Source organism: Leptosomus discolor, chromosome Z (assembly GCF_034619465.1).
Source record: "Leptosomus discolor isolate bLepDis1 chromosome Z, bLepDis1.hap2, whole genome shotgun sequence".
NCBI classification, from domain to species: Eukaryota; Metazoa; Chordata; class Aves; order Leptosomiformes; family Leptosomidae; genus Leptosomus; species Leptosomus discolor.
In genome coordinates, this window is record NC_141419.1 from 64,949,289 (window position 1) to 65,237,646 (window position 288,358).

The 288,358-nt window shown below is 40.1% G+C and overlaps 4 protein-coding genes, 1 long non-coding RNA gene and 1 other non-coding gene across 7 annotated transcripts; 4 read left to right on the top strand and 2 right to left on the bottom strand.

The window, feature by feature from the left end:
* The first annotated feature begins 5,812 nt into the window (after positions 1-5,812).
* On the top strand, positions 5,813-64,859 carry TNPO1 (transportin 1). The gene is made up of 24 exons (XM_086479999.1): positions 5,813-5,917; positions 10,257-10,332; positions 25,272-25,421; positions 30,356-30,462; positions 31,585-31,718; positions 34,085-34,166; positions 34,890-35,012; positions 38,314-38,432; positions 40,831-40,891; positions 41,488-41,656; positions 44,715-44,867; positions 45,993-46,218; positions 48,898-49,069; positions 50,543-50,629; positions 51,406-51,513; positions 51,704-51,862; positions 51,955-52,042; positions 53,102-53,200; positions 53,417-53,512; positions 56,399-56,474; positions 57,259-57,358; positions 58,742-58,816; positions 61,498-61,640; positions 63,260-64,859. The coding sequence occupies exons 1-23, from the start codon at positions 5,813-5,815 to the stop codon at positions 61,603-61,605; spliced, it is 2,673 nt and encodes an 890-aa protein (XP_086336125.1). The 3' UTR covers positions 61,606-61,640; positions 63,260-64,859.
* A 13,548-nt stretch (positions 64,860-78,407) lies between these two features.
* On the top strand, positions 78,408-173,670 carry FCHO2 (FCH and mu domain containing endocytic adaptor 2). 2 transcript variants are annotated; one of them, XM_086480038.1, is made up of 27 exons: positions 78,408-78,484; positions 88,640-88,731; positions 91,619-91,693; positions 93,052-93,193; positions 93,284-93,436; positions 97,102-97,206; positions 103,384-103,482; positions 104,574-104,670; positions 125,617-125,661; positions 127,395-127,467; positions 131,658-131,682; positions 139,230-139,284; positions 141,631-141,809; positions 142,383-142,397; positions 142,809-142,833; positions 143,560-143,602; positions 144,290-144,387; positions 147,921-148,430; positions 150,022-150,125; positions 154,342-154,471; positions 159,574-159,685; positions 160,301-160,456; positions 162,544-162,676; positions 165,284-165,483; positions 168,375-168,439; positions 170,970-171,134; positions 171,377-173,670. In XM_086480038.1, the coding sequence occupies exons 1-27, from the start codon at positions 78,416-78,418 to the stop codon at positions 171,397-171,399; spliced, it is 2,988 nt and encodes a 995-aa protein (XP_086336164.1). In that variant the 5' UTR covers positions 78,408-78,415; the 3' UTR covers positions 171,400-173,670. The 2 variants fall into 2 exon arrangements, with proteins under 2 accessions (XP_086336164.1, XP_086336165.1); XM_086480039.1 differs by having other exon boundaries at positions 78,408-78,445.
* LOC147413301 (U6 spliceosomal RNA) lies at positions 128,759-128,865 on the bottom strand. The gene has a single exon (XR_015184088.1). It is a non-coding gene; the product is annotated as a U6 spliceosomal RNA (small nuclear RNA).
* Positions 173,671-187,653: 13,983 nt separating the features above from the next.
* Positions 187,654-190,430, bottom strand: LOC147413302 (uncharacterized). Its single transcript, XR_015184054.1, has 2 exons — positions 190,293-190,430; positions 187,654-189,301 (listed from the first exon to the last, which is right to left on the bottom strand). It is a non-coding gene; the product is annotated as an uncharacterized LOC147413302 (long non-coding RNA).
* A 6,072-nt stretch (positions 190,431-196,502) lies between these two features.
* On the top strand, positions 196,503-204,429 carry TMEM171 (transmembrane protein 171). The gene is made up of 4 exons (XM_009962160.2): positions 196,503-196,542; positions 197,010-197,744; positions 199,513-199,654; positions 204,112-204,429. The coding sequence occupies exons 2-4, from the start codon at positions 197,114-197,116 to the stop codon at positions 204,329-204,331; spliced, it is 993 nt and encodes a 330-aa protein (XP_009960462.1). The 5' UTR covers positions 196,503-196,542; positions 197,010-197,113; the 3' UTR covers positions 204,332-204,429.
* A 6,170-nt stretch (positions 204,430-210,599) lies between these two features.
* Positions 210,600-212,885, top strand: TMEM174 (transmembrane protein 174). The gene is made up of 2 exons (XM_086479913.1): positions 210,600-211,725; positions 212,694-212,885. The coding sequence occupies exons 1-2, from the start codon at positions 211,094-211,096 to the stop codon at positions 212,794-212,796; spliced, it is 735 nt and encodes a 244-aa protein (XP_086336039.1). The 5' UTR covers positions 210,600-211,093; the 3' UTR covers positions 212,797-212,885.
* The last annotated feature ends 75,473 nt before the right edge of the window (positions 212,886-288,358 follow it).

Genomic DNA, 288,358 nt, shown 5'->3' on the forward strand with positions numbered 1-288,358 from the left:
TGCATCAAGTCTTAATTAATTGTTCTACAAAACATCAAATGTTAGTGCATGCTGTGGCCTGTCATCCATTTTATCTGTAATGGTGTGGTGGGTTTGCACCTTTGTGTGTGTGGAAATTATATGGCTGTACTCTTTCCTCTGTGCTTGTTGGATGCACGAGGAGCAGAGGTATGTATTAAATAAAGAAAGAACATACTTCTGTCAGAAGAGTGGAATTACAGGCTGTCAGGTTATTGTGTGTAATATTTCATCTGCTCAATGGAATTCCACAGTTCAGGCTTTTATAGACATTATCTGCGAAAAGAAATACTATTCTTCACCTTTGGGAAAAGAAACCATGAAATTGTGGACAGTGCTGCCACATCAATGATGAGCCAGAACAGCTCTCCCTTTCTCACAGGCAGATTTCTCACAGTGTGGCAGATATCCTGAGCAGGTACTTTATTATAACTGTAGGTTCTCTTGGAAAATGTCCGTCATCAAGCTGATGTTCCATGGAGAGCAAATCACAGATTTATTTGCCTCCAATATTGAAATGTCCATTGTTCCAGGAAATTTAAGTTCAGCTTCATTGCGAGGTATTGTGCTATGGGATCGATTGTACACATACACAATTTCTAGTATGATACCAACATAATTATAGCTAGAATTGTCTCAGGAGGATAGGAAGCTAATATAATTTCTCTTAGTTTCTTTAGCTTCTTATTCTACTCCTAGACCTACCACCCATAGGGAATGAATGACAGTAGGAAATGAAGGTCAATTAACTAGCCAAATCTGGAATTATACATTGTCTGAAAGCCCATACGTTTGCTGCTTGGAATGTGGCTATCAAATTGCTCCTTACAGATAGAAGAAGAAAAGTCCTTTTTAAAAATAATCTTAACCCAACAAATGAAGCAAATTCTTAGTTTGGTACATTCCACAAAAGTTTTAACTTTAGTCTAAAGCTTGTGTTGGATCATGTTGGATATGTCTTACCTTCTGTTAGGTCGATTTCCTGTTGGTACTGTCTTAGTCAGCCTTTTGTCATTCTCTGACATCAAAGAACTCTTTAAAAAATTGGGTTTGTATCCTTAGTTACCAGAAAGAGATTCCACTCCTGCATAGGGTAACTTAATACCATTTGTGCAAATCTTACCGTGAAGTCTGATGTTCAACAGAATTGCACTTGCCACGGTGAAATTCGTTACTGTTGCATTAGCCAGAAAATTGTAAGCTTACAGCCTCTTGTGGCTAATGTTTTTATATGACTCTCCACAGATACAATGTAATAATGAGATCCTGTTTTAAAAATATTTTTCTAAAGTTTCCTCAAACTTCTGTTCAAGACAATCCTTCTATCATAATAACAGCTCTAGAAAAGTAGAAAATTAATTTCTTAGTCATTTCAGTCATGGACAGAAAATCCTTTCAGACTGGCTTTCCATCTGTCTCCTCAGTAACCTTTCTGGTGCTTCACAGGGTCAAACTATCTTCTTCTAAAGACTATACGAATAAATGTTTGTGTAATAAATAATAATCGTGTCATATGGCTGAACTCAGGAAGACTGCACTAAATGTTTTAGAATGGATTCTCCTTTGATACGCTGGATGTAAGAACTACCAGTATTTTTTTAAGTGAAAGCTTAGGGCATTTCTACACGCAGAAGACATTGCAAAATAATATAGCAGTGGCTATTGTGCATGAGCTGCTTCCCATAGACACATTTATTCTGTGTTATGAGAGCTTTTTTTCTGCTTAGCTTAATCCACATCTTAGCCTGAAATAAGAGGGTTTACACAGAAAGCTGTTACGGAATATTGGTTATTTCCTCTGTGTGTACAAACTTTCTATATACAGAGGTATGGAGAGACACTATAAGCAGTCTGCATGGAAGCTTGGAAGCCTGGATTTTAGCAACGGATTTAATGATGGATTCCCATTATTAAATACTGATTCTACAGGCAGCAGTGCCTGAATTTTGTGACAAGGAGGTAGCTCATTAGAATTCTCTCTAAAAGAAAATAAAAATAAAAATCCAATACTACCAATGTAGTAAAACTAAAGATGGAAAAAATTTATGAACAGTAAAGTGGCTGCCACTGTCTAATAATTCTGAAATTAGGACAAATTTGAGAATTAATTTCGATTAGAGCATAATTGTTTGAAACTAGTTTCAAAACTACTAGCAGCAAGTTGTACTTCCCAAAGGTACAGCTTGGAGACAGGGACGGGACATCTTCCTAGTACTGTGCAGATCTCTTTTTCTGTCTGGTTATCGGGAGGGATTTGCACCAGTGTCCTATTTCTCTTTTCAGTGCACTGAACTTTTCAGTACTCTTAAGTATTAACTGTCAGTTATACAGGTTGCTGATCAGACAACGTTTCCTAATCCAAGTTCCTGTTAAAATCTGTTTATAACATAGTGGAAAGCAACAGGAGAGACTGAAAGACCTAGCACCAAGTACACTAATGTGATGGTAAGGACACTTTCCAGAAAAAAGTTTGGGTTCATCCCCTAGGAAGAAGCAAGAATTGAAGCCTGCCTTGTGCGTACTACTCTAGCTACTGCATTTTTGAATGACTTAGTAGTGCTACATATTGTAGCCATTCCTTTTGTTTCCTTGTATGACAAATGCCACATATGTGTCATTTGATATAATGGGTCATTCTGAGAGAGAAAGGGAAGAGAGTATTGGCACCAAAACTGAAGATAAAAAAACTACTTCTGGGCTTTTTGTTGCTTGTGTAAAACATGGCAAGGTTTGCAGAGAGAGAAATGAAGATTTAGATTAGTGTTTTGTGGGGTTTTTTGATTTTTTTTTTTTAATATTGCACATTGTGGTGATACCAGTGGATTCTGGCTAGTGCATGACTTCTGGAGCTTGGATAATAGAGAAATCAAAGATTAGGCTCAGCATTTGTGCAAGACTCTTCAGTGAACATATATAGGTGAAGTGTTTCAAATTTATTTCTGGTGTGTTCCACTGACTGAGTGGGATGAACCAGGCCATCTTACATTTGAATGGTAGCTTTGATGCCTCTGCCTGGTACTTCGTTTAACGTTGATTCTGAATTTCTTTCCACACAAGAAGATTCTTGCTTGAGGGAAGCAGGTGGTAGAAAACAAAGAGGCAAAGGATACAGAAAGAAACTATTTTCTCATTTTTTCTAAAACATTCTTTGCTTGCAATCTGAAGGTTTTTTCCTCGACTCAGTTAAATTATTTTCCCCTCTCCTGCTTCGTTACAGAATTTAAAGTATTAGAAATAGGTAAGAATAATTTAAAGGTAATGATCAAGAAGGGAAGGTATCCAGGAGGGTGAGGTATCTGCTTTGGTTTCTACATATGCTGACTTGTTCCTATATGGAATCTAAGGACGTTCAAGGACCTATCTTGGAAGATGATTGTCCAAAGCATTTGGATGTCCCCACTAACTGGAAAGGCTCCCATTCCCGATTTGTAGACCTTTTTCTCTCCTTTCACTGCGGAAAGATCTTACCAGGATTTAATTCTGGTCACATTCACGGAGAGGAAACCTATATTTTTCTTAGTTCTGGATCCATGGCTTCTCTTCCTGCTTTTTCCTGTTCTGTCTCTCAACCTCCCTTTCTGGTCTATTCCCTTGTTTTCCATATTTAATATTATTTTTGTCTAGTGCACTTGGTTTCCTGATAAAATTAGACAAATGTAGTCCTTGTGTCATAATTCTGAATAGTAACTTCTGAAGCTGTAATCAATTTCAAACAAACTTGACAGTGGGCCAGAAGTCTCAAAGATAATCAAGTTTCTACAGCGTTCCTGGTAAGGCAGCAGCTGGGGCAACGAGGTCCAAGTTAGCTCTTCCTTGATTTGTTGGATCTCAGCTTTTGTCCGCTCCAGCTGTGCAAGCTTCACTATGGAGGGCTCTCCTGCCCACATGGTATGAGCCATGAACATTGGTTTTAATGGCCTGGGTACACATCCTTTGTTTTGACACTTGACCTGTACTGAAGGGAAACCAGTGGAGATTCACTGTGATCACAAAAATCTTGTATAAACCTTGTGCCCATCCTTTCCTAGTATCTGGTGCGTTGCCTTCACACATCTACTTTACTAACTCAGTCTAGTATGTTTCAGTGTGATAAGCTCTCAAGAGGTGCGCTGCTTCAGTAGTCTGTCTCCCAAATAATCCTATGATAACTACGGCAATTGCTTAAATAGAAGTGCTTAAGAAACATGTCCCATTTCTTGCCTTTTTTTTTAAGATGTTTTTGTTCTCTGCATTAGTTTTGTTTTCTTGTGTGCTGTACTGCATACTTCTCTGCTATTTAGCCATTTCCTGCTTCTTCCAGTGTGCATGCTTTCCTGATTCATCAAGTACCCTCTGTCACTGTCCTCATTATCCAGATATGTAGGTATTATATGTACACTGCCTGTCTTTTTGCCTATGATGGTTTCTTCTGCTGTTTTGCTGGAGACTGTGCAGTACTAATTTTGCCTCCTTCAAGAATAGTGGCTCATAGTAATAGAAGGGAAGTTGGCTCAGGGCACTTCTTAGCACCTGAGACTGGACAGCTGACTGTCAGTATTGGGGTGGTGAGACGAAAAGCCACACAGCAAATTACCTGCGACACACCACTGGGAATCACTAATGTTCCCCGTCCTCAATGCCACTGAACAGCTGTTAAGGCTTTGATGTGTGGCAGACTGTCCGAGTTCTGCACTGCAGGAGAAAGTGAAACTAGTTTTCATGTCGCGAAGCAAGGTGCTTAAGAACAGTGACTAAAAGTAGGATTGTAAAAAGCCAAGGAATTACTGTTTTTGATATTTTAGACCAGTTTTCAGCAAAATATGTTCTTATTTTGCCCATTAGCCCATTTAATATGTATAACATTAAAAATAGCTATATATAAAAATATGTCTGTAATGCATGTTTTATATATATACATATGTATCAAAATTGCTAATTTTGACCTGCGATCTCCCCCTGATATATTTTAATGCTAAGGGTAAGATACACTAGGTGTTCGAAGCAGCTTCTTTTGAGTTTCTTCCCCCGGCCCCCTGATTCTTGCGTAGTTGGTCTTATTCTCTCCTCACACGTGGAACTGGGAACCTCTGCTCAGCACTCAACCAAATCACGTAGAAGTACAGCAGACGGCAACGCAGGTTCCACGTTCCTGGCTCCTGGGTCTGCTTTCACAGCCCCGCTTCTCCTTCGTGGGCGGCAGCCTCCCCGCTCGCTGCCAGGCGCTGCGGGTGCGCGGCCGCAGCTGTCCCGGGGGGCCGGGCCGGGGCTGGTGCGCCGCTTCGCCCCTCGCCTGCCGCGGCTACCGGAGGTTTCTCTTTCTTCTCGCGGGGGTGGCTGCGGCGGAGGCGCCCGTTTCCCGCCGGCCGTGACTGAGGGGCACGGGTTTTGTCGCCCCCAGGCTCCCGGCGGTGTGGGACACAGCGGGGGAAGGCTGACGGCGGCGCTGGCGGGCCCGAGGCGGCCCGGGCGGGCGGAGACGTGCCGAGGCGTGCCCGACGCTAGGACCCAAGAGGACGCGAGAGGGGGCTCTTCGGGCCAGATTACGAATCCGCCGTGAGTCAGTCAGCTCGGCGCACAGCACAGCGGGCGGCGGCGGGAGAAGGTTGGTGTTGTCCCTCCGTCCGGCGGGGCCGGGCGGTTGGCGGGGTGCGCGCCGCGGGGGCGAGAGCCAAGCGGGCCGGGCGCCGCGGTGCCCCCTCCCTTCCTCCCTCCGGCTTGCCTGCCTTCCTTTCCGCCCTCCCGCCTCCCCCCGCCTCGGCCCTGCCGCGCCGCTAACCGCGGGCGCCTGTTGTCTGGTGTTTTCCAGCGAGGCAAGATGGAGTATGAGTGGAAGCCCGACGAGCAGGGGCTCCAGCAGATTCTGCAGCTGCTCAAGGAGTCGCAGTCCCCGGATACCACCACACAGAGAGCCGTGCAACAAGTATCCTTGGCCGAGGCCTGCATCGCGCTGGCGGAGCGGGGCCGCGGCGGCCCGGGCGGGCGCTGGGGAGGCCGGGGCGGGCGGGCGGGTGGAGCGCGGCCTGTGCGGCAGCAGGCCGGCGCTGCGGCAGGCGGCGGCGGCGGCTGGGCCTGCCCGGGAAGCCGCCGCAGCGCGGTGGGCCGAGCCTCCGCCCGAGCGGGCGGCCGTGGCGCGGCGTTTGAACCGCCGCGGCGGCCTGCGGGCCGCGGGGCCGCCCTCCCCCGGGGAGTGGGGGGGGCCGGGCACCTGTTGCGAGTCTGGAGCCAAGGGCCGGGTTGGTTTTGGGGTTGGGTTTTTTTTTTTTTTTTTTTCTTTTTAAAGGCCAGGCTCTGGCGCGGCTCCGCCGGTATCTGACGCTTCCCCGGGTTCCCTCACGCTGGGCCAGCGCCCAGCCTCCAGCCGCGGAGGGGGGGGAGCGCGGCCCTCGTCCTGGCGGATCTCCGCTGAGGCGGCCGGGAGTGCCCGCGGGCCGCCGGACCGAGCGGGCGGCGCGGCGCGGAGTGCCCGTCGTCTCTGCGGCAAAGCGGGGGCGAGCAGGGGCCTCCTGAGGTAATCCAGCACTGGGATTCGAGGCGAAAGCCGTAGCTGGCGGGGGGAGTGCCCCTGGCGGAGCCGCTGCCTGCACGCCCTCGTTGGCCCGCTGGCTCTGGCACTGCGCATTTTGCTACGTTGTGAGGATGTTTCTGCTTGCCTAGAAGCCTGAGCCTGAAATACCGCTCGCTACACTCGTTAAAATATGCGTGAAGGGGGAAGTCTACCGTATGTAGCTTTTTGTGCTGCTTTGCAGTGCATTTGGTGTTAGTGTGGTGGATTGTTGGGGTTTTCTACCCCCCTAATTCTTTCTTGATTTTAGAAGTGGTGAAATAGCAAGGGTTTAAGGAACAAAGATTGAGATTAAAATTTTAAATTAAGACTAATAGAAGCATAGGTCTTGAAAAATAAAGTGCTCATCTATTGTCTCCAGGTCTTTGAGCTAGCCTATTAAGTGCTTTAAAAGATCTGGAAGTCCCGAAATCCTGTGAAGGATATGAGTTTATGGTCTTGATCCCTTTTTATTTAAGGCATTTGCTTGAAGGTCTTCATAGAAAGCAGCAGAATTTATTTAAGTAGGTAAGAACATGTATGTATATATATGTTTTTATGTTATTTTAGGAGTTTTTAGCTTGAAGCCAAATTTGCTCCACTTCTAGGCTTTCATAACAGATGCGATCAAGCTTAGGAAGGCTTCTGCTCTTATCTGAAAGATGAAGGTAGTTTTCGTCTTGATCATCTTGTTCTTGCAGCTATGTTTCAGATTTTTAAGATGCTATTGCTTCCTTTGAAAAATCCTAAACAGAAGTGTCTGTGTTTTGATAATGCCCCAAAGTTAAACTGGTGCTCTTTAGTATTTAAAATAGTGTTTATAGTAACAGTGTTTATGGTGTAGCTTTAATGTAAAATTATGTTTTAAAGCTCTGCTTCAAATAACTTAATAGCATTGAATCAGAGAAAACTCAATAACAACTACGTGTTATTAGGCAGATATTCTTTATTGCGGCACCGGGCAGCACAGGGGATAACTTTTTCCATACGTGCGCACGCAAGCGTTGGGATTCTTGGCTTATATTTACAGCTTTTAACGTATTTATAACATTTCTAAGAAAAGGTTGGATTATTCTAATCATTTCCAGGAATTCATGAACATAATTTCCTGCCATAGTCCCGCCTCAGTCTGCCCAAGTTATGCCTCCATTGGTGGTCCTTGGTGGTCGTTGGGGATGAAGATCTGAGTCTTTCTCATGATTAAACTCTTGAACTTGTCCTGTGGCGCATGCCCTGTACCATCCTGGGTCTTTTCCAGTTCACAAAACCAGCTCTTGCTAGCTTCCCTCCTTTTCTGTCCTGCTCAGTCCTTTGTGTTCCTTGAGTCAAGTTGGAGGATTCCATGTGATGTCCTTCATTTGGCTAACTTTGCTTCCTTATTATCTCTAAAGACTACTTAGTTAGTCAGCAATGGATATACACATATGCATACTTCATTACAAATCGGCCTTATTCTTTATTACAGCATCTTGCTTGTTCATTGAAAAATAGCAGCGTATGTGTGGGATGGGCAATATAGGTGATGCTGTCTGTCTTGAAGATGAGTGGAAATTAACTGGACAAAAGTGCTGTTAACTGATGTTTGAAATTCTTTTTAAATGGTGGTGGTAACTCCCTGCTGTGCTGATATACCAGTGCTTTCAAGGATGTCCTCATGTTGGCCTGTAAAAGTTAGAGAAGCAGCATGTTTTTACCATTGTACTATACATCAGTTTGGGAAAATGTTTTAACACAACTTGACAGGTCATGTCCTATAATTTTTAAAAAATAAATTAAAAAAAAAAAAAGTGTGTGTCCTTTGAGACTGTTTCCACAAAAAAAATGTGGTGGCTGTTGTATTGTAGAATGCTACGCAGTAGTATGTCTAAGCAGGGTGGTGATTAATGGTTTCAAATTTAAAGTACTCTCAGTCCAGAATTTTTGTAAGATTATCAGTGTATTGATTCTGTCATACTACTCTTTATGATGCTTTTTTGGCACATTTTGGGTGCTTAGAACTCAAAGCAAAAAAGTAAGGAGTATAGGTTAGCCAAAACCCTGTGTTATGAATTGATGAGGCTTCTGATATTTTTCAGATGAGGTTGAAGTGGATGAAGTAGTTATTAAGAAAATGTGGCCTATAAGCTGTTCTTTGATGCCTATGTGAATTGAGCATTCTGTCATTAAGTTTCTATTAAGTACTGCTCTTTCAGTTCTTTCTCCTCACTTCTGCTGCTACTTCCTACGTGAGCCATTGAAATTCACAGTTGTTAGTAATGTTCAACTGGCTGTTTGGTGATTGTGTTTCTGAAGCTTGGAGAAGGAGAAAAAAATTTACAAAACGTGCTACCCGACTTCTTGGCTGTTTATGAAAGAGCTCTTTAGCTTGCCACCTTTGACAACAGTCTTTGCGTGTGTGTTTTTTCATTTCTAGGGGCCATGTAGGGTGTTCTATATTATTTTCTCTTGCCCTGGCCATCCTCTTGTTTACATTTAATCTCCTGTGTGGTTCACAGCAAAGGAGCTGTGGCTGTGATAAGTGTGCTTTACTCTATTACTAAGTGGAAAGAGGGCAGCCTTCTCTGATAAAGTTATGACTTGATGCAAACAGCCTAAATGTCTAAAAATGAAGCTTCTTAAGCTTGTGATTGAGACACTGTTTGTTGGTTGTTGGAAGGAAATGGATCCTTTAGAACTGGAAGGGATTTACTGGGTCATCAAGTCCTAGCATATATGTATTTGGCTAAGGTTTTAGCTGCTTTAACTGTATAGAGATTTAGCTAAACAGCAAGTAAAGTAAGTGCCTATGGAGCAAATAATCTTACTTCTTCCAAAAATAATTTTTTTTAAATGTCTTGATTGTTTGCTGTACTGATAATATCTAGTAGGTTTAGTAACTTAGGGGTGACACTGCACTGACTTAAAATATTATTGTTGAGCAGAATAACTGTTAGTACCAAGGTGTGAGAACAAGGTAGGAGGAGAATGCCAGATCACTGCTCTAGCCAAGCAGTGACAGAATACTGGGAAATTTGAGGCAGAATTAATGACAAATTCTAGGAAATAACTACATACCTTCACAGCTGTTCAGAAACGTGATCATTCTTCCCGCAGTTAAGGAGCATTTTGTCATTTTGGGTTTTGGTTGGGTTTTGGTTTTTTTTTTTAATGAGACTGTGGATAGACATGAACTTCTTGGTACGACAGTCTGCATTTACAATTAAAAGGCTCTCACTGCTGAAAGCTCAGGCTGTGACTTTAGCATCATAAAGAAGTATATGTCTAATATTAAAATGAGTAGCTTATCAAAATTATAGCTGTTGTGTTTTAATGCTGAAATGCTTTTATTTATTGTGGAGGGAAAAACCCCATGTATTATGGGATTGTGTCTCAGTGGTTTCCTTGGGTTTTGCAGGCTTCTAAGTGTAAATATTGAAATCCAAAACTGTACAGAGGAAGCTTTTTTAGTGTCTTTACAAATATTTTTAAGAATCTATTGAATTCTGTGTCTGTCACTGGATTTTTTTTTTTTTCAGATTTACCCACAACTAAAAGGTATTGCTTCAGTAACAAAATTACAGAAACTGTTTTTAGATTGTTCATACTCTGTATACTGTGAGCTTAGTCACAGCTGGTTGAGGTGATGCAGCAGTACATAACTCATTTAATAATCTTTATATCCAGAAAGCTGTAAATGCTGTATGTGAAGATTTGACTTTCCTTAACAGTTTTTTTTCAGAAACTAGAACAACTCAATCAGTATCCAGATTTCAACAACTACCTGATTTTTGTTCTTACGAAGTTGAAGTCTGAAGGTAAGTTCTTGAGATATTGACTGGTTTATTCTAGCTTGCAAGAAACAGGAAGCTGATGCCTATAGTCGGTTTGCCTGTTGGTTGAGCTCCATAGTCATGTAGAAGTCTCAGGAGTCTTTGTTGGAAAAAAATCTGTTAACTTATTGGAGCTTGTATTTTCAGCCTTGGAATAGATTCCATTCTAAATGTCCTATGAAATCTTCGCAGAAATGTTGGAGCATCATACCTCTATCAGACTGCAGTGAAATTGTGGAATAACTTTGATGAATCATGACTATACACATTATAAAGCATGCTGCTAAATTCAGTTATGAGAATGATGTTCATAGTAGTGAGACTGTTAAGTATTTTGAAGATTATGTACTAAAGTTGTCTGATATCTGTCAGAATCTTCATTGTGATGTCTTAATTCTAGTAAAATGCAGTTAGAGATCAACGGGCTACTTACTACTGTCTTATATGGCATGCTGTGTAGCCTTTACCAGTTGGTAAATTCTGACAATTCCTTAGTAATCATCAGGATGTGTGAAAGATTGTCTTTCCAATGTACTACAGCTAGTGATTTGTGATGTCTTTGACAGTGAAAGAAATTTGTTTCAAGATCTGTTTTAGCACATTTGGCTTCTTTATATTTGTTTGTAAATAATGTGTTAGATTGTTTGGGTTGTTTTCTGGCTTTTTTCCCTTAGTGTCCTGCTACTCGTGCTTTTTCTGCTTTCTCATGTTTCACCTTTGCGTTTCTGGATGTTTGCTTTTTTCCCTCTCAAATAGGTTTTACTTACCTGTGGCCCTGTAACATTCAAAGAATCAGCAAGAACACTATCTTTAAGTTCTAACTCGTGTTTTGGTTGTGTTATCATCTTACTTCAGGAGGAAGGAAACAGAGAGGAGGAAGAAAGTATATTTCTGTATTTGAAGGCTGGAGCGTATCCCAATGTTTTTGTGTGTTCCATGTAGGAAATCTCCTGATCATCTTTCCAACAGATCTCCTTAGGTTATCCAGTAGTCTTGTTTCACGCTTCTAATTGTTTAGACACATCGATCTATTTGGAGTTGGATGAAGAGTAGGAGATGCTAACTATTGCGAAAATATTTTATCTAAGAAAAAAAAAGGATCTGGCAAGTTGAGGGGGGCAAGCAAGTTGTGGAGAAGTAGTGAGCTAACTTCTAAGAAGAGGTGTTTGGGGTCAGGCTGCACTGATACATCTCACGGGTACATCAGGTCTTTTGTGAGACTGCCGAGAAGCAGCTGTTGCTTCAGAGATGCTCTTCTACTGCATCAGTGACGTTTTTAGAGTCATAATGTTTTGTCCACAGCAACTGGTTTTTAGCTTTGTATTTCTAGTTCATGAAACTTGCAGAATATTGAGGGCACCATAACTGAGTCCAGTGTTGGTGCTTTTCATAGTAATTGCCACATTCTACATATCCTGTTACCTTGCTTGGGTAGGACTAACCCAACCAACAGTCCTCTGTCGTCCCTCATTAGTCCCGCCCAAGCAAGGTAAAGAGACCGTCGGAACTGCTGTTTAGTAGCTACAGTACTCTTGCGTTCTCTTTTGGACCAGCAGGGGAAAATGTGATGGACTCATCAGGTGGATAACTGTCTTTCCTTTCCCCTCCTGAAGAGGGTTCTATTGGCAATCTGTCCTACAGCCTTGCCAAGTTTGTTGGCTAGGGGAAAGAACGAGTGTGCTTTACACCACAGATCAAGGCATAGGTATTCATACTGTTGGAAGTTCATGCTTTTGTTATGGCCAGTAGAAGGAGCCATGAAGATAAGCTTCCAACATCACTGACAGCGTATTCAATAAAAATTAAGATGTTTTCATAGTGCATGAGAAAAAGAGCTTGGTTTGATAGCAGATGGGACTAACCTTTGATTAAGTTTTGGCTGCTGTTGAAACCACTGCTGCAAAAACTGTGCTTAAGGATACATTTAGGTGACAGCTCCTGAATGTGGGAATTCTGTAATGGTTGATTGAAATGTGTATTAAATAGCCTGATTTTACTACTGTGAAAGCTGTACCCAATTATCTTAGGCCTGGCTCTTATGCCTCTGCAGGAGAATTAACTTCACAAGCAAAGAACTTTGCTCGCAACGCTGGCTGTTTCACTGAGGCCTGCTTCTAAGATACTTAAGTAAACGTGTAGGGAATTTGCTTTGGTTCCACACCAGAGGTACTAACTTTTCAGTTGCAAAAAGTATAAGTGCTTTTTCCCTCTGGTGTTAGCTTCATCAGGCTTCTGTGCCTGAATGCTTGTGACTCGCTGGTTTTAGGTCTATTGTGGTACTCCTACATGTATGTGGTGGCTTCCTTGTTTTTATTTTTACATTCTGTGGGCCTTGTTAAGCTGTCAAAGCTTGTTAAACTTCAGTCTTCCTGGAAAGAGATGTTGCTCTGCTACTGTTTAATCAGTGAAAATGTATGGCCTGGCTTGCAGCTATGGCATATATATGTCTAGCTTTAAGCACTTCCTTTCTTTTTTTTCTTTTAATTAGTGTGCATTTCTAAAGATAGCGTTGTGAAACTGGACAAACCCCAGTGTTACAAATATCACATAATATAAAAAATGTTGAGGAAACAGCATACAGTCCTGGAAGTCAGACAATAGTCAGGCTGATGAAACAAAATACGATCCAAAGCCATTAAAGATCGAGTTACAGGTGCTTCCCAGGAGGCATGGCCCTTTGAGATCTTCCTCAGTTGGGAGAGATGGAGTCCTGATTAACTGAAAAATATCTGAATGAAAGAAGCTTGGTTTTACTGATTTATCTGAAAGTGAAAATACTACTCAGCTGCTCTGTTAGTGTAGCTGTTTCTTCTTGGTTTAGCACATGTAAAACATTGAAGATAATGTAGTGGCAATGCCCTGCCTTAGTGTTGGGTTTGTGATTTGGCTTTTTTGGGTTTTTTTGGATGGTCTCCCCTGAGCTGAGCTGAGAATCCTGTAGGCTTCTGTATTCTGTTGATGAGTTGTTTTCTGGAATGTGTACGTGTTGCTGCTGCTTCTCAGATCACTTTCTGTATTTTGTGTGTGGTTGATTGAAACAGTCCAGTGCAGCAAAGGAGTATCAGCTTTGCCTCAGTTGTTGCTTTCTTTGCTTACCTGCAGCTTCCCTTCTTTGTTCCAAGTCATGTATATAAATCCTCCATACCTTGTTTGCATTTTTGCATCCATAGTCCTATCTGTTCCCTTGAAGGAAAATATAATATTGTCCTAATTTCAGCCTCCTTGTCTTGCTGAGGCCAGTTTTAGCCTTTGGTTAAGGTACATTGAGGCAGTTGTCCAAGCCATCTGAAGCATGAGGCAGGTCAGAGGAAGGACATCTAGGTGTTGTAATACAGACAATTCATCCTGTAAGTGGAAGTTCTGAGTTTGTTTTGGACCTCGTTGATCATAATGAAGGCATTGCCAAAGCTGTCTGTAGCAAAGCCTTGCTTTGTTTGTACCGTCTGTAGATAAATGCCCATAAAATGCCTGGTTTTCCCCCATCTCAAATAGACTGACAAAAATACCATCCTCCTTAATTCATTTGTCTTGTCCTTTTGTAGGACAACTTTGTCAATTCCCTGGTGTTTTCTTCTTATTATTTTTAACCTGGACTTACACCATGCTTTATCTCACACAGCATCTTGAATTTTGTGAATGAGCTGTGGATCTGGCTCGTGCTGAATTATCGAAAGATTATGTCCATTGTCATTCACCAATAGTATTCTCTAATCTTCATAAATTCAATTTGTCACTTAGAGCATTGGGTGTGATGACTGTCATAATCATGCTGTAATATTTTATTGATGCAAGGTTGTATCAGTATAGTGTGAGATGATGACATGGCCTACTTGCATCAGCAAAGACTACTGTGTGGCCTTCTGGTAAAATTTCTCTGTTCAACTCTAAGAAGAAATTAAATTGAGACTTTGTAATCTCTGCAGACTACTCCTGCTATGTTTCTGCATGTATCCGTTCTGTGATTGTGATCTTTACACCTCTGAGCAAAAAAAAGGGGAAGCTGTCCTTATATGGGGTCAGAATTAATGTGGCATTCTACTTGGCCTAATACGGCCTTCATGATGGTGGATGTTTTATAAAAAATTGCAAGAACAGAAGGAGTGTCGAAGCTTACCACTTCTTAGGTAAGGTTTGACGTAACTAATGCCTCTTTATGTAGTGAAAAAAAGAACAGAACTACTGATATGATATTTATTCTAGTTAAGATTCGGACTGTTCATCCTTGTTCCCAAAATGCATGTATCCTTTCTCAGATGTACCTTTTATTCTTCTTAGACAACAGACAGAGGACATGGTTAGTTTGTGCACAGTTTCTGTAAAGGTTTGCATTTGTCTCCCTCTCCCCTGTCTGTGGGCTCTTGGCAGGACCCAGGCTAATGGGAAAATATTGACACAAATGCATGATCATCCTGGTAGCTTGCTGCTGGCCCACACAGCTGTAGTTATGTATCCTGTTGCACCTATACAAAGCCTTTGTGATTTTGATCTTGGATTTTTAGTGACTGACTCTTCACCCCATCCTAATGTGGGAACTCTACTCTTTGGTCTCAACAGAGTGTTATCTCAGTGGATTGATCATGGCCTGGTGTAAGACTGTTGCAGTCAAGGATCAGAATTCTTGAGAGGAACTTTTCATCTGAAAGTGAATGAGCTGGGATTGAAAATGCTGCTTTAGTGTGTCCTTTGTCATAGGCTTTAAGGATGGTCTTTTAAGCTTATTTCCAAAATGCTTTGGGTTTTTATAAACCAGTTGGAGATAGAGCAGTGTCTTGATCTTGATGAAGCAAGTCTTGATCTTGTTCATGTGAAGACTTAGTCATTCAGAGTACCTTACTTTGACATGGAGCATCACCGTGGAGGAAGGTCCTGTCCCCATCCCCCACCCCAAGTTTTTGTTTCAACAGAAGTCTGCACAGATGGTAATTTATTGATACTAACAATTCATCAAGCTCTACAAGCAGAATTTAAAATTGCTTTTTATAAACTATTACTGGAATCCAAAGTGGGTTTTTTGAGTTTGATGTGAGTGTTTTCTGATGAGTGTTGGAATTTAAACTTGATCTGGACAGCAGTTTTCATAAGTCTGTTCCATTGTTAACTTTCTTGGCTTGTTGGTGTTGAAAGGTCTTTGAAGCTGATCAAGGAAAAGGCCATTGTGTGAGGTCAGGTGCTAATTCAGCAGCTACCAGTTTCAGGAAGGTATCTTTGATGAGCAGAATAAATCCAGAAAAGTGATTCAGCAGCTTTAACTGTTTAATTAAAACAAATGCCCCCTTACTATTCTCCCCCAATACCGTCATCTTGCATGACGTCGTTGTTAAACATATTAAAATAACTGCCAAGGAGTGAATCTGATTGCATTACAATTCAGAAGTCAAGTCAGATTAATGAGACATTCAAAACCCACCTGGACGTGTTCCTGTGTGACCTACTCCAGGTGGTCCTGCTTTGGCTGGGGGCTTGGACTAGATGATCTTTCGAGGTCCTTTCCAGCCCCTGACATTCCATGATTCTGTGATTACAGTTTAAAATACTGCATAACATATGTAGTGTTCTACTTAAACAACAGCAAAACATTTTTCCCTTAAGTTTAGATACATGAAGAATTACAAAAAAGTTAGGGCTGACTGAGTTTTAGTAATCAGTGTATAAAGTAATTGAGGTTCATAAGTATCTTAAGGGAAATCAAGTCATGAGACAATTAATTTTGTCAGATCAGTAAAAATTCTATGTTTTTCCTGTATGCTGGCTGATTCTTCCTTTCCACGCCTTTGTAGGGATATTGTACAGATTTAAGGAAAAGGCTTCTCCTAAGTAGTTGTATGGCGTACATACATACCACATGTGAGAAGTGACAGATTATTTGTTTGTTTGTTTGTTTAAAGTCTTGAAAGAAGCTTTGATGTTATCCAGTGGATTGTGTTATGTGATTCAATGCTTTGGGAATTTCTGGAGCTCCTTATTCTAAGCATCCAGAATCAGAGTGTGGTATCTTCATTATTACCTCTTTCCTATCCCTGAAGCCTGTGTAAGGAAAGCATTGAGAAAGAACAGGTAAAATAATAAGTTTCTTGGTCATAGGGAAAATTCCCAAAGAGCTACCAGGCCTCAATCTTCCCCCAACATACACAACGGCGTTTGAGTACTTACCTTGGAAGAGTCTGGGGCTGCTACCTGGGAATACACTTGTGTCCAGAAGAAACAAAAGCACTCCTGGAGATGCCTGCGAGAGGTCCTGGGAAACTAATGGGAACAGAACTGCCTCTAACTTTGACAGAACTCCTTGGGTAGCTACCTTGGAGAAATCTAGGGCTGCTACCTGGGAATTCACCCATCTCCAGAGGAGGCTAACACACTCTAGAAGATGCCTGTTTCCTGGAAGGAAGCCACCTGAGGAGACTTGTGTATGTTCAAGGCAGGTCCGTGCTCTGAACCTTGTTGGAAGTCCTCCCAAGCAGCTTTGGAGTGTTTTGGCCTGTAGACTGACCTGGTGCCTTCATGTACTTAATTGCATTGGTTTAGGTTCTTCAAAAGTGCTATTCACTGTAAGCATTTTGGAGCTGAGTCTTGGAATATATTTTCTCTCAAGTGGCTTGTGGAGAGAAAAGACAGAAGTTTTCAGGCTTTACCTTGATTCTTAAGGTTACCAAACTTTTGGGTTTGTTTGCTGTGCCTTTTTCTGAAGTTCACGTAGTCTTGGGTAAGGTCTGCTTTGGCTTCACAATGAATATGACTTTTTGTGGGTAAGTTGGAGGTACTTAGCCAGCTATTTGAAGGCTTTCTGTAGTGCGTCTTACAAGCTCAATGTAGTCTGCTGCAAGGGGTATTTCTTAAGTATACTTTTTTCAAGTCAAATTCTCCTACTCAGTAGTGTTTGGTTGTTTCTCCTGTCAAATCTAAGTGTACTTAAAATGCCAGTATCAAGCATCCCTATGTGGTGTTTTCCCACAGAAAGGGAAAGTGTTACTGGTGTGATTTCTAAAGGTACTTCTATCCACCAAGCAGTACTTGATTCAGTGCGGTTCTGAGGTGCCTCCTAGCTGAAAAAATGGTGCCTCCTACTCTTGGGGCTTCATGCTGGTGTCTGATTTAGGCTGTGATGACTCTTAGGAAGCAATATCACCACTGCTTTCTAGATTTTTAGAAAGCAGACTTGCTGTGAGGCGTGAGGATGATACAACAGTTGTAGCATGTTTGTTATCTTGCAGTGCTGGGGCAGGTGCAGTTGGTTAGTTGATCACTTTCATGAAGCCAAATCTAGCCTTATAAAGGAATGCCTGTTACCACTTCTCATGTGCAAATAAAAATGCCTTTCCTTTGATGCCAAAAGGGAATGGAACCCAGGAAAAAACCCAAGTATTTTTCAATACCACCGATAATAGTACTCACAGTATTTTTGGCCAGCTCCAGAATTGAGTCTCTTTACTGGTAGCAATCTAAAAAGCCATATGAAAGCACATCTTGATCCCCCAGTTTGATGCTATATCAATAACTGGCTAAGTGTTACTACTGCTTTTCCAAAACATCTTAAATTCCTTTCTTCTTCTATAATGACATCATTTTCACTCTTCAGAACCACAGAGTCATAAGTACCAGTAATGACTGCAGCCTGCATCCAGCTCAGTACAGGCAGCTTATAACCGCTTAGCCCTGCAGCACTGGGCTGGGCAACACCATTCCTTCTTAATGAGGTGGTCAGCTTCATCTGGAGCAGCACATGCTGGCTGTTGAAGCAAGTAAATCAACCGTACAAATTTTTATTTTGGTATCTCCAAGGAAAAAGCATTTACAGAACTTTAAGTGATGGATGTTCTTCTCTGAATCAGTAGATATACTGCTGATCAGAGGTAATTCTGACTGGCAAGTTTTAAGTCTCAGGAGCTTTATGCATTCTAAAATGGCAAGCACTCAGTTTCCCCTCATTTTCCTCCCTTCTCAAAGAAAGGAGGCTGATGAAGTCATAGGTAGAAACTGAAAACTAAAGAGACTGAAGATGGATTTTAAAGAAATCAAACCTTTGGAAGAGGAGCATGGTCACAAATCAAAGCTTGTTAGATATAGTTTTCACTAGTACTCTTAAGTAGCAGAGGATCACTCACTTTGTTCCTAGTCAGAACTCTTGTGTAGCCAGAAAAAAAAAATTAAGTTTCTAAAATAATAAAAGGTGAAATTGTATGAAGGCATATTGAATTTAAAGCAGGTCCAGGTTCTCTATTTTATTATTGTAGCTAGATGCACAGCTGCTTAGGAAGAACACCTCCACTAGTGCCAAACTATTCTGCCATTTGCCAGAGTGCAACCTAATATTGTTAATTGAAAATCCGATTGTAGTGTCCTGAAAAGTCAAAAAGAACAACAACAAAAAAATACTCTTGAGTACAGGCTTAAGAAATAAAAATGAGAAGGTTTTGTCTTGAATTAATTGGACATTATAGGGGAAGAAGCCTTATGGGCAAGGAAGGGTATCAGTTAGAGAAACAAAGTAGTCCATGTTTAAAACAAGACCTATACATGCATGTCACCATGCAAGTTTCTGTTAAGCTATACCTGTAGGATATAGACAGAAGGAGAAGTAGTCAAAACTTCCAACGCACAGCATCCTGTACAACGCCAGCGTTGGCGAGTGTCCTGTGTTTTGTGCTTACCAGTCATCACTTAGCAGATTTAACAGTACTCTGAATTACTCAATTTGATAGCAAAGCCTCATTTTACTCATCCAATTAATTCTTGTGTTCCAACAGCTGTTGATATGACAGATTGTCACATTTTAATGTATAACATTCACCTTTGATATATTCAGAGAGTGACAGAACTTCTATTCATCTGACCAAGTAATTTCTTCAGATAGATTAATGACTCTAAATCCTAATTCATGTGCTACCAAATGCTGTCTAAGCAACTTCTATTGGGAAGCTCAGTTTCCTTTCCCTATGCACTTGATGTCATCCACCCGCCCTCCCCAAGTAAACAACAAAGAGAGATGAGGTTACCTTTTAGATGTTCTCAAACTGCAACAATAATCTGCATTTGTTACATAGTTTGGGATCTTGTAGCGATTCATACTCTCATCACACTGAATCTCCATTTCTTATTAAGGATCTTCTGCTCTTGATAGAATTCTAACACTGATTTGACTGCAGGATCAGGAGGTGATACATAAAATGGCATTAGAGAGGAAAAAAAGACAACCAGTTTGTGGGGTTATGATCGAGAAGCTAAAAGTAGGAGTGAAACCAGAGGATTAATTCTTTAAACTTTCCATGGATTTGCAAGCCTGTAGAGAAGTAAAAATTTTGGCATTCTGATTGACCTATTGTCATTATTAGTTAGAATGTAGAAACTTCCATAACTAACAAGCTAATTGTTGGCCATCAGTTCAACATCCTTCCCGTATTGTCCACGGTTCAGTTTTATTTACAATGCAGTTTTCAGAAGCATTGCTATTGCTACTTATTATTCAATAAATACACAACACATCATCAGCAGAACATTTCCAGCTTTGTTTTGGTGCCTTACAGAGGTTCCTAAACTTAGGCAGTTGTGTCAAAATATTTTCCACAACTCGCATGAGTCAGTTGAGCACTGATTAATTTCAGAGTAGCCACTACGTTTCAAGGTCATTTATAAATTCACATACACTGAATGTTTTGAAACATTGGCAGTCCTGCTTGTATTCTTATACATAATTATTAATCTTCTGCTTCCCATATGACACTGCTCTGGTGGGATCCTTGGTTTTTTGGTTTATCTGTTTTAAGAGACAGACAATCTCTCATTAATGGATCAGAAATCTTCATGCACAAGTGACACTAGTCATGATTTTTGTCACATTTTGTATCATTATATCACTGTGTCGTGGTTTGAGCCCACCCAGCTGACTCCAAAAGCCCCACGAAGCTGCTCGCTCACACCTACCCCATCCCCTGAGGGATGGGGAGGAGACAAACCAAAAGGGCTTGAGGATTGAGACAAAGGACAGGGAGGGCTCACTCACCAGTTATGGTCACGGGCAAAAGACAGACTCAACTTGGGGATAACAACACACATTTAATACAAACAACCACCACCATCAAGGAGAATGAGAGATACAACCAGGTTCTTAAATACAACGCACCTTCTCCCCCCCTCCACCCCTCCGGTGTTCCCGGGCTCAGCTCTGCTCCCTCTTCCCCCCCAGCAGCGCAGGGGCAGGGAATGGGGGTCACAGCCCGTCAGCACAAGGTGTCTCTGCTGCTCCTTCCCCCTCAGGCAGAGGGGCCCTTGCAGCCCTCCCCAGCCCCACCGCGGGTTGAAACAAATGCTCACTTGGACTTTCGGGGGAGCTAGAAAAACCTCATTGCTTTCACAAACGCACCCTATGTCATATAGACCCTCATTAGAGGAAGTATGGCTGTTTGAGGACACACGCCAGTCCTTGAAAGTACTGCAGTAGCCTTAAAATAGTCAATATCTGTGTAATGTGAGCATGCGTCCGTTTTCTCTGTAAACCATTACAATCTGGAACTAGCGTTAGAGTCTTGCAACAGAATTGAAAATTTACAGAGAACAAAACGATGATTATGTGATACAGTTTTATTATACAATGAGGCAATGTGAGAAGGGAATCACGCTGATGAACAGATTTAGCACCAAAGACGATAGCAAATGGTAGAAGTCTGCTTCACTTTCCTTCTTTTTCTTGTACTGTATGTTCTTGTTGACTCTCTGTACTCCCAGGTTGACTGAGATAGGAGGAGGCAAGACCGTGATCTTTTTTGATAACTGAAGCATATGGCTGGCAGAACTTATCACAGAATCTATGAAGACTAAAGAATGTCTTACTCAGCTCTTAGGCCATCTGCCTGTAATCTTGGTGTTACAGCAAGAACTCTATCCAGACCTATATTACTGTCTTCTGACAGTGTAGCTGTGAAGTTGTTGAACACCCTGGATTCCATAAATATCCTTGTGCAGTCATATCACAAAATTTTTTTCACAAACTGAGATTTTGACTATGGTATGATTTGGGTTTTGTTTTGTTTGTATTTTTTTTAAATGCCTGAGTATCAGATTCTGTGCCGCTTCTTTAGCTCAAGTGGTTGGTGTTTGTTTACCACTAAATCCAGCTTTATGATGTCTGCTTATCACCTCTCAGTACGGTGATAATTGGTTTTCTTTTTTGTTTTTAAACTTTCTTCTTTTTCTCGCTTCATGAATTTTTTCTTTTGTCGGAGATGCAACTGTCACTATGAATCCCATGGAATTTTTGTTGCAGGTCTGTGGGATAAACACTTACTCTGAAGAACAGTCTTTCTGTTATTTTGGCTGAAGGAATGGATTTAAGATGTTTCATTCTGCTGTGTACCATAGAATAGTTCATGGAGGAAAAAATGGTGCTGAAGTTTCACCTTGATTTTCATCTAAACCGGCTGGCTAATCTGTTTATTTCTGCACAAGGAACTTCACAGTATCTGTATCTCTGCTTAGTTAAATTGAAGCTGTGGCCTTGTCCCTTTTGTAATTGTAGCCAGGCATTCTAAAGGATTAATGTTTTTCCTTAATGCACTGTTTAGTATTTTCATGCTGGAGTTTATACTAATAGTGGCTAATCTATCATATTCTAATCAGACTGGTTGGCAGTCTGACTTCATATCATAGAACCACAAAATTGGGCTTGAAGGGACCTGAAAGATCATCGAGTTTCAACCCCCCCTGGCATGGGCAGGGACACCTTCCACCAGACCAGGTTGCTCGAAGCCCCATCCAGCCTGGCCTTGAACACTGCCAGGGAGGGGGCAGCCACAGCTTCTCTGGGCAACCTGTGCCAGTGTCTCACCACTCTCACAGGAAAGAATTGCTTCCTCATATCTAATCTAAATCTTCCCCCTTTCAGTTTGAAACCTTTTGTCCTGTCACTGCACTCCCTGATGAAAAGTCCCTCCCCATCTTTCCTGTAGGCCCCCTTGAAGTACTGGAAGGCCACTATAAGGTCTCCCCGGAGCCTTCTCTTCTCCAGGCTGAACAACCCCAACTCTCCCAGCCTGTCCTCACAGGGGAGGTGCTCCAGCCCCATAATGATCTTTGTGACCCTCCTCTGGACCCACTCGAGCAGGTCCATGTCTTTCTTGTGCTGGGGCCCCCAGAGCTGAACACAGCACTGCAGGTGAGGGCTCACTAGAGCAGAGCAGAGGGGGAAAAATCACATCCCTTGAGCTGCTGGCCACAGTTTTTTTGATGCAGCCCAGGATACAATTGGCTTTCTGGGCTGCAAGCGCACGTTGGTGGCTCATGTTCAGTTTTTCATCCACCAGCATCCCCAAGTCCTTTACTACAGGGCTGCTCTCAATCTCTTCATTCCCCAGCCTGTATCAGTGCTTGGGATTGCCTCAGCCCAGACGCAGGACCTTGCACTTGGCCTTGTTGAACTTCATGAGCTTTGCACGGGCCTAACTCTTTCACCCCGAGAAGATACTGCTGGCTGATACAGAATGAGTAACTGTTGTATACTGTGTCTCACTATGGCTGCTGCTGCTGTTCATTTATTAGGGCATGAAAGGGTTGTAAGTTGTGGAAATTAATGGGAGACTCCTCTGGCTTCCTTCCTCACAAGGCACAACTTTAACTCTTACTAATCATTTATGGAGGACTGGATTTCTTGAAGATGTGTGTACCTATCAAGGGATTATTGTTACATGAAGCAATCAGAGTTTGACACTAATTATATCAGTATAAGAGTTGATGTGGGGATTTTATTTTTAATTCAGAGAGTATTTCAGGCAAACCTGAGACTGTTCAAGAGTTCTAGTGAGAACGTCTCTCTTTAGATCATTCTCCACCTGATCTTTATTAATGATATATTCCAAACTTTAAACAAAATTTCAAAATTACTCAATTTGACTTGCCGAGTAATAATAATAGTAGTAATACTTGTTACATCTCACAGCCAAGTTCTGTGGTTGAGAAAAGTTTGTCTGCTCATCCAGTCTTTAATATTTTTTATTTAAAATAATAAAACCTTTCTTCCCTCCTTTTCTGTTCTCCCAGAAAAGTTGTTTGCCTTGAAATGCAGTGCTGTGCAAGTAAAATGACTTATTTTTGTGATGTTTAGAAATTGGTGGGTATTTAAAACCTACAGCACGGGTAAAGTTTTAGAAGTGTTTCAAATATGTATGCATAGGGTACCTTCCTGGTTTATAAAGTTACTGAATTCTATGTAAAGGATTCGTTTGTTTGTAAATAAATACATTTATAGTTACGAGGCATGAAAAATGGTAATTCTTTAGGAGAACTTAAATATGAACATAAAAAATATTTAAAAGTATATGATGACAGTCTAGTTTTGACACTCAAAATCAGTTGATTAAAATTAATTTTAATTTCTGATCAGCCAAACAAAACCCCTCATCTGAAAAGTGTTCTTTCTGTTCTAATTAGCACAGATTACAATAGAAAGTGTCTTTAATGTCCGTCGGTCAGACATCACAGCTGTACTGAGAATCTTGGTGTTGTGATGCAGTACCTTTAGTTTGAAAATAATTTATATTTGAAAATTGTATCTCTTATTTTGCTTATCCTTATTTCTGTTGGGATGTTAATAGTTTTGAAGGCCTGGAGTAGATCCATGTGTAAACTAATTCTTGGCACAAACTTTGAAAATCCTTATTTCTTGCCCAAATCGGGGCTTCATAAGTTCAAACAAGTGACTAAAATGCTAATTGTAATTAGTTTCCTGTGCTGATTAGGGTTGCTGTAAACTGTAAATTTAAATTTTCTTACACTATAAACTAATCCTTTCTATGTAGAACATCCAGATCTCCCTTTCAGCATATTTCAGAAGTAATACCAAGTTACTTATGCCCTTAGTTGAAGAGCCAAACATGAGTCTGCTCCAACATAAATGAAAAATCTAGGCTGTTCTTTTTCTGTTCCTCCTTTTGTCCCAGTAGTTTAGAGAAATTTGCAGGCAGAAAGAGCTCAGTGAGGAGACTTCAAACTGTTGCCTAAACTTAAATTCTTACTTGGTTCCAGTCAATTCTGGTCACTTTTTTCTTACAGTTCACACTATATAACACTTTTCTGTAACATTGTTTAGACTTTTTTTTTTTCTTCTCCCTCTAATTATTAGTTTAATAGATCAATAGAACAGCTGGTATATGAAGGGATTACAATATTTTATTTTGTAAAAAAAATCAACACTGTCTTTCTGTGGGAGTAGGGGGTGGAGGATTTACTGCATAGTCCCTACATCATTTTTATATCTTAGAATCGTAGAACCATAGAACAGTTTCGGTTGGAAGAGACCTTCAAGATCATCGAGTCCAACCTTTGTCCTAGCTCTACCAACACCACTAAACCATGTCCCTAAGTACAACATCTACCCGTCTCTTAAACACCTCCAGGGATGGTGACTCCACCACGTCCCTGGGCAGGCTGTTCCAATGCCTGACAACCCTGTCAGTAAAGAAACTCTTCCTAATATCCAGCCTGAACCGCCCCTGGTGCAGCTTAAGGCCATTAAAGCCCTTAAAAGGCCATCCTACTATGGTGAAAGCAGGTTTGTCGTCAGTTTTGTACACTATCAGTGTTGCTGCAAGCCTGTCAGTATAATCAGAATGTCTGAATGTCCTTGGCTAACCAATTTCTTTCATGAGTCTCCTGTATCGTGTGACTTCAGGTCTATTCCTTGCCCGTATCTCTACATTAGTAAACTTTCTTTTAAACTGTAGAATTTGTAATACTGATACTCTAATTGTGAGTAAATAGAAATAGTGAATTCTGTATCTGAAAAGCTTTGCTATGTGAATTGATGGGTGTAGTTGGAAGGAGATATAAGGAGATGAAGATTATTATCGCTCTATAAGCTTTGGTCTTGTTGCATTATTCTGGAAATCTGCCGCATTCCTATGAGCTGACTGAAGATTGACTGTAATTATTTTCTGTTGCAGATGAACCGACACGTTCCTTGAGTGGTCTCATCTTGAAGAATAATGTAAAAGCACATTTTCACAATTTTCCCAATGGGGTAACTGACTTCATTAAAAGTGAATGTCTGAACAACATTGGTGATTCCTCCCCCTTAATTAGAGCTACTGTAGGTAAGTTTACTCTTATTGGTGTCTTCTGCATACTGAAACAGTTACTAATATAGGTGAGAGCTGTACTACTGACATAAAATAGTTATTAAACTCCTAAAACTGTTTCATTCTGATAATTGTCACAACTTCACCGTGTTTTAGTGCTGATATTTATCTTCAATGTGAATGTACAAAAGTCACACTTACTTGTGCTCTTAGAACTGATATAGCAATTCACTTCGTATCTTGAAATGTAACTGAACACAAGTGTATGCAAATGTACTAAAATTGAGCTTGCTCTCTATTTCTATACCTAAAAACAGGAACAAGGTAAAATAGACTTAAGAACTATTTCAGTACTCTGCTTGCATCAATGAAACACTTCTGTTAGCTGATTTCCTGCATCCCGCCCCCCCGTAGGCACACACATGCACATCCCTTCAGGGAATCATCATGCCACGTGTAACACATTCACATAATGATTTTCTGTTGTAAATACCTTCTGTCAGAAAACAGTAGATAAGTGGCATACAGAACATCATAGAATGGCTTGGGTTGGAAGGGACTTTAAAGGTCATCTGGTTCCAGTAAGAATTGTTTGTTACATGGATTTCTGATTTCATAGGTACTTTTAGTACACCTCTTCCATAAAATATGTGTATTTGCATTATTTTTACTTATTTCTAGGGAAAGTAGCTTTTCTGTCTGCTCTTTGAGAATACAATTTCCTCCAATTACTACAACCATTGTAGTAATTTTCCTTGTCCACTCAAAAACTAGAAAAAAGTAAAATAAATACATATATGAGTACAGTAGAGAAAATAGGGGTGGGTGTCAGTTCAGAAGGAAATTAAGCTTGTATCAACTGACACCTCTTACAAAATAATCTACTAGTTACTGCTCCTTTAGAATCCTTTGCTTTTTCTATAGGACTGCTTCTCCAGACATCTGAGTTACAGACTATGGACTAGAGAAAAGTGCTCATCTCTAGCTTATTCCTTGTCACTTGTGAAGCTGCTTTACTATGAATTTTATTAATGTTCAGTTTTCTTAATGACATCAGAAACAAGTCTTTGAATGGCAGGTACTTCTGTGATTTCAGGTTGTGGAAGAGTCACACTTGCTTGTTTGTTCTTAGGAGTTGTCAGTAGAGTACAATGGATCTGACTAAAGAATATATTCCAGCTCCATTTGGATTGCTGTCTTAGGGTTGTTTGGTGGTGATGGTTTGTGGGGTGGGGTCTTTGGGGCAGTGGGGAAGTTGTTTGTTTTCAAGCAGTTACTCTTTGATTTCTCCTAGTATGAGATGTTTGTGGATTAGTAGCTCAATTACTGTTCAGCTTTAAGTGATCCTTGCAGGGATTGTCCAAGCATGTATGAACTCTGAAGATGGGTAGCAACTGATGAACTGTATGCTTGCATACTAGCTGCTATTTAGCGCATGCTTTGCACCTTGTTGTTTGAAGTAGTTACATGTGGGATTCTCGTAGCCTTTTGTCATAATAGTGAGGTTGGTCTGGTACCCGCTGGTCTCTTGGTACTAGCTAGGTGTAAATATATTGCTACCTACCTAGACTGCCTTGTTAGCATATGCGTTGGCACATGCTAGTTAGAGCTGCTCTTTGAGATGCATATGGGTTTTTGCAGTTCAAGCACTATCAATTTAAGGAGCCAGTTGCAAATAAGATCTCTGGAATTCCGAGAGGAAGATGAGCAAGTACATCAAAATAGCATCAGAGAAGATTTAATGCAGTATTCACTCTCCTTTGTGGTCTCTGGCATCTAAGGCTAACCAGACAAAAGTTGATTTCTTTTGGCCAAGGCTGGAGACAAGCTGATTAATTCCATCCTCATAAGTCACCTCACTGAGGAGAATGAGCATGGCTATAGAGTTGATTTTAGAACAGTAACTTGAGACCAAATGGTAACTACATGTTGTATTCTTACTTAGCTTTTCCCTATTTTAGTCCCCAAATGAGTAACAACGTGGAACTTCTCTGTGCTGTGTAGTACAGGTTTTAAAACCGCATGTGCTAATGTTGAAATATGGATTCAAGTTCAAAAAAGATGGGTGCATGTATTGAGGACCCAGAAACTTACCAGGAAATAAAGGCATCTATTTAGGAGGTGTCTGTAGCTGTTCTTGAAACTTTCTGGGGATTCTAGTCTGGGCAAGACCTTGGTGTAGCTCTGGCTTAAAAGCAAGCAGGGGAAATAGTTTGGGTGTTAAGAGTAGTGGCAGGACTGGAGCACTTCACTACAGAGGAAAGTGAAAACCAATGATTTCCCTATGAGGGGGTATTTTGTTACGAGTTTCAGCTTTTTGGAATTAATGAGTTCAAAAATCAACTTTAGGAGCTGCAGAGGCAAAACACCACCCCAAAACTCCCAGCCTTTTCGCCGTCCTGTTATTGGCTTGAAAGTACTGAGCATAGCTTTTCTACATATTATTGTAGAACTGATGCTGTAAGCTGGGGTTGTACTTAAATGAAACAGTAACATAAGATGCTGTCATGACAATTATGCTTATGTTCTTAACAATTTCTGACATCCCTCTGGAGTTTGTTCTCTCATATGTTTACTGCTCAATTAGCCCAGTGACTATATTTGTTAGATTTCACATTTGTTAAGTGAAGTATCAACAGATTCTGTAATACTGTTTTGAAGTTCATTACAAATCAAAGACCATCTTCATAAAGACTTTCAGTTTCAGATTTCTAACATTGCAATTTAGTATGTTGGTCAGGAGGAAGGGCCTGTTTTAACTATTAGCTCTAGCTCAAACTTGTCAAAAAGATGCAAGCTATTAAATTGATTATTTCCTTACTTTGATTATTCTTCTGATGTTCATGTTTCTATGTCTGAAGTGTTACAGAGAAAGCCACAAAGGCTAATCTCTGGTGTCTTCTGTTCCCTGCTGGCCAAATAAAGCGGCAGGTGGGTGGGAAAATTTTCACATTTGGAAGAAGTTGAAGCTCATTAGAAGCCCATGAAGATTCCTTTTAACATGTACATAAGTGCCTAAAACTTAATGTTATGTGTCTGTTTCCTCATTGTTCTTAAACCTTTTGCAAAGCTTCAAATGCTGTAGCTGTTACCTCTCTTTAAGTTCCTCATAGTCTGATGTTATTCTTTTTTTTTTTTTTTTTTTGGCCCCACCGAAGTGTGTCTTTATCCTTGCAAAAACGCCAGCACAGTGGTAAATGGCTCTCCGCAGACCTGTAAACAAAGTTCATAGTGACATGTATGGTCTGAACTACATACATCTCTGTTGAAAGAAGCAATGGCCTCAGGGCACTTCTTGCCTATGCATCTGGAAGTGTTTCCTCCTAGGTTATCCTGTTGCTGCCTGGGATAAGCCTTTTGGAAGAACACTTGAAGTAGTTTTCAAAGTCTTTCCTTCAGCTGTGAAAGCTTGAACATATTACAAGTATAGCCAGACCATTCGTCATCTTCTGAAATCACTTCTAGGACCTTGAAAAGATCTTCAACCAACTCTCTTCCAAAATTACGTACCCCTTTGAGACTTATAACTACTGTCACAGTTAGTCCAGAGGAGTTACAGGAATTTCATTATGTTTGTTTCTGAACCTGTGTTAAGTCTACAAACAAACCTGTGCCAAATCTAAGTTAGGGAGACAATTTTGCAGTTTATTTTTGACTAGGAGGCAAGAAAATTAATTTTGTTCTTTTTGTGAAGTTCAGTTTAATTTAAAAAAAAAAAGTGGATCATTAAGATCTAGCAACAGTAAAATAAGTATTTTCTATTAATGCATCTGATATTCTTTGCAGGACCATAATATTCAGGAGAAATGCAGTCTTTAAGACTCCATAGATCTCCGTAGGCTTTTGGGAATCTTTTCTATTCAGTTGCAGTTATGAAGAGAACTGGATACAAACTACATCTGGAGCTGTAAAATTGTTTTACCTCTGTCTTCATTTTTGCCCTTTGTCTTTGTGGGTTCTCCAGACTATTGCATCAAAAGAAACATGATGCAAAATATCTTTTAGTTACTGTGTGTCTTGTCCAGAATGTCCTTTGCTCTGTTAATATTGTCCTGTATTCTTGTGTATTTAACCAGAATTTTAATATTTTGTTCCAAAGAAAAATGCTATACTGCGATTAGCTCAATGAAAAAGCTTAGGAAAGCTTTTTTCATCACTTGGGAGATTAGTAGTTGTAGTAGTATCCGGTTGTTCTGTGTTCATACTCAGTAGAAGTAACTGTCTGTAGCGTAACAGATTATGCTACCTGTTTCATTTTGTCTTGAGGCAAAATGGACTCATACAAAGTCAGTCCTAGTTTATAAGCAGCCTTCTCTGTTCCTGTGACCTAACTAGTTTTTCCTGGGATTTCTGTATGTTCTGGAAAGAGAATTAGTGACTCTTTGGGCTGACCTATCTGTTTGCTGGATCTCAATCAGCCAAACCCTACAGCTGATCACTGGATGACCTGCCATAGTGTGTAAGCTCTTAGTAGGTATCTCAGTCTTAGAATGTGTCCTTGATGTTTTGTGTAAACACAGTAAAATTGTGAACACATCATCTACCACTGGGTTGTAAGTCATTCATACTTCTGTATTAGAATAAGAGGTGACTTGAGGTGGCCACTTTATATTTACTGGAGGTCAAGATTTGTACAGTGTTTAGTAAATTTAGAGCCAAAGCTGCCCTGCAGTGTTTGGGCATGATTATTTCCTTAACTGGAATTACTTTGTGCTTGATTTCTCATGTCTGAGCCCTTCATTGGTAGCAGGAAGGAACAACCCACCTTTGCATTTCAAAGCCCTTCAAATACCATTTGTAATTAAATGTACTTCCTCTTTTTATGCTTTCGAGTTCTTAACAAAACAAGAAATTTCTTAACTCCTTAGATCTTTGAGAGGAGAATAATTGGTATGAAACATGTAAAGGTATGTGAGATCTCATTTCCTTCATCCCTGCAATTCCTTTAGGCATTCTGATAACAACCATTGCCTCAAAAGGGGAATTACAGAATTGGCCAGAACTCTTACCAAAGCTTTGCAGCCTGTTGGATTCTGAAGATTACAATACCTGTGAGGTAAGCAGACTTACAGAAAATAGGACATTAGTGTCTGAATTTGATTAGTTTTATCTGTCTTCATACACACTATGTATATGTATAGTAGCGGGGGGGGGGTGGGGGTGGGGGTGTGTATGCATGCACATATATTCTCGTTGGAGAACAGTGGCTCAAATCTGATACTTTTTCTTCTACCTGCATTCCATGTTCTTACTATTCGTTCAAACAAATTTGTTTTCTTTGCATAAAAGCAGAATAAGACTGCAGTTGGGTAGTCATAGCATCTCAGCTGAGAAGTGTCCTGAAGTTACCGCTTTGTGATGCCTAATCTTCTAGGCATCATCAGCATCATCAAGTTGACCCTGAATTTCTTAAAAGTAGTGTTCGTTCTTCTTGTAACTCAATCTGGAAAAGTATCTGTCATTGCTCTGTTATGGTGAAATTAACTGTTTTGTTCAGTGTGTATGAAGGAAAATAAAGAAATACCAACTTAACTGTTTTAAACTATGATGAGAAAAAAAGCCTTGTCTGATTTAAAAAAATAAAAAACTCTGATCGCACAATCTTACTTACTTTATACAGTCTCCATTAAAGTGTGTGAAGCATTTTGTATAAAATATTTCTCAGAGATAGGATAATGGTCCAGGATGCCATGCTGTTATGTAGTGTTTTAGTTCTGCTTCCTCAAGAAAAAGAAAAATCGCTTGAAAATGAAACTGAAATTGACCATTATATCCAGAGTTCTGTTTTTGTCCCATAACAAACCATGAAAGGAAATGCAATTATATATGTAATTAAATTGGATACTTCTGCACCTGGACATTTATTTCTCAAATAAGTAGCAGCTTTTAAGCATTTTTAAAAATATGAATGAATAGATGAGAATTGAATGCTAAAATTAAAATTACCACTTATCCATTACTGACTCACCCAGCTTGAGAGCTTACAGATGCCGGTATAAAGGGCTTAAATAAAAAGCCTTTAAGGATGTTTCAGTTTACCTCCATATTTAGTTAGCTGCATTTACTGTGCTAACTAGTTACATTTCTGTGTTGTGCTGAAATTACCTGTTTTGTACAAAACCTGAAATTTTGCTCTCTTCAGAATGTGAAAGAAGATATTTTTATTTTCTTTTAACAGGGTGCTTTCGGTGCCCTTCAGAAGATATGTGAAGATTCTGCTGAAATTTTAGATAGTGATGTATTGGACCGACCACTCAATATCATGATACCTAAGTTCTTGCAATTCTTCAAGCACAGCAGTCCAAAAATAAGGTAGGTGTAGCTGTTGTAATGCAATTACCTGTTAAAATTTTATTTACATGAGCAGCAAGGTTGCTATTTTGTAGATCTGTTTAAAACATGCTTAGTTTTTTTTAAGTGATCCTGCAGACATCCACAGAGATTCCATGCATCAGTAATTTCCATGTTTATCTGCTTAGTTAATACAACAATCTCGCCTCTTTATACATCTTCGAAATGTACAATCAGCCTATGTACAATCAAACTTTAAGCTTTTGCGTATTATGATGAAAAATTCAATGCTGTGATTAGAACTTAATATTCTGATTAGAAAAAGCAATTTTGAATTCATTTGTAATGACTTCAGCAGTACAAGAGTCAAAATTCTTTTGCTGGTAATAGTTTCTGGTTTAACTGCACCAAAACTTAGAAAGCTCTTTATTTTTCAGCTGAATCAAATTAAATGGGTTCATCATCTTTTCACTGTAAAACTGTATTAATCTCTCCAAAGTAACAAGTATAGGAGAGAAGAAAAATTCCAGAATTAAGTTGTTATTGCTAATACTCATTATAAAGAACAGTAGCTTTTACTCTGTAATGAGCCAACAGTGTGCCCCTGCCACACAGGTGACTAATGGTGTCCTGGGCTGGAGTATTGCCAGCTGGGTAAGGGAGGTTGTGATCCTTCCCCTCATCTTCCAGATGAGAACACACCTGGAGTACTGTGTCCAGTTCTGGGCTGTCCAGTGCAAGAGAGACGTGGACATAGTGGAGAGAGTCCAGCAAAGGGCCATGAAAATTAGAAGGGACTGGAGCACCTCTCTTATGAGGAAAAGCTGAGAGATCTGGGACTGGGGGAGCTCCTCAATGTATGTAAATACCTGAAGGGAGGAAGCAAAAAAGACGTGGCCAGGCTCTTTCCAGTGGTGCCCAGTGACAGGACCAGAGGCAATGGGCACAAACAGAAACACAGCAGGTTCCTTCTGAACATCAGGAAACACTTCTTTACTGTGAGAGGGGCCAAGCACTGGCACGGGTAACCCACAGGGGTGGTAGAGTCTCTGTCCTTGAAGACACTCGAAAGCCACCTGGACATGATCCTGGACAACTGGCTGTAGGTGACCCTGCTTGAGCAGGGGGGTTGGACCAGATGACCTCCAGAGGTGCCTTTCAACTTCAACCATTCTGTGGTTCTCTGTGATTCCATGAAATTTATTTTTTAACTCCTGTTTGAAAATTATATTGAAAGATTCTCCAACTTGGAGGTGGCAATTCTTTATTGCCAACAGTACTAGATGGTGAAGACTGAAAGGAAGAGTATAACTTGGAATATATCATGATAGGATTCAAATAAAACTTAGAAAATCCTCTAAAAGAAGATGCACACTAAGAAAAATATGTAACAAAGCATGAACTCACTCTTGTGGAAAGATAAACTTAATAATTTTCTAGAGCTGGGAGAGAAGGAGAAAACCATGCTTTTTTCCTTAACACATACATGCAATATTTGTGGCTTTGAGGCTGTTAAACCAGTTTCAAGTTTAAAGCAGGCCACCTGCTGACCTGCAGCCTGGTTTCAGTACATAGTGCTGAAGTGTGAAAACTATTAGTAGTGTCAGTAAAACACTTTATATTTAAATCTGTCAAGAGACAACTTTTGAACAGTGCTTTGCGAGACAGTCTTCCAAGAAATGTCTGAACAGAACAGAAGTTTGAAGTTACATTAATAAAAATACTTTAATAGAACTTCAAAGGCTTTTACAGGTAGTTTTGCCTTGTGCCTTTACTTATGGAATTTGACTTTTGTATCTCTGAGAATGAAAAAGACCTGTAAGGAATGGCTTTGCATGAAATGGAATAGAAGAACCAATGCTTCATTTTTAGTGTGTTTCTGCTACAAGTGTTTTAGTATGTGTCCTGCTACAGGTGTGTGTTTGCTCTGAGCTGCAGCTATGTTGTTGACACATACTGGTCTCACTAAATACTAAAAATATTGCAAAGGTAGTTGGATACTTAGCAATGAAGAAGGGCATGCTAAGATTTCACTATGTTGACTTGTATGGAATTGTTGATATCTCAGAAGATCAGCAATCATAGTCAAAAAGAACATCCTTACATACCATTCAGAACAAATACGGCAGGTCTAGTCATTGTGCTCTGTTTTTTATTTACTGAATACTTTATTTTTAAATAGATATATCTGAGTATAAGGTGGTGCTTAAAATGTCTTTTAGTTATTTTGCTTGGTAATACTATAGATGTACAGATTTGTTCCCTCTTGCCCTCTAGAAGGTATTTGGACAATGTAATTTGCTTCCTAATGTTTTTGGTGCCTGTGTACAGTTTAGAAAATGTTTCTAACTCATGACAAATGAATATTTTAACTGTTTCATTTGTAGGTCTCATGCTGTTGCATGCGTCAATCAGTTTATCATCAGCAGAACACAAGCTCTTATGTTGCACATAGATTCTTTTATTGAGGTGGGTGTGCATTCTTGGTTGGGGGGGTTAAGTCAAATTACATATCTGACTTATCAAGAGTTTTGAATTATGTTTTACGATCACCTCTACCCCCAAACTCACCATTTCTGGCATTCTTTGCTTCAATCCCCATGGATTGAAGTTCATTCTGTATGCTTGTGCTCAGTCTAAGCATTCTCCAAGCCCAAAAAACAGTATTTTGAAAGATGCTTCCTCTTCATAAGTAGAGGAAGCTCTTGTTTCATAAAGGTGTAAAAGTAACAGCAGCAGCCTCTCACTTACCCATGTTGGAAAGTGCAGTATAAGAAGCATCATGTCACTGAGTCAGTCTGGGCCTCTCTGAATACTGCTACTGAACATGGATTAGACGAGTGATATTTAGGGTTATCTAGAGTATTTGATTTGCTGCTGTTACGTACTGTTGGAGTTTTCTGGCTTCAGAACTTCATTTATGTTTAGGGGGGGAAAAATATCCAGGAAATAGTGTTCTTGTGCCAGTGCTACTATTACACAGTTTTGGTTATGTGTATAATACACATTGAGAGTCTGAAGAGTTCATTTGCTAAACCATATGTCTTTAAGAAATAAAATGGTATTCTGAGTTGTGGAGTGGGCGACTACAGAAGGACATACTTGCATATTTTAGTTTGCCAGTAATGTCAATTTAAATACAAGTTGAACTTGATGAGCTGAGGTTTTTCAACTGGTACTACTTTCCAACAGAATCTTTTTGCACTGGCTGGTGATGAGGAGCCTGAAGTACGCAAAAACGTTTGCCGTGCTCTGGTAATGTTGCTGGAAGTTCGAATGGATCGCCTTCTTCCTCATATGATTAGTATAGTTGAGGTGAGTCTGATTTCCCAGATTGCATGCCAAAAATCTTGCTTGGGGTTGCAGAAATAGTAACAAATAAAAAACATTCATCAAAAAAGATATATTACTCTTGCACTTCCTTACTTTTGATTTTCCTTCAAGACCGAGATTGCGAAACTTTCTTCCTAGCTAATTGCCAGCTTAACATTCTGTTTGATAGGCAATGCATATGGCGGTTATTTATTCTTCATTAAATTAATTGATCCTGAAATGGCCAGGATCAGCAATGCTATGGAGCAGCCAGGCATTGCTTGACCCCAAATAAGAAGGTCATGTTAAAAATCTAGTGCTAGTGCTGACACTGCTACAGTTTACACATTGAAGCTGTCACTTTTTTTGGGTGTGTTGACCATAACAAGGATAAGGCCTATTATTTTATATACCTGAGATGGTCTTTGAGCTATTGATGACGTTGCCTTCTGTTGCATTCAGTTGTAGAGGTTAATGTCATTTTGACAGTTCCTCTGCCATTCTAGATTAGTGCAGACATCTTACCAGAGGACAAATCAGCTCTGGTTTTTTGTCTGCTCAACTGTTTGAGCTGTGACTAATTTCCACGTTTCTGGGAAGTACTGGCACTTTCTAGATAGCATTTATATATGCTGCTTGCCAGACTGGAAATACAGCTAAGAGCATAACGATTCCCATGCAGATTTCATGTGGACAAGTAGGTCATAACTTGGTGTCAAATTTCATAAGGACTATGTCCAGACAACACAAAGAAGGTGTTAAGTTTTTTTTGCTCCTGTACAAAGGTTTTAAGAGCTGCATAAAACTGAGGTGACCCTTGACAGCCTTGGCCTGCTGTCTAGTCTTGCTGTATGTTGTCTGGAATTCCATGGCACCAGTCTTGGCAGACACATTCTTATATAACATAGGACAAGCAAGGATTGTTGGTACTTGGTGGTGGGGTTTTTATGTTTGATTGGTTGACAGATACTTTTTTTTTTGAGACAGCATAAAGCTTTGGAGATTATATTATCAAGAAGTGATAACTTCTCTGGCTCTTCACTATCCTGAGATCAGTAAGGAACTTTTGGACTTTGTAGGTAGAAATGATGTCACCAACCAGAAAAAATCCAAGACTTTATTCTCATTGTATCTGATATTTTGCTGTTGGGAAAGTTATTACTAGGCTTCCTCCCTACAAAAGACAGTAGTAGTGACAGAAAGTTCAGAGTTTGTTTTTTTTTTTTTAGTTTGGGACTACTGTATACTGTTACTGATTTCCCCAGTTCTGTATGCATCCTAGTAAGTGCAAATGTAATATCCCAGAACTGACTATTGTTTAGCATTCAAATGAGTTGGGTTTTGCACCTTTGAGGCTTTAATGCCTCCAAGCTGAATGCTGCTGCTGATGCCTGCTCTAACAGAAGAAAGTCTTAAGAGAGAAACTTGTATCTACATGGTGTTCTTTATACTTACGGAGAATCACTTTTAAAGTAGTTAAGAATATTGCTCATCCAGTAGTGATTCTAAGAAGGTCTTGGCAGGCATCGTGCTTTTGAAGCAGACAGGTTTGAACTTTCTTGCCAAATCCCTGGAGCATACAGGAGTGCCTAAGTTTTTAGGTTTCACTGAGTTTTCTGAGTATCCACTTCCAGGTCAGCAGAAGCAGATGTTTGTTTTTTTTTGTCTGAGAACTTGGTAATAGGATATGTCAGGAGTAGACCAACCTAAGATTTGAATTATTAGATTGCACTTGTATGCTTACAGAGCGTATTTATCTGAACACATGGCACCTAAGATCTTGTTCAGGAGAAATCCCAACTTTTGCATCCTGTTGTGTTCTTCAGATGAAGACAAGTCTGTTACTGCTCAAAGGATGTGTTCTTCATAATACTTTGTGTATCCCACTATTCTTTTCTTGATGGTTTGATTTAACAAGACTAATACAACCTCATTTATGTTACGGTGTACAGAAAACTGTACTGAATAATCTTCCTACGCTATTTGGTAATTTATTGTGACAAAGCAACTATTTACATTGCCTAAAATCAGTAGAATTTTATAGCTTATCATTAAAAGTGCGTATTAAAATTTGGCATGATAATATTGAAAAAAAACCAAAGTCTTCAAATATCCTTCCCACATTTTGCTTTGTTACTAGGGTCACTGTTTTTGCTGTGATTTCCAGGCTGTAAATACTTAAAGAGGAAGTGACAGTGTAAAGGGCATCTTCAAAGAGATTACTTTTTGTCTTCCTGACAAGTAACAAATCTACAATAAAGTACTGGATTTTCAAGACTGCTGGGGAAAAGTACGAAATCTCTTAACTTAAGGTGCATTAGGGAAGCCTTGCTTCCAATGAGTAGGACATTTTTCAACTTTGCTGAGCTGCAGTCTGTTGGCAACTCAGAATAGAGCAGTATTTCTGTTATTGTGAGTTCTTAATCGCAGTAGTGAAACTTTAGGAAAAACTTGCAATTTAGTGCAATTCTGTAGAAAGGAGTGCAGTTCATGGCAAGCCTTGCATCCCTGAAATGCAGAAGGATAATAAAGGTCCTACCATTCTACTTAATTTTGAGAATAAAATGGTATTCTGAAGCAACTGAAGAGGGATTTCTTTTGCTCTAAATACATGTGTGAGGAAAGGTAGCTGTGTGGACTTCCATGAGGTTTTCTAAAATGCATGGAAGAACCAACTGTTTCAGAAATAAGGCATGGAAGAATGCTGAAATTACTATCTTGGAAGTTGCAAGAGTCTTCCCTAAATTGTTTTAGCAGTTGTGCATAAGAAACTGATGTAGCAGTAGTCTACTTAGGCTTTTTGTTTATGCGGGTGTTTGAAGGCAGATTAAATTTTAATAGCAAGCTCAAAGATTTGATACTGAATCTCTGCATTGCCATTCAAGATTTGGAAGGGAAGCTTTTTTTTATGGTACTGGAAGTATAAAGTATTCCCATCTTATTAGAGGGTATAATTGTACCTTTTTATTTGAAACTGCAAGAGGGAAGTAAAAAATAATTTTAAAAATCTGGTCACAGGAAACTGCTGTTTATTATCTTGGATCTCTGGAGTTTCTTGGTAATAAAGTTCTCACTTAAGCAATGAAGAAATGTAGAATCTGAATCATCTAGAATTAAGAAAGAAGTCTCTTAGCTTGTTCTTGCAATAGCCCTAAGTAGTCTTTTATGTCTGTTTATTCCCCTTATCCCAAAGAAATTATGGTAGCATAGTCTGGTTTTGTGAACGCACTTTGCAATGTTGGTGGCTTCTTCTAGACACATAAACTTCTATCTTATACAAGTCATTTATTTTTATATTGTGTAGTACATGCTTCAGAGGACCCAAGACCAAGATGAAAATGTGGCTTTGGAGGCTTGTGAGTTTTGGCTAACTTTGGCTGAACAGCCAATTTGTAAAGATGTATTATGTCGGCATCTTACTAAGTAAGTATTAAGAATTACAACTCCTATTTATTTTTAAATACTCATCTTTAAACTTCAGTTGACTTCTTCCTGGTTACTCTTATAGAAACTGTGTCTAGCTTGCAGTATGCTTAGAAGAATTTTTGTGTAGGTAGTTCTTGTGCATAGTAAAAATGGCTGTTCATTGAAAACAATTCTGAGGATTTCAGACCCAGTGACCTCCAGAAGCAGCCTAAACTGTGTCACTGTGGTGTTTTACCTCAAACTTATCAGGCTGTTAAGCTTCACATGGATGCAAAGATGTGCTAATATGCACTTAAGCTCAAACAACCATCTCCACATGACATTACCTGTAATAGCTGGTGTACCATGAGCATGTCTTGACTACTGCTGATGTAGGTATCTCTGTGCAGTGCTTCTATGTGCATAATCGTGCAAAGGGTTCCCTGTTTTATGAAAAACATAGCAAAACAATATGACATCACTTGGATTTAGGAATCAATTTTATATGAATTGCTATTACAATTTAAACTTGAAGAACAGTACAATGTGTTCCTTTGTACTTTTGCAGCCTGATAGTAGTTTAAGTTTCAAAACCTATTTTTTGTAAGTTTAAATAAGTTATCCTGTGACTCAAAATGTAGATTTTTGATTGAACAGGAATGGATATCCATGTTTGAGACATAAACATCTGCATGTCTGAAATAGCACTTGTAGCTTTTTTCCAGACTAATCTGAAGTCGTTTGCAGTAGGAAATGAATTCCTCAGTGTATCCAGTAAAAGGATACTCTTTGTTTTTTATGTATGCAAAATGGAAGGATTATGAAATTACTAGGGCAATTCTCTTAAGATCTGAGTGGAAGAACAAAATTACAGACGGAAGAGGTGTGTTCTTCTCAGCAAAAATAAGCATTATAAATGTGAAGCAGTTAAAAAACAGCAATATTTCAGTTTTCATAAGTGATTCAAAAGTAAAGAATTGAGATTAAAACACCTACTATAGCAGTGAAGGAACAGGAGTTGAAAACAGGACAAGCAATGTTATGAGAAATATTTTTTAAATTTTAAAATGGTTTTACTTAATTCCTACTCTTGTAGCTCGAAAGACAAAAGGATGACAGCACAGTTCTTAAGTCTACCCACCCCCTTCCCAACACACATCATGTTTATACTGAGAATAACAGTAGTTTACTAGTTAATATCTGTTTATACTGAGAATAACAGTCGTTAACTATAGTTAATATCTGTTTATACTGAGAATAACAGTCGTTAACTACTAGTTAATAACAACTAGTATTAGGCCTCTTTTGGCCTACATGAACTGTAGTGTTGATACTGCAACAGTGACATACTCAATTTTTTTATTTTTTAAAAAAAGTTTTTAAATTTCTAGGAAAACAAATAACATTACATTTGTCATGATCTTTCAGTGTCATGTTTGCTGAAAGCAACTTATTTGTTGGCGAGTCCTGTTTGACTAGGGAGCTGTATATGTCTGTCAATACTTGGCGATAATCTTAGAATTTTTTGCCAATGAGTTGGTAATAACGTGCATACTTACTATTCCTTCATTCAAAGTTTAGAAGGTAATGTGCCATTGCCTTGCGTAAATATTATTGCTGGCCTGGTACCTTCAAAAACAATACACCTTGGCTGCAGGATAGAGAGACTGTCAGTAGTACTGAATCAGTCCATGGTCATTATTAGCTTGATTTGTCTTGTAATACATATTTTTATGGATCTTGTGTGTGTGTGTAGAATGTGTTTTTATGTGAAGTATTTTACTTTTTTCCCTTAGTCCTTTTTTTAGCTATATGTCTGTAAAGTGGGAGTCCTGTAGCCGTAATCAGTTCAGTAATGAAGTCAATCCTGACACAGATTAGTCAAGATCTCTGCAATGTTGGGGACTTGTCTTATTGAAGTAATCACAAAAGGATAGGAGGGTTTAATGTAGTTAGGTTTCTATCTTTAAGAGTAGTGAGGTAGAGTCTTCAACTGTAGGTAAATAATGTGACAAGTACTATTGGTGAGAGCCATCTTCTTTATCATACATGTTATGGGACTTTGAATTCTTAACTTGAAAAACTTTAATTTCTAGAAGGTGCTTCAGAATAAATTCGTCCCATGGAAGAATATCTGGTTTTTAAAGTTTAAAACTCAGTTGTGCCAACTGGCTACCACTAGTTAAATGTTTTAATTTCAAATTAACACTTTTTCGGATTACAAAGTATTGATTAACCTTATGACATGGAGCTTGGTTTAGGTACTAGCTTTTGTTATCAGGCTAAGTTGCTCTGTTTTTTTAATTTATTTTGGATTGGGGACGTGAACATTACATAAAAACTATGGCCCAGGTAACTGAAAACTGGCTTGCCTTTTTAATGTGTTAGTTAAACATGTATCAATATTTCTTTGTAGACTGATACCTGTGCTGGTAAATGGTATGAAATATTCAGAGATCGATATTATTCTGTTGAAGGTGAGCATCAACTTCTTTTACTCTGTAAGAATATCTGGTTAGCTTCTGACCTATAAATCAGAATGATTCCAATCAGAATGGGCACATCTGGCCTACCATCTATTCAATGGAGAATTAGCTTTCTGGGGCAAGGTGTGCTGTTCTGAGTACTAAATGTGACTGCTGCCATGTTTGTTGGAAAACAATCTGCAGGCTTTCCTGCTTTGCCCCGTCCCCTCCCACCTAACTTAGGCAGAGCTGGAATGCTATTACCCATGAACTACTGCAACAATGCAGCCTAAAAAAAATGTTCAGTATTAGTTCTAATGCCTTCTAGATAGAATACATGGCTTTTTCCATCACTACATTTTAGAATTCTGTACCAGAATTTCTCTGTCACTACTTCTTTCTATTTCATTCCTATTGAGAGTAATTTCTTAACAAGAAGGATACTTTGTGCGTGAGCTTACCTCTCTTGCTTCTGTCTTCCTGTAATTCACATCCTGTGGGATGTGAATCTTTTATATGCTTATAAAATCTTGAACTAAAACTACATTCCTAACTTCCTTGAGCCATATAGTTGGATTAATTTATCTGATAAAACGTTTTGATGACAGGGGGATGTTGAAGAAGATGAAGCTATTCCAGATAGTGAACAGGACATAAGACCTCGTTTTCATCGTTCACGGACGGTGGCTCAGCAACATGAAGAAGATGGTATTGAAGATGATGACGATGATGACGATGAACTTGATGACGATGATACTATTTCTGACTGGAATTTAAGTATGTCAAAGTAATGTGTAAAATGTTTTAAAATAGAGCTACTTGCATAATACAAGAACCACAGTAAAAAGAGGACTTTGTATAGGAATACTGGGCCTTTGCTTGTGAATATAAAAAGAACTATCTACTGACATTGGTGGATGGGGTGGAGGGGGAGTCTTTCAGATGACACTTTGACTGTGTGACTCAGCATTGGCAAAAGCTAGCCATCTGTAAGCTTATTTTGAATGTGGCAGGTCGAGCTACATTTACTGGATGCAATTCAACAGAACTTTTCGACTTAGAATTTTAATTCTGCAAGTTAGTAAAAATCATGTATCACCTGTTTAACTTCATTTGGAAAAAAAAAAAGCTTTTACACATTGATAGCTGGGGAAGGTTTAATAATGCTTTCTGTTACTTCAGTCTGCCTCTAAAATTGGTGTATGTGTTTCTTTTTGTGTTTTGTTTGTTTGCTTTTTTTTTTCCCATGAGAGCATGCTACTACTGATGTCCGTTAACGGTAGTTCTGGTCTATGTGAGGAATTTGCTTTTGATCAGAATATAATACCTTAGTTATGAAGAGATGAGATAGCTGAGGACACGACAGTTCTGATGGCCCACATATGGGTCATAGGACTTTTAAGGCAATAGGTCATGTACTAAGGAAAGGAAACGTGACAAACTGATTTTTAGCTAGTGAAATTCTGACAAATCTGACTTAAATATACTTTGCAAGCAGCTTTATCGTGGAATAACATTTTGAGATTCAGACACATTCAAGTTAATTTTTTTTTTTTCTTTGAAGGCCCCAGGTTTTCACAACAGGTATATGTACCTTGAAGCCTGTAACTAGTGATGTTCCCCAGGGATCAGTAGTAGGTCCAGTCTTATTCATCATGATCTGGATGAAGGGGCAGCAAGTTTGCTGATGACACAAAAATGGGAGGAGTGGCTGATACACCAGAGGGCTGTGCTGCCATTCAGAGAGACCTGGACAGGCTGGAGAGCTGGGCGGAGATGAACGTAATGAGGTTCAATAAAGGCAAGTGTAGGGTCCTGCGTCTGGGGAGGAATAACCCCATGCACCAGTACAGGCTGGGGGTTGACCTGCTGGAGAGCAGCTCTCTGGAGAAGGATCTGGGAGTCCTGGTAGGCACCAAGTTAGCCATGAGCCAGCCATGTGCCCTTGTGGCCAAGAAGGCCATTGGTCCCCTGGAGTGCACTAAGATGTGGCCAGCAGGTCGAGGGAGGTTACCTCCCCCTCTGCTCTGCCCTGGTGAGGCCACACCTGGAGTGTTGTGTCCATTTCTGGGCTCCCCAGTTCAAGAGAGACAGGGAGCTACTGGGGAGAGTCCAGCAGAGGGCTACTAAGATGATGAGGGGACTGGAGCATCTCTCTTATGAAGAAAGGCTGAGAGACCTGGGTCTGTTTAGCCTGGAGAAGAGAAGACTGAGAAGGGAACCTTTTACAGATATCTAAAGAGTGGGTGTTAAGAGGACGAGGTGAGACTCTTTACAGTGGTTCCCAGTGACACGACAAGAGGCAATGGGCACAAACTGGAGCAGAGGAAGTTCCACCTGAACGTGAGGAAAAACTTCTTTACTCTGAGGGTGGCAGAGCACTGGAACAGGCTGCCCAGGGAGGCTGTGGAGTCTCCTTCCCTGGAGATATTCAAAATCCACCTGGATGCAGTCCTGTGCAACCTGCTGTAGGTGAACCTGCTTTAGCAGGGGGGTTGGACTAGATGATCTCCGGAGGTCCCTTCCAACCCCTACCATTCTGTAATTCTGGTCAAATAATTTTGAGCCGTATCTGAATTATTATTATTATTATTACTATTACTACTACTACTGTTGTTGTTGTTATTATCGCAAATATGCTTGTTTCCATAAAGCCTCTTCTTTAAAAAAAGTATAGTTTTAGACTCATAATGCTGTTCTTGTCGCTGCTGTGCATAGAGATTGCAGAATTAAATACATATTTTCTGAAAAAGATGAAATGACAGAGGGTGCCCTGTGGTCAACAGTTTTGATTAAGATGGTGAGGAAGCTGAAGTTTTCCAAGAAAGATAGCCTGAAAGAGAAAGAGCAGAACAGTTAAGAAATCTATATTGACATACGTTATCTGGATTTGAGAGAATTCGGATTACCTGAAAATCAGAATTTTGTGCCCTGTTTCTTATTCAGTGTTCTATATTTAACTTCCAATTTGAACAGAGATGGAGCATCAGTGCAGCCTGACAATTAGCGGCATTGCTTACTAATGAGATTAGTTGGAATCTTTATGGCAGATTAAGAAGGAACTAAGATCATAAGCAAAAAGTGCAGTATAAATTCTGTAATATGAGCATGCTTTATAAAACTACCTTGGCATTATCTTTTCTAGACATTACAACACTACAGCAGGAAAACAGAGTAAGGATTTCTGAATCATGTTTTGAAGTTGTTCCTGATTTTTCTTTTATGAGCTTTTGTTTGCTACAAACGTGGGATTAAATGTTTCAAAGGAATTTTGGGCTATTCCTCTTCCTGTTGGTGCAACACAGAATAGGAGTGAGGTGTAAAAGCTCAGAGCAGAAGCTAGTAAATTCCTTTCAGTCTCTAGAGTTGGATGATTTTGCCTTTTTTTGCTTTGAGATGTGGATTGTGTTTGAACATTTTCTTTTTGAATCAAACACTAGTATTTTTAGGCCAATTCTCCGTTCTTCTTCGTTTTCCAGTATGTTACATTCTTGTCATAGACTTTCCCTCTTCCTTAGTGTTACGCCGTCCTGAAATCATTTAGTGTGTATAATGTTCAAATATAATGGTGTCATTCCTGTCAGCATGTGTTTTAATATCCCCAGTGTATAAGTCCTTTTAGTGGCTGTTTAAATGCTTCAAAACTGGCTTTCTAAGAGCTGTGGTTTTGCATCAGAGCATCAGTGAATCACCATGTATTGTAATGAAATGGAAGTGTCTTTCCTCCTACTGCCCTGAGACTCCACTGGCAGCTTGAAGTTAAAATGAGGATTATGTTGCCTAACTACAACTACTTGTATAATAAGCGGAGATTAACACTGTTCATTCCTCTCAGGGAAGTGTTCTGCTGCTGCTCTAGATGTCCTAGCCAATGTGTTTCGTGATGAACTTCTGCCACACATCTTGCCCCTTTTGAAGGAGTTGCTCTTCCATCCTGAATGGGTAGTTAAAGAATCTGGTATCCTTGTTCTTGGAGCAATTGCTGAAGGTAAGGCAACAATGCCTATCAGGTTGCTGAATTTTTGATTGTTTCTAAAGCAACTCTGTGATTCCTTCCAGATGAATTTACTTAGGCAAATAAGTGTATGTCCTTAGCTGATTTGGTTTCAGTGAGTAATCTCTACATCTACTAATTGGTGACTGCAGTTATTTCATTTTTCATTTTCAAATCTATGCATGTTTGGGAGGCTATAAATAGCTTAAATAATTTCTTTTATTTCTCCCTTTCTTAACTCTGCAACATATATTTATTTGTCTCTCATGAAATACTACCTTGATTTCGTAGAAGAATATTTAATAAATTTGAGCGTTACATTTCATTCAAGTGTTTTCAGAAATGGAGAAGACCACTGCTGTAACTTCAGTGCCCTGAGTTGCTTTTGTGGATCATTCTCCGATTTAAATATGACATCTTCCATTCCTTTGTACTCACAGTCTTGCTTCAGATTTTGCCTGCATTTCCAGCATCTCTATCCCTTTTGCAAGCTGAAGGAATACATTTGCCTCCGTGGCTGGATTATCTTTCCTTTCCCACAGTGGGAACATACTTTGTTACTAGGAAACTTTTGTTGGTTTTGATTTCAAGTCAAGCAAGGTAAAAGTTAGTACTTCTGCAAATCTCAGTGTATTACTGCCCTTGCTGATTTCAAATATGTAGTTTTTATTGCTGGTCAGTATTTGTATGATATTAGGAGAAAACAAGAGGAAATGTGAACTACTTATGCAATCCTTTTTAATGATGTCATTGTTTGTTGTCAAGCCTGAGTCTTTCTCTGCTTGTCATGATTATTCTGAATAGACTGACATATGACCTCCAAGCTTTGTGAACTCATTTTATTTAGATGTACTTGCCATATTCCAGTTAATAAAGCAGAATTTCTGGAGATTGGGGAAGCACTGAAGTAGGGAAATTAAGTTTTAATTGGGAATTTTAATTATTGTTTATGGAAGGTTTCTTTTTAGGACTTAATATAAATGAGGTAGACTTGCTTTCTGTATTGTTAAAATGTATTCCTATGTCATAGAGAATGAAAATAAGTCCCTTCTAGGAAGCAGAAAACAATAGAACTTTTTGTTAATTCTGGTACTGCAATAGCGATATTTTTCCTTCTAGGCTGCATGCAGGGTATGATTCCATATCTTCCTGAGCTGATCCCTCACCTTATTCAGTGCCTCTCTGACAAAAAGGCTCTTGTGCGCTCCATTACATGCTGGACTCTTAGTCGCTATGCACACTGGGTAGTCAGTCAACCCCCAGACACATACTTGAAGCCATTAATGACTGAGTTGCTAAAGCGTATCCTGGATAGCAACAAGAGAGTACAAGAAGCTGCCTGCAGGTGAGCCAAAGCTTAAGCAAATAGCACCGTTCATGACACTGCTTTTTCATGGGAAACTATTTTAATGCTTTTATCAGTGAATGCATTATTCCGTTTCTAGCTCTTAATGTATTTCTTTCTTCTGGAGTAGTCACAAATTACACCGAGTTGTAATAACATGGAAAATATGAAAAAAGTCTTGTCCAGTTTGTTTTCAGAGTATATGAATCACCAAACTAGGTAATTTATCGTTGTAAAAGAAATTATCTGTTTGTGACACTTGCGTATTTTCAATATATTATGTTTCATTGACCAGAAATCTGGCTTTTTTTAATATGCCTATGAACAAGATCAGTACTGATTGCAATGGAAAACTATCCTATCATTGATTACTGATGTTGTTTATATTTAGCTCAGGACTACCAAAACATTTGGATTATGATTATTTTAAGGGATATTCTCTTCCTCTTGAAGGAAAATCCTGGGAGATAAGATTCTCCTCTACTCCTTGTCTGCTGATAACTTAAAAAAAAATTAATTAATATCTGCATTAATGCACACCCCCTTAGTGGAATGGGAATGGGTGCACCTCTTGTGCAGGAAGGTCATCAAATAAAGCTTTTACATGTCAGTTTGTGTGGGGCAGGAGTGTACACAGCAGACTGCCAAGAAGGTTTCTTCATAAAGCAGTTAGATCTGCATCTGTTTGTATTCTTAACACTTGCAATGTGCAGATTTTTTTAAGTTGTTATGGTTATTACTATTATTATTATAACACCCCACCTGCAAGTACCAGTAGTGCCTAAGGACAAGGCTGAGGTTAAAGTTTTTGTGCTAAACTTTGCCCGAAAAGGGTAGATGTATCCTTGCCTGAGAACAGATACGATGAATTTAATGAAAAGTACTTAGTAAGATTTGAGTATTATTATTTTTTTGTCTCTAAACCTTTTCAAACATTGCGCGAACAGAGTTGTTGGGCTTTAACATCTGCTCCATTCTGTCTTTTCATACTGATATGTCTTCTGTTCCTTCCTGTACGAGCAGGAAAATGGTGATACAAGACTATTTGCTTCACGCATTTTCAAATCCAAGGAATTAGATTATGTACAGATTCTATTAATAGCAGCAGCAAAAACCCAAACCAAAACAAACCACAACAACAACAACAAAAAAGCCAACAACAAACCAACCCGCCACACTTCTGTTCATGCTTTCCTTGTCCAAAACATGGTTGAAGTTGCATGCAGTTGAACACAGATGTGTTGCAGTTGTTAAATAACCTCATGTAGGACTTATGAAGGAAGTGCAGTGGGCCATGGAAACTGCTAAAGTAGCAAGAAAGAGATAAAATGGAAATATTAAAAATACTAATACACCTGATTTTTTTTTTTAAAGTTCAATGCTAGATTTATAGTACGTTTTGAAATGCTTTCTTTAGAGCAGAGATTCATTAAAATTACTGCTGCAGGTAGAACACAAACTGTCCAGGAAGCTCCACTTTAAGGAAAAAGTAGAGCTGTTACAAGTCAAAACATACTTACTAGCTTTCTAAATTGCAAGAAAATACAATGATCCTTGGAGAGGAGCAAAAAGCTGCATCCCTGCAGCGAATAGTTGCACAGATCGTTAATATCTACCAAACTGAAAATCAGTCATAGGATACTGTGTGTTTTCATCACTAACTTCTACATCATAGCAGATATTGTATCGTTCATTTCTGTGCTATTGAGAAACTGCTTGTTCAGTTGGTAACACCCAAAAAGGTGTTTCACTGAAACACATTTTCCTACTCACATCATGTGCCTAATAATATAATAAAATAATAAATAAATAAATGAGAATGCTGGCCATTTAGTGTTCACAGTTGCACTGTGTTAAGAAAAAGGTGTTTCTGTATTTGGTAGCGCACTAGTAGGGGGTTGTTCACCTCATGCAGTGATGCATGCATTTTTAGTATATGGACAGGCTAATAATAATCTTGTTGACACAAGCTAGGCCACTGAATCTTCAGTAGCTTTTTTCCTCAATGTTTCTGTGAAACAGCGTGTCGGGGAGTGGGGGGTTGGGTGTTGTTTGGATTGGTATGGGTTGGGTTTTTTAATACTGTTGTTCAAATGACAAACAACCTGAAAAGTTTCCGTGATGTGTGCTTTGACCAAGGCTGGCTAAAATTGTTTATGCCCCCTCTTTGATTTTAGTTTTCCATGTCTTTCTGTATCTATTCTTCTATGTAGTGAACTGCTGAGAGTACAAGCTGATGTTGGTGGTGTGCTGGCACAACAGCACTAGGGCTTCTAAGTGCAGCTACACCATACATTAAAGATAGTGGGCCATTTTTAACTTAAGTAAACAGCTTTTGTTATGGTTCCTGCTATTTCAGTTAGTATTTTGTAACTTGTATACAGTAATGCTTCTCTCAGTGGGGGCTTCCTGCGCATATGTAGTGGGGTTTACAGCAGTATGTTTAAATTTTGTTCATCACAGTGTAAGAGCTGAATCCTTACATGATTGAAGTAGACCAAAGTTACCTCAGTAATACCATTTTGAAAACATATCTTGGATGAATTTGAGAACTGAATACAGTTCTATGTTTAAACAGAAATCGGTAATGTGGGGCATTTTGGGGTTGTCTTGCGGTTTTGGTTTTTTCTTTCTTTTTTTCCAAGATACCAACTCACCTTTTTTTTTTTTGTCCCTCAGTGCCTTTGCTACTCTAGAAGAGGAGGCTTGTACAGAACTTGTTCCTTATCTTGCATATATACTTGACACTTTGGTCTTCGCATTTAGTAAATACCAGCATAAAAACCTGCTCATTCTTTATGATGCTATAGGAACTTTGGCAGATTCTGTAGGGCATCATCTAAATAAACCAGTAAGTATACCATATCTTCTGTAGAAGCTATCACCATAATTGAAAAACTGGTTCAGCATTTTTATAGTATGCTTTGCATGTTATAAACCAGAAATGCTAGTATTTCTGTGTAGGTTTCAATAATACTAAATATTTACAGGTAAAATACATAGACTACATGTAATTTTCCCACTACACAAATATTCACCATTTTGAATAAGCGACTCTGTGTGTGGTGGCTTGTGAAATGTGCTTCTCATTGTGATTTTTTTTTTTTTCTCTTGCTCACAATTTTTCAGCTCAGAGGAGATGCATATATCAATATAGATATGAAATGGGACTTTAGAGAAATTGGTGGAATGAGTGTTTTAATTTCTAGTGACCATACTTTTTTTTTTTGTAACCACTTCAAGGACAGCTAAGCTGCTCTGTGTGTCTCTTTCCAATGAATTGGAGTACATCATCACTAGAAATTGCTTTATCAGCAAGTGAGACAGGCATTCATTTTATATATAAAAACAGAGAATCCTTTAGACAAAGCACAGATAACACAGGTGAATACAGTGAGGACTTTTTCGGTATACATGTATTAATTAATAGAATATGCATACATGTCACGTGTGCATCTTCTTATGATGGTTATTGAAATCTGTTTTATTTCTCTCTAGTCTTCACATGACACAGATACAGTAGAATGAAACAATTTTAGTTGTTTCCGTGGCATTTTACTGGCCATCCAAGACCCCACACCATCAAAGGACCTCCTTTTCAGTCTCTTTCTGGCCCTGGCCACCTTGACATTTGACAATACCAGGAAGAAGCTAAATGGGAGTTCCTGGTGATGGTGGGACTTTCTTCAGTCACTTAGAATTTTGTATCTCTGGACATAGCATTAGCTGGCAGCATCTTTTGGCTCTTTAGATAACTTCTGGGAGCAACAGCACTGTAGGGATGCATTGCTTGATGTCCTTGTGACTGTGGCTGTGCAGTGGCAGGGCAAATGCAACAGTTTTTACAGAAGGGTTATTAAGTGCGTCATCCTGGAGGGGTAGGAAATAACTTTCTTCATGGATGGTTAGTTGTTTGAGGAAGAAGTTTCAGGAACTTGGGAGGATAGGGTTGTAGCACCAGTGCAGTGGGAAGTGGTTGAGAAAAGCAGGTGGCAGATGCACACCCAGACTGCATTGCTAGTAAAAACATCTTTTGTATGCCCTGAGGCAATCATATAGATTTGTAACAATGCAGGCAGCTAGATTGAAACCAAACCTGGAGGAAAAGATTCACTCTGCAAGGGTGCTTGCGTGCTTCTGTAATCTGTAAATTCTAATATTAATCTACTTCTACGTTTTGCAACAATGATTGAATTACAGTATGTCGGGGGGGTGATAAAAAAGTAGAATATGTGTCGATTCTTAATAGATCGGTTTTATAGCTTTGAAATAAATAGTATGCAGCGAAGTCTTTCAGCAGCTGATACATTTTCATCCTAAACAGGAATATATTCAGATGCTAATGCCACCATTAATCCAGAAGTGGAACATGTTGAAGGATGAAGATAAAGATCTCTTCCCTTTATTAGAGGTAAATGTTAAAATTTGAATATTATTATCAACTCATTTTAGGAATTACACTTTCTACTAAAGATGCTTCTACTAGGAAGTACAACTATAAAAGCTGACGGTGTTATGTGTTTCCCATTGTGGAGAAAATATTCTGACCATAGTAAGAAAATTTTGTGACTGAGGAAATGTTGTTTGGTTTAGCTGAAATCTTCTAGATTTTTTTTTTTTCCTGCTATTCGGGATTTGATGGGATTCTTTTATTTAAAAAAATGTTCCATCTTCCTTTCATTCTTGTCTTCTGTCTCCTTGCTCTCCCTTTACTCCTCCGCTAAAACTATTGTCAGACAAGCTGAAGGTGCGAACCAGACCATGTAGACTATTCTCTGTACTTTCCAAGTATGAAGCACCTCTAGAAAAACTAGTTTCATAATTCTTAGGTGATGTTAGAGTCTCTACATGGTCCAGATACTGAGACTTAGTGTAAGTACTGGCTGGCTGAGTTACTGTAACTGTTTTTCTATGCACTTTCTTGGCTACCTCTAAGATGATGCTGCTGAGAAATTTTCTGAAGTGGCATATGTCGGAGAGAGTAACAACTTGCTGATTATTGCCTTGGCTCAGCTAATCAGTACTGCCTTTCTGGGTTGTGTTTACTTAGTGAGTTACATGTGGATATACTTAAAATGTTAGTGTCTTTTAATTTACCTCTCCCAAGAAAAGGCACTCGAGAGTGATGTGGGGAAAGGTAGTGACTATTTTCTCTTTTTTTTTTTTTTTTTTTTTTTTGAATTCCAGTGCCTGTCGTCAGTTGCTACTGCCTTGCAATCTGGCTTTCTTCCATACTGTGAACCTGTGTACCAGCGTTGTGTAAATCTGGTGCAGAAGACCCTTGCACAAGCCATGGTATTTTTCTATTGTTTTCAGAGTATCTCCTTAAACCTATGTATTAACTATGTAAAGTTGTGGGTTTGCAGGGAGATTTGTAGTATAACCATTGAATATCTAAATGAATCTGCATTCTGAATCAAATTTTCATGCATACCCCTGAGAAAATGTAATACTCATTTTGAAAATGCATATTTATTTTTTGCAGTTGCATAATGCTCAGCCAGACCAATATGAGGCTCCAGATAAAGATTTCATGATTGTGGCTCTTGATTTGCTCAGTGGTTTAGCTGAAGGTCTTGGAGGCAACATTGAACAGCTAGTGGCTCGCAGCAATATCCTGACACTAATGTACCAATGCATGCAGGTGAGATGGGTAACCTGTTTGATCCAGGGATTTTCTTTCTTAAGAGAATCAGAAACAGTCTAGAATTGTCGTTTTTTTCTTCCTCTCTTTAGGATAAAATGCCTGAGGTACGGCAGAGTTCTTTTGCATTGTTAGGTGATCTGACAAAGGCGTGTTTTCAGCATGTTAAGCCTTGCATCGGTATGTTTCTTTTATGTATTAAACAACTGTTTTAAAAACTGATAAGAGGCTTAGCCATTGTTACACTCCCTATTCTGTGGGTTGCCTTTTCATGGTGGTGTAACTTTTCATTTTCCTTTATCAGCAAGGGTCTGTAGTCTTTTCTTCTTCAAATTGTGTGTTTAAAAGACATTTCTTATTTTTGTAGACAGTGCAAATTATCCTTGATTTTTGTAATGTAACAAGCTACCTGTTGTGCTGGTAGCAAAAGATGTACTTCAACTTCAGTTAGAATAGTTGCTTGCTTCTGATAAATTCTTGAATTTATGGCTTTTTTTTTTTGTTCTACTAGAATCTGCTGCTACATAAAATTATATATATATAGTGAAGTTAGAAAACTTGGCTAGAGGGTAGGTTTTGGGTTCGTTTTTTGTTTGTTTTTAATTTCAATAGGGAAGTAGCATCAGTTATACATTTCTGTGATACTCGCTGTCTCTTCCCGCACATACGCTTGAGATACACTTAACTTGCCAAATGAATGGTTGGATAGGCTTGGAATTTAAAATTTATTTGCAGATGTTATAATCTATCTTTGTGACTAATTTTTTCTTTAAAAGTCAATCAAAGATGTGATTGCCTTCTAGGCTTCATTGTTTTTTCAGGCATAGCTGGATACATAGCTAGGTGATCTGAGGGTTGTTCAACTATATTACAAAGCTATGAGTACTTATAGCTGTGGGGGTTTTTTTCTTCTCGCCTATTCCCTTCTCTTGCCTCACTCCTGCAAGGGAAGGTGAGAAAATAAGGTTTCCATAGTTACATTAAGATAAAGCCTATTAGAAACTTTTTGAAATCATAATTTGAAAAGATTTGCATTGATCTGCTTAGGTTCTAAAATCTAGGTTAATCTGATGTATAGCAGACATATAGCTCTTGTTAATTCATGTGTAACACTTTCCAAATGTTTAAATAGGCTTACATGATTTTTTTTTTAAACTTTTTCTTTCCCCCGTGATCTTAGACTAATGGGACAAGATGGTTGTATTGTGTGACGAGATTTTAAAATGTTGTTCTTTCTAGCTGATTTCATGCCAATTTTGGGAACCAACCTAAACCCCGAATTCATTTCTGTGTGTAACAATGCCACCTGGGCAATTGGAGAAATCTCCATCCAGATGGGTAAGATTTATTTTTGTCTTTGAATCCCTGCACATTTAGCATCGTTTGTCTGGGTATTTTGGGTGTATTTATTGTGATACTTTCATCTTAAAATTTTAATTAAATTTGAGATTCTTAACCTTGTTAGTAAGTTCAATGTACCATATCTCTTTAGATTTTGTATATTAATCTTCATTTTCTTCTGAATCTTTTTTTTTTTTTTTTTGGCTGTTTCAGGTATAGAGATGCAGCCTTATATTCCAATGGTGTTGCACCAGCTTGTAGAAATAATTAACAGACCCAACACACCAAAGACGTTGTTAGAGAACACAGGTACCCAAAAACTGAACCATACATGGTGAAGGGAATTAGGGATTTTTTATAACAATTTTTAAAATTGCATAAGGGAACCACACCAGAACTGATTTTATTGCTATGTATTTGGCTTTTATAAGCAAAAGCAACTCTGTTTTGCAGAAGCTTTTACAAGTCTCAGTCTTCCAAACCATCTATCATATATCTAGATTCTTAAAGTTATTGCTTTCTCACTTCTGTAACATTTATTGTATTTATTTATCATCTGTTTAATTAAGTATTCTTTCAGTTTTATTTATGTATTGAATATGACAAATGTATGCAGTAACACTTAAAGACTTAGTTCACCTGATTTTAATATATGCATGTCTTTACATGTGTACTGTATATATATGTCTAGTGTTTGAAACAAATGTAATTGGCATATATAAAACAAATAGTTAATTCTTTGAATTTACAAAAAATGCACTCTTTTTAGATAAACTTGTAACATCATGCACAAAAATCTAGATCTGTGATGGCAGTTTTACCACAGCATAACCGTTGTGTGTAACTTCTATTACTTGGTCACTTAATAACAAATTTCTGAAAAGAATGCTACAATGGCATGCATGTTTTATGTTCTGGCCCACAGCTTTGCCTTCCAAATTGGGATAATCCCCAAATGCCTTACTGAATCAAAATTTCTGAGGCTTGTTTCTTTTGCATTTATAGAGGGCACGTTCTGGTACGAAGAGCACCTTCCATACTTCAGCAAAACTTCATTAATAATTTGACAAGTTTCTGGTTTGCTATTATACTAATTGAGATTATTATTCTTCTTTTTTCTCTTTTGAAAACTGTCCTGTAAGAAAATGACGGTTTAGTCATTATACCTGACATGATTGAAAATGATGCAAATTCAGTGTTACAGTTGTATTTCTTTTGAGCTAAGCAAGAGATAAATTGGAGAGATTTTTCAATGCATATTTTTCCTCCAGTATTCTCTAAACTGAAAAGCTGCACTTTCTCTGCCCCACTCCTTCTCACCCTGTTTAGTATGGAAGGTGAGCTTGAAGGGAAAGTTACCTAGTTGTCTGGCAGATTATAGGTACTATTTTTTTGAAAAGATAATTTTGGAGCAAATACCTACTTGTTGTGAAATACACCATTGAATTGTATAGCAATAAAGATTTTCTTTCACCCCACCCCTGCCCTGACCCATTTCCTCTGCACTGATGGATGTGTAATACCTGTAACTGAGAGGCATCCAGTACTTAAATGTTTGCTTCCATCACACTGTTAGAGAATTTTTGGAAGCATCCAAACACTGACTTCTTTTTTTTTTTTATTCTCTTAATAGTTACTTTAAATGTGGATGCATAACTGCAAATAAATGTTGAGTGTGGTGTACTTATTGTAAGTTTGTTGTGGGATATTGTGCTGCATGCCACTAGTATGTGCAAGAATATTACTGTTTTCTGCTTTAGCTTCCAATGTAATGAGCTATGAAAACGCTTCTATGGAAACATGAGACCACCTTAAATAAAAGTAATTGCATAAAAAATAACCAGTACATGCCAAAAAATTGAGCTTTTGACAGAGATTACTATTCCTGGTAGACTGTAGCTGTGAAAATTTACAAACAAAAATTAAAAGTGTATTTTCATTTGAAAGCAGCACTTCAAATGCAGTTTTGTAAGTTAGATCCACTGAAAATTTTAGTCACTGCATATTGAAATCAGGTAACATTAGGGCAAAAGGGTACATTACCAGTAAGCTGCAGCTTTCATGGAATGAGTATGTTTTAAACTGCTAGTATATCCTACACCAAACTCTTACTGGAGAAAGCATCATCTGCTTTATTGCATGTTTCATGAAACTGTTCACAAATGCCTGTTAATTAGAGTGTTGCATAGTATGTCCCTTGAACATAGGTTTCCTTTCTCTGCTTCATATAAATCTGCTGGATTTTAGTATTATTCATGTATTTTGCTTCAAGTAATCCTGATGCATTATTCCCCACCCTCTCCTTTTTCTAAAGATTAATCTTTCGTGAGTTGAGCAAACACCATTAAAACACATTTGCATGATGATATTTTCTTTAGTCTGTCCCTCGCAACAAAGGACCAAACTACCTAAATATGTGATGAAGTAATTTTGCCTTTCATCTGTCCTTGTGCCTTGGTATCAGCAGTGAGATTCTTATACAGCTTCTATGAGGAAGCGTTTTGTGAACAGGAAAAATATTTGAATTAAAGAATTAATTTTCTGCAGTCAGTTGCTGTGAGTTAGCAACCACTTTAAATTAAATTTTCTATGAAATTATGAAGAAGGCAAATATTTGGTGCTCTTGGAGAAATGTTTAATCTATTTAGTGGTTTTAGATAGACCACGGTATTTTTCCATGTAAAAGTATTTATAAATGTATTGTTATTGATAGAGTAGATCTATTAAAATCTTGAATTCTAAATACTGAAAAAAATAAAATGTTTAGAATACTTGATATTAAAATTGAAAATGGTGAATTCCTTTTTATCAAGAGTATCCATAATAGTACATTTGAATAAAAACTTCAAAATGTATGGTAGGTAAATTTACTGTAAGAAATTACTCTGAAGAGGGCAGAATAACTGCTTGCTTAGAAAGCCTTTGGTTTTTAAATTGTGTTTTTGGTGTTCTCTCATTTACTTCTTTAATTTTTCTTTTACCCTGGAGAGTATACCATATATGTTGCTGCCTCTTATTTAGGGGGTGGTAATAAACAGCACTGGTGAAATCTTATGTTTATTATCATACACAGATTCTGTTGGTTTCTGTTTCTGAGTTATTTGTTGTTTTTTCTTTATTTTTTCTCCTCCCCCCTCATTTGCTCATGTCTTGGTTGGCGTTTGGTGGTGTATAACCGTGATTGCGTTACCTTAGCAATAACAATTGGTCGTCTTGGTTACGTTTGTCCTCAAGAGGTGGCCCCCATGCTACAGCAGTTTATAAGACCCTGGTGTGTATTATTCAATCTTTTTTTTTTAATTCATTTTTCTTCACTCTCTTTCTTTCTTTCTTCTCTCTATCTCACTTTTAGATATATTTTCAGTTGGTTACAAAATCTCAATCCTTAATCATTGCCAACCATGTGACTAATCTTGTCCTATCAGGTTTGTGAGTTTTTAGTAGCGCCGTCATGTATTCTTTATGTTGTGGCTAACGACTAATTTATGCATGGGATAAGATTGTCACATGCTTGCTGTGTTAAAGCTTGACTATGAAAGAGCATTTTAAAATCCACCAGAATGATAATACAATGCATGCAAATACTGTAAAATTTAAACCGTGCATTACTTAAAATTCAGTCTGAGGCTTGAATTGCTGTAAGGAGTATATGTTTATAGATTTGTTACGTATAAAATAGCTTGCTTGCTGCTGTAAAAGTTAAATAATTGTTCTGTAAGTGGTATCTGACATAATTCATACTGTGATAGTATTATATGTTCCGCTTCTAATAATGATAGTTTCTATAAATATATCAGCTACATGTTTCTTTTGTATTTAATGGAATACAGGTCACACTTTCGAACTCTATATAGTACAACAGGAGAACAAGATTCTGGAGATGATGCTTAATGGGGCTATGCTAGTAAACACTGTGCTCAACAAATGTTTTTCTAAAATAGCGTTTCAGATCATCTTATCAGTGTGACTTATTCCATCAAATACTGTCATATAGTTCTGACTTGATTGAAGAAAAAGTAATGGAGTTACCTAAGTTTTGCTTTCCAAATTGCTAGGTGCACCTCTCTGCGAAACATAAGAGACAATGAGGAAAAGGATTCAGCATTTCGTGGGATATGTACCATGATCACGGTCAACCCCAGTGGAGTAGTCCAAGTAAGATACATGAATAGATCTTAACTTCTTTTCTTTACTCGTGTGAAATTTAGTGAAAGCTGTATATGGAGTATGAAAAAGTGTAGCTTGATGTGGTTCCCTGCAATATGTGACATAGCTTTATTTTGAGGTCAAGAAGGACAAAATACTTATATTGTGAATGATACATATCATGATGCTTCAGTAATTATCACCTAGTAAAGGTGAAGAGTATTGTTAAATTTAGGTTTTGTCTTTTACTTACGAAGAACATAACTGTATTTTGATACTTATGTAAGGTTGTGCTCAGGATCTGTATGAAAATATAAGGCAAAAGGTGACATACTTAAACCTATTTTCCAGATGTAACCTAGGCTTTTAAAGCAAGAAATGGAACAAAAATCAGTAACCACCTCTTCATTCTTAAAACTTGGGTAGGGAAGATTCTGTTTCAACTTTGGATATATTGCTTAGTCACTGTGATGAGGAACATGCATCTCTAAAATAAATGGTACATCTGAAGAATAGAATGTGACTTGCTCTTTAGTCTCCACATGTCCCAAGTAAAGCTGTATCACTGTAGTATTTTGTAAGAGGAAAATGAAGGTGATTTTTTCCCATTCCCCTGCCTGGAATTCTTCTTGAAACACAAGAATTGAGCCTCTACCTTGTTTTGAAACTTTCGGTTCATTTCCCTTATGCTTTATGCTGTACTTAGCATTACCGTCCTCTGCTGTGCATTTGTTCTTTCACATAGCTTAAGGAGAGGGGATAATTAAGGACTCTTTTCATTATCCTAGCTCTCTTTCTCTGTAGTTGTTAATGATTAAAGACTGCTGTTTTAATGCTGTAGTAGGAGGTATGCATGACAGCAGATGACCTAAGTGTAGGGATTTTTGGGGTGGCTTTAGTTTTGAACCTGTATGATAAACATTCTGTGCACCTCAGAAAAAAATTCTGGCTGTGCTTAAAGAAATGCAACAGGTTTTTTTCCCCAACTGGAAATGCATGAGAAAGAGATTGTTGTGACTGTGGTCTTGAGTTTGTTGCTTGTTATTAATGTGATTGGTTCTTGAACTTGGTATGTATACTGAAAAAATTAACATTAGGAAAGCGTGCTGTGGGAGGGGAGAGTTGGATTTTTTTTTTTTAACTGTGGTTTTATTTAATAAAAAACCTTATTAAACAAAGCTATTCCTACTCTCAGCTATTTCTATTTCTGAACACCGAAGGGTACAGAAATTTACCATTATTGTCTGAATTAACTGGAAAATAAACTCATTAAAAACAAAAGCAGTTGAGAATTAGGATCGAAGACCCTGCATGGCTCATAGAATAAATGAACATCAAGTGTTTTCAGACCTATAAATTGTTTCTAACCTATGTGATTGTTTAATCTTATAGGACTTTATTTTTTTTTGTGATGCTGTTGCATCGTGGATTAGCCCAAAAGATGATCTCCGAGACATGTTCTGTAAGGTAAGGTTTCTAATATAACAGTATATCATAACAGCAGTTGTTTTGGAACCTCTTGGTTTTTTCTTACTTTCTCTTTCCACTGTTAGCACTTACTGTATTTGTGGTCATGGTAGCTTCTTTGGAAGGACATACATTTTCAGACAAAACAACATAAAATTCCTGATTCTTTTTCTTAACCCATATTTTCTTATGTGCATTTGGGTTATTCCAGACTTTTTTATACAGTATTGAAAAGTTCACTTGAGATCTTATTTGAAGGGATAATCATCCTCAAAGAGCTTTTCATAATGTCCAGCCTACTATGTTTTGCCTGCATTTGGAAGAAAAGGGAGGGTTTACCACATTTAAGACTTTTTTTTTTTTTTCCTAGAAAATCAGATTTGTATCATTCCAGACTTTTTTTGCCACGAAAATGCCTACTTTATTTTGGAGAAATACCTAGAAAATTGCAAATCAAAAATATTCTACTGGTATCCTGATTCTGTTTCTTAATCCTGCTGAAAATAAGTTTTCAGGATTGAGTAAACTTCCTCAGAATCCGTCTTGAATGAACAAGTTTCAAGAAAATTATCTACAGTGATACTCAAGAATACATGCCTAGACAAAGTGTCAATAGAATTTAAGCAGAAGGACTGTTTACCTTGTGTAAAATAAGCAAAAAAAAGCCCACCCAGAATGTGATATATTGTGTTTTGGCACTCCTCGTAAGTTGTAAAGTGAAATCTCTGGTTTTGGGAAGGTTGTATGTCAAAAGTTAATGATACTCCTCTTAAAGCAAAAATGGAGCATATTCCTAACTACTTACTAGGATCATGGTTCAGTATTGGCACTTTTTCTTCACGTAACATCATGTGTGAACGTTGGAACAGACACTGCAACTTTTTTATCCTGTCTTTAAGAGCAAAGACAGAAATCTAACTGTCCTAGTTAGCCTCTCGGATAACTGGTCTTCTTTGAAGGAATATCAGGTCCAGGAAATGCACAGCTGTGAGTATTCTAGCATCGGCAGAAGAAACAGCAAATACTTATATGCCTAGGAGAAAGCCCAGGATGCTGTCTGTGATGATTGCCCAAAGCAGTCTCAGTGCGTGTTTCTACACTGGTCCTTCAGCATTGAATACTTGCTTCAGTAAGTCAGGATCATCTTTTTCAGATTCTTTCCAAGTTATCTGTGCAGGATCTAATGCATTCAAACTAGACACAATAGTTCTTCGTCACTTGGCATAAGGACATCATTGCTTTTTAAAGTGTGTTCTTTTGTGCTTTTTGCCATGCAAGAAAGGAGGAGACAAAGCTTTCTTCAAGTGATGGCATACATGTTTTTTTAGATTACTTCCTCATGAATACATGATTGCTGTAATCCAGTTAGACGTTCTTCCAACAATAATTATGCCTTTCAGGAACAATGGAAAAAAACCTGGATTGTCCAGTGTTTTGGTTTTTAGCACTAGAGGTGAAAGAAGGAAAAAAGCACTACCAAGAGCATGAGTAGATCAACTGCCAGTGTTGAAATCTGACACATACCCTGAGAATTTTATCACTTTTTATAAAAGCAAGGTATCTGAAGACTGTAGCTGAAGCTCACTTGCTAAAACTCAACTGGAAGATGATTTTAAAAGTGTTCCTTTTGTCATACCTGAAGTTTCTTAGATTTTCAGTAGTTTCTTGGCAGCTGGCTAATCTGACTCTTTGGATTAGGAAAGAGAGGTGAGCCTTCTTGTGGAAGATCTCTTTCAGGGAGAAATTAGTTAACTGGTGGCACTAATAGCTTTATCACTACATCCTATTTAAGAAGAGCTCTGCTTAAGAACATTGTGTTGAGGGTGAACTCAATACCATGAGCTTTAATGTTGACGTTGCCTTTTCTGTGAGGATGTGTTCATGACAGACTATTCTGTTTGATTTTAAAAAAGAAATACAAAACTTTAGACTCTCTTAGTGTAATTTTCTATGAGGAGGAGCCATTTCATCTGCTTTTGTTCTTTCTGATGTTTGCCTTTTAACCTGCTGTTTTCAGAGCTGACATACTAAGACCTCTTTGATGATATTATTTATTTTTCATAGTTTTCAACTGATGTATTACGTTGGAAGTACCAGACTGAAATGTGTAGATTTTTTTTTTTCTCTTTAGCTGGCTTTTGACTGACACTGACTGTGGATCCCTATTCTTTCAAAACACACATGGTTTTAACAGCTTCCTTTTTAGTGACGGTTGTCTTACAGGTTCCGTGGAAAAAACAGCTCTCACAGGATGCTTTTGTATTTGTGCTAGAAATTGATAGGTATTGATTCTGTCAAATGCTGGCTACAGTTTTGGCTCAGCTTTCTTCCCACAACATATTACACATTAAAAAAAAAATGTGACTACAGTAATCATAACATATATAAACTGTGTCAATTGGTAAAATGCTTAGCATTCTGAAATGGCCTAATTCTAGGTTGTAAGTCACTAACTTGTTAAAATACATATAGATATGTATATACACACTAATTTGTGTGGGTAGCTATATTCTATATGTGACCCTTAAAAGAAAATTTCTTAGTAGCAGTTCAATATTGAATTGGAGAATTGAAATGGACAGATGTGCCATCCAGCAGTTTGTGTCTTACTGCATTTGTTGCTAGTAAATAATGTATCCTCTGTTTAGTGATTGTCTTGACTTCTCCCCTCTCATTTGTAGATTCTTCATGGATTTAAAAATCAAGTTGGGGATGAGAATTGGAGGCGTTTCTCTGACCAGTTTCCTCTTCCCTTAAAAGAGCGCCTTGCAGCTTACTATGGAGTTTAACCTCATGCACTATAGCTGCAGTCCCATAATTAGAGGTAAATACACAAATTTTCAGTGCTAAACAGAGTTGTATAACAGACTCTCTCCCTGCTTGCATTATATAAAACATAACTAATTTATCAGACTAGAATTTTTGAGATTTCCTATAAGAAGGAAAAAAAAAGGGGATGATAATATACCTAAATGATAGTAGCTGTGGCAAAAGCAGTTGTCTGACTCCGTTATTTTATTTTTACAGAGAGAGAGAAAGAAAGAAAATGTGTGTGTATGATACACATGGTAGTGTATCAAGATAAGGCTGGAAGTGTAGGTATAACAAAGTGCCGGTTCAAGTTTAATAAGCAAAGTGATGAATGTGATGCTCAAGCTATCGTACTAAAGACACAGGCTCCCCTATGAATTAGTCTTATGAATTAGTAGATAGCAGATGTAGTCTAAGCAGGAATATTCCTCTAAGATAGGAAAGCAAGTTTGTTAGTCCACTTTAGCCCTGAGAAGTCCAATATACTTCTAACCACATACTAGATAATCTTTGCACTGAATGAAGGATGTCATGCTAACCTGTAACTCTGCTGTAACTGTAGAGCTTGGGGAGGCTGACATGTTTATTATTGCCATGTTCCATTTTTGTGCACCTATTCAGAATTGTTACAGTTCTGTGCAGAGAATGATTCAGCTTCAGCAAAGAACAGTGATAGCACATGCTATCTATAATAGAATATCTATATAATCTAGAAATAGAATATTAGAGATAGCGCATGCTATCTAGTAACTAGAATAGTTATGGTATTATACCACCTTGCTTTGTATGCTATCTGTGCACACTGTATAGAGCAAATTTCCCGTGTGTGAAATAGTGTGATACTATGAAGAGTTTGTAATACTGCCTAAAAAAGAGGGTGAATTAAGTTTATTCAGTCAGTCTTTATATAAATTTGATACTTGCCATAGAATTTTCATACTGAAATTATGGGAGTGAATGATACAATTCTGTTTTATTGTTGAATGGACAACTATTTAAAAGTCAGCTTGAGATTTTTTTCAGTCATTGACATAAGAAATCCTGGTTGACTTACATGTTTGATCTGAACAATGGATTAAATATAAACTAATTTCAAGCATTTGCATATTTATCAATGAGGGCATTTTAGTTCTGACTTAAGGGGGTTTTCCTCTTCTAATGAAGAGGAATCCAAAGTAATAAAATTCACCGTTATTCTCAGCTTGAACTAAGAAAATGCTATGGCTATCTTGCTTAATCCACCTGAAAGTGAAGTTGTTAGGTCAGTAGCGGATATGTTTCATATTTATTCTCAATGTCATAACTACCTCATAATTTTGTGCTGATAAATGGAAGAGCTTGTTAGATTATATAGGACTGCTTTTATCTTATGTCTTAGCTTAGCTACAATAGCGGAACTGTCAATGTAGCTTTAAAGCATACGTTGTTGTTCCATGAATAATAATTTACATGATATAAATGTGCCATTTACTTAACCGACTTACAAGGGAAAATCTAAATGTAAATACGTTTTTAAGTTAAAGATTGGCACCTACTGCTTAAAAAAGGCAGAAAAGCACTTTGTCTATTACAGATCTGTCAGTTAAGGTTCAAGTTAAAATGTAATTATACCTTTATCTTTCCCTTTTACAGGTCCTTCAGTCTGGGAGACTATGAGGGAGCCTCTGCACCCAGGGAAAATGTTACCCTTTACTGGGGGGAAGGGTAAACCAGTAGGGAATACAGTACAATCCCAACCCTACTGGGAGGGGCGGGAGGGAGGTGTTGCCGTCACTGTATTAAGTCGATGTTGGGAAATGTTTTAACATCTGGAGCCTTTGTGGGTGGAAATCTGTCTTCTATTACAACTCTGCACTGGATGTGAAGAAGAAAAAAAAATAAATTAAAAAAAAATAATCTAGTCATAAAACAGCACATTCTGGAATATTATGGGGAATTGTACCAAAATAAGAACCATATAATTGAACCATAGGGATACGTAAAGAAGAAAACTATTTTGCGCACAATAAAGGAAACCTAAGAATGGGGGTCACAAACAGTAAAAGGCTTTCTTTTTTCTTTCATGTTTTTTTAAGTAAGGGTTTTCTACATTATTTCATCCTGCTTGATGGGAGTCCTAGGTATTTGCATGTTAATGAAAAACTACATAAATTAATTTAGTACAGTTAAAATGCAGCTTGTGTCCGTATTAGGAGCAGGCATTTGCAGTACAGTATAGAAACCCCATCGTAAATTAATAAAGGTTAGCTTGGACAAAATGAAGCAACCTGCAAGCTGCCAAATGAGTCACTCCTTTCATTTTTGGGGTAAGGGGAGGGACACTTCAAAGGAAAGATTGACATCTTAATTTTTACATTAAAAAAAGAATTAAAGTAGTGGACATGATTTGATTATTATACTCATTAGATTTAATTTCTAGAGTAAGGCATTATTCTTAACGTGCAGTTTAAAGTTCAGGCATGCATTCTGGCTCATAGTGATCAGAAATAATTTAAATTAGTGGGAAAGTAGCATGCTTGCATCACATAGAGTGAAATTGGTATACATTTACCTATGTTGCGCCAGTTTTGTGTTGCAGTTTACCAATTCAATATAGCCCTGCATTTAAAATTCCTTTTGAAGATTCTGTGGATTTTCTTTTTGTTAAGAATATAGATATAAAGTACTGTAGTTAACAATTAGGCCTTGAAATACCTTTTTAGGATCTGTTAAGAATAAGATTGATATTGTATTGTGTGTAACCTGCACAATGTGGAAAGCTGATATAGCTGTGCAAAATATTTGCCTCTGTGCTGTCAGTGTGATGTGCTTTCTGCATGGTTATATACTAGTGATTTTATCAGAATCTAAAAATGAGCTACGTGGTAAGACCTGTTAAAGGCTGCATAAATGTTAGTTGGCACGTAAAGACAATTGTAGAAGTTGATGACATGATTGCTATATTTGTGTTTATTCCCACTCAACATATTACCTTCTGCGCATTCTTTTTGTTCAAAGCATGATCTTAAAGAGATGTTTAAGTTAATGGATGTAATGCAGGGTATCTACACTGTATCGGCGCATGTTGGTGGCCCTTTGTGATGTAGTTAAAGGCACAAGGGTGCAAGTTTAAAGCTACAGAGTGAAAGTTGGTTTGGATCCTCTTCATTTCATTTGTTTAGCTTTTCTGTTGTGTTTTTTTTTCTCTACTTACATGTATTCCTGTGAATAAATCCTTGTTAAGTTAACCCTTTACTTTTCCTTCCATGTGTATTTTCTTATGTACTGTGAATGTGAAATCCTAACTGGTACACTTGATCTTGTGTCCATCTGAAAGTGGCAAGTCTTTAATAATTTAGATTGCCTAAAGAGTATCCCATGATGATAAAGGAAAATGGAGAGATTTTTAACTCTGCTGGTCAGAGGTGAAGCCACACCTTTCCATTTTTCAAGTGCTGCATAATTAATCTGCAAAACAAAATTAAGCCATAACAGCCTTTTTGTAGATTTAGCTTCTCACCTTTGCGTTGCAGAATGGATACTGGATAACAGTTTTGGGGTTTATTTGTTTGGTTGGGTTTGTTTTTTTTTTTAAGAACTTGCTCTTCTTTGCATGGTTCTGTTCTTTGACTGTTGAATGATTTAGCCATTGCACTGAAGTTTGAGCTGTGTGAGTGTCGACTTATAAATGCTGTTTAAAGAGTTTTGATTTTTTTTTTTTTTTATGCATGATAGCATGCGTGTTTTACATGCCCCCCACCCCCTTTTTTTTGGCTTTGAAAATTTTAATGGATTATGCCTGAAGAATGGTTTGGACATGTATTGTATGAAGTACATTCAGTAATGCTAGTACATAGTATTTATTCAATTTGGTCAAAATTGCATGTGATAACTTGCTTTCAAATTACATTGCTTTGGTAGCAAATACAAAATTTCTTCTTAACTAATTACTGTGAATTACATTAGTAATAGTCATTACGAACACTTTAAAACCAAATTCTGGAAGGGAAAAACCCCAAACCTTTAAAATTTAGCAAGGTGGGATATTATTTTAGAACCAAACTTGCTTTAATTTTAAGTGTGTTTGAATATTAGAGAAGAGTTTCAGAGAAATAACATTTAAAAATTTGTAGAATAGAAAACCTACCCTAAAAATACTGTAGCATAACAGCTAGAATCAGAGTTTAACTAAACTTAAATTTCAAGGAAGCCCCTTTAACCAAATAAAACCACTCCACCTCACCTCGGATTAGCTTAGGATGCCACTTTTGTACGTACGTGTTTAATAGGTATTTGTACAGATGTGATCTGGTATAACAGCAAGGAAAATAAAATAAGGCAGGAATAAACAGTGCTGATGAAATAGTCTTTTGTATCAGTAAGTTTTCTCATGGTACATTTTAAAGCAAATAAACCATATTCCTAATGCATCATATAGCGCAGAGATTTGCAGAAGCCATGTAGGGTATAATGTGAGGTAAGAAAAGTTCTGAATCAGCATTAACATTTATAACTTAATTATTGCATCATGGGATATATAAAAAGCATCTTAATTCTTGTGGTGTAGTCTTGACAGTTCTTGAATGTTGACTGAATGTTTATATTGGTAGAATTGTTAGTTTGTCTTTGTTACATTCCAGTGTTTCTGCCTCTTGGCATGCTAAAAGCACGGCTTACTTCATTTGCTCCTTACACACTGAATAAAGTGCTGTTAGTGTGCTAAACTACAGAAATAGCCGCTGCTAAGTAATGGTGTAGATTTTCTACTTGAATATTTTTGTTGTAGGAACCTCAGGAGGTCAGTGTTTACTGTTTTTATATATGCCTTTTTCCTGTTTTGAGTTTCCCTTTTTGAAGGATTCTGAGAGTGAACAAAAGCTGCTGATCAACCTAAGTTGGTAACAGAAAGTGTATTTAAAATCCTTATAAATCCATCTTTTTGGCAGTTCTAAATTGCTGTTAAATTAGTCTTAAGTGAAGTTCAATACTAACTTTTTTCTTTACACATTCAGGAAACAGCTCATTTCATTTAGGGGAAAAGATTAGAATAGTTCATTATTTTTAACAAGTGCAAGCGAAAATAATCAATTTTGTAAATTTTTTCCAAAGCTTGATTATTTTCTAAATCAGTGAATATGTATATACTTAAATTTTAATAAGCTAATTCTTATGCTTTAGTTTATTGCTCCTTCAAGCTTGTACTTAAAGTATCACTTTTAGAAGAATGGGTTTAAAATTTATAATCATTATAATTTTTAAAAGTTATGAAGTAGCATAAATTTTGTAACTAACAATATTGATACACACTGTGATTGATTTTTTTTTTTTTTTGTTAGGACTTTTATGTTAGCATCAATCTTAATTACTTAAACTGCATATATTGTATAATAGTAAAATGTATATTTTAAAACTTCAAGTGGCTTTCCTCAAGTGAAACTCATTGCTACTTAAAAATATTCAAATACTAGCTTTATCTCAGGTGAATACTCTTGTACCCTTTTTGTTCAGAACACATGCTAATAAAATGTGTCTTAGTTATATCAGTTTATGTATTTCATTTAGGCAGCTCCTCTGTCTTAAACTTTAAATTAACCTTCTACTGTGGGACAATAATGACTTCTGCTTCACCTGTTTTATTCATATTGAATGTATTAACAGATAAGGTGCAAAAACGTTCTTCCCTTGAGGAGAATGCATCCATATTCAAACAAATATTTCTTGAAAAATGCTTTAAATGCAATATTGTATTAGAAAAAAAAAAATTTCATCTTTTGTCAAGGAAGGAAGTTGCAATTTAACACTAATTGCTTCAATACTATCTCCTTCATGAGGATGATGCACACATAAAGCTTCTATATAGGGTCTAAAGAGTAACTTTTTATCTTAGATAAAGGTTAAGCTCTACAGCGAAATGGCAAAACATCCTGCAGTTATCTCAGATAGACACTGATGTAGTTTGCATACATATTTGTTATATATTACATAAGTATTTCCAGTAATCTCATCTTGAATAAATAAAGCTTGATCAGTAGCTGTGTATTTCACTCACCTATGCATTCTCCAGAATGACTTGCATCTATCAGTCTTCTAGGTGATATTCTCCAGTAGAAAATGTTTTATGTCTGCCACTGACGCTTGCTCTTTGCACTTAATGGTTCGAGCAAGCCAGTTTTAGATTATTATTTTAAATGGGGAAACTGAGGCAAGCACTCTTGTTGCTTGCCTTGTAGAGTATATTCTGTAAAAAGGATACTTACTCACTTGAATGTACTTATATGAGGGAAGTTTAAAATGGCTCTATAAGATGAATCCCTGTGTGGTGTTACAGTATACTTTAAGTAAGCCAAATCCACATCTCGAATTCGGTGCTTACGGTATAGTATCATTTTTCTGTAAGCTGGTTCTATCGTGCTACTTTCGCCTTAGGTATCTATTTCCTTACTTTGGGTGAGCAAGAAAATTGAGAAGGCCTGGGTGTTTTTTGCGAGGACAGCGATTAGAAAAAAAGATGGGTATAAGCAGGTTCATTTGGCTGTTGAAATCTCTAGTGTAATGTTATCTTTTTTTAATGGGAAGAGATATGTAGTTACGTTGTACATTGTCTGAGTTACTAATACTAGACACTTCTAAAATTTTAAATTGGATGCAGTATACAAAATAGTTTAAAATGAAAGATGACTGATCTTTCTGCTGACAACTTAGGTTGTATGAGTTTTGCTTGAAAGCTTTAAATCTGATGTTTCTGTATCTGCCACAATGTTGGAATGTTTCCTTCAAACATATCCTCCTGCAACCTCTCAAACTGTACTAAATTGAGTGATATTTCTTAAAGTCTGCCTATGTGCTAACAGAACTTCATTTTAAATAGAATATGGTTTTAATTTTTGATAAGCTGCTGAATTTTAAAGAGTTTTTGGGGCCACCAAATATTTTGGATCATGCAGAGAATATATATTGTACTGTAGTAATTTTGTATTTACATTTGTATGATGTGACATAATAGATGTGAATGTTAATCACTGCTTGACTATGTTAATAAAGTTGTTTAAATATAGATGTTGCATTTCAATTTTTAATGAAAGATTAAAATTTCATGTTCAAATTATGTTTTGCCTGAGCTAGTAGTGCACTCTTCTGGTTCACACATGTAAGTTCTGGTGTCTCTTTGATAAGGATTTCCGTTTTATCAGAAAGAAAATGATCTTTGAATAAGTTAAGGTCAGTTCAGTTTAGATGTTTCATGCTGCTTGAGGGCAGATCAATGTAGAAATAGGAGGGTTACATGAACTGGAATTAACACCTGTTGGGTGATAACTGGTAACTGCTTTACTAATGAGAAATGGTACATTGACTGTATTTTTGTTTGAAACAGCTAATGCTTGCTAAGTCTGACTAAATCAGGGCGGGGAAATCGTTCTCATTTCTTGTGCTATCAATAACATGAATTTAAAAAAGAAAAAAAAAAAAAGAGTAAACAAGAAATAAATTAAAATTATGCAAGACCTTGAACCAAAACTTGCAGTGGTCTTAGTCTAATTTTATCTAGCTTTTATGGGACCATGATAATACAGGCTATTTAAAGATCTGTCCTTCCATTTATGTAACTTGCTGATACAAGAATCTCTAAAATGAAAGTATGAAACTAACAGTAGTAGCTCTCTGGACAAAATCCACCCATGCTGGTTTGAACATTTTATGTTCGCTTCCAGTATTTATTCATCAGTTATCGATAGCATGTAAACAATTTAGACAATTACATATGTCTATCACAGATAGCATCTATAGTGTAATGGTTAAATTCAATAAAATGCATTGGTATAACTACTTGCTATAATAAAATTTATAGTAGAAATCAATTGCTGTATACTCAGCTGAAAGTCTGCTTAAAGGAAGGACTTTGATTTCTGCCTCCAGAAAGAGGAGAAAGCCATGGAATAGCTGTTAACAGCAGTGAAGGTGTGGAGAGACCAAGTTGATTAGCAGAGAGGTCAAATCCTGTTGGCTGAGCGCACCAGTGGCTGGGTGGGAGGGGATGGGGGTTTTGTTTTCTTTTAAATAGCCCTGCCCACTTCCCTTACGTTGTGGGGTACCTATGACAGAATATCCTGCCATCAGTCAGATGTTTTGTTCAAGTCTCCTACTATCAGCTTAGAGCCTGATCTTAAGCTGTGGCCTCTGATTTTGAGTCTGAGATTAATTACTACCTGTATATACAAACGAAGACGTGTAGAGTAAGTACTAGCATCTTAAATAAGTGAAATGAATGTTATAACTTAGTTTGTGGTCAGACTGCAACAGTGCAAAGCACTGTACTTTCAACATAGGTCATGCTATTTCTTTAAAAAGAAATTACATCTAATTTAAAGATGTACTTGAATGGAAAAGCATTTCAGTAGGAATATTGTGTGTGTAAAATAATTTATGTACGTTAAGTCCTCACAGAGTAAATGTTGGTAGCTCACAATGAAACATACTGCTTATATAAATTATTAATAGATAAAGTGTGTTTCTCTCAGAGGCATTCACCCTTGTTTTGAATACAATGAGCAGTATATACCATTGAAAGCTCTCAAAAGACACACAAATGTTAATCTGAATAATGGCAGGCTTAAAATGGGGTTGTTTCCAATAATCAGTCCTCATTTTAAGGAAAACAGATGCAATTATGCTGCACGTGTATTAATGCATATACGTGTAAGTGATGGGATGTAAGGACTTATTTTTTAATTGTAGTTTTCCAGGAGTTTTTTGTGACACACATTCTTTTTTTGCCAGACCTTCATTTGAACCATAGAAGGGAACAGTGAGATATTTATTTTGTAGCTTGAGGTATAAATAATTTTTGTTGAATCTTAATTTATATTTAAAATATGGAAATAAAACATATTGAACTGTTATGCTGACCGGTTTATCTATTTTTCCTTTTCTTATTGCCCCTTGGCAAAATGGATAGTCATAAACTTCCTCTATTAAATATACAGGGGAACTTAAAGTCTTCCCCCATGTTTACAGCATACAGATTAATTTGGATGCATAATACTGCAGTATTACTATAACTGATCAAAAATATTTATATTTTCCATTATTTTTCTCTGCATCCTCCGTGTTTAATACAAATGCCAAATAAAATTTTGTTTCTCAGATAAAGTACTGTACACAATGAGAAACAATGTTACTTTTCCACTCCTTTTACCTTGAAATGATTGTCAAGGAATGTCCTTACATGTAGGGCGTATTTAATTTGTGGTTTTCTCAAGCTCTCTTTCAGCTTTACATTCATGTTGACTTGAGGGGCTTCTGTGGCTTGCAGGTATAGAAACTGAAGGGTTCTGTAGTTTGAAAACTCACAACATAGTGAATGAGACCATAAAAAAACCCAAAAGGGATTTGCTTTAAAACTAACAAAACACAAAAAAAAAATGCAAACTGTTTTACAACTAAAGTTTGAGGTAGTATTTTTCTTACCAAAACTGCATCTTGACACAAGGCATCTTTCAATGTCTTCCTTTAACTTAGTTGTTATTTCAAAAGAAAATTTTGAGTCATCTCACGTGATGTGGCGCTTTTTTTTTTCTCCTTAACACATTGATGGTCATTGTTTTGCATATATATTTTTTTGTTCTGAAATGTACATGCTCAAACATTTTGGAACCATATCCGAAATAACCCCAGGCATGTAAACATGTGCAGGTTTCCTTCTAGCTTTGGAAATACTTTGGAAGAATAGATCAATCACATGACAAAGAAAGAATTCTAAGTATTCATTTTCTTTAATTCTTTACATACCTTAGCATAAGGAAGTAAGATAATTGTATCACTTTCTCCAGTACTCTGCCATAGGGAAGATATAGCTAAGTTTAGTTTTACTTATTCGCACCCTTCTTTTGAAGGCCTTACACACCAAATCCAGATGGAAGCTAGCTGGAACCTCAGATCACATTCCAATGAAGAGGAAGTCAATCAAAAATGCCAGAAGGCCTGCGTGGATGAGCAAGGAGCTCCTGGACAAACTCAAATGAAAAAAGTAAGCCTACAGAGGGTGGAAGCAAGGACAGGTAACCTGGGAAGAACACAGAGAAATTGCCCAAGCACCCAGGGATCAGGTAAGGAAAACCAAGGCCCTGGTAGAATTAAACCTGGCCATGGACATGAAGGGCAATGAGAAAAGCTTCTATAGGTATGTCAGTGACGAAGACTAGAGAGAATGAGCCCTCTCTGGAAGGAAACTGATGACGTTGGCTACTTGGGATATGGAGAAGCTGAGGTACTCAATGACGGTTTTTCCCGTCAGTTTTCACCAGCAAGTGCTCCAGCCACACTGCCCAAGTCGAAAAGGGCAAAGGCAGGGACCAGCAGAATGAAGAACAGCCCACTGTAAGAGAGGATCAGGTTCAAGACCAGCTAAGGAACCTGAAGGTGCACAAGTCTATGGGACCTAATGAGATGCATCCACTGGTCCTGAGGGAAATGGCAGATGAAATTGCTAAGCCACTATCCATCATATTTGAGAAGCCACAGCAGTCCGGCAAAGTTCCTGCCAACTGGAAAAGAGGAAACATAACCCCCATATGTAAAAAGGGAAAAAGGAAGACACAGGGAATTACAGGCCAGTCAGTCTCACCTCTGTGCCCAGCAAGATCATGGAGCAGATCCTCCTGCAAACTATGCTAGAGCACATGGAAAATACGGAGGTGACTGTTAACAGCCAACATGGTTTCACTAAGGACAAATTGTGCCTGACAAATTTGGTGGCCTTCTACAATGGGGTTATAGAGTAGGTGGATAAAGGAAGAGCAACTGACATCATGTACCTGAGCTTGTGCAAAGCATTCGAGACTGTCCTGCATGACAACCTCGTCTCTAAACTGGAGAGACATGGATTTGATGGGTGGATCACTTGAAGATTTTCTAGAGGCCTTCCAGTATTTCAGGGGAGCCTACAGGAAAGGTGGGGAGGGACTCTTCATCAGGGAGTGTAGTGATCGGATGAGGGGTGATGGTTGCAAACTGAAAGAGGTGATATTCAGATCAGATGTAAAGAAGCAATTCTTTCCTGTGAGGGTGGTGAGACACTGACACAGGTTGCCCAGAGAAGCTGTGGCTGCCCCCTCCCTGGCAGTGTTCAAGGCCAGGCTGGATGGGGCTTTGAGCAACCTGGTGTAGTGGGAGGTGTCCCTGCCCATGGCAGGGGTGGTTGAAACTCGATCTTTAAGGTCCCTTCCAACCCAAACCATTCTATGATCACAGCTCTCATTTGTTGCAGGCATTCACTCACATAGGTAACTCTCAGTCCATAAAATGGCTGTCTTTTAACAGGGGGCTGTTGGGCAAATAGTTGCCCAATGTAACAACTCAGAGTTTAGTTTGTCTAATTAAGAACCATAGGCATCTTGGTTACTTTTATTTAATTTCAAAACTTCAAAACCTCAGTATCTTAATTTCAGATTTCAGTAACAGGATGTTACTTGATGTGTGTGGACACAGGAGGCCCTCTAAATCATTACTAATACAAGTCTGCACATCTTCATAAGCAGAGGCTTCAAGAGTTTTATCAAGGTGATAAGGACACTATGAAGTTCACTTCTTTGTTCCAGCTGCTCAGGCTGGTGGCTGCCATTAGTAAGCACTAGTACTTGTATCTATGGGTGTTACAAAGAATCAAACCTAAGTCATATAGCATGACTTCTTCCCCGATGGAAAACACTCACTGCCCATCCAGTTCATACTGCCATTCTGATTTTTCATATGCCATTCTGATTTTTAACGTGCAATCCTAATTAAGTACCTGTATAACCAAATCATTTTACCTCTTTCACAACATTTCAAATAGCTGCTTCTTACATAGACAGGTAACACATCTGTCCAGATTAATATCTTTCTTTTTCATGATTTAATTTACTATATTTCACAAACTCATTCCAAAGCCTTTGCACTTCCTCTTTGTTAGCATAGTAGTAATTATAAGCTGTATTTGGTTGAATTAAGAATGCAAGTGCCATTTATTCCACTGTGCTGTACTAAGAATACATTCCTGAGATACCATGTAATCTTAACTAGCTTAGCTTCAGACCCTTCTGTCAACAGTTATCTTTTCTGTTTCTGTCGTATATTATCACCAGAGTGGAGGAGATCTTTGTGATCTGGACACCACATCTTGCTTGTGTGGTAGACACTATGAAGCACTTTGGTACTAAGTGAAGTTACACAATCAGAGCTTGCTATTCTAAACACTTCAGGTTGTTTGCTTTTCATTGAATTGAAATGCTTTAAATACTTCAGTCTTTTTTCATTTAGGTCATTTTTACTGCTTGACTGCAAATAAGAAGCTGCTTAAAGTTCATTGATTGACATGTTTGCAGGTGAGTGCCTAAAACATGGATGCAATATCAAATATATTGATAAGCTAACAGTATAAATTCAACTAACCATTGAATGTATTCTTGACAATATTACAGTGTAATAATTTATCATGTTACTTCCCCATCTTACATAGATGAAAAAACCTCAGTATGGTGTTTCAGTAGTAATGCACCTCCTGAATGTATTAGAAATCTCCCAGAATTTTTCATGCCGGGCTGAAGTGTGAATAGAAGTCAAAATTGAATCTACAACCATTAAACCAGTTTGTCGTTACGAATGTTCACTAACACTTCTAATCCTTCTATTTGATTGAAGGTTGATTTGATGAAATAAGTTTTTGGCAGCAACAGAGCAGAAGGGTAATAAAGGTGGAGTATTGGCACCAAGTGACTCGCTGTGAAACAATGCTGTTGGGTTCCTAATTTAAGTAATTGAAGTAATGAATGGGATGTGATCAAGCTTGGTGACTAGATCAATAGAAGTGTGCATTTAAGTATACAGTGAGTCAGATGATGCAGCCTGATGGACTACATCATTCCAAGGACGTTGAAAACAGTGTCATTAAAACTTGCTGTAAATCTTCAACAGAACACAGAAATCATTACTAGCTTTGAAGGAACTTTGATGAGGTATTGCACCAAGTTGAAGAAAATTTAGTTGATCTCTTACTGTAGTAAATGTCGCTATCTGTAACTCCGCACAAGTATTTTTGTTGATCTTGAGCTTAGAGAAGACATCAGATACATCCATCCTACAGGTTATGGCCTGCCTAGCATAGCTGGGCTGTGATTCTGTCCCAGCCAAACCAGGACAACACAAGGTAACCAGTAATCTAGGATCTTCTTATCCGGGCCAGTCTCCAAAGAAGCATGCATAATAGGACTGTCCTTAGTAAGGATTTTTCAGTATGTGCTGTTTTAAAAGATAAATGACAAAATTGGCATGCAGCATGTACGATGATAAAGATTAAGAACAGCCCTTTGCTGCTGGTAGAGCTCATTTTGTGATTTTTGGTTTGAGCCTACCCAGGTGGCTCCAAAAGCACCACGCAGCTGCTTGCTCGTTCCTACCCAATGGGGAGGAGAAAATACAACCAAAAGGGCTTGAGGGTCGAGACACAAGACAGGGAGGGCTCACTCACCAGTCATGGTCATGAGCAAAAGCCAGACTCAACTTGGGGATAACAACACACATTTAATACAAACAACCACCACCATCAAGGAGAATGAGAGACACAACCAGGTTCTTAAATACAACGCCCCTTCCCCCTCACCCCTCCGGTGTTCCCGGGCTCAGCTCTGCTCCCTCTTGCCCCCCAGCAGCGCAGGGGCAGGGAATGGGGGTCACAGCCCGTCAGCACAAGGTGTCCCCGCGGCTCCTTCCCCCTCAGGCAGAGGGGCCCTCGCAGCCCTCCCCGGCCCCACCGCGGGGTCCCTCTCCCGGCAGACAGCCCTCCACCCACCGCCCCAACGGGCGTCCTTCCCGCGGGGCCGCAGCTCCCCAGAACCCCCCGGGGCGGGTCCCTCCCGGGGCTGCCGCCCTCCCACCGACGGGCGGCTCCAGCGCGGGCTGCCTCGGAGCCGCGGCTGCTCCGGGCCCGGGCCCTGCCCCTCCGGCCCGGGGCCCTCCGCGGGCTGCAGGGCGACCTCTGGGCCACCGCGGGGCTCCAGGGGCTGCAGGGGCTCAGCCGCCACCCCCCCGCTATGGGCCGCAGGGGAACCTCTGCTCCGGCACAGCTCCCCCTCTCCTGCCTCGCTGACCCGGGGGTCCGCAGGGCTGGCTCTCTCCCATCCCCCTTCGCTCACCAACACCAACAGAACAAAGAGACACAATCAGCCGCTTCTTTCGCTCTTAAACAGTTATTCGCAGAGGCTCCTTTGGTCTGGCCTTGCCCAGAGGCGGGTCCAAAACTGGAGCCGGGGGAGCTTCTCGAAGCCCCTTACAGGAGCCACCTCTGTAGCCCCCTCCCCCACTGCCAAAACTGGACACCAAACCACCACACTGTATGGAGTTCAAGAGAAAGTTCACCCCTAAGAAATTAATTTTATTGTGGAGAATTTCAGTGTGCCTTAAGGTAACTATCAATCCTCATCATCGTCCTGATCAAAGTGGTTTTCTATATAACTGTACCTATGCTGCAGGATGACTTTAAGTTCAGGTCGGGGATTTTGCATGTGACTCATTTTTGTGGAAAGCTATTGTTGAAAACCTGAGGATGGTCTTGATGATATCTGTGTGATGGTAGATTGCTGCAGCACTCTAGCAGCTGTTTCACATCTAGATGTAGCAGTAGATAAGGGATTACTATATAGCTTTGAAAATGTGGAAGATGGAAACTTTTCTATGACATGTGGAAATTAATCCAAGTCTCTTTCCACCATAGCATAGTATCTGTCCCTGTGAAAGGTGTGTTTCTGTCTTCTATGGAAAAAACCCTTCAGCTCTGATCATGCAGCTTTTATCTCCCTGTTTGCCCTGAAGTACATCCTTACAGATAGCAATGCACACCACAAAAAGCACTATGTTCCTGTCTTTCCCCAGATCATAACAGACTGCTTAATATCAAGTAGACAGTTACATAGTTTTTCTTAAATGAAGCCCTATAGCATGTAGTTACTGTTTAGAATTATGGTACACATGCTTACTGCTATTATCAAAGGAGAGAGATCCAGATCTAACAGTCTTAAGACTTCTAAAAAATTTGAAAGGGGTCCAGAAGTTTTCTCTCTCTTGTCATCAGCAACTTAGCAAGATTTACATACGCTGAAACTTTGGGAGAACACTGCTAAAAAGAAAGTAACTCCTAAATTTACCATGGAGCTACAGGAAGTGATGGACTAAAGCTACAGTCCGTTACCAATGACTGTAATACCAGTTCAGAATTATATTGTTCATTTTCCATGAAAGTATCTTTGGTAAAGGTAGCTGAAATTTTGTTATGCAGAATGAGTCACACTGACTTATATTGATATGAGTAATACAGACTTGGCTGTCTTGTTTGCCCTAACTAGTATTTTTGTGTGTGTGTAATGAGATTCTACAGCTCTGTAAACTTCTGGGCTACCTTTTTCCTAACCATTTGGTTTTCATGGAAGTTTTTAATCAGCATAAATTTGACATAAGTTGGTGAATTCATCAGGTTCTTAGGGATGACTTGAATGTTTTGCTCTATGCCTTACCTAATATCTTACAGAACGAAGGCCAAAGAACATCACTATTAAGATAAGAGGCAGGTAAAATTTTTCAAATCTGAAACACTAGTGTTTCCGTGAGGGGGAAAAGAGGACCTTGAACACCGAGCATAGACTATCAGCTTCTTACTTTTTGCATCTTTGATAAAGCTTTGTGCCGACAAAACCACGGGTAAAAGTTTGGATAAAGTGCTTACCATGCATTTGCACAGGACAATGAGCTGCAGCCCCTCACATCACTGCTTAGACCTGGCCCTCTACTTTTAGTCAGTAATGAAAACCTAACTGCTTTCTTGGGCAACGAATTGCCTCGTTCAGGTGGAACAGGAATTGTTTGGGGTCCCAGAAAGACCCCAGCGGTGCCGACTCTGCCACGAAGAAGAATACGTTAAGATACTCTCACTGACAAGCAGCCTCCCAGGTACAGACTGACCACAGACGGCACTAAAGCGGCTCTGTGCTCTGGTCCAGCAACCAGCATCACCCCACTGGCTAATGATATACGTTAAGCAAATGAAGCGTCTGGAAACCAAAGTGTCATTGAAGAAGATGGAGGTCTGAAGCAGTTTCTCCAGGCTCTTTGGCTTTATATGAGCAGCACCGTTTTTAGGAGCACGCCACTAGAACGGTAAGATCCTGGGAGAGGAGGCAGTTCGGAAGGTATCGCCAAAGTCCCCAGCAGGACCCGTCATCACCTGTTCTGAAGGATCTTAACATCTTGGAACGACGCTCGAGTGCGAAGCCGCCCCAAGCCGCCTGAACCTCCTCTCCTCCGCGCGCCGCCGCCCTCACGGCAGCCATTCCCTAGCGGCTGCTGAACACGCCCGAGGGGGTTTTACTCAAGATTTCTGCCCTCTGCAGCTAGGTTCGTACTTCTACAGATCGGGGTTTCTTCTCTCAGTGGATGGCGCTCCGCGTTCGCCGTGGTTTGGAGTCGCCGGACCTTAGTGGGCAGCAGCCACCGACGGCAGCCGCGCCCCTTCCGCCAGTCCCAAGGCGGCGCCACCGCCTTTCTGCGCATGTCTGGGCGGGAGGAGGAAGGGGGGGGAAATGCACTCTACGCGTCTGCGCAGGAGCCGCGGCGACTGGCGGCGGCCGGGCGCATGCGCGGGGGGCGGGGGCGGTGGAGCTGCGGCGGAGGAGGCGGTTGCACCGTAACGGGAAGGGCGGCGCGCCGCGGCGGCGCCCGTTTCCTCCGTCGCGTCTCGGCGGCCGAGGCGGCCGGGGCCGGGCTCACCGGTGGCCGGACGGCGGGGTGATGATGGCATACTTCGTGGAGAGCTTCTGGGTAGGGAAGCACCGTGGGCCAGTTCCGCCGTGCCGCGGGGTGGACCGGGCAGGGCACGGCACGGTGTGGCGCGGTGCAGCCGGCGTCCGCTCTGCGGGAGCAGCCTCGGCCCTTACGCCACCCCCGGGACTGGGCCGGGGCCTTGCTGCCGGGGGCATGCCGCCGCCCTGCGGCCGCCGCGGCTCGCTTCGGCCGGGCTGGGCCGTGGGGGAAGCGGGGTACCTGCCTGCGCCGCCGCTGCTCTCGCCCGGGCAGCCTGCGGGGGGCCCGCCGCCCCCTTGCCCCTGCCCGTCCCTCCGCCCTGCGCTGTGCTTGGGGGTCTGTTGGGGAGGGACGACGGGGGAGAGACACTGCTGGTCGCCGCGGGGGCGCTGGGCCGAGAGGTACGCGGACACGAGTGGGAGACCCGACGCTCGGGGGTCTCGCTCTCTCAGGCACCGCGGTGCGTGGATGTGGCTTGGGCTGCCGGCCGATCTCTGTTGGTTAAGCCTCCTGAACAATGCAGTTGTTGGGGGGAACGGCACCGGCTGTGACAACTTAACAGTTGTATCACGCAAACGCAGAACTGCGCCTCGGATCTCTGTGCTTTTGTCCCGGTAGCTCGCCTGTCTGCATGTCAGAAGGTACAGCCTGAACAGCAGCCAGGCAGGGAAACAGCAGGCTTCCCAGTCTGTTTTAGGAGCACTATTTATTAGTCATCTCTGCACAGATATATATGTTTTTAAGTGGGTAGATACATGTGGAGAAAAAGTTAAAATACGGGTTTGGGTTATTATTGAGCCTTGCATGAAATGAAGCGTTTTGGCTGTGACTGTAGCTGGTCTGAAGCATTAAAGTAAGCATTCTTGTAATCATCGGGCTGTTTATGATGTTGCTACTTCTTTGCATGTTTAATTTTTGATACGTATCTTACGATTAATAGGGGAAACATAACAATGGTTATTTGTGAAGACTAAAATGGAAAAAAGAGAGAAGATATCTTCTAGATGTCTGCTTTTTCTGTATAAGCGACAGTTATTCGTAACATTCAGGGAAAACTAATTTCACAGATACAGTATACTGTTCTTGAATATAAAGCATAGCTCAAGGCAGGTTTCATGTTTTGAATGCAGGACTGTGTTTAATTTTGACTCTTTAAGTTTTGCTTTCAACAGATTATTAAAATTTGATGAAACAAGATACTAAATTTACTCTCTTAACCAAATCTGCTTAATTTGAAACCTCAGAGATCAGTGGGCTGATCAGTAGGATCAGTATTAAACTAATATGTTGAAAATTCTTATCTTTCACAAAAATAAGATTTAAATTAATATAAGAAGACACATTTTCATAGTAAAAGTTACTATCTTATCCTAAGATCAAAGTAAAATACAAGTTTTTTATTCAGCTGTCTCAACTGAAGTCAAACAGTTTTATATTTAGTGTAACTGTTTGGGTGATCAGCTGTATTTTATTTTGTTAGAAAGTCAATAATTTTGTTAAATCAGTGAAGTCAGTGAGCTATTCCCATACATTCTGTTTCTCTGTCTGTGTCTTCACAAATACTACCAGCAAATATGAGGTAGTAGACATCTACCCAAACTTCCCATTATCTCTTTCTGCTCTCCAAAGTCTCTGCCTTGTAGGTGTGTTGGTAAAACTCCTAGTGTGGGTCAGCAATGAGTGCCAGCAGGAGGAGGCTTTCTTCTGTTAGTGCAGGTTTTTCTCCTACCTCCAAAAATGACGCAGGGTAGGACAAGTGTATTCTTCTTGTTTGTCTTGCCGTGACAACAAAGACAATAGATAGGGTCTTAAACTTGCAAAACTTGACTGAGAAACCTTTGTAATACCATGGACAGGGTTTTATTTTGTCTAGAAGTAAAAAAAAAAAGGAATAGAGACTGATCCTTCTTTGCTGTTGTGGAATATCTCTCCACAAAAATATCTTTCAGGATTAACTGTAGTGTCTAAATGTGATGTATTTTTAAAGTCAGAAAGTATTGAGGTTTTATGTATCCTCAGAACCGAACATAAATTACAGGTTTGTGCATTTTGCATCATCTAGTGATTCAAAATGCACTTCTCCATTTCTACCAACTTTTCAGAATAGGTTGTTGTTCAGCATTGTTACTGCAGTGCTTTGGAAGACTTGGGATACAATCTATATGTGCTTTGAAATGTGGTGAGAAAGTTGAGATGGAAATTAGAAGATTACTGTTAGAATGTACTGAATGCAGAATGACTAAAAATAATTATGAGAAATCCATAAGGAGAAAGAATGGTGATATTCTGTAGAACTTTGAAAGAATTTTCTTCTGTTTCTTGCTTTTGCTCATGTAAAGAAAACAAACCTTAGCTTCTTTATTGTAATAGTCTTGAGGCTTATCACGAGACTTTCATCTTGTACTGCTTTTAAAAGTTTGAGAAGTGGGGGTTTGTTTGGTTGGTTTTTTATTAGAGAATGTAAGAAGATGGGTGTTTTATGGGCCTGCTATCTGTTGACTAAGGTCCTTGAGAGATAAAGAAGACTATTTTCAGGATGTGTAAAATTGAAGTAGAGAGACCTGTGCTGTCACTTGAAAAAATTAACTGTCACTTGAAAAGTGTAGGGGTTTGCTAATAGAGCACAGTGTTCTAGAGCAGCAGTTTTCAAGTCGGTAAGATACAGCTACTTTTTTGTGATATCAAAAATTATGAACTAGTAGTACAGGCTATAAATGGCTTAGATTCTTACGACTGAGTTTTAGGCATTCAAGTCATGTGGCCAAACATTCCCAACTCCTAATTAGGATGTTGTCATAAAAACCTGGGTGCTTGCTGCTATGTATGTGCTACATCAAAGCAGTGATGTAATTTAAAGGGAACGCTTTCATAAGTTATTTCCATTATACATAGCTATGTTTTGCCACTTCAAGAATATTCATACTGGTACAGTAGAATAAAAAGCATTTGTTATCATTGACTTACTGTTTTCTTAATGCTGCTTAGGAAGTGTTGTGTGAGCTTCAACATTGTACTTAAACTGACTGGTGTAGGTGATACTTTTGTTAATTGTAACTCTGTTAAACTATGTGAAGTCAACAAAAATAAGCCGCTTCTAAGCCAATTAGTGTTTATTTATTAGTTGTTTTAAAAGAATTTTGTTAAGCTGTTGGAAGTTCTGTGTATAGCTGAAACTGGTCTCTCTGTAATGCTGTGCTTGGTAACTCTGTAAGTTCTGTGATATAAAAATGTGTGTTTAAATTGACTTTGACGAATTCCTTTTATTTCATCTTTTTAATCTCTGGTGTTACCTGTAGCTTTTGAGAATACCTATGAGGAGGATTCCTTTGTTTTCCAGAGCTTTTGTAGCATGTAAGGGCTGGTGGTTAATCCAGGGTTGGTAATCTTAGCTTTGTGAAGAGGCTTGCTGTAGTAAGTGTAAGACATGTTGTCTTACGCCCTTGTGCATTATGAGTGACACTGAGACTTGTCATGCTTCCATCTGGAGTTCCGTTCATATGTTTACACAGTGCTACTCCTCTGCGTGGCGTACAGTTGGATGCTCAGTTTCAGGAGAGCTGTTGTGCAATACTTGCTTAGTCTCCTCCCTCTATGTGTGTGCATCTAGTATGAGTTGGCAACTTTCCATCTCTTTCTCCAAAAAATATTTTTAATAATCTAGATATAGAGGAAAATATCTGTCCTTCCTCATATGTGTAGAGCTTCTCTGAAGCTGATATTCATTTAATTTATTGAAGCTGGAAGAAGGAAATTGAAATTTTTGGATTGCTTTTGTGTTCAAATTTCTCAAAGCTTTCAGACCTGAAGAAGGTATGTTGCCTGTGTAAACATCAGGTGACTGCTTTTTTCCATGTTTTGATGCTCTCAATTTTCTGTAGCTCTTTCAGACACTCAGAAATTGAAGTTTACTGATAGATAGCTTTCAAAAATGTAACACCAGGAGTATGTTCGTGTATACAGGGCCCATTAAATTAAACAGGTGCCTAGGTGGAAAGGATGAAACACGTGTTACTTGGTTGAAACTTCAGCAAAGAGTAACAACAACCATGTTTTTCAGAGCATCAAAAATAAGTTTACAAATCCTTGGAATTAGGAGAATTTCTCTTGCTTTATTTCTTTAAAGTGTTACTCCTTTATGAGTGAATGAAAAGAAGCCAACAGTACAAATGGACTAACCACAATGAACAGTATATGTCTTTCTAAGTTTGAGGGTAAAGAAAAGATTGATTTTGGTTAATATTTGGAACTTTCATGTTAGAATTACAGGAATGAACAGCCAGTTTCTATTGTTCTGTTGCACTAAAATTTGTACATTAATTGTTAAAATAGGATGTCTTTTAAGCTGCATAAATCAGACCTTGTAGTTGCTGAACAGTTATACCTAGTTTCAGCAAATACTGAATTTCACCTGTATGATGGAGTTGTGTTCCTCCACCCCTCATTAATGGATTGTCTACAGTTACTACTTGGTATATTAATGTAACTCTGGAATTTTCTTGATACAAAATATTTTTACCAAAAAGACTCTGATGCCATTATGATTTATTTGTATTAGAATTCTTGCATGTACAACCTGTTGATCAGGGGTGTACTTGTCTCTGACAGAGGAGCGTGAGCAGTAATTTAAGCATAAAACTAGCTGTAGGACACCTTCTCTGGACCTGACCAAAATAATAAGCAAAGGATACAAATTTTTCTGTTCTTGCTTCCAAAATTGAAGTGATTCTATTTCCCACATTCATTCTTTTCTAACGTTTTCCTATTTAGCATTTATCTAACGAGGTGGGGGAATGTTGGTCATATTTCATTGCTATATCATGTTTGCCAAAGGCGGCTGTAAGGTTTATCTAGAATTTGGAAACTTAATTTGGAGATTATCCAGTTTTCCTTTTATGACAGTTTGAAGTAAATTTGACCTGAACTTTTTTTATGGTTAAAAAGAAAGCCTGTCATTAAGTTGGAGTACCACTTCCAAATATTGCAGTTTGAGTATTTGTCTGCCTGTTTCCTGGAGAATAAGTTGTGGATTTGGTAGGCTATTTTAGAAGGAGGATTAGGCAGGTTATGACTTAAATAATTTATAATCAAAAGTACAGTTTTCTCAGTCTGTTCCGTTTCTTCTTTGTAATGTGGTGATGTGGTCATGTTTAAAGGGTTGAAGAAATGATCGTGCATGCTTGAGCACTGCTAATGCGTGTTCTAAAAGTGTAGTTTGAAATTACAGTGATTCAGTTATTGTCAAATGTTTCTTTACTTGCTGAACTTAGTTAGAAAAAGTCAGACTTTGTCTGAGCTTCTCACATCAAGCTTCTACAGTTTGACCAAAATCAAAATGTGTTTAAGAACAGTGTGTGCCTTTTATAGTCTCATATGCTTAGTTTTGCTGTGAAAATAGTATTTGCAGCTGTCCTTTTCTTGTCTCTTGCATTAGCTAAACAAGTAGTACATATCTGACCAGTTATGGGAACACTTTAGAGTCACTTTAATAATTGAGAAAGAGTTGTTTATACTGAGTATAAATGACAATGCTATAATAGATAGTATTAACTATTTACACTAATAGATGTTGATGTTGAGCAGTTTTAGATCAAAGTAGACAGAGCTTGCACTCGTGCAATTTGATTAAAAATGTAGGAAATAAATACTGCTGCAGATGGCCCAGAAATTTCTGGCTACTTTACCAAATGTAGGTTTTAAATTCAGAATCATCTTTATGTGCAGCAAGCTAACTTATTCTTAAAATTTTTCAAAGTCTGTTAAATAGTTCAGTAAAACAGAGTTCCTCTAATCTGTTTCCTGTTTTGTACAAGTCATGGAAATGCTGAATTCTGAATTTGCAGTTGCTGGCAGGGTTACTTTCATTTCCATGAGAAAATCATTGCAGTTAGTTCTTGATGAAGGGAAATGGAAGGGCTGTCTGCCCTTGCTTGCCGTGACTTACTTTATGTTATATGCAGAGATTGTCAGTGATGCCTTATTGTAGGCTTATTTAAGTGAAGCATTTACTTGGATTTGAAGTCTTGTTTCCTCTTATGGCTTGCTGTCAGGGGACATCTATACTATATACACAAAAGAGCTGCCTTACAGCAGTGTAAAATGGGAAAACTCAATAAGAACACCAGCTTCAGAAGAGAGAGTTTTTTTAGCTCTAGGGAAGAAGGAGAAAACTACTAATGAACTTTAAAGTAATTAAATGGAGCCTATATGGAGAGGGTACCACATACCTTTTGCTTTCTTGTACACAGTCTTACAGTTGTTTTCTCTTGAGTAGTGACTGGATCATCCTCAGCAGGTGGTGTTTTACTTGCAAAATGACATTCAGGATGGTCTTACAAACTGACCTGGAAGTCTGTTGCGTAGAGTCTGATGTTACATGTGACAACAGAAGTTCCTCTTTCTCCAAGATGCAGCTTCTAGAAGAATCTGCATCTGTCTTCGCTGTCTGTCTGTCATAGCGGTAGATGACAATTGCTTCTGAATGGGAGTGGAAGGTCTCATCAGTTCCCTCTGCTATGTGCTGCATTTATTTATTTTTAAGTAGACCGATACTGGGCTTTTAGCAAGCCCAGCTATTACTGTTGCCACCAGGAAGAAGCAGGTGAAAACACTTAATGAAGAAAAATTGGCTAGACACACAATTTCTATGTACAGATTTTTATACAGTGTGTGTAGGGAGGGACAGTGTTGAGGAAAAACGAACGAAACACAAATAAACAGTGTTGATGGCATATGTGTGTGTAAGAGGATAGGTACGTGGTTTTTGTAAATTGAACTGCTTTTCCTCTTAGCTGTAGCGTATATCTCTTTGTCCTAAATTCCAAGCCTTAACTCTGGTGGTTATTGTATGAATTATTTGAGCTACTCTTCCTGAATATAACTACTAAATGAAGGAGTTGCGGATGGGCCGTATAGCTTTTCCTACGCAGAAAAATGTCTGCTGTCTACACTGGGATACCATACTTAATTCACATACGTACGGATATATCTTTGCACACAAGTAGGAGACAATGGAATTTATAGAGTTGTCATCATGTTAATCATGAGAACTCTTGATCATGTAAATTAAAATTATTGAACAGTTTTGAAGTCTAGATATTTGTGTTTATAGGTAGAGTTTGATATTGGTGAGATAGGCTATACTTGGCATTATATTCACAAGTGAAAACATGTCTTCTAGTTGTGCCAAGCTTAAACCACATAGGCCCTCAAATCTGGTAGGCTGCTTTGGATTTCTTTAATATGTTTTTCGCATAGCCTCTTAGCCTCTGATAACAATTGATAATGTATAAAAGATGTGGCTTTCGAGGAACTTTTTTTAATTGAGGAAAGTATCTGTTCTGTTTCTCTGTTGTGCTTTCTGCTATTCCATGTGAAGTCAGGAACAAGAGTAGGACTGATTTGAAAACTTAATTTAAGTGGAAAAATTAGTTCCTTTGCAGTAACCCTCAGTTACAGTCAGGGAACAGGATGATAATGGGAATTGGCTGTTCTGGCTCGTTCTGTTCTCTAGAGGTTTGCAAAGTTATATTTCTGGTAGGTTATCAGCCATCAGGAAGGCTGCAGCCAGAGGCTGGATCATGGCTATGTACCCTTCCTGTATTTCTAAAGTGGCAGGAAATTTGTGGAGCTCTAGTATGGAAAAATCCCCATTAAAGGTCCCATTATGAAAAGTTCGGAAGTAGTCTGTGTCCAGCATATTTTGATCAATGTGTTGGTTTAGCTAGAATAAACACCTTAAGTCAAAGGGAAAGAACATTTCATAAAGGAGAATTCTATTAGTTTTTCTGGAAGAAATGCCTAACACTTATTTGTAAATGGTTGTCTCCAAATTTGGGTACAGTAACAATTTTGGAGTAGTCAAAATTTTATTTTGTATTCTAATTGAAAATATTGGTGAGGTCTTAATTATAGAGTTGTTCTAGTGGTTTTATAATGCAGTGGCATTCAGGGTTTATATTGAGTAAGTACAGGAAGTTAATAAGCTACCTATTAGTGTACTAGTAGTCAAAGTTATTGTGGGCTTCGAACTACAAGGAAATAGGTAGAGGTGGAGTGAAACTGTGTGGAGTGATACTTGAGAGAATAAGACATTTTTTAAAAAATTAATTACAATTCCTACTAATTGGTGTTCTTATCCATCTTTTATTTTTCAAACTTATAAAAGGCTTGCTCTGTAAATAGTCCTTTTAGAGTGTGCTATATTTTCACGTATTCAATTTAGTTCTGCTTGTACTTTTTGCATACCTTTCTGCAATTGCACTTACACTAAACTGATCTACATTTTGATAAACTTTTTCAGGTTACAGTTTACTCCGACCTTAGAAACTGTAATTTTATAGGTATTTTTTCTTTTTGTTTGTTTGGTTTTGTTTCTGCTGATGCTTGGAAGAAGTAAAGCAAATAATCCTGGCTAGTAATCTGAATCAAATTGCCTTCAATTGTATGTTATTTGTAAGTTTTATGTGTCTGTGCATGTGTCCTTTAAGGCAACTTGCTATATTATTGACTGATGTGTTATTTAGTGCAGTTAACACTTCACAGAAGTGGGCCTGCTACCACCATGGCTGCTTCTTCCATCCACCCATGACTGCTTCCACTTACTTGAGCTGGCAGATCCCTGCCTGCCTTCTCCTTGTTACTCCCACCTCTTCTGCTGAGCAATGCAGCTGTTCGTGTCCTCATATTGATCTGGAGAACCAATGTGTTTATTTTTATTTGCCAGCTTTATTTTTCAGCTGTATAATTTCCCTGATCAGGCGCACATTATGGCTGCACAAACATTTCTTTTCCAGAACAGAAAGGAGAAAAATGTTTGGAGGAGTCTATGACCAAATCCTCAGGCTCGTATCACTGGAGTTGTTGAGCTACTGTGTGAAAAGTCGATGATTTTAAGAAGGATGTTAAGGTCCTTGAATGTTTCAGGAGTAGGGCACCAAAGCTGGTGGAAGGGCTGGAAGGCTGCTGTGAGGAGCAGCTGAGGACTCGTGAGTTTGTCTAGTTTGGAGAAACAGAGGCTGAGGAGTGACCTCATTGCTCCTTGCAGCTTCTTGAGGAGGAGATGTGGAGAGGGAGCTGCTGATCGCTTCTCCCTGGGATCCAGTGATGGGACGCGTGCGAATGGTTCAAAGCTGGGCCAGACTGGATGTTAGGAAGCATTTCTTTACTGAGAGGGTAGTCAAACACTGGAACAGGCTTTCTAGAGAGGTGGTCAATGCCCCGAGCCTATCAGTGTTAAGAGGCATTTGGACAATGCTTTTTACAACGTGCTTTAACTTTTGGTCAGCCCAGAAGTGGACAGGCAGTTGGACTAGATGATCGTTGTAGGTCACTTCAGCTGGAACTATTCTGTTCTATTCCATCCTTCTTTCCCTTCCACTCTGAACATGCGTGCAGTTTTCCTGAGGGCATGTTTCTGCGTCTTTTGTAGCAGTAGTGTTATGGATCTGAAGCTTTTGGAATGGAGGAGGGGAACAGATAGTTTGACAGGAAAACTTTATGATAGCCGTGCTATTATGCCAGGCCTTGCCTCGCCTTCCTTTCTTTTCTGTTGCTTTCTCCTGTCATGGAGGAAGCTCGCCACAGTGCCAGAGGTGACAAGCTGGCTGAGTTTATTAATCAGTGTTTAGGCAGTGTCTCAGTTTGAATGGTGAGTATGCCTTATTTTCTAGCAAAGTGTTTTAAGTTTTAAAACTGAACTTAAGAGTAGTGAAAGGGAAGCTACCTGTGAGAAGGAAGACATTAGTGGTATTTTTTTTTTTTACCAATTTCACAAAAAAAGAGGAAGATAAATGAAGTGTGAAAATTGGGGAAGCAGGATATCCAGTGATCCCAAACTGTGAATTTTAGTTCATAGAAAATAATGAAAGATAGAAGAGAATGAAGAGAGAGTACAGTATTAAGTATGTGTTTAATAAGATGCGAAGTGAAGGAGTACAAGACCTGTTGAAGTCTTGAAAAGAAGTGGCTTTGAATAAAGCCTAGAAATATGTGATAGAAGAATTGTCATTAGAAGGGTAGTAGTAGCTGCTGAGGTGATTTTAGTGATTTTTACATATAGAGGATTGAAGCAATTGGTAAAAAACTGAAGCATTTGAAGTCATTCATTTCATGGAACTTGATCACTTATTAAAATGCATAGGTTCTATACTTTGTTCTGTAATTGCTTTAGCATGTTGTGTTTCATAGTTCTACTTTCTTTTTATTAATCTTTAGGGGGAAAGGAACAATGGCTTTGACGTCCTCTATCACAACATGAAACACGGACATTTGTCAACAAAAGACTTAGCAGACTTTATAAGAGAAAGGTAGGTGTTCATCCTTGGTAATCCTGTCACTTTAATATGCTGTTTGTGGTTTTTGTGTAAGTTTATCATTATGTTTAACAGTAACATACAAAATACATAAAAATCAATAAGCATTTAAAAAATATCTCTTATATCCTACAAGAATATCTAGGTTTATTCCATTCACTTAGAACTGAATAGTGACTCTTAAGCATCAATTAATAAGCTTCTAATTTTTCAGGTTTGAATTAAAAAACAAAAGCAAAAAGCTAGAAGTGTCATTTTAGGTGTCCAGCAGTTTATTTAAATTAATCCTGATTTTTTCATCATATGTGGAAGAAAAGCAATAATTTAAAGTAGCAAAAATTAGCAGTCATACAATGTTTTTGACCATAGATGTCCAATTAGTGTATTAGCAACTGCTAGCAATTATCCCCACGTAGTGATATGTAGGGACAAGAAAAAAATGTGCAGAAAATAACAGAGATTCTTCTCTATGGAACAGAAGGGACAGAAGTGAAAACTGCAGATATGACAACTTCCAAAGCAGGTGACCTAGTGCTGTTTTTAGTTCATATTTGTGAAAGAATACTGCTCCTGCTACATTGAACGGAAGAATTTCCATTCTGGACAAAATTAATTGTATGTCTGCTTCAGAATATTGTCTTAATTTAGTTACTGACAGCAGATGATGCATGGAAAAAACTTGCAAGAGACTGATGGAGGACCTGTTTCGCTAAAGGTTTCTTTTGGTAAAAGCTGTCCAAAGAACAAGCTTTTGTTTTCTGGAATTTTTCATGAAAGTTTCGGGTTTGGCTTGAAATAGATCTTAACAAAGAATTTCTTTTAAATTTCCACAAAAGGTAACCACCACAGATCTGTCAGGTACTCGGTTGCACTGGTATTTGCGTAGTTTCAAAGTGAATTGGAGAAAATGACAAAAATCTTTCCACTAGGTAGAAATGGGTGAGTTCCAAAGCCCGTGTGTGATGGGCAGTCTACTGTTGGAAGGACTGCACAGCCCAGGGAACCTGGTGTTTCAAGGATCCCTGATTCCAGAGAACACATTATGAAGCCAGACAGTGTTCCAGTGAAATTGTGCATCAGATTGAGCAGAGGGTTGTCACACTGTTCCTGTTCAGTATGAAATGCTTAAGGCTTCACAGGCTTGCACTTTTAATATTGACTGTTATAAATGTTTGCCTTGCGTTGTCTTTGTGAGTGCCTGGATCTTTGCTTCAAAACTTGCTTTAATTTTTGGAATCATTCCGTTTTTATGGCAGTAAATCATAGACCTAAGCTGTACGTCACCTAGACACATTTAATTTTACTAGTTTTACATCTGTTGCATTTTGATTTACCTCCACATTTAGATCACAAGCTCTTTCACTCACTCTGTTTCTTATCTTCTTTATGTTGTGTTTTTTGGGCGTGCTCCATTTTACTCATACTGGTCCTAAGGTGAAGGGTCTTGTGTAAATAGGTAAAAATAACTTGGTGCTATATCTGGCTTGGATTCTTTGCTTTATTATAGTGACTTAAATAAAACTTGACAGTTCATTCTACACAAAATTCCTAGTAAAAATAATGTGGCGTTCTAGATTTTTTCACTCTATAAGCTCCTCCAAATTAAATTTTAAATGAGATGTGGCTTTGCAATCAATAAATAATGTATTTGGACCTTTCTCCACATGTTAAAAATGTTTCAGATGAAGTTTCTGCTAAGTAATTCTAGTGATTTGTCAAGACATAATTTTTTTTCCCAGTTAAAGAAGTTTAAATAACATTTAAGCCTAAAGATTAATGTCTATGTAGGAATACATGAGGATCCACTTGGGCACTTTATCCTCAATGAGAGCCCAAGAAATGTATTTTCTGCTCTTGTGCATGGATCAAGATGTGCCAAAGAGATATGCAGCCATCTTGCAGCATTTTTGGTAAAATATATATGAAAATTTTCAGTTCTGAGATTCACTGGATTCTTGGTGCTACATTTTAATTTATTTGAAAAGGCTTCAATATAGTTCCTTAAGAACAACTTGCAACTTGGAAAACATCTGTCAGTGATGCAGACCAGAAGCAGTAAGTTTGTGGCACCTCCCATCAGGATATTAAACCTATCTGTTCCATTGTGTTTTCTTCAGCCCTGCTTTACTGATGCATCTCAGTATGCCAGGCTGCCATTGGATTTTGAATCTCCAAAAGACAAGTAAAATTGTGGGTTTCAGTGCAGGAAAATATAATGAAAGTTTATGTAGGGAAGAGGTTTTCCAGAGTGAATCAGAATGTATTGAGGCAGTCTTCTTTAAAAATGAGTGTAAACAGTAGAACATAGTACTCTTCATTGCATGCTTTTAAAATGTTTTCCAAACTCAAATATCACCAAGCAAAGAACTTAAATAACCAAAAAAACCCACCAAAATCCCCTTACAAAAAGACTAGACAAGACCCCATTTTATTTAATGTGATTACTCAGTAAGCATTCAATTTGTTTATTTTAATGTTTTTGTTAGAATTCTATTTGTTTTTGTTGCTCTGTAAATCTCTGGTGTTTAGACAGTGCTAGGCAGGTGATTGTTATGTCATTGTGTCTGAATGTTAAAGAACGCTAAAGGTGGAGTGGAATGGCAGAGAGTATATGAAGGAAGGAATTGTCTTTTTCAATCAAGTCTCGAGTCCCTAGGTTTTACTTGTTTCTGTTCCCTACAACATTCTGTCACAGGGTTCTTACATTATTTTTTTAAAATACAGTTCTATGATTCTGATATAGTTTCTGAGGGGTCATTAAAATGGACTCATTTTCAGCTAAAGTAAAAAGTCTTCTGTTTTGCATCTTTAGCATGCATATTCATCTGTCTTCAAATATCTTCAAAATTTCAGTTATGCTTGTGATGGCTTTTTTTGACAGGGCTACAATAGAGGAGGCATATTCAAGGTCAATGACAAAACTAGCCAAATCAGCAAGCAGTTACACACAACTTGGGTGAGTATGTGTACATAAGAGAGAAATAAATAACTGCATACGTGTTAAGAATCAAGTTTAATTCTGAATATTTTATTGATTGTGTTGAAGGTAGCATAACTTTGACACTTAAAAATTATGGTTAGTTCTACAGTAACCGTGCAAAATATCACCCGGCTGTGAAAAAAATGAAGACAGTACAGCTCTTTATTCACAGTTTAAAAAGAAAAATAAAGCCCAAAGACAGAGGAACTGTCTGTTCCTCTGTGTTTAAGGTTGGGTTCTTTTCAGACATATAAAGAATGTGACTTTCTATTCTGTCCTCCCAAGCCTATGGTAATTATTCTGAAGAGAGAACATATGGTCTGCAAATGTGGCAGTAAATTTATTTATTTCTATTATTTCTGCTTTCTGGAGTGTTATCTCTGTCCTCAGAGATGTTAAGAATGAGATTTTTCAATAGATTTATTCCATAGTTTAATGAAAGTTTTATACAAGGGATATGTTTTTAAAAACTGGAATGATTAATGGATATTTTCTCATTAGAAATGAGAACTCAGCGAGAACTCAGACTTCTTATATGAGGCTAGATTTTTTTTTTTTTAGTTGTACTAATCACAGCTACAAGTGTGGGGAGCTTTTGTCAGGGGATAATTTGATACCAGTTGTTGCTGTTCTTCAAAGGTTCTGTATCTGCATGTTGGTTTGAACATCAGTGCTTTAAAGGCTATGTACAGTATTGATTTTTCAGCAGTGTGCACCAGGAAACTGAGGTAGAGTGTATCTTTAGAATAGCTGGAGAAGTCCGTTCAGTACACAGATCTGAACCTGAGGAATGATCTGTCTCCCACCTTCCTTTGCCATACAGTTAATCTCTGTTAATCAGTAAATCTATTTAATGGCAGACCATCTTTGACAGTATATTTTTCCTGCATCTTGTGGATGTAATGATGTAAGACAACTAGAAACTTAACTTACAGGGTAATTTCTGATTTGTTTGCACTATTCAAGTATACACATAAAAACACACATTAAATTATTTTGAGCTGCTCTCGTGTCATCTTTAGCAGTAGCACTTGACATTATTGTGTGCTGATGATAGAGAAGATTTAAGTAAATTTTGCTGTGTTTTTCTCATCAGAGTCAAGAGAGGTAAAACATAAAGCATGGAAAAATTAGTAGATAGGATTTCAAATACATTTAAAACATTTAATAAGAATTTATAGCAGTTGTTGGATTTTGTTTGTTTAAGTTTTAGGAACAGAAGTGAACTTCTGTAAACTTAACAGTTATACTTTAGCACTATTAAAAAAAAAAATCATAGCCAAATAAAAGGAACAAATCCAGGTGAACATTAAATATTATTTTCCTCAATCTAGGACGTTTGCACCAGTTTGGGATGTTTTCAAGACTTCAACAGAAAAACTAGCAAGCTGTCACTTGGAGCTTGTGCGGAGGTTACAAGAGCTAATAAAAGAAGTTCACAAGTATGGAGATGAACAAATCAAAGCTTATAAAAAGGTTATTAATTTTTTTCTTGTGCATATCCAATGACTTGTTAACATTAACATTAAAATGATTTGGTTTTGACAATCGTGTGATATTTGGCAGACTAAAGAAGATGTTTCAGGAACGTTGGAAGCAGTGCAAAATATTCAAAGTATCACTCAGGCCTTACAGAAATCAAAGGAAAACTACAATGCAAAGTGTGTTGAACAAGAACGTTTGAAAAAGGAAGGAGCAACACAGAGAGAAGTTGATAAGGTAGTTCTGTGACATCTTACTTTAATTCATTGTATTGTCACTTGTATTAGTAAATGAAATGCTCAGAAAGGGCTTAAAGTGGTTAAAAGTAGTAGTTGTGACTATTTCATAGTGGGCATGGTATTTGAATACCTTGTTATGTTTTGTTTACACTTCATTGTCTGCACACATGAGAATGAGTATCTTAATATTGTACTTAGTACTGTCGTTAGATTATGGGGGAGTTTGAGCCATTTACGGAATCACAAAATGGCTGAAGCTGGAAGGGACCTCTGGAGGTCATCCTGTCCAACACTGCTGCTCAAGCAGGGCCACCCAGAGCCAGCTACACAGGACCATGTCCAGACAGCTATTCAATACTTCCATGGATGGAGACTCCACAGCCTCTCTGGGCAAGCTCTTCCACTACTTGGTCACCCTCACCAGAGAAAAGTGTTTCCTCATGTTCAGAGGGAACCTCCTGTGTTTCTGTCGGTGTCCATTGCCTCTGGTCCTGTCACTGGGCACCACTGGGAAGAGCCTGGCTCCATCCTCTTTACACCCTCCCTTCAGGTATTTGTATACATTGGTGAGATCCTCCCTGAGCCTTCTCTTCTCCAGACTGAACAGTTCCAGCTCTCTCAGCCTTTCCTCGTGGGAGATATTCTTCAGACCCTTCATCATCTTTGTGGACATTGTGCTCTCTTGCACTGGGCATCCCAAAACTGGACACAGTACTGCATGTGTAGCCTCACCAGTGCTGAATAGAGGGGAAGGATCATCTCCCTTGACCTGCTGGAGTCACTAACTTTTTCCTGTTTTCAGGAAACTTCAGTAGAGGAAAGAGGTCATGTTTCCCTAACTATGTCTTCTCTTGATACTACTGCTTATTTCAATTTCAGTTACTTGATCTGTGTAGGACTCTGTTCTTGCTAGAATGATCTTAGTGCCTTTTATACTGCTGTCTAAGCAGATAGAATTGGTTATTGTCTTTTCAGTGATGACAAAAGTGATCCTGTTGACTGTGTTCCGATTGTTTTATGTTTGATATAAATCTATCTTTTTTCCCTAGTTTGTGTCTCAAACTACAGTCAATGTTGGATTCTAGACATGAATCAGAAATGTGTGGGTTGGCAGATGTTTTCCTGCCAGTCTGTTCGAAGTGTAATTTTTCTGAATTCTTGTAAATAGAAACTTTTCAGTAGGAAAAGTTTGCTTGGTGGAAGGCTTGTTATTAAGACGCATAACATTATGGTTGTTCAGTTGGAAACAAAAAAATTTTCAGGCTGACTGATGTGTACATCAGAGAAGGGAGAAAGGGGAAGCGCAATAGGATGAAGGCCATTTTTTTTACTGTTTCATGCATCTTCCCTAGATACTTCTGTGTGAGCAATTAGGCTATAGTTGAATGCTCTGCAAGTACTTAAGAAATGTTTCCGGTGGGAGCAGGTAACTGTGACCGTCACATCTCCTCAGTCATGTTGTTATTCATGTTTGCACTTGCAGTTTCAGGAACGTGACAAAAGATGGTATTCATTTTTCCTTTGGCAGATAATGGGTTTATTACTTTTAGCACAACATGAAAAATGTTTTCTATCAAAATCACAGAACTACTACTTTACCAGAAAGCAGGGCATCTGCAGCAATATGCTAAAAGCTTATTCACAGCTGAAAGTTAGTGTTAACTTGTGTAATAGTTTCCTGTTGTTCTCTGACATGTGAACTTCTCTATTTATAGTGACTTGACAAAAAATTCTTGACTGATCCTTGTTCTTTCACTTACTGCAGATCTGATAAATAAGAGTTCTAGCAATTGCTGCACCTGAGAATACACACATCCTGTTTTCAGAAGATATTACTAGTTAATCATACAATGTTCACATGTTTATCATTTTGTCTGTCCTGCTGAGTAGTTGGTTTTTGTAGATGCTCTTCAAGCACATAACAGTCAGATTCTGCTCATCATTAAACATGATTACAAGAGACAGAGGATCTTTTGATTTTTGTCAAAATCTCATGCATATGGGGTTCAATTACATAATGTTTTATGAAAAAACCCTTATTTTTGTTTTTGAAGTCTTTTCACATGGCATTCCCTTCCTTTTCAGTGGTTAAGTTTGGAATCATCTTGTTGCAAAGCAGGTGTTCATAGAGCACCTTGTACTTTCAGCATAGTAAATCTCATTTGAGAAAGGAGATAGGACTGTTCTCTTGGTAGTTCCTCTGTGTGAATGCGCAAGAGAATCATGAAGTAAAATTCAGGACAAATAACTGATGGATTTGATACAATCTGTTGTGCTCTCCTTTTAATGCTTGAAGGATCCATATTCTTTATACAGTGAAGTATTTTCAAGTTTTGTTATGATGGGTTGAGAAGGCTGTGTGTCTAAGATCTGCTTAAGCTGTCTGTGTAATTGGTAAAGTGGAACTGTAGCTTTGGTTCCTCTTTGAAGTCCTGGTTGATGTTTCCCCAGGTGAACAAGTGCTAATGCTATACTGTTACTTATGATTTGCAGTTATTTTTCTCTTGGAAATTGCAGAATAAAACTCTCTTTCCATACAGGATCTTTGTATTAATTCGTTTGAAAGTTATAGATAGTGGTCAGCTTTACAAGTTGTTGCTAGTGAGAAGTACTTTCTGCTTTTACTGTGGGACAGAGGAAATTAATTTGAAAGAGGGGAGGAGAGCTATTGAGAACTGGAAAAAATAGTAAATACACAGCTGTCTTTGCTGATGTCATTAACAATTCAGGAACACTTTTCGGTTACAAGTGATGGGAAAATTTGGTGAGATGAAGTAGGCATGTTGAACAAAGAAGCTAGGAGAAAAAGCTGGTGTTCAAGATGTTTTTTATTTTTGTTGGTTTTTAACTTGGAAATAGCAAGAATATCAAAGGTTTGAAAAACTCCTCATGTGTGTCATGCTGTAAACTTTGAGAATAACTTTTTGTCTACCACAATCACTTCTTTCAGTTCTGTTCTCTGTGTAATACTGGGATTCTCCTGTAGTTTGTTTTGTCTTTTAAGAATACTGAATTCTCAGAAAGATTACTTTGGTTTATTTGTAACAAAAAATAATTTTAAAAAAATCAATAAAGTCAATAAGGACCAATATAAACAGCACCAAGAAGCATAAGTCTGGCCACCTTTAACGTCATGCGTTAACTTCACTTTCAAATATCTTAGTCTTAAAGTTTCCATTAATTTAACGCCTGTATTTTTTTAAATTTCTTCCTTCAGTTCTAACAGACAACTGCACCTTCTTGGTTTTTTTCTGACATTGATTCTCTCAGAATTGTGCAAATAACCATTTGCTCTGTATTGAAACCCTGCTTTTTTCCTGTTTTGCAGATCTAAATATTTGACAAGAGCTAATTAGTTAACTTCAGCAATACAAATTTGATTTCAAAGAAGTATACTATAAATTTGTAATTGCTGATAGGGGGAAGGGATTTAAATAAGGTAATTGCTTTGTTAACTTTTTATCTGGTGTATGTATAACTTTAAGTAGAAATTTCTAATGGCTTGAATCTGTGTTATTTGGTGGTGAAATTTTGTTATGACACTTGACTGTTTTGATACGCCCCTGAATATTTTTTATAGATTATCCTAGGCTTTCTATTAATAGTGTCTTTTAAAACCTTGTATGTGTGACATTTGACACTTTTTTTTGTACTCATCTACAGGCAGCAGTTAAATCAAAAAAAGCTACAGATACCTATAAACTATATGTGGAGAAATACGCTGCATTTAAATCTGATTTTGAACAGAAGATGACAGAAACTGCACAGGTAAGTGTTACATTGAGTGATTTACCTTTGAAATAGATTCATATATGCTGTTTCATCTGAAGACATCTGGAATAAAAGCTTTTGAAAAATTTCTTCAAGATAGAATGGTCTCCTTTGGAAATTGATATGAACAATAATGTCAGAAGTAATATGTTTGACGGGTAAACACTGACCATGAGTGTTGCGATGGCACTGTCCTTGAATGACATAGTTAAGCACTAGCACTCTAGAAATTTTTAGGAAGAAAACAAAATGAACTTCTGGAAGTATTGTAGATGCATTGTGATCATGTGGGAAATCTTGTGAATTGTTGGGCACCCAGAACTCACTCATAGGAGTTTTAATATTGGGATCCATTATGTTTTTTTCGTTATCATTCCAGCAAAGCACTTTAGTTACAGCTTGTTAAAGTGTCTTCCCAGGGTTTACAAGAGGTGGTAAAAAGCCATTACATCTGTTCAAGTTTCTGGGTTTTTTTTGAAGACTTTTAATATGTATTTCAGAGGATTCAAGTTCTCTGTATCATTGCATCTGCTGCTTCTTCTTATGTTTTAAAGTTTTTCTTTTTCAAATCTGTTGATAGCAGAGTTTTTTCCACTGCCCTGGATTTCAAAAAGCAAACTTCGTAATTTCTGCTTTTAATGCTAATAGTTGAGGACTGGTTGGCATATTTATTTGTATATGTTTCTTGATTTTACAAGATAGGAATTTTCTTTTTTGGTTGAAAATTCTTTGCTCTTTTCATTAGTTTCAAAGATTAATTTTTAGGCATAGATGAAATTATTAGAGAGATTCAGATTTTAACATATAAATGGGAAAGTATTAGGTTTTTCCTTAACTCCTTGGAAATTAAGATTTCACAGCACGGGGATTGTGTAGGCTAACGTGTAAAAAGCTGCCTTGTCCTAAACTGTAAACTGCATTCCTATTTTGAAAGGTTCATTAGAATTTGATCTAGTTCATCTCTGAATAAGTACTCAACACAGCTGTTAGAGAATGGGTACCACATATACCACATACCAGAACTCTTCCCTCCCATCCCCCAGTCGAGGCATTTGCAGCAAAGTGCTCAGGCATGCTACTGCAAAACTCTGCTTTTAACATGACTGTTGCATTAGGAGTTTTGACAGACTTTACTTGAAGTATTTGCAGAAGGCATCTTTTTGTGCAGTATCCTGACTCAGTTCTGGTTGAAGGATCTGTTACTCCTTATGCTTTTATTTTGAGTCTTAGTTAAATTTGGTTACCTACATTATTTTTCTCCCCTTTTAAAAAATCTGTGACTTTTAAATGCTTTTTTTTTTTAATTGCAGAGTGTAAAACAGTGATGATTGCAGTTACTCAGTAGTATAAAAAGGCTTTATTAAAATTAAAAATTCAATTATAAAGTTCATGAGTACCATGGTCTAGGCCATAAGGCCTGTTGCACTTCTGTCATCTCTCATGTGTGAAGCTGTGTTTTTAATACATGTTTTAAGTTGGTGTTGCTGTCAAAAGTAGCAATTGTCCTATTTCCGTGCTTCTTCCTTTGTCAAGTATTTGTGCAAAGAACTACCTTGTAAAACTAATCCAGCTAAAACTACTATATGAAGGAAGGTTGGCTTTAACCCGGAAGAGACCTGTGGTCTGGTTTATTAAGAGGTCACACAAGCATTTGTGCTGGCATAAGGGCAGAGGTAATGTCGTACCAAGGGTGGAGAATTGCATCTTTAAGCAGTTTTAATGTGTGACACTGGCCTGGACTCATTTGCATATATGTCCACTGCACACATTTATATATGTTGCCTTAGCATGGTCTGTGTCTCACTGTTACTTACAATATTGGCATATCAGTTATCCCTAGGCAATTTGACTGGGTTTAGGGTTGGTATTGGCATGTGTGATTACAGTTGCTTGAGGATTTTGGGACAAGGCAACCTTTTTAAGGCTAACTAATATGTATGTTAAAACAGTTCTTGGAAACAAGTCTAATATAATAGCAACAAAAGAATCATGAAGTGTAATATTCCTCCTGGAGAGTTCTCAGAAATAAGAGTAGGTGGAATCAAACTGACATGTGAATATATACTGCTGCTACCCAAAATGGTAACTTTTTTGTAGTATTCCTATTAATGTAATTGTTGTATTTGCTCAGAAAGTGTTACGGTAACTTCATCATTGTGTGGTCTGTATAAATGTTTGCGCCACTTCTGCTGCAGACCCTACCTTTTGCTACAAAGAAATCAAGTAATACCAGAAAAAATACTGAACTTTTCCATTTATTTGTCTCAAATCATATACAAGTGTGGCTCTTCTGGATCAAGAAGTTGCTGCCCTGTTTGTTATTTACCTTGCTCTGGAAGTTACTGAACCCCCACTGAATCATTTGTTGAATTATGGGCAAATCTTCCAATTTCTTAAGTGTTCCTGTAGAACAGAAGCTATTTGCTTTAGAAGGGAGGGAAAAGAAGTTCAGTGTTCCACATTTAGACTGAAAACAACTTTTTCCATTAATGCCCAAGGACGATGTGGTTGACTATTTTCAAGAAAGATCCAAGGCTTTGAGTATCTGAAGTTTATCTGATGAAGCCCCGAATCCACTAATGTTTTCCCACAGGATAACAAGTCAACAAATATTGTTGAGAGATCCTGTGAATGCTTCTGATCCACTGCAGAGCAAGTTCAGTCAGATTGCTTTAAATCTTCAGTCTCACAAAGGCTATCTTCTGTCTGTTCCTTACCTTACAAGAAAGTGACTGTGTTTATTGCAGTTGGCTTATTGCTTCTGAAACAATAAGAAAAAAATTTAACAAACATGACTTCAATAAGCTGGCCTGGCTGAATTGCACTGTAAACTTGACCCTGGTGAGCAAGAAAGCTGTAAGTAATGAAAAGGAGTTTTTGTTTAGAACTGTCAGAAGAAAAACATGAAGAGTATTTTAAATGGATTTTCTTGTCAGTGAATTAGGGAAGGAAAGTGTTGGGGCTTTCAGCAAGCAAACTAGCTGGGCTTTTCATTATGTACTAAAAGAAACTACCAAACATTTGAACAATCCACTCTGACAAAAGAATGAGAAAAGTAACAGCTTGTTTTGTATCTAGACACGGAATCAAAGGTACTCTTTGTTCAGCTTTCTTATTTGTGTTATTAGGTAAGTATTATATATCTAAACCAGGCTGAGATGTAGACAAAGGAAAAAATCTTTTTTACTCTATCGGATGGTACAGCTGGAAAACCCTCACCATGCTTTTGGACTGCTTTGGGTTTTGGTGGTTTTGCGGGGGGTGGGAGTGGGGGGACATTTAGGATCTTTTTGGGTTGGGTTTTTCCCCCAATACAAAAATGGTACAAAATTACCTGTCACTACAGACCATGCTAGTCTAAATGTCCTTAGTTCCTTAACTGCAACAACTTTTACTCAAAATTTAAATTTTCACTTAACATGATAATGGACACCTGGAAACTTTCCACACCTGGACATGAAAATTGTCATTCTGCTAGTATAAGTCATATCTATGGAATTTGTTTTAAGTATAATGGTGTAACTGCATCTACAGTTTGGTTTCAGGAGGGTGACTTTAAAGATGATGCGATAGGAAAAATGACAACACCCATGAATATGTGGAAGCCTACGTCTATATGAAGCACACTCTAGATTATCTTAATTTAGAGTACATTTCACTTGAAATATACTAGTTCTGGAAACAAAATCAATGAGGAGTGTGAGCATTCTCAGCTGTTTCAGTGCAAAATCAGTTGGCTTATCTTAAATCTCTTTTACACTGTTCACATACTGTTTTTCTGAGGATGAATATCTTCAATAACATTGTGGCGTTATTCTAGGTAATCATGTAGTAATGTCCTCACTTAGCTGTCCTCTTTTCTTAGTTAAATCCATTGATCTTGTTGCATAAATTTTATAGGTTTTTCCTCTTATGTCATTTGCTATCTTACCTGCAGTTATCAAAGCGAAGTGACTCATAATGTGTAATATTGAGAGGTTGAATTTTGAAACATACTGTCTTCCTAATCTTGAATTGCAAGTTACGGTTTTTGCTGCACTAAACATGGAAAGTTTTATTTTGATTAAAGAAGTAGGACTATATAGTTCACTGTTGTTTAGAAATTGGATTTGACAGAAATTCTTCATGTTGAAGGATTTTTCTGAGGAAAGCTATAGATGTACGATGCAATTACTATGCAGTTTCTAAGAAAACATGGTGTCTTATTTGCTGTATTTTCCACCATGGTAGAAGCTTTTTTTAAAATCATGTAGCACAGTCAGTTCTGGAAAGTATAAAATAGCTGAAAGTGCTAAATTGTCTTTAATTTAGAACTGAGTAGAGTTGAGTTTGGATTATTTTGCTGTTGAGCAGTCTGTATGCAAATGAAGTTCAAGAATGAGCAATAATTTTTAAAAGACATTGTAAAAGTTACAGGAAAACATAGATGTTTATAAAAAGCAGTAATGCTTACTTAAACTGGATATACTGAGTTGGACAGCTGAAGATCCTGTTGATTTTTCATTTGTACTGTAGTTTGAAACACTATGGCTTATATTTGTTGGGTCATTAACATTACAGATTCTTTTTAGTACATCATTTTTAAGTGGACTGATCTTTCAGAAGTAAAAGTAAGCAATTTGGTTAATTGCTATATCTGTGATGTGAATGATGTTGTTGTATTACAGTACCTAGCTATACTTTTTTTTTATAAGAACCTCTTTGTATTATGTACTGTACAAGGCCAAGATGGGCCTATTTCAAAGACTTTACATCTTTAGTATAAAACATTAAACAAGAAATAAGGAAACAGCTGGGGGAGGGGGATGCTTTCCACTGACTTAAGAGATAAGAAAATCTGTAAATGGCCCGTTGTTTTGATAAGCCTTATAGCGAAGAGTTTAAAGGAGACTGGTACTGCTGTTTTGCATGGGGAGCTCAAAACAAATATGAAGGAAGCATCATTAGCATAATCTCCAAAGCTGACTTTGTGTTTAGGTTAGAATTAGCTAGTGGAAACAGCCACTTACTGGAAGGACACTTCGTGTACATGTATTGACACCCTGATAGTGACTGAGAACGAGTATTATAGAGGTAGACCACAGATAGTTTTGAAAGCAAAATAATACAGTTTTCTATAAGACAATCAGTAAAAGAAGTAACATCATAGAGTAGGCTATAGAGGCTGACCATATCCTCTATAATTAAGAGGAAGGCTGTTGGAGTCAAAAAATAATTTTAATCTGCTTGATGGATGACTAGAGAGGTATGTATATATGGCAAAAGAAAGAATGAGAGTTTAGAAGTTAGAGATATTTGACTTGTCTGTGTGGAGTTGTGTTTGTGAATCAGAGTAGCAGGAGGTGTGAAATGTGGAGAGCTGGTCTTCAGAGAACAGTGTACAAATTGGAGGGAGGTTTAAGTGGTGCTCCAAGGTTTAGACGCACTTGAAAGGGGAGTTACAGAAATAGGAAGAGAACTAGGAAAGAGCAGGAGTAAACAAAGACTTCAAGACAATTGTGGTTGACTGTTAGGGAGGATGGGAACATTTCTGGTTCTCATCTTTGGCTAGGAAGGGGTCATTGAAAATGTTGGAAATTATTTTTAAATGACTGTCAGCTGGAAGTCTGGGTCAAATGGAACGAACTGCAAGGACTATATATGGTGAGTTTAAAGATCAAACAGATTAATCCTAGTTAAAGAAGCAAAGAATATAGATTTAACTAGAGAAACAGAATGTGTGTGTATATTGTGAGGGGAAGGAGAGTGTGCAAAGAAGGAATTGCAAAACGGAACCAGAAATCTCATTCCTGGGTTTAGATGAAAAAATGAGTCTCTACAGTAATGGAGAAAAAAAAATTTTTTTTTTTTGTTTGTTTTTAAACACTAACCCTATTTTCTTTCAGTAGAACTAGTCAGGTATTTTTAAAAATCAAGATAGATGAAAGCTTAAAGAGTAAGTTAAAAGATTGGATAATGGTTCTAAAAGGATATGCTGTATTTTAAAGTACTTTATTTCACACCTCTCTGAATTCCACACCTTCCTTTCTTAAACATTGTAATTACCATGATCAAGATCTGAAAAAAATTAAAATTGTGTAGTTTTTTCATTTAGCGTATTTAATTACTAAAATTTAAGGTTTAGTATTTCAAGAAATATTTTCATTATGATTAATTGCTTGTATTGGTTTTCAGAAATTTCAAGACATTGAAGAAACACACCTTCTTCGTATGAAAGAGATTATAGAATCATTGTCAAATACCATAAAAGAAATTCATTTACAAATAGGAGAGGTAATTTTTGTATTATCATTTGTTTGGATTATGCTACGTATATTTCTTAACTATTAAATGGAACATTTCTTACTGTGTTTGTGGCAATCACAAGATCACATCTTTCAAATTATGATAAATTCAACATAAGCTCAAACTTTTATGGCTTCCGGTTGCATTTATAAGTTGAGTGTCACAAAATTTACAGAATAAACATTTGTCTTAACAGAAAACAAAATATTTTGACAATTTGAATAATTTTTAGTGTATTTCAAAGTTTTGATCCCTAAATATTAAATTAGCACTCATTTCACACATGATCGGGATACTTCTGCTTTTCTTTGGCTAAAATTTGAATTTATATCACTCTGAAAAGTTTCCAAATTTTTTAATACACTTTGGGTTTTGTAAGCAACAGATCTTCAGTAACAGAAGCTTTTGTAGTATCTTTTATTTAGATGTAAGTTGGTTTAATTAATAATCCAAATTTTTAGATGTTTTGAAGTGTAGTTTTGTGTGTACCCTTAAAGTCACTATTTTCCTCAGTTTTGAGGTTTTCTGCTAATATTCATTGTAACAATATATGTTATTTATTTCTAAAGCATATACTCACTGTCTGTTGGAAAAACTTCGTATTAACAACATGTGGTTGTTTGTCAGACCAAAAACATTACAACAGTAATGCTTTTACTCGAGCAGGTGGAAGCTGTGATAATAGAGTAGTAACAGTTCACACCCTTAACTGGTGCTGGCTTAAGAGTCTGCTTGTCTTTCTGACACTGTAGTGGGACATGTTGCTGACAAATGCAGAAAATTATATATACACAAATTGTTTAGATGGAACAAATGGAAATAAATCCTAGATCCTGTCATCAAGCTGTATTCTTTCATTCCTAATTTGTATCTGTGTTGTACATACACTTGCTAATACTAAAGCAAAGAAGGGATTTCCTTGATAAAATGCCTGTTGATTTCTGGAAGCCCTGTAATATATTTTTAGGTGGTGTTATTTTGAACTTTAACTCTAGAGAAAACCACTTTTTAAAATTAATTGCATTCTTTCCATTACTGTTTCTTAAATTCCTTTTGTGTGTGGTGTGTTTTTTTTAAAGGTGCATGAAGAGTTTATTAATAACATGACAAATACTACAGTTGAGAGTTTAATACAGAAATTTGCTGAGTCAAAAGGAACAGGCAAGGAGAGACCTGGTAAGAGATTAAAAGTAACAAAGGAAGTGTTAATTTTAAAACTGTAGATTTCCACTCCAAATAAAAGGTCAACCCACTGTTTGTTAATGTGTTCTATTTTTAAGGTACTTATAATTTCAAATTCTCAGAATTCATTAGCTTTGATATTAAATGATTCATAGAAATTGGTAACTCACAATTTATTATGTGTGTGTAGTATTTGTGTTCATAAAGGATGGCAATTTGTAGCTCTGAATCCCTCTATGTAGACTTTCTTAAACCATACTGTTCCTTGGTACATCAGTGAAATATGTCAAGAAACTGAAGTTACTTGCGCAAACTGTGTGTTGTCTGCTGTGTGTTTCTACAGAAATTATATTTCAAAACTTCATTGAATATGAATTTATGGATAAATTAGGAACACATGTCTATAAAGCTGCTCATTGAACTATCGGAACAGTTGCATCAATTTATTTGGTTAACTTACATAATTATCCATTTAAATAGATTGTAGGTCAATTGTTTCTTTATTAAGCAGCAAATTGAGTAGTACTTTCTGAAAGTACTGCTTGTGGGTCCAGTGTATAAGGTTTCCCTGGACTGGCATAAAAAGGCAATCTCACAGGACTATGTGTCTAGCATTTTAGGAAAAATAAAGAGTTCACTTTAAGATCTGGGCATGAATACACAGTCACTAGGTGTGTGAATGCAGGAATTCATTAGTACTGTTTTCTGTTTTCTTCAGCATTGGGAGTCCTGACTAGCATCTCTAGCTTCTAGTATAGAAGCACAAAGGTTTTCTTCAGAGCAAGGACATACATAACAAAGTAGATCTTGAGAATATATATTAAATTGTTAGATATGATTACTAGATGTCTTACAATGCCTCTATGAGATGTCTTTAACATAACAGTGTTTCATATTCTTTCTGTGGTCCACTAATGCCAATATCAGTGTGGGCTGAGGTGAGATTGTGTACAGAACAATTTTTTAATGTTTCCTGTGTATTTTGCAATTTTTCAGTAAAGATGTTTGATTATGCTACGTATATGAGTATGAGCTTCAGTTGTTCTGAAATCAGAACAAAAACACATGAAAATTCAGTGTTCAGACCTCTGATTAGCTATTTCCGAGACGACTTGGCTAGGGATCTGCATCTTGCATTTAGGATTCCTACTCTCTGAATTACAAAGACCTTTGCTAATGTATCCTAGAGCACTGTGCACTTCAAGTCCTCCATGTTGTTAGTGTGGTTTTTTGCTAGACAACGTTGTAATCATAAGAAAAGTAACAATTCGCTATTTAATTTAGTGGGAGAAGTTATATACACTGTATTTATTTGCTGATTTACAGAGTTCTTCAAATCCCTTTTATATTCTCTGGGGCCAAATAAAAGCTTTTGCCATAGCAAATTTCATTTCTTTGACTCCTTTAATAGCAAAGTATTCTAAGGAAAGATAGTGTGTTTAGTATAGAAATGTATGCACCTTGAATATTTTTTTTACACTGTTAAGTTATTGTATTGATATCAACTTTGTAAAACAGTCATGGTGCAGAGGGAAAGCACAGGCAAATTCAATAGTAAAAGAATACATATTCACAAGAAGTTGTGAAGTGTCACAGACTAGAAACACAGTTCACTAGTGATGTTAATTACAGTTACTGCTTCTATTATATTTGATTTATTAACTTAAAATCATACAGATTCGACAATTGCAAAGATTTGGGAGGCAAAGTTGAGGTATCAGCCTTCTAAGAATAAAATGGGATCATCCAGTGTGGCAAGGACTGCGGGTTTTTTTAATTAAAAAAAATACAGTTCTGCATTTGAGGACTGTTCTTAATAGAAGGGTATTTCAAGTCATAGAGTAAATGTTGGAAGTCTTTCTCTGTGTGATGAATTTATTAATAAGGATAAGAATGAATCTGAAATGAAGTACTAAGGAGGGATGGGGGTTTTTGTGTGGACTATAAACAGTTTCTAGATATAGGCAATAATTTTCTTGAACTCTCATCGGCATATCTGAAATTTCTCTTTGAACAGTGATGTCCCTTGTACCAGATTATATGGGCTCCCTCTGGTGGCTAATTTTTGTCACCAAAAGTCATAATGTGCAGGGGCTTCTAGAGTTTAACACTGTTTTTCTAGTACAAATAATGTTTCTTTCAAGCAGTAATGCTTTGTGAGGTTTTTCTAACTTCACTTGTGGACTTTCCTGCAATGGCTCTTTTTTAACTGATACCTAAATAACTTACCTAGTCAGCTTTATCACCTATTTCTTACTGAATTTACTTTAAATATTTGTTCAATTTCAGTTTAGTTTTTAGTTTACAATTTTTAGTAATACAGTGTTTGAAGAAGTTGTGTTTGTTATTTGTTTGCTCACTTCCATTCAGTGTAAAAAAAAAAAAAAAAAAAAAAAAGCCACATACACAGAGATGCAAATCTTTTCATTTTAACTGAAAAAACACGTGGCTTATTGTAAAACATGGAAAAATGGAAAGAGAGCTGGCAGACCTGCAATAACCAGTAAGCCTTCAGGTCAGAATTTAACGTGTTCTGTGAACCCTTTTGAATATTCAGAGGGACCTGGTCAAGCTCAAGAAGTGGGCTCACGTGAACTTCGTGAGGTTTAACACGGCCAAGTGCAAGGTCCTGCACCTGGGTCAGGACAACCCCTAGTACCGATACAGGCTGGGGGTTGAAGGGATTTGGAGCAGCTCTGCAAAGGAGGACTTGGGGGTACTTGTGGATGAAAAGCTGGACATGAGCTGGCAGTGTGCGCTTGCAGGCCAGAAGGCCAACCATATCCTGGGCCGCATCAAAAGAAGCGTGGCCAGCAGGTCGAGGGAGGTGATTCTGCTCTGCTCTAGTGAGAGCCTACCTGGAGTACTGCATCCAGCTCTGGAGTCTTCAGCACAGGAAAGGCATGGACCTGTTGGACCGAGTCCAGAGGAAGGACACAAAAATTATCAGAGATGGAGCACTATGAAGACAGGCTGAGAACTGGAGGAGAGAAGGCTCTGGGAAGACCTTATAGCAGCCTTCCAGTACTTGAAGGGGGCCAATAAGAAAGATGGGGACAAGAAATTAAGGCTTGTAGCAGTAGGACAAAGGGTAATGTTTTTAAACTAAAAGAGGGCAAATTCAGACTAGATATAAGGAAGACATTTTTTTACAATAAGGGTGGCGAAACACTGGAACAAGTTGCCCAGGGAAGTTGTGGATGCCTCATCCCTCAAAACGTTCAAGGTCAGGTTGGATGGAGCTTTGAGCAGCCTGATCTAGTTGAAGGTGTCCCTGCCCATGGCAGGGAGGTTGGACTAGATGACCTTTAAAGGTCCCTTCCAAACCAAACTATTCTATGGTTCTATGATATGTTCCTACTGTTAAGTCTAATAGCAGGTTTGATACCATTCGTTGGAAGATGCCTTTGTCACTCACATGATCCTACAGTGTTCATCAAAACTTGTTGACCACTTTTCATGAATTGGTTTTCTGTTTGTGATAGGCTGTTGCTCCAAGTTCGTTGGAAAGTTCGTTTATTTCACAGCAGAAACTGTCTGCTTTTCTCCCACCCAAAGTATATGTTAAATCAGTAACAGAGATGATGTCTAGTCCAGATTAATGACATATCAATTAGTTCTAGAATTATTTCTTGAAATCTTCTAATAATCTGTTAAAAAATTGGTTTGTTCCAGTATGAAAAGTTGATGCTGCATGAAATAGAAACTACTAGGAGGTAAAAGCTCATATTCTTCCTAGGTCTTAAGTCTGAAATTGGCAGGATAATATCTAATGTGTTTGAAGAGGTTAGTAAATGCCTATATAGCTGTAGTTGGTCATGAATGATTTTTAGTTTTTAGCTACTTGAATTACTGTGCCCTCTTGTCATATGTGGGGAACTAACTGTGTGTGTTTGTCCCTGTGTTGGTTTTTGCCCACTACACAGTTAACCCAGAAGGTATCTTGCAGACCAAATGAGAAGACTTAGTTGTGCTGCATTGCCCAAAAAAATGGGAACAAAAGCCAAATTTAGATGATCCGTTTGCATTAATTTATTCTGGTGTAATTGTTAGTAGCTGCTGGTAATTTATTAAGTTGTTCCTCTTATTTTTGCACTTTTTCTTAAAAACTTAATAAAGAAGAAATAAAAATTTTTGTTGTGATACAGACAAAAATGGAAAACCATAATCTTTGCTGGCTCGTTAGCCCTCCAATAAAACAATGCTCTGCAGATGGCAATTATTACATATGCTGTGCCATTATTCAGTGTGAGAGGGGTGCTGGGTCATCTTTTAACTATAATTAAAAAAAAAAAAATCATTGATTTTATACTAACTTGGTCCATCTTTCACAATCTGAAGAAGCCAGAACATAATTTGTAACTGCAACACACAAGTGGGCAGAGAACACCTGGCAGAGAGGAATAGTCACATGCAAACAGTCTTCTAAGTGTACCAATAAAAGCATCTAGAATTTGGGCTGTGGAAAATACAAGCCCATAAAAATATTTCTTGTCTCCTTTCATTATCTATCCAATAAGCTTGAACTTTATGAAGGGGCTAGAAATAGTTCACATTTTTTAAAACAGAGTAAAATTAGTACCTGCAATCCATTAGCACTTTGGAGTAAATGGTAACAACAGTACTTTACAATGTTTATTATCCATGATTGCTGTTGATCGGCCATCCCTGGCTCTTGCATATTACACAGTAAAGCATCTCATACACACAGCAAAGCATTTGACTTTTGTTCCCCTTGTCCTTTTACATATTAGGAATAATAGTGTAAGTCCTTTTAATCAAATGGTGCTTCCACAGATAACAAGATTTTAAAAAGGACAGCTGTAAAATTCTTGCTCCATTTCCTCTCTCCACCAAATCCAGAAATTGGCAATTTGGTCAGTAATTGATCTGTAATGCTGGTTAAAAAAAAAGTATTTGAGATCTGTTACTTTTTGGAGCTGCTGAAATGTATTTTGCTTTATTTGCCTATGCAGAAAAGAATTGTCTCAAGGTTCCTGGTAAGTCCAGTCACAGGAAAGTTTAAGGTCATGGATGTCAAATGGAGACATTAATTCAGGATTGGGTTTTTTTTTAGTTGTTTTGAAATTCTTTCTGGGGAGGCTATCAAGTAGTCTGGAGTTGAGAAATTTATCGGTGACGCAGGGCAGCTATAATGTCAAGATCTCCACTGCTTCACAAGGTAGCCCATATCAGAAAAAAATATCCTGGCATTCTTGTCAATGTGCTGGTGATTGTTGTCTGTTCTGAGGGAACACATTTGGGACCTCTGTTTCTGGAGAGCTAACACATTTCATTTTTTGAAGTCTTAAAAATAATGGTTTATTTAGGTAATGTATTCCTGCTGAAAGCAATGTCGACTTTTCACAGGCTGCAAAACTATTGATAAAACGTAATTTTATTATTTGGATGGTAAGCAAAGCAGTTTAATTTCCATTCCTTATAAGTTCATTTATGCTGCCAGCATTGCCTGTTAACAGAGTCATAAAGCATTAAAGCTTCAATTTAGTAAATATTTAAAACACAAAATTTGCCTAGGCTTTAATTCAACTGATTTCTGATTCAGTGAACTCTACTGAATTATCAGTTATTTGATTAGAATAGTGTTTTATCTGTCTGTTGGCAGGGGCTGGGGGGGTAGTGCAAAGTTTGGTATGAATTCATAACGTGTTATCAGGTGTTTTCTAATTGCTTATGTGGGCGTTTTAGTCCTAAATGCCTATGGGAGCGTAGCACTTATATGTTTTTTCCAAAATGAATGCAACAATGTCAGTGAGCTGCACCACAGCTGGGAAGCTAGTGCAGATAGCTAGTGCAAATACTATAAATGCACAGTTGTGCTCACTCCATGTTAATATTCCTGTTTAGTTAGTGTGATGTGTTAAACTACATGTTTTCTATCTAATGAAGAAATGTATGAGATGAACAGGACAATGTAGGAAAAAAAGGGTTAACTATTACTCTTAAGGAATTTTGGAAACAAGTTAGTCCCTTCCCAGAGATTGAGAGGCAAAACAAGGGCCATGGAGTAATGAAGCTTCCTTTGATGAAAGCTACTAGCTTTTTATGTGCTTGAATAATGAATTCTGCTTTGAAAGAAAGGCTTGAAATAGTGCTGGGTGTGGCATTTATTTTTTCCTTGGGTTTTGTTTGATAACACAGTAGTTTATAGCATTTATAAAAATGCTTTCCTAGGACACTAAACAGCAACAAAGAAGATAGAAATAAACAATGAAAATCATGAATACTAATTTTTGAACAGCTCTGCATGACATCTTTAAGCTTCTTTTTCACAAGGAAATATAACAAAGCAAGTATTTCTTTTATGTTCTTATAAATTATTTTCTTTTCATTTTCTCAAAATATTGTGAATATTTTAATGCTGCCAGCATTTGTAATTAGGTGCATAAATAGCCTGAAGTGTCACAGTTTTTCATAGCCTGTGCCCACACGTAATTCTGCACAGAAGGCTGACTGAGGAACGAGTTTAGTTTATCAACACTGAGAGTATCCAAGGGATTCAGAAAAGTATTCTTTGTAAAGGAAGGCAGATCATGCCTATATTTCAGAAGTCAATAGAAGTTAAGTGTGGATATTTTTGAGGATTTTTATGAGAAGCTGGGCTTGAGGCTGGTAAAAAAGTATTTAAGGATTCTCTGCTGTAGTGCTTTGTTTTCGATAAGGAGCTGCACACTCAAGAGCTGTACCAACAAATGTGTCTTAATTCCTGTCCTAGATGTCTGTTTTATTTTGCCTGCAAAAATTGGGTCCCTTCATAAACAATGAACCTGCCAAAGCTGATGTGGACTTTAGAAGTCTCATCTGCCAGCTTAGATTTTTAGTAATTACATATACCAAAGTTGCAAATTTGTTTTAGATTGTGATTTATTTTTAAAGGTCTGGAGACTTATAACTGTACAAGTTTTGTTCAAAAAGTCTCAATGCAGGTGGAAGACTAGTAGCATTCATGAAAATACCTTAGACAACATAGACACAACAGGGCAAAAACTGGGCTTTGCATAGTCTTGGACACTCAGTAAGGTGGAGTACTGTTGAGTACTCTTGAATTTTCTTGCTACAAACATACAAAACCAGTTGCAGCCTGAGGCAAATAATTTTTGGGGGCTGTGGGAGCAAAGCAAGGAAAAAGATATTAATTAGGTGATAGTCATCAGAAAATGCAGTAGTATGCAGGATAGGTGCTACTACAATTATAAAATAATACTGAAGAGCTTTTAAACACTAAAGATTATATAACATCCTGAGATGTGGTTTATGCTAATAAAGTAAATAAGACCTGTATTTTAGTTACATAAAGTAGCGTAACCTTATGGAATTAATATTGAGTGAAAGGTTTGGCAGTTTTATTTATTGGAGATACGTCTTTTGTTAAGATAGGAAATGTTCTTTGTGCAGAATTGACTAGACCTTTAACTGAATGGCCTTTTCAAACATGAAATTTTCACAGGAAGCGTACTTAGCAAAATTAGAAAGAAATAGTGTATTCTTTTCTCTGTTTTTTTTGTTGTGTTGGGTTTTTTTTCTATCGGAAGATAAAGCTTAGAAGAAATGAAACTTTCTGAAATCTGGAAAGATTTGGAAACCTATTTGTGAACATCTGTACATATAGTTCATTCTTAGTAGACTGCAATGTTAGACGAGAGCAATGACTTGAGACTTATAACACCAGCTTTTTGAGGAAAAATGTGGTTTTAAACTAGGGAAACAAACTCAGAAAGCTAAAATTGGGCTTAAAAACAAACTCAAAACCGCGTGTTTTGTCTGATAGACTGCCTTCCTAATAAAATTGGAATAAATCCTAAACTGTGCATATAATCGTCTATGTAGTATTAGTGGTCAATAAATTGTGTTGCACAGAGTCCTGCTTCTGATTAACTCACAATTTCATTGACAATAATAGTGCAGTGTGATAGCATATTATACCAGGACAGACTACCATTGGACAACTTGGGCACTGAATTAACTGTCTGGTCAACTAGGTCTGTCTGTCATACTCTTTCTTGAACAGAAATGTTTATTCTGGCATTTAAAAATAAATTCTCAGTTGACTTGTATTTGACCTTGTGTGTCCATGGTGATTCTCAGGAAGTGCAGGATCTTTTCTGCTTTGTCTTCATTATCTTTTTGTTGTCTTAATTGTTATAGATCACCTGGGTGGCCTTCTGTGTCACTAATTCCATTTTAAATTATGGATATTGATTTATCTGCATTTTGGCAGTGTAAGGTACAGCGTGGTACCCCTTGACCTGTTACCTGAATATTATGAGGGTAGGAGAAAGGAAAATGTCGAAGCAGTAGCTGATCGAGCTGGCTGCACAGACTTAAGCCCAGGTTTAAACCATAACAATAAAATCTCAAATTCCCATCTTTTATTAGTAGTGTTTTTCATTTAAATTCTTTCTTTAATGTTGAAATTAATGTGATTTGAAGAATTTTCTCTATTGGTTGCTTTTTTCAGAGGAAAGGGGATATCTAGAAAAACAGTGTAAGAAGTGCTGTTACTATCATTAAACTTCTTCCTAAGCTGTGGGAATTTAGTTTCAGAGATTCCCTCCCTGTTTTACTGTCATAGCTGAATCAGTTCTTCAGAGGATTGTGTAGTTCTATATCATTTTTGATAGCCTTGTTCAGGAAGAACAGACAGCAGTGAAAAATGGGGGTCTTGTCACATGCATTCATCCTATTCGGAACCACTGACTTGGATACAGTTATGGATAATACTGGATAATAGTATGCATATCTTTAAATACTGCAACAAATTTCAAGGTCAAACCTATACTTTCTTGGGCTCCAAGGAGCTCTTTGCCCATAAATGTGGGGAAGGGAGATTTTGTGGTAATCCTTCATAACATGTCTCTTTAGTGTTACTCCTGTGGTTTCAACTTTCTCCCCCCCAGCTAAGAAGTGTCTTGTACTTCCCATAAGCTACAGAAAAAGCATACCAGAAAGAATTTCACGTTGACTTTCTTTGCTTATTGATGGCGTATGTGTGGAAATTGTCTTACGCTAATTAATACTTCCCATTTTACAGTTGGGGGTCAAGAGGTGGTTGAGCACATATACTTTTCTTCCTTTTCCCACAAAATGAATCTTCTGTACAAGTAAATAGCAAAACAGTTTTGAAACACGATGAAGCAGGAAAATGTTCCCATGGAGAGGATTTCATCTAACTGAAAAAAGATTTTGCTGTCTGAAAAATTCTGGATGCTAGAAAATGTATTATCCTTTTTTTACTCTTTAGGGAACGAGTCACATTAAGCATCTTAACCTCCGATGATTTCACAAGTTTAATCACAGAATTATTCAGGTTGGAAAAGACCTTTGAGAAAATCAAGTACAACCGTCAGCCTTACTCTACCAAGTACAACGCTAAACTGTATCTCCAAGCACCACATCTAAACAAGCTTTAAACAGATTAAGGGATGGTGACTCAATCACCTCCCTGGGCAGCCCATTCCAATGTTTGACAACATTTCAGTGAAAAAATTTTTCCTAATGTCTAGCCTAAACCTACCCTGGTGCAGCTTGAGTCCGTTGACTCTTGTTCTATCATTAATCACCTGTGAGAAGAGACCAGCACCTACCTCTCTACAATGTCCTTTCAGGCAGTTGTAGAGAGCAATAGGGTCTCCCCTCAGCCTCCTTTTCTTAAGACTAAATAGCCCCTGTTCCCTCAGCTGTTCTTGATAAGACTTATTCTCTAGGCCTTTCACCAGCTTTGTTGCCCTTCTCTGCGCTCTCTCCAGCACCTTGATGTCTTTCTGGTATTGAAGTGCCCAAAACTGAACAGAGTACTTGAGGTGTGGCCTCACCAGTGCCAAGTACAAAGGGACGATCACTTCCCTACTCCTGTTGGCCACACTATTCCTAATGCAAGCCAGGATGCCATTGGCTCTTTTGGCCACCTGGGCACACTGCTAACTCATATTCAGCTGCTTGTCAGTCAATACCCCCAGGTCCTTTTCTGCCGGGCAGCTTTCCAGCCACTCCTCCCCAAGCCTGTAGCGCTGCCTGAGGTTGTTGTGACCCAAGTGCAGGACCTGGCATTTGGCCTTGTGGAAGCTCGTACAGTTGGCCTCAGCCCATTGATCCAGCCTGTCCAGATCCCTCTGCAGAGCCTCCCTACCCTCAAGCAGATCAGCACTCCCACCTAACTTGATGTCATCTGCAAACTTACTAAGGGTGCATTCCATCCCTTTGTCAAGATCATTGATAAATATGTTAAACAGAAGTGGCCCTAGTACTGAACCCTGCAGAACACCACTTGTGACCAGCCGCCAGCTGGATTTAACTCCATTGATCACCACTCTCTGGGCCCAGCCATCCAGCCAGTGTTTTACCCAGCAGAGTGTATGGTCATCCAAGCCATGAGGAGCCAGTTTCTTCACTAGAATTCCATGGGAAACCGTGTCGAAGGCTTTATGGAGGTCGAGGTAAACAATATCCACAGCCTTTCTCTCGTCCATCAGGCGAGCCATCTTGTCATAGAAGGAGATCAGGTTCGTTAACCAGGACCGGCCTTTCACAAACCCATGCTGACTGGACCTGATCACCTGGTTGACCTGTAAATGACTCGGAACGGCACTCAAGATGATCTGCTCCATGACCTTCCCTGGCACTGAGGTCAGATTGACAAGTCTGTAGTTACCTAGATCCTCCTTTGGGCCTTGTAAATGGGTGTCACATTTGCTCCAGTCCACTGGTACCTCACCAGTTAGTCAGGACTTCTGGTAGATGATGGAAAGAGACTTGGTGAGCACACCCACCAACTCCTTTAGTACTCTTGGATATAGCTCATCCGGCCTCATAGACTTGTGTGCATCTAAGTGGTGTAGTAGGTCACTGACCACTTCCTCTTTAATTGTGAAGTCCACATTCTGTCATCCCTCCCTGTCTTCCAGCTCAAGGTGCTTGGTGTCTAGGGAACGAGAAACCATACCCCTCTTTGTTTACAGGGACAATGTGTGACTGTTACAAAGATACGATTCTTTGAAGCATTCTTTAAAAATGAGGGGCATAATTTGACAGGTTTACAATGTCTAGTGTTCCAAAATCCTCAATGACTTTCTAAGAAGAAAACTTCTTGAATATGTCTCTGCACTTCTTTCATCACTGCATACTTGCATGGTCTGCCTTCAGCAGGTGAACCATGTACCATGCACTCAGGCAGAGCCATTTGTTACAGATACTTATATTTATAGACTAGGCTTATGCAGTTCTGCTGCTTCTTAGTATTTTTCCCCACACACCCATATAGCTTTCACAAGACTTTGCTACTTTCAGCCCAATTTCACAGAAAGGTAGAGGTTTCAAAGACTTTATAAAAACGAGGACTTGGGTAGAGAAGAAGGACCTGAACTGGTCATGCCGCGTAAGAGAGGTGCAGTTGTAAGGATGTACAGCACTCACTTGAAGAGTCAACAGACAGCTGAGTGTGTGTGTGTGTGTGTATACATTGGCCAGCCACTTAGCCTGTGGATAGTTCAAAACCAGGCAGATCTCACGTCCTGTTTATGCATCCAGAAAGGAAATATGGGGTGAAGTTGAAGTATAAAGCAGGAGAGGAATTGAAAAGGATGTGAAAAGGGGCTGGGAATGGTGTGGATGGGACTTGGGGAACATAGCATTCTGCAGATTGGTGTCTTAGCTGATATTAATTTTGCTGGTCACAGGCCTCATGCTTTCATAAATTGCAGCTGAAACTTATAGTATTTGTTGACATAGTCAGATGTTGCAGGCTGGTTGGATCTCTAACTTGAAACTCTTGTCTTGGGTAAGTGTTTAATGTCTCTTGTTGAAAATTCTTACGCTATCTGAGCAATAAAAAATATTTTCTTCGTAGCTGAAGATGTTTGCCACCTTTTTAGTTGAGAAAAAAAAAAGTCTCTGTGCTTGCTGCTAATAAACATCTTAATTGATAATAATTATTTTAGAGCTAGATAGATTATGATCCTTTTCTGCTTTGGTTTTGCTCTATAATCCATGTGGAAATATTGCCCCTTGAGAGCAGTGTGCTTGCTGTATTTGTGGATCTTATACCCACAGTACCAGAAGAGCCTGAGATGAAAAATGTTTCCTTTGATCTGGTGAACTGAGTGCAGGGCTGGGAAGACTCGTGACAGAATCAGGGTTAGAATTGATTGCTTGTTTAGTAGATGCTCTCCTTGTGTGTTAATTTCTTCACCTAAAAGATGACTTTAATTGGAAGTGCTAAATATGTTGCTACTGGTAATTGTAGTTAGTTGTGCTGCCCCCATCACCTGTATCTTTTCTTTTTCAAAAGGAGCACTGTCACCATGCTACAGTTTACTTTTTTCAACATGAATTTTAAGAAAAAGGAGGGTTTGGTCAAGTCTTAAGCATCTCTGGAGGTTATGTATCAGGCTAGGCTGATCCTGAGGATGTAACAAAGAGTAGTCAGAAATTCAGTGATTATTGTGGTGGAACTGTGTATTTGTAGTTAGATTAAAGGATACAGTTTTATCAGCATTACATCTGTTTTCCTTCAGATTGGCCTGTTAACAAGCCACTAATATTTTCTGTTTCTTACCCTCTTTCTGGCAAAGTACAGCTGACTGAATCCACAAACTAATGTTTGCTTGTGGCAGCCTGGTACTAGCATGATAAATACATCACAAATATATTATCTACCTCAAAGGTATTAACAGACATTCGTCTTTAGTCTGCATTCCTATGAATAAGCTATGCTTGAATTTGATTTTGTTTCTTCTTGTTTTAAATCTAGAATAAGAAGTCCTTTTCTGAGGGAAAAATAAAATTCTTCTTATCTTTTTATAAAATCACTTCTCTTTTTTTTTGGACAGGCAATAAAAATAAAAAGTTACTGTTAGTAACATTGAGAAAATATATTTAAGCTTCCTGCCTTCTAAATTTGAAAGCTTGAAGTTGTTTGATAAACATGTCACAAGATCAGATGATAGCAAGAAAAAGATTGCTTATATGTTTGTGTACATACAAAATTGACCTTTGTGATGCAGCTTGACATCTAAACACTAGAGGCAGTCATTTGTTTTGACAGCAGAATTAATTGAGGCTAAAACAGTCGAAATTCCACTTGTATCAAGCTGTTCATTAGGAATTGCTGTCTGGCTTTAGTGCTGTCAGAAAAATAACCTGTTCTGCTATGATTAAATAGCAGAATGATGGTCGGTCCACTGAATTTGAGAGAGAGGTTGAATAAACTTTCTACTGCGGAAACAATTCAGAAGTGACACGCTGCAAGGGGGGGCAGAATGTGCATTGATATCCAGCTGAGCTGTCAACTGGCACTGAGCCAGGCACGCAAAGCTTTGCCATTTGAAGTAGCATGTGAAGCATATGCAGTTAAAAAAAAAATGTCCTCTTTTCATGCATGATTTACACTCAAAGAGACAAACTTTTGTTTTTATCGAAAACAAGAATATGGTTTGTTATCATATTTGTAACAACAAGTACAGGTTTACGGAGGTTTTTTTAAAGCTTTTTCTTGAAACAGATATGTTAATGTTTATGTGTGTGCATGCGTGTGTGTAAACTGATTCCTCAGGATGCGGGGAAGTGCCTTTTTCTTGTCTGTGTTTCCAGTTATTGAAAATTAAATGCAGTTAATAAAAGTAAATGCTTGGGTGGGATAACAATTCTTTCTGTCATGCATATCCACCTTAAACTAGAAAGGAGACGGTTTCCAAAAGCAGATTAAATGTAAAGCAGTTTTTAGTTGATTGTTGACTTCTTGATTTGTTTACCTTTTTAGCTCTCCGGGATTTTCCAGTTCATTGATATACTTACTGGGGGCTCTTTTTCAGGGTATGACATAATATTATGTTTTCATTCCTAGTAATAGTAGTTGGCTTTTGTATTTGCCTTGTTTTTTAAAGAATCCAAACAGTAAAACTTTTTTTTTTTTGCCTCTATTGAGGGAAGTGCAAATTATTTTAATGTTTTGACCTTAGCAAAATATTCTCCCAGTGTCTCACTTATGAAGGTTTTGCGTAAGGGGTATACAGATAGGTTAGAAAACGTATCTGTAGGGTTTCGTGGAGTTAGATTTTATAACTCTTTTCAAGGCAGTTGATGATGAAATTGACTGTCTTCAAGCTAATTAGTGTCAGTTTGTAGATAAATTGAGTAGCAGGTGTAAGGTTGTTATGTAGAAACCCTCTTTTGTAGTTGTCTTGTGTATACTCTGACAATACTGTTCCCATAGATGTGGGCTAAATATGTAGTAGATACTCTAATGTAACATACAGTTCAATTACATTTTCTTTGTCGTTGAGTAAGATCAGTATCTCTTTATTGCTAGCCATCCACTTTGCCTCTTAGTATTATGAAAGGCCACATACTCTCATGCCTTTTGTAACAAGAAAAACAGTACATGTATTTTCTAAACAGTCTAGGAGATGCATCCTGAGCTGCAGACTCACTGGTGCTTGATTTATGCCAGTGTCTCTTTTTATAAATTATTAGATTAATTAAAAAAAAAAAAAATCCGTTTATTCAAATTACTTTTTCCCTTTTTTGTTCTAGCAAATCAAAGCTTCCTCATTTTTGAGAGCTTAAGAACTGACCCGTTCCTGATTTATTTGCTTCAGTCTCTTGTCAGATAGCAGTTTTCTGCTTCCATATGTCTGTAAAACCATCATACATTTGCCTTTTCTTCGTGTCCATATCTGTCCCACAGGTAGAATGCTGTGAGCTGCAGCAACTTGCCTTGGAAAATGCTTTAGGATGATGCTTGGTGGGAATGTTTACATACAATTAGAGGAGCTTACTAGTTCTTGATGCCTGCTCCCTTTGTAGAATACTGAATTCTCATTAGCATCCTGATAGCTAATATGTATCCTTAAGTGACTAAAATCTCACTAGATACTCATGGCTCTTTCTGCTATAAAGGCTAACCTTCATTTATGCACTGTTATTTTTTTCTGTGCTGTACATGTAGAGTAACACTGTCAAGTTGATGTACAGGTATTTGAGATACTCAAACCATACTTGCCATTCTGTGGAGCAATATAACAACAGGCAGACCAGACTGTAAAAAAAGTTATCTTGAGCCTGAAACTCTCCATGCTTAACTCAACAGAATATTAATTCAGAGACTTTTGCAAGGGTTGGACTAGATCTCAGCTATAACTTTTTACTTGCTCCAATAAATGTCTTAAAATGTATTTTTGATTTTTACAGTGCTGCTTTAGTTCCAGTGTTTGCTTTTATTTTGTGGTCATATGAACACTTGAGAATAGGCTTCCTTCTCAATTCACATTGTTGTCTTGTTATGAGAAAAAGAACAAAGGAAATCTCCATGCTTTGACTGTAGTACTTCAGAATATTGTGGTGGTTGTTGTTGTTGGATGGCAACATCTAGATGGTCCTTTTCAGTGCTTCGGACTACCATGTGGCCGGCACTCTAGAGACTGCTTCAGGGAATAACTTCAGTCCTCGACATCAGCAATGCTTCTTAAATGTGAAACAACTGTGTTTCTTTCTTTGGATGTTGCAGTGGGCAGAGAATCTGTGTGGTTTCTTCAGGAATTTTGGCTATTATAATATTCCAGATTCTGAGCTGAAATCCTTGTTGGTGTTAAGCCTTTGCCTGTATTTCAATCATTTGGCACAAGTCTGTTAAGAAAACTTTTCTGCCTCATAGCGAAGAGGTAGTGCATCCATCTTAAAATCTTCATGTAGCTGTTACAAGTTATTGTGATACCAGCACATGAGTTTGCATGCTTTGACTTGCATTTGTGTATTACACCTGTCTGGCAAGCTCCGTTAATACCAACCCACTGGGAGTTTTTGACTATACCGTCTATTGATTAAGGAATCAAGAATCAGAAAGATAGATGTTATGGTGGCTCAGAGAAGAAAGCTTTCTGAGGTGTTTTTTGCAGAGATAATGCAGATGCTTTTGTTTCTGTATGCACAAGTGGACAATGCAGGGGAAATTCTTAAGTATCCAAATTCCTTATTGATACTGTGCTCCCATAGCAACATGTGTGCCTAAGGCCTTTTGGCTGGCTAGGAGACTGAAGCTGGTTCTAGCAGGAGACAATGTGGTCACACTACACACTTGTGGCTGGGCTACGATATTATTACCTCTTTAGGCACAAAGGCATCTGCCCACAGGAGACCCCATCTGTTATGTGGGCTACCAAAAGCTCATCACAGCTATCCTGTTTTCTATATTGGTTCACTATAGAGCGCCACAGAAAATGTCTATTTCTGTAATGTTATTTTAGTTTAAAAATTCTGCTCCCGAGGCAAAACATGATACTCCCTACAGCAGGCATATAGGAAGCAGAACTGTTGGGAGATCTGAAGTTACAGAACAAAACTCCTTAAAATTAAAAACTGCTACAAATTGGACTCTATTTGGCTCGGAAGGGCAAAATGTATGAATTTGCCTTTGCTGCAAGGAAATAATGTAACATATGTTATATTGGTGGGTGCAGGCTGCATACAAATTTTACAAAACCAGCAAACATATTTGTGAATTGGAGGAAAATGCTCAGCTTAATTTTTTAATTTTTGTGGATTCGTTAGGGACAGCCACTGGTGTCTTGAACTTCTGAGATTCCAAAGGATGAAGAGCCCTATAGAAGTTTAAGTTGAGTAGGAAAAGTAAGTTAGGGTCAAAAGATGCTTTTGAATTTTAATTGATTTATACGATTTGTTGTAAGAAAATGTTGTTTTCGTGATTGTTGTTTTATCTTTCCTGCAGTGAAGCAGCTAGTATAGAATCATTAGGTTGGAATAGACCTCTGAGATCATCAAGTCCAACCGTTGACCTAATACTGCCATGCCCACTAAACCATGTCCCGAACTGCCACATCGACATGTTTTTGAACACCTCCAGGGATGGTGACTCCACCACTTCCCTAGGTACCCTGTTCCAATGTTTGACCACTCTTTCAGAAAATAAATTTTTCCTAATGTCCAATCTAAACCTCCCCTGGCACAACTGTCACTAGTTACTTGGGAGAGGAGACCAACACCCACCTCACTACAGCCTCCATTGTAGAGAGCGATAAGGTCTCCCCTCAGCCTTCTCTTCTCCAGGCTGAACAACCCCAGTTCCCTCAGCCGCTCCTCGTCAGACCTGTTCTCCAGACCCCTCACCAGCTTCGTTGCCCTTCTCTGGACACGCTCCAGCACCTCAATGTCCTTCTTGTAGTGAGGGGCCCAAAACTGCACACAGTATTCGAGGTGCGGCCTCACCAGTGCCCAGTACAGGGGCACGATCACCTCCCTGCTCCTGCTGGCCACACTATTGCTGATACAGGCCAGGATGCTATTTGCCTTCTTGGCCACCTGGGCACACTGCCGGCTCATGTTCAGCCGCCTGTCGACCAGCACCCCCAGGTCCTTTCCAGCCAGACAGCTCTCCAGCCACTCCTCCCCAAGCCTGTAGCGCTGCCTGGGGTTGTTGTGACCCAAGTGCAGGACCCGGCACTTGGCCTTGTTGAACCTCATACAACTGGCCTTGGCCCATCGATCCAGCCTAGTAGATGTAGAGGTAGGAAAAGAGAGCAAGTGTGGGAAGAAGGGACTACTGTGATAACTCTTCCTGTTTTGGTGAAGCATATAATAAGCTAATAGGTATCATTGAAAAGAAAGTGTATTTAAAATTTCCAACTTAACTTCACAGACCTCAGTGGAAAGTGGGACCTGCTTACTGAATTTTTTTGCATAGCATCTTATTACTATCTCAGGCAATTCTTCAGTAACTGAAATTTTTTTCATGGTGCATAGTCTTCCCTATAAGAAAAGAATGCATTGTTGCAAGAGTGAAGTGAGTTTTGTGGGGGCTAAACGAGCTTTTGTTAAATCTGATTGAAAATGCTGATCTGATCTTCATGTCTGTGTGTTTCTGTACCAAGCATGAATGTTTGTCTCTTCAGATAAAAAGTTTTTCAAGCTATAAAAGGAACTACCTTCAAAGACAGTGTTAGGCAGGTGTAATGGACAAAATACAGCCACTTGGATGTGTTGTTAAAGGAAATGTTTGCTTTCTGCTTATGTTAGAAGTGGAAGTTAAAGATACTGATGTGAAATAAGGGTGAGTTTTACTTGAGCCTCGAATGTTTATTTTGATCATTAGTGTAGAAGTCTTCAAAGTCTGGGGATCAGTCATAGTAGCTGGAAAGGGTAAAGAAAAATATGGTATTCTGAAAAAGCTTGAATATTGTTTTTCTTTAAAAATATGCTGAAGTCTGTGTTGTTTAGAGTTTTTTCCTTCTGTTTTTGTTTTGGGGATGAGCATTTGTGGTTGGTTTGGCTTTTGGTTGCTTTTTTTTTTTTTCCTGGCCAAATGGGAATATGTATAGAAGCAAGAAACAGAAGTAGTTTAATCCTTAGCAAAGTGATGAAAAAAGTATTGTCTGAAGTGTAGTGCTGAAGAAGTAATGGACTTGTTCTTCAGCTTCTATGTTTTATGATATTTTCTGAATTTCTTGCTGAATGTATTTTGAACAATGAAGTTTAAATTCCTAAAATAGAATGTTGATTGAATCAGTGTGGGAATGTAGACATCTACAGTTCTCTAAATGTATTTTTCTGGATTTTTTTGCTGTTCTTTGTTTTGTGAGATACCCACATTTGCTGATTTGTGGAGTACGCTGACTTTAGTTTGCTGTGACTTTAGTGAAGAGCAAAGGAGAAGGGACTAGAAGACTGGCTTAAAATGCCCGTATATTTACAATATTTAGTAGAATGAGAAAGCTGTTAGGAATTTGTATTTCATCTCGTTATATTGAATAATAAGACTTGCATTTGAAATCATTTAATAAATGAAATTAAAAGGGCAGTTAAGACTGCCATTTGAGATTGGTCTTTTGATATTCTGCTCTCAACAGCTTCATTTGGAGGTCAAATAATTACATTATGATAAATGGGGTATTGATGGGTTCTAGTCCCAGATTCTCATTCTGCTACTAGTTTTACAAGCACTCAGATCTTTTTTTACTGGTAGGGAAAATTTTGCAGACTCAGTCTTAATTACAATTAAAAAGTTATTACTTTGAGCACACCTTTTTTAAAAAAGAAATCATTAGAAGTCTGCAAAACTGCATAGAAAATATTAGGTGGATTTTATCTAATATGGCTAAAGTAATTCTGTTTGCTTAACATGTCAGCTTCTCGGTTGTCTTTCTATTTGTTTGACATAAGCAAAAATCTTTTGTAGTTTTGAGAAATACTATCATGCGAGAAATGCTGGTGTTTATACTGAGTTGAACACAATTTTGCACTGCGAGAGTTATATACTGGGGGTTACATTACAGATAGAACGATTTGAGGTACTTAACTGCATGAATCAAATACAAATTAATCCCAGTTGTGTAACTTACAATGCTAATTCACAGTGAAATTATTTTTTTGTGTTCATTGTGGCATGTCTAATTGCAGCACAGTGATTTGCTATTTACTATTTAAAATCAAATTGAAGCTTGTAGTCTCCATGTTTCTTGTATCTCAGGTCTGTTTATATCAGCTATTTACTTTAAGGATACGACATTAATTTTGAAAAGAGCACAAGTGAAAATCCTGGAAAATACTTTCAAGTACGCCTTTTATTTTATTTTGAAACACCCTGAAAATTGCACAGCTTTTGGTTATTATGGTGGATGCTCGTGAATAATCATAACTTCATAATAAAGATAAATCAAAGCACTTACCTGCAGGTGTGTTTTGAGGCAGGAGTTAAAGTAATTTCTGTATTTGAGGTGTCCACAGTTAATTTTAATTGAAATTCTCAAGATTTTAAACTCACTTGAAGTAGCTGCGTTAAGTGCGGGAGATGGGGGGAGGGGCAGGCGTTTGTCTGCCTTCGAGTATAGAATTGAGAATGGGTTGTTTTCCCCTTCTATCTTATCTGTAATGTGCCTATTTATAAACTTGTGTGCACTCCCTCAAAATGAATTACAGAAAGAGAACTAGTAACCCCTGTGTCACAGCGCTAGCATGCTAAAACCTGTGGGTTTTTTGCCTGTGGATACAGTTCCAAGCAACTGTTTCAAACACGGGCCAAACGGCTAGTTCGTAGTATGGGCTGAAAGTACTGGTGTCTGCCTGCATGGTTTCCTTGCACTTGCACAAGTGCTGGTGTGATACTGCCATCCCATGAACAAGATCTTATGAAAAATCACTGGTTTTTTCTGCATGTTTGCTCCCTAAAATGGCTCATAGTGGGATTAAATAAATTCTAGACCTGGCCAAATGGAAGGAATGAGGGCTGGGACTTTGCTTTGCAATGGCAGTTGGCTGTTACCTTGTGTCAACTGTAACGGAAAGCCATAATAATGATTTTGTTTAGATATAGCACTTAACTAGTGTTCTCTGCTTTTTCTGTCCAGTTTAGTCTTAATGATTTTTGTTTGAAGTTTTGTATCTTCTTTATTGCTATGTTTAAGATTCTGTATGCCACTTTAACTGTCTTGGTAATTGGCTGTGAAGAAGAAACAGAAGAACTAACAACACAGAGTTAACAGAAATGTGAATCTCAAAATTAGGGCTATAGCTGTGCTTTTTTCCTTTTTGATTTTTCTTTATATAGCTCTTGTTCAGTAAAAGAAGATAAATGGAAAACTTTACACTGGTACTGTATTATAGATGCAATTTTGAATAAGGAGAGGACACCAATTAGAGATGTTGCATGTGGTTGTAGTCACATAGGCAATTGAATTGTATTTAGACAGTGAGCACTAGTATTTTAATTTTTCAGTATGAAAGAGTGAAAATATTTAATGATTTTCTGTACATCTGTGATTTTCCAATCTGTTTGACCATTGCCAGGGAAATGGTGCTTTTCAGTTACCACCTAAATTTATAATCAGATTATCTAGTATTTCAGGAAATATTAATAGTCATTATAATATCTTAGATTAGGTTTAACCTAATGTTTATCTTCATTGTAATTTCTTGAAGGCCCTATTGAATTTGAAGAATGTAACACATCCAGTGCAGTTGAAGGTGAGTTGTGGCATAGTTATTTATGTAAGAATGCTGTGCATAAGGACCTGAAACTGTGGAGTGAAGGGCATTCAGTGTGTGAATCTGTATAACTTCAAAGTACTCCAGTAGACTAAAAAGCAGTTTTCTTTATGAGAAACAAAATTAAACAGAAGTAAGACCTATGATACTTTATATGCCTAGTACACAAAGGTCAGAGCATTTTAATGCTTCTTACAAATATACTTTGGCTAAGACCCTGTCTTTGCAGAGGTTTGGATTTGGATCACTTATGACTGTGTTGTAACTTAATTTACAAGTGTCAAAACATGGCCCAGGCTCTTTCCATTGTTGCCATGTTAGTTATACCAAGTCTAATGCAGTGTTATGGTCGCAAAGCCTTTCTTTGTTGGCGTAGCTTATTTTGCTTAGGGGATTGTTTTAAGTGGTTAAGAACTGCTTTATATGCATAAGCTGTGTATTTACTTTTGGGACGGAGAGTTGACAGTATAGCTACAGCTGTACTGTCAACTTTTAAGTTGCCAAGATTGCAGCTGAGACTTAAAATCTTTTTTGACTGAAGCAAAGAGGATCCATGTTCATAAACTACTCATACTCCATTTGTCATTGTTTTGGCCTGCATAAGGTGCAGAAAGAAAATAAAGCCCAGACTAGCATTTAAAAAATATTTTGGAGCAAATTCTGTCACTGTTAAAATATAAGATGTGGCTGAGTAAGAGTGGAGAGATTCCTTATGTGCTGTGTAATACGTTTCTGTAAAGGGGAATATTTTTTTTAATGAAGTGTTTGAATTGTCAGTTGTTAAATTTTGGAAATCGGATTATTTCCACAATTTTGCTCAAAAGCATGCTGTCAGTAGTATCATACATCAAAACAAAATTGTAGACTAGTTGCATCAGATGCTTGTACTTATTTTTTTGGCAGTCTACTTTGCTTCAGCAAAAACTGGGAGAGAAGCAGACGTGATAGCAAGTCTGATGGAATGTTTAAATGTATTTTAATTTTACTACATTAAACGGGTATGAAAACAAACGTTTTTTCTGTACTATAGCTATATGAATCCAGTGCTAAAAATGGGGAAGAAATGACAGAGAGGAGGCATGGTTCCAGACTCAGTGAGAGCCAGTGCTAGAACTGGCTACAGTACTGGGAAATCATGAACTCAACATCAGCTGGAAAGCCAAGAGACATTCCCTTTTTTTTACAGGACCAAGGTCCCACTTAGGAGAGACGGGGGCTTGCAGCTACTGGGAACGTGCAGGGAAATAACAACAAGGTGTTGAACTGCTGTAGCTAGGAGAGGCAGGATTCCGTTTCTGATCCAGGTGCATTGGCTATTCAGGAACGGCTGGAGCAATAGCTCCTGTTGAGTTTCTGTGAGCAGAGTCCGTTTCCTCAAAATGGGCAGTACACCCATTTTCTACAAAAAAAAAAAATCTACAGTCTGCATACCCAGCTTGGAGAGTCGGATGTACAATGCAAATCAGTTTTGTAAGGACTTAGGTTATTAATGTGTTCAACCATATCTTAATTTATTTTTTTTGTTGATATGTTACTTAACAAAATGGAATAATGTTTTCTTAGTTTGGCTCCATACCCATCTCCACTGTTAGATTTTTGTATCACTTGTGGCAGCATTTAAAATATATTGGCATTTGTATGCACCCATGTTTGACATTGCTAAATACGTACTTATCTCTTTGATCTTTAAATGAAAAGTGTTTGTTCCATAGGGATAAAACCACGGAAGAGGAAGCCTTTTGGTTTATCAGGAATAATGAAAAAAGAAAAAGATACTGAGTCTGTGTAAGTATATTTCCATGTTGAAGCCTTGACTTGTATGAAGACTAGTAAAAGTATGGAGATAAATGTTAGCTGATGTTTAACAAAAAAATGGGGTTTTAACAAGTTTGGAGGAATGCTATAAATATGAAAACATCACAGCTATTTAAGGTTTTTGTAACTAAGGATTTTAAGGAAATTACAAATGTGTTTGTGGTGGTCTACTCATGTTTTGTTTTTTCCTGTGCATGGGTAAGTAGATCTTCCTTGTTCTGGATTTGAGAACATTGTAGACAACCTGATTCTTATGTCTACTCGTAATGAAGTAATAACTCTGTGCATGGAAGAAGTACTGGATGCCCGTGTTTGCAGAATTGAAGCTTCAGTTGTTCTTTTATTAGCAAAACTGTTGTATACAATATTGAAGGACACGGAAATATCTTTGAATGCTTTTTCAGTACATTGTGTGCACACCAGTTTCTGAGAGACAATCATTCTAACTCATGGCTGGTGTCCCAGATATACCCTTTGCCATAGTCATTGCATGTGCTCTGTCTCCCAGGAGTTAAAACTCTCCAGAAAGTGAGTTTGAATAAAAGTTCTTAGATGGGTTGGTTGCAGTGTATGAATTAGTAGTTACGGTGACTATATTCCAGTGGATGTTTTTCGTAATTTCTAGATGTATTTGAAGTATAGAAGTATTTGATTTAACAGAAAATAGCTTACAATTGGACAAACTTAGCAATATAGAAATATTCTCAGAGGCAACATCTGCATACATTTAAAAAGTATTTTACCAGTCTTAGTTTTTAATATAATGCTGAAAAATTAATGATGTAGGACCTGCAGGTGCTAATTATTTGCACATACAAAGTGCCTTAGCTTTTTTCTTTCGGTGTTTCATTTTAATAACAATAGAGTTCTACGCTTTTTCTTCTCTCTGTCATGATGCCTTTAGGGCTCCAAGGTGTTGGTTTTTAAGTCCTTCCTGTGATTTAGTTTTTCCCCTACCCTCTGTTCTGTAGCTGGAGTAAATTGTGAGAGAACTGTTGTATGTAGTGTGGTTTTGGTCAGCAATAATCTGAGAATACTATTTTGTTAAAAAGAATTCATTTTTTTCTAATGAAGGTTTAGTTTAATTAGGATCATAGAATCATGAGGTTGGAAGAGATGTCTGAGATCAAGTCCAACCATTGACCTAATGCCGCCATGCCCACTAAACCATGTCCCAAAGTGCCACATCTACACGTTTTTTGAACACCTCCAGGGATGATGACTCCAAGACTTTCCATGGGCAGCCTGTTCCAAAAAAAAAAAAAAAAAGGAATGCTTCATGAATTTGTATGTCATCCTTGCACAGGAGTCATGCTAATCTTCTCTGTGTTGTTCCACTTTTAGTGTAAGTGCTGCCGAAGTGAGCACATTAATTTATTAATTTAATTAAAATTATTAATTTAATCATTAAAATGTTATAAATAACTTATTATATTAATGTTTTAAACAGCCTTCATGCCCTTTTAGAAAGTAAACCATTCTCCCTGGAAAGTTATTTGTTACACTTGTGTTTTGTGATGCAAAACTGTTGCAGTATCAAAATAGCAGCAAAAAAGTATATTTGATCATTTGTCTTTTGTGTCTTGCATTTCCTTAATTGCAAAATAGTAATTGTGATAGTATCGAGTACTGTTGTATGATTGAGTTCTGTAGCTGTCAGCTTTCCTTGTTCAACAAAATAATTATTTTGCCACCAGGTGGGTTATTACTCAAGCTAATTTCATGTCGTGTATGTTAGAAGCCTTCTTGCAAACCAATCACCTCCTTCCATCCATTCTTTGGCAGATGATGAAATATCATTTGGCCCCATCAAAGATTTAGGGCCCTTAAACATAGTTTTCTGGAGCCAGTAAAGGCCTGGAAGCTTCAGATTAACTCTTCCCAGGTGTATGACTCAATGTATCCTTACTCAGAGATCATGTTTTTCTTTGACCTGTAACAGAAAGAAAATTTTCTTACGCACTGAAGGCTGAAAACTGCCTTCTACACTATGTGAAACACTTTCTACCTTTGCATGCTTAGCAATTGAAGCATCTGAATACTTTTCTAAAAGCTGCTTTTTCCCAAAGGCATTCTATTTAACATTGAAACATAATATCCGTGGTTTTTTTCTAGAAAATATTTTGGTTTTCATGGCACATGGTGTCACCAGAAAAATACAAATCAGCTCAGCTGCTCTGAAATGGGAAAAGAATTTGCCTTGCTTTCAACAAGTTGGATTGAAATTTGATTTACATTATTATATTTGTTTCTATATTTATACAAAATACAAAAATGAATAGATTGTGAGGTCAGAAAGAAAGAGGTGTGATGGCATGATATTGACTTTCTGTCTCCTACCCTGCGCTTTTACAGAGATTCTTGCATTAATCTGTAAGTTCTAAATTAACTGGAACATAACAAATAAATAACAGAGGATTCATTATTTGCTTAAGTAAAATGTTCTAATAGTTATTTATGATCTGTTTAAAAGATTTTTATGGCTAGTCTAAACTTCAGTTGATTTCATCTTCGGCTGATAATCCTGTTATAGGCTGTACATGATAAAACTATCATCAGAAACTTCTGTGCACATAAAGGTCAAGTCCTTTCTTAATCTTTTGTTAAATTAGTCTGTAAGCTTGTTAGTTTGTGTAGGGCAGGCTTTCCACATCTAGAAAAACTCTCATGGTTTATAGGCTTTTCAGTTTATCAATACAGTTTTCAAAGTGTTGACACCTAAACTAGTTGTTGTGTGTAGTAATAGTTTTACACAGAGAAATACCATACATGGCGTATTCTATTACATGTTGCTATACAGGTTAGTCGAAGATTTAACTTCTTTTTCTAACCACTGCTTTGCATGATTTAGTTGTTGTAGTTTTATCTACAATCCTTAAATTCCCTTACAGAATCCCCATTTGCTGAAAATCTGTTTGTTACATCTTTTGAGGGAAGTCTAATACTTTATCTCTTCAAGCTGCAAAGTAGCTTTTAAAATAGCTCTTTTTGTTGCTGTGAATTCAGTTTAGCCAGCAGAGGGAGGTAAGATGTAAGTCAGTTAGAAACTTGGTCATATATGTTTTCTTTTGTTTAAGGCCTTTCGGAGGAGATGGGATCCTTCATCTCACTGTCAATTCCTGAACAGGCTGTACTGAATTTCTTGTTAGCAAGTTTTCATAACCTATTTTTTAAAAACGCTGTAGTTTTTACATTTAACTCATTTAGCCTTTCAGAGAAGACTTTTTTTAGAATGCAATAAATTTGATTTTTTTCCCTTTTTTTTTCTCTAAGTGCATGTTTGGGATATTCAGTTTGATTATACAAAAACACTGTTGTGCAGTTACACTGGCACTTACGGCTTTGTTTGTCAGGATGCAAATTAGAGAGGACTTGTATGCTACTCAAGTATTCCCACATTCTGTAAGTGTAATTGCTTCCTGTTTTTGCAGACATCAGAGAGGATCAGTGTGGTTTGTTTTTTTTTTAAATACTACTGCTTAAATTCAAGTTATAGTGGAAAAATATTACACTTGTGAATAGTGTGCTTGCAATCGCTGCCTTTCTGCTGATGACTTTTTTTTAAAAGTGCTTATTAGGAGGGTACTCATTTTTTCCAGCATCTTCTAGTGCTTGACTGCAACTGTGCCTGAGGAACATGAACTAAGAACGAAATTCCAAAAGAGGGTCACTCTGAGTTCCTCTAAGAATAGTTTTAATTTCTTTGGGAACTGATTATTGTCCAAAATGTTTTGCAGTTGCATGTGCACAGTTTCTTTAGGATTGGTGACTTCTACTCTACTTACTTATTGTGTATATTAATCACAGAGAACTACTCTAAGGAATATTCATCCAGAATACAGCGTGGTACTCCTGGCTCTCCCTTGATTTTTTTTTTTTTAATTATTATTTTTCTCCACTGTGATGTGAGTTTGCTTTTTGAGCGTTTGTTTTGAGTTTTTCTGCTGTGGTGTTTGAGCATAAACTTTCAGCTTTTATTTAAACCTCATTCAGTTGAATGTGGATTATTTATAGTGAAAATTTTAACAGAGTCTGAGAGGCAGAAGGCTCAAATCCAGTTGTTCAAATTAATTGAAAATATTACAGGATGTACCAGAATTGTATGAATAAAATAATTTGTGCATTTTATAATTGTGTATTTTCTTTATTTTTTTTAATAGGGAGTGTCCAGATGCAGACTCAGTTGTAAGTAGCCTTATTTCCAAAACAAATGCATATGCTAATATTGTCAAGCACTACAATCTGATAAAAGTTTAACTTATATATGGTCTGTGCAATGCATTATTTATTTGATAGAGGATTTAGTATTTTGATAACATACTTAAAGTGTTAATTTTGCTCAGTACATAATCTTATGTGCAAATATGTGTCAGTAATACATTTGTATTTCATAACAATTTTAGGTTTTAAACAAGGTGGTTTTACTGCAAGTATTTGCTACTTTATTTTTCAAGTTAATAGTTTAAATTGCGTGTATAATAGATTCTAAGTAAGAAAAAGAGTCCATTTTTATTGTGGAACAAACTGCATCATCATATTCCTCTGCTTACTTCTGTATCCTTTGAGAAATCCTTCTAATATCAATGGCGTTCTGCTTTATCACTGGGAATAGAGTGTAGGCTCTTAAAATAGGTCTTTAAATGCAGTATCCCTAGATGCACTTTATTAAAGGCCTGGTTTTCGTTGCTGTTAGTTTGGTCTGTAATACATTGTACAGTTTTATTTATTAAATTCAAATAAGTGACAGTTGCAAATTAAATTGGTAAATTAATGCTTTTTTGTTTCCTTAATTGAGCCTTTTCTTTTTATTTAAATATGTATGTTGCCTTGAATTATATGTAGCAGAGATTGCAGCTCCCTATAGCTATAGTAGGGAATAATTTAGAGAATAATTTAAGTTCTTTTCTTTAGACTGATCTGTTTTTCAGTTTATTTACATGCCAATTATATTAAATATTTTAATTTTCCAATTTCACCTATTTCATGGATTTTCTTCTTTGCATTTAATATCTGAGAGGTTTAGTATGTAATATTAAAACTTCTTTTGAGAAACTTGGTTTAAAAAATCCAGTGGAGCCATTCTTCTAAATAAGGAAGAGTAATTTTTGCCACATAATAGAACTGTATGTGTTAGAGCAGCCTTGCAAGCATCACAGAGACAGCTGTTTTATCCTGTGCAGTCATCTTGATTTAGAGCAAATTTCTATTCTTGGGTACATTTAAAGTAAAGTAACTTTAGAATTATCCCTATAATTATCAGGCTTTTCATGGAAATAATACCTTTTGACAGTTCAGGTTGAGTCACTGGAGTGAACCACAACTCAGTTTGACTTGCAATGTTTATTTTCTTCTTCGCTTATTTTGGTCTCTACATTTTTAAAAAATAATTAGATAAAAAAATTTTTGACAGTAGGTGTGTCTGATTTCTTTCTGGCTGCGTGAGGCACGCCATATGATCATCTAAGTTAATTGTTCTGTCTAGATGTAATTTTTATTTGGTTAAAAAAAAGACCTAACTTTTATTGTGTCTAACAACAAAAGTGATACTTGTGTTGCATTCTCTGGGGGTGTTTTTGCCCAACATCTTATGACTGCATTTGAAATTTAAAATTTGATCTATCATTTTTTCTTGCTTTTTACAAGCAACAGTATTATTCTGAATGGTAGAATGCTTTAATAGAAGCCATTACTGTCATTCTTGTGAAAAATGATGCAGCATACCATAGATCAGATTAATTTCACCCCTTACAAACAAACACTCCAGAGTGCTTTTACATTTTAAGGTTGGTGTGCTCTTCTGGAAGATCCCATTTCAAATGTTTTTCCTTTTTCTTTCTTTCTTTTTCACTTTAAGATTTTCTTTCTGTTTAATTTTTGAAACTTGATCTAAGTAGTTTTAACCATCTATGTTATTATCTCTATGAAGATTTATTTTGTATAGATCTTTGCGATAAATTACACATTTCAAGAAATTGCACTTGGAGAAGTGTAATTGCAAAAAAAAAAAAATTGAAAACGATTATCATTTGTGTTTGATTGCTGAAAATACTGAGGATGAGCCCTTAAAAAATTCAACTAACTTAAGGTGTCCAAATTATGATTTTGGTCAGTCACAGAAAATCTCTGTCTGGCTTTTATATTTTTACATGATTTTTTTTTTTTTTTAAAGTGACTTTTCTTTATTTGTCAAGAATTTTAATTGTGTGAAAGGAACATAAGAGATAACCACTCTACAGTTATTTATATCTATAAGCACTGAGGTAAATATATCCAATTAAGAGTTTTAGAAGTTTAGGATCCAGTAAGAACTGATTTCAATACTTCATCTATGAGTTCTATGTGATATTGAGGATCTCTGAACATACAGTGTGTAGTCAATACCATGAGGGCCTTCTCACTAGTCCTAAATATCTAATGCAGTTGTTCAAACCTGTATTTTCTGTTTCCGGAAAATAAAACAGTGAGATGGTCCTAAAAATTTACTTTTGAACTAAAGTGGAAGTTCTCAAATTTATCTGTGGCAAGCCATCCACTTATGCTTGTCGTTTTTGTAGCTGCCAGATTATATACATTGGAAAATGTGATGCATTTGAATAAATTGTTAATTCCTGTCAATAATTTTTGGTAACTGCTGTAAGAGGTTTTTGAGTGCTTATGAGTGGGGAGACAGCTGTGAACTGAGAACTTCTATTTGTTAAAAAGGTTGACTACTTCAATAAGCAGTCTCTGTTTAAATACAGATGACGGTATGTCATGAAATTTAAGATTTCTGTGGTGTTGTACGTCAGTGTACACATGTAACTTCCATTAAGATAAGCCTTGATAATCAAGAAAAGTAAAACTTTAGCCGTCTATATACTAGAAAGAAATGGCAGCTGAAGCCTGACTCTGTATGTGTTTATTACCTAGAAAGTTTTTCTGAAGGCAGAATTAATTGTCTTGTTTCCCATGGGTTTGGCATGTCTCTAGGGATGGTCTATAGGAAGATACGAGCACTAATAGAAAACTTTCTTTTGGGGAAGCATTTGCAAGGTTCCGCTTGTGTCCAGTAAGATATGAATTTGGATTGCAACCCTTCCCTTGGTTGGGACACTTGCGGATCTTCTTCTACTTGACTGCCTATTTTCATGAAGACTGTAGTAATGTAATTATCTTTGAGTCCTCTGTTCTGTCTGTCAAATTCATTTGAAATTGGCCAGTAAGTTCAAAAGTAATTAAGAAGGGAGACACAGATGCACAGACCATAATGCTGAAACTTTTTATCATAGGAAGCTGGAATGCAAACAAAATATATTGAGGCGTCCAAAACTTTTCATTAACCTCTTTATATAGGAGTATAGCATAATTATGGTTGTATAGAATTATACATGATTTTTATTGCTGGGAACTGATTGAATTTGGAACCATCAAACTCTTAATTAGTGGAACACAAGTACAACCTTGTATTTAGTGAAATTCAAATTTTTTCTTTATTTGCATTTTGAAATATTTAGTTCTGGCATGTTTTAAATAGCTGCCGTTGATACAGGGTATGAGGCTTTACAGTCACGGCACAAGACACTTAGGGGCACTTTGAATACCTGTTTTTCTTTCTTTCTGTATCTGTGGCAATGGAAGAAACTGACTGACTACTCTCTTCCACATCTTTTGGGTTAATAAGCACACTAAGGAGAGGAGGCTGATAATACGCAATACCTCTGCCTTAACGTGAGGACACATCTGAGGCAAATTTACATCTCTGATATGTCAAAAGTGGAGAAGCTCTTTTTTCTCTTGTTCCTGGCTATGAGCTTCAACTGCTTGCTTTGAGTTTGCTTTGGTCCTCATCTGGATTACAGGAAGTCAGTCCCATTCAGTAAAATGGTAGAAAGTTCATCTGGCAGAAAAAGAAACAATGAATTGTTCAGCTGTGCTGTATCTTGAAGCATACTGTGAGGAAAACTTGATAGGGAGCTGTCATAACCACTGTAGAAATCCCAGGAGAATAGAGACAGGAATCAGGCTGGACTGTAGTGAAGGTTCTTTGCTTCTTGACCAATGACCAACCTGTAAGCAGTGCCAAATGAAGTAGCTAGACTGCAGTATGCTCCCCATGTTCCCTCTTGTCCTTTATATGTAGCCCAGAGGAATTAATGACACAGTAATGGTGTGACTTCCATTGCTATTGGTTGACAGTTGTGACAGAGCAAGAAAACTGAGACAAAGTATTCGCCAAAACTCAAAAAAATAAATTTTGGCGATAGATTGCTTAGTCCTCATGGGTTTTGTATAGGCAGTTTTACTTTGTTATTTATTATGTCCCTGTGTTTTATTTCTTTAAAAAATTATTCACTCCAGAAAGTTCAGAGAACATACTAAAGACAGAGTTATAAGATCTAAATTTTTAATGCCTGTTTAAAGCTATGTAATACCTTAATTAATAATGTGTTGTATCACATCTGCAAACACAGGGAAAACTTAGTGGGTTTTGTAGCTGTATGTTTAATTGCTTAACAGGGCATCTGAGAATGTGAAACCTTCTTCCAAGGAAGTCCACCTTTCCAGTTAACTTCCACACAGTTCAGTTCACATCCATATTGAGGATATTTTACTGCAAAGACTGAAAATAACGTTTTTGGGTAGGGAGCTAGACCAGACCTTCATCGCCATCGTATTAATAACTACTTACAGAAACCCTAAGTTTGCAAAGATCTTCTTTCTTTGTGTTCAAAAATGACACATGTGTACTTGAAGGTTGTGGGGTTTTCCTCTGATTATCATGGTAGGCAAATCATGTCTTGTCTGTATTCTTGCCTGATACTTAAGATGCACTGTTTTCCACAACATAACGTGTAGTTCTGTAGCTGTAGGAGTGTGGCAATGGGAATAAGAATTAGTCAATAATATGTAAATGTCTTCATTAACATCAGATTTGTGAATATGTATATCTGTGTGTCCTCTACTAGTCTTACAAAATGTAGATTAGTAAATAAAATGCTGATGTTTCAGAAAGCAGAACTGTTCACCTGTTCAAAATATTGAAAACGGTATTTTGAAATTGCTACTTGTAAGTTTTTGAGGTGCCATTTCACTTTTATGTGACACAATTGTCGTTGTCAATACAAAGGTACATTGAGTATCACTTCCACCCTTTTCTTCTGTTGGTTTACACAAAAATATAAATTCAGTATCTCATTAATGAAAGCAAAAGGTGTTTTAAGAATGATCATAAATTGTTACAAGATCAGTCTGAATCATTAACAAAGCTGAAAGTAGAAAGCGGATGATTTCTCACTCTGTATACACTGTGTAGAGCCTGATGTTTTTAATTACATATATTTAAATTTTAGAAATAGGGAAAAAGTTATAAATTTATTTTTGTGAACAGTGTTAGAAAAAAGCGGTAATGTAGGTCTGCTGAAAAAGGAGCAAGGATGTTTTCAGTTCCTGTGTACAGAACTTAAGCTGTAAAGCATCCATCTCTGTTATGTACGTATTAACTGACTTTTTGTCTGAAGTTACGAATAGAGGCTACATGGTAAAGTGCCATTGCTGAGGAACAGATTATTCAAATATCTTTGCAAGATCAGATATAATTAACATGAAAATACTAAGAAAGAAATTTAATACTTTGAGAACTTCAAAGATTTTAGTGCTTTCTAGGGATTTACTTTATCCTAGAGGTTATTCAGTAAATTAAAAATAATGCAATGAAAGTAACTTACATAAACTAAGCTCTTTCGCAATTTTATATTGAAACGGTCAAATTTGCCAGCTCTATTGTGCATGCTATGTGTGCCTGGTAATAATATCCTTTACATATATGGCCCAGCTGGAAGAAAAACTAAATGTTGTATATGTAAAGATTTTTGTTGGTTTTCAATTCATCTTAACCATGAATGATCCTGATATATTGAAAATTACCTAGTATGACAAATAATTTCAGTACTCAGAAGTTGTAGTATTGAGGAAAGGGTACCTACCCTCTGGCTATATGTTTTTGTTCTGTTTACTTTGATGTCAAGTTTCATTAGTGCTTTTTGGTATATAAACAAGGTCAGCCTGAGGTCAAGCGTAGCTAAGAACCCTGATTTGAGCAAGTAGAGCTAAGGTACTGGACCGTGTGATCCTACTTTTATTACTTTTTTTTAGTTCTTTTTTTTTTTAAATCAAATCTTGATGAAGTCCAGCTTTTGCAAGTATTTCAAGAAATTGCACCTATATGTTCTGTATTTTAAGGTTTGAGCTTAAAGATTATTATTGACCTTAGATTGATGCTCTCTTTAATTGGATACAGTATTAAATCTCCTATATAGGATTGTATTTGTATTTTTTTTCAGAAAGTTTGATTGATGTTTAAATTCATTCCATTTAATTCAGAAGTGCTAGGTTGAGAGAGCTGTACAGAGGAGAATCTTTCTTAGTAAAATATCAGACATCCCACTTGTGATATGTGTAAAAGGAATAGAGGGACAAGTACATTTTTATGTTTGTCTTACTCTGTAATTCAAAAGTTATTCAAAGTGAATATCTCTTTAAATTTGGCTTCAAATTTTAGGTGAAGTCAAGTGGTTCTTTGCTAGTCCACTTGAAGTCTCCAGTGAAGTCATTTTGTTATATCTCATGACTTAAAACAGCAAGGTATATTTTGGCCATACTATATATAACTCTACTTTCTGGTGGAATAAACTGATTGGTACACTAAAATAACTTTTTTATATGAATCTCATCATTTTTATAAGAAATTTGTAACTGGTAAAATCACTACATTTTGAAGGCAGTTGGATTGTGGTTTTTTGTAATAAACTTAGTGAGGCATCTGAGCAGCTCAGAGTCTAGCTATGTGTACCAAGTCGTGAGGAGCGTTTTCTCTTCTCAGTGGAGAAAGTATCTGTGTATCCAAGTTTATCTCTTTATATGTAATACACATGAGTGTGGAGTTTTGCACATTTAAAAAATTTAAATTATTATAGTAGAGACTTGTTTCTTTCTGCTCCAAAGCTTTTTTTTAATTAAAGTGCTTAGCTAAGCATTCTAAATTATTCTAACATAATTCTCTTCAATTTATATTTCATTGCCTGCAAGAACTGAAAACCAGAACCAGTCTAAAGTTTCCAGGAGCTTATTAGCTGTAAAAATCTGGGGTGCTGGAGATGCATAAGGGAAAATTTGGAGCCCTATTATGAGCACTTGTATTTAAGTTTCATCCATGGCTTTTAATTATGTGGATATTCTTCGCTAAAGCAACAGTGCAGGCTTGCTGCCTTTTTAAGCGGGTAGAGGAAGTTGCAACCAGTCTAACCTGGAATGCTTTAACTCACATATTAAAGTATTGACTAGTATTTAGGAAAGGTTTTGCTCCTGTACCATCAGAGCCTCTAGTGACTTAGCTGAGAGAATTAGAAGTGGAAATTGGGAAAATATTTGGGGCCAAGAGAATAGTAGGCTTATATAACGCTCAGTAGTAGAGCTAAAATGCTTCTGTTCTTTTCTGCATTCAAAGTTGCCAGTTTTCTCAGGAAATTTTGAGGTTGTTTTGTTGTATTCTGTTCCTGAAGTATCTTGTCATGCTACTTCTGAACTATAGATGATAACTTGAGATAACTGTAATAATTAGTGGTGAATAACAATGACTTTCATGAGCTGTCGTAATAAAATTTCAATTTGTCAGCAATACAAAATTCACTCTGATGTAAGAACAACTTGGGGGTTTAGTTATTTGTTAATATAATTTGTGTTGTTGTTGTTTTTAGAACATTCCTGATGTAGATGATGAAGGATACAGCATTAAACCAGAAGCAACACAGGATATCCTTTTCGCTGTTATTGTGCCAAGTTATCTGACGTTATTACAATTCTGTGGAGAGAGGAAGCACGGATTAAAGTGTTAAAGGAAGATGAATGACATTCATGCTTGTGTTGCGACTTTGTGTTCTTTTGTTCATTGCTTTCACAAAATGTACAAAATTTTGTCTATCTTAGATTTGGTGTGCAAATGTTAAAGATTAGATCAGATGTATTGGGAACTTTAAGAGGATTTTTTTGTCTGTCAGTAAAAATGAAAACAAAAAAAGCCTGCACAAAAGCTTTAAGGTGACCATGCAGATCTTTCTCCTGGAAAAACTCTCAGAGAGTTTGTAAGTTCATAAACTTTTCTAAGCATACGTAGTAATTATCTGTTATATACCTGTGCCCTCACACCTATTTATGACATCATGAAAAAGACCGGGAGCTCCAGCAAACTAGAAATAGAATTTATATTACTTAATGAAGTCATGACACCACATGCCATTTCTAATTGGTGCTTCTAGCTTTTATTGTATTTTTAATAACAGCTTTCATAGGCAGAATAGATGTTTGATACGAGTCGTTTTTTTATGGAGACTCATGATTTTTCTCACTTCCTTTGAAGGAAAAATTCTTGTCCTCTTTTTTTCCTTCCATCAGAAACAGAGGCAAGCTCTACTTAGGAGCTGTGAGCAATTGCTGTAGATCTAAGCAAGCCTACACCTTAGCAAGATAGCTCATGTCTGGAAATGTATTCACTGAATTCTCTGGGTACTGCAGATAAAAGGTAAACTTACACTTTGCAATTACCTTAAATTGTGAAAACTTTTAAGCAGTTAGAGCACCTTAAAGTGGGCCAGTCCATCATCACAGCTTCATCATCTTTTTCATCAGCTTTGCAGAATATGCCTCTGTTGCCCCGGTGAAGATTCCTGTACCAATAAAAGCACTGCGTGTTATCTCCTATTTACAAAATTGATAAAAAAGTGGAAGACTTTTATCCAGTTCTGAGAGGGGCATTATTTCATGCTTTGCATACACTTATGAAAGGGAGAGAGAAGAGAACAACATTAATGCTTTTTAAATTATTCATCTGGGCGTCCTTTTCTACATTATCCTTTTTGTTGTGAAACAATAGAAAAGGCTGTACAATCAGTGAAAAAACTCAGTGATTTTGAGTCCCTGTCAGCCAGGTAGTACTTCAGCTTCTGAAAATCATGACCAGATTCAGGAAGTCATCAGTTCCCTTCCTTTTTTCCTCCCTTAGCCTCCCAAGAATGGATATTTATTCTGTTGATGGGAACTCTTGCCATGATTTGTTGGAGGACATTATTTTACCATAATGACAATCAGTCTTAATAAGTCCAGTTTTAAGTGTTGGAAAAGCACTTTCCAAGAGCTGCCTGACTCATAGGAAATTAATCTTGAAACTCGGTGATAATTTTCAAGATGAGATCTTTTGATGAAATGAAAAATGGCTTATCTTTGAAATGTTCTTCTCTAGATATGATCCATTTTGGGGGACAGATAGGCTGTAAGATGAAGACAGTTGACTTTTTCCTTACCACAACTCAAGAGATCTTTTCAGTTGAAATGAATTTGGAATGTCTTTAAGGTTCAGGTTTTCATCTTTGTCAGGGAATTGTTTGAAGAGATTTAATTCAGATGGCTGGCATGTTTCCAATAAGAGAAGCAAGGTATAGAATATGTATGCTCTCTGTAGGTGGTACAAAACTTTAAACATGTTTAAGTAGAGGAAAAATTTCACATTCTTCCTTGTCAAAATAAATACATTTTTCAAGACTTAGCATAGGCCTTTCAGAGCTTCCGTTCAGTGCAGCTCCTGTGCATATAAAGAACCAAGGCTAAATTCATCTTTATATTTTGCTTATTTTGAGGGCTGAGTTGTTGTGATTCCTTTTTTTGGATGATGATGCTTTAAGCAGCTGATGTTATTCAGTTTACTGTGCTGCCTTCTGTGTAACTGGCATCTTTAGTTGCAAAATTTTTAGTGCCATTCTGCAAAAGGGGCAAGTAATGGTGGCTGCTGCTGCTTCCGCTACTGTTAATGCTTGGTACAGGTACCATGGGCATTTCGGTGCTGATTGAAAAGGGTAGGGCTTTCCGTCACATTTCAGAACAAGAATTCTGTGTATCAAGATGAATGGAATATAAAAAGTAAATTTTAAGTCTGAGTTGTGAATTTTGGACAGTGGCAGTATTTGAAGTGTCTGTATGAGCACACAAAGAGGTTAGGCAGCATTCTTTACCTGTGGTGTTCGTGAAATATGAGCATTTTGTAGAGCATAATTATGAAATGGATTAAGCAGATTATTTTGAAGTATTTCCACCTTAACTGAGAAAAACATACCAAAGAGAACCATTTCTATTCATCCAGTGATTCTGACTCTGAAGATGATGAACCTAGGAGGTTCCATGTAGAAATAAAACCTGTCCAGCCAAATAATAGCTCTCAATATACTATGCCTTCCTTGGATGAATTAAAAGTATCTATAGGGAACATCACTCTTTCTCCAGCAATATCTGTAAGTTACTTTGTTCCTTGTATTTTTAATGCATGGAAGAGAAAAGTGATAAAGAATCTTTAGTGTAAACATATCATTTACTGTTCAGAATTTTTTCTAGGTTCAAAGTCAATAATTCTTTTTTCTTGTGCACTAGGTCTTTTGTGTGCTTTGTTGCAGTGTAACATTAAGTAATACTCCCTTCTCAGATTTTAACTTTCCTTTGAGTCTTGGAAGTGCTCAGTCCTTGTATTTTTGCAGTTGCTACCACAAGACATTTGAATACATTATGGAGTTAGCTGAGCATGGCTTTTAACATAATTTACTAATTAATATTCGATAATGTACAAACCTTTAAAACAGATCATAAAATGTGGACACATGTAACATTTACAGGGCAACTTTATTGATGTATTCTGCCAGTCCACAGAATGATCCTTATACCATGAGATGATATTACAAAGAAATAGTATTAAAGTGTGCTAGTACAATATTCAAATCAGAATAAGATCGACCCTGATTTTAAGGAAAGTATTGTGCATAACATATTAAAATAATAATCGATTGTTCTCTTTTTTCCCCACATTTTGAAAGCAGAGACACAGTCCTGTAAGTACAGAATGGTTTTTTATTCACATTTTTTTAGATGTGTAAGTAAGTGTAGTATGTGAGGGGAGTTATTGGGAAAACCTTAGGAATGTTTCTTTTCATATATACCATGTGATATATAAGCTGTTTAATTTTACTGCCCCAGCCTGTGAAAGAATTTAGTAATAACTGCTCCCTTTGTCAGCTCTACAGTGTTTGTTCCTGACTTTTCTTACTGGTGTGGCGGGTATGCACTGGTTGCTGTGTCCTGGCTCATGTTCTGGTCTTCTGCAAGCTCAGAATGTTTTGCCTGGCATTGAAAGCAAAGTATCTCATACAAAGTTGAGTGGAGATAAGAACCCTGGGACTATTAAGTGTTATATTGGACAGTTGGTAAAATAATTTATTCTTAATTACTTTTTTCCTGTTCAGGCACAAATGAATCGAAATTCATCGAGTAAGTGTGAATCTTTAACTTTTGGCCTATTTGTGGTAGTTTTTTAACATAGCATGAAAATAGATTTTTTTTTTAATTGTTGAAGAAATAAACTTCTTAATGTATTTTAACTAGAAAAAAATATTTCTCATGTCAGTTCTAGATAACCTCTTCTTTTTCTATATACTTGGCTGTTCCCTGTTCTGGGAAACAGGTGAGGCTGTCTGTGACAGTGATGAAAAACATATCCAAGAGCCAAAGGGGGGACCATGGAAAAGATTCCAGTGCAAGTTCTTAAAACCCTTCCACCTGCTCAAGTTTAGTATGATCCACAAACCAGCAAAGCGTACACTGTCTGTTTTGTAGTCAAACACATAAAACCTGACCATGGAGACAGAGGACAGAACATTAGTCTCTATCCTGTAGGGTTTATTCAGTGGGAAACCAAGCCAGATTTGCTGAAGAATAATATTGATATAAACAATTATAATTTATAAGGAAGAAATATCAAATGAACACCACTTCCTTCCACCAATTCCAAAATGCATTGCTCTCTGTAGTCCTCTCTTATTAGAAGGTGTTTCAGGAATATCTGAATTTGTATTGTCAGAAATAATGCATTTTCTTTTTCCATTTTAATAATTCATAATCAGTTTCGAACTGTAATTGTTAATATTTAATGCCTTTTTATAATGAAGCTGAAATTTTGTCACAGAGTTGGTGATAATAGTGTGGTTTTTTGCTTAGGTGAGGAGTTAACAAAATCAAAGCTTTCTGCTCCAACAAATGAGTAAGTTCAAATTTAAAGTTCTGTCAAACGCGGTTTTGAGGGAATTTGGTCCTATTTTGATTGAATACTCAGAAACTCATTGGAAATACCAGCTGACTGCTATTTTAAGTCAGGCATCTATTCCATCATAAGAGTTAGGGAATAATTATGTAACAATGGAGATTTCTATTCATTTGTTTTCCCCTTCTAATGCATTTTCTTCATTGTGATCTGTCTCGATATTTATAATTACATGAATATAAAATGTTTTGTAGGTTTTAAATAAGACAGGTTTAGTTTCCATCCTATAGTGTTCCATGGTAAAGTTTAAGATTACAAGCCCCAAATTTGGAGAGGTCTGTATACATTGCTTATGTTTGTATATACTGAAATAAAAGGATTTGAAGATGCGTGTTTCCTTGATAATGACCGTCACTTAACTGACATTATGAAGTATGTCCACGCACAAACTTGCACCAAGGTGTCAATTCAGATAGTCTCCGTATGTGTAAATCAGTTCCTTGGCCTGCAGTTTGTAGGTACTTTTTCTTTGTAGATCCAAAGGCTAACTAATAAAGAAGAATTTATCAAATTTCTTTATCATATTATTATATTTGTTATATTATCAAACTACTACTGAAGCTGTAGTTTGATTTTTATGAGTATATACATCTTTCATTTATATTCCAATTGTAACTCTTAATATAGAAAGGGGAACAGCAGTGACCTCCTGGCATGGGATCCACTCTTCAGCAGTTCTCTTGAATCTTCCTCTTCAGCTTCCTTGGCATCCTCATCCTCCTCAGGTAGTAGAAAATATTTTCTCTATATACTTCAGCATGTTCTGTTGTTGCTTTTTTAGTTATTGCAAGGGAACGTGCTTTGACTATTCAAACGAAATAATTTTGTAAAGCAGCATACTATCTTACAAGTAATAAACAACGGAGGATGCTGTATATCCAGCTTTCAAGCTGGGGAGCAAGGGGGAAGAGGGAACACTAGAAGCCTTAGGAATATTCTGTCTTACTGCTGCCTATTTTATCACCTTCTCTCACTTGCCAAAACAATTATCACCATCTAGAATATAATCCTATTTTCTCAGCTGCTAGGCTGGGATATTAAATGGAGGTTGTCACAGCAACTGTGAGACAAGCTGAGCTTGTACTGTGGATAGGCATGAGTTTCATCTTCCATTGAGCAAAGGCACCGTGGAGCTTTGCTGTGAGGAGTTTGTTTCCTGTAGGAAACCGTGATTCTGTTAGGAGGAGTGCAGGAATAATCCAAGTGGAGCCAGATAAAAATGGAAGGACTGAGACTAGAATTAAGGGGGATTTCCTGGCACCACCTGAGAGCAGAGCCATTTGGAGGAAAAACATGGGCTGAGGAGAGTGGGAAGGGGAGGGCAGATGTTGTTTGGGAATTTGGGGGTGCAGGATTCTGGAGGATATTAGTATGGGCAGGACACTGGCAGGCTTTCTTGAAACCTGGTCTTTGCCCAAAAAAAGAAAAAAGTCACAAAACCAGTCAATATTATTGTTACATTCAAAAGGCAGTGAAGAAGAGGGAGGCAAAATTAGCATGTGAGTGGGTATGTGTGTTGAAGAGGCTGAGAGCAGATGTTGAGAAACTAGTTCAGAAAAGGAAAGAGAGGCTGAAACAAAAACACAATATTATGTCTCTGTTAGGACCTGCATACTAAAAGAATTTATTTAAATTATTTATTATTTCTTTTGATTATGTTGGGAGGTTTAAAGCAGAATCTACTATTGACTAATAGCAGCAGATATGCTGTTTACATAGGTCTTTTCAGTTTACCTGCTGTCTTAGTGTAGACTCTTCTCCTCCCACATGCCTGAGGAAGGAAGTGTTTGCTGTTTCTTTTAGCTAGGTATTCATATTCCAAAAATTTTAATAGACCTCACTTCTTCGTTCACAGTCATGGCTTTCTAGCTGTTTTCCTCTGCGCTTGATCATAGAGATGGAAAAACAGTAAGGAAGAGTACATGTATCAATAGGGGAATTCTGCACAGCCCATGTTAATTCTTCTTGGCCTTAGTAATGTCCTTTTAGCAGCAACCAGCATTGCTGTGTAACCCTTTGGGTTTTACATGGAACTTACTCTTCCACTACAAATTTGTGCTCCTAAGATTTATGGGTTTAACCAGTCCAGCTTATGAAATTGTTAGATTGTCTCTTCCTCACTTAGGTAACCAGTCAAGATTATTGGCTAGTGGATCCACATTTGTAACATATTTAAGCATAAATTATATATATATAGATACATATTACTGCAATATGCTGAAAAGAAGCACTTTTTCAAAATAATCTGTTTTGCTAGCTGTTGTCTGATGTTCGAGTCTGTAGAGGAAGGCTGAGGATACTTAATTTGTTGTGCTGTGGTTGTTACTGTATCCAGTTGGTTATTGCTGTGCCTGGATGGGACCTCAGAGCAGATTAGGAGATGTTCATACAGTCCCTCCTGGCAGCAGAACTGTGGAGAAAGTAATCTCTGGCTGATGAGTAGTGACAAGTAATTGGGATACATAACGTCCTCTATAGCCATATCTGGTGGGGAGTCATCTACCCCTACCATCACACCCAAAAGAGGCTTATGCCCAGAACCCTACATTTTGTTGAAATATGGTGTCCTGTGGGCATTGATTTTAGATGTAAGACACCTGTGCCTTGGCAAACTTTATCTGCAAAATAATTCTTTAAAGGATTGTTGTTCTAAGAATTAACTGAGATTTTTCTACTTCTGAAATGATCTGTGGAGTTAAGTAGAAAGTGAGTGTTCTAAAGTATAATTGATTGCTAATACATTTGGGAACAAAAGAATACTGGATTGTTGTAGGTCATATTGTTGTTTAAATCAAGTTCTGATGCTCACTAACCTGCAGCTTCATTCTAAAGACTTCAAAAAATACACAGCTTTGATGGTATTTTCCTTGAAATCAATGTTTTATCTTCAACTTGAAGGTTCATATAGGTAAGCTGATGCTTAAAGCTTTTGAAAATCTCAATCCAAAACTTAAATTACATAAATTAGTTGTTTTGCATACAGCAATGTTAAAACATTTCTTTAGATATTGTTTCGTAACTGTGTTAATCATTGAACACTTAAACTACCATGGTATTTGAGCAGACGGTGCATGGTTTATGCAGCACAGAAGTAAACTTTGGCCATCCATGAATAATCCTGCTTTATTAGAAGTTTAAGCTAACTTTGTTATCTTGAACAAACACAACAGACATTTTTTAGCCAGCTATTGATATTGTAAAAATGCTTCTTTCTATTTATCTTCCTTGTTTTCATCCTTATGTATTTTTAAAATAGTTTTGAATGTTTCCACATTGCTTTTTGAATAGGATTTATAGTAGTATTTTAAAGCCTTTGAATGATATTTAGAATATCTATTAGAAAGGGAAAGCTGTGTTAAACTCTGTTTATGTGGGCTTAGAGAATTTACTTGTTCATGGCAAAAGGACCTTGGTAGAGGTGACACCTATACTTTTGGTCTGAACTCTGTAAACCTGTTGCTTTCTTTTTTGATACTATGTGTCACTCTGCCTTTGCTCCTAGCTTTGCCAATCTGCAAAATGTTGAGAATTGACTAACCTTGCATCTTCTGCTTCTGTTGTCATCTACTGCAACAGGCAACAGTTAAGTCCGGGGAATACTTAATGGAATGTTTTCCGGCAGCCTGAAGAGAGAGGAAATAAACTGTGGTGGATGATGCCTCATACATATAGTTACTCACTAGATGTGGGTTGGTTCAGACAGAAGAATATCAAACAGGATCTCATGACTGCGTTGTCTTTGTTCACTGGATAGCCATTTAGTTGGGCCTTGCCATTACAAATGTTAAGGGTAAGAGGATAAAAATGTTTGGAAGGAACAGGATAGGATAAGTTTGATGAAATAACTTCAGAAGAAATGAAAAGCAGAAAGCTGTGGAGAGGAGACGAAAATGGTGTTGGACACAAGAAGGGAAAGACAAAGATGAGAGGAAGTTAAACCACAACAGGGAGGAAGTTAGAGGAATAAGGAAAGTCACAAGAAGTAGGGCCTTAAGTGGAAAGAAATACAATAAATTACTTTTTGGCTTACTAAAAAAGTGGAAAGTGACGTGGTTGGCAGTATGAACAAAGTGCATGTGATATGTGGCTGAGTTTTTTTCCTTTTATTTGTAAGCGTTGGGATTTTAGCCTAGCAGAGCAGTTCTTTTTCTTGCTGGCTAGTAAGCCTCATGCAGTGGATATTGAATACTTTTTTGAATATTGAAATTTTTATCTTTTCAGTGTTGCTTGTAGTTTCAATTCTTCCCTTTTCCTTCAGCTACAGTAAAAGAGCATAATAGGAGCTCCTCCTCATCTACCACTGATTTGCCTGGGTGCAGAGTATCTCAGTCCTTGCTTGGACACCAGACAGATTCTGGGTCTACAAGCCCATCTTCACCAGACTTTACCATTAGCACTTTGTGCAAATCTGGTGTTACAGCAGCACCATCAGGGACTACCAGTACCTTATCCTATGTTTCACGGTCTCAAAGTGAGTGGATTTCCTTTGCTGATGAACTTCTTACAATTAGAGACACAAGCACAGACAAGAAGGAGCCCCAAAAATTGCATTTTAAAACTGAAAATGCCTGCCTTGCTTCTTCTGCTTTGCTTGGGAATTCTTCCAACAGCTGTGCTTCTGAGGATCAAAGTGACCTTTTCAATAATACTATATGCCATGAACAATTATTCATTGAAGAAACTGGCACTGCTGCTGAAATTTCTTCCACATCATCTTCAGCACTACTGGACTATAGTTTAGTGTCTTCTTGTGCTTTTACAAATAAGGGTATGGCAAGCATGCATCATGTACTGCTCTTTGCTAATAACTGACTCAAAAAAGCAAGCCTTAGACTAATTTTTTTTATTATCGCTCACCTGATGTTAAAATTAACTCATCTTCTTACTTAGAGTGTACTAAACTGTTTGTTAGCACCAACTTCCTTGAAAATTAGGACAATGAAGTAAATATTCCACTTGAAATAAGAAGAAAAAAATTAAATTATTCAATTAAAGGCATTGCTTTCTCTTAACTATGCGGAGCTTTGCTTTTCTACAAATAGGAATGTATTTTTGTGGGATGTCAGGTAGCAGTGAGGTCTCAAAGATTAAGTGACTGAATTTGCAAAAACAATTCCATTCCTAAGTGGCTTCATAGAGGTATTTTCAGATTAAATAAAGTTAAGTAAATTGGATTTAAAACTGTCCTTTTTAACACCCAGTATTTTGAAGCGTGGATGATACCGTGGTAATGCAACATACTAAGAGGACAAAGGAAAAATACATTTGGGTAAATGTACCATGACTCGCTGAATACCTGTGGTACTGCAGCAGACTACTCAAGTGTTTAGCATGCACTGTTGTCTTGGGGCATAATAAGGATTTTATAGGAAAGACTGATATTTTAGAAGTTAATTTATCTGGGGACTTTCAAGTTTGCAGCTCTTAAAGTGGATATGGTCAGCAATGAAACTCCCATACTTAAACAACAGCAGAGTACGCTGAATGCCTGAGAAAATTTCATACTTGGAAGTTGCATTTTCAATAACATTAACTGATTAATTAAAAAAGAACCATGCAGAATAATTTGAGGGAGATAATAGGATGTGCTGCAACGACGTAGTCGTGTATTAGAATTTCAGTCTATTCTGGATGTTAATTCTGGATGTTAATTTTGGATGGCATCTAACATTTATTTTAAAATATTTTGAAATTTTATTCATTCTGTTCAGAAAAGTGACTGTAAAAGTGGCATCTTTGTAGTGCTGCCACCATCTGGTAGTTGCTTCTGTTAAGTGTGGAAGGACATGGAGGCAGTATTTTTTTTAACTGCTTTTTACTTCTGATAGCTCAGCTAAGAGATAATAAGGACTTAGTGTGTTCTTACAATCAAAAGAGGAATTTATCTGATACACTGGTGTATGCTTATTGAAGTCAGTGGGGTTTCAGTGGGCAAAATTTGATGTAAACAGAGAGTTATGCCATTGTCAACCAGGACCAAATATGAATTTCCACTGAATTTTCCATTTGTGGCAAGAAAGACTGTCCTATGTTCTGATTCCATATAGATTATACACAAAAGGAAACGTAGATAAAAGCATGTTTTTACACACAAGCCTCCAAGAATAGTATGAATAGTATAAAATCATTTAAGAGCAATGAGAAAACCCAGGATGCCATTTTTAGAGTCACTTTTCAGGGTATCACATGGCCCTATTTTGAAAGCATTTATGATTAGTGGTAAATCTCACAAAATGGAGCTTGTAAAATAGGAACTTCTAATAGAAACATAACTTCCAGTTATTCTGTTCAAGTGAGTACATATTTTTGTTCAGTGTGACTTTTCTAATATTCATTTCCTTAAATTTGCTTTCTTTCAGCAAGGCCCTCAACTCCTCTTTCTGTAGGCACCATTGTACCCCCTCCAAGGCCTGCTTCAAGACCAAAGCTGTCTACTGGGAAACTTAGCGGGATTAATGAAATAGTATGTATTGATTGTTTCTTTAATGCTCCATAGTAATTTGATTTCAAATATTCCATTCATTTACAGTGTTACAGTGGAGTTACTTTCCAGCCAATGTTCAAAGTTTCACATAAGCAGACTTTTACCATTGCCAGATAGGCATGGAAGTTTTCATGATAACTATGTTACTGTAATAAAATAATTCTTAACAGAACTACAAAGGTCAAAAGCATAATTTTTGCATCGGCTGAGTGTTTTTAATTGGACAAATCAATAATTTGATAATGAGAAGATAGCATGTGTATGAGATTGAAGTTTTCAAAATGTGAAATACTAGCAAAATTATTAACAAAGATGCATTGATTTAGGCGTATCACCAAAGCTTTGGGGAATGAATGGTATTAGGTAGATCGTTATCAGTCATGTGTTGACACAAGTTGCCCTGCTGTGACTTCTCCCTGCCCTTGGTGCTGGTTGGTGGAGAAGGGAGGTGGCAGATTGCAGGAGCTGCCCATCAGGATAGTGAGAGGTTGCATGCTGCCTGCATCTGTGCTCACTGCCTGCAGTGCCCGTCCACCTGCTGGTAAGGAATGTGGCAAAGAATACATGTACCCAGGCAGCATGTCAGACCAAACCATGCTTAATCTTCTCTGTGAATATTAGAATTCTTTGGGTTTCATTTGACTTACTGACTTGGAAAAATATTACCGTGGTAAGATCCTCTTACTGTCTTTTGAAATAGCAAGATATTTTACTAGTGCTGTTAGGTCCCAGGCCACGGGAACAAAAATCGAGATTGGTGCAGACACAGACCCGCTGTCAGCGAAGGAAGAAGAGTTGGTGTGTGGACTGTTACAGGAGCTTGACCCATACAAATCAATGGGCCCGGATGCCATCCACCCAAGGGTATTAAGAGAGCTGGCTGATGTTGTTGTGAGGCCGCTCTCCATAATCTTTGAGAAGTCATAGAGACGGGGAGACATGCCTGAAGACTGGAAGAAGGATAATGTCACCCCTATCTACAAGAGGGGTTCCAAGGAGGACCCAGGTAATTATAGACCCATTAGCCTGACGTCAGTCCCTGGGAAAGTTATGGAGCAAATCCTCCTGGGGACTATCACAAGTAAACTGAAGCATGTGTTTGGGAAAAGCCAGCATGGATTCACCAGGGGCAAATTGTCCTTGACAAACCTGATTGCTTTCTACAACAAAGTAACCTGTGTGGTTGGTGCAGGGCGAGCAGTGGACATTGTCTACCTGGACTTCTCCAAGGCTTTTGACACGATCCCACACAGCCTTCTCCTTGAAAAACTGACATGTTACGACCTAGACAAGTGGTCTGTGCAGTGGGTGGGGAACTGGCTGACAGACCATACCCAGAGGGTGGTAGTAAATAGTTCTCAAACTGGCAACCAGTCACAAGTGGGGTCCCCCAGGGATCAATATATTGCCCCAGTGCTGTTTAGTATCTTCATAAGTGATTTAGGTGTTGGGATCAAGAGCACCTAGATGAAGTTTGCAGGTGACACCAAAATGAGAGGTAGTTGACACTCCAGAAGGGAGACACACCCTCTGGGAAGACCTGGACAGGCTGGAGGAGTGGGCTAGCAGGAGCCTTATGAAGTTCAATGGGGCCTACGTAACCCAGGAATGCAGCTCAGACTGGGATTCACCTGGCTGGAGAGCTGCCCTGTGGAAAGGGACCTGGGGGGACGACAAGCTCAACGTGAGTGAACAGTGTGCTGCAGCAGCAAAGAAACCGTCAGGATTCTGGATTGCATCGACAAGGGTGTCACCAGCAGAGATAAAGAAGTCATTATCCCACTCTACTCAGCCTTGGTCAGACCACACCTGGAGTACTGCGTTCGGTTTTGGTCCTCGCTATACAAAAAGTTGTGGAAGATGGAAAGGGTCCAGAGAAGGGCCACAAAGATCAGAGGACTAGAAGATATGCCATATGAAGAAAGGCTGAGAAAACTGGGTTTGTTCAGCCTTGAGAAGAGAAGGCTTAGAGGAGACCTTAGTACCGTGTACCATAAATGGTGGCTATCAAGAAGATGGAGACTCCCTTTTTACGAGGGGTAGCATGGAGAAGACAAGGGGTAATGGATACAAATTACTCCTGGGGATATTCTAGTTGGACTCCAAAAGAAACTTTTTCACTATGAGGACAATTAGACATAGGAATAATCTCCCAAGGGAAGTGGTGTCCAAAACATTGGACAGTTCTATGACTCAGCTTGACAGTGCTGAGCTATATCATTTAAGCTGTATTTTTACCTTGAAAAGTTGGACTAGATGATCCTTGAGGTTCTTTCCAACCTCATATTCCATGATTCTGTGATTTTCACCATGTTCTGGTCTTGTGCTTTGACAAAACTGAAACGTTTTTAAACTGGTTTGCATTTCTGCAATGTCAGAATAGGGTTAATTTTGAGATTCTTTTCTCATTCCAATATAAAACTGTAGTAATTGCTCATAGACCAAGGAATCTGTTCTTCATGTTATCATAAATAAAGAGAAGAATTTAGCTGTACTGCTCTGCTATAAAGTATGATTCTGCACAAAACTGCATTCATTTTATACTGTTGTTTTAGAAATTGGCTATTATCTGGATAAAAGTGTAAGATTGTCAGTTGTCTTTATTACATATCCTTTTACAATTCCTATAGTCTATAGAAAAGCTATACCCAGCAACAAGTGTGATAGAAGCAAAATTTTTTTAAAAAAAAGCAGTTACCTACCAAAAAAGATGCTTCAGGGGTTCCAGTACCTTTTAGATAGCTTGATCCTAAAATGATCATTAGTTAGTTAATACCGACAGTTAAGTGAATCATAAAACCATCCGGAGATTTAGGACGGAAGGGGCTTTTGAAGATCTCTAGGCCAACCACCTGCTTAAAGAAGGGCCGACTTCAAAATTGCATCCGGTTGCTCAGGAACGTGCTGAGTTTTGAAGATCTCCGGAGAGGCATGTCTTACAGTCTCATTGGGCAACCTCTCCCAGGGTTTAACCATGAGGTTTCAAGAAGGAATTTTTCCCCTAAGTTCAGCTGAGATTTCCTTTGATGTAGCTCTTGCGTCTCTGAAAAGAGCCTGAATTCGCCTTCTTTGAACCCCCTTTTAGCTAGTAAAAGACTGCTAGAGATCTCTCCTTAGGCTTCTGTTCTCCAGGTTCTTCAGCCTGTGTGTCTCTCTCAGGTACTCCAGTCCCAACTATTTCAGTTACCCTGTGCTGGACTCACTTCTAGTTTGTTAGTAGCTCTCGTTTAGCTCTGTATATTCACATTTGCTGTACATATTCGTAGGGCTGTAAGGTTAGGTTCTGGTGCTGTGTTTACAGCACTGTTGTGGTTTAACCCTGTCAGGCAACTAAGCTCCACAGAGCTGCTTGCTCACTCCCTCCCAGTGGGATGGGGGAGAGAATCAGAAGAGTAAAAGTAAAAGTGAAAGAGAAAAAAAGAAGACTCTTGGGTTGAGATGAAGACAGTTTAATAGGTAAAGCAAAAGCTTTGCAAGCAGAGCAAAACAAGGAATTCATTCACCACTTCCCATTGGCAGGCAGGTGTTCAGCCATCTCCAGGACAGGAGGGCTACTTCACATGTAACGGTTACTTGGGAAGACAAACACCATCGCTCCAAATGTCCCTCTTTCCTTCTTCCCCCAGATTTATAGGCTGAGCATGATGTCTTGTGGTATGGAATATGCCTGTGGTCAGCTGGGGTTAGCTGTCCCACTGTGTCGCCTCCCAACTGCTTATTCACCCCCAGCCTCCTCACTGGTGGGGTGGGGTGTGAAGCAGAAAAGGCCTGGACTCTGTGCAAGCACTGCTCCGCAATAGTGAAAACATCCTTGTGTTACCAATGCTGTTTCTGGCACAAATCCAAAACACAGCCCCATACCAGCTACCATGAAGAAAACTAACTCTACCCCAGCCAAAACCAGCACAAGCACAATTATTGACAGGCTGCTACATAATTAAATATGTTAGACTTAACTACCCAGGCAAAAAATTAGTAATGATAATCTATGAAATAGTGGAATTGCTTCTAATGGAAAATGAGGGTTCTCTGTTTTACACGTAAAAACTAGGGTAGATAAAGCATCAAGGAAACTATATTGAGAAACACTAGGAAATTGATTTGGGCATGAAATGAAGAACTCTTCTATTTACAGTCTTTTTTTCATCTCCTTAAAACCACTTCCTGTAATGCTCTTGTTAACTGTTTTGTTCAGCCTAGGCCATTCAGCCCTCCATTGACCTCTAACTCAAGTCCACCTCCTGCAGCTCCCTTGGCGCGTGCAGAGAGCATTTCCTCAATATCCTCATCTGCTTCCCTCAGTGCAGCAAACACACCTACAGTTGGTAAGTTAAATTAACCATTTAAACTTATTTTAGAAATAGCATAATTCTGCCACTAGGCTCCACCTGTTAGAAAAACCATTCATTGGAGTTAGTTGTTCCATATGTGAGTCCAGTCTAGGTACTTCAAGAATCCTTTGCAATAGCTGCTTCTGAATGACACTGAGAGACAGAGTAGTGGATTTAATTAGATTAGACCATATATCCAGTTATGGCATATTCTTTAGGGAAGTATATTTCAAAATCAAGATTCCGTGAATTCTTATTTGGTATGCTTGTATATGTATTCATCAAGCACAACGTGTTATCAAGTGTTTGTTCAGAAGATGTTATTGTATAGGTGCAGAAATATTTTCAGATGCTGGTAAATTTGAATTAATATAAATGTTAACAAAGTTGAGTTCTTTTATGTTGTTTTAGTTTCATTTGTTATTCTGTAATTCCAGTTTCCAAAGAAGTAAAACTAAGGCATCTTTTTCTTCAAGTTAATGAAATATATAAGCTAAACAGAGGTGTTTAGTAAAAGCAAACCGGGCAACCAAACAAAAAGATGAAGGTGAAAAGCAGATTAGTCTCCATGTGTTGCCACTAGTTTCAGAAGCTTTTCTCAGGTTTTTAAGGGAGAGTCCTTCAGTTTTGATATTTGGTTATAACAGATGAAAAGGAGACTTATGGGGGGGGGGGGGGGGGGGGGGGGGGGAATGTGTTTGAAGACATTTTAACTCGTTTCTTTAGCACAATTGAAGTATTTCATTCCTGAACACTATTACTACTTTAGTCCCAAGTTAACTTGGATTCTTGAGTTAACATTGTTACCTGTGAATGTTACTGATGGCAAGGATTCCTTGCCCAGGCTCAGGAGCTGAGGGTAGCATCTGCACAGCTTCCAGTGGGAGTTCTGCACTGAAAGCAGTGCAGCTGTTTCCACCCTGTGCAGGACCAAAGCTAGTAAGGTCTGCCCAGCCCAGTCTTAGCTGCTGCAGTTCCACATCCACCAGTTTCCCAAATTCTGAGAAGCATCATAGAAAGGTAACTGGTATTTTGGATGCCAAAGTCCATCCAGACTCACATCCTCAGGCCTCAGCGCTGGTGCCCAAGAACCAAAAATTGGTGGGAGCAGCGTCAATAGCCCCAGCTCTGAGTGTGTGTGTTGTTGGAGACAGCGACAGAGTGAAATTGTGAGGTGAGGGAGGAGGTAAGGAGGTGTGTGCTGACACTGAGGTTTGGCATGTTATTAACCTGGCCTAGTGAAAATAAACCAGCCCAGTTCCATCTGCACTGACCATATGAATTAAATAGTCCTGGAGAGCTGGGAAGGTCAGCACAGACAGCTGAATGATTTTGGGACATGAGGAAATACTCTGCACTACTGTCTGTATTCTTTTGACTTTTGCACAATCCAGTGTTTCCCTTACCCCATTTGTTCTGAATAATGGAGGGTTGACTCTGATTATCTTTTTCCAAGTGAACTTTAAGGCATCCATAATTGAATGTTTTTTTTATGTTTTAGCCTTATTTTAATTTGCAAAGTATTTTTACATATATAAATTTTTTTAATATTATTTTTGCTTGAAATAGTTTGTTTTCTTGCAATGTTTTTTTTTTCATTTAAATGTAATAGAGGATGATCTTTTGATTGAAAATCTTCCTACAATTGAAAAGTTTTGTGAGACACCACCAGGTATTGTACATAAAGCAGATTTACATGTTAACTAATCATCCTAATACACTGCACCTAATAAAATTGTATTTCTTTTGAAACAAGTTTCTCCAGCTGTTTCCGGTATCTGGCAGATAAAAGTAGCTTGAAAGCTTGACTACTTAACAAGCTATATGTTGCTGAAATCACCAAAACTTGATGTAAACGCTTTTATATAATGTCTATCCCCACCCCCAAACAAGCTGAAACTTGGTCTTGCTTCTTCAGTTTGTCACTACTGCTTTCTTTCAAGTAAACTGAATACATTTTTACTTTGACAATCCTTATTCTCATAAGACAAGTAGGTAAAAATGTTTCTGTATTTACATACAATACAAGTCGTTGAAGGTACACATAATAAAGGTAATTTTTCTTCAAATAAATTTTATTTTCGTGATAGCCATGTAGCCAATATAAAATTGTTGGAATCTTTGTTCCTAAACTGAACTAAAATCATTTGATCAGGTTCATTAATGTGCCCTTTTTATGACCAGTGATGCAGTTTGGCAACCTCCTTGAGTGTGTCAGTGCAACTGTTCACATGGTTGTGTCACTAGCTGTTGTGTCAGCACAGCTCAGGGGCTGTTAATGGTGGTCAGGGCTCAGGCAGGTAGCAGGGCATCAAAGCCAGGTTTGCTGTCACTGCTAAAGGTGCTAGAACTGGTGCCTTGAGCTGGGCTGGCTGCAGCCTGAGATGCAGCGAGGCTGCCTTGGCACAGCCCTGTGACATCCCATCCCTCTGAGAGCTTGCAGCAGGAGTGGAAGATCCTGAAGCTGCATATCACTGCATTGCATTGTATTTTCAGCAGCAAGGCAACAAAACAATGACTTCCAGAGTTATGCTTGTTTTAATTTATTGGTTTTTAGGAGAACGCATAGATTTTTATGAATCAAAAGGTGGCCAACAGTGGGGGCAGAGCAAATTAGAGAGACATCTCATTTGTAGTCCCTCAAATACATCTCAGAGAAATGTGTGTATATGTATATGTACTTGCTTTGTTGTTCCCAAAAAAAGTAAAAGTAGAGTTATTATTCCTAATAAATTTCACTCTTCAGTCAAGAAATCAGTATTTGTCGTTTACGGATAGGAATATCACTTACATATTTCCATTACTCTGCATGATTTTGAAATATCAATATAAAAATATACACAAGGCCATTGCAAGTAAAAGATTTAAAAATAATTTATACATCGTGTGGCCAGTAGGAGTAGAGAAGTGATCGTCGCCCTGTACTTGGCACTGGTGAGGCCACACCTCAAGTACTCTGTTCAGTTTTGGGCACCTCAATACCAGAAAGACATCGAGGTGCTGGAGAGAGCGCAGAGAAGGGCAACAAAGCTGGTGAAAGGCCTAGAGAATAAGTCTTATCAAGAGCAGCTGAGGGAACAGGGGCTATTTAGTCTTAAGAAAAGGAGGCTGAGGGGAGACCCTATGGCTCTCTACAACTGCCTGAGAGGACTTTGTAGAGAGGTAGGTGCTGGTCTCTTCTCACAGGTGATTAATGATAGAACAAGAGGGAACGGACTCAAGATGCACCAGGGTAGGTTTAGGAAAATTAGGAAAAATTTTTTCACTGAAATGTTGTCAGACATTGGAATGGGCTGCCCAGGGAGGTGGTCGAGTCACCATCCCTTAATGTGTTTAAAGGTTGTTTAGATGTGGTGCATGGAGATGCAGTTTAGGGGTGTAGTTGGTAGAGTAGGGTTGATGGTTGGACTTGGATCATCTCAAAGGTGTTTTCCAACCTGAATAATTCTGTGATTCTATGATCTGTAAACAATCTGGTGTACTTAATACAGGGTAATCACCTCCTATCTGCTCTGCAATTGTTTGTTATTCCTTAGTGAACTGGTGGAAAAAGACAGCAACCATACGGCCATATCCATTGAGTGCATAATTTGGCTTTAGTGGAGAATATTTCTGGTGTTCAGTGTTTCACCAAACAGAATTTCTGGTTGTTATTAACGCATTATTTTATTGCACATTTGCTTCTTGAAATCATGGTTTATGGATTTCTGAGACTATTGAGAATCACAGCTTTTATTGGTAGTTTTCAGGGAGGGAAAGAAGACTTTGGAAACATGACCCATGTATTGTCTGAAAAAATAAATAAAACCAACCTACTGTTTATATTGAAAAAATAAATAGATCAGTGTTTTATAGCCAGCTTCATAGTATTTCATTCATCTAAGAATTTTTGGTTTTGAACGCTTGTGACTATAGTATCACTTTCAATCTAATGAGACCTAAATGTTGCGCAAAGTTTTTTTTTTTTCTAATGGTGGTGAGAAGTATTCTAAACATTTTACTACCTTAGGCAAGAAATCATGATGGAGAGATACAAGGTAGCAGAATTAGACCAACTCCTGTCTTTTAGTCTCTTGTTAATGCTTCTTTCATTTGTCTCCTCTTCTGTGAAGAACAAGGTCCCAACTTCCTTTTTGCTTCTGAAAGAGCTCAGAAGGCAAAGCCACAGCTTTAAATAGGATTAGTTTGCAATGAGAACATTATACAGAAGCATTTTGTTTCTACTTTTTAAAATGAAAGAAATTGCTAATTTTGCTCATGAAGCAAGAAAGATCGCGTCTACTTTGTGGTAGGTAACATTACGTGGTACAGGCCATTTCAGCAGTCATACAAAAATTGGTAAGATGCTCCACTACATTGTTGCACTAATAAAAAGACGGAACATCCAATATTATCTTTTATATTCACATATACATATAGAAAACTAGTGAAAAGTAAAATCCCATGACAACTGGTTTCGTCAGTTTTGCATACACATTTCAAAAAGCCTTAGCATGAGGTCTGAGTTGATTTTTATAGCTATACATTGGAACTGTGTTGGCATAGGCATCTGTGAAGGCTTCTCCAGCAATTTCTGCTTGGGAATTGCAGTCTTTGTTGGCTGAAATATGTTCAGCAGTTCACTTATGTGGGGTAATAATGTATTTGCATTTAAGTTCGTGCATACTGTAAGTGAATTCTTTATATTTCCGTGACCATTTTATCATACATTTTTCCATAAATAAGCATACAGTAGGGATTTTTTTGAAGTGTTCTAGTCAATGTCTAATTTCCTTTGGATCTGTTGACTTCACTTTCATCAGTAGCTCCATTTTAATGCGGTGTTCCTCTGTCTCATATGTGTTTCCTTATATCTGTCCATTTACATAATGTCATACTGATAGTCCTGTTTTCTTAGGCTGCTAAGCAGTGTTTTGATGGTACAATTGTACTGTACTGTGTTGGTATTTTTCTACACACTTTTCAAGTAATACTTCAGACACTACTGTGACCTTGATGGTAGTAACCTCTTGTGAAAATTACAGGTCTAGTCAACCATTCTGAAATCTGTTGCTAAGCTTTTTGAAAATTAAACCTATACACTGTATGTATTCTAGGTGTTTCACGTGGTCCCAGCCCTGTCAGCCTTGGAAACCAGGACACCTTGCCTGTTGCAGTAGCCCTTACTGAATCTGTTAACGCCTACTTTAAAGGAGCAGATCCCACAAAGTTAGTTAAATAGTGAATCGTATTAAATGTAATAAGTTACAATAAGAAAACACACTGTGTTTACTTTTGATATTTTTGGGGAAAATGTATATCCATTAGAAGGGGGATTCAAAGGGTGGGGGTTTTTTCTCTGGTATAAGTGACCACAGTGGCTTATTGCTCTGTGTCGGCCTGCATCCCACTAGGAGTTCAGATATCCCTGCTTTACAAAAATGGGTTCAGTGAGAACAGTGAAAATGAGAAGGGTTTTTATCGTAGTCAGGTAGGTGCTACATGTAAATCTGGGCAGCTAAAAGCACCTCATTCCCTCTGTCACATCCCTTACTATGCTACTTAGGCCTTGCCTAAGCATAGTTGTGCCGTTTTCAAAGCCTGAAAAATATCCACCAAGACTACTGTATGCTTAACCAGCTAAACTTTTTTTTCTTTACTTATTTTGTCTGACTTCCTAGTTGAAGGTGACAGTACGTTGTCACATTACCCTCATGTGAAATTGAATTTCTGATTTTAATTCTGTTCGTCATATTGTGAAAGGACAGAGTTTGCTTTAAAATTAGTATTAAAACTAGGCAGTTAATGACTTGCAATGAAACTGATGTTTTCATTCTCTTCTAGATGTATTGTGAAGATTACTGGTGATATGACAGTATCCTTCCCAAGTGGGATTATTAAAGTCTTCACCAGCAATCCATCTCCAGCTGTGCTTTGCTTCAGGGTGAAAAACACAAGCAAACTGGAACAAATTCTTCCAAATGCTCAACTTGTATACAGGTTTTGTATTATTTTTTTATATAATAGTAATCTACATGATTTGTAAAATGTGAGTTGTAAATCAGAATTCTCTACAGTCTTGTTGATTTGCTTATACGTAATTTAATTTCCTGAATTAATCTTGTTCAGCTCAGGTCTCTCCACTGCCACCATTAAAAATCTCACTGATTATTGGACTGGAAATTTGTGCTGAGTATAACAGGAGCCATAAAAAATGCTTTGTAAATGTAGCTATGTTTTTACATGCATTTTATAAATTATTTCTTTATACAGTAGTAGCAATGGTAAGATTAATTGATGAAACAGCAGCCTTAAGTGGAAAAGTAGTAGGAGCTACACCTCATCTCATTTGTCACTTACTAGTATATTTTTAAGCTGTGTCATTTCTAGAGTAGATCAGATCCATTACATAACTGTATCTCTCAGGTGTGCAGTAGCATGCTTGGGAGAATTCTTAGGAAAAAAGGCTGCTGATTGAATAGGGTAATTGTTGAAATCACAGCACTTGGAGCTCTTTCAAAAAAAAAAAATTACAAAAGCTGTAATTATTTAGCAGAGATCTGTTTCAGCTGAGCAGTTTGTTTCATTTATTGGAGAAATTATTTGAAAACTAGTAAAATGCTTTTAGATGCTACATTTTAAATTACTGAAATAAAGAATCAAACCATATGCATCTATTCTTTTGTATTTTATTTCATTTTGATCATTCATACTTAATGTAATGCATGATTCATAAAAAATTAAGTTGCTTTGTGACATGACAGTTCATAACTGAAATGTTAGCAGAGCTGTACCTGACTATGAATTATACTGAAAAAGTGTATTTTGCGAAAATGTCTAGTGTTCCTGAGTGGTGTAGCACTTCACATCTAATTAGAAAAGATGCATGTAATGGATATTTACAAAGTTAAACCCGTATAGTAGTAATTTGGCTTTTCATTGTATGTTACAAAGGGTATCATTTGCTTGGTATTTATAGAGATTAGAGTTTTTAATGAGAGTGATATTTGTGGTGATGTCAGAATTTCTGATTTGAATTGCACTTGGCTGTGAAGCAGCACAAAGATTTTACTACTGGTTTCACTTACTGAAGTTGTGGAAGGCCTCCATAAGTAAGGCCTCTTAAGTCATAAGTAAGTGTTTATATATTTTACTGAAAATGAAAATTTCATGAATGACAACAGTGTATTGAGAACTAAATTCTAAGTAAATTGGACAGACTACGGTCACTGTTCTAGGACATTCAACACGTTGTGGTCCTATTTATGGTATTCCAGGTGCTCATTGTCAGCTTTCACTCTGCAGGCACAGTCTGCACTCCTGCTTGGGGATAGATGCAGTTCCTCACTGTATCTACAGACATTCAGAGGATGTCTTTGATTCTTAAGTGATAAAAATTTTGGGTTTGAGTCAGTTTTCTTAAAAGATTCATCCTTCCTCAGGGTAAACCTGATGCAACCAGAGCTGAAAATATTCTTGATCTGCAGAACACCATGCTCCAGTAGCTCCCAAACAGGACTCTGCTTCTGCAGTCATGTGTACTCTTGCCTACATATAGAAGTGATACAATAAATTGTTACCAAGATTGAATGCAACTACAGTATGAAAATTATGCAACTACTATATGAAAGTATGGTAACACATACAGCACAAATCTTAATTCAGTGCATTGGTGAAGCTGTGTAATAACACAAGCTATGATTTTAAGTTTTATTCCAAACTGGATAACATTCCTTTTCAAATACCACTTCAACCTTACCTCCCAAACATCCTCACAGCACCTAATTGTATTAAAATTGTGGTTTATTAAATGTACAATCCAAATTCAGCATTAACTCCATCTTGTGATGCAGTCATCAGTGGAGGAACCTCACTGCTCCACAACCTGGAAGGAGAACTTTTACCAGATACAACAAGCTGTTAATTTGCCTTAGTATTTAGGAAGGCACAATTACATGTTAAAGCATTGGAACAAGTTCTTGCTTGAAATAGTGAAGAAGGGGAAAGATCCGATCCTAATTTTTAGACGTCCAAAATCATAAAACTCAGTGTTGCCTTCTGACTCCTACCTTTCTTTTTCTTTGCAGTGATCAGTCACAAAGTGACTCCAGTACCAAGGATTTTTGGATGAACATGCAAGCTATAACTGTCTACCTCAAGAAATTATCAGAGCAGAATCCGTCTGCATCCTATTACAATGTGGATGTTTTAAAGTATCAGGTAAACACTTTTTTTTCCCCTTTGGAATTTTTTAAGGAACTCTGGCAGATTTGATATCTACACAGAAATTAAAAGAACTGTGTTTTGCCTGCTAGTATGCAGATGAACTGTCATCCATCATCACACCAGTTCTGGGTATGTTGCTGTTTACAGTGCATAGGCTCTTCTCAGGCTTAGTGCATTCGTACTATGCTTCATGTCATTCCCTTGGATTCATGACCTGTTTCAGCTTGCCCACACGTCACTCGAATCCATGCGTGCAAGCTTCAAACATTGCTTCTTTAGGTATTTATTAGCAAAGTCAAATTTTCTTGAATTTAGGTGTTTTACTGAGGGTTTGTTTGAGTTTGTAGTTGTACTGTCTTTGATTTTGTAATAGTGTAAGTTTTGGATGCTGTAGCTGATGACTTGTAGTACATGAGAACATATGATGTTGTGACTTCTCACAATATAATGGAACATCTCATCCTGGAAACCATCTACAGGCACACGAAGGACAAGAAGGTTGTCAAGAGAAGTCAGCATGGATTTACCAAGGGAAAGGCATGCTTGACCAGCTTGATAAACTTCTATGATGAAATGACTACCCTGGTGGATGAGGGGACAGCAGTGGATATTGTCTTCTTAGACTTCAGGAAGGCTTTCTACACTGTCTCCTGTAGCATCCTCATAGAGAAGTTGGTGAAGTACAGGCTGGATGAGCAGACGCTGAGGTGGTTTGAAAACTGGCTGAATGGCCAGGACCAGAGGGTGATGGTCAGTGGCATGAAGTCTAGTTGGAGGCAGTAACTAGCAGTATACTTCAAGGGTCAATATGGAGTTTACAGTCCTGTTTAACAGCTTCATTAGTGATCTGGATGGTGGGGCAGGGTGTATGCTCAGCAAGTTTGCTGATGACACAGAACTGGGAGGACTGTCTGGAAACACCAGAGGGTCATGCTGCCCTCCAGATGGACCTCAACTGGCAGGAGCAATGGGCTGACAGGAACCTCATAAAGTTCAACAAGAAAGGCACCTGGGGAGGAACAGCCCTAGGCACTGATACATGCTGGGTGCCACCCAGATGAAGATCAGCTTGGCAGAAAAGGACCTGGAGGACACTATATTGGACACGAACCAACAATGTGCCCTTGCTACAAAGGCAGCAAATGGTCTCCTGAGCTGCATTAGGCAAAGTATTGCTAGTAGGTCAAGGGAAGTGATCCTTCCCCACATCTTCCAAGTATGACCACACCTCGAGTACTACGTCCAGTTTTGGGATGTCCAGTGCGAGAGAGACACGGACATACTGGACAGAGTCCTGTAAGAGGCCACAAAGATGATGAAGGGTCTGAAGAATATCTCCCACGAGGAAAGGCTGAGAGAGCTGGAACTGTTCAGTCTGGAGAAGAGAAGGCTCAGGGAGGATCTCACCAATGTATACAAATACCTGAAGGGAGGGTGTAAAGAGGATGGAGCCAGGCTCTTCCCAGTGGTGCCCAGTGACAGGACGAGAGGCAATAGACACTGACAGAAACACAGGAGGTTCCCTCTGAACATGAGGAAACACTTTTCTCTGGTGAGGGTGACCAAGCAGTGGAAGAGCTTGCCCAGAGAGGCTGTGGAGTCTCCATCCATGGAGGTATTGAATAGCTGTCTGGACATGGTCCTGTGTAGCTGGCTCTGGGTGGCTCTGCTTGAGCAGCAGTGTTGGACAGGATGACCTCTAGAGGTCCCTTCCAACCTCAACTGTCTGTGAATCTGTGAGATGATATTCTGCCATCTGTCAGGCTGTCAGTAAAAAACCTTCATGAAAATTGAAGACAGACAGACTCACCTTAAAGGGAGAACAGGGATTTGCTAGGCCTACATTGAAATCTGCATGAACATCTGAGACAACTGTCTACATCAAAAAACAAAATAACCTTTCAGTCCAGCTATTAATACAAATTGTATTTTCCACATCTTCCCAATATAGTTTAAAATCTTGGCATCTATAAAAAGCATGTTAGGCATAAGAATTCCCGAGAAAGATGGAAGGAACAAACATTTTTTGGATTGCAGAAGTGAGTACTGTGGAAGAATTATATCTATTTAAGTTGTTTACTGCTGGGGGGAAAATGAGGCATTGGCGTGCAGAAGCCCTGGCAGTTAGAAAGGTTCAGGGCTGCCAAGGAAAGGCAAGAGAGGCACCAGAAGGTTCCTCAGGTAGACTAGGAAGGTCATAGAGATGCAACAGGGCAGTAGCGCAAACTCAGCTACAGAAGCAGCATCCAACACTCCTGCAGCAGGAAAATAATGCTTTGAATAGGTAAGAACTGTTTTGCTGGCTGACTGTCCCATAATGACAGGTGTTGCCCTCTGCTGCTGGCTGCTTGGGCAGCTGAATTGGTATAGCCCAAAACTGCTAAGGATAAAGTCGTTTTGCTGCAAGCATGCTTCTTGTGTGAGGCAGAACACAAGACTAAAACAAGAGTCTTCAGAATTCTGCGATTAAGGACTCAGAGGTCAATTGTTATCTTTATTTTTGTCAGCATTTAGAGTTATATTCGTTACCAACATTCCTTAATTCTGCCCAAAAGGGGAATATTTTAATAAAGCTGCTTTCAATGGTTTATTCTTTTACAGGTATCTTCCAATGGCATCCAGTCCACTCCCTTGAATCTTGCAACTTACTGGAAATGTAATGCTAGCACTACTGATGTGAGAGTAGATTATAAGTACAATCCAGAGTCTATGAATGTGCCTAGTATGCTGTCTAATGTCCAGGTTGTGGTACCAGTAGATGGAGGAGTAACAAACATGCAATCACTTCCACCCGCAAAATGGTAATATTAATACTTTTTATTATTTCAGATTCATTTCAGTGTATTCATTAATGCAATAGCCTGAAAAATATAAATGGAAGAAACTTCTAATTTTTTTTATCTTGATAAAATGCGTAGTATGAGATGTTTAGGACATTTTCTGGTCTGAAACAGATCATGTGCAGCCAATTTACACTCAGTTAAATTGAGACAATATCCATTCCAACTGTGTCGTTGGGGAAGAGTGGCTGGAAAAGGTGCTGGGGGTGGAAAGTGCCTGGTGGAAAAGGACCTGGAGGCTGGTTGACAGGCAGCTGAACATGAGCCAGCAGTGTGCCCAGGTGGCCAAGAAGGCCAACAGCATCCTGGCCTGTATCAGCAATAGTGTGGCCAGCAGGAGCAGGGAGGTGATCGTGCCCCTGTACTGGGCACTGGTGAGGCCGCACCTCGAATACTGTGTGCAGTTTTGGGCCCCTCACTACAAGAAGGACATTGAGGTGCTGGAGCGTGTCCAGAGAAGGGCAACGAAGCTGGTGAGGGGTCTGGAGAACAGGTCTGATGAGGAGCGGCTGAGGGAACTGGGGTTGTTCAGCCTGGAGAAGAGGAGGCTGAGGGGAGACCTTATCGCTCTCTACAGCTACCTGAAAGGAGGTTGTAGTGAGGTGGGTGTTGGTCTCTTCTCCCAAGTAACAAGTGACAGGACAAGAGCAAATGGCCTCAAGTTGTGCCAGGGTTTAGATTGGACATCAGGAAAAATTTATTTTCTGAAAGAGCAGTCAAACACTGGAACAGGCTACCTGGGGAAGTGGTGGAGTCACCGTCCCTGGAGGTGTTCAGAAACATGTAGAAGTGGCATTTGTAGACATGGTTTAATGAGCATGGCGGTATTAGGTCAATGGTTGGACTTGATGATCTTAGAGGTCTTTTCCAACCTTAGGATTCTGTGATTCTAATAATACAAGTCTTTATGAAATTTCCAATGTTTGCTTTCTTTTGGCCAATAGACAGGATAGACATTTTTAATACAGTAATTTGAAACTAAAGTCTCTTAATGGTTAAAAAAACATTTTGTGCGTGTGTATATCTATATATACTTGGATTATATAGTGAGAGTAGAAGAAATGCAGTTCTTAAAAAGTTTTCTTGATTTTCTAACTTCAAAATTAGTTTCTAATTAAAATGTTTTTAAAACAAACCTCAGTAACTGAGGAGCTTTTCATAGGCCAGGTAGCATTGTCTTTGTTGAAGCATCATGCAGATTATTTTTCTGACTAGCAGCTACCTGCCACCACCTTCTAAGCCTGCATTTACAGTAGCACTTGAAAGTGAGACACAGATCAGTGCTAGGTAATTATGTTTCTACAAGTTTGTGGAAACAAGCAGAAGGTAGTTGGACTAGGCAGAGCAGTACATCCCTGGAGCAAGAGGTAAGCAGAATTCAACCACTGCGCCTGTGGTTTCGCAGCATGTAGGTACTTGCCCAGCTGTTTATTTCCAAGAGGGTCTTTTTAACGTGAAGAGAGCAAAGAATACCAAGTTTAAGGAAGTGAGGCTTTGTTAACCTTGTACTTATAGATCAGTTTTCTGAACCTTGCTTTATAATGTGGAAAAATAAAGCTGATGCATTTATCAGATAGGTTCTGATGTTTCTGCAGGCAATACATTTAAATGTGTTAACTGGACAAAGTATTAATACAGTATCATTTTAAGTGGAAAAAATCCTGGCAAGACTGAATCTTTCTTGATTGGGTCTTTCAAGGGAGCAATACTTTTAACCAAATCACCTTAAGCTTATTCTGAGCAAGGGCAGGTTCAGTATCCTGCCTGAACAACATGACTAGAATGTCTGGTGAAGCCAGTCTCCCTGCCCAGGCTTCTTTCACAAACACCTCTATAATGAAGCCTCAGTGAGAGCAGGAACCCACCCAGAACACCTAGTGTTAGCTAGGAGGACTCAAACCTTAGTGAAAGTTTCATTACAGATTCAGCAGAGTAAGGGACTTGAGCCCCGATTCTCTTCTCTTTCACCTAGGCAACTACCGAAGGCCAGAATTTTGAGCCTGGAAAGCTGACCTCCTCACAAAAAAAGTAAAATACAGTCATGTCCCAAAGCAGCTCTAGTGTTTCTGTTGTGCTTCCTGTTTGGTCTAGTGGACTGGGTGGTGGGGTGTTGTTTTTTTCAAAAATAAATGTTTCATAACTTGACTTCCTGCAAGTAACCGCTAGCATCTGTGCTACTTGTGTGAGCATTTCACTCCTGCTACACCAATGCCAAAAGCAATTTCAAACCTATCGGCACTTCATGCTGCTCATAGCTTTAATTTGTTGACTTTCCTTTGATGGAACTGCTGCAAAGTGCTCCAGGATTTAAAATGCATTGTCAGTTCAGAGCCTTTGGTGCTTGGTGCCCTTTTCTACCCCTTTGCAGTGTCAGAAGTTAGCTTAAACCCTGTGTCACTTACACCAACTAGTTTTACTGGAATGGAAGTGGAATAAAATTCATGCTGCCACGAGTCTTACATAGGGGAGTGCAATCAACATTGCTCCCCCTCATACCATTGTCACGAAGCGTAAAGACTCACCTTTCAAACTGCTTCCAGGGTGTTTGGCCTGTCCTTACCCTTTGGGACTACAGAGGGTTTTGAGTAGCGGAGCCATAGCCAGGGCATAGCACAGTGTTAACCGTATGAAAAGGTGGCATGTGCTTCTGAGCTTTGCTGCTCTGGGGCATGCAGACACACACACCCTTCTCTTTTCCTGTTTGCTTTGTATAGTTTTCCACAAACTTACCTTAAAATGATCAAGAATCTTTGTAAACCTCCTTTTAGAGATGTCTGTAACATATCAGCGTGAATCTAAGGAAATAATGTGCTAAAACTGGTGTTTATAACTAACCTACCATTCTCTTACAGGAATGCAGACCAGATGAAAGCATATTGGAAAATATCTAGCATTTCAGAGAAGTCTGAGAATGGAGGCAAGTTGAACTCTTTGTTTTGGGTTTTTTTTGTACAGAAAAATTATAACCATAAAAAGGTAATCATTCTAGCCTCTACACCCTCTTGCCTGTTTAACATCTTCTCATGCTCTATCCTGTTTACCAGTTCACCTTCGTCTCAAATAATTTCCTCCTGAGAGATTCCATTAGCTGTGAGATGCCAAAATATAAATTTATGAATTAGCTATAAAAGGAAAAATAGTGAAGCCCCCTGAAAGCAGTTAGTAGCTCTAAAATAGAGTTTAGACTGGGTAGGAAATTACTACATCAATGGTATTTGGAAATGAGCAGTTATTCAAAGGAAAATATGTTTAGTATCTGTGTCTTTCCACATACTGGCAATTGAATAAAGTAGACAGACAACAAATAAGTGGAAGAATTGTGGGGAAGAAAAAAAAAGATCAAAAAGTCCTGTGCTGAGATAGACTCAACAATAGATGATTCTTGACCAATATTTTGAGGGTCTTTATTTTGAACATATACAACTCGAGGAGAGAAAAAAAAAGAATCTCTGCACATCTGCTCAGAGTGGTAATTTATATAGCTTTTGTAAGGTAGCAATAGTTGTCTTCTGCCCTGCTGCCTTCGCTGAGGTCCATTTGATGTCACAGCCCTTGCAGCCTCTGCAGGTGCAATGTGTTTCTGAAGCAGAAAAACAGGGCCAAAGGGAGGCATCTCATCCTCAAAGCCTCTTTGGAGAAATGAACTTGTGGTGTAAAGGAAAGGCCTTTAGCCCTGTTAAGAATTTAGTGAAGTGAATTTTGAAAGTACAGATTTGCTTGTAAATATGACTGGTTTCATAAAGAAATCATAAGCCTGGAAAGGAAGGATCTCTTCTGTTCCTGCAAAGTCTGCAAAGTTGTGGTCATCATTCAAGCAAAATCAGAGGTAATTTTATCTGACAGAGGTTGTTGCTGTAGCCTGGTGTACTTTGTCCTTCACTGACCTCACAGTTCTTTGCCATCTGTCTTCTGTTATGATTACATAGGGACAGACCTCTTTTTTTTTTTTCCTTTTCCAAACTGTGGAGCTTCTTTTAAAAAAAAAAAATCATACTGAAACACACGTGCAGACAGATGAAGAGCTACTGTGTACGTACAGGGCAGCATAAAATGGGCTGCCAGTGATGCGGGTTGCATCTTGTGTGTGTTCAGTAGGCTTGCACATTAGACAGTGCAAGTAGCACGGTAGACTCCCACTGCTTCTGCTATATTCCGTTCTCTTCCCACCAACTTCCATCCTCTTTTCTTTGAGTATAAACACATAGTACTCACAATGCAGTGTTTAAGAGGGAATAATACTATGCTGGTTTTACAGAAACAAAAGGAGAAGTTGCACAAACACCGTTAATATTAGGAGGAATGTCTGGAAATCTTCTTTGTTCTGGTGTACAGGGTGGTAAAACTTTTTTTTTTTTTTTTTTTTATGCTTCAACACATTATGTGAGCTGTCAACTGCAGACAGAGATAAAACACAGAACAAACTTTCAAAGCACTTGAATATATGTGTTTCCATACTTACAGTGGAAAGAAGTTCCAGTTTACCCAAACTGTGACAGACCTGCTGAAGAAATGGAATGGACTTTAAGCCAAATTAAACTAACTAACAGGCTATTGCATAAAACAATGTCATTCATTAATTCCTGGGTTTACCTCAGTAACATTTCAGTTACTAACTTTCCTTGTCATTTACAGTTCCTATTGGAAAGGAATAGCAAGTTGTTTCAAAGTAGTAAAAATACTTGATTTTCATTATTCCATTATTAATTATTTAAATCTCATTTTTCGAAGCATATTTTGCAAGAATGAGAAAAGACTTGTTTAAGAACTAGACAAAGAGACTAGTAACAATGTTGTGGGTTTTTTAAAATGCCTTGCAATGACTACAGGAATGTACTTAAAGTAATTTTGAACTATTACTGCTTTCTAATAGCATCAAAGTGATGACACTTCATGACTGTCTCTGAAAAATCAGCTGAAATTGTGGGGAAAAGTATTTAATGAGACCTTGTTTTTGTTAGAAAAATAAGAATTTCTTTCTTCTGGGTACATTACTTGTATAGCTGCATTTCTTCCAATGGTTTTGTTCATGTACATTCATCCAGACAGATCATGACAACATTTAAATATTCTGCTGTATTTTCAAATCTGCTAATGAAAAGTACTACATACAAGATAGGTGGTATTAGGTACTTACAAACCAGCAAGCATAAATTATGATTATAGGGACCAATCAGGTATTTCAAGCAATAACTGATTACCAGGCTGATACATTCTGTATAATCTTGCGGAAATGTGGATCCTTTCTCTTTAAATCATTCACTAGTCATTGTCTGAAACAGAGTATTGGAAAAAACAAGACTTGCACTCTCATCTCTTTTGAAAACAGGTAGGAGTTCTGCTGGGAATAGATCTCAAAGGTCACCATGTTAGTTTCACTTACTACTAAAAATTTTGGGAGATCTTCTTGTTCTTGCAAAACAACCAGCTTTTCAGTTTTATTTTCATAGGTTCTGGATCCCTCAGAGCAAAATTTGAACTTTCAGAAGGACCCAGTAAACCAGCAACACTTGCAGTGCAATTCATTAGTGAAGGAAGCACCCTTTCAGGAGTAGATGTAGAGCTCGTAGGCACTGGCTATCGGCTTTCACTCCTTAAGAAAAGATTTGCCACTGGTAAGACACTGATGTGATTATGTGTTCAAATTAATATTGTATATTCTGTAGTGTTAAATTACAGAATATGAAACTGTTAAATAAGTGATGCATAAATAGTTACTTTTCACAAAACTTGCTTGCCTGAAAGCTGTTTCACAGGGTTTTTTTGGTTTTCCATAGTTAGTCAATCTGCTTCCAGGAAAATACTGACAAAATCTGTTCTATCTACTGACTGCAAAAAACCTACCTTTATTTTTCAGGACGGTATATGGCAGACTGCTGATGTACCTGTGAAAGTCATTGGATCAAAGGAGTGCAAAAAGCTCACTCTGCCGTCTTTACTTTTCAAACACTATTGTAATGTGCATTAATTTTTTTCAAAATGTTGACCTACTTTGAGGCTGAACTACAGAACAGAAAATGCACTTTTTAAAGTCATTTTGCAAACTTCGTATTACTTTATAATAGCACTGAAGTTAACTTCAACACTGTCTGTAAATGATCAACTGCAATATTGGGGAAAATTTGTTGAAATTCTAATAAATTTATGTAGATGAAGTCAAAATAGTAATCCATAGTTGTAATGAAAGTATGAAATTGTATGTTATACTGTAAACATTAAACCTAAAAATGTAGGAGAGCGAGTTAAGAAATATTTGAGCTTTCCATAAGTAATACTCATTTTTTAGATTCTTTGTCAGTTTTTGAAGAAAGCAGAGGCAAAGTCTCATGTAGTTCTTCTATCCACTCATGCCACAAAACCAGCTGAGTTAGAGATGTATACAAGAAATATAACTTGATGCCCATGTATCATGTATTATTAACATGTAAGTTGTTTTATATAGGGTTTTTTCCTAAGTGCAATGTGTTACAAAATTGCAAAAGACAGCAGAGATTTACTTCTGCAGTTAGTAAATTTTATGGGCGTTGTGATTGTTTGAATTAATGCTGTAGATTAATTTATTTTTATATGAATTGCATAACATTTGTGCCTTTAAAAAAAGCCCATGCCTATACAATTTGTTATTCACATGCTTCGCTTCACTTTTTCAAAGTTTGGCTCTTCATCAAGAAAGCACAGTGTTTGTATAATACACACAACTTTATAAAAATTCCTTTTACTGGGATTTATTTAGAAGGCAGATTTGCAAAAACTGGGGATTGTTTTAAAAGAGGTTTAAAATACTGGATTACTTCCTCATGGGGTAATTGCAATAAGTGTGGTTGTGGTAAAGGGAGATGCATCATGCAGGACTTTGAAACTTTGAGACAGTAATTTTAATGTCACCAAAGATGAGAATCCTGAAAAATCACTGAAGATGGTAAAAGCGAACTTTAAAAAGCAAACAGCATTTCCCTTCACTTTGACTACAAGTCTTCGGACTTTGAGTGCTTTTGGGGTTGTGTGATGTGAATGTAAACATAGTACTTTGTGAGGAATAGCATTTTAGAAGGGTATTTTATGGCAGCAGGCTGACAAGTACTGCCATTTTTATTAGTTTGAATTTTTTTCTATAACCACCAATGTTAATATTTGTACTGTCATCTAATCTGCTTGCCACAGCCTAAACACAGGGAAGAGACACATACGTAACATTTTTTTAAAGCAAGTCGCTAATTTAGAAAAATCTTCTATGTATTTGTATTATCAAGTGTTTTTTCAATGCTGAGATCAAAAGTATTGGGGCAAAATAATTCCATAAGCTGCACGTGGGAATTTCATATGACCATTTTGAATACCTGTATCTATTTCAAATTCTCTATTAAAACAATAAAATGTGCTTGAACTAATTCATGCAGAACCAGTAATGAATTGGACTGCTGAAGCTTAACAAGAAATTAAGCTTTGTAGAGGCTACATAAATTCTAATATATACTAGACACTTTTGCAGACAAAGAGTTCTGTTGTTAGCGCTAAGCACGTACTGTACTGTAGATTTGATTGGAAGAGTGTATTTGGCTCTTAATTTGCTACTCTTATTGAAGGGTAAATTTCTAACTCATAAAATGGTACAGTCTTTTTACTGGAATCTTAATTGTAATCTGCTTTGCAATCAAACTCTGTTTAATGTGACAATATTTTATTAATGAAAACCCCAAACTATTGCTATTTTTAATCAAGTATTACTTTCATTTCTGAAGTTAAATGAAGTAGCTATGTTTCAGCACTTTTAAACTAGTCTTCATTCAGGTGATTATACATACATTTGCTTTGGGTGCAGGTTACAATTTTGAAGCCATACAAGTTTATATAGACTTTTTGTAAAGTTCAAAAGCGATGTAAAAAGTACATGTAGCTATCTGATAAAAAAAAAATGTAGCAAGCTGGTTCTTGCTTGTGTATACAGCAATATCCGTTGTAGCTGCCTCCTAAGAAAATTAATTTGTAAACACAGCTCTAAAGGATCTGAAGTTTTATGAATTGTTACTACGTCAGACTGTAAATTAGAGCATACAATTTTATCTTACAAAAATTGTAAATACTTCTGATTTTTCATAAAATGTAAATTTTAAAAAATTTGCACCCACAATAAACATGTAATATATAATTTAAGTACTGATTTATATTGCCTGTACTTTTGCAGTTAGTCCCAAAGAGCTTCTAAGCAGTAAGATAACAGGACAAAACTATGCCTGTGTTCAACATTTTAAAAGTGTTAATTCACTTTTAAGTGATAAGGGGTAGCGATAATATATGAACTCTTATGTATTTAAAAAACACCACAGAGACGTTGGGTGGAAAGATGACTTATGTGAAGAGTTGCATCTTTACTAAAGTGGAGTGCCTGAGATGCCTGCAATGGCTTATGCCTTTACTAAATTGGTATGCTTAACTAATAACTTAGGTTAGGCAAAACTGGAGATACGTTTATCAGAAAAATCTCGACTTTGTAGACATGAGCTGCTGGCTGTAAATAGTGCTGTACCAAATGCTGTACCTTCCCTGACTTCCTTAATAAGCCTATACTTTGTCAGGTGCACAGGAAAAAAATCAGTGGCAAGATTAAAGAAATTCTTTCTGATTTCTTATGTTCCACCAGTCCAAAAAAAGCAGACAATTTAAGTACTACTTCAGCAGCCTGAGAATAGTCGTTCTAAGCTGTGAGCACAGAAACAAAAGTTGAAACTGAACAAATGCATTTGAATCTGTTTCTTTCCTACTAATCCCACAGCCTGGAGAAGTTTAGTAAGTAATGACTTACTAAATCAACTTTCTCAGCTGGCTGGGTATCACTGCAATAAGTACCATTCTTGTCATGCTGGAAAGCAATAGTCCAAGGGCTTGATTCTTATCTTCTGCTGGAAGGCAGGAGTGAAGAATGCAAGTGCCCAACGGTCAGACTGAATGGTCCATCTAGCCGAGTAGTCTCTTTTCAACAATGGCCAAAGAACAGGCTATAGCACAGACAGCTCACAAGCCATTCCCTTTCTACCCTCCCAGCATCCTCAGTTACTGGTTAGGGATGTAACAGGGTACAACGCTGCTCAGTTCTTCTAGTATTCACTGTACTTAAGGTGTAGAGATCACTGCTCTGGCACTTCTGTTAACATTTGACTTTTGTTATTGTAAGCCAGTGCCCACATACTACTCACAGCTACTATAAACTGGATTTATACTGCTCAAGCAGGTTTGTGATTATCTAAGTACACGATCAGGTAGTTTTTCAGGGATAGCTGACTACCTCTACCACTGCCAAATAATATTTATGTAGGGTATTTGAAGGAGCTAAGATATTTAATTATCAACTGGAACAATGTGGGAGTTACAAGTGTGGTAGGTTTTGCTATCTAACTAAAAAGGAAGGTCTTGCACCATGCCAAAAAGGATTACAGTTCAAATCTTGTGTGTTCGAGAAGCTTAAGATAGGCATCTTAATATCTGTGTACCTTTTGTTTTCTTGGAATTGCTAGATAATTGGTTTCCATTTCAGTTGTCATGAAAGGGCAATTTTACTTTAGAGCATTCAAGAAAAAAATCAGGAATTCCTCCAAGGATAGAGTAAGCTAAAAACAGTTCAAGGAACTAAAGCAGCAAATAACATATTTACTCTGTGGTGCCCTTGATTGGACTGATTACCATGCCTCTTAATTGAAAACTTAATGTTTATCTTCAATTCTGCATGTTATTACACTACTGAGATTCCTTCTCAACTCAGTTTGACCTCCGTGTTTACTGATACGTTGCTTTTTAAGTTCTCCCTTAGTTCATTCCATAACCAATAGAAAGCATACAGTCTTTAAAGAATAATCTTAAAAACACAAGAGGCCTCTTCTGGATTACTTACCAAACATTTGATACTCAAATTCTGCATTTTCTGTAGTTGCTTTCACTTCCTTTGGAATCCATTCTTTCTGGTTTTAAATCTGGGATAGCTATTTTAATTATTATAACCTGAAGTATGATTTTGCCATTGTCCCAGTTGTATTTCTTTTTAAAACCCTTGTTCTGTAACTTAGCTTTTTTATTATTATTGAAACTCAGTTGTTTATTTTTTTTTAAATAGGTTAATCATCACAAGCCATAAATCATGCCAACTTCACCACTATGATTATGATTCAGCTTTTCCTCTTGTCATCACCCAGTCTGCCTTCTTGAAGTCCTCATTTCCTAAGTCATGTTTTCTCCCCCAGAAAGTTAGCAGTGGTAATGCGTTCAGCAATGACTCAATTCTTTCTTAATCATGGTTAAATGAAGCAGCCCGTTTTTAAAATTGCTGATTCTCCCCTCCAGATGTCCCCTCCTGTTTTGTAATTAGATAAACTCATGTAATATCCACGGCCTTCCCTTCCGCTTCCCGCTACTGTGACTGGTAGGTTACATGAATAGTGATCACTAATACAGAAATATTAAAGCTGCCCCAGTGTTAGTGCTGGTAAGACATTGCATCCAGGCAAGATGCACCAATACAACTTGGGAAGGAAAAAAAAACAAAACTAAACACAACCACCCAAGCTCAAAGCCTGTTATTTACCTTCCACTTGTGTTGTAATCTATTCCTCTGGAGCCTTACAGGACTTTGGATTTTGACAGAGAACCGAAGTCTGAACAGACACAACTTTCAGCCCCTGACTAAGCACCTAACCTCATTCTTGAATCCATGTTTCTCCTCCACGTATCAGAATCTCTCAGCCTCTGTGCATTAGTACCTTCTTGCTTCTGAGCCGTTCCTAGATTGACAACACACACTTAAGTACGTGAGTATGTGAGCACAGGAGGAGTGCGGCAGTCTGATCTGCCACCGCTGCAGCCAACATCTCTCCAGTCTTACCAGCCCATTCCTATGTACAGGCCAAATGCTGCTGCAGCTTTTCTCCTGCTGAAATCACATTTCTGTATTCTGAGTCACTTGATAACAAACAGTAGGCTCAATGTTCACTTCTAGTGAGAAGACAGAATGAATTCAGTTTTATTTAAGGTCTAAAATGTAGAGTATTGCTCAATTTAAGAATTGCATCTTGTACATCTAGGGCACGAAACTCAGCCTCCAACGAATTACTCTGGCATAACTTTTCTAGGTAATATAGAGGAAACACCACACTCGCAAGAGACAGAATAAGGAAATCACATGGAAAAATATGTCAGTCCCAGTGTTCCCTTTAGATTAAGGGGGAGAATATGTATTTGACACAACTTTCCCATAAAGGAGTTGAAAATTTTTTTTAAAAAAGTCAAGGTGATGGGCCATTACAGCTATTATCACGGCATTTTGCAAGATATTTGAGACCCTCAGCCTTCCCGTGCGAGACGTGTTGCTCTGTCCATGTAGCCATTGGCTAGAAGTTGGCATTTCTGCATTCATTGCTGACTGAGTGCAGGGAGCACAGTTCACCTAAGCATCTGCCTTTGCTTGCAGGCAACAATAAGCTTCCTAGGGGGATAAGCATGGAACCTGTACCCGCATTTCCCTGAGCTATGACCTCTTCAGATTGCTCAAGGTGGCAGCACTTTTGCCAGCCAATCCCCAGAGACACCACAAAACCACACATTAGCATTCAGAGTTTTTTGGCAAATTGCATGTTCTAGCCTCTCCCCCAAGGGATCATCCAGCCTAAAACAGTCCTACTATAACCTGGTTTTGGTCAAAAAGAGTAAAACCATAATTTGTGTTTCAGGAAGCAGTTCGTCCCCTGTGTAGTTAGCAACAGCACAATCTCCTGCTTTTCGTGCTACTGATGGTTAAAAGCCAACAGTCGTCACAAGTTGAAAAGAAGCTTTCAAAAAATGTTGCATCTTTCTTAAGTGGTGACTGTTACCTCCACACCAGTTAATAAGCAAAAATTGTGCTGAGTTTTACCCTTAAAGTCATTCCCAGCCCAGGGGAGCGAGCACAGCTATACCTGCTATTCAGGTCATAAGCAAAGGTAAGTGTGTGTTTGTCCCAACACACAGCAGGAGCAGTAGTATCGAGAAGAGTTGTTCACTATTTCAGCTACTCACAACTGTCTACAAGTCGTTATTTTAGCATCTAGAGCAAATCTTAAGACTTGCTACTATGTCCAGCAGCACCAGTAGCCTCCTATGCCCTCTTCACAGAAGCTGTAAAGTATTCGCAGCATACTGTTCCACACATGTACAGCACAATTGGAACACAGGACAGATTTCTACCTCAACCCTGTAAAAGTTAACTGATAAAATTTGGTCTCTCCTGCCACTATATTTGAACCCCCGTGATCTTTTCTATTTTTTTTTCCTGGAATTGAGAAAACAGAATATTTTTAAGAACTTGGTTAGTCTTCATAGTGAACAACAATATCTGCCATCACCCGTCTGTTCAGTCCAAAGATCGGTCATCCAACTGCATTAAAATTCTTGTTAAGTCTCTTCTGGACACTTTTCTTTAGTTAACAGATCTTCTATTCTCTTAGATTTTTTTTAAAGCATTCTGTACTTTCCTCTGTATTTCCACCATGAATGTTTAGCAAAGCCTTCAGCTCTTTCCCAGCACGGTAGGGGGTTTTTTTATTATTACTGCTGCCATTAGCTAGATTTAAAGACCTTACATGAATTGTATGTTTACAATAGCTACACAACGAGGTCTAACCAGACTTTTGCAAATAATGATTCAAATCAGTGTTAAATCACATCAGGTACACCTTTGTGTTCTCCCCAGACTTTACTGGCTCCACAGAGAATACGCTCAGCATCTTGTACACACTCCACTGTCATCTCTGTAACCCAACTACGGTAACTGTAGCAATCAGGTCAAGGTGAGGAATATGTTAAAAATAATGTGGGAGTATTTCTGTAGCGAATAAACTGGTGCAATCCTTCCAGAATAAAGCACACTGTACTGAGATTCGGGAGACCTCCTTGCTATAGGCAAGATGTACTTTCAAACAGAAACACACAGGGCTGCTGGTAAGGACCATATTGGAACTACTTACAGTCTGCTCACACCTTCACTTAGAGATACTGTTAGCATTCACGTGATCTGCTGCCAGCCGAGAGACTCTTTGGCCTGTCACTTTCCTAAGTTAAGAAACTCTGTGCTCTGATACTTTTGTACAGCAGCTGCTTTTCTCTAGGAGAGTCCTAAACTCTGCAGAAACTCCCACACTTGCTGGCTATGAGCAGATTATGGGCAATTTGTAGAGCCCCAAACTGAGCTCAAAACTGGAGGCTGGAGCATAGAGGTTGTGGAAAGAAATGAACACAAACGAAACACTCTCTGGTGCGGTCGCCAAACAAGGAATCATAAATTATACCTCATCTTAAGCTGCCTGGCTGGACTGCACAACCAAATATTAGTGACGGCCAAGTCACCATTACTCGATGGCATCTGTTGTTTATAATCAGGTTCAAATAGTATGGGCAGGTGGTACTTCAAATGGTCAACTTTTAGATCTTCTAGATGCTCGTAAAGCAATAATCCCATTATTGAGACGCCTACACTAATTAAAACCAACCAAACTGGCTTAGGCTACAGGTTCATGATGAGCCAGTTGAACAGTTCAATATTGCCGAAAGACATAGGCCATGCTCCCCATCCTCACTCACCACTCCTTGTACCAGCTTTGGCATGCATCATACCTGTTTATATATCAACTTAACTCACCAACCAGACATACATCAAACATAGAAACAAAAAACAACAACCACTGGGAGAAAAAAAAAAAGAAGAAGAAGAAGAAGAAAATATTTATGCTAAATTAAGCCAATTGAACCAGCTTGCAGCAGGGTCTGACAAACCAGGCACAGGAATTCCCAACCTAAAAGCAGAGAAGGGGTTGGGAATGAGATCTCCCCCTTTTGGCAGCAGCACATCATCAGCCCAGCTCAGCAGTTCACTAAACCACAGCCGGAGAGAGGAACTGAAAGCAGCTGGCTCCAATGACATAATGGAAGACTTCTCTTAATAGTGGCTATAAACCCTGAAGTCATAAACTGTAAGAAATTGATAAGAAAATCAAATAAACACAGGGGGTAGGAAAGTCCATGTAGATAATTTAACTGAGGGTGATGGAAAGGAGTTTGTCCCGAAAAACCATGTTTAATTAACAAAATGTTTAACTTCCACTGTGTTACTGGACCCATGCTAGCTGGAAATGCCAGAATCAGAACACAAAACAGGGAGAAAAAAAAAGTGTTCAATAAATATTTTGCCACGTTTCTTAAAGGATATCTAGATACATCGTGAAAATACTTCACAATCCAACAGTATCTGAAGAGATGTTAACACATCATCTACTAAAGCTAAATATTTTTAAACCAGCAGATCAGATAAACAACATCCAAGAATTTAGGAAGTTGAATAAGCCATACTGTGGACCATTAATTTTTATTTCAGTGAGTCTTAAAATGCTGGAAAGTATTAGAAGATTAAAAGAAAGCTAACACTGCACCATTACAAAAAAAAAAATCTGACAATCCAAATAACTATAAGACAGAACTTGGTAAGAAAATTAAAATACGGTTAAGATAATTAGTATCAGTCATGGATGTACTGAATAGAGGTCTTAAACTAACTTAGCATTAGGTTGAAAATCTGGATCATCAGAGTAATAGGGTCAAAGGAAAAAAAGATTTATGTAAGATACCTGATGTAGCAGTACACAACATTTTGGTTTATAACTAGAGCAATGCGAGAACATGACAGACTAAAAAATGACTCTTAAGACATAATTAAACACAGTATCAACTTTAAGCACATTTCTCATGGATTCCTGCAGACTTCATAATATTTAATATTTTTCCAGTTACTTGGCATTAAAAAAACTGAAGTTTTGCAGACAACAAAAGACTAGAGGAGAAAAAAAGTAAGCTAGATCTCATATACAAAAGGTTTTTACCACTTAATCATCGCACAAAATGGCAGGAAGAGCCTTTAGCATCAAATACATAAGGACAAAATTACATATCACTTTGAGATAACTAAGGACTTTTCTGAAATGTTCTTAAAAGACATTCAGGGCTAGAACTGCTGACAACAAATCTGCAGATCTTCATGGAATCACAGAAGAGCTGAAGCTAGAAGGGAACTTTAGAAATCATCTAGCCATTTTCCCTGCTCAAACCAGGGGCAAAGACTTTAAGTCTTACCAAACTAATGAACTCTTCAGAGAGTAAAATGTGGGTTTAACAACAAAAAAGGTCCAAAAAAAGAGTGATTTCTGTTGAACCAATCATTCCACTATTTTCCAGTACAACCTCCTCCAGGCTATATTGGCCTTCTGGACCTTCCATTGTTCAGTGCACATCTATCTAACTATCACTCTTACATTATTCCTTTCCTCCTTTTATTCACACCCACTCAATTGAAGCTCCATTCTCAGCATCTTCCTTCGAGCTTTTCTTCTAAAGAAGAAACAAGTTCCCTGAAGAAAGCTTGGTTTTACTCTCTAGGCCTCACTGGAATAGTGACGAAAGCCTTTGTTTTCATTTACTTTTTTCTACCTCAATAAAACTTGATATCTGGTGTCTTTTAAATAAGCTAGAACAACTGGAAAAGACATAGGCCAGTGTGACAAATCTGTCTATAGAAGAGAGTTCTAGAGGCAATGTTCACTTCAGACTGACCTAAAGTTCCTACCAGAAGGTAATTTCTGACCTTGACATAATCCAAACTACCCCTCTCTATATCCTGTCCTAAATCTTGTTCATCCACAACAGAAGCAACACTCCCTACCCCACATGCTAACATGTTTAGATTTTCTTTATTTGGACAGAATACGTTTCTGTTGTTGCTTTCTCCAAGGATCTTCCTGCAATCTCCACTCATCTTTGTCCAGCATCCGTGTCAGATCCCACCACGCCTTTAAAGACAAATAAACTGTCTGATATGATTCAAGCACATATTAGGGGACCAAGTCAAGCATTCTTATCCTTTAAGCAAGAGCTCTACCCACAAAGCTGATCTAAATTCTATACCCTATAGTATAGTACAGAGAAGACACAAACCTTGATGGACCAGTCTCCTAGTCATTTTCTTCTTATATTTCTGGAACATTTATCCAGAAAATCTGAGGCTTATCAGTGACTCCTCGGAGTCACTCATGGTATAAGAAGGCCTATAGACCATATATCAAAAAAAGCTATGATCAATACTCATAAATTATCCTTTGTGCCACATAACTCAACCCTTTTCCTTTCTCTCTGTCTCAAGGCTTTCAGAAATTACGTCAGTTTCCTGAATAAGTAAGAGAAACCTGAGTTTGAGAGAATCCAACAACCTGTGGTGCCACACAGCCATTTAAATCCCTTTTCACACTAGGGGACAAGTAGCTTACATGTGTAGCATCCCATAGGTACCATTAGTCACAGAAAGGCTTTCAGCTCCAGCACCTGGATACATCCATGCACAGGCAGGTTACTTAGGACACTCAGAAGAATCAGTAACCTGCCCTTCTTCTGTGATGATGAATTCCATGATATAGGAGAACAAACTTTGAGATTGCACAGAATTTAATTCTCATCATCTATAATGGCAAAATAATTAGATAAAGCAAGCAAAACATTACCAAAAAAATCAGCTTAGGCAAGGTCCCTTTACAAAAAAAATAACCCAACGAACCAACTACTGCATTTAAAATCATATGTGAGAGTACTGGCTATGATTGAGATAACACTCCTTGTTTCTTGTTTTTTTTATTTTTAATAAGATGCACTAAAATATAAAATACAGAAGTGGAGACATTAAAAATAATCCTAGTATTATTCCATTAAACTTACTTTAAAGGCAATATGGAGAGTATTTAAAAAAAAAAAAAAAGCCATGGGACTTGCAAAATGTGTGGAACAGGACACCAATGATTTGAGTTTATTTTATACTATCAAAGTCTAAGGAGTGACTTCATCACAGCTGGTATAAACATAGGCATCAAAACAGCACTGCAGGTATGGCAACAGCACTGTAAGGGAAAGGTGAACTGAACTTGGGTGTGACTAACAGGTCTTATGCTAGATTCTTTAGCTACTTGATTTTAAAACAAACACCATGTAACTTTTTTCTTAGTACATGCGCTCTAATTTAAGGAGGAGGTGATACAGAAATGTTCCATGGCCAGCACTTTTTTTTTTCCTCCACTTCCAGATCCATCAGAAAGCAGTTCATCTTTATTTTGAGACTGAAGATGCATATACTTTAAATATTACCCCAAAAAGAGATCTTGTAAGCTGACATAACCAGTATTAGAAAACATCACCCTAAGTTTGGATCAATATCACCTACACAACAGAAACACTTACGCTCTATGCATATGTGTCTGCTTTAGATAACATTAATCAAGAAAAAATGAGGAGGAGGAGGACATAGTATCTCCAAGTTGCATTACTAAGGGACAGTAAACAGTACTTTACTTACAGAATTCTTACTTTTCCTTCAGCTTTCTATATATCTAAAGACATTGCTAAGCCTTCTCAGGGACATGATCTACATGAAAGCGTACCCAGTGTGATGAAGCCTTCATTCTATGTGTGGCCTGGCAATATCAGCAGGCAAATTGAACCTTATAGAGCTCATTTTATTTATCCACAAAAATCAGTTAATTTTGCTCAATGAAACATAGTGAAATCTGAATTTCACTACAAAAGTTCTCCTCTCTAAATATAAGTAGGCTTATTAAAAAGACATTTCTGTTGTTTGAGAGGAACCCACCTACATACATCACTTAATTGTTTGGTTAGTTCATGAAGCAGTGAATTTCACACAAAAGCCTGTGCTCTCAGGAACTTCATAAATACGAACAGCTAGAAGCAAGAGGACCTCTGCAATCATAACCTGCACTGACATGTCTCCAACATACTCTCTATGTTCTACTTAGTCAGTGTCTTTCTGAACACTCAGGATTAGATTTAAAAAGGAGTAATCCAGTAAAGAAATGGAGAAAAAATTGTTCATAAGTCAAAAACCAGCATCTCCTTCCAGTCCCACTCACATGCTATACATCTGGCAGCATCTAAATCTTTTCTTTGAATTACCTGGCTCTTCTATCACTAGGCAGCTAAATGGTGCCCACTTCAGCTACAGGGAGAGGGCAGGGGGACACAACTTCAATAGCAACAACAACCTGACTACCTCGCCCTCCGCAGTTCACTGTTAGACAGATTTATCTTTTCAAATATATACAAGTCTCAGTCCTTGGGAAAAGTAAAACCAAATTCAAAGAGGATTTTCCCCTGTATGAGTGAAACTACCAAAAAAAAGCTAAATATCACCTAAGATGCTCAGAACATAAAGGTTCTTAGGAAGTGATAGAGCTGATTAGACACTGAAATAGTGCAAATCTAGATTAAATATGTGCAGGCAATTATGGTAAAAGTAGTTAAGGCTGATGATCTAATAGCCTGGTAACTTCCATCTAAAAAAGAAATTATATTTCATTACAAATACCAAGGAAAAAAAAAAACAAAAAAAACTGCAGAACTAACCACAATTCATTAAGACCTGTTATCCCCCACTCCCAGAAAAAAATTGTCACAGTCCAGGAAGTTTGTCCTTCCTCAAGTTGCAGTATCACAGCATCAAATTAAATGCTCTAATTTTTTGTGTCCCATAGATGATTTAGTCTTAGCTAAGAAATGCGTCAGATGTGCAGAAAGCCACCAATGTATTAGAAACAGTAAGTCCTGCACTTTTCATACTACAACACAAAGTTTTACCTTTGCAAATGGTTTTCCAGCCAAAACACTGTACAGGTATATGCTACAGAGATAAATCTATCTAGTCAAAAGGTTAATAATAATTTCAATGCTCTACTGACAGAAGAAGACACAAAGTGCAATATGACCAGGTATGCACCACCACTTGAACATCTGAATGCAAAAAGTATTTTCCAAAACTGTACTGAGAAGGTAATCTTGGTTAATACTATTCAAGGAAGATGAATTAAAGGAATGCTGAAAGTATTTATCAAGCCAATAACATCTGGTGCACAACCTGGTAAGATTTTGCTCTATAACCTTAAAGGAGATATTATTTCCCATTCAATACATTTCAATTCAAAAGGGCTAAGTATAGTATCCTTAGGTCTAATACCACACGCTGATGATATAGTGTCAATATCTCTCTTGCACAAATACTGATCCTTTCACTAAGATAGCTGTAAACCAGCACATTTTCACCACTCAACTCAAGCCCTTTTGGCAGCGCAAACCTCAAAACAGCAGATCTCATTGTGTACTTCCAAATGTATCCTCTCCTGCAAATAACCTCCCAGCTGCGACCCGCCCTCAGTCTGAGAAGTTCAAGGTTTCTCTTCTATTCAAACTCTGCTGTAATTTGGGCAAGCACAAAACCAGCACTTACAGCTCTGGAAAATATAATAGGATGGGAGGACAAAAACACCTGGATGCAGACCTCTGGCGAACCAAAATACAAGACTCCCAGGTCACAGAATGTAAGCGGTCTGACCTCGTAGCCTGGAAATGAACAGTAAACCCTTGGAGTCATAGAATCATAGAATTGTTGAAGTTGGAAAAGACCTTGAAGATCATCGATTCCAGCCGTCAACCTAACACTGCCAAGTCCACCACTAAACCATGGCCCTAAGCGCCAGGTCTACACATCTTTTAAATACCTCCAAGGACAGTGACTCCACCACTTCCCTGGGCAGCCTGTTCCAATGCTTGATCACACCTTCAGTGAAGAAATTTTTCCTGATGTCCAGTCTAAATCTCCCTTGGCACAACTTGAGGCCATTTCCTCTTGTCCTATCGCTTGTTACTTGGGAGAAGAGACCAACACCCACCTCACCACAGCCTCCTTTCAGGTGCTTGTAGAGAGCCATAAGGTCTCCCCTCAGCCTCCTCCTCTCCAGACTAAACAGCCCCAGTTCCTTCAGCTATTCCCCATAGACCTGTTCTCCAAGCCCTTCGCCAGCTTCGTTGCCCTTCTCTGGACACGCTCCAGCACCTCAATGTCCTTGTAGTGAGAGGCTGTAATGAGGGTTTTCTCCTGGAAAGGACTCACTGTAGTGAGTACTTTCTCCTGGACTGGGGCCACTTACTCATTTAGATTTAGAAGTTAATTGAACTTAGTCAATGACACAGTATCAACATGCATTTTCTCCTGGTTACGCGTATACCCTACATACTGGCCTTACGTTCCTTTTAAATAATGGCACTGATGATATTTTAAACGAAAATTACAGGTCTTTTTAGACTGCTTTAGAAATGTGCAGCTCCCACAGGGAAAGTTTTCCTCAAGTCCAGACTGGATCTCTGTGTCCACTGGGTAAGAATAAATGAAAGAGCATTGCATCCTATTTTGCATCCCTCTTTGCTTCCTTCCTCAGCACAACCAAGCTGCTGTTCTCCAGGCTTCAATTCCTGACCGTGAGAGGCAGCACAGCCTTCAGCCAGGGAAGGGGTGTCTGCTGCAGACCCCTATACTGACGGGTGCAGCACATAGGAGCACTCACATGGCTTACTTCGTTTCCTGATCCCAGAGCCATCACAGTGCAGTGCAACAGGTTAAGGGTTACCTGCACCACCAGCTGAAGTACCTGTCATGCCTTTCTCTTAAAAATCAAATGCAAGCAAACCCAACAAATTAAGATGCAGATGTGAGATATGGGTCTGCCTTTCCTGGCCAAAACAAAGCTATTTGATTTTTATTAGAGTTAATACATAACCTCTTTGAATTTTATTAATTTTTAATCACTTCTTTCTAAACATCTTAATTTCCTTTCAATACTTAAAGGGGACTTGTAAGAAAGGTGGGGCAGACTTTTTGGTAGGGCCTGTTGCAACAGGACGAGGGGTAACACTTTTAAACTAAAAGAGGATAGATTTAGACAGGATATAAGGAAGGCATTTTTTACAATGAGGGTGGCAAAACACTGGCACGGGTTGCCCAGAGAGGTGGTAGAAGCCCCATCCCTGGAAACATTCAAGGTCAGGTTGGATGGGCTCAGAGCAACCTGATCTAGCTACAGATGTCCCTGCTTATTGCTGGGCGGGGGGGGGGGGGGTGGGGTGTGGACTAAGTGACCATCAAAGGTCCCTTCCAACCCAAACCATTCTACGGTTCTACGATTTACTAATATTGAAGGAGACTGCTGCATTCACACATTCTTAAGAGGGCAGGGGAAGAGTGAGAAAAAAGATTTATGAAGAGAAGGCCATGACCACCAGCCAATTCATGAACACTCCTGGCATACCCAGGCCCTGAAGAGAGCAGTCGTCTCGGTTGTGTTATTGGGTCTTTCTCAGTTCCTCCTGGAGCAGGTATCTTCACAGGTCACTAGGGTACACTGCATGAGTGCAATGCCACGGACCCAGTTGGCTGCTGTTTTGCAGGGAGGGCGTCAATACCCAGCTCACCCTCCCTTCCAGTATGGCCAGCATGATTCTCTTTTCTGTGGTTCTTTTGTAGCCATCTGCCAAGCTGCAAAGAACTATTTCAGTGTTAATTAAGTTTGGTTCAAAAGCTTACTGAATGTTGGCAGCAATGGTTTTGTTATTTCTGAGCCTATGAATTGACAATTCTAATAAAACAAACATTTTTATATCCTCATATTTCTAAGTATAGCTCTTTTGAGTCTACCAGAACTTAAATAAACCAAAACACACAGTTCTTAGCTATTCAGCCGAGCTTTGCAATGTCTACGCGCACCAAGCGCTTGCTGAGAACTGGCTGTACAGAACTTAATGGGAGTCAGGGAACTGGGTCACTCTTGACTTCTGTGCCATCACCTCATTTGGTCCATCCATCTCAGCAAGCAAGTTGCAATTTATAAAGCAAAATTTACTACACATTACCTCCCTGCATTCTTCAGCAGCTCTTCCTTCAAAGTCTACTAGTAAAAGGTCAGCTCCCACTGAAACAAAGCAACTAGCACCAGCCTTGATTCAAGGATCTTGGATCTTTTCAGAAAAACAGAATGGAAAAGCTTCTAAGTGTGCTGTGACTTACAAACACTACATATTTCCCTAGTGGTTACTTTCACACCAGGACAGTTTAGGACAGTCTGGATTCTCTCACTGCGTTTTCAAACATTTGAACAGGTTCTGCACATCACATGTAGCATTTTGAACTGAAGCACAGTTCACAGCAGATCCAGCATTTCGTATGTCTAATCTCAAAAAAAAGAAAAATTACCGTAAGAGCTGTGATTTTATTGAACAGTCTCGCATTGCTCATAACAAATTAACATCTCTTCTGCACAGTGGAATTTTGTTCTAGAAGTGACCAGCATTCAGTCTTACTGCATTTGTGCCCTCATTTCTGGAGACCACCAACACTAGGCAAACAATCCAAACCACGTAAATGGCTTTGTTTTAAGCACATTTGCTAATTAAAAAAAAAAAAAAAAAAAAAAAAAAAAAAAAAAAAAGGAATGCGAAGTTAGTAATTTTCATTTGCATTTCATCAGATTATTGCTATAAGTAGTGGCTTCTATTAAAACAGCCTTGACTAATTCCCAACCAATAAATTACCAACAAACACATTTCTCTGCTCATCATCCCAAATGGTAATCTTCTTGTCAGTGTCTTCACAAGTTTTACTAACTGTGACCTCAGAAATAATTTCAAAAGCAACTACTTTCTAGTAGTTTTGGGTTGCCTGCCATGCTCCAGGTGCAAATGCACTGTGGCTATCTGTAGCTCTCCATAGCTCTAGGATTGCTTTCTACACCAGTGCAAAATACTTTATTTTCTCTATTAGCATCAACATCCAAAAACCTCTGCCACACAGCTACGTCCAGATAACATACACAACTCTCAGCACTTTCCTGTATGGCAAAAAAGAATTTAGCTCCATTTTTGGCAAGTATTACCACTTAGGGTCTGGAAGTAAAATATGCATTACTCATAGTTAAACAGTTACTATGTTAAAAGTTTTTTTTAAAAAAGTTTTAAAAAATCTTATCTTAAATCACAAGATATGGCTCAAGATCACAGTTTTATGACTGTAGTCATATGACAGGAATCAGCATCCACTTAATGCACTGAAAATTCACACCAGGCTGAGTTAGAATCTCATGAACTGGAGAATGATATTCCCGAATTCCCTTCGTTCATTATTTGCATCAAATCCTGAAGCGCAACACCACAAGAAGCACAAGTGGTGGATGGAGGGAAAAAGCTGGTTAGAAGCTTTGGAGAGAAATCATTTGGATGTAGATTCTAGTTAACAAGCTTGTTAACTTTTGTCAAGACTGACTTTTTTTTCTTTTTTTACAGCAAAATTCTTAAGACACGTTAGGTTTGGTACACGAAGTATTTACATAAAAGGAAAAAAGGATTTACATAACAAGAAAAGAGAAAGAACATGTATCACAGCAGTGGTTCAATCATTTAAGGGTATCAGACAACTGAAGAAAGTTTAGCCTGACAAAATACTTCATACAAAAATGACCACCACAGAAATAGTGGGGTTTTTTGATTATTAAAGCTCTATGTTGGAAGAACAGAACCAGGATCAGCTATTAGAAAACTGCCATATAAACATAATGAAATCTCCTTGTGTCACTGTTGTCACACATCATAAAACGCTCTGACTATACATTTTGATGCTTTCACTCTTCGCAAGACTTCAGCTTCAGCTTGTGTTCATAACAAACAGTGCTCATCTTCTTTTGTTCTCTTCAGGCTTTTTAATTCCCTGCTTTTTTTCTTCACTGTAATACTCCATTCTTCACAGAATACAGGACTCGTTACTTCCCAGTCTCTCCGTACCGTGACGCTTCACAGCAGTATCCAAGCGTTTCACAACTGAAGCCCACCTTCCAGTCAGTGGTAGCTGAGTTTGAACATAAAATAGTCAAGACAGCAAAGGGTCACTAACATCAAGGAATCTACAAAGCTTGAAGCCTTCTACCCCACCACAAGCTCCTTCATACACTCATGTATTTTCATAAACTCTTGGTTCTTCATTTAATTCCAAGTTTTCTTTAGTTCTCTACTCAAATTCAGATCCCCTCCAAAAACCTACATATCCCATTTTCCCCCAGTCTCATTGTCTAACCAAACTGTTTCCCTGTCAAGCAAGATTTTAATCCATCCTTTTTCCTTCTGACATCTATTTCCTGGGCACCACTCCACCTTTCACCCCTGTTCTGACTCCTCTCATTTTGACTCACATAAACCCAAATTGTTTCCCTCACACCTCACCAGCTAACCAGTGGGGCAGCTTTAGTCCCATTGTCATTCAGGTCCTACCGCCGATACACCCGCTTACAAGTGGCACATCCTGACCTTCCGCCCCTGGCTCCTCGTCCTCTCACACAGCTGCTTCTTGCACTTCGTGGTGCTCTCATTATCCACTGCCCAAGACAGCTTCTTCCTCCACACTGCCTGCACCTAGCAAGCAAGAAAGCATCTTCTCCCATTTCCAGTGGCTGAACTGGCTCACCACTGTCACATCTAGGCTTGGCCTGACTGCATGTTCCCAAGCACGCAGAAGTAAGGCTAACGTTGGTAAGGCTAAAGCGAGTACAAGAAGTGCTCCTGAAACAGAAGGAGATACGGCGCAACCTCCCTGAGACGCCTGCTCACCTGCCTCTCCTCGAAGCCACCAGGACTTGTACTAGGGGCACACTAGACCTTGGCCACGTACACACACCTCCACAGACGCCTGCAACGGCCCTGCCCAGCAAGCTGCGCCTGCACTCCACACCAGCAGCTTGGCAGTCTCCCAGGTGGGCGGCAAACACACCCGCACCACCGCGGAGTCAGCTTACGACCAGCCAGGGCGATCTTCTCAGCCTGGCCTTCGGCGCCCAGGGCCTTACCTCTGCATCCCGACGGGGGTGACTAACACGGCGTCACCTCGCACCTCCTCCTCCTCACCCGCCAAGGCAGGAGACGCCCGCCGGCACAGGCCCCAGATGCGGATCGGGCTTCTGGGCAAGAGGCGACAGAGCCGCCCGAGCCGCCCTTCAGCAACCGCCCATCCCCTGAGGGCCGCGGGAGGGCGGGAAGCTCCCTGACTGCGGCGGGGCGGGGCGGCTGAAGGGCGACGCCGGCCGGCCGGGGCAGCCGCCGGGCGGGGCGCTCGGCACCGGGAGAGGCGGTACCGCGGCAGCCACCGCCGCGCCCATGGTCGCCCGGGGCGGCTCGGCTCAGCCCTGCCCTGCCCTGCACCGCCACCGCCCAGGTGCGCGCTGCCTGGCGCAGGTGCTTAAATAGCGGCGCCGGCTGCGCCGCGGCAGTCCTTCGTACTGCGGCCAGGTAAGGGGCGGGAGCTGGGAGCCCTTCGCCACCGACCTTTTTCTGCACATCCTCCGGTCTGGCCGGCCCGGGGGCGGCCGCCGGCGGCCGGCCCGGGCCCGGCGGCCGTGCTGTGGTGCGCGGAGGCCGCCTCGCTGCGTGCCGCCATGGCGGGGCGCTTCTCCTGGCCGCCGGGGCCGGCACAGTCCCCGCCGCGGGTTGAAGAAAGCGGCGGGGCGGGCGCGAAAATGGCGGGTGGTCCGCGGCCGCTCCTCAGGGGGCTGAGGGGAAACCTGGGAGCGCCGGTGTGAGGAGAGGCAGGGCGCGGTGGGGAGAGGGGGGCACCTCCAGCGGGCAGGCGTTCTGTTGGGAGGCGGGTGCTGCCGGAGGGCGGCTTGTCCTCCGGCTGCCCGCAGTGAGGGGGCCGCGGCGGGCTGGTGGGCTTGTGCCGTGTCTCCCAGCGGCCGCTGCTGGCTCGGCCCCTGTCATTGCCGTGTTTTTCCCTCCCCTCAAAGGTGGAGGGTAGAGCTGTGCGTCTGCGTGGCGCTTAACCAGGGCTTAAATGTCCCGGGGTAAGAAAAGCTGCTTTATCTCCTCTCTGGAGAGCCCGCTGCTCCCCACAGTGCTTCCCCGCAGTGACCTTTGTGCATCCCTGTGAGAGGATGGGATGTCCCTCAAAGGGCCTCTGCAGATTTTTCTGCTCACGTACAACGCTCCAGTTGCTGCTGGTGGCATACAGCTGTGAAGGCACTGGCGAGGAGGCTCTTGCTGGGGTGATGGACTGGCCCCATGGGGGCCAGGTGCTGCTCCCTCACAGGGAGGTGGTGGACAGGCTGGCTTGCCCTGCTTCTCACTCCATCATGATGCACAGGAGCTGTGCATTTGGGGCCTGGTCCATCCTGTTGAAGACCTTAGTGTGATATAGAAGACTCAGTGACTTAGAAGAAAGCGTGCCTGACAGGCTGGTGCATGAGGGGGGGTATGCCATGGGATGGTGCTTTTCCCAGGTGGAGTAGAGCTTCATGGCTTGTCCATGATTTGGGTGTGGTTTAATGTCCCAGGCCAACCTCAAGAAACTGGGACAGGAAGGCTTTGATCGGCTTTTGGAGTCCTATGTCTTCCTGATGGTCACAGTCATATCCCCAAAGATCTGTAAGCCTTTTCGCCTGTGCCTTTTGCTGCTTTGAGGTACATCAGCCCCATGGGACAGAGCTTCACAGAAATTGCTCTGTCTTGTGCTACTTGTTTGAAGAAAGTTGTCTCTGGCTTTAACTGTCTGTCTACTTTCTCCCCAGTCTCCCTGCAGGTACTCCAGCTGCTTTGTCCCAGCTCATGTGCCACCTGTGTGTTATGTAAAAAAGCATCCCACCCACATGCACAGAACCCTTCAGAGCCTGTTGTTGAATCTAGGTGCTGTCCTAGTTGCTTGCATCGCATCTAACCAATGAGTTACCAAACTTTGCTTTGCAAGCTTCTCTCTGTGTCCGGACACCCTTCTGGAGTCCTGTCATCCAACCGTGGCATCAGGACTCTTCCCTGCCAAACTGATTGGGGAACATTTGTGGACCAGCTTTTACTCTAGCTGCTTTTCTCCCGTAGCCCACAGGGACAGTAGTTGGCAGCTTCTTCACAGAGCACAGGTCTGTCTGGCACAGGTCAGAATCCCTGACTCTGCTGGTTTCTGGTGAGAAGAACTGGCTCACACGTGTCTGGAGACAGGATTCATCCCCCTTTCTGGAAATTCTTACTGCAGCTGCTTTCCGGCGCTTCAGACATTGACTGCTGTGTCGCCTGTGTTGGTTGTAAATAACAGGATAGCATTATCATTCTTACACTGTGAGCTGACACAATCATTTTGTCAACCCATATGGGCAGAGTTTCTTTCTGTGGCATCTGCTCACTGCTTAGGGATCTTTTCACGCAGATTCTAAATTTTGGAAATCCTTCTTCTGGGATATGAGAGTCTTATGCTCTGTGAGATGAGAGCCCTGTCAGGCACTAACTGGAGACTGCATGCATAAGAGGTCAAATTGGATATATTTGGCATCTCAAACTTGTTAGTGTTTGTAGTCTTAATGTTGCTTGAAAGTAGAAAACTGAAAGTACATCCTGTCAGGCATTTCCCCCTAGCTCTTCATATAAATTATTAAAAACACCATGGGGAGGAAAGAGTGTGGGGATGAAGGTAGCAAACTTGGATTTACTTTAGTTTAACCAGCTGTGCTCATGGGTGGGTGCTTCTGCTGAAGATCAAGTTAAGAGTGCTATCCAGGGGGGAAAACTGTGTTGTGATAACAGCAAATGGCATGGGTACAGAGGCAGATGTGAATGGAGGAGGAAATTAGATAGAGGGAGTGAGGGGAAGTAGAAAGCCATTTATCTTTTGACATGGAAGGTAAACTGAATAAAGTTGAGAGGACTTTTCTTTCCAGGTAGCTTTTCCTGTCAGGAGTCATGGTTTAATCTGAAACTTGCAAATAAAAAATAAAAAATAAAAAAAAAACCACAATGGCAGTGGCAACTTCCCAGTAGAAGTTCAAAAACTGGAAGTGTGGATGAAAACACTTAAATGGAAAACTCTTTGAAAGGGTGGCTTGTGACTTCTAATGGGTTTTCTGTTGTGGACTACAACTGACAGGGTATTGTAGTTCTTGAAACAACAACACAGACTAGGCCTGATCTTCTGCATGACATGATTTGGGTGTTTTGCAAATGGAAGAGCAGGAACAGGGCCTGCTCTGGGAAACATAAAACAGAGAAACAGCAGTGTTCTAATTCTTCCAATGTTTTTTTCTTTTATTCCTCAGTTCCTGAATTCGTATGACTGCATGAGGCTATCAAATTTCATATGAGTAAGGGGGAGTAAATTTATAGCCCTGGTGTTTGCCATGGAAATCTTGGACAATATGAACTCCAAAGATTCAAACAGAAAGCGAAAAGTCCCACTTTCATCATTAAAACTTTCAAAATCCTTGGAGTTGTCCATAATGTGAAAGCTGTAATACAAGTGTTACACAGAAAAATTGCAAGAAATTGTGATGTTATTTCCTGTTCTATACACCTGGCGTGGGCCAGATTTACGAAAGGGTAAAGCACTATATCATTTAAGTTAAGCTCATAACCAGACTTCCTTTACAAGCCATGATTCCAATTCCCCCTTCACTCGTACTTAACTGCCTCCACACTACTCAGTTTTGTTCTAGCAGTTTCTGACCTGGTATTTCCATGTCTGCTCTCAGACTTGGGGTCAATATGAAGGGAAAATTCCCTTATGTTAATATGCCTATGGAGATAGCAGATCTAATAGTATTTCAAGAACATAGCTGGTACAAGGCTTGCTTCTTTCTTTAGAGACTTTTTCTTGAAATGCAAGAAATAAAGCTTAATCTTGCATTGGGTTTTCTATTAAAATTTGGTGGTAGCATAAATGAACATTAGTTCTCCCTGGGATTTTGCAGCGTAAATTCTGTGGCTTTCATCTTCAAAGCCACAACAGACTGTTCTGAATGTTCCTTCTTTTGTGGCCTGAAAGAATTAAGAAAATATGCACATGCTTCATTTCTAATGTGTGTTTTAACTTAATCTCATAACAACAAGATTGGTGGAAGAGAAGCAGGCACAGTTTTGGACTAATGAGAACAAATCTCTACGTTTTTCTTTTTAAGGGCCAAACATTTGAATTATTTTTTTTTCCCTTCACATTATTTCCTTTTGTCCTAATTTACTTGTACTTATGTCCATGTTTTCTTCCCTAGAGGGAACTGCGAAAAAAAGATTCAAAGTTCTCTCTAATTATAGTGTATTGCTTTTACAATGGTTAATATGCCTCAGCAGAAAAATAAGACAGCTGTGTCTGAAACTGGACTTTGATGGGGTTGGTTTTTTTTTTTTTTTTAATTTCAGGGCCCTTTACTCAGTTTTGTGCATTTATTGGTAGGTCAGTAATCTGACCCACCTCAGATCAGTTATGAAAATGGGGAAGATTTCTAGACATGAAGTAGCATGTGCAGTTATGGGAAACAATTTTATTAGTGTAGGAAAGACCAGTGACATCGAGGAAGGAGGAGTGACCAACCTAATCTGTTTCTTCTGGTCAGAAGGAGAGCCTTCAAACTGACTCAGCTCATGCAGGATTTAAAGTGTTCTTGGTTAAAGGTCTTCAGTTTGAAATCTATCAGAATTTCTTTAATTTTTTTTTTGTGAGATGCTGTCTTATCTTTAGTGCTTTATAACCATTTTTTTTCCAGAGTGAAGCTGTGACTTTTCTACCAAGGGAGCCTGTTAGCAGTTTTTGGAACAAATCTTAGTGGAGGGATAGACTGAATTCAGAACAGTGAAGAAACACAGCAGACATAGTTTATGAATTAACTGACCACAGTAGTGGGATGCATTAAGGGAGGTCCCTCAGTTTTGCTATTCGAGATGGCCAGATGGGAGACTTTGTTGCTTTCTGCAGTGGCCTTCTTGCTTTGTGGTGCAGCCTGTTCCCTTGCATGTTGGCTCTTGTGCTTATTGTGCCTTGTACCTGCATGCTGCTCTCTGCCTTCTGCCGTGCTGCTGGGGGGCTGTAAAAATATCTACTAACTTCATCATTCATGTATCTGCTTAGCCGATTCTTTGATTGGGTCCTACTTTTCAAGTGGCTAAGTGACACGATAGGTTGGCTTGCGTTGCAGACAGATAACTATGTGTTTGAGTGACTAGTGCGTTTTATGTTTGTGTTTTGTTTTCATCCCAGTGGAGCACTGCAGTTGCTGGGGAGTGACACAAAGGTTGTTGTGGCTGACACATGTTCAGCAGTTTGCTTCCAGAAATCACGTAATATTTTGTTTTTCTTGTGGAATAACTGTTGTTGAGGCACATGTAAGGAGGAGTCAATCTACCTTGACTTTTAGCTTCAGGTCATCTGAATTAGTGGCAGGGCAGTGAAAGCTGGTAGAGGAAAGGCTGAAGGTTAACTAACAAACAGGAGTAACTAAGCCAATTCCCTGCTGCTGTCTGTCACAAGCTCCTCCAGTCCCTATATATCCTTCCTGATACATCCAAGTCATAGGTGAAGTTCTCTGTCGTGGGAGACTGCTGGTGAGGGGAAGATGGCAGTGTTAAAACACTGTGATATAAGCACATAAGCACATAAGTACCTCCTAGACTTGGTAGGGGACAGCTTTCTCATGGTCCATCCAAACTTGTTATTTTCCATAGCCTGAAATTCCCATGGGTTTTGGGTTGGCTTTCGATGGATGGTAACCGCTTGGACCAAGATCTCTGTGGTTGCTAGTCACTGTGGTATGGAGTGCAGGCAGAAATTGTGGGCAATGGCAGAAATTTTTTCTTTTTTTTTTCCTAGAGCTCACTGAATGGCAGTCTGTCCTAACTTTTAGTCAGGCTTTCCCTGTCCCAGTTTGTCCACATCCAGCAGACTTGTCATTCATACTACCATATGGATTGTTACTGGCCTCAGCACTAGGTTCTGTTTTCTTCTGTTTTACTTCTGCATCTAGACACCTGTGGGCTCAGAAGCCCTCTGGGAGCCACCTTTCTTGTATTTCTTTTTAAAGCTCTCTTGGATTATGGACAAAGGATTCAGGAGTAGGGGAAGTTCAAAGGATGTGTGAGCAGTATGCTTACCAACTCTAACTATGGAAGCAGTGAGACTTGAGGTACGTGGTCTTTAGTATGGCTTTTTTCTTTTTTTCTTTTCAGAACAGAACCAAAAATCTTCTGTGTACTTGCTCTTGCAGCTGTATAGGACAGGAAGCTGATTTAAGGAGGGAAACAAAACAGTCTTTGTTGCCTGTGAAAGGAGAAGCAAGATTTGTATGCTTTTAAAAGGTATGTATTGGAAGATTTGCTTGGTAAAAAGTCCAATAGTTGTCAGTACTTGTTTGCGTTAAGGTTCTTGCTCTCAAGAGCTGTCATTTCCTGCCATTCGCTACAGAAATTTCCCCTAGCTTTCTTTTTTCAAGGGGAAAGCTAGCCTGCCCCAATTCCCAGGATTCAGCCTTGAAAATAATGTCCTCTTAATCATAAGACTGTGTATCTGAAGAAACAATTCATTTATCGATGTAACAGCAAGTACGGTTGTTTTTAGTCTGTCAAGCAAGTTCTATCTTTTCATTGGCATTCAACAGCAGCATACTTGATTAGGCGCTTTAATCCATAATGGAGGTAATACAAACCAGAAGGTACGCCAAGAGTGTACAGTATAGGCTGATTAGGAAATGCAGGAGTAAATACTACAATGTAGCTAGTCCCAGGTTTTTTTTCTTCTTTTGATTCCTGTATTTTTATGTTCACAGATCTACTGTAGTTTTCTGCCACTTAATGCTAACAGGAAAAAACAAAACAAAACCAAAAACAAAAACAAAAAACCAGCTCTTCTTCTTGAGGACATTCTGCTGTAATGTATCCGGTGGCTGTTTCTGCACCAGGAGGTGAAGGAAATAATGGCCAACATGGGAAACTTATTTTTTTCCTTTTTGTTTTTGGAGCTGTGTTGCTCTGCGCTGGATTCCTGCTTTCAGTCTTTATTCTCCAGTCATGCCCATCTGGAACCTTCAGTGACTGTAATGAGGTCCTTAAGGCTGCTGGGCCCGTGCTGGCTGTAACTGGACTGGTTTGTGTTTTACTGGCACGATCAAGGGCCAGGCTGTATATAAGACAAAGACAATTGCAAAATGAGCAGGTGTACAGCCTTGTTTTTTGTCGCGGGAGCTGTCAGTTTGCCCAGTTTCTCATATTTGGGTTCCTGTTTTTAACTAGTGGAATGCTAATTAGCATCCTGGGCATTTGGGTTCCTGGCTGCAGCCCCAGCTGGCACAGCATACAGCAAAACCACACCAGCAATTCTGATGTGGACCTCCAGGGCTGTGGATTCCTGTCTCTTCAAATCATGGGACCTTTGATTGTGCTCACTGGGTTGTGTTTCTTCGTGATAGCTCATGTTAAAAAGAAACAAAACTTAAATCTCAACCAAGAATCCTGCGAAAGTGAAGAACTTCCTCAGAGCCCTGAATCTTTTCAGGTTACAGTAGGTGGGTAAATAACGTATGAACTTTACATTTCAGACTTAGTAGGGTTTTTTTTTCCAGTAGTGATTTACCTCTGAATATTACTCCTTTGAGCTCTAAGCATGTCGGTTCTGGCATATCAGACCAGCCGAAACAGAAAAATGTTGCTTTGTCTCATGTTTTCTGTATGGCCAGTTCAGTTACGTTTCTCTCAAGGACAAAAACTCCTCTTTGGGCTAAAAAGAAAGGTCTGACTGTCTGTGCAGAAGAAGCCGCATAATCTGACACAAATGAGTCCAATCCTACTTCCTTTCCCAAAGGGTGTAGCTGACACTGCAAATCACAGGTCTAATGACTTCTGTGACTATATTTAAGATTTATTTTAGTCTTGACCTCTGACCCCTTAAACAGGAGAATCTAATTCATAAGTAATGTATTGTGGTTTTTTTTTAAAATTATGGTTGTGTCTTCCATCAGTCAGAGGTGTAATTGCAAAACGCTTCTGTTAGTTGTAACAGAAGTAATCTGAGTAAATGTGGTGTGTTAGCAGGGAATGCTCCCCTGCATATACCACTACTTTTAATACCCCATGAATACATTCTATGCGTAGATGATTCTGGTAACTCTCTAGCTCTCAGAAAGGACTAATGAGTCAATCATAGTATCGCTTGACTGGACATGAAATTCATTATGCAAAACTTTTTTCCTTCTACCTGTCAAACCACGTACAGACCTGTAACCTCATGACCCGCAGAAGACATGAGGGTTTAAGTCAGTTTTCCAGCTACCAGGATAAATCAGAGGGTTGTAGAAAGGCATTCAGATTGTCTTTAAAGACGAGAAAGTAAAATTAATGAATTCCTTTTATACTTCCATCAGGAAAAGTAAAACTGAAAGGCTGAAGGCTGAGGTCTGGTTGGTGTAGCGACGTTCTGGAGCAGTGGTGACTCAGCTAGAAAACACCCCCCACCTCACTCGACATTTTGTGATACTCCCTGGCCTGTCCCTGCACACAAATTACAAAGGAAAAAAGGTGCCAGGCAGCTGTGAATGTTTATATAAATTATGCAAGCTCAGTGACCAAACTTTCTGTTTAAAAAATAAATTTGAAACTCCTCCATCACAAAGTTGAAATTGACAGATATTCTGCACAGTACACTTAATAGTGAATTATGTATCAGTAGTGTCATGGTGCTAATGTTAGTAGTGTGCCTTCACTAAATGAGTAATTTAGTAGGGAAATTGTCAAGGCACACAAAATCAGTTGTCAGAACCATTAATGCCTTGGATAATGCCTGTTCTGTTATAACACTGCAGTAGATGTGGAGAAACAAACAGCCCTATTTTAGATAAGTGAGGAAAAACTAAATACTTGCCTACCCTTAAAGTGAACCAACAGTAACTGTGTGCTTTACACTTCCAGTTTCTGAAGACAGCCAACAGTGAAGGGGTTTGTGTCTCTTAGCTAGATGGAACACTCCCCCTCCCCAGCTGTATATTCTAAATGAAATCTTCCATTTCTGAACATGCTGCATCTGTATTTTTGGATAGTGTTTGTTTTGAATGTACCTCCAATTTACTGTAACAGCCCAAAATGTAACAGTTCTGTATGTGGGATCAAGTCTCTTCCAATCAAAACTGTTCTATGATTCTACGATCATTGCACTTTCTCTTAAAAGGTAGACAAGTACGAACACTTTAATTCCAAAGACAGGAAATACTCTACCATGCAATTAGAATAAACAGTGGTGCTTAGTTTTTCAGAGGTAGTAATTGGTGGTTTTTTCCCTAGGTGATGCTGTAATGGTATTCCCACCTCCACCACCTCCTTATTTTGCTGACCCTGTGTCACCAACTGTAACACGTTGTCTTATGTCAGGTGGTTTGCCTACAAGTGAAAATCCTCCACCATACCATTCTATCTTCAGCGATGGGTAAGACTGTTTTCATCTCTGTCTTCAGAAATCTGAGATGTTTCTCAAGGTATCAGTGTTCTCAAATAATAGCTGTGAATCAACTCTCTGCTAGGCACTACAAAGTTTTGTAGTGCATCACTTGACTTCAGATCACTTACTTGAAATGGCATTAAAATATCCTGGTATAAAAGGGAATCAAAAACCGCAGTGTGTCCTTCATGAGAGTTAAATTCTTGCCAGTTTATTATGACTGAAAAGAACTTCTGAAGTGAAAACAAAGCCTTAAATCAATGGCCTTACTTAAATATATTTAGATTAGATGTCTTCCACAGATTGTCCAAGAGAAGGTGCTCCTGACAGCTTTGCCCCAGTGGCGTGCTATCCACACTGACGGATTTTAGGAAGCCTCCGTAGAACCCATGCAGCGAGCCCTTAATAACACCTATCCACAGGCCCTGTGACACTGGGAACCCCACTTTAGTGTGTTCTTTTCTTCCTGTGACCCTTATCTCACTGCCCTGAGGAAGTGAGAACTGCTGTGCTGGTCTGTCTTGTTCTTGCTGTGGCAGTGTGTCAAGATAAAAGAGTACCTTAATATTGCAGGAGAAGAGCTGGAGGCTCCAGGGAGCTTAAAAGGGAGGTTGCAATACCAACTTCATTTCAAGATGTTGTGCCTTACCCATGCAGCCTCTCTTCCATGCATTGAGTACAGCTGTTTTGCTAGATGCTACCACCACCAAGCTGAGGGAGCGAGAGCTGCCAACTGACTAGGAGTTGTCTGCACTGCAAGAACTTGCAGGGTTATTTATTCCCTGTGGGTTACCACCAGTGGCTGCTAACTTGAAAGACTGTCACTGCAAGGCACGCATACTAGGAGCCAGAACTAGATCTGGCCAGGAGAGCTAGATGCCATATGCCTAAAGCCCACAACTTATTTTCAGGCCGTTAATGATCCAGAATTGTCTTGGCTTTACCTTTTGGAAGGTCCTATGTCAGCTTGGTTTTGATCTGTGAGTCAGTAGGTAGTGCGGGACTTTTTCATTGCTGGCTTAATTTCCAGCACTATGTCCTAAGCATGGTAAGCACCATCACTGCAGCAGGAGCCCCAGCCTGCCTGCCATTGTCCAGTCATAGTAGTTGTTGGGCCATTGCTTTGATAGCTTTCCACATACTCCAGACTTCTCCACTCACATTAGGCAGTGCGTGCTGTGACCAGCTGTGTGCCTGATGTCAGTACTTCTTCAAAACTCCAGTGCTAATCTTCCTTTTGAAGCAAGCAAGCACGAACCCTCTTCCTGCTCAAAGACCTAAATGCCACAAGAGGAGGATACTTGTGTTCGCAATGGTGCTTATTCCTGTTACCACGCTGTGTGCAGCCATGTCTGTGGTTTTTCAGTCAGCCTTTGAAGTGTACCTGGTGGATTCCTGAGGCTCAGACCCACTGTGCGAGGCACTCTGTTCTCTAGTGAGTCACCATCAACAACTCCTTATATTGTCTTCCATTTCCTAGTGCCATCCTCCAGATATTTTCTCCCCATCTTTGTTGGAGACAGCAGATGCCTCTTTTTTGTTGCTATTACCATGAGCCAGATTGTCCTTCTGCCTTTTCTCAAAATCACTTTTTTAATTTAACTTATTTAATTAATAATTTTAATAGAATAAACACCTCTCTTCATAAACCCTACTCACTCTTCCTTTCTACTAGTGCAATGCTTTCTGGTAGCAGTGGGAATCCTCTCCCTGCTCACCCCGCCCCCACCAAATGATCGTGTGCATACCACCTAGGGAAGGGAGACACTCAGTGTTTGGCTCCCACTGACTGAAGTCCAGCTTGAGGTTGGTGACTTGTCCTGAGGGATTCAATGCCTAATAAACCTTAGCTACACACACAATTCATTCAGTCTGCTGTTTCTCCACCTGAATTGTTTTGAAGAGAGTACTTTTTGTACAAAGCTGATGAGAATCTGTGATTACTCAGTGCCCTAAAACATCTGCCAATTCAGGATGACAAGGGTAGATGCAGGGATGAGAAGATGTCAGGGTTGATCAAGCAGAAGTGCTTTCCAGAGAGCAGTGGCTGTCATGACTAGGCGCAAATTGTTGTGTGAAGAAACATTTTATTTTGTTAAGTATAAAAGTCAGTATGTTCTCAGATTGCAGACAAAATGTATCAGCTCTCAGAGCTATACTACTGCAGTCAAAGGACACTGAGCAAGCAGGAGAGAAACTGAACTCCTGCTGCTGAAAGAAGGAATGTACGTGAAGACTCTGTGTTCTTATTGGGCTGGGTGAAGGCATCCACAGCTGGAAGGTGTTTCGTACCAGCTGCTGCTAGTCCCGGAGTTAGGCACCACCCTAAGCCTGTCTGTGCTACCGCTCCAGCATGCACTGCAACTCCCTTCTGGCATGTAGGTCCCAGATGTACATACAAAGCAAATGGATGTGTGTGGAGAAATGACTTGCCCTGAGTGTGAACCTGGACCTCTGGTAGCTCTGAGACAGCCAATTCCAATATGGTCCAAGAGCACCCTCAAAAAACCATTTCCCTCTACATGCACTTAGAAGACCAGGCTGGAGTGAATAACTGGGAGGAATATGGGAACATACAACTTACAAGCAGCTGAGAGACAGAGCGACTCTTGTACCACCTGTCTGTAAAAGTACAATGCACAAAACTGAGGGCTGCAAGTCTCTCTACCAAGTAATTTCAGGCCCTGAGTTCAGATGTGGGCTGCCTGCCCATGCGCTGGGTAAAATGTGTTGTTTATAAAAGGGTGTGAAAGAAAGCAAGCAGCACATCCTGCACTGAAAAACAGAAAACAAAAAGGCGGGGGGTGGCAAAAAAGCTAGTTCCTCAGACTTCTTGTGGGCTTTCCCTGCTGGTGCACATACCAGGTGACCCCACTTTCCTTTACCCATTCACCTACAAAATCACCTGCAGCTGGATCAACTGCCTCAACCCACGAATATCCAGTTCTGGTGCTCCAAACTTTGTGGGTGATCCCATCTGCTCAGTCGTCATTGATTGCCTATCTGGACTTCTCTCTCTTGTGAATGTATTTACATAAAGAGGCAGGTTGCAGCCCAGCTTGTTGGGGCAGTTTCTGGTGAAGTGGACAAAACACCTCAACCTTGGATGCAGACACCCTGACCTGTTTTGGTGTTCTGTGGCTGGGGGTGCTCTAGCTGTTGCCCTTCCATGCTCCCCAGGGTCCTCACAGAGACCCTGTGAGTTGATAACCACGTCAGGGTATTTCATTCGATCACGCTCTCCAGTGGCTCAGCACTTGATAGCAACCACAGCATCTTGACTAGTGCAAGTTGGTTCCCAAGCCCTTTCATGTGGGAGAAGCAGTGGCTTTGTTCCTGCTAACATAGTGTCACGGTTGAAGATCCCAAAGCTAGAAGGGAGTACCCATTTCTTACATGGGTGGTTACTAGGTGATTTGCCTCTTCAGTCCATTGCTCCGTGTTCTGTCAGTAAGTGCTGTGGTTGAGACTGTGCTGGATGAGAGAGCTTGTAGGAAGTTGAGTCATGATCTGACCCCAGGAGTGGTGGGTTTTTTTCCTGCAGTCTGTTATATAGCACTTCAGCATTTGTCTTGTAGTATGTTCTCTCTCTTTTACACACCCTCACACATCAGTAACAGCAATGAAGATGAGGTGGCTGTGCTCGGTATTCCTGCCCCTCACACAGTACTGGTAGTGGTACAGGTGTTGCACAAAGGCAATGAGCAAGTCACGAGGAATGAGGAGTTCTTCCCTTTCCTTGGAAAGCATCTGAAGCAATATGCTAAGGGCCAGCCCTAGCATGAGATGAGCAGGGTACCAGAACCATGCAGGTGCAACCAATTAGGATCCAGTGATGATGATTGGGGAGGGCAGTGAATATTTGGCTGCCCTCCCTTACTGTCACTGGGAACTTAGCAGTCTGGTCATGTCCAGTTGCTTCAGTTTGTCCGGCTCTGAGCAGGAATGCTACTCATTGTGCCTGTCATGCATTGCTGGAAAGCTTAATAAAAGTTTCAAGTTGCCTTTCATGTAAGATCTCAAATGGTTAAGGATTGTGATTTTTGTGATGCAATTCTAAGTCTAATAACTGTCTTTCACAAGGGAAGGGGACAGTGTGTGGTAGACTACAAAACGGAAGATGCATTAGGAACTAAGGATCGTAAGAAGATTTAATAAGATTGTGAGATAGCCCTGCCAGAAGCAGCTAATACCCATAAGCCAGGCTGTGACTGGTGATATGAAAGGTTAGAAGGCAGCTTGTTTGCCCTTACCCTTTGAAGTAATAGAATTTTCATGTGAGTCATAATGTAGTCCACAGAATGAAATCCTAATGCTTATGCAAGTTCTTTGCTTTAGGGATTTTTAAGGAGTGTATGCATACATGTGTGTTTATGTAAGTCAAGTAGAATTTCACTCACTGCAGAGAAATGAATTATGCTAATACACAGTTTTGTGTTTTACAGAGCACAGCTTGCAGGTGATGAAAGAGCAGTTGCTGTTAGAGACTATGAAACCATATATACAATTTCTGGAAGCAGCTCACCTTCAGATATTTTACCAGTGCTGTACTTCTCTTCTGAATCACCTCCAAAATATGAAGAAAAACCATCAGTAACAAATAATGAATATTCTCCATCATCTTCTTCGTCTGTTTCCTTAGCCACATCTGACACAAGCTCATAGAGGACTGTCAGTTAGACTTCATTTTTAAATTAAATTGTACACTCAGATTAACAATTTTTGAATTTATTTACATTTTGTAATAAAAGCAATAATGTTGACTGTGTCTAATTTTTCATCAAAAAGCATAAATGATTAATTTGGGTTTCAAGAAATATTAGATAATGCTGGGCTTCTGAGCAAGTAGTCTGAAGGGATTCAGTTCACTGCAAGAATGTTAAATGCTCATCTTGTTCTGTTACAGCTTCAGTTTCTATTTTTAGTTGTTCTTTATATAATGGAGGCGCTAAGTAGAGACCAACTTTTTTTGCTTATTTTAATTAAATCTGTTTGGAGCTTCAAAAAAGAAATAATTAAGAAGTGTTTTTATTTCTATTTTTGTATGACTTTTGTGGAAAATACTTGTTTGAGAAGTTATTGACTTTATATGTACACTGAGAGCATCACAAATAGGGGTGCTTAAGATCAGGACCAAATACATTATGGAGAACTTAAATAGTTACTTTTTGGTCTGCCTGGTAACAAACACTCCATAGCTTAATTTAGACCCTTTCTAGTCCTTATGTAAGTATAATCCGTATGAAAATCAGTTTTAGCCAGCAGTTAAAAGCACTAAAGCAACACGGAGGACAGTTAATAGGCTAACAGTTTAGCTGTGGTAGCGGCTGATTTCAGGGGGATTATACTACTGTTACATGTCATCGTTCACCATTTATACAAGGCGGGCTTGTTTTGCGAGGGTGCGCGCCACGCAGCAGTGGTATCTTCCGGGTGCAGGCGTTACTTATCAGCAAATGCAAGAGAGGCAGTTTCGTGGAAGCACGTGCAGCAGTTGTTTTTAACTGACAGAGCCTGTGACAGACCCTTCAGAAATACAGCTCTGTCACCTCCTCTATCCCTCTGCAGCCCCTAAGTTAGCGGCAGCTGCCCGCCTTCAGGATGGAGTGACAACAGGCTCTAGTTTTATTTTATGCCTGTTTGCACCCATTTCTGAACTGAAGGATTTGCTTGTAGTAGGTAAGGATAATTAGCAGGAACTAATTGCTGCTGACCTTTGATGCTTTATGACTTGCTTTGAGCCCTGTTTGGGAAAAACAGACCTGATTCTATACCCAGAAACAGAAGTTGGCAGAGCTACTTTGGGCTTGGTTCAGCATGGTAAACTTAGAAGCATTAAAACATCTTGCAAGAGCAATCTCTGTCCTGTTGAGCTGAGTGTCTGAACACCTGCATGCTCTGGGACCTCAGCTACGCCTCAGCTTGTCTTCTGCCATGCTGTTCCGGGGAACCTGGATGTAACCGATTGCCAAGCTTTGAATTAAGCACTCAAGTTCCCTGCTGTGCCTGGGGAAGGGTGATTGTCTCGTGTCATCTTTCTGTGAACATGCCTCTCGCCTGCAGAGTTCTTCGGAGAGATGTTCAGGAGCTCCTGCATTTGGTCGTTTATTTCCACCTCTGCATTGTTCTGTCAGTCATGCTAGGGCAGCTCCGAAACCAAACCCGTCAGTGAGGGAGGTGTATTTAGCCAGCAATGGAGCTGAGGGACTTATGCATGCAGAGTAATGAGCAAACACAGCACAGAGAGGGATTTAGTATGTGGGAGCTGATTAAAATGGCATGACTCAGCCATGGGAAATGTCTGTATGAGGAAAGGGGATCCATAAAAGCCAGCAGGCATTTTATCCTCTTTTCTCTTAAGAGTTTTTTTACCTAGTGAGTTTGTGAAGGATGCTGTTGCTTGAATGCCTCGTGTAATAAGCTATGATTTACCATATTTTTGATTATTTTTTCCTAAAGCTTTTGTTTCTAACCTGATTTTTAACAGTGGTGCCCACTGCCCTGCATGATTCATGCGTACAAAGCCTTGCGCATGTTGAAGGAGCTTATCTCTTTCTCTGGATTTGTCATGCCGTTGTATAACAAGTGCAGAAGCTGGGGTATTTTACCTAAAAGGTCCCAGGCAAACAAAGACCCATGTTGGCTTTGTTCTGCTGTTTGAATTACAAATGAACACTCATTTGCTGAAAAGGTTAAACATTAAAAAAGCATTTACTCTAAACAAATAAATCTTGAAATATGTCACCATCTTTAAAAAAAAAAAAAAAAGTCCTGTCTGATTGCTAACTGTAAAGCCGTAAAGGTGTTAACCTTTTGTGCTGCCTGCAATTTGCTCAATCAGTTATTCCCAAGATGTACCCAAGAGACCAGGCAAATCAAGTAGAATATGTTGACTCTGACCTGAGTCCTCTGGAACGGAAAGATGGTCTTGGTTTTTTCCAAGGTTATTGTGTTTTGATGTCCTAAGGCAGAGTCTCCAGTGTGGATCACTGTTTCTAAAAAAGCAGCCTTCACAGAAAGCATGCTTTAGAAAGCTGCTGACCTGGCTCTTCAGAGTCAGCACCTGAATTTCCTTGGAAGGGCAGGTGTTACCTCTGAAAATGAGGATTGAAAACAGAATTTCTCTCTGTATCATTTTGAGAAGGTGCTTAGGAAATAGTTTAATGTACAGCTGTGTCAGCATTTTCTATTTTTGACTTGGAGAATCATTCCTTGAAAACTCAGTGGATGTGCTGGCTGCATTGCTAGAAGCTGCTCAGCACTGAGAGAGCTAACATAGCCAGGGCAACATTATTTGCTTACCGTGTTGTCAAAATCTGTTTCAGCAAGGTCAGAAACTGTGAGTAAGAGGCGAGCAGATCTGCCTCCACCACTGAAGGCTACCACTGGGTGAACAGCATTAGTGGGAGGAGGTTTTGGTGTGGGGAGTAGGGGTGAAGTGTCTGTATTAGAAAGGAAGCAACACCTTGTAAAACTATAAAAGTAGCTTAAAATAATACGGAATAGCATTTTTATTGAGGAAGTGAGATACTTTACTGTCACACTAATGGTGCTATAACCCCCTTTCTGCCCTAAGGTTAGCTTAAGTGCTTGACATATGAATGCTAGGGAGCAAATCAAGTTGGTTACTGATTCACACTTATTTAAACAGGCAAAGTGGGAGGTAAAGATTGCTTATCCCCTGTAGGTGAAGTTAAGGTCTCTCTTCCTTGCCACCTGCACTGACATTGCTCTCCTTCTAACTGCAACACTGCAATCCTTTGGATATGAGAAGGATTCATGAAAATACAAATGGATGCCTCTTCTCTAGGAGAAGACTTTCTTCCTGCATCACCAGCAGCTAAAAAAAATTTGAAAGCTAACTTGTCTGAAAAACTGAGATTGCACAGATCCCTGCAATGATGTTACGTTTTTAGGGCAGTAGCGCTTGCTGGACTGCACTGACCCTGTCCTTACCCTTTGTGGTTGGAAGCTCTGTATCCATCTATCTCTTTTTCATCCTACTTCTTCAGACTCATGGCTCATGGGACATTTCTGTGTTGAGGCAGACATTTTTGTCAATACCTCCACATTTCTGCAGAGAATGTGTCAGTCTTCATGAAGATCTGTGCTCCTCCCTCTATCACACATGCTGGTACCTGGATAATTAGGTATGGAAATACCTTCAATTTTGGTGTGCCTGCTGACAAGACAACATTCCCTGGGAGCATATAAAACCACCTTGCAGGCAGATGCAGTTGTGGGCAGCTGGCTGAACCTGCTCCTTGCAGCTTATTTACTCTTTGAGGCTGGCAGTGCAGTAGTACAGGGCTGCTGGGTGCACTCATGGTGGTTTTTTAGGTACTGCTCTTACACGCGTAGTTCATGTTTTCCACTAAAGATGCTGTGTATAGTCACCTTTCTCTAGGAAAAAGTCTCTCTTAGTCAAATCACCAGCTCCTTAGTCTCCCCACAATTGAATGTTTTGTTATGGAGTGATACTTGGTACCTACTCTTTTTAAGGCCAGTCAATGTGCAACCCCATGGTATAATTTTCTTTTACACGACATCTTTTGCATGTTCTGTGACTAGCTCCCTGACTATGTTACAGGCATGTAAGTAAATAAAACCTCACTACAACAGGCTGATAATGTGAACAACTCTAAAAATTAATAGCAGAAGGAGAGGAAAAAGCATTAAGTGAAGGCCTGTCAGCATTTGCTAGGATGAGTCTTGAAACTGGTTAGAGAACTGAGGAGGTGCAGAACATTACAGGAAACCTGCTTCCAGCAGCAAGCGCCGCATGGGAAGTCTGCATTGGTGACAGAAAATTGTGTAGAGGAAAGCAAAGCAATGTTTGTGCTCAGGGTCAATGTTTCTGAAACAGATAGGAACAAAACTGTAGTGAGATCTGAAAACAGTACCCATCCTGGAAAAACCCACTCTGATCAGTTCCTTAGCTTTCACAAAACTGTTTTCATTTATTCAGGAGTTATTCCACGTAGAAAGGGTGCAAGTAAGTAAGTGAGTTCCCAGAACATACATTTACTTGGCAAAGGAAAGTACTTGCTTTAAAAAATCAATGTGATCTGGTAATCTCTTATGATCTTGACAGCTGCCCGAATGCAGCATTGCCACTGTCTGGGGAAATAACGGGAGAAATGTGGGCAGGCTTAGAAGAAATTGTGTCTTACAAAGAGGGGACAGTTTACAGGGAAAGGTGTAATTTTAGTTTAGATCCTACTGCGCCAAACAGAAAGTTTTTTCTATCTCATTTTCAAAGTTCAAGTGACAAGTAGCCTTGGAAGGAACCACCTGTATTCTCCAGCTCTACTGTGCACTTAACAGCCATAAAGTCACGTCCTAGGCCAGAGGCAAAGGGAGTCAGCCATGGGATGATGCAACACCCAACTTGGAAAACTCTGACTCCAGCCAGAACCTAAGGACCATTGCGTAGGACCCAAGGACGTGTTCCAGCATAATCCTGTTGCACATGGCAGTTGCAGAGTTCTTCAATGAACTAGAGGAGGAAGGTGACACTACACCTGTATATACCATTAGTTAGACAGCTGTTAGGATATAAAGCTGCTTTTAAAAGGATGTTGGAAAGCCTGGAAGATTCAGCAAACAGCAACAAGAATGAATCATGGTATGACTTGCAGAGAGCAGTTCGTTCCATCAAGTGGACCAAATAAAGCTTAACCGTGACTTAGGTTTTAGCTGTAATTACCAATACAAGTACAGCTTATCTAGTATTTCAGCACTTTCTGATTTAGTTGTCATCATATGAAACCATTGCATTGCAAGCCCTAACACTTTGCTCAAATGGTGCAGAGTCCTGACTGGACTTGGTGCTGGGGGAAGGGCTGATCGTGAGTGTATCTGTCAGAAAATTTGTTGGCACCCTCGGTAATAGAAAAGACGTAATACTGAATTTGGAAACTTCCCAGGCGTTTTTTAAAGGAGTCCAGCACTAATATTCCCCAAGGTCTATCTGCTAACAAATGAGAAAGACACATCTGCAATTGCATTCAGCATCAGTTCTGAAGACGCCGAATTCGGTGAGCAGCCCATTTCAGGAGTGAGCTGCTGTCACACTGTGCGATATGAACACATAGTATGCTAAAGGCACCTTTACTGATTTTGAAGCAGCAGTCTGAAACTAGCAGTTTTCTAGTTCTAGAGCTATTTTTATCTTATAAATCTCAGGATAAGCTTGCTTGCCCAGAGCTGCTGGTAGCAGGAAATAGCATTATACGTTCTGCCACCTGAGGAGTAAGCTCTGTTCTGTATGTACTCCCCTGCCACTCTAGTCAAAACAGGTCGAGTATTTGGAGATTTTTCCTCCTTAAGAAATTATACAAAGATGTTCTACCAGAACCCTCAGACAGCAATTATTTTAGTCTGAAACTGTTAGGAAACAGAAAATCTCAACATTCAATTAACTGGTCTGTTTAGTACATGTGGCATATGTTCAACAGAACAATTTATTGTGATGTAAAAACAAAAATCCTAGGTGCTCCTGAGTACAGGATAAGATCCCTCACTTTACCAGGCTAACATGCTTTCTCATTCCTGCAGTGGTGCACTATCCAGGATATGTGGGCTTTATTCAGTATAAACTTTGAGGAAGGGGTGGAGATCCCACAACAAAAAATGTCCACAATTGAGGGGAAATTACAGAGCAATTATGCCACCTTCAAACAGCTGGAAAGCTTTGGCTGACTTGAAAAAACTTTTTTTAAACAACCAGCAGCTCTCCCAGGCTGTTCAGCACTCACCACCCTGTTGCCGTTTACACTCCCTCCCACCCACCCACCACTCACCCTTGGCAAAATATCAGAAAGCCTACTTTGATATTTTTTAAACCACTGAAACTCTGGACTGCAGAACAAGCTGTCACAGAGGTCCAGGAGTGGCTATAAACGTCACGCTTCAGAGCACTGCCAAGCACTCCCAGCAATGGCCATGCATTTTCCTGCAGATCTGAGTTGCTGGACTGGTGGCCCAAGGAGAGCGATAGTCACCGCGCTGCTGTTGACTAAACGTATGCTGTCCATATGTTGGATGCATCAGCTGGCAGGGGGCCTAGGAAAAGCTGCGGTGGCTGTAGCTTCCTTCCTCTCCCATCTGGCATGGGCACAGCAAGGAAGTATCAGTGGGTGCCAAATTAAAGAAGAGGATAAACAGAGCGATAAGCAGCCATGCAAGGGTGAAGCCATTTCGGAAGCGATGGTGGTAATTCAAGAAATGTTTAGTGATCACTTCAGGCTTCGCTTCCCAGACCTTTATTCTTCTAAGCAAAGTTTATTCTTTCACATGATGGACTCTGTTAACCATACACACAAAGTTCTTGTATAACTAACCTGAACCTTCGACTTTAAATGTTCTGCCAAGGCCCTTACAAGCCCCCTTTCTCTTGAGGCAGAAGATACACTGTACTCAGTAATGGAGCAGAACAACAGCAATGCAGAAGATTTCTCCTTGAGTGTCTTTTCTGTCACTCCTTATCAGCCAAACAGATCCGACGTCCTGGTGTCAGATGGGGATAAAGCAGGCGCCACTTTGCTCTTTTCAGGTGTGTTTTTGGGACTGGTGGGGATCACTTTCACCGTGATGGGATGGATAAAATACGACGGCATTACTCACCTGGAGTGGACTCAGTTACTAGGGCCTATTCTGCTGTCTGTCGGGGTGACTTTTATTCTGATTGCTGTTTGCAAATTTAACATGCTTACATGCAAGCCCTGTAAAGAAAGAGAGGAAAATACATCAGATCTTGACCAGACTGCAAGTGGACAGTCCTTTGTCTTCACCGGCATTAACCAGCCTATAACTTTTCACGGCGCCACAGTGGTACAGTACATCCCTCCGCCGTACCCAGCCCAGGAAGGCATTGCTGTGAGTCCTGGCTACCTTCACCCAGTGCTCAGCTGCTGTGGTGGTGTTTCCTCCAGTGCTTCACCAATTCCCACCCCAGGTTCTGCTCACTTCTGCCCTGCCTACCCCCTGGATAACCCAGCTTTTACCGGCGATGAGATCTATGCTACCTATCCTGCAGAGAATACCAGGAATCAGAGGTACATCTTCCAAAATGTCTTCATGTGTTTGGACACAGACTTCTGAGTATTTTAAGTGCTATGTATGGTTTCAAAGGAAACAAAGCTGGTCCAGGGTGTTATCCTTCTTCAGATATTGTTTTTATTTGTTAGGAGTATGTCTTGAGTAAAGACTATGGAGACATACTTTTCTGTAAATTTACGTAAGTGAATCCATTTCAATTTTCAGTCTACTAAATCTCCCATTATTTTTTGAAGATATTAGTACATATGCTTCTTCCTATAGTTTTTTTTATGCTTATCTTACTACCTTTAAACTGTTGACCAGAAGGTTATTATATGCAAAGCCAGAGGCTTCCATTCAAACACAATCACAACACACGAGTCAGCGCACCAACAGCATTTTCACAACAATGCAAGAATCAGTTTGGTACCAGATGCTCTCCCTCCCAATTATGCCTGGCCACAGCATGCTCCTCTCTGACTGTAGTTACTCTTTTCCTAGTTTTGGGGGCATAAACAATATCACTGATACTACAGAGCAATAATATACATATCTTATATTAATTAAATAATTACTATAAATATTTTTAACAATATTAAAATAATTTTATATAGTTCTTTCCTCTGAGGAAGAATATTCTGATAATAGAAATTATTCACAATTATGTCCTTCCTAGAACACAAGTCACTTATAGTTAATTTATCGAAGTCTGTTTGAAAAACTGCTGACTGACCTATCATCCTCAGTGACATGTGTGACAGGTGCAGGGAGAATGAAAACAAAAGTCACCTCGTGACACTTTTATACTTCATGAAAAGAATACAGCAGATGCTTGAATCCCAGTAAAACTTCATCTCATAGCATTTTCTCAAGAAGTCAAGAAGTGCTTTGCCCAGGCAAGGCTGACAGGATGCAGCACTGAGGTTACTTGCATGCTTTGTGTTTACTAAATTCCTTTTGTGCCTGCTCCTTTTCCTGTTTTCAGGTCAGGGGACAGTTCTGATGACCCAGAAGAACTGCTGGAAGACTATGCCTGTGATGATTTGTCACCTCCACGTTATGAGGAAATATACCCACTGTCTTCATAAAATAACCATGGACGACAGATGACAATTCTAAGAGACACCAGATTTTTAATCTCCAAGAAAATTTTCTTTAAACACGTGTATGATAGGCAAGTGTGAGCAAGATCTTAGTACTGAAAAACAGTTCAGTATCACTGAAGATATTTAACCAATCCCTTATTTTTCTCCCTTAAAATTCATTAACCCTTTGCTATGCAGTTTAATAGCAGAGCTATTAATTATTTAATAGCAAAGCTACTAAACTTGAGGATATTAGGGTTCCCCAAGAAGAAGCCTGATTTTCAGACTTGCTGAAACCAGTGTGAACTGTGAATGCACAATATGTTTGTGGAAGGTCATGACTGCTCCTGGACAATCAGCATCATTAGAAAACACTTGATTTCTTCTTCATGTGTTTTCCCTCTTGATTGCTTGGGAAACTTCAAGTTTCCAAGTGCTCAAGTGTCTGATCCATGAAAGTGTCTACAATGTCTGAATTCTGTCTGATTCCTTAGACTATCTCATTTACTAATAAGTGCAGTCTACAGATTAGACCTCCTCTGCTTGGTTCACCTGTACAACCCAGTCCTGTAGGCTTTTTAGAGCACCCTGCTTGAACCAGAGCATGCCAGAACAGAGAAAATACACATAGTGACCTCTGTCCATTTTTACACAGACCTCTAAGACATCCTCCATGCACCCAGTTCCTTCCCTATCTGATGGGATACAAAGCACTGTCTCCCACCAGGAGTCCTAACAACTACTAGGTTATCGTATCTAAAGAAAATTGCATCTTTCTGAAGCCTTGACAGAGGTGTGTGGTCCTTCTGGTTTTAAAGGCTTTAACAATCACAGCTTCTTCCCTGGTACACCCTCACTCTGGGGGAAAGCTGTGGTGGAACCCCTCCTGAGGCCCCACCTTGTCTGAATATGAGTCCTAGGCACACAACTCAAGATGTAGGTTCCCTCAGAGCATCCAGGCAACTATGGGCTGCAGTGAACTTTCTTGTTCAAGTTCAGCTTTCAAGATCAACAGGGTTCCAGGCATTGCTTCCACAAATGGATTTACAGCTGTATCTAACAAAGGATGAGGTGCATAAACTATGAAATCTTGCAATCCAGAATGGAGGTCCCAAAAAGCGCTGCTTAGGAGCTGTCTAAACCCCAGAGTAATGAGAACGCCGTGAGTTCTTTCATTTTTACTTTGTATTTCCACATACGCTGCAAGTCCTGGTTTCAAGTATGCCTAGAAGCACCCTGACACTGATACCTAGTCAGTATCTCCCCATGCAGGATCCCATCAGTTTTACCTGTCTCCCTCAAAGGCGTCAAACCAAAAGCTGTTCTCAGCCCACACCTGCTGGAGCAGGCACAGCACAAAATGATCTAGAGGGTAACCGTCTCCGTCCAAAGTAACTGAGCGACGTGCTGCTGGTGTGCCCGCAGGTCAGTGACCTGGCCTGGCCAACACAGCTGCCTCAGCTCCTGCTAGTTGTCATCGGCCTGTGATTGATCTCATTGATCTCACTCCTGAGGGCTGGAGAAGCCTGATGTTGAGCACGGGCAGGTGGTTCAGGAGGTACCTGGCAGCTGGAAGTCACTGAGTGTCCGTGCAGCCTCGCTAGCAGTCAGGGAACATAGCTCTGGGTGGAGAGGTACATTCAGAACATTGCCCAGTTGCATGGAGTTACAGATGTGCACCAACCTCCCTGTCTTGCATGCTTAGAGGGTGCCAAGAAATAAGCCATTTTTGGAGGTGCACAAGACAACCACTGTGCTCCATGGTCATGGACATGACACTGACAGAGGTCATATTTGGGACGTAACATTTAAACCGACTCAAAGCTGGATTAGGAACTGCAGCAGCAGCTACTGGACAGTGACTACAAACTAAGTGCGAGGTTTTTCTCACTAGAGAAATACAGGGCAAGCTGATTTTCAGCAGTGTTGGCCTGGTGTTAGCAGGTAGGCGTGCATAGTCAAAGAAAAAGAAAGGCAGACACTCTGTATTCAGCATGATCTCTATGGGATTGAGTGAGAGAACAGAAGTTCTAAAAATAAATGCAACCTTCTCTTAGAGAACTCTCTTCCTCCTTTTCCAGAACTTACAGGGAGATGAACTCATTCTCCCTCCACAGCAGGAAACTGGAAGGTCCCAAATCCCCAGTTAGTTCCACATGGACAGATCCCTGCACTTAGCACATAGTTCTGCTGACTCCAGCAAGCACTGCAGGAGCATAGAGGTCAGGCTTGATGGATCCAATTGCAAGACCAGGGTCAAAATTTCTACCTGATCACCCTCCCCCACAAGAAGAAAATTCCTTCAGTCAGAAACCACAGACTTTTGCTGCTGCTCTTTTTTTTTCCCCCCCAGATACATGACATGAGCATGTTTCATGGGGTGATCATAGCTTTATTTTTATGACACCAAATCATACTGTCAGAGTAAATACAAGAAATCCAGAAGGTTGCGCTGTGGACTCCACAGTAGTTTAAAGTTTACTTCTGTAAACACCAAATTCGTTGAAAGAGCCCTGGGTTTATTTTTAAAGAGAAGGATGAATAAATAAGTTTAAATAACTACGTATTAAAATGAACTTGACCCGTCAGATGAATTCTTCCTGAATTCTGCACGAGTCTTTTCATGTACAGATATTTGAGAAGCTCCAGTCTGATGACATTTCCTTGCTGTGCTAATTGCTGATTATTGTTTTTAAGAATAGAGCAGTATTCTGTGAAAGCTTTTCTTCCTCCTCTTCTTTCCACCTTCTGCTTTCATCCTTTTGTCTATTTTAAGATTTTTCTTATCTTTAGGGTTTTTTTTTGCTTTTGTTACTGTATCCTCAGTGATATAGCTATCACATGAACTCACCTCTCACCATTATGATCTCTTTCATCCCTGTGATGAGTGAAAGAACAAACCTAGTTGGCCAGACCTTCAGTCAAGGTGAACTGACACAGCTCTGCTACATTGTACTAATTTAACTCCTCAGAGCACCCACCTGGAAGATTGTATTTGCTGAACCCACTTTTCATTTAAACTAGTGCTCTTTAAGCAAAATTACCTTTTCCCGTCTTGTCTGCAATGCTACTACAGACCTGCAGAATGGTGCTTTATTGTGGTTAGATGTGTCTCAAACTCTAGCCACAGTGACCGAATGTTGTACGCAAGTATTCAATCACCTAACACTGAATGGGTGACTGCGATTTTTCCTGATATGACTCCATTTATAAGATTTTGACCATAAACTGATTAATATATGAAGTTGGTGGAGGTGTGTCTATTGATACAAAGCTGAGCACAATCTGTTCATTGCAGTAAAAATTCTGGACAGAGCTGCTCCAAGATCGAGGAGCTGTTTCAAAACACTGAATGCCACGTGCCAAATGCAGCTGCAGGGTATGAATTCCTTCTCAGATAAAATCTAAATCTGAAGTCTGAAATCTGAAGTCTGAAATCAGTGCTGCTGTATCTGTGAGGAAGTACAGGAACGTAGGAGTCAAGGTTCGCTTTGCTTTGGTCCTGTAGCACCTCTTCACAAAAGCCTGATTCCACCAGAGGTACCTGTTTCTGCCACTGATGCTCCTGTGCGAGTCCCTGCGTACAGACCCGTGCAGAAAGCCCGTACAAACGGGCGTTCGAAAGTGACAGCGCTCAAAACCTCCAAAGGGTTATTTTTAAACTGAATCGGGATTTAGGAAATTGGGGTCTCGGGAAAAAAATAAACCTGTAAGTAGGGCTCGTTCCTTTGCGAAGAGCCCTAGTTAGGCACATGGCAGGCCTTCGGCACCAGGTCCCCGCGGGATGCTCGGGGGTGCTGCGGGGGTCCCCACGGGATGCTCGGGGGTGCTGCGCTGCGGCCCCAGCTCCGCGCGGAGCCCGAGCCGCTGCTCCCACGGGGCCGCGCCGCTTTCCCCTGCCCCGGCTGGGCCACGGCCGAGCACGTTCACACCGACAGCGGCCCGAGCGCTTTGCCTGGCCCCGGCCCCGGCCCCGGCCCCCGGCCAGCGCCCCCCGCCCTGCCGGCGCACCCACGCCACCTACCGCCGCCACCAGGGGGCGCCGCAGTGTACCGGAGCCGCCGGTGGGGGCGGGCCGGGGCCGGGGGCGGGCGGAGGGCGGGGCGGGGCCGGGGCCTCCCGGGGCCGGGGCCAGCCGGGGCTGCGGCCGCCCCGGTGCGGCACCAGGCCGCTGAGCCGCTGTGCCGGCGGCTGCCTCCGCATCGCGCCGTGGCCGCTCGCAGGCGCCGCCGGGTCCCGCCTTGTGCTCCCCCGCCCAGGCTGAAATCGGACGGCGTTAGCGCGATCGTGTGTCCCCACTGCCTGGGCAGGTGTCGAGGGTGCAGAGCCGGTACATACTAACGTGCTGCCTGTGTGCCGCCTGGCTTTGGAGCCAGGAGAGCCGGAGCTTTTCTCCCTTACTGCGAGCACTAAAGGTGCCTTTAAAAAGTACCCTGAGCTCCCACACAACCGAGAGTTGGCTTGTTTAAAGGAAAAAATACCTGCGGTGAAAGACCCAGTGAAATCACCATCCCCGCTCTCACAGGATGAGTGGACATCTCGAAGGACTTCGGCTTGGGGAGATGCTGCGCAGTGCACTCACATGCACCCTCCTCCTCCTCTTCCCCCCTATGGCCTAATGGGACAGACTTCTCTCTGCATGAAGGAGCAGGGAGGAGTCCAAGGGTCATTTGGAAAGAACTAGGGCATGCTGTTTGTATACAGCACGTAAGATAATCTGTGCTTGCTGCAAGTATCATTATTGCCTCCACTTTAGCTGTCAGAGTGAATAGACATCAGCAGGACGTGCTGAACGTCGCTATCGCCACTCCATCCCCAAGTGTGCACCAGCGTGTCTGGCAGAGAAGCATACAGCACAGCCAGGTGGGATCTCATGGGCTGTGCCCGCATTAGCTGAGCAGCAGCTCAGCAGGAGCAGGTCTGCAAAGTGAAACAGCAGCTGCAGAGAGCCCAGTGCCCACATTCACTGCGTGTTGGGAGAGGTTTATATCAGACTTAGTCCTGTGGGCCGAATGCCGATTCGCAGTTGTTGTTCTTCTACGGTGTATTTTGTGGTTCAGCTTCATCAAATAGACGTTAGTCAGCTCACACCTGTGATGTGATGCAAAGACTCACAGGGTAGGTGGGGACTGGAGGGACAGTCTCTTCAAAAGTGCCTGACTTAGGAACACTCGATGCCCTACAAGCATGGGGTGACTTGCAGCAGCGGCAGGAGTTGCATGTGGTGGAACAGACCCATGTAGACCTACATGAGAGGCTTGCCTCAGCTTCCTGACACCAGTGAGCTCATGGGCACGCGTCTCCCAGTGTTGATGGAGGTTACTTCGAAAGGTTTCAGGGCACAGTGTCAACAGCTCCAAAGTTACATGGAGTCTGATTTTGAGATATAGCAGGCTTGTGTCTTCCTGAACAATATTTGTGAAGTGACGGGTAAGTTTTTCCACAGGGACAGGCAAAAATGGCTCCCTAGCTCGTGTGATCCGTCAGAAAATGCCCTCCTGAACCTAACCCCGTATGTGTTAACATCTAGCACAGGGTCGAGGGGAAATCAGTGATGCCATGTTTGCTCTTTCTGTGTCATGTGTGGCAGCTCTAATGAACAATTGATTGCAGCTACACAGACTATTTAGCAAGCACCATGGGACGTTTTGTAGCAGAGTAGCTGCTGTACTTCTTTTACAAAATCCTAGGATGAGATTATTGCTCTCCGTTTTGGGTTATGTGGTGTCAGATTTTTTTTAAAAGACAGGGGATGTTTTCGTTTATCTTTGCAGGTGAATGATCAGTCTGTATGTAAGACCCTGTGCTTGCTACTTAGGGAACAGGGCATGCTGTTTAACAGCCCTGCATAGCTGGCCTGATATTTTTTGTGTTTTGCATAGCTGCAGCATCAAATTTACTTACAGTTCAGTGGGTACTGTCAAGAGCTTAGCATCAGTCTAAAGGTAAAGGATCAGTCTTTGTCAGCCTGAAGACATACCTGAGGAAATATTGAACAATAAAGCAGTCCAAGTAGATGGCTGCCAAAAAAGAAATAGGTGTGCATTTTAAACTTCTAAACATGAAGCTGGTGGTAGCTTCCATGCTAATGGACACTGCTTGGGCTGCCCTGCTTGTTTTTCTGTTGCTCTGCAACCCAAACCAAGCCAGCAACAGGCCACGCTGACATTGGAGGCAACACTGGCTTGTCACAGACTCATGTCCTCAGGCACCTGCCACACATCACTGTGGTCAGGTCACACAGGGTTGCCTCACACAGAGGCCTGACAAAAGCTGGCAGCTTGAGAAGGCTGCAGTTTGCACCTCTTTGCTGTTTGTGTTTGCCACCATTTGTTTTTCACCATTTAACATGCCACCTTCGCATTTGTGTAGAGCAGGACAGCAGTTGCCACAGCACATGCAACATGCTAACTATTTCGTTATCTTTTCCGAAAAACATTCTTTAGACAGCCAGTTGGTCTTACTCATCTTACGCCATCTTAAGGGAGGGAAGAAAATAAACTAATAAGACTCCAGCAGAAAGTAGTCTCTTCAGAACTGTAGAGATGCAGTAGGATTTTTGCCGCAAAACAACAGTTCCCTGCAAAATCTTTCATGGAAAGGGACAGAAAAAGACAAACAAGTTATTGTAAACAGTGAAGCCACAGAGCTCCAAATTTGTACATGTGTAGTCCATCAACACTGTGGTTTTACTAATCCTCATAAAACATTAATGGAAAATATTATTTTTACCATATTTGCTCAAATAAGGCTTATATATTCCACTCCCCCAGATTTTGCCCTCAAAACCAGAGGTACTTGAATGTTTCGCCATGTGCCCACACTCTGCATTGTTATAGAGTCTTCTGTGTCTTTTTGGTCTTCTGCAGACATGCAAGGTGCTTGCTCCTCCTGCCCTCCAAGCTGGCTGGACAGGAACCGATCAGGACACCCATAGACAGCAACTGTGCTGCCACAGGGGCACAGGCCACCTTTGCGTTGTGGTTGGGTTTTGATCAGATGACTTTTTTTCACAGACTGAATGAGCACAGTTATGTCTGTAAAAGCCATGCAAATATGCACATGCTTCATCTTTACAAATCAGTCATATCAGATATGGGCTTTATTCTTGTATTTTAAGACCCTCAAATGTGGCCTTTATTTGCATCTAACAAATCTTGAGAGGCACAGAATGCTTGGTAGGGTCAATAAAAGCAGTAGTATGAAATATCTAATGCTTGTGTGTTTGGGGGTGGTTTTGTTCAGCCTGTTAAAACCTGGATATGCTGGTAAAGAACAGGAACGAACATAAAGAAGATGAGGTACAAAGCACGTCTGCAAATCCTTCCCTTAACTGTAGTGACATCAAATTCCACTCAGATTCAAGAAAACCAAAAAGCAAAGGCTTAAATGTCCAGAAAAGTGGGCAGATAGAAAAATGGGGATTTGCAGGAATGCCAGTGGAGGATGGCTTCTATTTTTATACTTCTATAATGAAAAGGAAAGGCAGGAAAAAAAGGGCAAGAATTAACACATCAATGATGGGGAGGAAAAAAAGCAGGGAGCTCTTAATCCCACCAAATTATACAAGTGAACATTTTGCTAAACAGTGTTTCAGTTAAAAATAATTTCTTAACTCTTCCAAGTAAACACATTTGAGATTTCCTCCTAGAACTGCATTTCTGAATAAATGCCATTATATTCAAAAAAGCCGCTAGATAGATGTATGAAGCACAAGAATACACAAACATAGATACACGTGAACCCCGGCACACACACTCAAAGGGTAGAATAACTCACTGTGTCAGTGGGAACTGACTAATGTGACAATTGATGAGAGACTTCAGCACTGGGAGCATCAAAGTGGAAAAGACTTGCACGGCTCCTGCTGTGCTAGGCAACTGCACAAACCCTTTCATAAATTGTTCGAGATCCATGTTAAAATTAGTTGGGATTTGCTTTTAATGGAAGGTAGGGAAAAGTCAAGAAGAGAGAGTAAGACCCAACATGGCAGAAAAGAGAGAACCAGGTAATGACTAGGGGAAAAAAAATTAACTCGTTTTGCACATTATGCTACCTATTTTAAACACCTCTACCTTCTCAGCCCGTGCTCTGTGTGTTGCACTTGATATTGATCGTTAATCAAAATCAACCAACCAATGTGTTAATCTTTAATGTTTACTTAGCCATACAGACCAGGAGGTGGTGACCCACAGGGTAACATTACTAAGATGTTTTAGTTTTATGTTATAAGTTCAAGTATTTTATGTTACCTTTCTGTTATTTTCACAAAAAACAAGCTCTCCTACATCTCTTTAGTAAAAAAAAATAAATCCAAATGAGCTGCAAAATTATGCCCCTGCTTCCAAACAAATAATAAACCTTAATGTGAATAAACATGCCTTCATAATCAAAGCTGGGCTTGTGATCTAACTGGATAATAATTCTCTTGTAACATCATCAGCTCGGAATGAGTATCAGCCTGAGTGTTGTTGGTGCAGGTGTAACTTAATGAATTCAAGCTCATTTTATACGGCACTCGGTTGCTTATATTGGTGTTGGGAGCGTTAGGTCCTTCAATTTTTCATAACAAGTAACACCATTAAACTGCCATAGAGCAATATAAATCAGAGATTTTTTTCTTAGAACCCATAAAACAACTAACAAAAATGTTATGGTTGCCAGATTCATCGTGTGCTTTTATACATCCAGCAAACAGAACTGACTGTAACTGTTTTCATTTAGCTCTTATTTTTTGCTATTTTTTCAACAGTGTACAAAAATCAGTGTGGAAATACAAGAGAAATAGTCTAGTCTGAGGAACTCACTGTCAAAGCTGTGGAGATGATAACAGGATTCTGAACGTAGAACAGGATCTGTACTTGTATGCTTCTCTGCTGCACTGGGACACATATTTTAGTCAAGTTACATGCACAGTACAAGCAATGAGCACAGAAAACTGTCTGATTGCACAGCCAAGTCACATGCCCATTTAGAGTATCTTGGGGTGCATGAGTGTATGTAGCTGATATGCACATGTGGGCATGCCTAAATTACATACATCTTAATCTAACCTGTTAACACGCATCTGTGTTAAGTCATTAAAGACTGAAAAAGAAGAATGGCAATACTGGGAAAAAAGTATGCATTGGTATTTTTCAGAAGCTGATATTATTATTCATTGTTTATCAGAGCATAAATTATTTTTATTGTTTAGTTTAATAGCAGTTACAATAGATGGTATAACAATAAAAATTTTCCATCTTCTATTTGCTAAAGAGCCATCTAATCCTGGTTTGATGCTCCTCAACAGCAGAATTTTATGTTACCCAGCTCTCTTGCCTCTCAGCAGCATGACTAACTTTGCCTGACCTACCATGGACAACTGGGAGAAATCCGTCTGTTTCAAATGTGGAAAATTACACATTGCCTTTCATGCTTCACACATGAATATATTTTTCAGTCCTCTGTGAACACTTCCAAGATGCTCATTACCTGGAATATGGGAATAAATTCAGCCATGGTTCCTTAGGCACAACCATTTAAAATAATGTCACTTGACCCCAGTTATGCCAGATTGGCCCAATATATCTGAAAAATAATTTTCTTCGTATCAGTTGTTTGCTGCCATTTTCCAACCAGCTTATAGGAGCCCAAGAATATGATTAACTCTTCAAGCCAGTTTTAATAAATAGCTGCTAGAAAATGCCCAAACCAGAAATCTTTGCTGTTTTTATAAACGATTTGTAATTAATGTATGAATAAATTGCACGTTTGAATTTTCACCAAAACAACTGTTTTCCCCAGGAAATCACAGTTAAAAGCTGAAGTGAATGTTCCTTTAGAAAGTGCACTTTGTTTATAGAAATAGTCTTAGCAGTAAATGTCTGGCAAAGCTTCAAACTTGGAATTGCATTACATTGGTAATTTTAACTTTATCATCTTAAACAGATCCAGTTTGGTTGTATGAATACAAGCAAAGTAGAACAGCCCTCAAAGAACTGCCTTTAAGCAGGCTTTATTCTATCCCATGAAGCTTTGTAATTCCTTCTGTTATTATTAATAGCTGTTAAGTGCTGACAGCATGCTTGGCGCTGAATGAAACGCAGGAGTAGACATGGTTCTTGTTAAGGGTTGCCCTCGGGAGGCCATTTACTGTGTGTAACAACAACAACAACTTTATTGGAGTAGTAATCCACTAACACAGCTGCAGCTCGGGTGTCAGGAGATGTCGCTGTTTAGACAAAAGAGTGATGTGCACATGCATGCAGATACGACTCTCACGCAGTAATGTCACAGCTAACAAGGCTATCAGCAGAGCAGTCAAGAATTTCTGAGGCAGCCAAAGAAAAGCTGTGGCCCAGAGTGCCGGTTTTGCAGGGTTTTCTCCCTTAGCGGCAGGAGTGCATACCACTGGGACAGGCCAAGCACTCAGCATCACAGGTGCTGGATGCACTGTGATGGAAGGAGAATCTGAAAGGGCAAACCTCTGCTGCTAGAGGTTATGGCATGTTCAGCCGCGGGATTAAAGGAAATGGTAGAAAAGGCAAGAATTTCAAGCAGAGGAGCCCTGAAGCTCTCTTACATGGATGGCTTCCTTTTGAGCCAGGAGCTACGCAAGTGTTGAAAAAAAATTTAAAGGAACTGAAGGGATGGTGTGGGAGGCAGCTTCAGAGCCTGAACCCAAGACACCTGGAGGGAGCTGAGCTGGTGTTCCAGAGTGAAAGACAGGGTCTCTGTTCTTCTGCTTCAGGGAAAGCTGGCATGCCCACTGGCCGTCATCGGTCTATGGTTGTGGGTGGCGTACAGAGATGATGCCGAATTCCTGACCTTCAAGGTCCTAGTTTTAGCCTAGCCAAGATCAGAGTTCTGCTGCATCATCACCTGTGGAGGGTAGAAGTGAGAGAGGAGAGGCAGTGGCACTAGAACTCTTCTGACAAGGTCACACTTTAACATATATGTGAGTCAGGAGCTTTGCAGGGGACATTTACACACACACACACTTACACACACACCCCCCCACTCTGATCAGGTGGCTGTGCAGTACCCAAACCAGAGGAATGAAAAGGTGACCGGCTCCCCCACTCAGCAAGACTGGTGTTCACGTCCACCAGCGGGTTTGACCTGACACCAAATGCCACAAAGGCGGAGATGGCCATCCTCTGCTGTCTTCTCCTTTGGATCTTCCCTAATACTTCGTCCCTGTGTCCAAGTACATGTTGATATTGCAGGTGGAGTTGTGTTTGCTTCTTCTTCTCCAGGGCTCTGGTCTGCTACTCCAGCCACAGCGACATCCAACCTTATGTTAAGCATCTTTCTGGGGGCTTCTAACTTGTAAGCACAAGGGCTAAAGCTCCACAGAACTAGATGCTGCACGATGTGGGAGGTAAGTTATCCCTGGGTGTACAGATGCTGGTTGATGATAATGGCAGGAGAAAGTAGGTCCAAACAGGTCAAATAGATCTCTTGAAACTGTTTATCTTAGTTTCATTGTAATTGCCTGCTACACAAAACCTTCCCTTCTGCTTCAATGTCACCTACTCTCAAACATATTCTAACAAGCCTTCTCCCTTCTTTGCTGTCTGCCTTCTAATGCTAATTTTAGATGCATCTGCTTTTTGAGTACCTTTGCCTAAAACAACCAGATTGTCATAAAATGCTTAATATGCATAGCTTTAAGGTGTTACAGCTTGGTACTCCAAAACTTAACTAATTCACAAGTCATTAGTCACCTGTGGCCTTTGAGGCTATAAAACATATGAACAAAATTTATTTTTTAACTTTCTAGGGAATAGCCTTGCTTTCCATACTCCTGTACAGTGTTCCAAATCTGGTTAATCTCTGTTTTTCTGTAAACTGATTGATTCTGGTATATTGGTATTGTCTAGTATATTAGTACTTGAGTTTGCAAAGGCTCCTCTCTGCTCAGTGTCTAGAAGAGTTACACCTATTTGATCATGTACTTTTAAAAGGAGCATTGGAGGGGGTGGCATGGCAGGGAGGTCTGCAGGAACTGTATAATGACTGTGCAGCAGAGCATTCCTCTGCTGGGAATGTGCTCTCATATCTCACACAACAGCAAAGCTGTGACAGTGTTATTTGCAGACAGGTACCTTGAGATCATAGGCACCCTGTCCAGATTGCTGGGATCTAGTGCACTGCTGTGGCTGCAATATAAGAGGCAGAAGTGCCAACGAGGCTAGAGTTACTTGCCTCAGATACTGGCAATGATGTAGCGGAGACAGCATGGAGGGCTGAACAACCTATTTGAAAAGCTGAGTAAATATTCAAACAGTTCACCCATGATGCAACAGCTGGACTATTAAGAGTTTCGAAGTCAATTTTCAGCTGTGTTGCATCACATTGCAGTGGCTGTGAAGGACACCTCCTCCCTGCTCCTTGCACCACTGTAGTGCCCATATAATCTTAGTCTAAGGCAAGATAAAAGCTACAACATGCTGGCCAATCCAGAAGTGGATAATTTTGTAGAAGATTTTGGTTGTGACAGCAGAAGTAGTATATCTGTTACAAGACAGTGAATACGAAGCACTCTGCTGAAATGACTGTTGTCTACATTAAAATCAGTGTTTATATATCTTTGGTTTCTCCTTTCTTTCAAAGAAGAATTTAAAGACTTGAGGGTAGAGAAGCTGTCTCCCTCACACTCACTGTTTACTACTGCTTGCTGGATTTCACACCACTGTTGTTCTTTAAGATCAAGGCCATTCCCTGTCTCCCTCTTCAAGGCATGTTCGCTTCTCAACAATGCATCCACTTGACGTGTCTCCTATCACTGCTTCGTGTTTCCTTCTGCACTTCAGCACAGACTATACTTGATTTAATAATTTTTTAAACACTAATTCCTCTGTCATCACACTAAGAGGAGCAACCTTGTGCCTCTACCATAGAAGTAGCCTCTTTATTTTGCTGCTGTGCTAGTAAATTAACTAGCATTTCACTTCCGTAGTGTCATTGCAGATAAGGTGATCATAAAGGTATTTCCAAGCAGGCTTTGAGAAGAATTAAATGTAGAGTTGCAAAGCATCCTAATTAAGGCACAAAATAGGCCTGGCAATCCTCATGGTGCTTAATATGTCATCTTCCTATCTCTTAAAGCCAATAATCTGCAAACCACCACTATATTGGAGCATTATATCTGCTATAACTTATGACAACTTGGATCACCCCCCACCCCACCCCCCCTTTTTCTTAAACAATGTTTGGCAACCAACTGAGTGTGGAAACTAGACTGTTTTACATTAGTCAGCAGTACATTTAAATCATTCTTACCAAATGATTTACTGTGGATTACAAATTCTTATATGGCATTTTAAGTTAATGATTAGGCACTAAAATGATTGGGTGCATATGTATTTTGCTTTGACAATTATGAATTTCTCTTTGGTTTGGAAGACTTCTCTACAACTATTTTCCTCAGTTCAAGAAAAAAAAATATTTTTAAGGGTAGAAGACCCCAACATTTATGCCTGTCTTCTCCAACTATTGCTTAAGTCAAGAAGATTTTCTTCCCTGCTGGGGAGTCAGGTCATGAAGCACTGGTAAGTTGGTTAATGCTCTCAAGACAGATATTGGCAGGTGTCAGTATTCCACAGCATTTCCACATCTTACTGGTCTCAAGGACAGGAGGAAAAGATGGAGGGAAAAGGATTAAGACTTTGTATCAAACAAAATAGTGAATGAACCATCTGGAAAGACAAAATGTTATGGCTGAATATGTAAAGTGGAGTATCTCACAATGGAAAAGAAACCTGTACTCATTCTCCATGCACAGACATTTCTGCAGACTCCTGAAAATTGTAGGTGTCCTATGACAGTGGAAAACAAGGGACTTGCTGACTCTGTCTAGCAAGTGAACTTTGAAATCCAAGTGAAAGAAAGGTAGAGCACAGTAATAATAAACGGGCTTTTGCACCAGATGCTCACAGGTGACTAGAATCCTTAAAAAGAAACAGTGACACAAAATAAATTATTTGTTTATTTTATTGCTGTGGGCCAGGATCCTGCATGCCCTGAAAGACAACGAGCAACTTTGCATTTACAACGTAAATGAAATAAGGAAGACAATTATCTCTGCTTCAGAGGCAATAAAAATAGAGGAAACCATTCATCAGTACACAGTTACCTGTGTGTACCTGTGTACAAATCAGAATCTGTGGCCCTAACCCTGTATCCTGTTGCATGCAAACAGCTGCACAGTTGGTTTCACTGGGGCTGTGTGTGGCCACGACGACCCATTCATATGAATCTCATGCTTAGCATAGTAAAAATAGGCAATTGCATACTGATTTTGGCACCAATCATGTCTTTCATCTGCAGTTTCAGATGGTTGACAAATAACAGACAAGAATACTGCAACATTCACTTCATTTACTAATGCCCTTAGGTCTTACTCAAAGCGTACAGAAAATAAAAAAATAAGTACCAGAAATGAAGGAGTGATCTGACATTTATTATTAACCTCTGCTTGGACTTCCCTATCCCCTCCTCAGGTTTCCAACACACTCTATAGCAGATCAGACTCTGTACACTCCTCAGAGAAGTCTACCCCAGACCATACCACAGGAGGTACACAATTTCCACCATCATGACTCTTCACTAAAAGTTTCTAAAGAAAGGCATCTCTCTCTCCCTGTCCCACAACCAGAGATGTTAGGTCTTCTTCCTCAGCCAATGCCAACATTCAAGAGATGACATGAGGAGAGAGGCATCTACTGGGACAAAATTTCAGATCATCACACAAGGCTTTGTGTTGGCCCTGGGACAAAACAGAGAACCACTGCTAACTGTATGATTTTTTTACCATAAATCATAGGACCAAAGCTGTCTGATGGAGAAGTAGATTGAAATGGATGATGTTCAGGAGGAGTGTCCAAAAAGAAAGTTCAAGAGAAAACTAATGCTGAAGTGAACAAGGCAGGGATAACTATAGCAATGTGAGCCTACTCAGAAAAAAAAAATCGCACCCCATGAAATCATGAGACTGAGATACAGTAAGAAATGAAAGCTGTTATGAAGTAGGGGTGACACCAGTCAGTCTTGACTGAAATCCAGAATTCAGCCTGAAGTGCTTAGGTTTCCTATACAGTGCATACACACCTAAGAAGAGGGCTCAAGGAGTTATGAGATGGAGCACAGAGCTATACAGAATGGGCTAATGAAGAATGCTGGAGACAGGGGAGTACGTGAAATCCTTCTGCAGTTTAAGTACCTGACGGATAACTCTGCAGGAAGCTGTCTTCACCTACATGAATAATATGGCCCAGTACCCTCTTTGGATCATATGGTCCACAGAGAACATGGGGTTTATCTCAGGTGAAGGAAATATAGTGGGAAGGATGGCTTCATTTCCTGCCTAGCCCAGTGGCTGGTGGCTCACAGTTGTATTGTCCTATCCATAAAAGCATAGACAATCACGATTCCTCTTGTAGCTGTGGGGAGTGAAGAATTCAGGCTAACACAGTGAAGGAGCATGGCTCTAGCCTCATAACCAGCATCACTTGGAAGGCATTCCTACCTTTCTGAGGAATTAAAAATAAAAGCATGATTAAAAGTATTAGCAGACCAGGAAGCAGGTGCTAGAAGCATAACTGAATGCCTGAAAATCAAAGATCCAGAGCTGTGCTCCATCACACTGAGTTTTGGATTAATTTCTGCAGCGCGGCTCAGTTTAAGAAGAGTAGTGGCTTATGTACTCTTATGACAAATGGGAATCATATATTTCATGTAAGATTTTTTCGGTCTCTGAGGCTGAGTAGGACATTGAACCCAGGTCTTTCACTTCTGTCTCAGTGTTATATATACAAAGGGCTCCACTATTTAGTCCTGTCTTTCAAGATGGCATCTGGCAGCATATTTTATTCAAAATAAATTAGGTTTAAAGTCAGATCTTCGTCTTGTCTCCTAGATGAGCTTAAAAGTTAGCTGCTCAGACAGGTCACATAGGGAGGGGCTGGTTAGGGAGAAAACTGGCAAAAATTTAAATTAATATTTCAGGCTGAAACTGGAGTTTCAAAATCCACATAGCACTCACCAGCCCTTGGGGAGGAAAGCGGGAAAGAGAAAGACAGGGTAGTAAGCTGTAGCAAAGTTGTACCATGGTGCCCATAAAGACTGCAAGTCCTCCTGCATGGCCAGCAAAGCCCAGTGCAGCCTGAGACACACAGGTTTCTGGATTTTGAACAGACTTAAATAAGAGTGTTGGTCTTAGGGTTCAGAGTAAATGATTCAGGGTAGTGACTGTAAATGTAAATATCTGGAGAGTTACACAGCAGCCTAGCTGGGATATTGTGGGACTCAGTGGGCATACAGTTCTTTCTCAGCTCTCTCTAACTATCTATGTGTTTCATTGTATACTCCCCCAACAGACTGCATAAATTATCCAATGTTACACAACAGGATAGTGATGACAAGACATCTCTAAACATTCGACTGCATTGCTCCTGCTTACAAAAAGGTGAAGTCTAGTACATAAGAGTTTTATATGTACTACTTTGTGAGCTGGAAGAAAATCTTTACTGAACAGTCTCCTTCTAAAGGCCCAAGACACAATCCTCATGGAATTTATTTTTTCTTCCAGCTAAGACAGCAGGACTGAGCCTTAAAGTATCTGTGTTAAACTAGTTAATAGATTATTGTCCAAAGTAAACATATTTCAGTAAGTGCAAGACTGTTTTTTCCCTCCCTCTTTCCGTCTTTTGTTCAACTTCAACTCAGCTATTTATGATTCATTTCATGAGACACTAGGTTTTCTCTGAAGGCACTAAAAAGGGCCAGAGCTATCAAACAGTTTTAGTGACTAGTGCCAACAAGGAACTGTTTTCCTCCATGCTATAAAACAGGCACTGTCAATAGACTACAACCGGCAATAAACTATTAAAAAAGGAATTTATGATGGCTACTTATTATCCTCCTGAAATAATGTTGTTACAAGGCTGCCCTTTCCAGTCCTTCACACGGATCACGTGGCAGATGTCTAACAAAGGGAAGGGCCCAGATCCACAGGGACCGGCCGCAAACAGCCCAGGAATTGCCCCGCATTATGTGGGCACACACTGCACCGGGGTTTCAAAGCAGCAGAGCAATTGTCCCACATTGGACTTAGGCTTGTTGTGTATGAGGGCTGGATTTAAGGTGTGATCTTAACTAAATTATGTATAGAATATGTTGTAAGGTTTTAATAGCTGAATACCAAATTATGTAGGATTGCCTATTGTTGTTTACAAGGAACTGGTGAACTGCAAGGGTAAAATAAGTAACAGCACAAACCTCAAATGGAATCAGATCTGCCTCCTTTTTTAGATTTCAAAAAAAGCCCCAGTTCTAGTTCTTGTCCCTTTCTCTCCACCCCCATAACAGGCTTTCATCTCTGCTGAAGTGTCTGCCTCTGTTAGGTTGACATTTGACTGTAATACGGATCTGTAATTCCCATAAATTGTGGTATACCACTGGCATCAATAGAGCTACCCTGTCTTACTCCAATAAATGGACTGTTGCCTTCAATAAATATTTTAGAAAGAAGGAGGAAACGATGCAGCTCAAACTTCAGCATCATCTAGATTGTCTCCTTTTGATCTAGACCTTCAACCACTGTGCCTCTTGAATTCCCAGTATGTCAGACTGGAGACACACAGGCTGCGGTCAAGGCTGAATGCACCGCCCTAGGGGGATGTCTCCTAATAAGAGCGTCTTTCAGGAATGGCGGAGAAGGTCCTAAAGGTGTGTAGGGAAAAGAGGGGGGTGGTTTGAAGACCTTAAGAGAAAAGGAGCTTTTGGGTTTAGAGAACGGGAAGCTGGGCTGGGCCGAGAAAAGAGCGAAAAATGAGGCATGGAGAAGTGGGATGGAAGGGGATAGTCACCGAGATTCGGATAAAAAAACAAACAAACAAAACAAAACAAACAAACAAAAAAACCCACCACAAAACCCCACAATTGCAGCGTCAGGATTTTTCAATGTCCTGATCACTCGCAGTAGTGTTTTCAAGGGGGATTCTCTTCTCCCCCACGGTCGCTGCAAACAAAGAGTAGTTGAATGATATTCTGTTCCCCATACAGTTCATCTTGGTGAAAGAAGAATGGTGTTTTTTAATAGCAGATATTAGCCCGAGAACACAACACTTACTCTTAGTAAAGGACTAATCCGGAGTTTTTAAATCCAGTTTTGTTAGTTTTATGAACTCCAAACAAAGAATGTACAGCACAGAAAATCGGCAAATGGCATGCATAGAGACCTCAAACGAAAACGAACCATTATACTACGGAGAAATTTTTTTACGAATAGCGTCTCTATGCTAAAAGCACTGGTGAGCACGAGTTAAACTGCTGCTGAGATTGTAACGTTGGGTTTACAATGTGTTCGGTTGTTATTTCTCAGCGAAGGAGACAGCCCTGCCTGTGATTGTCTCTTGCTGGTATCTTAACTTTAACAACTCAGCTGTGTCAAAACCGCATCTCTACAGCAAGAGGAGCAGCAATTAAAATACCAAGACCATATGAGAAGCCATATATCCCGCAAAACCACTGAAACTAGAAGTTGCTTACTTCCATCTCCGAGTGCCTGTTTGCGTTATTGACTCTCAGTAAGTTTAATTATTAATTAATCAATTAATTAATGAAGGCCCCGTTGTATTTCCACAGCACCTTCTGCCCCTGCAACACTCCCACGGCCCGCGAGCACCCACCCAGAGGGCTGGGGCGTGGGGGGGAGCCCAGCCTGCGGCTGGCCGCGCAGCAAAACCTCCCCTTCCCCAGGACCCCCTGCAGTGAAATACTCTCATTAATCATCATTTGACTCTTCTTGCCAGCGTATGAACGGTCTAAAGCGAAACCACCACCTTTCATTTAGCCCAGAGAGGGCCGCAGTAAAAAAAAAAATTAAATCTTCAAAACGTGTGGTATGGCAGTATTTTCAAAGCAAGGGGCTTCGGACGCAAGTGAAAAGGGAAAGTGTTTAAGTGTGCACGAACAGAGAGAACGTTTTAATTAAAAGCATGAAAGAGGACGAAAGACCACATTTGTTCCTGCTTTTCGGTGACATATGCCTATCCTATAATTGCCTGTAAATAGCCACTGCAAAAGCAACTCAGATTAGTGGCTTTCTGGATGACGGATGGAAACTCTGACGACTTTAGCTGTCGAAAACTTACATGAACTTGTTCTTTATCAGAGAGAAAAAAAAAAAGAAAGAAAAAAAAAACCCCAAACCTATAGACACGCTGGCTTGCAGGGGTATTTTTCCAATTATCACCTTGGCAAGCCATAGTTCCGTACTTCCAAAGCCAAGCTCTCCCTCTCCAGCACGGGTTTTGCACTCTCCCAAATGTCTTCCACTTTCCTCCCCTCCTCCCTCTCCCGAGCTTTCCACGGGTTTGTACAGATCACCCACAAAAATGCTCCTGGGTGTCGCTTTCGCGGTGCTCGGAGCCGGCTGGCGAGTGGGGGGTTCTGCCAGAGGCTCCCGCTCCCACTGCACGGCCACAGCCCCTCTGGGGTACAGGCAGCCAAAGCCGCTCTCCTGGGCTGCCCCATGTCCTCCACACAGGATCGAAAACCCTTTTTTTCGTGGTGAGAGGTAGCCCTCTGCCAAGCGCCTCGGTAAGATGCCACAGATTTTAGGGCAGGGCTGCAGAGCGGTCCGTGGGGAAAAAGGAGAGGGTCGGAGAAGGACAAAAAGCAGGGTATGCCCATGGGGAGCCCTGCGGGTCCCCTCGCAATCCCGCAGCCCGCAGAGCGGGCACAGCCGAAGCCCCGGAGCAGCGAGATCCCCTGACGCATCCGCCGCCCCAGAGCCCGGGGTCGAGCTGGGGGAAAGCCGGGGTCCTCGCTGGGGAGCGAGTGGGGACCGTCGGTCTAGGGGCTGCTTTTTCTGGCAGCCGCCGGCACCGGTGCCCCTGCAGGGACTGGCGGAGCCGCCGGTAACGGCGGGGTTGCGAGTGCGAGCAGCTCTGCGAGCGGAGCGACAGCGAAGGGAGCTCCGTGCGCCCCTCGGGAGGGTGGGGGGCTGCGGAGGTAACCCTCTGGGGCGGCGTTTTGATTTCTCAGCCGTTTTGTTACGAGTGCTTTGGTGACAGCAAGCTCGTCTTTCTTGGTGTCGTTGCGCCGGGCTATGATTTTACAAGAGGACCGAGCCGGGCGATGGGACTTTACACCAGACAGCACATGCTTGTCCGCCTTGTTGAATTAAGACACACCAGGTTACATGGCGACATCGACAGCTGATTTCAGGCACAAATATTAGCGCGCCAAGCTGGCACAAATTCCCCTTCCCCGACCTACGTCCATGCGATTGCACCGGGACAACCGCGGGCGCCGCGGAAAAGATTTGTCGCTGAAAACGGAGCGCAGGCGGTTCCCCCGCGGTTGCCGCCGGCCGCCCGTGCGCACCCGAGCGCGGGGAGGGCCAACCCGCCGCGGCGGCTCCCCGCCGTCCTCCTACACCGCCGCCGCTCCCGCCCGCACCACCGGCGGCAGCCCCAGGGGCCGGGCAGGCGACTCCTCGGTGTGGGCTCCCTCCGCTGCCCGAAAGGCACCGCCGGGGCACCTTCGCGGCACCGGGCAGATCCAAGAGTGGAGAAGGGCTCAGACCTCCCCTGCGCCTTCTGACCGCGAAAAGCTGTTTCTGAATGCGTGTGTGTTTTTGCAAGACAAGAGTTTCCCATTACCTGTTGACTGGGGTCACGTATACAGGGGAAGCTTTCGATATAATGCTGTTTTCGCTCACTGTAAATCCCACATGTTGCAGCCAAATTCTTACCAGCTGTGAGGGCCAGAGCAGTAAAACCCAGCAATTCTGTTTCATCATAAATCAAGTTTATGAACTGTAGTACAAGGTATATAACTCTGGAAGCTGCGCTCTTTAGTGGTAAATGGCTGTTGAAATGTTCGACTGCAGCATTGTCAAATTCCCTTTTCCACCTAAAACTTGACACAAGGTAATTCTTACAGCAATCGGCGTCTCTTGCTTAATTTGGAAAAAACCGACCTGGCATAAATTGTATTAGACAAACAGAAATGTAAACTTCTAAGTGTAACATTTAGATTAAAACCCCCAGGCGCTGATGCTGCATCCAGCCTACAGTTCTGATCCTCGTATCTGTAATCAGATGTGTGCAGGCGCTTGTCCGCAGCACGCTGTCATGTAGTTGTAGTCAAAGAGTAAGTGACCCCATTTTAAAGGAAAATGTAAAAGAACTCGTTCAAATTTCGTTTTAAAGGGCACTTCCCTCCCTTCTCTCTATACTGGCGGTGTGTATAACAGGATCGGAAGAGCGCTATGCCCACACAAGACAAATCCCATCCCAGCGTACGTGGTATTTCTGCTCGCTTTTAATTTCCTACTGATTTATTCGGAAGCTTTTTAGGAAAGAGAAGCTGAAGGAGCTAACCCGTGGTGTCCTCTGATTCGTGCTCGGAGGCTGCTTTGCAGTAGACTGAGGTGACTCTTGCGCTTCTCGTTCAACCTTCAGATGACAGTCTACACCGAAGTTCAACGTTTCTTGTTTGGGGTTTGATCCTGCACTAGGTAGGAAGGTTCTCCAGGAGTATCTGGAGAAAGGTAGTTTAGTGCATTATTTGCTCTCGGGTTTTTTTCATAACTATACTTTGAATTTCTAGGAGATTTTCAGAACGAACTACGGCGTTTAGTAAATCACCGGCGGTTATTACCTTTATAATCACAACCACGGCTATTGCGAAGACTACCGATAAAACACATAGATCCAGCAGCAAAGAACACGCAGTACGGCAACATAATAAAAGATTTGGGTAGACTCCTCCGAGTCCCGGGAGGCAGGGTAGGGTCTCCATCAGGGCTCTGCAGCTTGTCAAAACCTGTCTAATCAAAGGAAGTGAAAGTGGGGAGGAAAAAGATTGGGATTTCGCTGTGTAATTTTGGAGCTGGAAGACGGGTTAGAGATCCAGTCGAATTGGGTTTGCTCAGACCAGCGCGCTGGTGAGGCTGCAGCGGGCGTTTGGGCTAGGAAATACGGCCGATACGTTGCCATTTTTTTTCCATAAAAACCACTCGAAAGATTCTCGTGAGAAACAGCTGTCAAGATTTTAACCTTGGGCGAAAGAAAAAAGAAACCACACACCACACACCCACACACCGCATGTAAATGACAACCTGTTGTAGGCTGGGGACCCCCGGAACTCTCTCATAGAGGTGTCTCTTGTATTTGAGCCAATTTAGAGATACTTTAAAACTGATTATTGCTCGGCTTAATAATTGTTCCATTTTGCCGTCCGGTATCCGGAGATTTAATCAGAAAAAAGTTCCATAGATATCCGTAACCGCCTCGAGAAAGTACCGACTCGTGCTCCATCTCTCCCCGTGGGACCAGGCTTGCATTTTGTGTTGTAATGTACTTATTTTAATGTTTCTCCATTCACACTTCCAGACAGTATTTTTGTGCAGTTGAGGAAACGAGCAAGAACAAGAAACAACCCCGAGGATGCTCTCGCTGGCACTGCCTCTGTGTGATATGCCGCGCTCCTTTGCAGAGTTTGCTATCTGCAGTCTTGTTTTTCGCATGGGGTTGCGGCGCTGCCGGCGCGGACAGGGCAGGCAGACGCAGGGGCAGGGGCAGCCTGCTCAGCCCGGTGCTGCGCCCGCCCCGGCTCGGGGGAAACGGGAGCACGGGCGTGGGCAGCCTGCTTGTTCTCTGTTTTGGAGCTACGGAAACAGGCTGCAGTGTTTTTATATATGTATACACTTAACGCTTTCAGATATGTTTTTAAAAAATTCTTTTCTATGTAAAGTATAGACAGTCCGCCAGTACAGACAGATTTAGATTAGCTGCTAAGACTGCTTAAAGTCCAGGACAAATGGGAAGAAAACTGCATTTGTTTGTAAGGTCGTCATAACACTGTAAAATAAGATTAGGAGATTTAAACCCTCCCATACATTTTATTCCTCGCTGTATTCTGAAGTCAACCAGCTTCTGGGTGTTTGGGATTTTACACAGATTTTTTTTTTTTTTTTTTTTTTTTTTTTTAACGGAAGTGAGCTCTAGGAGTGGGGTCTGCTCAGCTGGAATTAGATATGTTACCGTTTCCCGTGCCTCGTTTTATCCGTCACCCTTCAGACCAGTTTGTTACGATAACCCGTGTTGTAGTTTAGCCTGCATTAGTACCGCACCACCTAACCTACAGCGGTTCCAAAAATGCATCTTGAATTTATGTTCGCAAGCGCCGCTGCCACAGCAGTGATTCTGCTGCTAAGGATCTCGTTTGCGAAACACGCTCGCCGTGCCTCATTCTTCCGGAGGAATATTGCTTCATTTCCATCTCCGCTTTCGGAGGAGAGATCATAACCTTGCTTTACCTCCCAAATGGAAAAGCAAAGCATCTGCTGTTCACGGTCTTTTAACGCCCAACGCCTTAACGCTATCATATTGACCACTAACACGCAAATATAATCTCTTGTTTAAAAAATTAAGCTCGTCCGATTAGGCAGCGAAGCGCTGGCTGAGCCGACCCTGATGTGAGGCAGAGGAAGACGGAGACAGGACCAGGCGAGAGACAGAAGGCGACAGGGAAGAGCTTTATTAGATAAATGTATTAATCTGGATCCCAGCTGCATTTGCAGTGTTTTCCAAGATTCCTTTCAAAAATCTTTCTTGTCGGATGTGGCTTTCCCTAATTAATCACTCATGCCGTTGTATACATTACAGCTCAAGAGTGTAATTTTAGTCAGTTGTTCTGAAGCGCGTTACTGTTCCCATCTGATTTGCATTTGCCGATTAAGCGCGCAAGAAACGCAACGCTCGTAGACAGGAGCCCCGGTACCCGGTTCCCCGCGGCACCCGGCCCCCCCGGGCCCCGCCGCCCGGGCCGCACGCCGCCCCCCCAGCCCGCCCCTCGGCGGAGCGGTGCCCGGCGCTGCTCCTGCCCCGGGCAGGCTGCGGGCGCCCGCCCCCGCTCCCCGCGGCAGCGCGGCCCCGGGGCCGGCCCCCTCCGGCGCGGAGCCCACCGCCCCCGCCCGCCCGCCCGCGGTGCCGGCGGGCTGGCAGCGCGGCAACGCTCGAACCCGCGTCTTCCTCCCTCACCGCCCCCTTTACAGGGCCGCCTCCCCCCGCTGCGGGGACCCCGCGACTCCCGCGGCCGTTACGGCCTTTGGGGGCGGCGGCGGCGGCAGCGGCTGCGGGCGGAGCCGGCCCGAGGGCGCGGCCACCATCTCGGGGCGGCGCGGCGGCTCCGCCCGCGGGGGCCGGGCCTGAGGCGGGGCCGCCCCGGCCGCTGCCGGCCTCGGCCCGCCCGGGCCCGCCCCGCTGCGCCGCGGATGCCCGGGGACGTCTCGCTTCATCTGTCACCAGCTCTGCTCGCCTGCCCAGCTGTCAAAACAGGGGGTGTCTTTTTCATTCCAGCTCACAAAGTACCAAAGGGGAAAGGGGCTTTAATGCCTGTGTTTGGACACAAGCAATTATCCCTAATTATTGTTTTTCTTTTGAGCCTGCCCGTCCTGCTGGAGAGCCAGCAGATGAGCATGCCCTAATCCTCCCCAGTCGGTTGATCTCAGTGGGTTTTGCGGGACAAACCGGGCGAGAAGGCTTCGCAGCTTTCATCTCGATGTGAGTTTTGAACTGATTGAAACTCCTTGCGATGGGAGAATTAACCTCGGAGCCCAGGCTTTCAATGGCCCCTGATAAGAGATTATACGTGTTGATGGCAAGCTTTTCTTGGCAAAATGTTTTCAAAGGGCTCGGAGCTGTTAAATCAAAGCCCTATTGAATTGGTGGTAGGCCCCTTTAGAGCTCTCCCTCCTTCATTCCCTGGTACTGTGTGTTGGTAATTACTGGCAGGGATGGGAGAAGGAAAACAGAAAATCCTCTCGGAGGTACGAACCCATGTGCACAAGGGTGATGAGGAACGTCAGCCAGAGAACCACGGGGAAGCCAGAGGAAAATTTTCATAATCCCACAGAGGATAACTCCATAAACACTCAGGCCAGTGCAAGATAAATCCTGTTCTGCTGCAGTTTCCTGTCATATGCCTGCTCCTTTCTTTTGTAGGGTTGCAATAGCAATCCAAGGACTCATGCTTAAATGTTATTTCCTCAATAATTCACCCTCTTACAGGTATAAAAAAGAAATAAGACAGAGGAAATTAACAGAAAAGCTAGAGGCTGTGTGGATATCCCGGCCGCAGGTATGTGTGCATGTGTAAGAGAAGCTAGGTAATATTTAAAAATGGCAGAAACTTTGATGAGACCTCTTTACACAAGAGCCACTTATTCTTCAAGTTTGCTTCTTATCCACCTGTCCAAAGTGTGTGTCCTGGACTCCGGAATTACACGTCTTGCTGAAGAGTCACTATAATTATGAAATTTGGGTTACATTCAGTTGAATACTTTCTCTTCCCCTGTTTCAGAATGGGGACTTTGAAAAAGCCTGCGTGCAAAACTGAACATTGTCTGCTCCCACCACTCTTATGACTTAGTAGAATCTCTGTGTGCTAATTCACCCTGGGTTTTATAGGTGAATGAGTCCTTGTTCAGAAACAGTTCTGGGACAATGGATGTGGTTCTGATTTTAATTGTGGAAGGCTAAAGCCTAACAGAAGAAAACCTGCTGGGAAGTAGAGGAGGAGGTCAGCATTTTCCATCAAACAGACAATCCACTTGAAGAGAAATGCTGACAGGAGTGTGGCACCCACTGCAGAAAGCTGTTGAGCTGGAAAAAGAAAAACACTTAGCTCCGTATTGGTATCTGCTGGCAGGCAAAGAGACATGTTTGGATGGGCCAAACCTTATTTATATGGGACATTCTTATTAAAATGACATGCCAGTTGGATGTTGAGAGAAATGAAACATTGATATCCAAGTCCGGAAACAGGAATAAGAGAATTTTATGAGAGCTGCCAATGGTAAAAAATTACCTTCTCCAATAGGACAGCCTGCAGTGGTAATGAAGAGATGGTGGAAGCAGCAACAATATGATGATAGGCAAACAGCTTGATGGTAAACCAGCTGGAAACTGCTTTAGAGGGAAGAGATCAACGTGGCCAGGAGCTGGATTGCCAGAAACCTAGACAACGACCTGCAGAGGCGTTACAGCTAGCTGCCTCAGCTGATGCCCCAGCTGCATGAGTAGGCCTGTGTTCAGAGCAATTGGAAGGGTGCGTTGTGTGCTGGTAGTTGTGCTACCCAGACTGTTAGTTTTTAAAATTGATATTTTTTTACATTTGCCTTTTCTCTCCAATAATATTCCATGTATTTGAAGTCCTTTGTTTAATAAAACCTTTGTGTGTGAAGGAACAATGTTGGTTTTAGAGTGCTCTGCTGGTTTCTGGTATGCCTTGAGTTCCCAGCTCCTCATCCAGTCTCAAGCCAATGTAGTTTGCTGAAACTTCCATGTCCTTTAACTCAGCCCTTTTTAATGCCTGTGTTTGCCAGAACGCAAACATGTAATTTTATTTTTTTTTTTTCCTTTAGAAGCTTGAGCTATAATTAGTCAAATATTATTATTAAACTGCAATTGCACAGGCAATATTAGTGTCAGAACAGTAACCTTTACTTTTTAAGTGACATTAAATTGCCACAAAAATCCAAGCTGTTTAGGATCCATTCAGCTTGTATTGTACCATGGAAGTTTCTTGCCAGCAGATCGTCTAGTGGGAGGCTTGATAGTAACTGGAAAATAAGTGTTCGAGTTGAAAATTGGTGGGGAATTTTTTGTTTGCTTATGTCAAACAGTATCTCAACAACAACTGGAATTAAGAAAAACACATTTTGGCTTATTTGGTCCTTACTCTTGACTGTGTGTGTGAATATTTTGGAGATTTTGGGAATAATATTAATAGCTTTAATTCTAGCTGACTGTTTTGACTGTTGGAATGTTCTGCACGGGATTCTAGAGTGTTCACAGGCTGTGTAGGGTTTCAGTAGAATTTATACTTTGCACACGATCTCTTCTTCTTTGGTGAAGTGCCTATATCATCACTAAACTGTTGCAAAGTTTGTCAGAAAAATGTACTTGCAGACTTTGCCATCAGTCTACAAATGCTTCATTCTTCAAAGCAATAACCAGACTATGTAGAATTAGACTTCAGTTGTTGTTCAGCAGGGACAAAGGGGAGCTCTTATGTGAAAGTAGTTTATGGGCAAAACCCCACAGTCCTTATTTTTGTATATGCTATGTACTTGTGAGTATTTTTATTGTTTCCTGTAATTGTTTTCAACATTTACTACTATCAAAAGATGAAAAATAGTGGGAATAGTTACCATACATATTACATCAAGTACTTAATACATGGTATTGCAGAGAGAAAGCAGTATTTTCACCTGGAACTTAGTGCCAAGCATTATATCATTTTTCGCTATAAATGAATACTGGTTTTAAACTCACATTTGTTTTTTAATAGCAAGGGGTTTTTTTTAAGTAAAAGATAAATATTTGGAGTGTTATTACTTCGTTAACAAAAGTTTTCCTAGGTAAGGTAATCATGTTTCTGTATATCTTGATATAATGTAGCAGGATTTGAAAAAAATCTGGTCAAGCAAATCTGCAAACACTTAAGAGAGGACTTTCGTAACAGGCCATTTTTTATGGCTTATGAGAACGAAAAGCAAAAACTTTCCAGCCTGTAGCAGGTGCCACAAGCCACAGAGAAGAAACCACAAAGAGTAATTACATGCAAATACTGAAAGGGAAAGAATTGCTAGCCAGTAGATTTTAATGACATTTTAAAAATACAGGCAAAGGCAAGTTAGGGTGCACAACAATGGGCTCAGACATCACTCAGTGGCTAAAAGACCCTTTGCTGACATGATGTTTGGTACTTAGTTCATTCTGGCACCCTGTTCATGGGTTGTCTTTCTAAGATGCAGAATAATGTGCAGAAAATCAGGTATTCTTCACAGAGGCAGAACTTTTACTAATCTGTTTTCTATAGCCATATCAGAAGAGAATCTTATTACAGAATCTTGTGCTTAATGTCCCTTACATATAGTTCAATTAAATCCATTATAGTCTTTATATTATTATTTTACCAATTGTTTCAGTTGTCGTTTCACCGTTGCTCTGTGTGAAATAGTACTGGTTTTTAAACACCTCTAAATACATAGGCCTTAAAAATCAAATCTCTTCACCTTGCATACTCTGAAGAATGTGCTCATTTCCCAGCACAAAGATACAGATCTTCCCCAAAGATTGCCTTTTACCCCAAATGCAATACAGTAGTTTTCCTATGTGGAAAAACCCAGACACTCCTGTACCTTCAACTCCAGAACTTGTATTAACTCAGAGCCTTCCTTAAAGCTCCAAACATACTGGCTATACCAGCCTTACACAGATAGATGTAGATGTGAACAGGGACATGTTTAAAGGATTTATTTCAAGGAATTCTACTTGTTGGCTGATATTTTGAATAGTTTGTCACCACGAGGGCCTTAGCTTTCTTAGAGGCTGATTTTGACCTGTTCAGTGATTAATGGGGCTAAGCAGCGTTTTGCTTTTTAGAAGTTGGGAGTATGACAAGCACTTTCAGTTTAAAATAATCAGGACTGTAGACATTTTTCCTTTGGGTTTTTTGTGGGGTTTTGTTTGTTTGTTTGTTTTGGTGTTTGTTTGTTCAGTGGGGTTTTTTTTGTTTGTGGTTTGGGGTCGTTTTTGGTTTGTTTTTTTTTTTAATGCATTTAATTTATTGAACTGTTTGTCCAAATTTTGACATTTTATTTCTGTCCTTTTTGTTTTGGTAGACCACCTTGCTCTCCTCTCACCAGACATCCTCACAAATTTCTCTGGGAACATGTGAGAACAGAATGGGATGCAAGGGGCACCGAAGCATCATGGACTTCAGAAAGGAGCTGTGGCAAATACTGAGTGAGTGGTTGGCTGAATGACAGCAAGTGGAGCTGGACTTTGCAAGCATATGTAGCTAGCATAATGCATTTATGCACACAATTATCCTGGTACAGCTTTGAAATCAAGATGATGTCTGCACTGGGACTTTCATACCCACAGAAATGAGAACTTAGAAATACGGGAGGAGGTCACACACATCAAACTCTCTCCCATTACCACATCATCTGAAAAACCACTGAGAGAGACCCTGTAAACCGATTACTTTCTAACAGAGTGACCAATCTGTGGCTCACAAACTGTGCTATTTGTAAACAGCAAGTACAGCTCCTGTGCCTCATGATCTGTGGCTGGCTGTGGCCAAATCCCCCATGAACTTTGAGACAGTAGGAGCTGAGGAGTCTAAGAACACCGAGTCATCTTGCAATTTGGCTTCATATGCAGCCTAGTCATGTCTCCCGGTGGAGTAGTAGGACCTTAGCTAGCCTTTGCCATATCTCAGGTACTCTCTGTTTGCCTCTTTTCAGAAGCATGTGATATATACCTTTCATCTTGCAGTCCCTGAAGGTCCTGGCACCCAGCTTGTCATATGACATGGTGTTCATCCCTGGCCTAAAGCTTGGAGTATAGGCTTGGGAGACTTTGACTGTCTTACAGAGACATGGCAATCTGTATTTCCTGCAGAAAAGCAAGGGATAGAATCTTGACATGCCTGACAAATTAACCTGATATAGTTTCCTCTGGATCTGAAATGGTGGCATATAATCAAAATCTGACAGCAAGCATCAAAAAGGAAAAGCATTCTCTGTGCTAGTTAAAAGCACTAGCCCAGACTTTACTCCAGCCTCCACCTGTGACCAGTCTTGGAAACAAGTGGAAAGGACAACTATCCCAAATAGAATACATTACCTTATTTTCCTTTTGCAGCTCCTAGCTGAAGCCATAACACGACATGCTTTTCTTCAGTTGAGTCTGGGCACAACTTTTCAATGAATTGTACATTTGAAACACTGGAGATACAACACAAGAACAAGGCCATAGTTAAAAAGAAAAATAAATACTTGTATGCTTGAATTTTAACTAAGATATGTATTTTTATATCTGTATATATAATGTATCTGTCATTTATGTGTGTTGTGTTTCATTTATCTCAAGGTAAGAGACCATTTTCCCCGTTTTTAATAGTCCATGGTCCAGAAAGTAGTGCCCAAATGCATGAATAACAACAATTTCAAGACTGCAAAACCAGTGCCAATTGACCTACAAGACCAGGAAAGCAAAATTTCTTCTGGTGGACAATAAGAAATGCTTCACACAATTGCATTACTTCTATTAAATTTTTTCAGTCTTTGACTTCGGTTTCCAACAAACAGTTTTGTAGAACCATGACAAAGAAACCTTGATATATAGCTAACTGCATGAATAATCTAAAAAAAATAATTCATATGATTAATTTTGCCTTTTTATCTCAATTCTATTGGATTTACTTTAGCAGATGTCAGCATTCTAAATGCAGTTGGAACATGTCTTCTGAAATAATTGTTGAACTGAAAGTCTTTTATGATAAGCTGCAGTGATGATGTGCTGTAGATTAGAACCTAGAAAGCAGAATATTACAGGCGTGCTCAGTTTACAGATGTTGCTGTGTTAGTTTTTGGTGTCTTAGAGAAAAGTATTCAAAGATATTGAAACCAGCTGTTTCTCCTGTTAGTCCACCAGATGCTTATCTTCTTGCTCTATATATCAAAATATCAGTGTCAAAATTTACCATTACTGCATTAACTGGAGACACTTTGATCTAAAGATAAGATAAGACGGTTCAGTCAGTATTATGTAGCAGCTGCCCTTAGTGTATTTAAAAACAAAATTTAAAATACTATTTTTATTATTATTCTGTAACAATATGGCAAGCATGAAGAAAAGGAAAATAAAGCAAGGACAGACACAAAATAATTCTGAATCAAAAAATTATTTTGAAATTAAATAGCAAACGCACTTTTAGAAACAATTTTAGTTTAAATATTTTTACATTTCTTATTCTCAGGAAATTCAAAATACCTATTTCTTCTAATTCTGTGGAAACAAAATGCAAAGTCTCACTACAACCTGCAAAGAGAAACTTCTGAGTGCCAGCTGGCTTTAGATGTTGATTGGACCCTATGAAACCTTTAAGACAAGTACTAAAAAGTAAGATGTAAGATACAGAAAATGTAAGGAGCTTTCAAAATTCATCTCTGAAATGACAAGGGATCTTCTAAAAAATGCTAGTATAACCAGAGCAAAGGGAGAAGGGTAAAGAGCACAGAGAATAGAGAGGGAGAAGGTGACATCTAAACATCTATATACAGGAGATGGTGTATAACATTTTTTTGAGAATTAAAAGAAGATTTCATACACCTGTGTGTCTTTGACAGAACATGAGAGGTGGCTCACAACAATTAGTGATCTTTGTGATTCTTTTCTGGGAATGATCACAAAAGCGCTGCTCACAAATGTGCTTGTTTGACAAACTGCATAAACCCATTTGTCAGAGACGCATCTCCCAGATGCCCTCAATACTGCATCCAGTCAGCAAAAGTGATTGTCAGATCCCTTGGGTGACAAAAAGGCCCATTAGACGCATTGCTCTCCTACCCATCTGCTGAAACAGTTATCTGAGGCAGCTAATTATATGTTTCACTCTTTCGTTCCCAGAATCAAATATATCTCGCAGTCTCTGTATGACTGATTACGTTAACTGGAAATATTTACAAGAATCACGGACAGTGAACTCTTCTTCACCCCAAAGATAGGGAAAATAGTCTTTCCACATTTTCTTTTTTTACTTTGTAAAACTGTTTACAACTGGGAGACCAAACAAGGATAGCAAATCTGCTACAGATAAGTCTCTCTACCTTACAATAAATCTCACCTTCTTGGTAAAATTTTACTTATCTTCCACTTTTATACATTGTCATTGGTACGGTGTCTGAATGCACCAAGTGCAGCGTGAGCAGTTTTTGATCTCTTAGTATATGTTGCCATGTTTCTTGAGATAGCACAGAAAGATGCTGATCACATTGTGTGTTGAAACAGGCAAATACCTCTCTGGAAGTGGTGTGATTTTGTCAGTCTCAAAACGGATTTAGTGTGGAGCAGTGCCTGGCTGGGAAGAAATCGCAGTGAAGAGTTACTGGGTTGCACTAAGCTGGTAATGAAAGATTCAGCAAGCAGCACTCCTCTCTAGTTATTACAAGTAAACTAGTACTCCAGAACTGTACCAGGAGGCCAGTTGGTACACAGGTACCTGGATACCCACCAAAAGTGAGTTGCTGTCCTGGTTTTGGCTGGGATAGAGTTACTTTTCTTCCTAGTAGCTGGTACAGTGCTGCGTTTTGGATTTAGGATGAGAATAATGTTGATAATACACTGATGTTTCAGTTGTTGCTGGGCAGCACTTATACTAAGTCAAGCACTTTTCTGCTTCTCACACCGCCCCACCAGCCAGTAGGCTGAAGCTGCACAAGCAGTTGGGAGGGGACACAGTGGGACAGCTGACCCCAACTGACCACAGGGATATTCCATACCATATGACATCATGCTCAGAATATAAATCTCGGGGAAGAAGGAAGGGGGGATGTTCAGAGTTTCAGTATTTGTCTTCCCAAGTAACGGTTAGGCATAATGGAGCCCTGCTGTCCTGGAGATGGCTGAACACCTGCCTGCCAATAGGAAGTGGTGAATGAATTCCTTGTTTTGCTTCGCTTGCGTGCACAGCTTTTGTTTTAACTATTAAACTGTCTTTATCTCAACCAATGAGTTTTCTCACTTTCACTCTTCTGCTTCTCTCCCCCATTCCACCGAGAGGTGAGTAAGCGAGCGGCTATGTGGGGCTTAGCTGCCGTCTGAGGTTAAATCACAACGGTTGCCTAAAAATCTTGTGGAAGATGGGCTTTTGCTGCTGAAAGATCATATCTGTGACTAAAGCACAGCAGTAAGACTGTGACCATTCATGCACTTGACCTATTCCACCTCTCTGGTCTCCTTCTCTTACTTCAGCTGGTTACAGTGCACATACTCTTTCTGTCCAAAACTTTTCTAAACTGCTATGACTCACTTTATTTCACCCAACAGCGTATAGGGTGTTGATCTATGTAATTTCATATAGTCACTGTCTTATTATTTGTTCTTCAAACATGATTCAAAAAATGCAACATATTTTTGTGTATATTGCACTGATCACCATGGTCAGAAAGTCCAACTTTGGTCTAAATTCAGGAATACTTGGGACTTTTCAGGACTTTATCCTAACCTCTCCCATGTCCTGCATAATCATAAAATCAGTTACCTGTCATACTTCTTGCATGACAGACAATTATGAATGTTGCTTGTGAGCTGGTTACTGAAATATATTCTAGCATATCATCAATATAGGCCTGTTTTGTATCTTTTCTTCTTTTTTAGCACTGCACTGCAGCAGCAGCAAACAGCAGCACCAGGGAGCTCACTGCTCTACATCAGGAAAGTGTTCCAGAAATGCAGTGATTTCCCCAGAGTAGACCCCTGGTAGTAACTTGGTGATAGGAAGTGTGTGCTGGGCAAGAATTGTTGGAAAATTATAGTGGCCACAAATGTGCAGACAAGAGTAAGTTGCATCCAACACCACTGACAATGAGCTGTTGGCACTTTTATTGTTGTTGTATGTGTTAACCTTCATGACCAAAACAGTCTTTATTAGCAAGAAACTAGTCGGCTGGCATAGCTGACTCTACATTAGGAATAATTAGCCTTAGTTATCAAAACATTGTTTGCATATTTTCCAGAACGCAAGGTTAAAAAAGACAACAAATCCTAAACATAGTTTCATCCAGCAGAAATTAATACTAATATAGTATGTTTTCCTTAGTGGAAGCTGCCCATACAGAGTTTGTATATTCAGAGAACGATATTATTTGTGAGAAATATATTTACAGCTTTTTTCATATTATTTACTACTATTGTATTGGGTTGACCCTGGTCAAAATGCCAGGTGCCCACCAAAGCCACTCTATCACTCCCCGTCCTTAACTGGACAGGAGAGAGGAGAGGAAAAAAAAAAATAACAACAGCTTGGGGTGTTGAGATGAGGACAGGGAGATCACTCAGCATTTACCATCACGGGCAAAACAGACTCCATTAAAGGAAAAGTGTAATTTATTGCCAATTAACTCAGAGAGGAGTAATGGGAAATAAAACCAAATCTTAAAACACCTTCCCCCCACCCCTCCCTCCTTTTCCCGGGCTTAACTTTGATCCCGATTTTCCTCCCTCCTCCCCCCTAGTGGCACAGGGGGAAAACAGGGAACGGGGGTTGGGGTCAGTTCATCACACTGTTGTTTTCTGCCGCTTCTTCCTCCTCAGAGGGAGGACTCCTCACACGTTTCCTCTGCTCCAATGTGGGGTCCCCCTCACGGGAGAAAGTCCTCCATGACTTCTTCAGCGTGAGTCTTCCCACGGGTTCAGTTCTTCATGAACTGCTCCAGCGTGGGTCTCCTCCATGGGGTGCAGTCCTTCAGGAACCAACTGCTCCAGCGTGAGCCCCCCTCACGGGGTCTCTAGCAGCAAACCTGCTCCAGCGTGGGCTTCTCTCTCTCCACGGGCCACAGGTCCTGCCAGGAGCCTGCTCCGGTGCAGGCTTCCCACGGGGTCACAGTTTCCTTCAGGCATCCACCTACTCCGGCGTGGGGGCCCTCCCCGGGGTGTAGGCAGTCATCTGCTCCACCGCCCATGGGCTGCAGGGGGACAGCCTGCCTCACCGTGGTCTTCACCACAGGCCACAGGGGAATCGCTGCTCCGGCGCCTGGAGCATCTCCTCCCTCTCCTTCTGCACTGACTTGGGTGTCTGCAGGACGTTTCTCTCACATATTCTCACTCCTCTCACTCGCTGCAATTACTGCTGCACAACAAGGGGTTTTTTCACTCTCTTAAATGCATTATCACAGAGGCGAAAAACGCTGTCGCTGATGGGCTCGGCCTTGGCCAGCGGCGGGTCCGTCTTAAAGCCGGCTGGCATTGGCTGCATCCGACATAGGGGAAACTTCTAGCAGCTTCTCACAGAAGCCACCCCTGTAACCCCCCGCTACCAAAACCTTGCCACACAAACCCGTTAAAACTATCCTTGATCAAATGAGTGTAAGTGGTGGGCTGTAGCATGGACTTTCTGATCTTTTGTTCTTTGGGCTCCTTTGAGTAGGAGCAATCCCAGCGTCATGGAAAATGCCCATTTGGAGATGATACAAAACCAGGGATTCTCTGAAGTCTTTGTTGGAAAAAGGCTTAACACAGAGCAGTGTGTTCAGACAAACCTCTGAAAAATTTTTCTCTGCAAAATATTCTTAGACGTGATTCATAAAGATGTTTACTTTCTTTTTATTGTCACTTCCATAGTTTTACTGACAGTTTTGTTTTACATAATCTGATGGAGATTTATGCAAATTAGCAGAACAGAACAAAGGATTGAAGACAGTTTTCTTCAGGAAGAAAATTTTATATACCTTTACATAAAATCTACTATTTAAAGTTAAATAAAAAGTTAAAATTAAAATTAAATATTATATGTTATGTTCTTGAGATTCTTCAAGAGAAAACTTGAGAAGACCCTGGGGAATGTTCATACTTGCTCCAGAACCGGATGAAGAAATTTAGTCATCATGTATAAGTAGCAGGACATTCTCAGTGTTACAAAGTTGCTTATGGTAAACTGGGTGGCCAAAACTTTCCTTATGATGGCCCAACTTCATTTAGGGATGACTCCAGATTAACAACATAGGAGAACTATGTTTTGTTTGAAATGCTTGTATAGTCTCCCATTGGATTTTCAGGCATCACATCTGACATCCTGCAATCTGAATTGCTTAGTCGCATATAAGACCTGTTGCCAATAAGCTAATGGAAATTTGTTGAATCCGATGGGAACAGCATTGCCAAGTATCTATAAAGTTAAGGGAAGGCAAAAGTGCAACTCAGGGACCATGCAGTGCATCAGAGATGTAGTTAATCACACAAGAATATTTTCTTTGCTTATCTGCTGGTAGATGTGTGTGTTATCAGCCGTGAAATTGGTTACAGTACTGGAAACAATCCCTTTCAGAACAGGCTTTGTATTCTTCTTCTTTCCATGGGAATTTTGAAAATACCACTTACCTGACTGCTTGCACAGTATTTGTTATACTTTGCTGACACACCAGTAAAAATACATATAAAAACCTTTTCTGAGTTTTAGGTCAAATTTTGGTCTTCACTGTGTTAATACAGAGAAAAGCTACTGCACTTCCACTTGTGTAACCAAAAGCAGAGTTTTGCCTTAAGGAATGTGAGTGCAAATGGCAAGGTATTAAAAACACAGATGTAGAGAGAGAGGTCCATGTGTGGAAATGGTTTATATTAAGATGCAGTTGCTGAAGCAAATGAGAGTTTTGCCCATGCAAGGCCCATTTGACCCTACATTTTTCTTTGTGAACGGTAGTTTTAGAGGAATCTTTAATGAAGACAGTTTGTTCTGCCTAGCCATGAGTGCTTCAGATCACTTCCACTCTCCTTACACCTTTTTGGTATTTTTCTGGACTGATGCTGAACCAAGCCTCAAATCCTAGTCATCTGTGTACTCAAGCAGGGTTGTCAGGACAGCCCTGATTTTTTGATTTCGTCAGAGAATTATTTCCAGTTAATCAGAAATGTTGTCAGTTGTGGTAACTGGCTGCATAGAATACATAAACCTTTCCATTTCCCTGTGCCTTAAAGGCCTGCTAAATTCTCTGCACAAAATGTCAGTGTAACATCTGAAAAAATTTCTGAGGAGAAATGTTCAGGTCTGCTCGTGTTGAACAGAGATAATAGAAAATATTGTTTTCCATTGCCTCCTGAGCAACCTTGGCACCTGGCTTCAGCATTTCTAGGCTAGTAATAGGCTAATTATAGGTAGGTAACACTACAATAATAGAGTGACACTCTCATAACAGATGAATAATATTCTTAGTTTTTGGTTACCTTTCTGAGATTTAGATCTTGGACACTGTGGCTATGGCTTCTACTCCCTTCATCAGACTATTCCTCCGGATCAGGGTTGACTGTGGATAAAGGTGTCAGTCATGGAGTTAATGGCTGGATCGTAACAAGCAATCATAATAATTCTAAATTTGGCCATTTTTATTTTTCAGGCAGATAAAGTTCTTTTCACATAATTTAAACACTAAGAAAATATTGCAATTACCTTTAAGGTGTCTTGAGCTGTTTTGCCAGTCACAGCACTCTGCTGAAATTGTAATGTAACTTAAATCCAGGGGATTTTTGTTGGTGAAGATGAAGAGGAGACAGGTCCAGAAAGCAAAGGTGATGCTTCTCTTCTTATTTAGCTTCAGCTCTTGCTGCTTATGCCTTATTTTATCTGAGGCTGGAAAAGGCATGAAGCATTCCCAAATCCTGCTCTATGTTCTCACAATGTCCTGGCAGACAGCATAAACACAGTCTAACTGCAGGCTCCCACCAAACACTGTGACCGATGTGGCAAGTGGCTTTCTGCACCCCCAGGGTCATGGCAATGTCACAATAGCAGGTGGGACACACAGACGTGATGGGCCAGGCAGACACTCCTAAGGCTCATCTGCAGTGCAGGAGAGCATGTTCTAGAGCATGTTTTAATACTTAGTGCACATGTGAGGCTTCCCCTGAGCAAACTAGTTAAATGGCCCCAAACTGGACCACAATCTGCAGCAGGTAAGCTTTGTAGATGGATTGGTGAACTTAGATTCAAAGTTAATTTTCATTGCACGGTAGATGTTTTCACCTCAAGGTTAATATTTGCTTAAAAATAGCACTGGTTCGAGCAAATGAAAACTCCTGCAGTAAACTACTGCCTTCAGAGGAAGTGCAGTTGTTTTTCTTGCCAGTTTGTTCTGTTTTTCTCTTCGACCTCTATCTTTTTTGAGAATAAACTTAAGCAGCCAGAAACTTGTCACTCATAAGCAAGGAAGAAACAGTAGTCTTGTGAGTTCCAGATATCTGCAGTGGTGTAGGCTCTGTGTGTGCATAATAATTTATTATCGTAAATGGCAATGCCTACAATCACATGCAAAATTGCTCATAACTTAGTAGATTCAATAAAGCTGCTGTTATTTCTTGCAAACGTATTTTTAAGTGTGTCTCTTAGCGTGGCGCCAGAAGTGAAATAGATTTCACCACTTAATTTCTTTGCTGTGGCTGACTGAATGACTTCAGGCATGGCTGTGAGCAATACTTCACTCTCTGGTGCAATCTGTATACACGGATTATTTGTGAAAAATGGACCTTTTCCAGGGAAGCATGGAAAAGGATGCAAAATAGATAAAGGAAGCTCAGCTATCATGGTCCCACACTGAATATAGAACATACAGCAAAGGATGCTTCTTGACACCTGTCTTAGAGCTAAACTAAAGAAAGATTCAACAAAATCTTAAATAGTTTGGAAATGTAGTAGGTACCCGAGAGAAATGTAATGTTTCTTATTACATCCACTGGCAACAAAACTGAAATCAGAAAAAAGAACGATGTTTCTGTGGAAGTTTTGCAGATATACAGATGAACTTGCCAAATACCGGAAAGTGCTAAGAATCAGTAACAATGCAGCTATCAAGCGTATACTGTCATGGCATTGGAATTGGATTCAGTTGGATCGTTGGTATTGATAAGCAAACAGCAAAAAAGCCTAGGACAAAACTGGCTGAAATAACAGATGATTCAAGCAAGGTCAAGTAAAGACATAAACACAGACTGAAACAAACCAAAGTATGTTTTGTGTGCAAAAGGGTAAGTGATGTAGATGTTATGGGAAAGCATTTGACAGTCACCTTTTCATGATCCTGCCTCTGGAAGAGAAATCTCTGTGCAAAAATACACATGTAATACTAGAACCATTCCCCTCTAGTGTATGGTGAGAGTAACATCTCCTGTAGTGGCTTTGCCTTCACTGACATCTGCTAGGTGAATCCCTGCAAAGCAAAGATTAAATGTTATGTACGAGTACAATTTCAGCCAAGACCAAGGCAGGTCTGCAGTGCAGCAAGCTTTAAGATTAACAGCAGGGTGAATTTGCAAGAGAAATCTTCTTCCTCATGAGCTGGCAAGATGCTGTGGGCAAAAACTATTCAATGGTACTGGCAGGCAGGTGTTTTGGGGTGATACCCACTGACAGATCTAGCCAAAAAGTAGGTCTCACAGAGAACACCTTCAAAGCATAGCTGGGAAGCACAGAGAGCCCCTTCCCCGCTTTTTGAAAGCGGGGAATGGAGGGAATGGAGTAAAAAGCTGTGAACAATGTAACATAATGATAATGTCATGCCATGCACAATTCCAACTTAGCGCACTCCACGTAAGAAGAGATACTTCATTTATACAGGGATGCTGTTAGACGGAATTCATACCTGCTTGAAGAACAGCACTCGGAAATCAGCTCTGAGTCGAAACCAGTACAATTGCCACTAATGAGCAGCAATTCCCTTCAAGAGGAAACTTAAAAAAAACAAATTGAGAACCATGTGGAGATGGAGAATGTTAAATAAAGTTATACAACTAACAGAATGGATGAGCAATATGGTAGCTATTAAAAACCAGACAAACAATACATGTATATTGTTCAAATCTAAAATAAAATTGCATGATGTGGATGGGAGAGAATTGCCTTGTAATTACGCTGATAATTGAATGTGTTCAGCTTCATATGAGAAAAGAGATGTATACTAGTTCTATAAATCAAATACACATACTCCTGCATTTGTGTAGTTCCTTTTCAAGTTAACTATTTATTGGCACAAAAATTGTGTAGCAATATTCATAAATTCATAGGTTAAGCAAAGTTGCAAACTGTTTCCTGAACACATCTGCTGTGCAGCTTATGTTATACAGCTCCAAAGCAAAGAAAGTACGTATTGTGCCTTTCTACTGCTTGTACAAGTTTTGAAGGAAAAGAAATGTACAAAAGAATGAAATAAAGCTGCCACAACATCCCTTTCTATGTTAGTGACTGAGGGAGTGCGTATTGCCATGGAGGATCCCAAGCAAAAGCATCAGGATCAGGGACACAGATCTGCTCCATGCTTTTTCACATGGCATGGATGAAGAGAAATCACCAAAGGCAAGGCAAGGTGATTCTTTCAGAGTTCCTGAAAGTGAAGCCTGTTGCCCCGGCTGGGTGAACTAGAGACCCATAATGAAAGCCTAGGCTCAGCGCCTGGAAAGAGTGAGGCATTGAAGGAAGCTGAGCCACAATGACACACATGCTGAGGAGGTCCTCATGGAGAGGCTGCCAGCATGAACTGTGGAGCAAAGCTGTCTCTACGCTGCTGTTCCTTGTTGGAGTGTGGAAGTGAAGTGTGGAGTCACTTTCATTACTTGGGATTCAGAGTCTTTGGCTGCCAAACCGAGACAGGCTTCTTCTCTTTAAAACACAGTCACCGTAGCTACTGCCTGCTGTCTTTTGGTAGTTTTCAAGTGTGTTCATTGGAGCAGAGAATGAGATACTTATGGGTAGCCTGTGAAGACAGAGGCCCATCTCTTAGACTCTGGTGCAGAGAAATGTCAGAAAGGAACTTTAACCTCTACTGCCAGAGTATACAACCTGTGTAGCCACTGTATAGCCAGAACTATGAGATCCTGCGCACACTGGCAACTGGCCATGGACATTTGAGGAAGGATAAGTTGGTTTTCAACTACTCAAAGCTCAGACAAGCTTTGAAGCTACTGGAGTGTGGAGTTTCTGGAAAATTTTTGTGAGGAGGAACCTCTGCCGCATCTGCTGTGAGATGACAATGAGATTCTAATACCGCATGTAAAGACATGATGCAGGCTACAGAATCATGCAACTTTATTACTTGTTTAATTTGAAAACAACCTAGAAAAAAATTTAATTCTGCTCACTTGTGGCTTCCCCATCTGGAGGGTATTGAACTAGTCTCACTGAGAGAGCTGCCACAAGCATATTGGGTGGATCAGATCCCTGTTAATGTCAATAGCATGTACACACTATCACTCATTGAGTCTACTGGCAGTTTTAGTGCAAGCACCAAGGAGGGACTATGCCCTTCCATTAGCCAACATTGCCACGTAAATCAGGATCTCCCAGTGTTTGGACTTTATAAACTGATCAAAACCAAATCATGTGCTGCTCAGATATACTGTCTCTTTGCAGGCTGACAGTGTTTTATAGTTCTAGGTGCAAGCCCTAGAAAAAGTGGCAACTATTGTCATGTGTATTTCAAGCACGGTTAAAAACCTAAAAGACTGAAGTAAGGGAGCAAAGAGGAAGGAGTAATTTTAGATGGCTAATGGAGAGAGCACTGCAAGGAGAACATGTGCCACTTAGTGAGGCCTGGGGCTCTCATGGCCCCAGAGGAGGCTCTGCTGCTGCTTAGTGCTGTCAGGGCACTCCCACTGCTGCATGACTTGCTGCATCACGATGCAAGGTGCATCATGGAGATCTAAGAGGGGCTCCTCTCAGCTGACTTTGGATACTTCCCAGACGTAGATCTGCATCCAAACTGGACCTCTAGGCTTATCTCACTGATTTTTTATTAGTGAGATGAATTGCATTCAGAAAACATCCTTGATCTTTTTTTTTTCACTACTGTAAAGGAAATCCAGATTATTTGCTTGATGTACAACCTATTTTTATGTGACAAAGAAGCGTCATCCTTGACACATGAGTTTTCGTGGTAGGAGAGCAGTTGCACCAAGAGGAGGAGAATACGGTTTACCAGAATTACCTGCATGCATGCACTCCACCCAACAGCCAAATCGTTAGCACTAACTTGCAAAGTAACAGGCTGTTCTCAAAACTTCCTTCACCTTAATTTGGAGTGGGTATTGAACTCAGCTCTCCCACATCCCAGGAGAATAGATCCACTGCCAATCTGTTGGATAATTGCACTCCATCTCTCCCATAGAAGCTGTTCTGTTTTGTATGAATAATTAACTAGTCATTGCAGCAGTGGTTTGGACCTGACTTGCCCACATCCCAGATGAGCATATTAACTAGTAGGCTGGAGAATCATCCCCTTACATTTCTCATTCCCCTGTCTGGCCCGATGGATGCTTAATTATTTATATAAAGGGATTTATATAGCTTAAAGATAAGAAAGGCTCATTTGGGGATAGCCTGGGGAGTGAGAGACCTGAATCCAAGTCCTTGCTCTGAATCAAGCCGAAAGAGAATTTGAAAAATGATCTCTCTGTCTTCAAGTAAGGTCTTGCTCTCAGGACCATTGTGTTAAGTCTGGTTGTGCATGCAACAGGGCACAGGGAAAGACCTTCCTCCTTGAAATATTGTAGCAGTGAAGCCTAGCTGCCTGCTTCTAAAAGAGGGGCTGTAGCTGAGAACCCCATCTGGATGTAGCTGGGAGTCATGCACCTGCACACCTTTGACTTTGCTGTCCCTAGCATTTCACACCAGGAAAGTGTCTCTCAAACACCAAACCCTTCCTATGGCGTGCGGAGGAAGTGAGAATTGCTGCTTTGGGAACAAAGATCCCAAAGGGACCATAAGCCTCAATGTTACATCTTTGTCATCTCTCTGATTCCATAAACTGGGCGCGGGGGCTCCAGGAAATCATAACTGAGTCTTTAGAGATTGCCTTTAGGTTTAATACCTAATATGAGCTTGAATTCTTCAACTAAATCAGTGCACTTTGGCTGCATCTGTACCGCCCAGGCTTTTGCGTTTCCTTCAGGTTTCTTCAGTAAGACCTGCCCTGCGTGTAGGGGTGGGATGCCAGCTTACTGTACACCATGTACTTCCACCTTCTGCCTTAGGCAAAAGTAGTGCCCTTCTGCACACTGACATGTGGGTGCATGTGGGCAGTTAGGAGTCCGTGCTCTAGTGCAAAATCAGGCTTTACAGCCATGTGGCAGGCAGGGACACCAATCCAATATGTGGCCACACTGTTTGCAGATACACTGATGCGAAATTTTAAGAGGCAAATGTCCTCCAGAGTCTTCACTGAGCTTTGTGAGTGTTCAAGGAAAAAAAAATGTTTCTGATTATATCCTGGTGTGTTCTAAAGAAAACTGAAGTTCAGAAAGAGGAAATTCCACCTGAAACCACATTATGAACTAGATGAGGGCTAATCAGTTATTTAAAAAAAATTATTGTTACTCCAGCCCATTAGAAGTGTCTGTGCTAACAAAGATATGAGGGGAGACTAATATCTGCTTCTACCAGATATGTGTGTGGCCCTCAAGACACCGCACAACACAGTGCCCTTACCTGTCTGACCCAGAAATGTTGCATGTGATTGTGCAGCAGGGGGGGTGGGGGGGGGCGGGGGGCAGCGGTCTGCCTGGGCATGCAGACTCACCTGATGCAGATAAATCCAGCTTTCTGCATTAATGGTTCCTGCAGGAGGTAAGATCCACTGTATTAGGCTTCAACTCACAACAATTTGCTTAAGTGAACAGATTGCTTGCCAAGGTTAGAGAAAGCCAGGGACGGGAGTTGTATTTGTTTGTGTTTTTTTTTAAAAAAAATGTGGAAGACCAAACTTGAGGTACAGGTACTATAGAAGGTGCTGAAATAAAGCAGGTGGTTTGGAAACGTGGTCTGAATCTTCATCTGTTGGTTATTTTTTAGAGCATTGGCTTGACCTGCTATTGTTCTCTGAAGGACTACTTCTTTTTCAGAGAAGTGACCCTACACTTAGCTGACTCAAGATCTTAACGCTGCAACTTCTGTCTTCGACTAGGAGAAAGTGTTAAGATTAGCCCAGGAAAAGTTTTGGAAATGAACACCAGCCTGCTGGTTATGTGCTACAAAATTTGAAATACCACCCAGCTGGCTGCGAGAATGCCACTCTTTCTTTGTTCTTTTCTGAGACTTAGGATCTCCCCTGTCGTTATTTTTGTTAATTGGAGGGCTTTTTTCCTCTTTCCCTGTCTGCCTGCACCTCTGAAAGCTGCTCCCTCTTGTGGCTTAGTGAGATTCATGGCATAGAATACGAATTATACTATGCTTGACCCTTTACATAAAAGGGTGATCAAGCCAGAGGCTTGTGACCTGTAAAGGGGGCCAGTTCATAAATTTGATTTCTGTCTGTCTTCATTGTCATAAGGTACCCACATTCACCTTTCTTAGAGACAAGTGATAAATTAAAATGACTAACTAAACATTTGCAAGTTCTTAAAAAAACCCCCAAAACATTCTCCCCTCCAGGAAACATAAGGCAGTGAGGCTGTTCTCCATTTCTTATCAGTATCACAATAATACATGACACTTACACATCTGCTTTCCTCTGTAAGAAATAACCTCACAGTAGTTTACAAAGGAAGTCATTATAATAATGCCATAGGCACGCAGAAGTGAAGGAGCTGCTCAGCATCGTAGTGGTTTCTTTCTGTTGCTAATTCTACATGTTGGTTTGGTGTATATATTCAATGCACTCAAAAATGATGTCAGTAAGCTGAGGGTGAATTTCTATTCTGGCTGTCATCACCAGATGATGTTCTCAGGTGGTGTTGTTTTTGGTGGACTATGGTAGAATATCTTTCTGAACTTTCGATTTTTATCATATGTCTTTGTCCAAGAGCAGGTAACTGAACACCTGCAGTTAATGTGGCTATCATCTCAAATACTCACAGGTATATTCTGGATGCTAGTGTGAAAACATTTCTGCCTTTGTCCACAGTGACTTGTTTTGTCTTTGCTGACAGCTTTCATCAATCTGTTTCACAGAGCAACACAGGAAATTATGCGGAATGCCCTCTGTCTATCTCCCTCATCCTTATTCCTGGAGGTCTCTGGCTGCTGGACTGTGGGTACAACTGAAAAGCGAGCAGTTCTCTCTTCCCTTTCATCTGCCAGTCCCTAAAGGACTGATTGTATTTAGGGTCTCTGCCCCAAAATCAAGCATGAGTGATGGAAAGTGTCCAGCTCTGAATTATGCCCTTTCCCTCCCATTGACCCACTTAGAGGATCTCTTACTAGGCTCCTTCTCTTCTGTGAACCTCAGTCCACATTTGATTACCTTCATCCCCTGTGTGCCCACCTGGGGCTGCAACTTGCTTCAGGTGTCAGGTAGCCACTATCCTCTTGCTGACTGCAACCTTCATTTCAGATCATACTGCCAACAGACTTGAAGGCCACGCTGGCCTCTTTCAGCTCTTTTGCCTTTCATTCTGTGACATTTTCCTGGCCCTTCATATTTTGGCTTTGGCCCAGTGTCTGTTGGCACCAGTGAGTGCACAGGAGGTTGGACCTCTCCTCTCTTGTGTAGGTACGGACGGCTGCACTGGGCTTGCTCTTGTCCATTTCCACATGCCTTCTGGGACCTGCTGATCTCTTTCTGTATTCATTATTATTTTTATTCCCCCAGCCCTGAAGCCTGATTACTTCATTCCTTAACTTTGACAACGTACAGTTACCAGGCCTCCTGCTGCATCTCCCTACAGTCTTTCCATCTGAATCACTTGGAACCACATGCTCTGTCTCTGGCTGGCCATTTTCATCTCCTGTCAGTACCTTTCTTTAGCTTTTCACATCAAATTCTGTTTTCACGTCTCATCTGTGGCCTGTGCTGCATCGCTTCTGCCTGTTTTTCTCCTTGTTTTTTTCCATTTCCCTGTGCCAATCGGTCTCTCCACTCTTCCCAGCCCACCATCTCCCCTCTTGTCTCTCTCCTGGTCAAGTTCCCCATCAGTCCAGATCTTCCATCTGCTCTTTCCCTCCAGAGCTTCCTCTAAGTCTCCCTGTAAACATGCGATTCATCAGCCAAACCAATAAATATTCTCTGCTCTTCTCTTCAGCTGCAGAATATTAAAAAAAAAAAAAAAAAAAAAAAAAAAAAAAGGAAAGAAGGAAGGTCTCAAAGATTGTGAGGATCTAAAAAAACAGACAAATTACTTTTTCTTTTATTGCCATTTCACATCCAAGTATCTCCTAGGATCTATGTAGAGCGCCTGATATATGGCTCTGTAAGCACTTCATCTGGAAATACTTGTTTGCATGACCTTCCCCACCCTCCCCAGGATTCTAAGCTCTCCACGATAGGGGTGCTGTCTTTGATTTGCCTGTAACATAGAATGCTCAGTTGTGATGCACAGCAAATGTTTTATGTCTTAGTAATAGTGGCAGTGGTGTGATGATGATTAATGTTATCTCAAGAAATTGGTATCTATTTTAATAAACAAATGCCTTCCCATTGATTTGGATTAATAACTAATCTTTTGCCTTCTGGTTTTTACATATTTTAATTTGTGAAAATCCAGGTATTCATGCTGCCTGAAACAGCCTACCTGTTTCTGTTCATTATGGTAGAGAAACAGTTACGAGCTGGAGGGTAAGGAAGAGGGAAGGAAGGGTTCATACAAGGATATGAGTTGTTCTGAGTCATCTTTGGAACCCATCATTTTTCCACTCACTTTAAAAACAAACAAACAAACAACAAAACCTGGTTTCTTTGTGCTTTTTGTGCAGTGTGATGAGGGCATCTTGTGTCACTTTATGTAGCATCACATGCTGAGATGTTTGCTATCCTCGAATAACCTGAAGCAATACGATGCTCTCAGAAACAGAATCGCAGATGGTATTTCATATCTAATGTGTCAGGAGTCCTCTAATAGCCACAAAAAGGCTTGAAACATTTTTGTTATGGTTACTGAGTAGATTTTAAACGGGGAAATCCAGTGGAAGCACGATGTACTCTTTTAAAATGCTTTTTGCTCATCTTTCATGTCCCCCATGACTTCGCCACAAAAATTTACAATTGTAGAAGTCTGTTGCACTTGCATATTGACAGCGTGAAATGAAGAGTGTATAGAGGCATTTTGGTGGTAGCCCTTTTTACAATAACATGCATACATGAGCCTCACTCAGCCTGCACCTCCACCACCATGTATAACACACACACATCTTTTTTAACTGACAAAGATACATTTCATATATCAATGCTGTCACAGCTATTCTGAGGGTAAGGCTGTAGTGCTCAGGGTGCCAAGAGTCTGTTTAAGTGCCCTCTCAGTGACCTCTGATGATGCCTGAGTCACTAGATTAGATGCACTAATGCATCTAGCCTGCAGTTTTCCATACCCATCACTCCCCTGCTCAAATCAAAGCACCCTTGGTTATGACAGCATCTTGCTGCTGCTATGATAGTATGGCTACAGATTACAGCAGTGCTCATGTTTGCATGCAGAAAGGGGAAAGTGAAGGATTCATAAACTTCTCATTAAAACAAACTGAAGTCATGAGAGGAGCCTTTTTTGGATGACAGAGACAGGAAACTTGTACTTGATCTGCCCTGCTCTTGACAGTGGGTTTCACTGCAGTCACTTGGGATTACTAGAGAGACCTAATTCAGCTAGCTAAGGCTGTCAGAAAATATATCTGAATTAATTAAAACAAAAGTTTTTTAGGTAACTCTATCTTGGCATCATGTTAGAAATAAGCAACAGCAACCATTGGAATGGTGAGTTCCGGAAGTGTTTAGAAAATATACGTTATGCCATTTGGAGTAACAATGTTGTTAGTTAGTTTTCAAAAATACAGAAGATAACATCAAACATGTAAGTAATCTTTCCTTTGAGGCCATTACAACCAATACAGGAATTCACATCCTTTTCCAAAATCACTTCAGCATACTTTTATACGATAGCTTATTAAGAAACTTTTACAATTTATTGGGGTTTACAAACGCTTGAAACAACTCTTAAGTATATATAAAAATTTCAGATCCCTAGTAGTGCTTGTTAGTAGCATAATTATTAAATAAATACTATTTTCTTAGCTATTTTATGTGCCATGTATGTTCATATGTACACACATAAGTAACTGCTAGCTTTTCCTCTTTGATATGCACACTTCAGGGTGTGCCCAGACCTCCCGTTTCACACAGGAGCGGAGCAGTCTGCAGCTGCACTGATACAACCAAATTCAGTATTTTCAACTGGTTTTTGTCTAATCTTATTGCAACTCCCTAGTTGGAAATCTCCCTCGTTAGACAGTGCAGCACCTTCCACTTGCAAAAGACCACACTGAAGGGCCCACCGCCGGTTTGTTGTCTCATTTAGCCTGAAGGGAAAGTCCTCCCAACTGGAAAGCAGAAGCAATGCTGTTTCTTTTCAGAGAAACAACTCAGCAGTGCTGTGGCGTATACTGTACACTTAATCTAAGACATATTTTCCTAAAAACCTCAAGTTATAGTCAACATATGGCAGAGGATCATTATTTTAAGTCTTTAAGTCAAACCAGATATCCAGTTGGAGGTGGATCTATCATGATCTGGCAACGTTTTCTTTGAGTGCTCAATTTTAACAAGTGTAAAAAGGAATTAAGACTTAAACTAAAGCTACAGTGATGTGCTGCAACAATCTCATGAGTGTTTCCTTGTTGCCTTTTATTGATGTCCTGCTACTAAAATGACAAGAGATTGGGATCACTTCTAATGGCATTCACCTTCTCTGTCATGACTGATAAACCAAGCCAGCCAGAAATGACATGTGGACACATAAAAATACTTCTGTAAACCAAATTTCACCCCCCGCCCCCCCCCAAAAGCAAACCAAATCCTCTTTGGTACAAGCTGGTTTATCCCAAATGTCAGGTATTAAAAACGTGTGGAAGCAAAGATCTGCAAGGTCTTTACAGTAATTTTTATGTTATACAGGCCAAACAACATTATGTTTTGGGCTTCAGTTTCACTTTGAAACTGCGTTACCATCCATCATCTGTGCTTAAGAGGATCTTCTTTGTCCTTTGTTTCTGCCTCTCTCCCACCCCCAAATCTGACTGCTGTATAGTAGTTTGTTGGACAGGGAAGATAAAACAGGTAACTTGGAGGATCCTCACTCGTCCCTTCCACCGCACTCCTGCCGGGCTCACAAGCACCCATCATAATAAAAGATTAAAATGTTTGTGAGAGAGCCTGCTCACATTTTGAAAACACAAAACTGGTTACAATAGCTAACCTTCCATTAAGGGGCTTGCATAAAAACCAGACACAAACTAAAAGGATAATTGTTAAAAAGAAATGGCAAATAAACAAGCAGGGCCCAAGTAGGGCCCGACAGGTGTATTTGCCTGAGATCTTAACTGTGCTGTTACTAAGCAACAGCATAAACAACCCTGATTTTGCAACAACATGATGCTGCTCAGAATCAGAAAAACTGTTTATGAAATACACATTACTGACATGGAAAAACGGTTTAGGATTATGATACAAGTGTGGGATTACCGTACCTTAAAATTAGAGGCATCTACCAGATCCACGATATGGCAATAGATGTTAATAGAAAACCTGGGATATGCTAATCTGTGTTTGAATTTAGGCAGGACAGGATTATAAGAATTAAACCTGCATGTTGTGGATTTTAGCTTGCTGAAAACCCAGGTGATCTGGACTCCTTTAATTTAACTCAAATTTATTAAAATGCAAAATTTGTTTGCTTTCAGCAAATCATAAGTAATATAAACTGCAAAAAAAGACTGACATCATGAATAACTAAGAACTATATCTTGCAATATACTCTTCTTAAGAAGGACCAACTTTTCTATCTCCTTCCATTTTTAACAGTTATTAGTTAAAAAATGTTTTGAAAAAAGTAAGATGCAAGTGTTTCCAATGCTTATATTACAGGGTTTTTTTTTTTATTAGCAGTGGTGATTTTACACTCTCAAATATTTCGCTGTAAACGCTGCCTTAGTATTTGAGGTTAGCATAATCAAGTAAATATTTAAAGAAGTAAAGGAAAAATATCAAATATTTGTAGTTGTTGCCTGATATCAGGAAGGCAGATTCAAAGCCTCCAGTGAACTCAGTGTTACGTGTTTCTCCCAAGTACCACAAATTCCACTCAGCTCCTTAAGGAGCAACGCACACAAAGAGACTTTTTTTTTACTTTCAGGCTAGAAATTCTGTTGTTTGATCTAAGGACTTTTGCTATTCTGTTTGCTTCCAATTTTGAAAAAGAAGGAGTGGAAAAAGATGAATGACACCTCTTTTGGGGAGTAATGTATCCATCCTGTTATATGCTCTGTTTCCTGCATAACATCATGATTATTATTCCATCTTTCCTCTTAAGACATCTCTAAAATCTTAGTCATGTAACTTGCTGAGAGGTTATTAGCAGCACGCATAGACTGTGTGTTGTGTTGCAGGTGTCTATGTTTATTTTGAAGAACAGAAATTTAAAAATTGCAATCAGTACTTTGTCAGTCTCGGCTTTCAGCTAGGCGTCTGGGTAACCTGATGCTCCAAATCCCACAGCTGTCATCTACCCCAATGTGAGACTTCAGCCAGAGGCCAGGCTATGCTCTCATTTTCTACAGTGCAATTTCACTATGCCAATGCGGTTACTGGAAGTCTAGGACACATGAGAGTGTATTTTGGCACCAAGAGTCTCTGTGCAGTGAAAGGAGGTTGATATGTTTTCACTGATTAGCAGAGCTTCATTGATGATGCTGAGAAAGGGAGCTGTAACAGGGAGTGAGCACTGAGCTACCTGATGGGCTCCAACTGTGCCACAGATTGTCCTTTGGTTAGCACCAACGCAACTGTGGGTGAAAGAAAATTTTTCCAGTTTTCCAACAGGGATGAAAAGAGCAGCCTGTAGGGAACGACAAAACATTTTGGTGGATGTGTCTTACAGACAGAAATTTTTTGCAGCTAATTGTTATTTCAAGCCTTGCATGAATGAGTAGGTGGGTCAGAGACACAGAGCAGCAGCTCAGGCAAGATAGGAGACTCAGTCAGGTGACCACCTCTGTTGTGTGTGACCACCAGTTGGCAGAAAACACCCTTAAAATAGTGGTTTTCTTTGCAGAAACACTGGCTTAATTGTATACCGCCTACCTTTGATGTTACCTGACCCTTTTCTGAGTATTAGTGATGCTATCAGAATTTCCACTTGTATGAAAGACGTGAAATAAATTTGCATTTAGAAAAGATTTGCTTTTTATTTTCCTTTGTCTTTGCAAAAGTAGAAAATCTGCCTGCCCTCCATTTCATTATGCAGTACGGAGGGAGAATAAACCAGTTGCAGGTATGTCACAGCAAAACAGAACCGGGATGAGGAGATCTCAAACCCCTGGATTCAAATGATTTTGGAATTGTTGGGCTATGTCCAAACTATGAAAGTTTTTATTTGAAGGCAATTTAGAAAAATATATTTTAAAAATGGTCTAATTCTGTTTTGTTTCTTTATGATGCATCAAAAAAATCCTGAGAAGACTCCTTGAATTACTAATTCTGAGCATTTATTACCTTTGCAATATCAATAATACTAAATTTGATCCTCTCTGCATTCACTATCACACACAGAATCACAGAATGTTAGGGGTTGGAAGGGACCTCGAAAGATCATCTAGTCCAACCCCCCTGCCAGAGCAGGACCATCTAGAGTAGATCACTCAGGAACGTGTCCAGGTGGGTTTTGAATGTCCCCAGAGAAGGAGCCTCCACAGCCTCTCTGGGCAGCCTGTTCCAGTGTTCTGTCACCCTCACAGTGAAAAAGCTTTTCCTTATGTTTATGTGGAACCTCCTATGCTCCAGCTTGCAAATTCTTGGTGATTTGCACTGAGTTCGCAGTTCTGCATGAATGTTTTACAAGATACCCTTTCTTCAAAACGGATGCTAAAAAGCATGCTTTTATTACATGGGGGGGGTTCAGTTTTCTTGCAGACTACAAAAATATAAAATACTTCAATTTGCCTATTTTTGTGGGAATCTGTCTTGTTTGTAGTCCCTGAATAAGACTGGACAGGTGGACATACCTAGATTATGGCTTAGTAGGATAATGTTCATAATGATTATCAAACAAAATATTTTATTTATTTTCATTTTTTCTTTCTTTTTTTTGCACAGTTACATTGACTGACCTCCCACTAAACATTTGCCTGTAATCGCAAAAACTCCAATCATGTACTTAAAATTTGTGAAAATGGAGTACAAGATCCCTCCCTTAACCTCCCCAGGAGTGCTCAGAAGAAATGGTGAAATGCCACTGGTTTGGCCATGCTAAGCAGGTACCTTTCACAACTTTCAGTAGGGGATCCAACTCTGAGAAGTGTTAAGCACAGATGCAAAAATACCGGGTTCAAGCAAACACAAATCTTTGTTTGACATAAATGTAACAGACTTACAGAGCTCTGACACAGGCAGTAGAAGTTTGCTAGCATTCCCCGTTACCGATGCGCCCATCAATCAACACGTTGTGCTCAGTGTTGTACAGTGCCAGAAGAGCACTTGACCAAAGAGCTTGTAATAGAACCTGGAGGCTAGACAAAGTAAGCAGAAAGTAAGATATTTTTAAACAAAATGAGGGAAGACTGGCTAATTGCATCTAAGCTGCATCTCTATTTGCCGTAATTCTAGGGAGGACATAGGGTAATTCTTGTAGTTTCCTGCAATTTTATGATTTTTAGTTTGTGTCCACAACAGTGATTCCCACACTGAGATTTATGGATGACTAGGGAACTGTGAGGACATGGTAGATTGTCTACGGAAATGCGGTATTCTGCAATGTTTTGGAGCGAAAAATATTTAAGCAAAATTTTGATGACAAACAAGCGGAGTGATCACTTACCATTGAAGAGTTATAACAGCCTGTTGGCCTAAAAAGTTTGGAAATCTTTATGGGTTTCCATCATTCGGTGTTTTTTCAGCCCAATAATACCAAAGATTACTACAGCCACCTTTTGGAACATTTTGGTTTTCATTTTTGAAAGGTTTTCATAAAAAATTATTTCTTACTCTGCTAGTTTGTGGACTCTGACTAATTTTGGCAGTCCACTCCATAGTTCTTAAGGAATGTACATCATACGTAGCCTGAAGCACAAATAATAAAATTGGAGCTTAGTAACACATGACAGATTTCTGAAAAAAAAAAAAGGGGATCTTGACTTGATAGTCTTGGCTGTGCAGTAACTACAGCACTAACATGCTGGCTACAGAGAAAGTTTCTTGCAGAGTCTTCTGTGTACCTCCAGGCAGGCCTGGTGGAAAGCTGAAGCTCTGTACTTTTCTATACAGATGCATAATATTTTGAATTTGGGACTTACTTAAACAGAGTGTTTTCCTCCTTCACCATTGTGTGTGTGTATTTAAACCTGTGCGTTTTAAGTGTTTTAAGACTGTTCAGCCCTGTAATCACTACAAGCCTAGTCTGAGATCCCAGGTCTAAGAAAAGAAAACTTTTTAAGAGCTCTGGGACTGCACTAAAAGCCAGCTAGACCAAGGGAAAAGACCTGTGAAGAAGGTACGGGGGCTGTTGCCTCTGGAATATAAGTTTTTCAGGCAAGGTCTCATGAAGGAAAAATGGAATCAGCCTCAAATAAAAAAGCTCCTCTTGTGAATCTGTAATATGAGGCAGTCCTTCATGAAAGAGCAAATATTTCTGGAGTGCAGTGATAGAGAGATCTTGAAAGATTTTCAGAGACGTTGACCCAAGATTCAAAAAGGCAATGATTTCAGCCCAAGGAGCAGAAAAAGATGAAATGCAAAATATGACCATCAACCCCAGAGCTAAACATGGAAGAGAACATTTTGCAGAAAATGAAAAGGCAAAAAAAAACTCATGCCAAACAAAGCTCAAGCCAAACAAGGAACAATGCCACTGATGTGGCAGCTGGCATAGGACTGGAAAATGATTTACAAATCCTCCACTGAAATGTGCCAGCAGAGGAAAGGCATGGGCTACAGTCAGAGTTTGGGGTCTCAAACGATGGAGGCAGGTTGTTTGTAAAAGCACAAAAACAGAAGGAAGCTACAATCGCAAAATTAAGGCGACTTTAAAAATACTTAGGAATGACACTCGAGGATGAAGTGAAGTTAGCAACTGAACTTCTGCAATGAGAAGATGACAATGAGGCACCATGCTTAAAGGTTCAAGATGAGACTGTGTGTACCTGGCAAGGAACAAGTCCCAGCCCTACAGAAACAGAAATCGGGGACAATTGCCAGCTGAAATGAGAGCTTGTGGAAACATACCAGCTCTCACTGCAGTCAGACAGACCAACCATCCTGGTGGCCATCAGGCCACTGGTCGTCTGGCATGCTCGTGGGAGCGGGATTGCTTTGGGACAGAGACTCACCAGTGAGGCAGTGGGAAGACACAACCTCTGTCAGACAACCCTCAGTGGTGGCTCACCTTTTGAGGGGAAAACAGACCAGTGGAAGAACTACAAAATGTGACAGCAGATGGCATTATTTGTAGAATCAAAGAGCCAGCAGTCTGAGCTGAGGCCCTAAAAACTGTAGAGAAGAAAGGGGGCAGACTCAGACTCTGCATTGACCCCAAGGAGCTGAGCGAGAACATTAAAAGGAAACGTTTCCACTTTCTTGCAAGTAACAACATGTGTGCTGGGACAGCAGAAGCCAAATTCCTAAGCAAATTTGTTGCTTTGGCAAGGCTTTGGCAGATTCTCCTGAACACAGAAAGCCAAAAGTATTGCCTTCTCAGTAAACTGCTTGGTCAGGGCTGCTGTGTCAGGTCACCTCTGGGCACATGTCTAGGATCACAAATGTTTCGGCTGGCACTGTTAACAACTGAACTACTAAAGGTTTATGGTTTCTGTATTGAAACACCTGTTTCACTGGAACACCTGACGTCACTGGAAAAGGCCTTTCCTGGAGAACTGAGCGGCAAGAAGGGGGTCGGAAGACTCATCTTTCCTGCATGATCTTGGATGTCATGTCTGTTAAAAGACTCTTTTGCGAGTTTTGGGGTTCAAAACATACCAGAGAGTGAGGAACTCAAGTACTGTGCTGAGAGAAGCTAGAGAAAATACTGCTCTTCTCCTCCCTCTCTCACTGTGATGCCACAACTATGACAAACAGAAACATGGATGGCATTTTTCCTGACTACTGCAAGAGTCACCGATATTGAGAGGAAAATTGTCAGCTGGTGTAAACGGGCCCAAAGCAGCTTTGCTGACTCACACCCACTGAAGATGTGGCCACATCAATATTTTAAATGAGGCATTAATCAGATAATAGCAATTTGGTTAGAAAACTAAAAGAGCTGAATTTGGCATGGGTGACCACCCCTGACTCTGGTCTCCATTCCTCCCCAGGGGCTGTGAAGCTCTGAGTGGCAATAGCTTCTAAATCTTCACGTCTGCTATGCTTCAGTAAGAGCTGCCGAGGCCAGCCCTTTCTTCTGCCTCTGCAAAGCCTTGCATCCAAGCCCTCCTGAAAGCAAATGACGTATCATGCTGGCTGGTTTGGATGCCATCAGGACCCGCTGTTTTGCAACTGGCTTGTTTTCACCCGTCATTCATGTCACCTGAACTAGCGTACCTTCTGCTTTGTGCTAAGGCAGCTGCCTTTTCTGTTGTGTAAGAGAGTAAATGTACTGCCCCAAATTGCTTGCCCTTAGTAAAAACTGAGTAGCAAATGCCAACCATTTTCTAAAATCTGCTTGCTTCATACATCGTATTTGTTCAGCTCACACTCACTCTACTGCTGGGAAGAGCTAATCCTCAGGCAGCCTGGGTAGCAGCACTGTCTCTAGCCACAAAGCTATGCATAAGCAAGGCAAGCGGCTTCATGGCAGCCCAGGGGAGAGGACCACTGTGAAGAGGGGTGCTGCCACTTCTGTGCCCAGACCATCCCTGGCCTCTGTTGGTGCTGCTGACAGCAGTGCCGGTTATTGCCAGTCGTGCAAGTAGTTCCCACGGTGTGGACACCTGTCTGCAAGGGAGAGCACCGAAATCACCCACGCATCTCACAGAGGTCACCAAGCAGCCATTCGATGCTAATAACTTTTGGTCACTACCAACTTGGGCTGCAATCGAACCATTGACCTAGAGGTGAAAGGCTGTATATCCCATTACCAATCTGCTAAACCATCCAGTCTCCCTATTACTGCAATTTTAATTAACTGAGCCAACGACATGAAAGCTGAAGGGAGGCGGAGAGGGCAAGGAAGCGAGAACACATTGGCTTTTACACAAGATTTGTTTCTTTTGAGCAGATTCTGCTTTTTGTTGAACAGCCTTGTCCTAACCTGCACTGCCCATGAGACACTCCCCAAACTGCTGCTCAGCACGGGACCAGACCACACAGTGTCTCTTAATAACCAAATGGGTGAAACACTGCTGCTACCCCCACTTTACAATGCAGCCCCTAGTAGAGCAGTTCCTGACATCAAGAAGATCTGAATTTTACTTTCATCAGGAACATTACTTAGAGTATAACACAGAAAAAGTGAAAGGAAGGCCCAACATGATAAATTCTGATACAGTCTTCTTCTGGAATAAGCAAACAAAAACGTATTTGCTCTCAAGCTCCTGGATGCTAGGATTCAGACAAACCCTAACTTAATGCTGTCCATAACAGGGATGTGCTCAATAAGCAGAAAAGTGACTGTCTCTGATGAGTCAGTGATTTGCCTAGCTCTAAGCACAGCTGATACAAGTTGTTGAGAATAGCTCCACACTTGTTTGAAAGAGGAACAAAATTCTATGCTCCTCTGGTGAGAAATCGTGTCATTGCCAGGTGCAGAAGAAAAATAGAAAATTGTGATTTGTTCAGACTGTGGCAACAGTGCACTTCATTTCATCACCTGCTCTTTTCCATGAATTTTAGTCAGCATCTTCACTGCTGGTTGGGAACATTGGAGGAAGGATAGTGAGCCCTACAGGAACTACAGGACAACTACAGGAACAGGTTGTCATTCTCTGTGTCATTTGTGCTGCTATCACCAACAGCTTTTCATGCAGCAAGAACCTCTGTAGTTTTCCTGTGATATCTGTCACCATCTCTCAAGTGATATATGTAGCCTCTGTGGGTTCAGAAACAGTGGAAGCAAATAATTGCCTCAACTTCTGGGTTGCTCTGCTGCCTTGTCCCTTGCCTGCATGTGGAACTTGAGCTGGAATTAGACAGCAGTCAATATTGTGCCTTTGTGCTCGTGTGCTTCCATATGCAAGCACGTACATTTCAAATAGCATCCACTCCACTGCCAAGTCTGGAGTGCATCATGCTTGTTCGTGCATGTGCGTTTGATAAGTCACAGCATGACTATTTTTTTCGTATGTGATGATTATCCACCATGGTTTAATCCTGCAACATAAATGACAGACAGAAAGTCCCTAAAAACCAGCAGCTCCTTGGGGTCTAGCATCCTGTGAAAGCCCTGCTCCTTGCGGGCTGTTCCTGTCTCCAGCAGAGCAAGCACAAGGGGCGGCTGATCGCAGCTTGATTCCAGTCCTCAGCTGTCTGCAAAAGCCGTTTTTTGCTCAGGGCCTCACACACAGTACAAGGCAATGCTTAACACAGGGCTTCCCGGCAGCAGGGAATGGCTCGGCTGAAAGCCCATGCAACTCCTTGGATACGTGAGCCTCTTAGATACTCTGTTGGCTTGTTATTTCAAATACTTTGCATGTGTAATTTGTGTAACAGGTCTAGAAAAAGAAAATGAGCAAAAGCAAACCAGGACTAAACTGTGCTTTTAATTATACCTGTGGTTGGGATGCAAAGTAGAGTATTAAGCAAACCCAAGCTATGTGCGCCCATCTGGCTCTTCCCCTTTCCCTTGGCCACTCTCCTGTACCACACTCTCCTCAAGATGCACTGGCTTGCTCTTTAATAGTGTCCATTTTCCTCTTAATACCCCTCCAGAGTGCATCCTTGCTCTGTGGCCCATTGTTCTGCTTTCCTTCACTGATCCATCTCTCCCTGGTGCCAAAGGAGACACTAAAATGTTGCTGCACAGACCCGGGAGTTTGTGGCACTGTGAGGAGACAGATCAGAAATGCCACAGCAGCTTCACAGCTCAAAACAGGCAGGAATGGGGACAGGTGAATTATAGTAGGAACATAAACAGCAGCATCTCTCCCAATCAACTAACGTTCAGTTCCTCTATAGGTTTCCATCTGAAGATCAAAGTGCTGGAGGTCTGAACACAGGAACTGCACTGCAGCATCAAAAATGTTGTCAGGGGCCATACAACAGCTGCTTGGGAGAGAGTCAGTGCTATTTTTAGAGAAATTTCCACGTTACAGATTGGAGTCAGGTCCCTGTCCTGACATGCCTCCTCTCCTCCTGCTGCTGTGCTCAGGTTGGTTAAGTGTGCACCTAGACAGCAACAAAAAGGCAGCAAGGAAAAGAATCTCCATTTGCATCTTTGCTGGCCCTGAGGGTGTGAGTACTCCTCCTCTGTCCCAGTGTAAAGCAAAGAGGACTAACTTAGCCCCGAGTGCTTGTTGCCACCCCTCAGTGGCTGGCTGCTGGAGTTTCTGTCCAGCTAACCACCCGGCCTGCCTAATGGAGGCAACACAACTTTTTGGAGGAAAGTGTACTCTCCACTGGTGGTCTGGTCTCAGAAGGCATCTGTCTGTGCTCAGCAGATCCTGGAATAGAAAACAGTACATTAACTGATCCAATGGCCCACAGATTAAGGCAAAAACTCAGATATGGATACAGGCATAACTAACACCGTGACTGCTCTCTGAGCAATGAAAAAGATGGTTTCAGGCGGTGTTTGCTACAGCCTCCTGCTAACATGAGTGGGGAGTAAGCCATTAATAGCATTGGCTTTTATCCTTTTAGACTGAAAGCTTCAAAGTTACCTCTTGAGACAAATGAGACAGTTCACCAACTTCAGAGGTCTTTCCCAGGCTGCCTGCAAACTCAGCATGACAAAGATTTACACTTGGTTCCTGCTTTCAATGATTTGTTTTCATAACCATCATGGCTAAAAATGTGTGTAAAACATAGAAATGAAACTTTAGATTCTGGAGCACATTTCTTGCATGAGAGCTGGATGCCACAACAAATTACACAAGCACAGAAGCACAACCCTGGGTTATGCTTATAACACATCCATATCTCAGACAGGCACAGAAGGGGTGTTTTGTATGCTGATCTGCAAAAGCCTGCCACAGAGGATTTGTCTCCTCTTTAGTGACAATGCACTCCACTTTATCTCTGCAGAGCTAGTTATTGGGGAACACTACAGAACAGGTGCCCAACACAGACCTCAAAGAGTGTGAGACAATGTTGTGGCCTGGAGCGCTATCTGACACATCTCAATAAATTGTGGAGAAGAGGCCCTGGCATGGTCTTCAGCTGGTGGATGCTCTGCGTAGCAGAACAGTGTGGAGGGCAGCGCCTGGCTCAGTGGCTTACCCTCGGCAGTGGCACAGCACTGCAGGCTCCCCCTGCCCGGGACTGCACTGTGAGGCACAGCTGAATAGGCACAGCTGGATGGCAGCCACAGCTGGTGTGGGAGACAGAGAAGGAGACTGCAGGACTGTGGCACACTGATGTGAGAGAGATAATCTTAGCTGTGGGAAAGCATGAGGAGGATGGGAGTCTTAAGAGTAGAGATTTGGCAGGATGCAGAACTCTTGTGGAGGTCTTGTTCCCACTTGCATCAGTGAATTTTGCCCATCAGTGTTGCTCAGAATATTTTGAATGGGAAATACTTGAGCATTATTACCGGATTTCCAGTGTCCTCACCACTCCTCCACCTTCCCTCAGTAGTCTATGGGTCTCTACATCAGATACTTTCACTCCTGGTCTGCTGTAGTACTTGGAAATCACAGTTCCTAGATGCCTCTCAGAAGCCTCTGCTCCCTGCTATAAAGTGGCTTAAGCTCACACGCTTTTTCCTTCACTTTGATGCTCACCAGATTTGGACTTCTCTTTACCTGATGCAAAGCTCTTCGCGTGATATCTGGTCACAGCAACATCCCGCCACTAAAGACAGCATCAGACTAACACTCCCAGGACCAGGCTCACCTCACACACAAGTGAGCCACAAGAGGGACCATGCCCTTGGCCATCATGGTCCCAGGCACAGCCACTGCAATGCCCAGCAGAGGCACAGGAGCCTCCTTGGACCACTGCCCCGTGTTGGCAGCTGTCCCTGGGGCCTGCAGACAAGGGCCACCCGCAATGTTGTCCTCCTGCAGATGTCTTGCCGTAGACATGGCAGAGGCCAGGAATGGCATGGGACTAAAACTAAGCATCTGAAATGGAGCTGCAGCAGACAAGAGACAGTCCCAAGGCATCAGAGAGACAGAAACTTCATGCTAGGAGCCTGACTGCATGTCAAACAGGACTTGAGTGCTAACCGTACAATTTGGACCCTCTGGGATACTTTGGCTTTCCAAGTAGTGAAGATTTGAAGATCATTGGCTTCTTTTAAGCAAAAAGAGGAGGGCTCAGGTCACTCTAGCAGTGAAGGCCACTGGAAGGCGCAGGAGAGGAGATCCTGCAATCCTGACACTGTTCCTAACCAAGGTGTCTCTCAGGCCACTTGCTGCTTCCAGTTAAGGTTTTGCTGTTTTGTTCTGGACATGGCACCAGTTCCTAGGTAGTCTACCACACTCCTCAACCCAGTCTGGACCTGAGGTAGAAAAATGGCCCAGCTCTACCACTGCTGTACCCCTAGGATAACGTTCTCTTCCATTCCCCCATGCCCAGCTTCCTCAGCTTGCTGCTTTCAGGACAAGTAGCAGCAGTCCTGAGAAAGAAAATTCAGGCACAGCCACTGAGCCAGATGTTTCATTTCCCATGGGGAACACCATCGGTACAGCAAGGGCTCGTGTCCCTGTCTTGTGTGTAATCACCAGGTCATGCATTAAGCTTCAGCTAACACATCAAGGGTTACCAAACTGAATTTTAGCTCGGAAGAGTGGGGCAGTGTCCCCCAATTCCCAGGACAGAAAATTAATTTCCCAGGATAGCAGATTCTCCACTGACCCTGCACAGATCATTGCTCCTGTCCTGGAGTTAAGGACTTCTGTAAGCATACCTCACTGGGTTTCCCTGGTCTTGGATGAAGACGACATTTTAGTTGGTCCAGAGTGGCATGACACACTGTCATGTCATCCGGCCCAACTTTTATCTGTACACCATTGGAGTGGTCCCCAGCAAGATGGACCATTCATCGCCCAGCTCCATCATCTCTGTGGCTGTGGATTCTTTTACCATTAACCTGCACTTAATGCCCCTCTCCCCTCATTTAAATGCCTGCTGTCCCCAGGAACACGCAGACATGACGTGCTATGATCAGCACACAGACTTTTCTGCTGCTGCTTAACTCTCTGCTCCTGACACATTGCTGGTCTGTTCTTTTCAAATGTGGGTACCCAGACCAGCATCAGGGAGAAAGGCTCAATTGCTGGAGCAGATAGACTAGACCACCAGTCCCAGATTATTTAAAGCAGGGAAACTATTCTGGTGCTGCTGTACTTTAAATAAGGGGAAGGAAAGACACTTTATCTGCCTTCCTGCAGCTCCCATTTTCTTGTTCAGGAGTTTTGGTTTCCCTGGGGGAAGCTGGACCACCCAAGGACGTAGACACACTCTGGAGCACAGAGCAGAATGAACATCTGCTGGCAAATACAGAAGGGTGGGAAGGAGGGACAGCAACAACAGCGGAGAGACAGTAAATGCTCAAAGTCATAGGCTGCAGAGAGCAAGCAAGCTCAACAAATGTCCATGATGCTGATGAAATCTTGCATCTAGGGGGAGAGGAGAAGCAGTGGTGGACTGTACCTGTAGTTGTTTCTACATGCCCACATCATTGAAATTTATGTATCTAGTCACACTAACAGTTTTTAAAACCAAATTCACATGCTCTTTCCACTCATCCTACAAAAAAACTCTCTATACATCCCTTAGACACTTGCAAATGCTCTCTGACATGCCAGCGGTGGAGTGCATGAGGTGCTTTATGGTATGGCATAGAGGTCCTCATGGGATTCACAGTGATCTCAGCCTCTAACCCCAGGATCCTTCATTTTAAACCTCTGCATGTTTGCACACATCTCTTAATAGCTTTACATATGGGTTCTCTGCAAACAAGAGTGGTTTTGTTTTGCGTAGGTTTTTTTGCTTTTTGTTTTTGGTAGATGCATTTTTCCTTCATTCAGATGACTAGTTTTCATTAGCATCTCTAGGAGATTGAAGGCCTGAGGGTGTAGGCTTCAGGGGACAGTGGCCAGATCTGCTAAGACTATGGGCTGAGGGTGTGGGCAAGCTGTGGAAGGCAACATGTGAAATCAAGAGATGTTTTATTGCTTACAAAGCAAAACACACAATGGGGTAACACCACAAACACTGAGGACTTCCGCACAGTTTGCCAACACGCCCTTTCTGGTTTTGCTCTCCTAGTAAAGTGAAAAAGCTACATGAGCACCCGTCATCCCATACTGGGTGCCTTCCACTCCCCAGATATCCTGCCCTCCTTGCCCCCAACTCTCAGCAGTGCTGTGCAGAGGGCAACTGGCATGCAGGCATCTGGTATGGAACGGCCCTGGGTCTAACGGCAAGGGACCGCTGTCTTGCTTTTGAGCAGCCAAAAGACAACACTGTTTATTTTGCTTTCTTTATCAGTGTTCTCCCTAATCCATTCTAGTTGTCCCACATCAATCTTAAAGCATCAGCATCGCCCCACATACAACATTATTTTTTATCACTGTTTTGGGATCTCAAAACACAGCAGTGACACAAAATATCTGTGATATCTGTAACAAGAGAGAAGGAAAAAATGTTCTTGTTTCAAATCCACTGCTAACAACACATTTCAGAAAGTCCTTTCAGATTGGGAGACCTCCCCCCAGAGCAGGTTTTTCCAACGAACAAAGAAGGTTTTTCCACCAAAATTGATAAAGCAGGGGCTTTTTTTTGAGCACAGGACCACCAGTGGCTTCTGATGATATCTTCAGCTGCACTTTCATCTCCTACCCAAACACTTGAGCTTTACTGTGGCAGGGATAAAATTCCCCCAGTTAAGATCATGTATATCTTCACGTGCTCACAGAGATTGGCTAGCTACCTGTGAGCTCCACTATGTATTCAGGATTTCCACCAAATACAGGCTCAGGAAGGGGGTTGTGCTGGGCAAATCCTTGCCTTTTCTATAGATCGCCCTTCCCCATTTCTGTATGGGCCTATCTTGACAAAAGACAAATATAAGCTATTGCAAAATGACACCGTTTTACAGGTTTAACAGGTTATGTTTTCGTACATGGATGCCTTTCTAGCTCCTTTCAGTTAATGCTTCCCTACAGATTCCCTTAGGGAAAATTACTTCATCCTTACTGATACAGATGACAACAGGAGGACCTTGTAGCATTTGATCACATTTCTGAAAATAAAGCCACACCACAGAGTATTCACTTTTACTGTGGTATCCCAACAAAAGGCATAAAAAAGAAAGTTGCTACTTCTCTTTGCAGTGCTCTGTGCTGCTTCTATAATCACATCTAGTGATATTATCTAATGGAAATTGCTTCAGAAAGAGTGTGTTCAGTGACACAAAGAGAACTCACTTTGTTAGCTGAACCGATTTTCAGAGGAATTGTACATTAATTTTCAACAGAAAAGATACGTTTCATAAACAGAAAGGAGGCCCATGCTGTTACTTGTAGCATGTAGTTTATACAAAGCAGCATTTGGAAATTGAAGAAAAGTGAGAGAGGATGTTTAGATAGCATAATAACTCTGAGTTCATTTTGTAAATTAATTAAAGGGTTGTGTGATGCCATTTGTGAGTCTTCTCCGATAGGCTATGACTGCATGCTGCCTTATGCAGCTTTTCTAACCTTACAGCCATCACCCTGTTTTATCACTCACATGAGCTCAGCCTGGAAAATAAACAACCAGAAAAAGTGAAAGGTCTCAAAAAAAGCAAACTGCCTCTGTGTGGAGACAGTGGTATAGCTGTGTATAGCCATGCATTCGATGCAGCTTGTATTGCTTTCTCTTAAACATTTGGATTAATTTCCTGCTCGGAGTAGACCGATCCCTCACTGAAGCAAAACCCATGTCAGCTTTAGCAGGAATGTTTTCAGAATCTCCACCTGGGAAGACTACGTCTCTGAGTGGGAAAATAAACACACTGGACTTCAGTTGGTTCACTGACTATTTTCTCTGCTGACAACACTAATTGTTCTGTCAGTCAGGATGATGATGGTTTTCAGCACCAGGTCCTGAAAGACGGAGAGGATAATGTTGCCTTTTGTTAGCATCTGGGCTCAGAAAACGTGGTGGTACCTCATTTGGCCTATGTTCATAAAGTTGACTTAGAAACCAGGGGAGACTGGATACAGCCTGCCAAATGGCTGTGAGCTAACACAGATAAAGACAACTTTCACTGCGTCTTTCCTTACATTTCAGATTTAACAGATCAAGATCAATATATGCTCACAAGTTTTTGAACTGCACTGTACTCTCAATTATGTCATTACACTGGGAAGCAACTATATTTCAGATAGGTATAACAGAGCAAAGCTAGGCCTGTTATTCACATCACAACACTGACATGCAGAGAATTATAAGAATTTTTTTTTTCTCCTAAATGTAGACCCCTTTTATAAAGGAGTACTTCTGCAAACTGTAGTAGTACCAGTAGGAAAATACCGGTGAGATATACCATAAAATACTGGCTCAAATCAGCACCAATTGCTGGTATAAATCAGATAAAAACCTGTAACCGGTAGCTGAAATTACTTTGCCAAACTTCTGGACCACCTAGATTCACCTTTTTACTGACAGTGCTTTTTGGAAAGTTCAATGAGTTTTTTTAAAGTGATCAGAGTACCAATGCTGTATTACAGGAGCACAGAGCCCTCTCTGATTTTGAATATACCCCTTTCACACACACACACAAAAGAAATAGAAACCTGTGTCCAAAGTATTTCTTATACAGTAATTTCTTATACAGTAATTTCTTATACAGTATGTCTACAACATAGGAGTATGAGATATTCTTCCACAGATAGCACTAATGCCTCCAAGTATGGTGTCGTCATCGTCTTTCTCACAAGCCACTCATTTCCTACCCAGATAATGGAACATACCGAGAAACAACTGTGTATCCTTTAATTCCACTTCGCCAAAAATATCTTGTATTGCAACCTGGAGAAGTCTGGAGGAACTACAGCAGTACACACTTTCCCTGTAGATGGCAATACACTGCGTATTTATGAATGTATATGTATATGTTAACACAAACCCTCCATCTGACAAAATAACATACAAGAAACCACAGTGTCAATGTGAATATACATTTTGTATAAAGATTGTTACATGGATATCATATATATTAAATACAGCATTCAAGGCACTGGCATACCCTCACAGTAAATAGTATTTGCAGCTGACTAGTGAACTACCTCTGATCCTGCATCCATTAAGACAGCTGCAGAAGTCATGCATTGCTTCTTCTTGTGTTGCAGCACTTAAACATTTCATTATGACTTTCACACACAAAAAACCCCAGGGTTATACTGTAAGACCAAACAAAGAAATAGCCATGGTGGAAGGCAGCACTGAGCTGCTGCCTGCTCTTGGGGAGATCTGCTTGCCTCTCTGTGCCCTGACAGCCTATCTTACTCACCACCTGGCTTCTCTATTTAAATTGCAGAGATTGTCTCTTATTCCACATCCTGAAGTGTCCACAACAATGGAAACCTCAGAACAAGACCAGGGCCACTAGTACATGAAGTATAGTAAGTAGCGATGATGATGTGGCACACATATGAATCAACTGCCTTGTTCTGAAATAGCCATCACATGAGTCACCATACACAGATCAGCAGTCAACCCCATCTACCATTTATACTGCATCACACCACAATTGCTACCATATATTCCATATTTATTATTATTTTCAGACCAAAAAGCCACATAACAAATACTTAAGTATTCGACACTCTAGAACACTCACTAGGAAAAGAATGCACGGATGAAACTCTATATAGGTCCATGTGTTTTATTAGTCTAGGTCTGGATTTTCATCTCCAAAGCCCAAATTTTCTGTAGGAAAAAACTAATGGTGTTAAAGTCTGACATCTTACTGTATTCTGTGTCTGAGAATAAGTGCTCTGTCATGTTGGATATACATAGCGCCTATTTATCGCCCCTCTGCATGTACATCTAACCCATATAGAAACAAAACTGTGGATGTGGGAACGATTTTTATTTTGTGGGCTATATAGTGCTGCTTCAAATTACTGGTTGATTATGTAATTTACTATTATTGTGTGGGGGTTTTGTTCTGCTGCGGGGTGGTTCTTCTTGTTAGGATCTTTCTTTTAAATACTGATTACAGTGCCAAGGGATGTGAATGGTCATTCTTGAAATCAAAAGGTGCAATTAATGCACAATATCATCAAGAAATATCTTCAGTCCTGCGTATAATAAGTGCTATGGTCTTTTTTGCTTCATTCTTGTTCTATAGCTGTTAAGCATGGTTTCAAACACAGCTAGCAGGGAGATCAGTCAACTAATAACTGGTTCAGCCTTTCTTTCTTTGTTAATTAATGTTGGCTGCAACTAGAGTTAACACATTGAACAAAGCCAGAGCTGAAGTACACGTTTTGGGACTCTGCAAAGCAGGGAGGTGGGACTGAAAGTTAACAAGGAGATCAAAATCTAAAGATCTAAAGATTTTTATAGCATCAAATCTGGGATGGAGATTTAGTAATGTTTTTCTCAACTCCGTGTCCAACAGGGAATAAAATAGTGATGGAAGAGTTTATCAAGCTGCACAGCTACCACAGAAAATTTTCTTGCTGTCTTTCTTGTGGTGTCTTTTTTCCCCCGTTTAATCTTCTGACCGGTTCCTCTCCTGATTCCTTCTCTTTTCCACAGTATGTCAACATTTCTCTAGCTCATTTGCTCTCCTCACTTGTTATTGCTGCCACACTTCACCAGACCTCAGACTGAATTACGTACGATCAATCTTTTATGTTATTCAGATTTTGCTTTTTTTATGTGAAGGAAAATGTGGAACTTCTCAAAACAAAGTAACAGTTTGTTTCTTCTCATTACTTAATGAAATAAAAGTCTGTTGCTGGAAATTCTGAATGAGCTATAGAAAATCTGGTTTTAATACAGTAATCCTGATTTTTTTTGGCATAACAGTACTGCAAGATCACTTATGAGAGGGAGAAATAATAGGAATACTTAACACAGTAAACATTTATTAGTCCTCTATTGTAGAGTTATCTTATTTCTTCACTATTAGCTAAGCTGCAAACTTTTATTCTGCTGAAAACTAAGCCTGACTCTAACACAGACTATCCACACTGCCTTTTTATGTTCAAGAGCCCACAAAATATTTTGCAAGATGCAATGGCAAATAAGTAAAACAAAAATATGTAATAATATTTGAAGGTAGAACCTGCTCTTTTACCCTCTCACACTGTTATCAGAAAAAGCATAAAGCATATCAATGTCATTGTTAATGGGACGGGATGGGACATGCTGTAGGGAGCTACACATTTACATTTTATTATCAGGATAGCAGCTGACCATCTCACTGTTGCATATTGGCAGTAAGCTGCTCTATCACAAATGGCTACTTCATTTTTGCACTGAATTAATCCCGTTGACAGACACGACATACTTTTGCTGCTGGGTTATTGTTGGTCATCGCCGATAGACTGATTTATGATTGCAAGAGTGCTGCATTTTCATTCTAAGGTCTTGTGAGAACTGCCTAAAGCAAGTGAAGGCGCATGTCCCTGCTAGATGCACATATACATTTGTCTTGGGGTTCACACTCCTTTTAATATTTAGGCCTGAGATGTGGAAAGTTATTGGTGTAGTTAGTGGATATTAACACCACATTTTGATGCTTTTTCTAAAATTTTGGACTGTTTCTCTGACATCTGTCCACAGACCCACTGGGTCTTTCCTAGGCCTGTAACCTGGCTGTAGCTCTGACTGGTCTTTTCTGTAAGTTTTCACACCATGGTTATAGAGCTTTTCTCATTCACCCACACAGGCACAGCTCTTATTTTGGTTTGTGGTGTTTCTCATTTTGAAAGCTGCAACGTCTTTTTGTGTGGTCGTGACAAATGCAGCTTTTGTCCCTATCTATTCCTTCAGAGGGGCTCTGTATAGAGCCTTCTCACTTTGCCCTCTCCTTTTCCCTCTCTATATCTCTCTGTTGGCTCTTGTTTCTCTAAGGCACCGGACATCACCAGCCTGGTCTTCATGTCTCATTGCTGTCATAGCATCTCCACACCCTGCTACTCTTCCTCTTTCTTTCTTGGGGTTTGAGACAATCCAACTCTGCAGATCACCACTGGAAATGGGAGTTGTCAACAGTGAAGGATTTATTACACAGGGAAGGCCCAGGAGACGTTAATAGCCTTTAAATAGTAAAAGTACAGTGTTCAAGCATTGAGTCATCTCCAGCCCAAGTACTCCACAACAGACCCATCTGTAGAGTAGCCTGTGATGTCCCCAGCACAGCACTGGGACAATTACTTGCTGGGAGAGATGTGAGCCCTAATGAAGACCCATGGCCACTGGAGGGTTCCTGTAGAGACTGTTGACTAGCATCCGCAGCAGAAGCTTGGAGAAGTCCCCTGGTTTCTTTCTGACAGTGCATTGCACTAAGCAGATGGCCAGCTTGCTGCCACCCTGTTTTTGCTCAGGGGGGCAATGCCTTAGTGGTCCTACTACCCAGGCAGGGGGAGATTTTGGTTTCTTTGTACAGCCGGGCTTCTGCTCCCCAACACTCATCACTGCTTACAGCTCTCTCTCTCCCCCTCCCAAAGTGCTCCTATCTCCTGGGCTAACGCTTTACTTTCTGTCCCAGACAGGCAGCAGAGTGCTTACATTAAAGAGAAAAAAAGCGGAAAAAAAAACCCAACAACAACAACAACGAAAAAGCACCCCGAAAAAAACATGTCAACACCAACAGGAGGCTGCAGGAACACTTTCCAGGATGTGAGGTGGGGAGGATTCCCGGGGCTGCACATGCGGCCGGGCTCAGCCGCGCTCCCCCCGTCCACAGACCCTGTGCGGTGCTGCAGCGGGGCCGCGCCTATCCCCCGCGGGCGCGGAGCGGCGCGGTGGCCCCGCGAGCTCCCTCCGGGGCCGGAGGAGCTGCCTACCTCCGTCCGCCCCAGTGGTCAGGCCATCCCTAACCCTCCGTACGAGGAGTGGGGCAGCGAGCACTGGGAGTGGGGCGCTTTTTTGGGTTTGGGGTTCACCCCATCTTTTTTTCCCCAAGGTGGGGCTTAAAAATAGCTCCGCGGTCGTCATCGGGCACCAGGCGAGGACTTGCCAGGCTTCGGCAAAGTAGAGGCACTTACATTGGCTATTCATATTAAAAAGTTAGTAAAGTTAACGCAGCCTATATGGCATCTGAAATACTAAATAAGAGACTGGTTTCAACCTCATTCCTCACTGGAGGGGTTACGCTAGTATGTTTCTTATTTTTATTTTCCTTATAGCCTGTTAAATTGACTAATAAAGTCAACACAGAGTTCTCTGTGTGGCTTCAAAAAACTCAGTAATTTTGTTAGAAAACGTTGAAATCCAACCCCAAAGTATTCAGCCCAAATATTTAGTTAAAGTAACCCTGTGGGTTAATAAACTAAACAAAGGCAAACCATGCAAAACTGCAGCAATGAAAACCAGGCTTAAATAAACGAAGGAAAGTTTATAAGAACCCTTTAGCTGGAAAAAACAGCGAAGGAAAGCTGCATGAAAGTTTAATACGAAGCATGTGATACACCGAGGCTCGTTTTACAGGTAGGGGGCTTTGCCGTGGACAGTTGTTGTCCACAGGAAAAATGTCGAAAATTATTTTTCTGCTAAGCTGCATTTCCTTCGAAACCTCATGGCAGCAGTTTCTGCTGAAGAAACCCTCGGCAACTTTTGGCAGGTTAAGAGGAGCGCTTCTCTTCCGTGCTGCAGCTCTCTTTCACTGCCCGTGTTTCACGTTGCTAATTTCTGTGTCTGACTTGTTTAGTTATTTCAGCTTCAGTAATGTGGTTGCAAAATATTTACCTTTCACACAAGAATCTGGATTATTTTGATTAGAGACCAATGCGCTCTTCAAAATGTTTGCTTATGTGCAAGAGTTCTTCGAAGAGGGGCGCAATAAAAGATCTCTCTTTTCAACCACTGTTTTTAAACTAGCTACTAATAGCTAAAAACAGGTTTGCTATAGGGATCGAGGAAGCCTTTCAAAAAAAAAAAAAAAAAAAAAAGACGGAGATTTAAAACAAGCTCTTTAAAATATCTAAGCTAAATTATCTCGAGCTGCCTTCAGCACGTTGGCGGTTTGATAATAATTATAACTGTTGCTGTTCTGCAGTTTAGATCATCACGAAAGAAACCTTCAGGACAATTGTTTTTTGATCAAATAAAGGGCATGGGATTGGTGACATGTTTTTCTCTATGGAATAATGGGTTTCCAAAATTATTTTCTTTCGCATTATATCCCCAAAGAAGCAGCCGGGGAGGAGAGCGCTGGAAAAACAAGCCCAAAAATAACAAGAGATTGTTTAAACTTCTCTTAGTTGCTTTTCATTTTCAAGAAAAGCTGAATAAACAGCGTTGGCCCCGCCTGACAGCGCAGAAAGCAGGTTTGCAATGAGAGAGGCATGCAGAGGGAAAAGAGGGGTTTTTTCTTCCCTTTTCGAGTACTTAACTTTCCCCTTTTCGAAAAGGAGGTGCATGCAGCCCAGAGAACACTTTATGTACCGTGTACAGAAGAAACAAGTCAAATTTAAAATTAACCTCAAGTCGTGCTGCGAATAGATCGGACCAAATGTTGGGAGAATTCCTTTATTCACCCCTTCTGATATTTTTGTCTAATTCCGCTGCTTAACCATCACCCCTTGTACTGCCAAGGAAGAGAACGGTCCCTTTCGGTGACAAGCCCCGATGAAACGATTCTCTTTAAAAAGAAGAGAAAGATGGACTAAGGAACTTGGGGCGACAAAGCTTTACAAGGAGAGAAGAAAGACTCGGGTAAAATACGACACATTTATCTATCAATTGCTAGACAAGACAAAGAAGGCTTAACAACAGTTTGAAAAGAGTGGCCTGTGAATGGTTACTATTCAATTTGTATTTTATTCCCCGCTGGTCATGGAATTGAGATCAGAAGAAAAAGTGAAAACACATGGCTGAGGTCAGTAGGATCAGAGAACCACCACATACAGCAAAGGGAAGGAAAAGCAATGGGAACTTGTGTGAAGAAATGGATTATATAAACAGAGCTTACCATCGCCTGCACCCCATTATCCTATAATTTACACTGCATGGGAGCGTAGAAATATATTAAACTAGTGATAGGTTTCACCGTTGCTTTATGCCAATCAATTCCATTATATACTTTCAGACATGTTTAGAATTCTTGGTCTAATGTGTTTATTTTAAATATCACAGGGAAATTATGACATCACCGGCAAATAATGCTGGGGAAGGTTGCCTTCCTTTTGAAGTACGCTGCAGTGAAACATGATTTTAATTACATAATCACTTTGAAACCGTAATTATATAATAAACGAGGGGGATTAAGCGGGAAGTATATAGTACATTAAAAATTGCTTAGGTCCTGGAAAAACAAACTGAACATACAATGAGAAGCTCTCAGTCACGGAGACCGCTTGATAAACTCGGGATATCACATTTATTTGCGTTTCGTCTGTGGCGACAAAAAGATGTCCCCTCCGACAGCCAGCGACATTCACTTCCCGGCCCCGTAGGAGATAAACCCAGGGCCGGTTCCACAAGTTTTGGCCGCAAGCCCCGCCGCTGGCTTTGCCGAGCGGGACCGCGGCCCCTCCGCGCCGCTCCGCGCCCGCGGTACTGAGCCGGCCGTCACCCGGGAGGCGGCCGCCGCGGCCTCATCCGTCTTCCGCACCACAAAAGAACCAGGCAGGGACAAATCTGTTTTTAAAAGGGGAATTAGTCGGCCTGCTCTCCGCCCGGCGGGCTTCGTACCCGCTGGCGGCGGGGCGAGGGGCGCCTCCGCCCCCCTCGCCGTCCCGCCGGCCGGGAGCGCCCCTCGGAGCTCTCCACAGAGGTTGTCCAGGGGGATTTAGTTTTGTACCCGCAGGCTGTGCACCGAGTCCCAATGCGCTGGGCGAGACCCAGCCCCCCGGGCCTGGGGGGGACCTGTACCTCACCCCCCACACCCAGGGGGGGACGACCTGTACCCCCCGTGTCTGGAGGCGGAGGACCTGTACCCCCGGACCCGCGCGGGGCTGTGGCGGCCCCAGCGCCCATCTGCCGCGGGCTGCGGCGCCCCGCTCCGCTTTCCTGCGGAGAGACGGCTGGGAGGAAGCTTTGTTTCGCTTTTCAGTTTGGTCGGGGTGGGCGGTGTGTGTTTAAGCTGTTGGTTTGGTAGGGTTTTTTTGTTTCTTAAGGTTGGTTTGGGGGGGGGTGGTTGCCGGTTTCTTTTTGACTCTAGTCCAGAGCAGGCACGATCCTATGGATCCCTCCTGTCGTCGTCGTTCCCGCTCCGCCCTCCGCGGCTGCCATCGCCTTTGCACTCCGAGCGGCGGCGGATCGCCCCCTGCCCCCCCGGGGTCAGGGGACCCAGCTCTGCCGGCCCCGCTCTGTCCCCCGGACCGGGCCAGGCTCCGGCGCGGGGGATCGAGAGCGCCAGCAGCCTGAGGTGAGGAAGGGACCGCGCCCGCGCAGCGTGTGTCCGCGCACTGTCCGGACGGCAAAGCTTTGGGGGCAGGCGATGGTATTCCGGGACCGCCACCAAACAGAGACCCAGCTAACCCAGCGTGAGAGTCTCTGCTTGCACGGACGTGCATCTGAGTCACATCAGGGGGTGGCGCTTCCCACCTCGTTTCCAGTGGTTTATTGGGGGTCAGCTTGGATCTCTGGGCAGATCAGGTTCTGCCCTTGCTGCGCTGCCAGTGAGCTGCTCTTGACACTCACCCCATGGGATTGCTCCCATCCAGCCATGCCTGGTCTTCGGGTCTGCACTGTGTTATTTCCTCCCCATTAGGACACCTCATTTTCTGGGAGGTGGAAGGGAAGCACAGCAGCACAGGTGCCCTGCGCTGTAGTAAGGGCTTGGACTGCTCCACGTGGCTTTGTGCCAGATAGGAGAGCTGTAGGGCTGTCTTCTCCCCTCCTGAGACCTGGAGATTGTCTCCATTTGTGTGTGCTTCCGGCAAATCCACTGCTCAGAGGAGACCCCTGCAAACGCAGACAGGTCCTATAAAGAGCTGACTTGTGAAGGGGCAAACATGGGCACTTTTCTTGGTGCAGCTTGACCTGGCCCCTGCCTGCAGGGAACAGGCTGGCATCCAGGGGCCGGGGAGATCCAACCTTCGCTCCAGAGTGTCTCAGGCCTCCCCAGACCACCTAGCAGTCTTTTGTTTTGTCCCTAAAGTCCAGGGTCACTCCTTCTGGAAGCTGCAACTCCAACACACTGCCATGTGGCTGGCCTGGAGAGTGCAAAGACAGAAGGCTGCTTGCTGATGGCACAGAAAGCCAAACCATGTATGGGAGCCTCAGCAGGTGGCTCCAGACCTGGGCAGACCAGCTGGCTCCCCACATTTCCCTGAAGACTAGCTCAAACCCCTCAGTTCATCTTCAGTGAGGCAGCTTACAGGCACATGCAGATGCTAACTGCATACCCAAGAGACTGGCCCAGAGAGAGTCATTTCCCCGGATGCTAGCTGTGTGGTCATGGATTCCCAGGAATATAATTTTTTCACATGAAAACATTTCTTTTTCCTCCAGATGTCATGGTAATTAACGTGGAAGGATGTGCTCTGTTAAATATGTGAGGGAGATCATGGTGCCTCACAAGTCTCCGGGAGTCCCTGGAGGACTAAGTACCAGATGGCAGTGATGGGGCTCTGATGAGTGCACTTGGGTGTATAAAACAGGCCTCATCAAGTCTTATGAGAAGCTATCAGAAGATAAGAGAGAAGCTGGTCACAAAGAGGGGGAGAGAAGATGGGGGCAGGTTTGTGGTGTAGGGAGGGGGCTCCAAAGTTACCTAGTCGGTGTCCTGCTCTGGCCAAAGGGCAAGTGCAACATGGGTGTTTGGGTGAGAAATTAATCTGCTTTCTGTGCTCATCATGGTGTAATGCCAGCTGTGGTATTGCTGGAAGTCCTGGTCTCCTCATCTCATGGGGGAGAACAAAGAACAGATGTGATTTCTTCAGCAAGCATCTAGCAAAAGTCTGATAGAAATACTTGGTGTATCCGCCTTCTCTAAAGGCTCCTCTTAACTGCCAAGACTCGCTCTTTTTTGTCTGGACTGAGCGTCAGCCAGAGCATGCCCAAGGCCTGTTCTTTGACAGGCATAAAATGTTCAGGTCTGAGAGAAGACACAACTCCCACACACTGATGATAATGCAGCCCTGCCTTGCCTTCACGATACACAGGCAGTGGAACAGACGCTCAGTAAGGTCCTAACTGCCCATGATTACCTTTTGTCAACCAAGACAAGCGTTCTAGTCACTGTTGATGCGAGGATGTTTTTCACATAATGCTTGCGGAATCACAGAGAAGAGGACTCAGGCAGGAATCTCAGGTGTCCCTGCTTGTGAAACCAAAATGCTGGGAAGAACAATGTACCTCTTGTAATTGACAGAATTACCTGAGCCCATTTATGGGCTCTGGGACCTACCGACAGACTTACAAAGGCACAGAAATGTAGGAGGAGAGATAGCAGTTTAAGCAGTGATAGTGGAGTGCTGTCATATCACTGATTTTGTCATGTGCAGTCTAGCTGCAAAGCGATTGTAAGATGTTGAGCTAGAAGAAAGTGCAGAATAAGTAAATGCAATGACTATTCCTCCTACTGTTCATGTTCGAGTTAACCAAATCTCCTGTTTCAAGGAGTTGTTGATTCTGCTGTGTATTGATGTCAAAGAATCAACCAGACTAAAAAAAAACAGAAAGTGAAGGAACTGAGAAACTTTTTTTCCTTCTCAAAAGACAGCACATTTAAAAATATCCTCTTGATAGTCATGCATATCCACTAATTCATTAAAAACTGCTTGCAGGTTTTACAAACTACTGTAGCTTCATCAGTGTGTCCAGAATGCCTGGAAATAAAACCTTCCAGAGAAGACAGATAGTTTGTTTCTTTTCATTACGGGTCTGCTACCAGAAAGAAGTCCATCCATTCTGAAGCTCTCTGGTGCAAAAGAAAATAGACAATCCCTGAGAGTGAGAACTCAACTAAAAGGAAATTATCCAGATGTAAGTTACAGCTGGGAATACTGTTCTGTTAGTATTAGGCCTTATGTAGATATTTGTATTCTGATATGCTTTTAACCTTATAGTATGTAGGAAATGATTTGAGAAAAACTGAAAAAGCCATTTTACTCCAGCATAAAGACTTGCACATGGAGGGTTTTCTGGAGTTTTTGTTTCAGTAGTGCCACTTGAGCAGTGAGCATCCTTTGCAGATGAGCCTTACAAACTGTTCATCTCTGTTTTGGGCGCAGGCAATTTTCTGCCTGGGATTTTGTAAATATAAAGATGGATAAAGGAAACTGATTGTTGTTTGATTGAAGCCATACCTTCCTTGAAGTTCAGACTTATTTATTTATTTGCCTTCAGACAAGATTAAGTGACAATGAAAGCAACCTTGGATATTTCACGATAGTAGAGAAACTTTTCTCTGAGCTTAAGATATAAATAAGAATTGTTCCACTATTTGTAAGACTGGAACAGGATGAAACTCTGTGCAAACATGGTCAAATAAACTATCCAGTAACTAACCAGAGAAATACATTTTGTGGGGCCTAGAGGTCTTTTAGGAGAGAGTGGTAAATTATATCCAGGCACCAGCTTTTTTCCTTCAAAGTGTCTCAGCTGATCTAGAGTTCGGTATGGCTCAAAGCCTAGATCTATGAAGGGTGATCATTTCCAACAACATCGAACAAATTTAAAATAGCATGCATGCTAGGAAGTTTTAAATACATGGGGGCACAGGTTTGTTGCACAGAGAGCACAGAGCTCCTTGCTGAAATATTTCTCTTGCTCTGGTCATCGCAATATCCTTAGGATGATATACACATAAGCCATTAAATAGTT

Excerpts from the sequence above, each read along its gene's own strand:
- FCHO2 (XM_086480038.1), top strand. The coding sequence starts at position 78,416 with ATGATGGCATACTTCGTGGAGAGCTTCTGGGTAGGGAAGCACCGTGGG. Across the intron at positions 162,677-165,283 it reads TGGATGTTTTAAAGTATCAG|GTATCTTCCAATGGCATCCA; the intron begins GTAAACACTTTT and ends ATTCTTTTACAG. Across the intron at positions 168,440-170,969 it reads AGAGAAGTCTGAGAATGGAG|GTTCTGGATCCCTCAGAGCA; the intron begins GCAAGTTGAACT and ends TTATTTTCATAG.
- TNPO1 (XM_086479999.1), top strand. The coding sequence starts at position 5,813 with ATGGAGTATGAGTGGAAGCCCGACGAGCAGGGGCTCCAGCAGATTCTG. Across the intron at positions 49,070-50,542 it reads GGCATCATCTAAATAAACCA|GAATATATTCAGATGCTAAT; the intron begins GTAAGTATACCA and ends CATCCTAAACAG. Across the intron at positions 56,475-57,258 it reads CAGCAGTTTATAAGACCCTG|GTGCACCTCTCTGCGAAACA; the intron begins GTGTGTATTATT and ends CCAAATTGCTAG.
- TMEM174 (XM_086479913.1), top strand. The coding sequence starts at position 211,094 with ATGGAGCAGAACAACAGCAATGCAGAAGATTTCTCCTTGAGTGTCTTT. Across the intron at positions 211,726-212,693 it reads GAGAATACCAGGAATCAGAG|GTCAGGGGACAGTTCTGATG; the intron begins GTACATCTTCCA and ends TCCTGTTTTCAG.
- TMEM171 (XM_009962160.2), top strand. The coding sequence starts at position 197,114 with ATGTATCCGGTGGCTGTTTCTGCACCAGGAGGTGAAGGAAATAATGGC. Across the intron at positions 197,745-199,512 it reads ATCTTTTCAGGTTACAGTAG|GTGATGCTGTAATGGTATTC; the intron begins GTGGGTAAATAA and ends TTTTTTCCCTAG. Across the intron at positions 199,655-204,111 it reads CATTCTATCTTCAGCGATGG|AGCACAGCTTGCAGGTGATG; the intron begins GTAAGACTGTTT and ends TGTGTTTTACAG.